The 287,620-nt window shown below is 37.7% G+C and overlaps 1 protein-coding gene across 1 annotated transcript; it reads left to right on the top strand.

Annotated features, from left to right (window-relative positions):
* Window positions 1–73,550: 73,550 nt before the first annotated feature.
* Window positions 73,551–219,360, top strand: SCML2 (Scm polycomb group protein like 2). Its single transcript, XM_036742641.1, has 15 exons — window positions 73,551–73,658; window positions 100,465–100,560; window positions 101,629–101,694; window positions 113,972–114,042; window positions 114,671–114,905; window positions 118,315–118,403; window positions 129,228–129,471; window positions 168,402–168,652; window positions 184,511–184,646; window positions 191,910–192,113; window positions 196,621–196,803; window positions 202,503–202,616; window positions 203,784–204,062; window positions 216,444–216,607; window positions 218,457–219,360. Exons 2-15 carry the CDS (start codon window positions 100,539–100,541, stop codon window positions 218,580–218,582), a joined length of 2,184 nt encoding a protein of 727 aa, XP_036598536.1. The 5' UTR covers window positions 73,551–73,658; window positions 100,465–100,538; the 3' UTR covers window positions 218,583–219,360.
* The last annotated feature ends 68,260 nt before the right edge of the window (window positions 219,361–287,620 follow it).

Here is a 287,620-nt window from a genome sequence, read left to right as displayed (position 1 = left end):
AGGCTCTTTATGGACAAAAGCCCACCAGAGTGACAGAAATAATTTTTTATATACTGAAATCTTATGAATTCCTCTTAGTCCATAAAAGTTAAAGAAAAGATTCATAATCCCATGCTTGCTTCAACATTAAGTTGAACAGACTTTAATATTCACAATCTCATACATAAACCTACTTAAACAAACTTTATAGGTAAACTAAGTCAGGTTACAGATTAAACTACATTTAAAGGGTTCACAAATAGGATTGAGATGAGAGAGTTACATTTCACCAAGATAACCATAAACACTAGTATCAGAGAAAACCTTCCTTACATAGCTAGCTAGAGGAGATAACAAATAATTAAATCACTTTGGGGAACTCAAACTCCCCTTTGGCTCTCATCAAAGGAATGTTAAATAGTTTTCCCTCAACATTATTATTCCAGGAGCCAGATTTTGGTCAGGCAACATCAATATTAACAGAAGACAGACTTTTAGTTAACTAAAACTTGCAGGAGGAATGGCCCTGGGACCTGAATAATAAAAATTAATGAAACAAAATTAAAAAACCAAAAATTTCCATCACAAAGACAAGAAGTAAAATCATTTTCATCTGCTTCATTAATGTTCATTTCTTTTCCACTTTTCTCCTTGTTCTCCCAAAATTTGTAATAACCTTCTTCAAATCTCAGCATTTTGTTTTGCAGTTTACTACTATGTTTATTATTAAATTATTTATGATATCCTTATCAGTGCCATTTTTTTTACTGTATCTATAATATTCTTAAATGGAGACACCACAGTAATTGCTTAATAAATGTTTGTTGTACTCTACCTTTTCCTTCCTTACCTCTTTGGTTTCTTACTAGAGGAATGACATTAAGAATATTTGTAGGTATGATGAAGGGAAGGGCTAGGGAATGTGCCAGGAAAATGAGAGAGGTGGTAAAGGTGTCAAAATGCTTTGAAAAAAAGTATGAAGTATTAGACATGTCTAAACTACATATGTTAAAGTTATTGATTCAAAATTTCCCCGTTTCCTCCAGACTCTTACTTCACCATGAAGTTCTATTCCTCCTTCTGTCAATTTTGTTTCCTTTACTTCCATCTCCAATAGGAAGAATAAACAATAACCAGTTTTCCAACCTAGGCAAGTGAGCTACTATTATTGCAAGTCAGAATAGAGTGTCAAAGCATCATATGAAATGGCAGGGAGGAGGACTCAAGTGAGAAGTACAAAGGAAGAAGCAGGACTGAAAAAGACTTGAGAAACTGTCTAATCAACTCTTCATTTTTTTTTACAGATGGAGAAAATGAAGCCCAGAGAAGTAACACAAGTAGCCTTGAGATTTGAACGTAGATTATCTGACTCAAAAGCCATGTTCCTTTTAGGATACCATTTTGCAGAGAGGACAGTGAGCATTAACCAACTAGCCAAGTGGGATCCAGGAAAAAATGGAAGATTCAGTGGGGCTGGGATATAGTCCATGAAGCATGCAAAGAGCAGAGTTATGCTCTGCTCTAGGATTACTAGGAGTTATTTTCCAAACTTACCTTGTCTAAGCAGTACTGAGGAACTTCAGCTGGAGCTAACGTCTAATTTCAGACTTCAGTAGTCCCCCATTACTCCAAGATAAAGTCTGGACTACTCAGAATGGCATTTAAGATTCACATTTATTTCACAATGTCTTCCCCTCTGTTTCCCCCACGTCATTACCTTAGTAAAAACTCTTTATTATCACTCATTTGGACTATTGCAATGGCTGTCTAATGGTTCTTCCCATTTTCACTATCTTTTCTCTTTGATCTAGATTTCCTACAACTGCCAGACTTATGCATAGACATGGTCTTCTCATTCCATTGCCAAGAAATATTCAAAGGCTTTCTATTTGGGGGATAATCAATCAATCAATCAATATTTACCACATGCCAGGCATTGGGCTAAGTGCTAGGGATGTAAAAAAGGGAGCAAAAGACAGTCTGCCTTCAAGAAGCTTACAGTCTAATGGGGGAGACAACATGCAAACAAATATATACAAAGTAAGCAGAATAAATAGGAAACAATTTGCAGAGGGAAGGCATTGGAATTAAGAGGGGCTGGAGAAGACTTCTAATAGAAGATGAGATTTTAGTTGGGACTTAAAGAACAAAGAAAGCAACTTCATCTATAATTTTATTGATATAGAGCAGGAGTCGCACAAACTATACCCTGGAGACCAAATCCCTTCAGTTTCCAAGATAAGAACGGCTTTTACATTTTAAAATACATAAGACTTTATGTTAAAAATAAAAAGTAAAACCATTCTTAACTCCCAGGTGTACAATAACAGATGAGTAGGCTAGATTTGGGCCAAGGAGGGGCTGTAGTTCACTAACTTCTGATATAGGGAGCTCTCTCCACCCTTGCAAGGTGGCTGATCACCATGAACAGAGGTGATAGTTCCAAATTCAAGTGTTATGTTTCCCTAACTCCTGCAGTCTTATGCAGATGAAAGACTGGGGGCAAAGGCTGTGCTCTGGAGACAAATTTGTTGTCTTCCCTAGTCTCTTTATGTGCTTCCTAAGGTGTGGAATACTTGTTCCAGACCTTCTTCTTTATATTTCAGTGTCTCTGTCTTTTCTCCCCTTCAAACCTGTCATCTTTCTTAAAGTCTCACAATGCTTCGTTATTACAGGTATATAGGACATTTGGTGTATTTGGACAGTGAAAGACTAAAGGGAAGTGTAAATGACCTAATAAGTAATATGAAAATTCCTTCACAGTTTTAAGCATCAACCACCCAGTGGGTTAGAACAGTAGTTAGCCACTCACCCTTGTTTCATTTAAGTCATACTATCTTATGAGAATCTTGAATTTCATTATTTTTTTGAGATACTTATGCTTTATGTTTTTCATTCAGGTAGGTGGCAGAGTGATTAGAGCACTCAGCCTGGAGTCAGGAAGACCTGAGTTGTGTGACCCTGGGCAAGTCACTTCCCTTCTGCCTGTCTCAATTTCTTCAACTGTAAAATGGGGTCATTGTGAGGATCACATGAGATAATATTTATAAAGCACTTATCACAGGGCCTGGTACCTAGTACGTACTTAATAAATGCTTACTTACTCCTGTCTCCTTTTGGGAGGCCTTAAGAAATTTTTCCCCGGGGCATTGGGATGAGGGACTTAAGGTGAAGAGGCTGAGAAAAGGAAGACTGACTTCTTTCATTAGAAGCCAGGCTTTCCTATAACTGAAAAAGATTGAATTCAGAAGGAACACGATGACAAGCAATCTGATATAGGTTATACATATGCAATCATGTTAAACATATTTCCACATTAGTTATGTTGTGAAAGAAGAAACAGAACAAAAGGAAAAAACCACAAGGAAAAAAAACACAAAAAATGGAAAATAGTACGCTTCAATGTGCATTCAGATTCCATAGTCTTTCTCTGGATGTGGATAGCTTTTCCATCATTGATCCTTTGGAATTGTCTTGGATCACTGCAGTTCTGAGAATAGCTAAGACATTCACAGCTGATTATTGTACAATGTTGCTCTTACTGTGTACATTGTTCTCTTGGTTCTGCTCACTTCACACAGCATCAGTTCATGTAAGTCTTTCCAAGTTTTTCTGAAATCCACCTGCTCATCATTTCTTGAAGCACAATAGTATTCCATTACATTCATATACCACGATTTCTTCAGCCATTCCCCAGTTGATAGGCATCCTCTCAATTTCCATTTCTTTGCCACTACAAAAAGAGCTGCCATAAATATTTTTGTACTATACATGTACATTTGTACATTTCTATGGAATACAGACCTAGTAATGGTATTGCTGGACCAAAGAGTTCCAAATTGCTCTCCAGAATTGTTGGATCACTTTACAACTCTATCAACAATGTATTAGTGTCCCAATTTTCCCACATCTTCTCCAACATTTATCATTTTTCTTTTCTGTAATATTAGCCAATCTGATAGATGTGATGTGGTAGTCCAGAGTTGTTTTGATTTGCATTTCTCTAATCAGTAGTGATTTCAAGCATTTTTTCATAAGACTAAAGAGCACTTTAATTTTTTCATTTGAAAACTGCCCGTTCAAATGCCATGACCACTTATCAATTGGGAAATGACTTGTATTCTTATAAATTTGATTCAATTCTCTATATATTTGAGAATTGAAGCCTTTATCAGAAACACTTGCTGTAAAAATTGTTCCCCAGCTTTCTACTTTCCTTCTGATCTTGGTTGTTTATATTATTTCTCAAATGTTTGTTTGCTTAGAGAAACCTCCAGCACAGGCATGTCAGGGATATGGTCCATGTCAGCATGGCCAAAGAATACAAGTGAGACAAACAATCTCTAGTCCTCAAGACTTTTAAAGGCTGTGCAAGGATCCTTTATGATCTCTCAGTTAATGAAAAGTAGTTTTCAAGTGCTTCTGGCTGCCATGGAAATAAGCTGGAAGTTAAAGACCCAGACTGAGTATTTGGGAAATTCAAGTACAGACTCAGTAATACATTTTCATCAAGAACAGGTCATGCCAGACTGACTTCATTTCTTTTTCAGACAGGGTTACTACACTGGTAGATCAGGAGAATATAGGCCTAGTATTCCTCAATTTCGGTGAGGTATTTGAATAAGGCTTTCAAGATGTTGCTGCCCTGAATACCATACCCTGGCCTGGAGCCTGATCTGGTGCCACTTATAAGTCCTTTCCCTGAGGATTCAATTACTTCATCTCTGGACTCCCTTCTTGCCTTTACCTCAGGATCCCTAGTGTTTTGAGAAAAAACACCCACACTGATGCTGCTTCACTCCACAGTTCCCTGGCAAGTGGGAGCCCAAATTAACTCGATCTATGCTAACAAATGTGTGCCTCTTACTGAGCCAGTCCCTATGATTCAGAGCCTATCTGTGCTTTTGTCCCCATTTAGTTAACCTTTACCCAGTCTTTATTCTTCTACACCCTCTTTTCCCACTGTGCCCTCTAAAATCACCATTCTATTGTTACCAATCTTGTCTTCATCCCAGATCTTTTTTCATCCCTTTTTCCATTTTCTTATGCTCACAGCAACCCAGACCTCTCTAGAAGACATTGTCTCCTCTCCTTTCCTGTTTTGTTGTTTCTTTCATGCCCTAACACAATAGACTGGAGCAGAATTTTGCATACTCATTGTTCACCACTGCCACCTCCAGCTTCTCCAAATCCTTCTAGGTCACTTTTCTTTCTTTCTTTTTTTTAAAACAATTTTATTTTTTTTAACATTTGTTTTTAGAACTTTGAGTTCCAAATTCTCTTCCTTCTTCCTTCCCCACCTACCCTCCTTGAGAAGGCAAGCAATTCAACATAGGCTATAAATGTATTGTCATGCAAAACACTTCCATAATAGTCATGTTATGAAAGACTAACTATTTTTCCCTCCATCCAATCCTGTCCTCTTTTATTCAGTTTTCCCCTTTGACCCTGTCCCTTTGCAAAAGTGTTTGCTTTTGACTACCTCCTCCCCCAATCTGCTCTCCCTTCTATCATCCCCCCTTTTATATCCCCTTCCTCCCTGCTTTCCTGTAGGGTAAGATACCCAACTGAGTGTGTACGTTATTCCCTCTTTAAGTCAAATCTGATGAAAGCAAGATTCACTCCTTCCCTTTCACCTACCCCCTCTTCCCTTCCATTACAACAGCTTTTTCTTGCCACTTTTATGTGAGATAATTTACCCCATTTCTATCTTTCCCTTTCTCTTTCTCCCGATATATTCCTCTCTAACCCCTTAACTTAATTTTTTTTAGATATCATTCCTTCATATTCAATTTACCCTGTGCCCTCTGTCAATATATATATGTATATATACGTATATACCCTTCAACTAGCCTAATACTGAGAAAGGTCTCATGAGTTACAAATATCATCTTTCCATGTAGGAATGTAAAAAACCAATTCAACTTTAGAAAGTCCCTTACGATTTCTCTTTTCTGTTTACCTTTTCATGTTTCTCCTGATTCTTGTGTTTGAAAGTCAAATTTTCTATTCAGCTCCAGTTTTTTCATCAGGAATGCTTGAAAGTTCTCTATTTCAATGAAAAGCCATATTTTGCCCTGAAGTATTATACTCAGTTTTGATGATTCTTGGTTTTAATCCTAGCTCATTTGACCTTCAGAATATCATATTCCAAGCCCTTTGATCCCTTAACGTAGAAGCTGCTAAATCTTGTGTCGTTTCCACAATACTCAAATTATTTCTTTCTGGCTGTTTGCAATATTTTCTCCTTGATCTGGGAGCTCTGGAATTTGGCGACAATATTCCTAGGAGTTTTCTTTTTGAGATCTTTTTCAGGAGGCGATGGGTGGATTCTTTCAATTTCTATTTTACCCTCTGCTTCTAGACTATCAAGGCAGTTTCCCTTGATAATTTCTTGAAAGATGATGTCTAGGCTCCTTTTTTGATCATGGCTTTCAGGTTGTCCAATAATTTTTAAATTATCTCTCCTGGATCTATTCTCCAGGTCAGTGGTTTTTCCAATGAGATATTTCACATTGTCTTCCATTTTTTCATTCCTTTGGCTCTGTTTTATAATATCTTGATTTCTGATAAAGTCACTAGCTTCCATTTGCTCCAATCTGATTTTTAAGGTGGTATTTTCTTCAGTGGTCTTTTGGACCTCCTTTTCCATTTGGTTAATTCTGCATTTTAAGGCATTCTTCTCCTTATTGGCTTTTTAGAGCTCTTTTGCCATTTGGGTTAGTCTATTTTTTAAGGTGTTATTTTCTTCAGTATTTTTTTGGATCTCCTTTAGCAAGTTGCTGACTCATTTTTCATGATTTTCTTGAGTCACTTTCATTTTTCTTCCCAATTTTTCCTCTACTTCCCTTACTTGATTTTCCAAATCCTTTTTGAGCTCTTCCATGGCCTGAGACCAGTTCATGTTTTTCTTGGAGGCTTTTGATGTAGGCTCTTTGACTTTGTTGACTTCTTCTGGCTGCATGTCTTTGTCACCAAAGAAAGATTCTATAGTCTGAGTCCTTTTATGCTGCCTGCTCATTTTCCCAGTCAATTACTTGACTTTTGAGCTCTTTGTCAGGGTATGACTGCTTTCAGAGTGGAGAATGCTCTGTCCCAAGCTTCAGGGCCTTGCACTGCTGTTTTCAGAGCTGCTTCTGTTTGGAGGTGGTATGATATTCCTCTCCTGGCCTATGCTCTGGTCTATGAGTGAAAGCACTCCTTTCTGCTGGTTAAGTACCAGGAGGACTCCCTCTCCACATCCCCCACAAGCTCTGCCACACTAGCACTCCTCCTCCCTCAAGGACTGCTAACCAGGACTCCTGACCCAGATCCAAGTAGGGCAAAGCAAGAGAACCCTGTCTCAGTGCCAGCAAAGAGATCTCTGTGCTCAGCTGCTTGATTCCCCCCACTATCTGTGGGCCTGAAGCTCAGGAAGCACCTGCTGCAGCTGCAGCCACTGCAGCTGCAGCCACCTCCACTGCCTCAGGGCTGGGGCCTGCACACTTCTCTCACCCAGGTCCAACAGTTTTCCCACTGACCTGCTAAGTTGTCTTTGGCATTTGTGGGTTGAGAAGTCTGGAAACTGCCACAACTGCCAGTGATTCTGTGCCCTGAGGCCTGCTCTGCATGGTCTACTCCAGCCTGTTCTCTTCCCAAACGGCCCATGTTGCACTGTGTTCCACTCCTAGCACAATGTGATAGCCCCTTCCCAGAGACTATCCAGGCTGTCTTGGGCTGGAGATTTGTTTCAGTCATTTTGTGGGTTCTGTGGCTCTAGAATTTGTTTAGAGTCATTTTTTACAGGTGTTTCGAGGGATTTGGGGGAGAGCTCAATCAAGTCCCTATTTTCATGCCACCATCTTAGCTCCACCCCAGGTCACTTTTCTTTCCCATCATTGAACAACATCTCCTTTGATGTTCACTTTACCTATCTATATCACCAAGTTTATAGTCCTGTTGATTATTACTTGTCCTGAGATCACTCTGCTTCCTTCCTCAAGTTTAGTAGCTTGTTCATAGTCTTCCTCTCCTCAATATCTATTCTCATACTCAGTGACTTCAATTTGTACAATGATGCCCTGTCCAACATAATGACTTCGAAGTTCCTCACCTTCCTCAGCTTCCATAACCTTCATCACCATAATTATGCCATCTCTATGATTTTGAACAGTGAAATTTCTTCCATGATAATAATCTCCTACATTTCTGTTTATCTCTCTGCCTGAAAATTACTGGGAAAATTAAAGCTATTTACTGGGAGGTCCTTCTAAATGAGGAAACATCTCTCTACCTCCACACATCCCCTTCTCTATTACACGAATCTAAGAGGAGATTCCCCTTTCCAAGTCTAACTCTCTGTTCTTATACCTGTAATTTCAGCCCCTCCCATCTTCTTTGAAAGATTGTCCCATGGGGCAGAGCCAAGATGGCAGCTGGAAAGCAGACACTTGCGTGAGCTCCCACCCAGATCCCTCCAAATACCATTAAAAATGGCTCTGAACAAATTCTAGAACTGCAGGACCCACGAAGTAGCAGAGGGAAGCAGGGCTCCAGCCCAGGACAGCCGGGATGGTCACTGGGTGAGGTCTATGGTGCATGGAGCTGGGAGCAGAGGGGAGCAGAGCCCAGCATGGGTGGTGGCATGACCAACCAGACCAGGAGCCAGACAGAACAGGACCTAGCACCTTGAATCAGTGAGCTGTGGCAGTTACCAGATCTCTCAACCCACAAACACCAAAGAAAACAGAGAAGGTTAGTGGGAAAAGCTGCTGGGACATGAGTGAAAGGAGTTCGCGGTTTAGCCACTGCTCCCAGGGGCAGTAGAGGAGGTGCAGCTACAGAACTACAGTTGCAGTTGCTTCCTGCCCCAGGCCCACCTGTGGGAGGAATTAAGTGGCGGATCTGAGCTGGAGTACAGAGCCAGCTTAGATCTGAGTCTGGTCCGGCTTGGCGGTTCTTGGGGGAGAAGTAGCGCTGGTGTGGCAGAGCTTACTGTGTAGAAAAAGCTCTGAAAAAAACAGCACATCACCTCAAGCTTGGGACAAAGTACTCTCTACTCTACAAGCAGTCATACCCTGATGAAAAACTCAAAGGTCAAATAAGTTGGCTGGGAACATGGCCAGGCAGCGAAAACAGACTCAGATTCAGACTTAGACTTTCGAATCTTTCTTTGGTGACAAAGAAGACCAAAACATACAGCCAGAAGAAGTCAACAAAGTCAAAGACCCTACATCAAAATCCTCCAAGAAAAACATGAACTGGTCTCAGGCCATGGAAGTGCTCAAAAAGGATTTGGAAAAGCAAGTTAGAGAAGTAGAGGAAAAATTGAGAAGAGAAATGAGAATGATGTGAGAAAACCATGAAAAACAGGTCAATGACTGGCTAAAGGAGACTCCAAAAATACTGAAGAAAATAACACCTTAAAAATAGACTAACTCAAATGGCAAAAGAGCTCCAAGAAGCTAATGAGGAGAAGAATGCCTTGAAAGGCAGAGTTAACCAAATGGAAAAGGAGGTCCAAAAGACCACTGAAGAAAATACTACCTTCAAAATTAGATTGGAGCAAGTGGAAGCTAGTGAGTTTATGAGAAATCAAGATATTATAAAACAGAACCAAAGGAATGAAAAATGGAAGACAATGTGAAATATCTCACTGGAAAAACCACTGACCTGGAAAATAGATCCAGGAGAGATAATTTAAAAATTATTGGACTACCTGAAAGCCATGATCAGGAGCCTAGATATCATTTTTCAAGAAATTATCAAGGAGAACTGCCCTGATATTCTAGAGCCACAGGGCAAAATAGAAATTGAAAGGATCCACCCATCGCCTCCTGAAAAAGATCCCAAAAAGAAAGAATTGTCACTAAATTCCAGAACTCCCAGATCAAGGAGAAAATATTGCAAGCAGCCAGAAAGAAACAATTTGAGTATTGTGGAAACACAATTAGGATAACACAAGATCTAGCAGCTTCTACATTAAGGGATCGAAGGGCTTGGAATATAATATTCCGAACCTCAATGGAGCTAAGATTAAAACCAAGAATCACCTAACCAGCAAAACTGAGTATCATGCTCCAAGGCAAAATATTGATTTTCAATAAAATAGAGGACTTTCAAGCTTTCTCGGTGAAAAGACCAGAGCTGAATAGAAAATTTGACTTTCAAACACAAGAATCAAGAGAAGCATGAAAAGGTAAACAAGAAGGAGAACTCAGAAGGGACCTACTAAAGTGTTTTGTTCACATTCCTACATGGAAAGATGATGTGTATGATTCATGAGACCTCAGTATTAGGGTAGCTGAAGGGAATACACATATATAGAGAGACAAAGGGCACAGGGTGAGTTGAATATGAAGGGATGATATCTAAAAAAAATCAAATTAAGGGATGAGAGAGGAATATATTGAGAGAAGGAGAAAGGGAGAGATAGAATGGGGTAAATTAACTTGCATAAAAGTGGCAAGAAAAAGCAGTTCTGTAGGAAGGGAAGAGGGGGCAGGTGAGGGGGAATGGGTGGATCTTGCTCTCATCGGATTTGACCTGAGGAGGCAATAACATACACACTCAATTGTGTATCTTACCCCACAGGAAGGAAGGAGGAAGGAGATAAAAAGGGGGGACAATAGAAGGGAGGGCAGATAGAGGGAGGAGGTAATCCAAAACAAACACTTTCCAAAAGGCACAGGGTCAAGGGAGAAAATTGAATAAAGGGGGCTAGGATAGGAGGGAGCAAAATATAGTTAGTCTTTCACAACATATTGTGGATATTGTGGAAGGGTTTTACATAATGATACACTTGTGGCCTATGTTGAATTGCTTGCCTTCTTAGGGAGTGTGGGTGGGGAGGGAAGAGGGGAGAGAATTTGGAACTCAAGGTTTTAAAAGCAGATGTTCAAAAAAAAGTTTTTGCATGCAACTAGGAAATAAGATATACAGGCAATGGGGCATAGAAATCTACCTTGCCCTACAAGAAAGTAAGGGAAAAGGGGATGGGGGGGAGTGGGGTGACAGAAGGGAGGGCTGACTGGGGAATGGAGCAACCAGTATATATGCCATCTTGGAGTGGGGGGGAGGGTAGAAATGGGGAGAAAATTTGTAATTCAAACTCTTGTGAAAATCAATGGTGAAAACTAAAAATACTAAATGAAGAAAAAAAAGTAAAAAAAAATAAAAAAGAAAGATTGTCCCATGAGTCATTACAATCATTCCCACCCCCACCCTTATCTTTAATTTTTCTCCATCTACTGGTTTCTACAAATTTAATCAGGTGTCCCTTATCTGTAAAAGGCCTCCCTTTGATGCTGCATCTCGAACTATCATGCCATATTTCAACTCTTTCACTCCTAAGCTCCTAAAAAAGAAGTCTACACCCCCTGCTTCTATCTCATGATCTCATGGTCTCATGATTCACTACTGAAATCCTTGAAATCTGGCTTCTGAGTAAAACTATCTATTAAACCTACTCTCCAGAATTACCAAGAATCTCCCAATTGTCTAATTTCTTGGCTATTTTTCAGTCCTCATCTTTGATCTCTTCATTTTTTTCATACTGTTGACTACTCCCCCTCTTCCTGTCTATTTTTCCTACCTTTTGCTTCCATAACAGTATTCTCTCTTGATTCTTTTCTCATTCAGCTGCTCTTCTGCAAGAAAGTCATCCATCTCCTGTTTCCTAGAGCTCTAAACTGAGCCCTCTTTTCTTCTCACTATTCACTTTCCCATGGTGATCTGCTTTGAATTCAATAACCATCTCTACCCAGATAATTTCCTAATCTCTACTTCCAACCCTCATCTCCCTTCTGAACACTGATGCTCAACCATTAACTGCCTCCTTGATGTCCTTTGGCATCTCAAATTCAATATGTCCAAAATAGATCTTATTCTCTTCCTTTAAAACCCATCCAACCTCCAAACTTTCCTATTGCTGTGGAGAACAGTCACATCCTCCCATATGGACATTTATGTTGTATGGATTAAAGCTCACCAGAAGGGTGATGACTGCTCAAAACATCTCCCTCTGACCAGTTGCTATTAGTGTTTGTACACTATTAGTGTTTGTCATTCAGGTAGAAGCTTTGGAGCTCCAGGAATCCTATGTAAAGATACAAATATCTCTCGGCTTGCAAGCTCGATGCTGTATGAGTGCCTTTTATCTCCCTCAACCCCCCACATCCAACCAGTAACCAATGTCTATAACATTGCTAAATGTTTCCTTTTTTCCTATCCATAAAGCCACCACCCTTTTTCAGATCCTCTTGGCTGTACTATTATAAGGATCTCACTGCTTCCATGCTTTCCCCTCAACAATCCACCCTTTACACAAAGTAATCTTCCAAAGGCACATGTCTGACCATGCCACTTTCCTATTCAATAACCTTCAATGGCTTCCTAATGCCTTCAGAATAAAAAACGAACACCTCCATAATCTGGCTTCTCCCTCCTTTTCCAGACTTATTCCAGATTATCCGTCTTTGATAGAGCCTGTTGTTTCTGAAGCAGGCTCACTCAGCACACCCCATCACTTTTGGGGTGGGGAGGGGAAAGGGGTTGCTCCTCAGCCTCATCTCACTATCATCTCCAACCATAACCTGCCAAGACTAGGGAGAAGAGGCCTGCTGAGCTGCTACCCAGGGGTCAGGGGCCCCTTGCTAATCCTGTCCGATGTCCTTCTTCCTGATGCCCTCATTTGCTAGCGTTTTCTCCCTCCTCAAACAAACAGTATTATATGTATCTGTGTACATTTTTTCTTCTCCTACTTACAGGCAGACAGTGTCTTATAACTTCGGCACCTAGCATAGTGACTTAAATATAGTAGAGACTTATCAGATGTCTTCAGTTAAGTAAATGATTAGCCCTTTCTGAAGAATACCCATGCTATTTCCTCCACCTTAGTGCCACTTCCTATGAGAATTTATCTTGACCTCATTAATAGTATCTATATAGTCTCTCATTCATTCAACAGTAATTTTTTAGTATTCCATTATGAGCAAAGCACTATATGAGGTAGGGAGAACTAGAAATAATTAAGATGTGGTCTGTGCCTTCTTGGAATTTATAGTCTAGCGCCAGAAATATGAAACAAAAACAGACATGCAAAATTATTTACTAGATATGTATTCATTATAGTGTAAAATAGAATGTAGCAACATTAGAGAAGTATAAATTACTGTATGAAGTTAAGGTAAGGGGAAAAAAAACCAAGTACTTGGCCTTTGAATTTTGAGGACTTTCACATTTAAGTAGGCCAAGGTAAAGAAAAAGGTGAAAAAAATTGCATGGCTCCTCGCATTAATGTCCCTGGAATGGGTGTTAATTCTTTCCTTCCTTCAGCCTAAAAATACAAGTAGATTTTATTATTGTGCCACAGTGACATCTACTGAAAGAAACTATCTGGTACAACTTCAACATATGTGTGATCTCTTCAAACTCCCAACAACTATACAGATTGCAACCTATTCAAATCTGCTCATTCGGTAAGAGCTCATTCTAGTCCATATGCTCCTTTGAGTTCTCTACATGGGGTACACGCAACACTCTAGGAGCCTTTCTCCTGGTCTGTTGATATTATATGAGTACCAGTGGAGCAGACGGACCCTCCATCTGTTATCCTTTCCTCTGACTATTCGTACCTCTTTTTCTTCTTTAACAATATCTTTTATTTCTATTATCATTTCATTATATATTTTAAAACTCTAGTGATTATCTGCCTTTACAAGGGTAAATATAGTATACTATAAAAACATATGCTCCTTTTTTGAGAAAAGATAACTTTTAAATACTGTACTTCATTATAATGAAGAACGAGTTCTTTAAGATAATTTAAAAACAAATGCTGAAATGTTTTATTTCTATCATGCTCTATTTTTTTTTACTGAAGCCTCTATTTGATGGAAGAAATTCAAATATGTACAAATATATGCTTTCAATGATATACTTAAAATAATTATCAAAAAACCAATTAATATTTTTCCTTCTATGAGAGTCAACATGGAATAGTGGTTATCAGATCAGTCTTTAAATCAGCAAAATATCGGGGCAGCTAGGTGGTGCAGTGAGTAGAGCACCAGCCCTGGAGTCAGGAGGAACTGAGTTCAAATCCGGTCTCAGACACTTGACACATGTACTAGCCTTGGGCAAGTCACTTAACCCCAATTGCCCTGCCAAAAAGCAAGAAAAAAAATCAGTAAAATATGGGTTCAGATCTTGCCTCGGACACATACTGTCTGTGGGATTGTGGGCAAATCATTTGTGCCCTCTCCTGTGGGCATGTAAATAACCTCTCATACCCCCCCCCACCCCCAAGGTAATTGTCTAAAATACTGAGAGAGAAGCTTCCAGACTTGCCATCTCCCTGACTGAGGGATCCAGAGCAAAAGACATTTTTTTCTATTAGACAATTAATACCATTTCATATGTGAAAAATCATCAGTAATTCGCCATTTCCACCAAAGAGAGAAAGGTAAGTGTGGAAAAGGAAGTAATAATACTGGTAATTCAGCTATGAGGAAGAACTGCCGCACTATCTGACATTCTTCCAAGAGTAAAGAAATATCCTAAATTATATAATATGGCTTAGACAATATGTTCTAACTAAAGATAGTAACATTTTGGCAGAAAAATCTAACTGAAAATTAAAAAAAATTTTTTGCAAGTATTGAACTAATTCAATTCAAATTAGTTTTTTAACATTAAGTTCAAGCTATTGTGCCAGGCCCTAAATATTCAAATATTTGAAAAAAGAAATTAGGGTAGAGTCCCTACCCTCAGGGAATCTGTATTTTAGTGATTGAAAGGTGGGGAGTGTGGGGGAGATTGTCTTGTTCACCTGAAATTCTTAGGAGGTGAAATAAAAACTATGTTTTATATACTTTCATAATTTTCAGTTTTACATACTCACCTTTTCAAAAAAATAAATTATAATATCACACTAGCTTTGGATCTACTGATAAATTTCTTGATGCAGCTTTATAAATTTTTTTATTACTTTCAATTTTCGCAGGCTAAGAAAATTACTCAGTGAAACTTGAAGACAAAACATAGATTCTTTCAGCTTTGTAATCAAGTATAGTATTTGATTTATATGTGTAATCTCTGTCCCAAAGCACTTTGGTATGGGACTCTCTCTTTATTGGTGGAGATAAATGCCCTGCCCTATGTGAGGGACAAAGTAGAGTTGGCAAGAGGCAGAAAGTGTCAGTTCTCAGCTGGTTTCCCACCAGGACTCTTCAAAGGCTGTCCCCTTTTTTGTACTCCAGGTTGCTGAAGGAAAAGACTAAGGAAGAAGTGGGAGTGGCAGGGAGTCTCCATCATGTCTTCTCAGAGTCTTTTTTTTTTTTAGCGACCTGAAGTGGGGTTGACTGCTTCCATTTTCTCTCTTGAAACTGAAGCCCAGAAGTGCTTGAAGTGAATCTTCAGGAAGACTCAGAGCTTGATGAGTCTCCAAAGGGGACTGGCCTTGGGAGACCCGAAGGGGTACTAGCTGAGAGCTGATGCTTTCTACCTTTTGCCAACTCCACCCTGTCCACAGGGCAAGGGCATTTATCTTCACCAATAAGGAGAAAGTCTCATGCCAAAGGGCTTTGGGAAAGGGGTTACAGATGCATGTCAGAATGTGCTATTTAAAGAATGTAATTAAGACAGACTAAAGCAGATTGAATTCTCACTGGATAGAATCTCAATAGGCATATAGTTCCTCAAGCTCTCTTTCATAGATACATTAAATTCCATATTAATTAAGAAACTATTCTAATTAAAACTCTAGGTATTGGGTATTCCTGCTATCCATTTATTAGTCCTAGTAATTTAAGTGAAGTTTGACTCCAGTACCTTATCATGATTTAGAAATGACCTGGGATTTTCAAAAAGTATGCCAGTGGAAGTCAACATCTGGCAAGTTCAGTCAAGCTGGAAGCCTTTGAGTATGGGTCCCATAATGACCTGAAGACCAGATGAAGACACTGCAACCTACAGAGGGATTGTGATTTGTATTAGTGGATAAAATGCTCATACCAATTGTAAGACAGGTAAACACACAGAGGGTTGCCATCAGGTGCTCTAGCATTAGTATGGGTTCACTCTTGATCCAGGCAGACAGGAAGACAGGAATGGAGTCAAACTAAGGGGTTAGATAAGCTAGCTTACTTTATTCCAGTCTAGTCTTCTCACAAAAGGTTGCTGCTAATGGGAGCACCAACTCCTACAGCATTCCTTAATCCCCCTTCTCCCGGGGGCCAGCAAGAAGCGGGGGGCAGCTACCAATATGTCTCAATGGGGTCAGTCAAGATAGGCACAGCATTTCAGCTTGTGCACTCCTCTTAGTCCCCTAAAGCCTCAATAGGAGCCATTTGAGGCAAACACACAAATTCTCCCCAACCCTTGATGAGAGCTGATCAAGGCATACATAGCATAACACTGTCATATTCCCCACTTACTGACCCGTGCCCACTCGATTTTATAGGGCAACAGACAAAGAAGGCATATTGCCAGCAATAGCTTCACAGGTTAACTTTAGCAATACCGTTATTCACAAGTACAGTAAAAATCACATTATATCACCCCTATATCTCACTGTGCAACCATGGTGGAGATGTTTATAAGTCATGGAAACTAGAGATTGTTATGGCCATGGAGCCTGGGAAACTAAACTCTAAGAAAGAATCACAAAAATCCATTACACTAAAATCTACCTTACATAAACCAATAGAATTACAGAATTTAAGGAATGGAATGACAGAAAAATAAACGTCAGAAGCAGCTAAGTGGAACCTGAGTTCAAATACAGCCTCAGACACTTATTGACTAAGACCCTAAGAAAGTCAGTCAGTTAATAAACATTTCTTAAGAGTCTACTATGTGTTGCACTCTGCTGGGGATAGAAATCAAGAAAAAGAAAAGCTAGTCTGTGCCTTCAAAGAGGTCACAATCTAAAAGGAAGACAAAACACAAAAGGAAGCTGGAAAGCCCCACATGAGGGCATGAGGGAGTCAAGTCCAAGGAGTGCAGCTGGGTAGGAAATGAAGCATTGGCTGATCTGGGAGCCCTCTTTAAATGCAGGCTTTAGGAGGAGTTCTTTGTACCTTATCCAGTCCTCCAATAAGAAGGGTAAAGGGTACTTACAAGGTACATGTATCAAAGCTAATGCAATCTTGTCACATAACCTCTGGCTGCCTCATGCTACTCAACTGTAAAATGGGGACACCTACCTTACAAGGTCGTTGTGAGTTTAAAATGAGATTTTATACACACACATACATATATATACACATATACATATATACACACATACATATGTACACACATACACCTATGTATGTATGTTAGGGGGGCTGGAAAAGCAGTCAGGGTTCAATGACTTGCCCAGGGTCTGTATCAGCAAGGCAATAATCACAATGTAGATGACAATTATCAAAATGCCTGTGTGGTTCTATATCACAAAATATACGAGACTCTCCATGTAGAAGGTAGAAGAAGCAAACATTTATTCAGACACCAAATAACCAGATACTGAAACCAGTTAGTCTACAGCATCACAGCAGAGAACCACTCCATCCCACAAGCATCCACTCCCCTACTGGAGCCTTCCCACAAATATACTCATGGCCATCACAGCACATCTGCTCTCACCCTCAGTTCTAACTGTAGTAATTGCTCTCTCAGAATTTCCTGTGACACAATTTCCTTTTTCTTTCAGCAAGCTCTTCCCACCACACATGACTTAAGCTTCCTGTGACATAAGCAGGTCACACGGCCTATTAATGGGTGGGAAAGATCTTCAAATCTAAATTGCTATTACAGGGTCACACAGCTAGTAAGTGTCTGAGGCCAGATTTTAACTCAGGTCCTTCCTAGTTGCCCCAAAATGAGACAATATTTGCAAAGCACTTAGTAGAACGCCTGGCAAAGAGTAAGTAGCCTGTTCTCCTGTTCCCTAAACTCGGAGCCAGTAAGACCTAGGCTTAATTCCAACCTCCGACACATTGGCACAAACTAGTCACATGACCATGGGCAATTCACTGGAATTCTCAGTGTCTCAGACAATTAAAATGATTATTTACACTGGTGAAAGGAGTTTCCCCATTGGGTGTATACAACACAGATGAAATCACAGGCTGGCGGATTTTAAAAAAGCACTGTAATAAGTGTTTCTAGGGGATACCAGAAATGATTTAGGAGGTTATAAGACACTAACCTTTTATGTGTATGTAGAGTTTTATGAGCCCTTTTAGGGTTTCAAACACAACCATTTTGAAATATGGGTAGGCAAAGTAGGCAGACATCAAGGATGCAACACCATACAGGTGAATGGGTACTTTAAAATTACTTTTAATAAATGTATATATTTTTAATGGCAGAAATTTCCACTCTCCACAGAACACAGATGCTTATGACAGCATCTTTAAGTCCAAGTGTATGTGTTTCAGGGAACAGTCAAAGCCTTGGGTGGAGAGTACCAATTTTTAAAAGCTGGGAGTAAAATATTCCAACTTTGCCTAGGGGCACACAAAAGTTTTCCTCGGTGCTGGAGCCAATACCAAAAACAGACATGGATTTAAGTTTTACCATTGTAATTGGGAAGTCATGACATAGTAGTGGGGCCAATATCAAAATGACCAAATCTTCACTGGGTCATAGATTTAGGTTGACTTCTTCACTTTATAGATGGGGAACTGAGGCCCTGAAACAGACGAATGATAAATGGCACCCTCAGGATTTTTGACTCCAGAAACAGCATCCTTTCCATTGTACTAGGCTATCTCTTTGAAAGACCTAAATTCACAGTGATTTCTTTAGACTTGAAAGAGGATAACAGAGAGACAGGCAGAATAGGTAATTGTATGAATGTTAAATATATATATATATGCATATATATATATAATAGTGATAATGACAGGCAGAGAATGGGGGTTTAACAGATCCTTAAGTAGTAGAGATGGGTGGAAACCGGGGTGGAAAGGGCACAGGTGTGTAGATGGGACCATTAGAATAATTGTTGAATCTAAAACATCCTACACACTTTAATATTTAGTATGTTAAAATTTCTAAGGTTATGTACTTACAGAATCACACAGGATCACGGAATCTGAGAGCTGGATGGGACCTCAGAAGCCATCTGGTCCAACTTATGTACAGAAGGAATCCCCCCTATGATATACCCCACAGATGGTCATCTGGCCTCTACTTGAAGACCTCCAAGGAGGGGGAACCCACTACCTTGCCTGGTAGCTGTACTCCTATTATAGAAATCTCCACTCTTGTTTCATTGTAGAAATTATGTTATTTTGAGCAAGATGGAAACATAAACTCCTTTCTATTTTTGAATAGCTCTAATTGTTAGGAAGTGTTCCCCCCTCTTATATCAAGTTGACGTTTTCCTCTTTACAATTTCTACCCACTCCTTCAAGTTCTGCTCTCTGAGGAAAAAGAAAAGATAGTTTAATCTCCAACATAAAGTAGAACTGGTTATCTACACTGTCAAGATTTCAAAGGATGGATTAGCAAAACAGGGAAAGATGAAGCGACGTGACTAGAGATCACAGTGAGAATGAGGAACAGGGTTGGAGGGTGGGAAGTGACTAATAATAACTAGCCTTTATATGATAATAGTATAGTGCTTTTTTAAGGTTTATAAAACACTTTAGAAATATTATCTCATTTTGTATCCACAGCAATCCTGGGAAGTAAGGGGTATTGTCATTATTCCCGCTTTACATATGGGGAAAACGAGGTAGGCAGTAGTTAAGTGACTTGTCCAAGATCATACAGGTAGAAAGTGTCAGAGGCTAGATTTGAACTCAGGTCTATCAAGTACAGTTTGCCATTTCCTTCTCCAGCTCATTTTTACAGATGAGGAAACTGAATTGTGACTTGCTCAGGGTCACACAGCTAGTAAGTGTCTGAGGACGGATTTGAACTCACGTCTTCTTGATTCCAGGTCCAGAGATGAATGTTTATTGGCTTTTGACTCATAGAGCTACCTCATGGCTTTGATGCCCTTAGAAGGAAAACAAATGAGTTTGCTAAACAGGTAACCCCCTGATATTCTGGCGAGCCCTTATTTATCCTAGGGACCCACATAGACATCTAGCCTTACGAAACTACCTTAAGGGCTTGGGTTTCAGGCAACCACTTTCCCCATCGGGCCTTCACCATCCAAACAATTCAAAGCAAAGGACAAAGTTCAGGTTTTTACTCGTCCATACCACGGTTTAGTTCCTTACTGCTCTAGTTCCAGAGACAGATATTTTTGAAACCTAGTCCAGGTACTCTGGACACTCCTCCAGAAGACTGGGATTTCAAGAACTCTCCCCACTTTGCCACTTGGTTTTCTTGGATGTGGCTGTTCTCTCTTAGGCTGTGAAGTTATTCCACTGCCACTCCATGGCTGAAGTCATGGATCCTAAGTCTAAGATCTCTCCAGGTATCATATCATTGTGATGCCCTGCCACTGCTTCTTGCCAACCCTGCTTTTTGGCCATTGATAGCATATGAAATTGTCCAGGGATGCTATTAGTGGTATCTCAGAAGATAGAGAAAGTTAAGTAGCTGGGCATCTTCCAGCATCTCTCTCTACTCTTACATCTCTGGTTTCCATCTATACCCAGTTATCTTTCTGGGGCTCTTGGGAAAGGAGGGTGACATGATGACTGACCCTTACTTTTAACAGATCCAGCATAAAGGCTGGCTTCCAACTAGAATAACCTAAGGTCCATCAATTCATTTTCAGCCACTGACACAGTCTTATCCACAATGAAATATAAATGGGTTGATAAGTATCCAAACCTTGGAAAAGAGATCCTTCACCTTCTCAACAAGACCCAGTAGGTAAGGGAACATACCCTCCACTGGAAGATACAATAAGAGTCCCAAACACAAGTTCCTGTCTCTAACCATATCAAGTTGATCTGGTTCTCCAGATCTTTAGTTCTTAGTTTTAAGTCTTTTTAGGCCTGGAAAAAAAAACATTTGCAAGCAGTTTTATTTACAATGCCAACATTCTTTAAAGGACAAGTCGGATAGCAAGAAAACTAAAGTTTGAAGAAGGACAAAAAAAAACTAGACAAACTGCTTTGCAAAATAAGAAAATAAAAATTAACTTTTCAACCTGCTTACCTTTCTTCCCCCATCTGCATGGGTGTATTTGTATTTTCTCTGTCCTGTTGGTTTTTCACATTTTCCTTCCCAGGGTGCCCTTGTGCAGAAGCAATTTAGATTTGAAGATCTTTCCCACCTATTAATAGGCCATGTGACCTGCTTACATCACAGGAAGCTGTAATATCAATTAAGTTGGGACTTTCTTACAGTTTTAAAATGTTAAAATTTTAACTGTCTTTGATTGAGCCTTACTAGGTGCAAAGCCCCAGGCCCAAACCCCTACCTAGTAGGTGCTAAACCTATATAGGTGTGAAGCCCTCAGGGTCCTAAGGAGAGTTGCTAAGACCAGAGCCAATAGTAGGAGCTTGAGCTATGGTCACTCAGATGACATTTGATAACGGCTAAAGAGTGTATAAAAAGAGACAACAGAGCTATTTGCTAAGGGCTCTCACTCTTGGTGGTGTACTGATGTGGAGACTCTGGGCAGCTGTAGTCAAGAGCCCTCCAGCTTGTAAACCTGGATGTTTGGACTTTGTCAAACCCTGGTAACTATGCATTGAGATTTGAATCAGACAAGGTCTGTCTGTTGATGTTTGTAATTTGTATTTGCTCTGAAGTTCAGGGTGCTGGCTTTTTCCCCTGAACTAAGTAAATGATATTTGTATGTTGGATTAAACTGAGACTGTTAACCCCTTAACATTGCTTTCCTTAGTAAAGCAGATCAAAAGAAGCTGTGTTGGCAGCTTTCTGTGTGCTGGTTGTTGGCGGGTCTTATACCCTTAGAGCAGCTGCTACCCGGATTGCTGCAACAGAAGCCTAAGTCACATGTGGTGGGAAGAGCTTCCTGCCAGGAAAAGGAAGCTATGTCACAGGAAATGCTGAGAGACAGAGAGAGAGAGAGAGAGAGAGAGAAAGAGAGAGAGAGAGGGAGAGAGAGAGAGCAGTTATGGTTGTTAATGGCCATCATGATAGTTAGAGCCAAACAGACTGACTTAGCTTTACTGTGAGTTTGTTTTTGGGAAGACCCCAGCAGGGGGTCAGAGAGGCTTTGGGATGGCGAGGCTCCATATTGTGATATTATGTACTGAATGCTTCACCGCTGTGATGGATCGGGTAGATGGCTTATGGGATATGGTCCTCTGGTGTCTGAATAGATGGTTTCCTTTCTCCACCTTCTACGTGGAGAGTCTCATATACTTTGTGATACAGAACCACGTTGGCATTTTGACGATTATCATCTACATTGTTATCACTGCCTTACTGATACACCCTGTATACAGGAACTTGGCATTAGCCAATAATACTCAGCATTTATATAGCCTCTTCTATGCGCTAGGTGCTATGCTAAGCTCCTTATAAATATTATCTCATCTGAACCTCACGACAACCCTGGGAGGCAGGTGCTATTATTACACCCACATTACAACTGAAGAAACTGAAGGTTAAGAGACTTGTCCCAGTTCACACAGCTAGTAAGCTTTGGATTTGAACTCAAGTCTTCTTGGCTCTAGACCCTGTGATCTACCACCAAACCACCTAGCTGTCAACAAATACACTCTCATTGTCACCAGGCCCAGGGAGGAGGGAGGAGTGCCAGCAACGTGTCATCGATAGCTGTCAATTATCTTGCACAGGTAAGAAGTGTTGAGCTTTCACAGCTGCGACGGGAGGATTTCTGTGTCTACCCATGAAACCCAAGTCTCCTCTACCTGTGAGAGCTATGGTAGCTGCTCAGATGGGTGGATATGGCTTACACTATCCGCACGTAACTAATTTCTGCTACTGCTTGAATACCACGCAGGATTGTCGTGAGAATCAAACAAGATAATATACGTAAAATACTTTGAAAACTTGACTGCTGTATTAATACTATGATTTGTAAATTTATATATTATTATTTCTTTGCCATTATTCCATTTTATTTTAGGGCAAGACCTAATGTAGTGGGGAAAATAATTATAAAACTTAATGATGAAATAAAATTAAGGGATGTTTTTGAAAGACTATGGAAAGATCTTACAAACTCAGTTCAAGGAGGAATAGTTTAATTTTAATTAACATGCTTGCCCATTAGTACATGATTGATTTAGTAACTTTTTATGATTTGATCATCCTGAATATCTATAATAGAAACCAAATTAAATAAAATGTTTTGGGGAGGCAATTGAAATCAAATGAAAGACATCTTAATTCCATTATTGAAGTTAGTAATGCAGTAATATTTCATTTACTACAGGCATTCATGCACAAACCCAACATTCATATTCTTATTAAAATGTCATAAATTATATTTTACAAATGACTACAAAGTGGGCTTTAGGAGAAAAGTATCAAGATTAGAATAAAATATTAAAATAATTAATTGTAGAGCCTATAAACATTGTAATAAATCAAGATTAGTGTCATGCAAAAAGATATTCAGGATAATGGAATATTCACATTTCCAGTTAAGTTAAGCGTATTATGTATTCTTCCTGGTGACACATTCACATACAGATTAAAAAGTTCACTCCAAAGTTCACATATTGACCTCAATTGTCTGATGGGCACGGCACTATAGTCTGATTGCTAAACATATGTTTACATAAAAGGCTATTTTATGGAGCACTCACACAAGACACTCTCAAGGTCTCTTTGAAGAACTTTAGTATTGGCTATGAGCCATGGGAGATGCAGGCAAAGGATCCCTCAGCATGACATGCCTGCATCAAAGAAGGCCCTGTGCTCTACGAACAAAGCCAAATCACAGTAGCACAAAAGAAATGTGAGATGCACAAATCTAGCGACATCTCCATCCCAAATGTTCCAACAGACTATTTGTACCCAACCTGTGGTAGAGCTTTCCAAGCTTGTATTGGATTGATCAGCCACAGTTAACCACACTGTACCTTGATAACAACATCCTTTTCTAGTTGATGGAGGAACAGCAACAAATACGTGCCTAGGGGGTCTCTAGGACCTAAGGGATCACAGCATAAGGAAAGTAAAGCAGTTATTTTGGGTCTTTTTCTTACCTAGAGATGTCCCCTTTTATGACCTAGAGCTGGGAAGCATGAGAAGCAGAGGGGCAGTTCCCTCTACACTCAGCCCTGAAACCCACTTATTATGAACACTGGGGAAGCAACAACAAACCAACCATAGGGCAGCATTAGGAGAGGAAAAAGAACTCAATGCTCAAAAAAGTAGGACCAGGAGAAAAATGGCAAGTTAGTACAGTCACAAATAGCCTATTTTCTTAACTTTCATAGCTATAGTAATGTAAGAACCTGGAAGGATATTTGATTTAGCTCTTTCTGCTGGCTAGTTCAATATTGGAGAGTAGGGGAGGGGGCTGAAGGGTCACTGGAGTCTTGGTTCTTAAGGCTGCCAGCAGATCTTATTCTGACCTTGACTAAAAGTGTGACCTGAGGATACTAAAGAGCTTGTCTAACCCTGGCTCTCTGCCAAAAAAACCACAATCCCTCTAGCATCAGTCCTTTTCTCATAACTGGCCTAATATTTCTATCCTTAAAGTCATTCATAGAACTGGCATCTAAGGGGACTTCAGAATCATCTAATCCAATCTATACCTCTTCAGGAATTTCTTCTATAAAATCCCTGACAAATTTTTCAAGTAATAAGGATTGAATGAACTACATCTTAGGATATCGAAAATAAAATGGCAGATGGAATTTCTGAGACAATGTGAGTGAAAGACTATAGAGAATGAGAGAGGAACAGCAGAATTGGGTTAGGACAAATGTTAGTCCTACTTTTCAAAAAGGGGAAGAGAATGGAAACAGGAAAACTACAGGCTAGTGAGCTTTACTGAAATTCCTGGCAAAATTCTAGGCTATATTATTTTTTTTAATAATAAATTCATTTATTTTTAGTTCTCAACATTCACTTCCATAAGATTATGAGTTTTGAATTTTCTCTCCTGCCTTCTTCTCTCCCCTCCCCAAGGCTCTACTTACACATTCATATTAAATATATTTTCAAATTAGTCATGATGTAAAGAAGAATTAGAACTAAAGGGAGGAACCATAAGAAAGAAGAAACAAAATAAAACAACAAAAGAAAAGGAGAGCAAATAGTAGGCTTCTATCTGCATTCAGACTCCAAAAGTTCTTTCTCTGGATGTGGATAGCATTTTCCATTGTGAGTCTTTTGGAGTTGTCTCAGATCCTTGGATAGCTGAGAAGAGGTAAGTATATTAAAGTCAATCATAGCAGTGTGGCTGTTACTGTATACAATGTTCTCCTGGTTCTGCTCATTTCACTCAGCATCAGTTCATATAAGTCTTTCCAGGCTTTTCTGAAGTCCACCTGCTCATCATTTCTCATAGCACAATAGTATTCCATAACATCCATATATCACAACTTGTTCAGCAATTCCCCAACTGAGGGACATCCTTTCAAATTCCACTTCTTGGCCGCCACAAAAGGAGCTGCTATAAATATTTTTGTATATTTTTGTATTTTTGTCTTTCTCCCTTTTTTATGATCTCTTTGGGATACAGACCTAGATAAAAGTGGTATTGCTGAGTCAAAGGGTATGCACAGTTTTATAGCCTTTTGGACATGATTCCAAATTGCTCTCCAGAATGGTTGGATCAGTTCACAACTCCACCAACAATGCATTAGTGTTCCAATTTTCTCACATCTTCTCCAACATTTATCATTTCCCTGTTTTGTCATGTTAGCCAATCTGAAGGTGTGATATGGTACCTCAGAGGTGTTTTCATTTGCATTTCTTTTTTTAAAGTTTATTTATAGTTTTTGACATTCACTTCCATAAGTTTTAAATTTTCTCCCTCTCTCTCCCCCTTGCAAGACGTCATGTAATCTGATATAGGCTCAACATATACATTCTTATTAAACATATTTTCACATTAGTCATGTTGTATAGAAGAATTAGACTGAATAGAAAGAACCATGAGAAAGAAAAAAACAAAACAAAACAAAATAGTCTGCTTCGCTCTGAATTCAGACTGCATAGCTCTTTCTCTGGATGTGGATGGCATTTTCCATCATGAGTCCTTTGGAATTGCTTTAGGACCTTGCATTGCCGAGAAGGGCTAAGTCTATCAAAGTCAGTCATCGCACACTGTGGCTGTTACTGTATACAGTGCTCTACTGGTTCTGCTCACTTCATTCAGCATCAGTTCATATAAGTCTTTCCAGGTTTTTCTGAAGTCCTTCTGCTCATCATTTCTTATAGCACAATAGTATTCCATTACATTCATATACCACAACTTGTTCAGCCATTCCTCAACTGATGGACATCCCCTCAATTTCCAGTTTTGGCCACCACAAAAAGAGCTGCTACAAAAATTTTTATACATGTGGGTCCTTTTCCAATTTTTATGATCTCTTTGGGATACAGCCCTAGAAATGGTATTGTTGGATCAAAAGGTACACACATTTTTATAGCCCTTTGAGCATAGTTCCAAATTGCTCTCCAGAATGGTTGGATTAGCTCACAACTACACCGACAATGCATTAGTGTTCCAATTTTCCCACATCTTCTCCAACATTTATCATTTTCCTGCTTTCTCATTTTAGCCAATCTGATAGGTGTGATGTGGTACCTCCAGAGTTGTTTTCATTTGCATCTCTCTAATCAGTAGTGATTTGGAGCATTTTTTTATATGACTATAGATAGCTTCAATTTCTTCCTCTGAAAACTGCCTGTTCATATCCTTTGGCCATTTATCAATTAGGGAATGACTTGTGTTGTGTAAATTTGACTCAGTTCTCTTTATATTTTAAAAATGAGGCCTTTACCTGAGATACTGGCTCTAAAAACTGTTTCCCAGCTTTCTACTTTCCTTTTAATCTTGGTTGCATTGGCTTTCCTTGTGCAAAAACTTTTCAACTTAATATAATCAAAATTATCTATTTTGCATTTCATAATGTTCTCTATCTCTTCTTTGGTCATAAATTCTTCCCTTCTCCATAGATCCAACTGGTAAACTATTCCTCGTTCTCCTAGTTTGCATATAGTATCAGCCTTTATATCTAAATCATGTACTCATTTTCACTTTATCTTGGTTTAAGGTGTGAGATGTTGGTCTATGCCTAGTTTCTGCCATACCATTTTCTAGTTTTCTCAGTAGTGTTTGTTAAATGGCGAGTTCTTATCCCAGAAGCTGGAGTCTTTGGATTTATCCAATAGTAGATTACTATAGTCATTGATTATTGTGTCTTCTATACCTAACTGTATTAGCAAGGCAATAATCACGATATAGATGATGATTGTCAATATGCTGTTGCAACAATCTGGTAGCAGCTGCTGTAAGGGTGTAAGACCCGCCAACAACCAGCACACAGAAAGCTGCCAGCACAGCTTCTTTTGGTCTGCTTTACTAAGGAAAGCAATGTTAAGGGGTTAACAATCTCAGTTTAATCCAACATACAAATACCATTCACTTAGTTCAGGTGAGAGAGCCAGCACCCTGAACTTCAGAGCAAATACAAACAAATTACAAGCATCAACAGACAGACCTTGTCTGATTCAAATCTCAGTGCATGGTTACCAGAGTTTAACAGAGTCTGAACATCTGGGTTTACAAGCTGGAGGGCTCTTAACTCCAGCTGCCCAGAGTCTCCACATCAGCACACCACCAAGAGTGAGAGCCCTTAGCAAATAGCTCTGTTGTCTCTTTTTATACACTCTTTAGCCATCATCAAAAGTCATCTGAGCGACCAGAACTCAGGCTCCTACTACTGGCTCTGGTCTTAGCAACTCCCCTTAGGATCCTGAGGGCTTCACGCCCACATAGGCTTAGCACCTAGTAGATAGGGGTTTGGGCCTGGGGTTTAGCACCTAGTAAGACTCAATCAAAGACACCCAACTTAGCTGATATTACATATGCCTATGCCATTCTGTATCACAAAAATATAAGAGACTCTCCATATAGAATGTAGAAGAAGTAAACCATTTATTCAAACACTAGAGAATCAAGTCCCAAAACCAATAAGCCTAATCCATCACAGCAGCAAAGAACTCAATACACAGTATCACAGCAGAGAACCACTCCATCACATAACCTTCCCTCCACCTGCTGGGGCCTTGCCACCGACAATCACACTCACAGCACAGCCACCATGTCTGCTCTCTCCCTCAGGAAGGTCTTCAATTCTAAATTGTTATTACACTAACCTATTCCACTGATCCACCACTCCATTTCTTAGACAGTACCAAGTCATTTTGATGATTGCTGCTTTCTAATACAGTTTAAGATCTGGTTCAGCTAGGCCACTTTCTCTTGCATTTCTTTTCATTAATTCCCTTGATATCCTGGACTTTTTGTTCTTCCAGATGAATTTTGTTATTGTTTTTTCTAGTCGTATAAAATAATGTTTTGGTAGTTTGCTTGGTGTGGCACTGAATAAGTAATTTAATTTAGGTAGAATTCTCATTTTTATTATATTAGCCCGGCCTACAAATGAGCCACAAAGTGAAAAGTGTTTTGTAATTGTGTTCATATAGTTCCTGGGTTTGTTGTGGCTGGTGGACTCCCAAATATTTTATATTGTCTACAGTAACTTTAAATGGAATTTCTCTATCTCTTGCTGTCAAGATTTGTTAGTAATATAGAGAAATGCCAATGATTTGTGTTAGTTTATTTTATATTCTGCAACTTTGCTAAAGTTTTTTCACATAATTTTTTAGCTGATTCTCTAAGTGTACCATCATATCATCTACAAAGAGTGACAGCTTTGTTTCTTCTTTGCCTATTCTAATTCCTTCATTTTTTTTCTTCTTATTGCTAAAGCTAACATTTCTAGTACCATATTCAATAAGAGCGGTGATAATGGACATCTTTGTTTCACCCCTGATCTTATTGGAAATGCTTCCAGCTTATCTCTATTACATATAATGCTTGCTGATGGTGATATATAGATGCTACTTATTATTTTAAGGAAGACTCCATTTTGGTTATTGTATTTTGTCAAAAGCTTTTTCTGTAACTATTGAGATCGTCATATGATTCCTATTAGTTTTGTAGTTGATATGGTCAATTATGCTCATAGTTTTCCTAATATTGAGTCAGCCCTGCATTTCTGGTATAAATCCTACCTGTCCATATTGTATTATCCTCAGGATAAGTTGCTATAATCTCTTTGCTAACATTTAATTTAAAATTTTTGCATCTATATTCATTAGGGAAATTGGTCTATAATTTTCTTTCTCTCTTTTGGCTCTTTTCAGTTTAGATATCAGGACCATATTTGTATCATAAAAAATTTGGTAGGACTCCTTCTCCTATTTTCCAAAATAGTCTATATAGTATTGGAATTAATTATTCTTTAAATGTTTGATAGAACTAACTTGTAAATCCATCTGGCCCTGGAGATTTCTTTTTCTTAGGGAGTTCATTGATGGCTTATTCAATTTCTTTATCTGAAGTGCAGTAATTTAAGCATTTTATTTCCTCTTCTGTTAATCTGGGCAATTTATATTTTTGTAAATATTCATCAATTTCACTAAGATTGTCAAACTTACTGGCATAGAGTTGGGCAAAATAGCTCCTAATTATTGTTTTGATTTCCTCTTTATTGGTGGTGAACTCACCCTTATAATTTTCAATGCTGATAATTTGGTTTTCTTCTTTCTTTTTTTTTTAAATCAGATTAAGCAAAGGTTTATCTATTTTGTTGGGTTTCTTTCATAAAACCAGCTCTTAGTTTCATTTATTAGTTCAATAGTTTTCTTAATTTCAATTTTATCAATCTCTCCTTTGCTTTTCAGAATTTCTAATTTGTATTTATTTGGGAATTTTTAATTTATTCTTTTTCTAGGTTTTTTGAGTTGCATGCCCAATTCATTGATCTCTTCTTTTTCTATTTTATTCATGTAAACATTTAGAGATATAAAACTTCCCCTAAGAACTGCTTTCGCTGCATCCCGTAAGTTTTGATATATTGTCTCATTATTGCCGATCTCTGAAGTTGTTGACTGTTTCTATGATTTGTTGTTTGACCCACTCACTCTTTAGGTTTAGATTATTTAGTTTCCAGTTAATTTTTAGTCTATCTTTCCATGGCCCTTTATTACATGTAATTTTTATTTCATTAGGCTATGTTATTAAAGGATGGCTAGTGAACTTCTTTGTTTGTTTGTTTGGTTTGGGTTTTTTTTTGGCAGGGCAATTGGGGTTAAGTGACTCGCCCAAGGTCACACAGCTAGTACATGTGTCAAGCGTCTGAGGCCGAATTTGAACTCAAGTCCTCCTGACTCCAGGACTGGTGCTCTACTCACTGTGCCACCTAGCTGCCCCAGCTAGTGAACTTCTAGAAATAAACAGTGATTACAAAGAGCTAGCAATACTTCATATAGAACATGTCATGAACTCATATCCTTTTTTGACAGGGTTGTTATATAGGTCTCTGGAATGCTATAGAGATAGTTTGCCTAGATATCAGTAAAGCATCTGACAAACTCTCACAAGCCATTCTTGTGGAAAAAATGGAGAGACATAAGTTGGATGACAATGTTATTAGTTACATTCAGAACCGGTTAGATAGCTGGCCCAGCCACTGTAATTGATGTCTGAATGAGTATAAATCTGTCCACTATATATAGCTGGCCCCAGATCCCAGATCCTGTTTCATCTTCATAGCCCATCCCAACCTTCCCCCCGGGCCATTCTGCCATCATCATGCACCACATAAGCATTGAGCTCGCCACCTCGCCCGATCCCTTCCCTCTATCTTTCCATCTTCTCGCTCTGCTCTGGGCACAGTAGCTGAGTCAATTGTAATATTGCTTCTGAAAAGGTCCTGTCGGTCAGGTGAAGTATAGACGAACTCAACATCCCTGTGAATCTCCCAGACCAGAACTCTTTTCCTCGGCCGCCATTTCCCCATATGTCTTGCCTCATTGGGTTAGAATGTGAGCTTGAGAGCAAAGATTCTCCCTCCTTTTGTATTCGTATAATACTCCAACATTTGGTGGTGACGGGCGCATAGTAGGTGATTAATAAATTCTATTCATTCATTCGATCAAAGGATATTCACTAAATGATTTTATGTCAAATTGAAAGGAGGCCCCTAGTAGAAAGCCCAAGGATTTGTCCTTGGCCTTGTGCTGTCCGATATTTTTGTCACTAATCTGGATAAAGGGATAGATGCAGGAGAGTGCTAGAGCCGGCTCAAACCGTTGGAGAAGCCAATTGTTAAAATGCCATTGTTTGCATTTTCCCTTGTCAATATTAAAGCAAAAGTGAAAATGGGCTTCCTCGGCAGGTAATGAGCTCCCTATCCTTGGAGGTCTTCGAACAAAGGTCGAATGACCCTTGGTTGGATATGCTGTTGAGCCTATTCTTCTCCACGTATATATTGGACTAAATAGACTCTGAGGTTACTTCTGATTGTGAGATTACATGGTTATCCAGCTGTTGCTTAGAGACCACCACAGAAGGGAAACTCATTACCTCGAAGGATGGCCTACTCCACTTTTGGACAGCTCTAATGGTTAGGTAGTTTTAACTTTACATGAGGTCAGTTTCCCTTTGCCCTATGAACCCATTGCTCCTACTTTTGCCTTCTGGGGTCAAACAAAACACATTTAATCCCTCTTCTAGTACTTTAATCCTTTCTAGTACTTTAAGACAACTATCAAGTCCCCTCCTCCACTTCTCTTTTCCTACCTCCAACCTATCATCATAGGATCTTGCCTCCCATGTTAAAGAGAAATTAAAGGGCATTGATCATGAGCTCTCCCTTTTCTCTGACAATACACCTCAAGACATTTTGTCCTTTGTCCTTTGTTCTGGTCTCTAATGGGGAAGCTGGACTTTTCCTTGTTATGAATTCCTCCTCTACCTGTGCTCTTCATCTTTTTCCCCCGCAGATGTCTTTTGGGAAGTTTGTGTGTTTCTTTTCTCTTATTTTATGCTATGTTATATCATTTTATGTTATATTATATTATGTCATGGCATATTTTATATACAAATATAAGTTTTTTTCAACCAGCAAAAATCTGCCTTCTTACCCTCCAACCCTAACTCCCCACCCCAACTTGAGAATTAAAGAAAAACAATTCATCCCCATTATAAACATATATAATCAACCAAAACAGATTTCTACATTGTCCTTGTCCAAAAATTTTTTGTCGCATTCTGAGTCCTTCATCTCTCTACTAGGAGGTAGGTAGCATGTTTCATCATTAGTCCTCTGGAAATATGGTCAATCATTATGCTGATAAGCGTTTCTAATTACTTCAAAGTTTTCTCATTGTTCTCCTGGTTCTGTTTACTTTATCCAGCATCAATCCATACAAATTTTCTCAGATTTCTCTGAAATCATTCCCTTTATCATTTCTTATAATACATAGAATTCAGTCACATTTATATACCATAACTTTTTCAACCATTCCTTAAATTATGGACACCCCCTCATATTCCCATTTCTTGCCAACTCTAAATAGCTATAAATATTTTTATATAGCCTTAAAGTTCCTTTTGCTTAGGACTAATCCCTCCCTTAAACTACCCTCCCTCTAGTTCCCCATCCCACCACTTCTCATGTTTTCCTTCTTTTTCCCTGTTTAATTGAAATTCATTGCTTTGCCCAACTCTGTTTGGGTGAATATGGTGTATCTATTTTTCCTTTCAGTTTCGATGAGGGCAAGGTTGAAGTGTCAGCTGCTCTGCCCAAACCCCTTTTCCTAGTTTGTATCAACATCTATTTGTGCACTGTAATTATGTGAGCTAATTTTCCTTGACTTTCTTTTCCCTGCCCCTCTAAGTGTATTTCTCTTCCTTCCCTATTTTTCCCTTAATATTATCAAGACATTACAGAACAACTCATGGACCTTGTCTAATTAGACGCCCTCTTACGATGATAGGGCTCAGAGGAGATACATGTATCATCTCCCTATAGTAGGATATAAGTAGTTTATCCTTGCTTTGTTGATTATCCTTGTTCTTTTATGGTTACCACTTTATGTTTCTCTTATCTCCTGTGTTTGACTTTCAAACTTTGCATGCACCTCTGCTCTTTTCATCAGCAACGCTTGGAAGTCCTCAATTTCATTAAAGATCCATTTTTTTCTCCTATAACATTATGCTCAGTTTTGCTGGGTAGGTTATTCCTGAATGTAAGTTCATATTCTTTGCCTTTTGGAATATCATATTACAAGTTATCCATTCCTTCATAATGGTAGCTGCTAAATCGTGTGTGATCCTGACTGTGGCTCCTTAGTACTTGAATTCTTTCTTTCTGGCTACTTGCAGTATTTTGTTTTTCTTTTACCTAGAAGCTCTGGATTTTGGCTATGTATGTCTGGAAGCTGTCTTTTTCAGGAAGTTACTGGTAGATTCTTTCTATTTGCACTTTGCCCTATGGTTTTAAGAGATCTGTTTCCTTTTACATTTCTTGAAATATGATATCTAAGCTCTTTTTTGGGTCATAGAGTTCAGATAGTTCAATGATTCCTATTTTTTTCCCCTTAGTCTGTTTTCCAGGCCAGTTAATTTTGATATGATACGCTTAACCTTTTCTTTTTTTTTCAATCTTTTGACTTTGTTTTAATATTTCTTGTTTTCTCATGAAATTATTGACATTTATTTGGTCCATTCTAATTCTTCAGAATTTGTTGCTTGGGCAAAGTTTTGTAACTCTATGCCAAATTGTTAATTCCCTTTCGAATTCATTCTTCCAAAATGTGCATCCTCCTGCCCCGATTTTTTCCTCAAATGCTCTCATTTCATTTATAAAAATATTTTTAACTCTTGCCTCATGTCTTCCTGGAATTCTAGTTGAGTTTTTTCCTAGCTACATTTTTTTACCCTGAGGTATTGATTATAGATTTTTAGAGTCATTCTCTCCTGGGTTTGTATCTTGAATGTCCCTGTCATCATAATAGCTCATTGTGGTAGGGTTCTTTTTTTTTGGCTTACCTTCCAGCCTACTTCCTGACTTTGAATTTGATATTAGGGGTTGGACCTTGCCCCACTTGTAGAGGGAAGGTTTAGGCTGGTCCTATTGCTGCTTTCTTGAGATACTGAGTGTTGTACCATTCCAGGATCTCAGGGACAGGCTGGGGACCTGCAAGCTTTCAGTGTTCCCAGACTGATCTGATTCAGGACAAGGTTTAATTACTGCCTCCCTGGTTTGAGCTCCGTAAGCTCTTGACCTGGGTTTGGGTTTGGGCCGGTCAGTACAAGAATAGTCTGCAGCTGGACTCCACCCCTATCAGCTACTATCACTGCTTGTTCAGTGACGGAATTGTAGATTCTCCTTTGGTCTGGGATTCTTGCCCTGGCTAGTCCTCTGCAGTCTGTGCTAGATCCTGGGACTGAGATCCTGCTCTGCAACTAGAGTCTGAGCCACACTGCTGCTGTTTGCTTCTGAACTCCCTCCTTTCTTAGTACACTGTCCAGGGCCTCCCTATCTGGAGGTACCCACCCAAAGTTCAAGTCCTCTTTCTCACTTTACCCTGGGTCTATGATCCAAAACTGGATAGTGGGTGACAAAGCTACCTTTTAGCACCTGTCCCCCTTGCAGTATCCTGGGATCGGTCTGAAACCTCTTCTTGTCCTGATGTATAAGTTTCTCCTTCAGTGCTGAAGAGCTCTGTACTCCTGCCCTGACCTAGGCCCTAGTGTCAGCAGACCTCTCTTTCTGTCTCGCTGTGCCAACCTGGACCAGACAAAAGATTCACTGTGACTTTTTCTGGATTTCCCTGTCAGATTCAGTCTGGTGCATTTTCTAGTTCTCTTTGGAGTTCTAGGAAGAAGGTCAGCTCCACCATCTTGGCTCTACCTCCCCTCCCCCTTTTATCCTATCTCTTATCTTCAGTTTTTCTATTGGTTCTTTACCCAACATCTACAAATATGCCCAAGTCTCTTCTCTTATAAAAAAAACAAAACAAAATAAAACCCCTTTACTTGACCCTTCTATTTCCTCAAGCTATTGTATAATATTTCATGGCAAAACTCCCAGTACTGGAAGGACCAGAATTTAAATATACCTTCAAGAACCAGGCTGCTTCAACTGATAGTAGGATGAAAATTTTTAATTCAAAGTAAACTGATAGCATCTACTTATATTTACTTGTATTAAAAGTACATTTGCATAGATAGAAGAAAGCAAATATTTATTATCAAAATATTTCCTTGACAATTGATGCTTGGTCCCTGTAGTGCTAAAAGGGTTGTTTGCACTCATTTACTGCATTTCCTTACTTCCTATTCACTCCTCAATATTCTATGATCAAGCTTCCTACTGTACCACTCAAATGAAATGACTTTCTCCAAAGTTACCAATGATAAGGAATCAGATAAATCCAATATCTTCAATCCTCATCTTTTTTGATTTCTATGTGGCCTCTGCCTGCAGAAGCAATTCCATTCCATCCTCTCTCCTCCAGCAGATTGCCCCCTCTATCATCCTCACTCATCTTCCCTCTCTCCCTGTATCCTGACTGCTTCTCTACTGCCTATAAACGTATTTGTTTTTTCCAACTCAAAAATCCTTCACTTGATCCTTCCACCCTTAGCAATTATGGTCCCATAGCTTTTCTGCCCTTTTTGGTTAAACTCCTTGAGAAAACTATCTACAACAGGTGCCTCCACTTCCTTTCCTCTCACTAGCTTCTTAATTCTCTACAATCCAACTTCCTTGAGGGTGTGGTTGTTCAGTCATTTTCCATGATGTCCAACTCTTCATGACCCCATTTAGGGTTTTCTTGGCAAAGATACTGGATTGGTTTGCCATTTCCTTCTCCATTTCATTTTACAGATGAGGAAACTAAGGCAAACAGGGTTGAGTGACTTGCCTAAGGTCACACAGCTAGTAAGCGTCTGAGGCCAGAAGTGAACAGAGGAAAATAAGTCTTGCTGACTCAAGGCCCAGCACTCCCTCCACTGCAACACCTAGCTGCTGCCCTCCTTGAGGGTGGGGACTGTCTAATGCATTTCTATGTATCTCCACAGTTTAGCACAGTGACTGGAACATAGTAGCGCTTAATACAAGTTTATTGACCGACTGACCACACTCGATTTAAACTTCTCCCAACAAAGTTATTAATGATCTCTTAATTGCTAAATCCATTGATCTTTCTCAGTCCTCATTTTTCATGACCTCTCTGCTGCCTTTGACACTGTCAATCACCTTCTCTATAGTTTGTTTCTACACAGTTGTTTCCATTAGACTGTGAGCTTCTTGAGAGCAAGGACGGCTTTTTCCTTGCTTTGTATCCCCAGGGCTTAGCATAGTTCCTGGCATATAATGAGCCATTAATAAATGTTTATTGACTGACTTGTGACTGTTGACAAAATTAACCACTCCTTCCTCCTGTTCTCTGACTCCTCTTTCTCTGTGTCCTAGGTTGGCTCACGGTTCATAGTCTTCTCACTAAGTGTGGGTGAGTACTCCCTAAAGTTCTATCCTGGAGCCCCTCTTTTCTTTACACTATTGTTATTGGTGATCTCAGCAATTCTCACACAGGTTCAATTATGTTTAGGCAGATGTATATATTCACTCCTAATCTCTGTCCTTAATTTCAGTTCCTTATAACCATCCCAGTGGACATCCCCACTGGTACCCTGTAGGCATCTCAAATTCAACATATCTAAAATAGACTGTCTTCTCAGTTGCATTTTTTTTTGGTAAAACAAGCAATAATCACCCCCCCCCACATCATATATAGTTTTTTCCATTTTTTTTTGGAATCTTCCCTTCTTTGAGCAATATTAATAGGATTCCTAGATGCCTTTAAAATTATGTCACTCTATAAATATATAACCTTTATCAAATTGTTTGCCTTCTCAATGAGGGGGAGGGAGGGAAGAAGGGAGAGAATTTGGAACTTGAAATTTAAAAAAAGAATGTTAAAATTGTTTTTACATGTAATTGGAGAAAAAAAGTAAAATATTAAATCTTGAAAAGAAAAAAAGCATCACCTCCAGAACTGATTTTTCAATATATATTTAGTCCTATGCAGTTGCTTTTTCTGACTTCATCTTAAGTGTCATTGCCATTTTCACAAACACCACATCAGGTATTCAGTGTCATCGATGATAAGAATAGATTAATATAAACGCAATGTCAAATCTGTTCCATTTAAGAGTTGCTTGTTATCCTTCTGGATTCACATGGAAATGCTCTTTGAGATAATCTAGCTTAGTTGGGTCACATGTCAAGTTTTCTGCAAGCTTGTTTTTATCTCTAATATCTTTTTTTGAGCCAGTATTGCTCATAATCTTCTACCATCCTCCAAAATGTGTAACTAGATGTCTCACTGCTTGGCAGAAAGGTTAATTGCTGCTAATGCAATTTCTAGGATCTTTTGGTCATATTAATATTAGCTAAACTTTCCCAGGAAATTTTGACAATCAGAGTCAATCTCTTCTTTGCTCATTTACAATTACAATCATTCCTTTGAATAGTCCATGTTGGAACTCTTGGAATTGCAGGCACAATCTTATTATCTGTATCTTTTCTTCTAATATGGTGCTGATTTTGTTGTTTGTTATTCAGTCGTTTCAGTCATGTCCAACTCTTCATGACCCCAATGGGGTTTTCTTGGCAAAGATATTGGAGTGGTTAGCCATATCCTTCTCTGGCTCATTTTACATATGTGGAAACTGTGGCAGAAAGGGTTAAGGGACTTGTCGAGGGTCACACAGCTAGTGTCTGAGGCCAGATTTTAAGAGAGGAAGATGAGTCTTCCTGACTCCAGGTCCAGCACTCTATCCACTGCACCACCTGCCGTGCCACCTCATTTTGACCATTTCCTTGATCAGCTGAATATCTGACTGCATATGGACAACTGATTCTTAGATAACTCCCATGTCAACAACCATTTTTTTCTTGTCTGCTTAGTATAGCACTTTAACAGGCTCTCAGGCTCGTTCTTTCAACACTGACCGCATTTGCATGGGCAAGTAGAATCCCCAGAGCTTGGCTACATCTCTCTCTTCTCTCTCTCAGAGTTCTAGGGGTAACCTTCAAGAGGTTGGGGATAATTCTTCTAATGTTACGGGGTGGAGCCTCAACTCCAATATGTTCCTCCCGAATATCAATCACCTAGTACCAGTTACTAACTCCTCAATACCACCAATATCAGGGATTAGCATCCCACTATCAATTTAACCATTTAATTTCTCCTCAATAGCAATTAACCAATTAACATCAATTAGGTTTTATAATTATTGAGTGAGATGAGAAGAGTAGTAGAAGAGACCAGAAACTAGAGAAAATGAGACATTCTAGCTTAATCCTCTGAGGAGGAACTACATCGGGTGGGAGGAAAAGGCTTCCCTTTGGTCTCCCCTATAGACTCTTCCTCCCATCTTTGAAGCTATGCCCATTGAAGTCCTAGCCACAGTGGGAGTCCATGACAGATGGATACAGATGATTCACCATACTTAATGGAAGACTTCTTGATCACTGCACAAATAAAAGAAAAAAAGAACTTCCAGCAAATAGGAATGGTGAGTTATCTTTTTACCACATGTGCTTAGTTTGTTCACTTTACTTTCTGTATGTACTTATAGGAAAGTGTGTCACAGACTTTTGGGGGAAGTGTTTTAAATCAATTCTTTTTATTCTACAATGGTAGTAAATATTCTTTTCTAAAAGCCACTTATGGCTGGTTCAATAAATGATTCTCAACTGATAAACTTGCGGGGAAAGCACACTGTTGGGTTTTGGGGTCAATGGAATTAGACAATCACCAACTGACTCTTTGTAGATATGCCCAGGACCCTAAGGAGATGTAGCCACCATGGCTCTTTGATTGATCTGTCAGAATGGGAGTTGGGATAAGAGTCCTCAGAGCTTGAATGGGCTACACCTTTATCAGTGAAATCACAAGTCCAGTCCTTATCCCTAGTTATCAGTACTCTAATGCTTGTTAGCCTCCCTTACCACAGGGATGGGGATTTTCTTTGTTCAGATACTCTTATTTTACAGAAGGGTGGCAATGTGCCATAAAGGAGAGAGCTGGATTTGGAATCTGAGAACCTGGGGGTCAAATCCTCCTTCCACCATTTACTAATTGAATAACCTTGGGCAAATAACTTTATGTCTCTGGGCCTGTTTCCTCCCTTTAAAATGAGAGGGTTTGAACTAGATAGATAGCCTTTAAAGCCCCTTCCTTTAAACAGATGATCCTGTGAATGATGGAAAAGTCATGTAATGATTAGTGGCTATCTATGTCTCGGGAACTGTACAAAAAACAAGTAGAACACAATGTACCAATAAATATTATTGATATATCTCATTTAAAGGCAAAACAGAAATAAGAGACCTAATACAACTTTGCACTGCTGACTGCAGGATTTGCCGAAGTTATAGTCTAGAAAGATGATTCAAACTGAGTTGAGTTTATAAATAAAACTCGAAACTGAGCATATCATTTACCCTATTAACATAAAAACTTCCCTGAGGTGTGTGTTGCAAGTCTAAAATGGCATGAGGAAAGAGGGATTTTTGCACCTGAAAAAAATATGTGTGTAGGATAGCAGCAGCAGCAGAACACCAGTGGTGCTAACCTTGTCTCATCATGTTCTCCTTCTTGCCATAGGATTTTAAAAACTGACAACAGTTGGAGAAAACAGTAGATTTTTTTAAAAAAATTAATTTAATTTATTTATTTTTTTACATTTCAAGTTCCAGACTGTCTCTCTTCCCCCTTCCCCACCTTGAACCAGAGAAGGCCGCCATTTAATGCAGATTTATAAATATATGTAGAATCATACTGTGTGCGCTTCTGTTTATCAGTTCTTTCTCTGGAGGAGGATGGCATCTTACTCCATAGGTCCTTTATAGTTTATTTGAGTATTTATAGTACTCAGAATAACTTGGTTGTTCACAATTATTCTTCAAACTATTACTTGATTCTGCTCATTGCACTTTTCGTTATTTCATACAAGTCTTACCATGTTTTTCTAAAATCGATCAGCTCATCATTTCTTACAGAACAGTAGTATTCCATCACAATCATATACTACAGCTTGTTTAGCAATTCCCCAATTGATGGGAATCTTCTCAATTTCCAGTTCTTTGCCACCACAAAAGAGATGCTATAAATATTTTAGAACATATGGGTTCTTTTCTTTTTAACCTCATTACCTTAGGAAACAGACCTAAAGGTACTACTGCTGAGTCGAAGGGTATATACAGTTTTATAACCCTTTGGGCATAATTCCAGATTGCTCTACAAAATGGTTAGACCAATTCACAGTTCCACTAATAGCGTATTAATGTCCCAATTTTTCCATATCCCCTCCGACATTTGTCATTTTCCCCTTCTATCATTTTAGCCAATCTGATAGGTTTGAGATGATGTCTCAACATTGTTTTAATTTGCATTTCTCTAATCAATAATGATTTAGAGCATATTTTCATGACTATATACAGTTTGAATTTCTTTATTGAAAAACTGTCTGTTCATATCCTTTGACCTTTATCAATTGGGGAATGACTCATATACTTATAAATTTGAGATATGAGACCTTTATCTGAGAAATTGCCTATAAAATCTCACTCTTCACCCCATTTTCTGCTTTCTGTCTAATCTTGGCTACATCGGTTTTATTTGTACACAGAAAACAGGAGATTGAAGAGGATGTTGAGAGTAGAACAAACAACTGATAGCAGAAGAGAAGGAAATAGGCATTTATATAGTACCCAATGTGACAGTCAAATTATCTCATTTAATCCTCACAACAACCCTTCAAAGTAGATGCTATCATTACCCCCATTTTACAGTTGAAGAAACAGAGGCAGAGGCTAAGTTATTTGCCCAGCATCAGACAGCTAGAAAGTGTCTGGGGATGATTTTGAATTCAGGACTTCCTGACTCCAGATACCACCCTCTACCCACTGAGTCACATAGCTTTCCAAGGGAGCAGAGGTTGAATTAATTATCCCAAACCTTTTTCTGTTATTTCCTCTTTTCCTGGCTCTACTTATTTCCATCAAATCTACTGTGGGAATGAAGAAGCCATATACACATAACTAAAATACTTAATTATTTATTGTTTATGATTAGATTTGGACTACATTCAACCAGTATTTAACACGGATCTCTCAGGTTTCATAAATTTATTTTCTGTTTATCTTCAGAAAGGTCTCTAAGTAAAGATGGGTAAAGCTAATTCAGTTTGAGACTCATACAGGGGGGACCACAGTCCAGGATCTGGTCACTAATTGTGAGTTCTGAAACAAAATTTTATTAGTTCACATAGGAGTGATCAGATCCTGGAGAATTTATTTACATGAACCACACCAACAAAAGGACTGATATAAAAACCACAATACTGATATATTATTTTACATAGTCTGACATGCCTGGGTTGTGTGTATTAGTCAAGAACCAGGGCCAGTCATCTGCAGAGGATACTCCCTTTCTGTTAGGTAGATCCTATTTAGAAACAAAATTAAAGTTCACAAAGCTAATTGTTGAATAAGGAATCAGAACAAAGAAAATTTGATGTTATTAAAGTAGGGGTTCTCAATCTTGTTCATGTCATGGATCCTGTTGGCAGTGTGATGAAGCCTATACAACCCATCTCTGAAAGTACTTTTTTTCATTTTTAAAAATTTATTTATTTATTTTAAGATTCTTTCTAAAAAAAAGTTTAAGTTCCAAATTCTCTTCTTCCCTTCCCCACCTTCCCCACCCATTGAGAAGACAAGTAATTTGATATCAATTATACATGTGAAATCATGCAAAATATATTTCTCCTGAAAGGATGCCTATCAGTTGGGGAATGGCTGAATAAATTGTGATATATGATTGTGATGGAATACAATTGTGCTATAACAAATGATGAGCAGGATGCTTTCAGAAAAACCTGGGAAAACTAATATGACTGATGCAAAGTGAAGTCAGCAGAACCAGGAGAACATTGTACAAAGTAATGGCAATATTGTTTGATGATCAACTGTAAATTGCTTAGCTCTTCTCTGCAATGTAATGATCCAAGACAAAGGACTTATGATGAAAAATGTTATCCACCTTCAGAGAAAGAACTGATAGAGTATGACTGCAGATTGAAGCATATTTTTAAAACTTTATTCTTCCTGTTTTTGTCCTGTTTTCTTTTGCAATGTGGCTAATATGGAAATATGTTTTGTATGACTATACATGTATAATCTCTATCAAATCACTTGTCTTCTCAAGGAAGAGGGAGAGGAGAGAGAGAATTTGGGACTCAAAATTAAAAATAATGTTAAAATTTGTTTTTACATGTAATTAGAAAAAATAAAATATAAAATTCACCCCCAAATATTTCCATATTAGTCATGTTGCAAAAAAACTTAAAAAGCAAGAAAAATAAAGTTTTAAAAAATTGTACTTTAATTTGCACTCAGAGTTCATCAGTTTGCTCCTTGGAGGTGGATAGCATTTTTCATCATAAGTCCTCTGGAACTGTCTTGGATCACTGCATTGATCAGAGAGCTAAGGCTTGCACAGTTGATCATCTTTACAATATTGCTATTACTGTGTACAGTGATATCCTGGTTCTGTCCACATCTCTCTGCATCAGTTCATTCACAGGTTTTCAAAACAGTATTTTTAAATGCATAAAATGATTACAAAGGAAACCAATTATATTGAAATATAGGTATCAACGTATTCTTTTTTAAGTTCATAAAACCCAGGTTAAGAACCCTTGAGGGTTCGTATTCCTCAGTGTATTAATCTGATGAATGCCCATTTCTAGAATTATTCTTTCCTCTGGACAGTGCTAGATGCATTGATTCTCCATCTCTTTTTTTAAGCATTGTGAATGGAGAGCAGTCACCTACCATTGGTATTTTTTTTATCACCCTCTTTGTTTTCAATTTCCAAATTCAGAGATTATTTTTACTGATTATGTTGTATATTGACTGATATCTGATGACATATAGGAAAACATCTCATCACCAAGTTTTCCAAATCATGAAAACTTCATAAAAACTTGGATTAGATCTGGGAGCTTTATTATGAACAGCTTATCCAGTTCATGGAATGTAGAATGTTGTTAGTCTCTATTATAGAAGAGGATAACATTTGATTACCTTGTCCCTCGATTTGGGGGTCCAGAATACTTTTGAGTCTTCTATCAATTAACTGTAGGAGTTCAATTACTAGAGGAAATTAAGAAATTTGGGGTCCTTTGGTTTACCACAGTGGGGCTATCAAATGCCCAATTTATTTGTTATTAGTTGTTATCTTTGTTTATATCAAGACAGCTTTCCCCTTACTGTTTGTATTTAAGTATCAAAAGAGCTCAGAGAAGAATGTGTGAGTAATAATGACTTTCAAACAAGCATGGAATGTTTAAAAAATGTACTTCAATTCCTCTGAGCTCCAGGAAAGCATCTGTACTGAACCAATTATTCATTTCAGTCATTGACATGCTGAACTCATTGTGTTTCTTGCTTCCTCTTTTTTTTTCTTTTCTGTTTCCGCTTTCTGTTCTTTCATGCTTCCGATGTAAGAATTATGATAAACAAAAGTCATCCGAAAAAAAAAAGCTGTTGAAACTAGCAAGTAGTTTTGAGAGAAGGAGTTTTTAATCTTACTTGTCCTGATGTGAGATTAACATGACCAGGATTAGCACAGAAATATTATCAAAATAAGAGGATTTTAAAAAATTAATGCATTTGTGTGTAATAAAATGAAGACAAAATAATTCATAAGATAGGTTTTGATACTTTTATTTACCAAATCATATAAACCTTATTCTTGTTCTTTGATCCTTAAATATATAAATCTGAAATGGAATAGATTTCTGTCTTATTACAAAATGAGCTCTTGATTAAAATCTAATAGATGTTGGTTTACATATTAGTGGTGCTAATTGTGCTTTATTCGTTCAAATTTAAAATCAAATTTTTCCTTCTCCAGATCTTAGTATACCAGTTCTTCTTTCCACAGTACTGCCCACCAGCCCTCTTTCTTTTCCTTATTAATACTAATATTATTATTATTATTCACGATAATACTAAATAGAATCTTGAATGTAAATGGTGCTTCTTAGAATCCTTAGCATCTTTCAAGACTCTGTTCTTGTGCTATCTCCAATGGGAAACCTTTCCTGATTCCTTCAGTTATTATCACTCTCTCTTCCTCAAATTATCCTGTCCCCAAAATCTTGGTGCCTTTTTAATAGCATAGAACTGCACCAAGACTTTTGGGACACATTGTACTTATGTGTTTATGATGCAACAAAACATAAGCTCCTTGAGGACAGGTGCTTTTTTTTCGTATTGTCTTTGTATCCCCAATATGCACATAGTAAATGCATAATAAATGTTTGTTAGATTTGATTTGTACTTTGAAAAAATTTAATTCATACAACTAATGGTGCAGTTCGAGCATTGTCCCTATTTTACAGGTAAAGAAACTGAGGGCAAAAGAGATGAATTAGTGAGAGTCAGATGTAGAACCTAAATCTTCCACTTCTTAGCTCAATGCTCATTCTACTTTATCTTACTGCCACCATAGTATCTTTCATCCTCTGATACATAGATATATGTACATATGTATATATACATACATATATATCTACAATACATATATGCATATATACATTTGAAAACAGAAATATAAATACACACACATATATAATGTCGCCAGCTGGGAAATATATAACTATACAAATACACATACATATACATACATTACCAGTTGGAAAAACATATACTCGCATAATACATATGCATACATATCACTAATTGAAAATATATAAATAGCTTCTTCCTCTTGCTTTGGATTCTTTGGGTCAGTGAAGTACATATTAGCACAGGCTGCAGTGTAATGATGGCTAAGTCTAAGAAAAATACCACCCACAACCAATCATGAAAATGGCACAGAAATGGCATCAAGAAACTTGGGTCACAGAGATATATGTCTCTGAAAGGGGTTGACCCCAAGATTCTGAGAAACATGTGCTTTGCCAAGAAACACAACAAGAAAGGGCTAAAGAAGATGCAGGCCACAATGCCAAAGCCATCAAGGCCTGAGAAAAAAGGCACCAAGGTCCTGAGCACCAAGGCCTCCAAGACCAAGCTCCTCAGGCTCAAGATCCTCTAAGGCCAGTACCCAGCATGCTGGCCACAAGATGGTCACTAAGCATCCAGGCCCTAGGGTTGGCACCTAATGTCCAGGCCCCAGGATCACGAAGCCTGACTCTAAGGTTGCCAGAACCACTGACCCCAAAGCTGCCAGGCCCACTGTCCTCAAGGCTACCAAGTCCACTGACCTCAAGGCTGCCAAGCCCACTGACCCCAAGGTCACCACGTCTGACACCAAGGTCACAAAGTCTGATTCCAAGACTGCCAAGTCTGATCCCAAGGAAGCCAAATCTGATTCTAAGGCTACAAAGCCCAGTGATTCCAAGGCTGCTAAGTCAACTGACCCCAAGCCTGCTGGGTCCAAACCCAAAGATGCTGGGGCTAAATCTGCTAGTCCCTGTAACCGGAATGGCCTTTGTTTTCTTTGAGTGACTCAATTTATCTCAGTGAGCTTTACTAGGCGCTAAGCCCCGGGCCCAAACCCCATTAAGTGTTAACGTAATCCATGTGGATGTGAACCTCCCAGGGTCCTAAGGGGAGGGGCCAACTCAAGAAACTATCACCAGAGCCTGAGCTCTGGTGATTCAGATGATGTTTGATGATGTCTGAAGCCCTATAAGAAGGGAGCACAGAGCCATTTGTGTGGGGCTCTGGAGATGGTGTTGATGAGGAGACTCTGGACAGCTGTAGCTAAGGAGCCCTCCAGCTTGTAAACCCAGATGCTGAAACTTTGTTGAACTCTGGTAACTATGTGTTGGGATGTGAATCAGACAAAGTCTGTTGATGTTTGAAATTTATTTACATTTTGTTTTGAAGTTCAGGGTGCTGGATTTTTCCCCTGAACTAACTGAATGATATTTGAATGCTGAATTAAAAGTAAGCTTGTCAACCCTTTCACCTTGCTTTCCTTAATTAAGCAGATCAGAAGAACCTGTGCTGTTGGCAGCTTTCTGGGTGCTGGCTGTGGGTGAATCTTATACCCCCACAGAAGCTGCTAGCCGGATTGTTCAAACAGTCCCAAGCCTTTAAAACAAATGCATCAGGACAGAAGGACTTGTTTAAACCCTAAACCACCATTTTTTCCCAGCCAGGATATGATTATTCACTATTTTGTACAAACAAAGGAAATGGTGAGTCAAAAGAAAAAAAAAGAAAATATATAAATATATACACATATATTACCAATTGGAAACCCATAAATATAATTATGCATATAGAGAGACATAGACATGTAGATATCCCAGTGGACCCTGCCTAGATGCACTCATTATAATTTTTCCTAAATCATATTTTGAAAGAGAGCTATTTCCTTCAGGCAGGTTTCTAACAGTCTTCTTTAGTTTCTCTGAGGTATTCCCACCTGACCGAATGGACCTTCACACAGAAAGTATAAATTGTCTTGGATTTTTCTCACTCAACTTAATTCTTTAGCACACAAATTATTTTCTATTTTAAGAATTCTAAGATCTATTATATTTTTAAAATATAACCGTCACTTTTGAATATTTTTAGAATGTTGCCACTCTTTCCTCTCAAGACAACTGTTGAGTTTTTTATTTACTCTAATTGGATTTGGGCTTTTGGTGGGGGTTCTTCATGAAAGATTAATTATATTTATATTAGCCACATGAGTCTAAAAGCTTTTCCTCTTGTTTATGTAGAATATATCTCTTTTGGATTTTTAGAATGATAAACTTGTAAAATGGATATCGAGGATTGATTAAAAAAACTTGACCTCCAGAAAGTGGAGTGAACCTACCACATTTCAAGTTGGTCCATTTCCTATTTGGATTGCTTTAGCTGTTGGAAAATTTTTAATGACAACAATCCCAAATTTCTAAAGGTCCACAGTGGCCAAAGTATATGAACAGGAAATTTTCTAATGAGAAGATACAAATTGTTAATAATCACGTAAAGTGCTCAAATTCAATAAAAATGAAAAGAGACTCAAAGTAAAATAATTTGGGTCATTTCCTCATAGTTCTCTAGTTGGTAGAAACAAAAACAATGAAAACCAATGCCATTGGGTTGTGGAAAAAACAAGTACATACAAAAACATAAACAAGAATCAAGGACAGATAGTTAAAACCCTAGATGACCTAGTCAGATTAAGGATGAAGATAAGGCCACAGGACTTGGTAATTAGTTAAAATCCAAAGATCTTAACATGTCACAGCTTCAGGAAGGTTAAATTCAATAGAAATAAGCATGGAGCCTTATATTTGGCTTTAAGATATCAGCTTCTCAAGTACTGATTTGGGGTAGAAGACATGGTTAGATAATAGACTGTCTAAAAAAGATTGAGGGGTTTCAGTGGACTGCAGACTTAATATGAATCAGCGGAATGATGTGGCATTTTAAAAAAAGGCAATGCAATCTCGGGTTGCATTGAGAGGCACATTTTCTGGGAATAAGGAGGTGATAATCCCTCTCTACTTCATCCTGGTCAGATCATCTCTGGAGTTCTATGATCAGTTTTTAGTGACACAATTTAAGAAAGACATTGATAAGCTGGAGAGGTATGACGGAGAAGTCCATTGGAGTGCAGCATTGTAGGAAATGAAGAGCTGGGCACTAGGCTGGGCACTCCCTAAATGAAGGTTTGGGGAGGAGCTCATCTCTCTGCCCTTCAGAGGGGCATAAGGTACTGATAAGGAATGAGTAGTAAAGCTGATTGGATCTTGCAGAATGATCAGGTTGTGATGATGACGTTTCTGGAAGCATGATGAAGAAGTCCAAAGGAGGGCAGTGAGATAGGGAAGGACATCATTCCTTAAAATTGCTCCCTCCAAAGTTGTCCTTGATCTTCTAATTGCCAAATCCTACGGCCTTGTCTCCCTCCTTATTCTCCCTGACACATCTAAAGCAGTTAACACTGTTGACCACCCTCTCCTGGATGTACCACTAAATAGTGAAACAACTCTCCTTTGGGTCTCCTACCCGTCTGACTGTTACTTCTCAGGTTCTTTTGCTGAATCATCATATAGTTCTCACCCCCTAACCATAAGGATATCCCAAGATTCTGTTGGGTGCTTTCCTCCTTTTCTCTCTATCTACTTTCTTGATGAACTTATCAGATTCTATGGGTTCAATTATCAGCTCTACCCAAATAACTGCCAGATCTATATGCCAGACACTCCTTGTCTCTTTCCTGAGTTCAAGAGCTGAATCACCAATTGTCACCATTGCCAACCGGATGTCCCCTTGGGTGTCTTAAGTTCAACACATCCAAAACAGAACTCATCTTTCTCTCTAAACTCACCATTCTTCCAACCCTTCCTATTTCCTATTCCTGTTGAGGGTTCCATCAGCCTTCCAATCAGACAGGTTCACACAATCTTGTCTTCCTTAACTACTCATTCTCCTTTACTCCACAATCCGATCAGTGACCAGGTCTTGTAGATTCTACTATCACACTATTATCGTCACTATCTCCTATCACAACATCTCTTATAGCTTTCTTTCACCTCCTGGCCACCACCCAAGTTCAGGTCCTCATCACCTCTCATTTGACAATAGATTCTTACGTCATCTCCCTACCTGAAATTTCTGCCCTCCACACAGCCACCAAAGTAATATTCCCTAATCAGACTTAATTTAATTGCTCAATAAACTCCAGTGGCTCTTTATTGCCTTAAGGATGAAATAAAACTCCTTTCTTTGGCATTTAGAGCCTTTCACAAACTATCTCCAAATTACTTTTCCAGGCTTTTTATACATTACTCCCTTCACACACTCTGTGGCCAACCCAAATGGGCTTTCTATTCCCCATAAATGATATTTTATTTATTTTTCCATTTCCATGCCTTCACACGGGTTAGTCACCCATGCCTGAAACACACTCCCTCTACACCTCCTCCTCTTAGAATCCCTGATTTCCTTTCCTTAAAGCTCAATTTGAAAGGAGTCTCCTACATGAAACCTTTCCTCTACTGCTAGTGTTACCTCCCCCGTTACCATACATGTATTCGGTACATATTTTACGTATAATTATATGTATATACACTGTCTCCTTGAGGGAAGAAGCTGCTTCATTTTCATCTCTATATCCCCAGCACCTACATGCTTGTGTTTGTGTCCAGAGTGCCTAGCACAGTGTCTGGCACATAGCAATAAATTGTAGTTGACTGATTAACCAGTTAATGGTGGACTCTCCTACATTGAAGGTCTTCAGGCAGAGCACTTGTTAGATGTGTTACAGTGGTAGCTATAAGTGGTTTCTGGTAAGAGTTAGACCACAGATGGCAATTGTGGTCCCTTCCAACTCTAAATTTCTGTGATTCACTTGTTGACAATAGTACTGGAAACTAGGAGAATCTTCTTGTAAAGCTGTATTGCAGTTAATAGTAAAAGTTGAAAAAATAGTCAGAACTGGACAACTGGAAGGGCTGTCAGTGGCCATTTAGTCCGACCAATACATGAAAGGAATCCTTGCTATGACAAACATAAGCGATTATCCAGTTTCTACTTAAAAATCCTAGGAAGGGGAATCCACCACTTCTCAGAGTAATCCACTTCATTTTTGGACACCTCTAATTGTTAGGAAGTTCTTATTTCTATCAAGCCTAAATTTACCCCATTCACAAGTTTTTCCCATTGTTCTTGACTCTGCCCTCTGAGGCAAAACAGAACAAGTCTCCCCTCTCCTCCTCTTGAATGCTTGAACAAAGCCATCATGTCTCCCTTTCCTCTAACCCCCAGTCTTCTCTTCTCTAGGCTAAACATTCCTTCAATTGATCCTCCATGCTAAGGTTCTTTACTAGCCTGATTGCCTTCCTCTAAACATTCTCCAAAGTATCAATGTCCTTACTAAATTGTGGTGCCTAGAACTAAACATGACATTCTAGATGAAGCCTGAGAGCTGAATATAGGGATCATTACCTATGTTTACCAATGTAGACTATGCCTCTCAGTGAAATCCCAGATTGCATTAGCTTTTTTGCCTGTCACACTACCATATTGCTAACTCATCTATGGTCCACTAAAATTCCAAGATCTTTTTTAGCACAATTTTTTAAAAATAAATTATTATTGATATCTTTTAGTTTTACATTGCCTAAATTTTCCTCTGTACCTTTCCTTCTACCTTCCAGAAAGCTGTCCTATAAATTAAAAAAGAAGAATTTTTAAAGGAAAAAAAAGAAAGAGAAAGAAGTTTTTTTTAAAAACTGAAACAAAGAAAAAAATTTAGATATAAAATTCAGCAAAATTGATCAATACATGGAAGAAATCTCACATTATATGTAATGTTACACAACTTTGGATGCCACCAAATCTACAAGTGATCAGGATGCAATGTCTTTGCATATTTCTTCTATGCGACCATGTTTGATCTCTGTAATTTTGCAGCATACATTTTCAATTACTTTGTAGTGGTTGTTCTGTCCATTTACACCACTGTAGTCATTTTGACTGAGTCCCAAGTTTTATGGAACAAATATTTTTATTAAGGAGATTTATTCTGTGAAGTTTGGATTCAATCAAAGGGCCACACTGGAGGACCTAGAGGGCCACATGTGGCTTAGCGGCCGCAGGATCCCCACCCCTGGTCAAGTCATTTAGCCTCTGACTCAGTTTCCTCCTCTGTAAAATGGAGATAATTATAGCACCTCCCTCACAGGGTTAGTATGAGTATCAAATGAGATAACATGTAAAGTATTATGGAAATGCTGACTATTTTATTATTATTATTATTAGTTATTACAAGGATGAAGTTGAGTATGGGTGATCTCAGTTGTGTATACACTAGCCACAGATGACTACTCTTCAGATTATAAAGGAGGATCAAACACAGAGGCAACTCTGAGTTAAAAGTATAGCTCAATTGTTAAGGCTTCTGGGGAACAGAGTATATCCCCAGGAGACTTGTGATAGCCCCTTCCCTCCCTAAGGTCCCTCCATCCACCCCCCAACCATCTATAAATTCAGGAATGAGAGTTATGAGACCACTAGTCAACCATGCACAAGTTTGGTGTTCTTGGTTAGGACCATGTGACCAGTATGCATCAGGGAAAGCAGAAGAAATAGTTACTTATAAAGTTAGACAAAACTCATTGATAAAGTAATACGGAAGCCACGGCAATTTATTTCATTTGTGCATTATTGTGGAACTATGTTTCTTTACTGTGAATGCAGTTGTGAAATGTATGCTGTGTACTTCCCTGACATATATTATTGTATGTACATGTGAACTGTGTACAATTTTGTTTTGAATATAATGATTATATATGGCAAAGGGCATGCTTAAGGTATACTACTGTGTAATGAATGTCTTTAACTATATCAAATGCTATGTCTGCCACACTTACGTTGTTCTGCTGTTGCTGTTTAGTCGTGTCAAACTTTGTGACCCTATTTGGGATTTTCTTGGCAAAGATATCGGAATGGTTTGCCATTTCCTTCTCCAGCTCATTTTACAGATGAAGAAACCGAGGCAAACAAGATTAAGTGACTTGCCCAGAGTCACACACCTGATAAGTATCTGAGGACAGATTTGAACTCAGGAAGATGAGTATTCCTGACTCTAGCACCTACACTCTACTACACTTTGCCACCTAGCTGCCTTATAGTCCTGCTATGCCTGAAGTCATTTTAGCAATATGAGGAGGATGTAAAGGGAGTGTCCCAGTGAGAAGTCAGCAAAAGCCAGTACCCTGAACTTCAGTGCAAATACAAACAGAAATTACAGAAATGATATAAACAGGTCAACATTTCTGTCTAACCAAATCACAATATACATAGTTACCAGAGAAGCCCTAACATCTGGGTTTTTCAAAGCCGGGGGGCTCCTTAATGGGCTACCCAGAGTCTCCACACTGACACTCTTCCAATGAGTGAGAGCCCCAAGCAAATAGCTATGTTCTCTCTTTTTATACATGCTTTAGCTGTCATCAAACGTCATCTGAGCGACCAGAACTCAGGCTCCTATTATTGGCTCTGATCTTAGCAACTCCCCTTAGGACCCTGAGGGCTTCATGCCCACATAGGCTTAGCACCTAGTAGGTAGGGGTTTGGGCCTGGGGTTTAGCACCTAGTAAGACTCAATCAAAGACACCCAACTTAATTGATATTACAAGAGCTCAACTTTAAAAGCCAGGAAATAGGCAAACAGCAGAAAGCAGAAAGAGACAGTGACCATAGATTCTGATTATGGGGACAGGGAGATCAAAACACAAATTCAGAAGAGGAAAACATTGTCAGTATACCCACATCTGAAACCTCAAAGAGGAATATGAACTGGTCTCAAGCCCAAAAAGCCTTCTTAGAAGAGCTCAAGAAGGATTTTAAAAGTCAAATAAGGGAGGAAGAAGAAAAATTGGGAAAAGAAATGAGAGGTATGTGTAGCAACAATTTGGCTAGCAGTAGCTGTTGTGGGGTGTAAGACCCAACAAGACCAGCAACAAAAGCTGCCAGCACAGGTTCTTTTGATCTGCTTTACTAAGGAAAGTAACATTAAGGGGTTAACAATCTTACTTTAATCCAACATACAAATATCATTCACTTAGTTCAGGAGGAAAAGCCAGCAACCTGAACTTCAGAGCAAATACAAACATATACAACATAAATAGACCAAATCACAATTTGTAGTTACCAAGAAAGCATCAACATCTGCGGTCACGAGCTGGGAGGCTCTTAGAGTGGCTGCCCAGAGTATCACTCCACTCTTCCAGTGCCTGAGAGCCCCAAGCAAACAACTCTGTTCTCTCTTTTTATCTGGTCCTTAGACATCATCTGACTGACTAGAATGTTATCTGATTGACCAGAACTTAGGTGTATAGTATTGGCTCTGGTCTTAGCAACTCCCCTTAGGGCCCTGGGGACTTCCTGCCTCTCTCAAACTAGAGAACTAGTTTGCTAACCAGCCTGGGGCTTTGCACCTAGTAAGACTCAATCAAAGACACTTAATTAATTTAGCATTCTCAAACAGTAAAAAAAGCCCCACCTTAATTACCAATACACTATGCAAGACGGAATCAATAGCTTGGAAAAGGAACGATCAAAATTCACTGTGGAAAACAAGCTTTTAAAAAATACAATTGGCCAAATGGAAAAAAAATACACTGAAAGAAAACAAGTCCTTAAAAAGTAGAATTGGCCAAATGGAAAAAAAAAAGTACAACTCCTTAAAGAGAAAACAACTCCTTAAAAAGTAGAATTGGCCAAATGGAAAAGGAGGAACAAAATCTAACAGAAGAAAACAATTTGTTAAAAATTAGAATTGGGCTATAGAGTCAGAATGCAGAGAAAAGCAGACTATTTTCTTTTTTATTTTCTTTTGTTTTTCTTTCTCATGGTTTCTCCCATTCATTATAATTCTTTTTATATAACATGACTAATGTGAAAATGTGTTTAATAGGAATGTATGTGTAGAGGCAATATCAGATTACATGCTGTCTTGGAGAGGGAAGGGACAGGGAAGGGGAGAAAATCTAAAACTTATGGAAGTGACTATTGAAAATAAAATATTTTATTTATTTATTTGTTCATTAAAAAATTAGAATTGGACAAGTGGAAGCTAATGACTCTATGAGATATCAAGAATCAGTCAAAAAGAAGCAAAATAATGAAAAAATAGAAGAAACTGTAAAATACCTCACTGGTAAAACAACTGACCTGGAAAATAGATCCAGGAGAGAGAATTTAAAAATTATTGGTCTACCTGAAAACCATGATGAAAAAAACAGCCTGGACAGCATCTTTCAGGAAATTATCAAGGAAAACTGCCCCAAGGTCCTAGAACCAGAAGGTAAAATAGTCATTGAAGGAATCCACCAATCACCTCCTGAAAGAGATCCCAAGTTGAAAACACCAAGGAATATTGTAGCCAAATTCCAAAATTACCAGGTCGAAGAGAAAATACTGCAAGGAGCCAGAAAGAAACAATTTAAATATCATGGAACCACAGCCAGGATTATGCAGGACCTTGCAGCTTCTACATTAAAAGATTGGGGGGCGAGGAATATGATATTCCATAAGGCAACGGAACTTGGATTACAAACAAGAATCAACTACCCAGTGAAATTGAGCATACTCTTTCAGGGGAGGAGATGGACCTTCAACAAAATAGGGGACTTCCAAACCTTCCCGATGAAAAGACTAAGGCTCAACAGAAAATTTGAACTTCAAACACAAGACTCAAGAGAGACATAAAAGGTAAACAGGAAAGAAAAAAAACATTATTAATAAGAGCAAACTATACATCCCTACAAGAGAAGATGACATTTGTAATTTTGAGAACTGTATCATTATTATGACATTTAAAAGGGGCATACATAGACAGAGGGCGTGGGTATAAGTTGACTTTGATGTGATGACAAAAAATCTAATTAAGAGGTGAAAAGGATTTGTACCGGGAGAAGAGGAAAGGAGGAGGTAGATAAGGGTAAATCACATCACATGAAGAGGCAAAAAGACCTATTACAGTACAGGGAAATAAGGTAGAGATATGAGCATTGTTTGAACCTTACTCTCATCAGATTTGGCTCAAAGATGGAATAACATACTTAAGTATAGAAATCTAACATAGGAAGTAGGAGGGGAAAAGGGAAAGAAAAGGGAAGAAGTAGTAGACGAAAAGGGAAAGATAAAGGAGGGGGCTGATAGAAGGGAGGACAGATTGAGGGAGCTGGTGGTCAGAAGCAAAACACTAGTGAGGAGGGAAAGGAAGAAAGGAGAGAGAAAAGCATAAATGGGGAAAAATAGGATCAAGAGGAAAAGGCAGTTAGTAATCATAATTGTGAATGTGAATAGGATGAACTCCCCCATAAAACGGAAGCAGATAGCAGAGTGGATTAAAAAAACATAATCCTGCAATATGTTGTTGTCAAGAAACACATGTGAAGCAGAGGGATACACCCAGAGTAAAAGTAAAAGGCTGGAGTAGAATATACTATCCTTCAGCTGAAGTAAAAAAATAGGGGTAGCAATTCTGATCTCAGACAAAGCAAAAGCAAAAGTAGATCTAATTAAAAGAGATAAGGATGGAAACACCGTCTGGCTAAAAGGAACCATAGACAATGAAGTAATATCATTACTAAACATGTATGCACCAAGTGGTACAGCATCCAAATTCTTAGCATCCTTTAATAACATACCCTAATGCAATAAAAATTACATGTAATAAAGGGCCATGGAAACATAGATTAAAAAATTAATTGAAAACTAAATAATCTAATTCTAAAGAATGAGTGGGTCAAAAAACAAATCATAGAAATAATCAATAAGTTCATCCAAGAGAATGACAATAATGAGACAACATATCAAAACTTAGGGGATGCAGTGAAAGCAGTTCTTAGAGGAAATTTAATAGCTCTGAATACTTACATGAATAAAATAGAGAAAAAAGAGATCAATGAATTGGGCATGCAACAAAAAAAAAAGATAGAAAAAGAACAAATTGAAAATCCCCAATTAAATGCAAATTAGAAATTCTGAAAACCAAAGGAGAAATTAATAAAACTGAAATTAAGAAAACTATAGAACTAATAAATAAAACTAAGAGTTGGTTTTATGAAAAAAAAACAATAAAATGGATAAAATTTTGGTTAATTTGGTTAAAAAAAGAAAGAAGAAAACAAATTACCAGCATCAAAAATAAAAAGGGTGAATTCACCACCAATGAAGAGGAAATCAAAACAATAATTAGGAATTATTTTCCCCTGCATGCCAATAAGTTCGACAATCTTAGTGAAAGGAATGAATATTTAAAAAATGTAAATTGCCCAGATTAATAGAAGAGGAAATAAAATGCTTAAATAACTCCATTTCAGGAAAAGAAATTGAACAAGCCATCAATGAACTCCCTAAGAAAAAAATCTCCAGGGCCAGATGGATTTACAAGTTAAGTCTATCAAACATTTAAAGAACAATTAATTCCAATGCTATATACACTATTTAGGAAAACAAGTGAAGAAGAAGTCCTACCAAATTCTTTTTATATGGTGCTGATACCTTAACCAGGAAGAACCAAAAAGAGAAAGAAAATTATAGACCAATTACCCTAATGAATACAGATGCAAAAATTTTAAATAAAATATTAGCAAAGAGATTACAGCAACTTATCTCAAGGATAATACACTCTGACCAGATAGGATTTATACCAGAAAGGCAGGGCTGATTCAACATTAGGAGAACTATCAGCATAATTGTCCACATCAACAACAAAACTAACAGAAATCATAAGATTATCTCAATAGATGCAGAAAAAGCTTTGGACAAAATACAATATCCGTTCCTATTTTAAAAACACTAGAGAGCATGGAGTCTTCCTTAAAATAATAGGTAATATCCATCTAAAACCATCAGCAAGCCTTATATGTAATGGAGATAAGCTAGAAGCATTTCCAATAAGATTGGGAGTGAAACAAGGATGTCCATCATCACCCCTGTTGTGCAATTTGGTACTAGAAATGTTAGCGTTAGCAATAAGAGAAGAAAAAGATATTGAAGGAATTAGAATAAGCAAAGAAGAAACAAAGTTATCACTCTTTGCAAGTGATATGATGCTATACTTAGAGAATCCTAGAGAATCAACTAAAAAAATTACATGAAAAAAATTAACAACTTTAGCAAAGTTTCAGGATATGAAATAAACCCACATAAATCACTGGCATTTATCTATATTACTAACAAATCCCAACAGCAAGCATTAGAAAGAGAAATTCCATTTAAAGTTACTGGAGACAATATGAAATATTTGGGAGTCTAACTGCCACAACAAACCCAGGAACTATACAAACACAATTATAAAACACTTTTCACACAAATAAAGTCAGATCTAAATAATTGGAAAAATAGCAGTTGCTTATGGGTAGGCCAAGCTAATATAATAAAAATGAGAATTCTACCTAAATTAAATTACTTATTCAGTGCCATACCAATCCAACTACTAAAAAAAATATTTTATGGAGCTAGAAAAAAACAATAACAAAACTCACCTGGAAAAACAAAAAGTCCAAAATATCATGGGAATTAATGAAAAGAAATGCAAAGGAAGGTGGCCTAGCTGTACTAACCATCGAAAAGACTTGGTACTGGCTAAGAAATAGTGGTGGATCAATGGAATAGGTTAGGTACATGAGACACAGTAGTCAATGACTATAATAATCTACTATTTGATAAATCCAAAGACATCAGCTTCTGGGATAAGAACTCACAATTTAACAAAAACTGCTGGGAAAACTGGAAAACAGTATGACAGAAGCTAGACATAGACCAACATCTTACACCCTATACCAAGATAAAGTCAAAATGGGTTTATGACTACCCTGAATCAGGCCTGGTCTACAACATATGGAAATAGATGATTTACCTTCTAACACACATTTTTATTCCTTCTAATTCTAAATTAGCCTACTGAAAACATATAGGCACCAACATCTTTATAAAAGAAAGTTGAAGTGAATGAAAACAGAAGCTAATTAAAGGGTTAAATTAGGAGATAATTACTCATTCTACAAAAGGATTATTTGCTTTACCAAAAAAAAAAAAAAAACAAAACAAGAAAAACAAACCAGGTTACTTTAAAAAGCAAACTACTCCTGACTTAAATACTGAGATGGCTCTGTGAGCTCTCTGATGTGGATACTCCCTCTAGCAATGGAAATCCCAGCCTATTGATGTTCTTCTCCAGTGAGAGGCTGGTCTATGGCCACCTCCAAATCTGCCACAGGAAGACAACACCCTAGTAATTTATGTGAAGTCTAATCTAATCCAACAAGCCTTTATTAAGTGCCTGCTCTATCCCAGGCACTGGGGATACAAAGACAAAATGAAAAATGTTCTTCATAGGATCATCAATCTACAACAAACAGGACAGGACCTCAGAGGCTCTTTAGACCACCCTCCCTTCCCCATTTGAGGAAACTAAAGCTCAGGGTGGTAATGTGACCTAAGAGTGTGCCCACAGATGCTTCCTTATATTGAATACTATGGGTTTTTTCCTTGAGCTTTTGGTTATTGATAGATCAAATATAATGACACCTCTTTTTTAGTTGTTTACTTTTTGTGATTCATTTAATTGTGATAGATATGGTTTTCTATAAGATGGTAACTTGTCAGTGTTTATTAGCTGAGGGAAAAACCTCAGGGACAATTCCTTTAACGTAAGTTTCCTTGGTCAAGATAAATCAAAGATGTTTACTAAAAATCTAGTCCATACCCAGCCACTGGACTAGATGCCGTGGTAAAGAAATAAAAAATGTGATTCCCTGCCTTCAGTTGTTACTGCTGTTGAGTCATTTTTCAGTTATGCCCAACTCTCTGCAGCCCCATTTGGGGTTTTCTTGGCAAAGATACCGGAGTGGTTTGCCATTTCGTTCTCCAGTTCATTTACAGATGAGGAAACTGAGGCACACAGGGTAAAGTAACTTGCCTGAACTACTAAAAAAATTATTACATTTGAACTCAGGAAGATGAGTAAGCGTCTAAGGTCAAATTTGAACTTCAGTCTTCCTGCTTCAGGGCTCTATCCATTGCACCACCTAGCTGCCCTCAAGGAGCTAACAATTTTCACGTAAAGACACAATTACATTGGCCTAAAGAGAGCACCCAGTCCTGCCATCTCTTCTTTTTTCACTGGCCTTCACTCCTTCAACTGGACTCCATTTTGCCCTTAGGAAGGAAACCTCTTCATTATGAAATTCATCATCCTGCCAGATTACATTAGCTTTAGTACGTAGCTCATCTGTACCCCATCTGTACTCCGCCTATCTGATTGGAGGGCAATGAACTTCTCCCAAAGCCTCCATTTAAAAAGGACTCCCAGACCAGTCATCTCTTCATCTCCCACCAGCTTGTAGTAGTTGGTCTGGACTCTATTATACCTCCAGTCTGGGTGCCTTCTCTTCCTCCTCTTTCAGTTTCCTTTTGTATGTTTTCTTTCCCCATCAGATTAGAAGCTCCTTGAAGGCCGAGACTTTCTTTTTCATATCCCCAGTGCTTAGCAAAGTGCCTGGCACCTAGTAGGCACTTAATAAATGTTTCTTGAGTATTAGCTATTATCTTATGAAGTAACTAGAGAATTAAGTACTAGGTTATCTGGAAACACACCGAATGAATATTTTACTTTGGTATTCTCAGATTCTATGCATAGAAGCACAGAGTTGGAAAAGCCCTCAGAATCCATTATAACCAATCTGTACCCAAACAGGAATCTGAACATCCCTAACAAGCCATCATCTAACCTTCGTCTGAAGATCCCCACTGCTGGGATATGCACTGCCTCTTGAGGCTACCTGTTCCACTTTTGTATGCCTCTAATTGTTAGAAAGTTTTTTCTTAAATTGGAGCCAAAATTCACCTTTCTGCAACTCTGCCCATTTGGCCCTAGTGATGATCAGCATTTCTCTGTAGCTTTCCTCTTTGGCTTTAGTGGGGATCAAGTTGTTTCTGGTTTTTCTATTCTATCAATGTAATGGTAATGTAAATTTGATGATCTTTCCCACCCATTAACAGGCCCATGTGACCTGCTTATGTCATAGGAAACTTAAGTCTCATGAGGTGGGAGGAACTTGCTGAACAAGTGGAACTGGAAGGGTAGATGCTCAGAGTGAGTTAAAACTGTGGGAGAAGGAGTGAGCTAGGATTTGTGAGTGTTTGTGATAAGACCTCAACAGGGCAGTGGATGGCTTTGGGATAGAGTCATTCTCTGCTATGATTTTGTGTACTAACTTCTTTGCTGCTATGATGGACTGGGCTCACTGGTTTTGGGATTTGGTTTTTTGGTGTCTGAATAAATGTTTTACTTCTACCTTCTATATGGAGAGTCTCTCATATTTTGCAATACAGAACTATACAGGCATATCCACAATTACTGTCAATGTTGTGATTTATTGCTTTGCTGATACAATCAATAAATCAGTTGTCAACCAGCAAGCATTTTAAAGCCCTATTATGCGTTAGATACTGTGTTAAGGGCAGGGTATACAAATACGAAATTGACACAGGACTTGCCCTTAAAGACCTGACATTGTACTTAATTACAATGAGGCAATTAGGTTGTGCAATGATAGAGTGCTAGACTCTGAATCTGGGAAACCCAAGTTCAAGTCCTGCCTCAGATACTTAGTTAACAGTGTAACCCAGGGCAAGTCACTTAACCTGTCAGCCTCAGTTTCCTAATTATAGCACTTACATCACAGAGTTGTTATGAAGACCCAATGAAATAACCTCTGTCAGGAATTTTGAAAACCTTAAGTTCATATGCTTTTATTTTTTATTAGCTATAGTTATTATTAGTCTTGTTATGGGGGTATAACACAAGTCAAGGGATGGTGATCATGGAAGGGCAGTCATAGAACTGTCAATAAAGCAGTAGATAAATGAACTGGCTAGGTTCTAGTTTACTAAAAGACTTCAGAAGAGAATGAAGCAGAGTCTGGGCTGGGCTGGATAGAGATGGATGAGGTAAAGTTGGATTCATTCACCCTCTAATATGTCCCCTACCCTAGCCCTAGGGGAAAGTCACAACACTGAGCTGGTTAACTCCCCTGAATTGGAGACAGAAGGTAGGTAGTCAGAGTTTCTGGAGGTGTGGGTCCAGAGGGGCTCTGTTCACATACTATAATCTATTCTGAATAACATTAATCTGCCTACTCTTTTAAAATATATCTAGTGCTGTATTTTGATACAGAAAGCAGCATCTCCTTCTATTCACTACTACAGCAAACAGATTAGAATTTTGGCCTCAGGGTTTATTACAAACACCAATAAAGACATATACACCCTAATTTAAAATCCCTTCAAAAAGATATATTTAAGAATATATAGAAAAATTCAAGCGACTATATGTCAATGTAGAAATCTCTTATGTTAAAATATGGCATTCTCCCATATTAAAAAAACAAACTATTATATCATGCCTCAGAAGCTTCTTCAGATTTATGCTCTTAGTTAATTGTTTTCTAAGGAATCTTTTCATCCATGGCAACTTAAGAAGATTGGCCATTGTTTTCTTCTCATTTATGTTTTCTTATGAAGCTGTCAACATTCAAAGAAGAGAAAAATAAAAGCATATGAACTATTGAAACATTCATTACAAAATAAACACTCTAGAAATCTCCAGTCCTACCAGTGGGAGACTGTTGGCAACTCTATTTGCACAAGTGGTACAACACATAAAAGTTGTTCACACCAGAAACATTTAAAGACATTTCCTCTGAGAGACCAGCAGAAGACTCTCCCCTCTAGCTTGGCCATACAGTTTAAAGAAAATCTTAGACCTCGTCTATGATTTAAAAAAAAATTTTTTTTTGGTGGAGATGGTCGTAGCCTAAAGGTAAGCTAGCTGGAACCTACTGGCCATGACTCGTAATTTTCAACATTCTAACTTCAAACTTTAGGTTTAAATTTGATAATTTTTTGTTTCTGTTCCCCGCCTCCCCAAACAAACAAATAAACAAACAGAAAAAGCACCTTATTATAGTGGAGTGCAGTGGAATAGTGGGCCGCTAGGTGGCACAGTGGATAAAGCACTGGGAATCAGGAAGACTCATCTTCCTGAGTTCAAATCTGGCCTCAGACACTTACTAGCTGTGTGACCCTGGGCAAGTCGCTTAACCTGTTTGTCTCAATTTCCTTATCTGTAAAATGAATTGGAGAAGGAATGGCAAACCACTCCATTGTCACTGAAAAGTCAGACATGACTGAACAAAAACAAAGCAGGGGGATGAATATTGGATTTGAAGCTAGGAGGCTGGGGTTCAAATCCCAGCTCTGCCATTTATTGTGTGATCTTGGCCAAATCACTTAACCTTTGTGGGCCTCAGCTTACTCATCTGTAAAATGAGGGTATTGAATGAAATATTCTCTATAGACCTTTACACTATAAATCTATGGTAAATTGCTTTTACACAAAAGAGCACTTAAGATAACTGTACCCTATTATTCTCTATGATTTGTCTCTAAATATCGTTGCTATTATTTTAGTTGTAGGTCTGCTAGCCCATAGTCCTGGCTTTTGATATAGTAAATGAAGCCAAGCAGGTTACAGTTAATGTTCTACTGCACACTTTTCCTCAGTTCCTAGGTGACTAGCTGATAAGTGACTTGCGCGGGGTCGCACAGCTAGTCTCTGAGGCTAGATTTGAACTCAGGTCTTCCTGACTCCAGGCCCTGTGCTCTATCCACTGCACCACTTGGCTGTCCTAAGGGGCCATCTCCAGTTGTTCTGATCTATATCTGGCCACTGGACTCAGATGTGTTCGGAGGAGAAAGTGAGGCTAGTGACTTTGCACAGCCCTTCCTTGCTTAAATCCAATTGACTTGCAAGTCATGGCATTATCTTCCTGATGTCATGGTCCTCTTCCAGAACGGAGGATAAACCACAAACCACACAGTTTCCACCTTAATCAGAGTTATGGAGAGCAGATAGCCATAAAGGGAACACATGAGAGAAAGTTTGTTGGCCATTGCCAGGACCCTAAAGGGGAACAATAAAAAAAGGTAGGAGGTAAAAAAAGAAAAGGTCATATAAACCTGTCTGATTGCACTAGTTAATACAGTAAAAGTTTATAGGACCTGGATTGAAGGACTAGTTTCCCCTAAATTTACATAAACAAACAGGAGGGGGGTTATTTTTCATTCACTTTGGTGGAGCCATTGCATTTATATTTCCAACATGTAGAAGCAGGAACACTTAAGTTCAGGAGGTAGATAAATGCAAAAGTTCCCTTAATCTGTATTATAAAATTGAAAGATTCTGTAAGACTTCGCTGGGTAGAGGTTGGGTCCATTTGGGTGAACTCTGTCTCAAGGGTTTTTCCTAATTTAGTGGCCTTCATACTTCATAGTTTCTACTAATCATGCTCTTGAATTATATTGAGTTTACATTCAAACTACTTAGGTCAGTCATATCTATATTACCCTCAGGCGTGGATTCAAATATGCATTAAGAAAATATTGGAACTGTGTACATTGGCAATGTATGCTGCTATTTAAAAAAATGTAGAGTTGTAAAAATATAACTTTGCCTTCCCTCAAGCCCTGGATTTATAAAGTAGAAGTACCCCCAAAATTGCCTTTTCCTGTTGTGGCAACTTCCCCTCTGATTTCACAAAGTCTGTCATTAGGAAAAATGCAGAATCCAAAACTTGCTTTCTTTATCACAGTCATTCTCATTAGGTAGAATGCTGCACATTTAGTCACTTTACCTTTGAGTTTTTATTCCTTTCTACCTTCTGCCTATTTTTATTGCTTGTTTTCCCTTTCTTGGCCTCTGATAAAATTTCTTTCTTCTTCTAATTCTTTTCTTTTTTTTGTTTTAGTAGATATGGTTTACTTGTCTCTATCTGGAGTTACGGCGTTTAGAGCCAAACAGATATGCTTAATTCTCCAGAGAATTCAGTGTCACTATTTATATTTTACAGATTATGTCTGATGAATAACTATGGAATTAAAAATCACTCCTTGCAATTTGAAGCAATTTAATTTTGGCACAGAATTATGTTAACTTTGTCATAATAGCATGGTATAGTATATTTGATACGTTAATTTTGTTTGTACCAGCATGACTCTGTTGCAACAACTCGGCTAGCAGCTGCTGTGGGGGTGAAAGACCAACACAAGCCCAACAATAAAGATGCTGCCAGCACAGGTTCTTTTGATCTGCTTTACTAAGGAAAGTAGCATTAAGGGATTAGCAATCTTATTTCAAACCAATATACAAATATCATTCACTTAGTTCAGGGGAAAAAAACAGCACCCTGAACTTCAGAGCAAATACAAACAAATTACAAACATACATTATAAACAGACCAAATGCAATTCATAGTTACCAAGAAACCATCAACATCTGAGTTCAGGAGCCAGGGAGCTCATAACAACAGCTGGCCCAGAGTCACGCACCACTCCTCCTGTGGCTCAGAGCCCCAAGGGAGAACACCAACCTCTGGGTTTATATATCTTGTTCAGATCAAAGGTGAGTCACACATGCAACTCACCCACGTGACCTAAAATTGTCACAAAAATGCAGCTTAAACTCACGTGGTCTAAAAGCCTCTGATGTCACAAATATGTCACTCAAACCCATGTAAATTAGACTTTCCCTTAAGGCAAGGAGGTCATCAAGAACTCTTAATTTAATCAAGGAAACAAAGGCCAAACTCTTCAGGGCACTTGATTGAATAAATGTTAAAAGCCTATCTTAATTACCAACACAGACTCCCAAACATTTCTTCTTCCCAATGAACATGTGTGTATTAGACTATTTTTAACTGGGGGAGAGGAGCAGGTCATAAGGCACAAATCTTTTCAGTTCTAATCAAGTGCTATTTTGTTTCTGACAACTGAATTTTTAAAAATTTTGTGAAATATGTTCTGAATTCTATTCTTAAGTTTATAACACCAGGCAGTTCACTGTCATCTGCAAAATTAATGAATCTGAACTTTAGAGTCTTGAAGGGACCTCCACAGTCACTTAGTCCTCTAATCCAAATGGAATTTCCACTGCAGCATATCTGACAAGTGCTTGAGTTATGATTATGTCCTTGATTCTATTACAGATTAGATGACCTCTAAGGACTCATCCAGGTATAAAATCTTGTGAATCCTAGGCTACAATAAAAATATTAGATAATATTGGTCCTTGGGCTGGTTTTTGTCATGATTTATATTTTTCATATATACTCTTTGTTCATTCCATTTATTCCATAATTACCATTTACCTCTCTTTCCTCCTTTCATCTGGTCACTGAAGAAGCATCCCTCCTTCTTACCAAGGCTAGCCTGGCTACTTTGAGGATTGTGGGTTTCCCTCCTATAAGACTGGGATTGGAGAATTAGCATCAACCAAGCAATTAATCAGCAAGTATTTATTAAGCAGCTGCTATATACCAGGTACTGTGTTAGGCAGTACAAAGTACAAGTACAAAGAATGAAACATTTCTACTCCCAATGAACTTATATTCTCATGGGAGAGACTATATATATATATACACACATATATATACATATATGCATATGTATATGTGTATACATATACATATATACAGCGTAAATATTAAGTTAACAAACACATATATAATACAAGCTTTTTTCATGGTAGTTGAAAACTGGAAACTAAGGGAACGTCCCCCTGTTTGTGAATAGCTAAAAGAGTTGTGGCAAATGAATGAAATAATATATTATTACGACATAAGAAATGATGAAATGGACAATTTTAGAGGAAACTGGGAGGGCCTATATGAACCTATACAATGAAAAGAACTAGGAGAACAATTTATAGAAGGACAACATTATAGAGAAAAACAATTTTGAAAGACTTCAGAACTCTGATAAATATAATGATACACCATGAATCCAGAGGACTTAATCATGGCACCTGCCTCTTGCCAGAGAAAGGATGGACTTGAAATTTGTAATGAGATATATATATTTGAATATGACCAATTTGGAAACTTGTTTTGTTGGAACTGTGCATATTTATTAGGAGAGTTTTAAAAAATGTTCCGGCGGGAGAGTGGGAAGGCATGATAAAAAAATAAATACAAAGTAATGAAATACAAGTTACAGCAAAAGAGAGGCACTAGCAGTTGGAGGAAAAGGTTTTGTGTTGAAGATGTTATCTGAGCTCCATCAAAGAAGAGATAGACTCTGTGAGAAAGGAGTGCATTACAGGGAATGGGTCAGTGCAGAGGCATAGTGATTGTTGTGAGTGTGGAACAGAAAGAAGGTCAGTTTGGCTGGATTGCAGAATGTGGGAGGAAGAGTAACGTCCAATAAGGTTGGAAAGAGAAATTGGTGCTAGGTTGCGTAAGGTTTCAAAAGCTAAAAAATAAAAAAAAAGCTAAAGAGTTTATATTTTATAATAAAGGCAAAAATAAGCCACTTGAATTGGCTGGGTATAGGTACTGATACGGTTAATTCTACACTTAGGGAAAATTACTTTGTCAGCAGCTGTGTAGGATGGACTGAAGTAGGGAGAGAACTGGTGTGGGGAGAAATTCGAAAGTTGTTGTAATAACATAGAGTCGATGGATCAGATGTGAGAGATGCTATGAATGTAGAAATGGCAAATTTTGGCAAAGAGGAAGGGAACGTTGGCAGGAAGGTTGGAAAAGGAGTGGAGGAAGAAGACAGGCTACTTTCACTGCCTGCTCCTGTTGAACCTTCACCATGAGACCTTGGTGGGCTGGGGACCACACCCTGATCAGATTTCATCTGCATGGCCCAGTAGGGTCAGGTCTTACGAGGTTCCCTCTCCCTCCCTCCCCTTGATCCTGAAGGACCCGGCAGGATAGTGAATACTCTTTTCTTCCCTTGGCTTTAGAGAGCCCCTTCTATTGATGCGTGTGTGTGTGTGTGTGTGTGTGTATCTATCTCTACACACACATATATATACATATATACACACACATAAAGTACTTTGCAAACCTTAAATCAATATAGATCTACAGTTCTGTGTCTACGCACATATATACATATATATGTTAGTTATTAAGTTAAATGTTCGTTAATATTATTACCACTCTCATTCTTTGCCCCCAGCTTCTTTGTCTTCTTATCCCCTTCCCTGCTGCTTAACATGGATATTTCCTAAAGATTTTATTCCCTAGGCTTTCTCTGTAGATTCTTTCTCCCTTGGCAATCTCATTCCCTCCCATGGTTTTAACTACCTACCACTCTCTAGACAGGGGCCTGTGGCTTAGGTCATTTCCCTGGAGGAAGTTCCTTATTGGCTCACACCCGCAGCCCAATGTTTGTTATCTAATAGTTCCACAGCCTGCCTCCACTCCCCCCTTATGCTTTAGACAGCCTCTTTCTGTGAGGTGTGGGAATGGTGTGATTACTTCTTTATGCCTTCTGAAGGGCTGTATCTTGCTGTTCTTTCCAAACCTCTTTTCCACCTCTCACTTCCCACTATTATATTACTGTTTTTCAGGTACCCTTAGCTCCTTATTCCCTTAACTAAAGAAACTTTTCTCTTATGTTCTAATTTGGCTCTTACTTTTCCAATTACAGATCATAGAACAAGCACATTTTGCCTGATGGCTGTTTTCTTAAAAAATGAAACAAAACAACACACACTTTTTTTATTGATACCTTTTGTTTCTACATCACCTACATTTTTGGTCATATCCTTCCCCCTCCTTAGCCAATGCATAACAAAAAGTTAAAAAATAATTTTAAAAAGTAGTTCAGCAAAAAATCAACACATTAGAAGAAAGTTTGACATGATATATTTTTCACACCCATAGTGCTCCACCTTTTCAAAGAAGAATTTTTGGGGGGGAATTATCTTTCCATATCAACTAATTAATACATCAATCAACATTTATTAAAGGCGTACTATGTGCCAGGCATGGTGCTAAGCTATCTTTTCTTTGGGGAAGAGGCTATTTTCTTTTTTTAAAGGCAAAGGTTAAAAGTGGGGAGAGAAGGTTATGGAATAAATGAAATGTAGAAGGCCTGAGAACCTGCAAAAACTTTAACCCACAACTTTAATTGGTTTACAAATTCTGTCTTTGGAGAGAAGAGAGTACGAAGGAGAAGATTCAGTACTGTGCCCCTACACAAATGTAAAGCAAATCCTGTTCCTGATTATGAGTATCATTAAAACAGAGTTTTCATTAGCAACATGATTAAGGTTTAATGTAATTGGAACCCAAATTACTGCCTTAATCAAAGGGAATGCATTGTAAGCAAGAGAAGGAGAAAGTAATTGGGAGGCAAATTATAGTAGCTTTAATCACAGAGAACAAATTGTAAAGAAAAGGTTAGTATAATGAAGTTGTCTGAAACACTTTTTTTAGGAATGGTGACGTTTTTTGAAGTGGCATTTTCAAAAGTAACTTATTCAGCCAATAATGGGTCATAAGTAGCACATGAGATTCACTGAGACTCTGCTAGTTTTAGTCTGATGTAAATGAGATACTAAGTGGTCTATTAACTTGGTCAAAGTCATACTGGATTAGATTTTATGCTTTTTCAATTGGTGAAATACTTATTTATGTCAAGGAGAGTGGGATTCAGCAGAAGGGGCACTTAAAGCTTCATTACTTATCCCATTTGCTAGTTTATTAGTGGGAATTACACTAGATTAGATTGAGAAAACCTCATTCCAGGTCTGCCTGTACCACTTATTGGTTGCTTGACCGTGAGTAAATCACTTAATCTCTCTAAGGTTCATTTTCCTCCTTTGTAAAAAAGGGATAAAAGTACTTGTCTTACTTGACTCTTCAGGTTGTTCTGGATAAAGTATACAAAGCACTTTATAAACCTTAAATCGTTATATCAGCTATTATTATTAAAATGGGAGTGAGCAAATGAAACTTTGTAAATAGTAAACCTCAGTATGAGACATTAATAGTAATAACGTTAATTTGTATGACACTGCCACATTTAATTAAATGATTTCCAAACTTTTTTGAGTGTGAAGGACTCTCCCTCCCTTCCTTCATAATAGCAATTGTATTATTGTGATTGTGGCTTCTCAGAAACCTTGCAATAACTCTATGGCCCAATCATCCTAAACCCTTGAAATAACTCTGTGACCTTGAGGGGCTCCTCTGGGAACACTGATGTAACAGAATAACCCCTGGAAATAGTTTAGGCTGATGTCACCAACTCCCTTTTAAGGACAGTGATAGAAATAATTCACATTTATATAGAGATTTGCAGTTTACAAGGTGTTTTCCTCAAAACTCTGTGTTATCTTGTTTTTAATAGATCTATATGGCACTTAAAAGATTTGCAAAGCACTTTCATTACAACTCTGTGAGATGGGTAGTATTTTTATCCTCATTTTATAAATGAGGGAACTGAGGCTCATGGTCACATAGCTAGTAAATGCAAGTACTCAAGCTTGAGTCTTGTCCTTCGGTCAGTTTTCAGTCTTTTCTTGGTAAAGATACTGCAGGGGTTCGCCATATCCTTCTCTAGCTCATTTTACAGATGAGGAAACTGAGGCTGAGTTAAGTAACTTGCCCAGGGTCACAAGGCCAGTCTCTGAGGCCGAATTTGAACTTTCTGCCTTCTTTACTCCAGGCCTGACGCTTTATTCACTTCACTACCTAGCTGCCGAAGTCTCCTAACTCCGAATCCAGTACTCTTTCTGCTATGCAACATGGCTATTTCTGTGAGATGAAGGAATAAAGGCACAAAGTGATTTGCAAGTGACTGGTGGCAAAGCCAGGATCCAAGACTAGAACCCAAATCTCCTGACTGCCAGCCTAATGTTTTTTTTTCTGGTATTCTATGGCATCTTTATATTAGATTTTTAGCTCTTTTTAGCTCTTTTAGCTCTAAAAGCGATTGATTTTCCTTATTTCTTGGTGTTTACATTGGGAAAATCATGATTCTGAAGTAGGGAAACTACTATTAGTACTGTTACTAATAATATTAAACACAGAAATAATAACAAAATGAATTGTCTGTTATGGTTTAATAAAAAAAAATAAGGATAAGTGGTAAGAAATGGTTTTGAATTTTTTGCAGAATCTAGTCTATTAGAACTGAAGCATTAGAGGATCATACATGGAGTCAGTAAGACCTGGATTTGAATCCTGCCTAAGACACTAGTTATGTGATCTTAGGCAAATTATTTCTCTGTGCTTCAGTTTCCTTACCTATAAAACATGGGGATTGTGTTCATTGCCTCTAGGGTCCCTTCTATCTCTGAGCCTATGTTAAGGGCAGGCAATTACAGCGGACTTGCAGTCATCAAAATTGTAATAGCTAGCTTTTTATATAGTGCTTCAAGGTTTGCAAAGCACTTTACGTATATCATTTGATCCTCACGACCCTGTGAGGCAGAGGCTATGATACTGATTCTATAGAGGAAGAAACTGAGGTTGAGAGGTTAAGTGACTTTCCCAGAGTCACATAACTAAGTCACCGTCTGATGGAACTCAGGTCTTCTAGATTCCAAATCCAGCACCTTATCTATTGTACTATCCTAGTGGCCAAAATTCTGGGTTCAGACCCTGTGTCTAACATTTACCAGACGTCTGAACAGAGACAAGTCATCTCACCTCTTAGAGATAATTTCTCATCTAAAATGTGGGGAGAACTCAGAGGGTTGTTCACAGGATCGAATAAATAAAATGTATATAAAGACCTTATATGTCGGCCATTATTTTAATTTGTTAAACGATTTGTAGAGCATTTACTAGGCAGAACATCACTGAGGTCCTTCAGTTATTTTTAGTCAATTTGAAGACCATCTGGAGTCTTCTTAGGTTAACTATTTTAATAAGTTGGAATTATTTTAATAAGTAGGAAGAAAACCCTTGGAATACTTGATTGTGAGAATGAAATGATACATATTTAATTTGCCAGAAATGGTCTTTATCTTTTCTCTCGTGAGGCTTTAGGCAATGGATACATAAATAGTAACTCAATTTCTTATGAAGCCAAGAGGTCGTTGGAATTGGGAAGGGTGAAATAGCTCATACCCATTTCCCTCCTGTGACAACAAAAAGGGCTTCTTTTCCAAGGATCATGATACTTAACTTTATAGTTGCAAATAACAGTTTTAGCATAAGAATGTAATGGTGATGAAAATCAATTTTCAATTAGGTTATCTAGAAGTAATGTTTTTATTTGTTGCAATGTGAAATTCTAAGAATAGGTATAAGAAAAATTACACAGAACTTACATTGGGAGGTCTTATACAACCCTTTTAAAGATCCAGTATTATTTTTAAAGGCTATAGGAGAAATGTGGTCTCTGTAGGACAGAGACTTGGGCATTATTTTTTTACGTAGAGAAATGCTGATTTTTAAAAATTGTTCTACCCAGATATAACCCATTGTTTTCACTTTGATTAACATGTCAAAATGACTGGATAGCACAATCCTAGGGATGATATAAAGGCAAAAACTGACATTTTGAGCTACTCAGAGATTAGAGGGTAATTATTATTAAATGATATTATTAGTACTTATGATCAATATTAATGACTACTTTCAAACATTCTGTCACAGGCCATAAATGATAAAGTATGTGTATTTAATTTTTAAGGCTCAAAAATGAAGAAAAAAATGTCAAGTGAATCATATAAGCCCTGAGCATAATCTAAATCTTTGAGCTTGTATTTCTTAGTGACCTCTGCAGATTGTGTAGGTTAAATTTCTGGAGTAAGATATCAGTATTTTCAAATGGAAAATGAAAAAAAATTGGAAATTAAAGAGGTATAATCATCTAGGCAGTAATCTGGATGTTACAATAAAAAGAGCACAAGTATGTAATGGAGGAGAAAAGCTGCTATTTCAAACTTTTCATATTTAGGTGGCAAAAATGGTTTTCAATAATAAGGAGGTTCACAACTGAGCCTCTGATTAAGTATATCCAATTTTCCGCTGCCTGTGGAGAATGGATTGGTAAGATTGAACCATTATTAATTTTAACTGATTTCTTTATACATATAATCTTGCTAGTTTTCTTTTTAAAATTTGATCATTTGGGGCATTTATTTCCTGCAGTATGCTCATTACTAAATATAACTGAAACGATCAAATAGTTTTCTCCAATACCCACACTCCATCAAAACAGAATGACTGACAACTAACACCTTGTGCATTGTTCTCTAAGTTGAAATCAGTGCTTGCCTTGAGTTTTCTTTTCCTCCGGGGCTTCTATACCTCTTTTCTTCCCTTCCTTTCCCTTAACCCCCTCCATCATGAAACACAAAAATAGCAATTTGCTTTTGTGGGCTCCTTACTGTTTAAATGGAAAGGAAAAAAAATACAATTTCATTTTTTCTAATGCTACAATGACGTACCTTGTATGAAAAATGTTAGCTAGTTGTAGGATATTTATATACTTTCTAGCATGTTTCATTATCTTAAGCTTTATTTCTGAATTGTGATTTTGAAAATTCTAAGTAGCGCCCAATATACTAAAGGGATGGGTCCAAAAGGTGCATAAGGTAAGTAGCAAGATGGAAAAGATTTAGCTTGCCAAGATCTCAAGATGGTAATAGTTATTAATTCAGAATATTTTTAATCCAAAAAAGGCTGGGTTTTCATGACTACACTTAGAATAAAAACACATACAATTTGCTTCTATTTGAACTCATGAATCAATGTAACATATACTAGAAAGCTCTTCATTTTAAAGAAATTATAATATAGATAGTCATTAACAGTAAATATTCAACTAAAAGGGACATATCACTTTTATGCATTAAAATGTGATTCATTTTGCAGACAGCAGTATGTTTATTTTAGGTGTTCTGCGGAAACATTTTCCATCTCCAGCAGTCTCCAGCCCTCTTAGCAGGTGTCAGAAATATCCTGAATTGAGTGTAACAGTTTGCATTGAGATTTCTGATTCTATTTCAAGTTATTTTGACGCGGTATGCAACTTCCTGCTGGTTCTATTTATAACAAAGCTCGGAGACAACCTGCAGAATAGACCAAAAAATTACTTCCAATTGAAAAAAATTACCAGAACTATGGTAATTTCTCAAAGCTAGCAAAGAGGGCAGGCTTGGCTTTGAAGCGACGAGAAGGGAACGCCTTCCATTTCGGAAGGGGATACCCGGAGAGGTGACTCAAAACTCTGCATTTCGAGGACGGATCAAAGGACCACAAAGTAAAGCTTGAAGGGGGAAAAAAAACAACTGCTTTCAGGCTTCTCAGTTGATTCGGCAGTTCCCCCGTCAGAGCCAATCTCGCGTCCAACACAGCAGTCTGGTGTGACTGGGGGGAGACCCTATTGCAGGACCGGAGACCAGGCAGGGTGGCGGGAAGCAGAACAGTAACTTAAAAATAAAAAAGTTTAAAGTTTTGTGGAAAATGTTGAAATGCACTCGCAAGAACAGCTCGGGGCTGGCGCGCTTCGGGACCTTGCGAGTAATATTTTCCTGGCACAGCCGTCAACCTGCCTGGGGTTGATCGGGCCAAGGCATCTATCGCCTGCTTCCTAAGCTCCTGGTCCTCCGGGGTCCTCTGGTTTAGGGAGCGACGCGGGGAGATGAAAGGGAACGTGGGCGGGGAGACCGCAGCCTGCGGGAGTGTTGCTATCGCATGGATGCCTAAGGTGACCCGCAGGTTGGGGGGAGGGGGGCGCGCGGTGCATCCCCACGGACAGCCAGCAGATGAGCCCTTGGGGCCGGGACGTACGCCGTGCCAGCACAATCATGCCCCGTCGGTGGACTTGAAGGACGTTTGCAGGCGCGTTTAACCCCTCGGCGGATCCCCTTCGGCACGCAGGCATAACGCACATGCACACATGTAGCCCAGCTAGAGCCGCCTTGGCACTTTAGAGGGGGTGGGGTGGGGTGGGGTGGCCGGGTGGAAGGCACGTGGCGCGTGGCGGGGTGGGCGGTGTCCCGGATAGGGACCCTCTGGCTCCGCTTCCCGTATGGCGAGGAGGAGATGGAGAGACGGGGGAGGGAGGGAGGAGTGAGGGGATAGAGGAGAGGAGGGTGGGGGGGTGGGCAGAGGAGTGTGTGGGGAGAAGAGCGCGCCAGCCTTCCTCCTTCCCGCCCCCCCCCAACCCCCGGGGCTGCGACTGCTGCGGGGCATGCGCGGCTCCGCGCGGCGGCTACACAAACATGGCGGCGGCGGCGGCGTGAATCCCGGCGCCGGACGGACCCAGATGACAGAGCCGCTCGACTTCCACCGCCTGCGTCCGGGACCTCCGGACAAGGTGAGTTGTGACCTTTTGCCTCAGCCCGCGGCTTATTTCTCGGAAATCTCCTCCGCCTGGCTCCCGCTGGCAAGGCGGGTCGGCTTCGGGTGTGTGTTTGTGCCTGTGAGTTGGGGGTGGGGTGGGTGACCCCCCTCTCGCCCGGGCTGTCTAGCGCGGGGAACGCCCCCTTCACAACCGCCGGGCGGCGCGCGCCCTGGGCCGGCCGGGGTGGGAGGGGGAGCTCGGCTCCGCCCCCTCCCTCCTCCCCTCTCCCGCGCTCGGAGGAGGCACCCCCGTCCCGGGAGGTGGGCGGGAGCGCAGGGTGGGCTCGAGGCGGCGGCAGCGTTGTTACCCCCTCCCCCAGCCTTCCCGGCTCGCGCCCGCTCTCCTCCGCTCGTGGCTGCCCGGGCAGTCTGCGTCTCCGGGGCTCTCAGCTCAGGCTTCCATCCCTCCCACCTCCCCAAAGTGTCGGCCTCGAGGAACCTAGAAGAACCCCACTCCAGGTGTCCTGGGCACGAAGAGGTGAATGATTCTTGTTCTTTTCTTACTTTCTTTCCGCGGCCTCGGAGGAGGGAGGGGTCTCCGTGGGTGCAGTCCTGTGCACCCTCCCGTGCAGGGCATCTACCGGGTGGGCATGTGGCATAAGCCTCCTTCGTTCTCGCCCTCCCCGCTCCTTAACGCATGCATTTCAATCCCAGGGACCTGACACCTTTCCCCCTCCCCTACCCCCCCCCCCAACTTTTTTCCTCCGACGGGACATCATCCCCTTTACCTTTTTTCCAGCCCTCGTTTTCCCCAGACGAGGGAGCAGGAAGGGGGATGGGGGTGGGGACCCCGCCCGCGAGGGGCAGAAGCTGGTGGTGCGCGCTGCGGGAAGCCCCGCACTTGCCTTTGGACCACTGGCGGGGGCGAGGGTTCGCGGGCGCTGGTGCCCAGGCTGGGAGCGAGGGGGGGCGGGAGGCACGCGCTGAGCGGATCCCTTGGGAGAGGAGACGTCCTGCGTGATGGTCTGTAATCGGGGTCCCGGAGCCCCGAGGACGTGTGTCTTTCGCGTCGGAACCTTTGCTTTGAGGGTCTTTGGTGGCGGGGGCACGGACGCGCTGTCTGGGTGTTGGGGAGCAGCGCTGGGGCTTGGGAGCGCCCCTCACACGAGTCTGTCGGCTCGGCCGCAGATTTACAGCATCCACCAGGCTCAGGCAGGAGTGTGCATTCGGGTCAGTGTTGGCATCGATTCTGGGGGGCTTCTCTCGGGAAATGTCTATTTCAGTCTCTCATTGGGGACTGTCTTTGGAAGGTAGGAAGGACGAGGGGCTGTGAATCTCTTGCATGCAGTACAGAAACAACTTCCAAATGGTTCCTCTCTTCTTATTTTGGAAAGGTTTTTTTTTGGGGGGGGGAGGTGTACCTTTTATTTGCAGGTGTACCTTTGTAGGTATGGCTGTTGTAAAGAAGAGGAGGTAGGTCTTATGACTTCCTATACAAGTCTGAATGTTTTATGGTGTTTTAATTTTAATTTTTCGGAAAGTACACGCATTTACAAGATTCCATCTTAATATTGGGTTTATGGAAGTAATTTAGATTGCCTTTTATTTTTAGTAACTAAACTACAGAGTATTATACAATTATCATTTTCACCATTAAAAAGACTTTATTAAATTTATCTTTGTACAAAATGTTATATTTTAAACTTCCAAGTATTGGTGGGTAGAGACAGGCATTTTCAATATAACAGAAGGGGAAAAATTGAGACAAAAAAAGAGTAATTTGACCAGCACCATGCCATCTGTAGGCTTACTAGGGATATTTTTCTTTTCAGAAACTTTATGATGTGCCATTTTAATGATTATAGAACGAGTCATTCCAGACTGGAGAGAACATCGCCTGTCTTAAACTGGAAATAACAAAAGTTTTATGGTTCAATCTAGTCAACATTTATTCAGCACCTGCTATGTGCTAAGCACTAGGGATCCAAAAAGAGGCAAAAGACAGTCCCTACCCTCACAGCCCTACAATCTCATGGGAGACAACATGCAAACAAACATGTACAAAACAAACTACATACAGGAGAACTAGGAAATAATTGACAGGGAGGGCACTAGAATTAAGAGGATTTAGGAGATGGGATTTTAGTTGGCACATTATAGGTTTGTTCTTTATATGAAACGTTGCTTTCGAAGAAATCACAGGGTTAAACTGCTTACTAGATGCAATAAGATGACTTCATTATGGTTATGTATCTGATGTATTCTGTATAAGTCAAAGATTATTAAAAGAGAAAGCTCTTTTCATATTTTTATGCTTATTAGTCCTTTTTTGCTGTTGGTATCTGTTTCCTCATCAATGAAATCTAAAGATGTGGGAAAAATGTTTTTAGAAATGTTACCAAAGATGAAATATTTGAGACCAAGCCTGTATATACATATCTACTTGGTGTCCTGTATTTGAATATATTGAACTCTTTATATTTTTCAAAATAGCCTGAGACTTAATACCTTTTGGGGGGCAGTGTGGGAGAAGTGAGCTCCTGAAACCATTTAGGAAGGTAATTGCCAAATATTTTGAAAGATCGACTGGATTTAAAAAAATGTTATTTTGGAAAAGAAAAGGGATAGAACCACAAAGTGAAAGAGCTATTTGTTTTTATACACATAGCACAAGGACATCTCATTCGGTATTAATAATTGATATTTTATGTAGTGATTTAAGGTTTGCAAAGTACTTTATATTGGAGCTTCACAACAGTAAGGCAGTTAATATAAGTAATATGCCATTTTACAGATGGGGAAACTGAGGCTGATCACACCCATGACCTTTCTGACTCCAAGTCCTTCACTTTCTCTACTATGCCATGTTGGGAGTATTGCGAATGCTTCTCCAGAGAGTATATAGGAGATTCTATTCCTACAGTTGTCAGACCTTTTTAGTACATATTTGTTGAGTACATACTAATGCAAGGCAATATGAATGAGGACACGTGTATAAAGAAGGTAATAAGTAGATGGTAGAATACCTAAGAAGTTTATTCATAAAAATTCCAAGGACGTTAATTGATTAACAGCTTACTGGAAAATTTTCACATATAAATCAATATAGATATTAAAGACCGATCTTAGGGCAAGTTAGGGGAACAGTTTAAAAAAATATCCTATGAAGAATATTCTTTCTACAAATCATCCTGACTTTTTACTTGCAAGGAGTATATCAATAATGATACTACAATTCAGTTTTATATTAAAATATAGTTGTATGAGAAACTATTTCATGCTCCAGTAATGAGTACGAAGCTCTAAACCAGTGAAGTAAGAGTTTTTCAAGTGGTTAAGGGTCACTGTAAAGTGAGACCTTGAGGCTTCCTTGATCTTTGGTTGAAGTGTTCTTCACTCCCCTTCCCCCCCAATTACTCACCTAAACAAGTACTTTTCTTAATGGTCAAGATTTTAAGGTTCTAATTTCCTTAGTTGAATTTTAACTAATTCTTGTTAGAATACCTCTTGTTTAGCTGTTTAAAAATCTAATAGCCTTAACAAACATGTGTTATGGTCTGTTGTAAAGAGACATGTCTTTCATTTTCTTTTTTTGGTTTGTTGAATTTTAACTGCTTGCCTCCTATTCCGAGAAAACTTTTCAGCCCCTCTTTGCTGTTGGTGTCTGTTACTTCATCAGTGAAATGATCCTTTGCAGCCTCCCTGAGAAATAATTCATGATAGTAAAGTGCCTTGAAAAGGCTGCACAAATATCAAGTCATTCTGTAGGACATCAGAGTGTCTCCTTTGGTTCATTTAAAGATGGTTGGAATTACATTCTTTATTTTCTTAGTTTGAATATTCTACAGTCGTTTGTTTTGTCTCTGTTCCACTGCATTTAGCACAGTGTTTTGCACTTAGTAATTAATAAATGTTTGTTGAGTTGGACTTGCAGTACCTTTACCGTTTCCAGCCTTAGGAACAGTGAAGTCAGAGATATGACTTCTCTGGAATAGGCATTTATTCCCAAGGATGCTAAAGAGAAATTCTTGAGGCTCTGGCTGCTGCTGTATGTATATCTCTAGTTCTGTTTTTCTAATGCTTACCTTGCCTTTACACCATCTTTGTTCTTGTTACAGTAGTTAATGGTAGTCTGAGGTAATTTCCTGTATTTCTTTCCTCTCTCTCCATATTCCTATTTCTGACTTTCATTTGGCCAACTTGGAAAGTCAGGTTCTAAAGAGCCAGCACTCTTGGCCCCTGACAGAGTTACGAAACTGTCATGAGTAAGTTGGTTACAGCTATATTATGGGTTGGGATTGGCAGTCAAATAAAAGAGGTAAATAGTATCTTTTTGGGTGAATGCATGTGTGTGTGTACTTGAGGTTTTTTTTTGTTTTTGTTTTTGTTTTTTTGCAATTGCCAATCTCTGAAAATTTTTCTTTGTCCAAGATGCCTTAGAAAAGAAGGTTGAGTGATGGTTTTATGAGCTCAGAATTTTGGTTTGGAAGTGAAATGTTGGGTCATTTTGAAAGAAAGGCTTCCAGGATTCCCTGGGCATGGATCTTAAAATTTATTATTCTTTTGTCTTTGGGAAACTGAAAAAAAATCTCTCCCATTTTATGTTAATGTAGCTTTAATGACATGAATATTTTGTTGTAAGAAAAATTTAATTAACTTAAACTTCTCAAAATTTAGAGTGTTTGGATGGAAAGATCTGTCAAAGGAATGTTCCAGGGATCATGTAATCCCATTTCTAATGTAAGTAGAAGTGGTGTGTTACTTAATTTTCAAAAAGCCAGAAATGAAAAATTTGACAATTAGTTACTATCTTTTAGATTGCTTGAGTAGAATTCTTGCCTCTCTTGATTTTTTTCCTTTAACTTGGTTTGTTTTAAAATTTTAGTCTTATAATACCAGATCTTAGAAATTATAAGAATGGTGGTTTGTATGCCCCACTAAACTCATAATTAATCCCATTTGAACTAACATTTGGCATGAAATTAAAATCTTTCAGTCAGTACAAACAAATATTAACTTCTAATTGAATTAATAAATGACACACTTTTTTTTTTGAATAAAGAAGAAAGTATTTTGTAACCTGAATGTAGTTAGACTCATAGTAGTTGATATGTTAATCTTACCAAACTTTATCTTTAGCTTATCTGGGTAAACGTCTTCATTAAACAGGATATAGCGGAAGAGAAAGATAATGAACTTGTTGAGACACTCAGTATTAATAAAATAATAGATTTGAAAGATAGTGCATAACTATCTCAGTAATATTCCATTTGAAAGATAATGCATAACTATTTCAGTAATATTCCAAAATATGATGCAGTATATTTCTCATCTAACTAAAAAAGTTTTTTTTTTCTTCTGTGATGGTAAAAGTAGTTAATTTCATCATCTCTTTTTAGGAGGAGATATGCTTAATACCTGTGTTTCTCTTCTTCAAATACTTGTTTTTAAAATCCTTTGAAATGTCTGTATTTAGCATTTCGGTGCTAACAAACGTATTTTGAATGATTGTAGAAATATTTTAGTTGAGTGATTAGCTGATATCTGTATTAAATGTTGAAGAACTTGACAGGGATCTTTAGTTTTTGAGGCATTACAGATTCAGGTTTATTGCATGCATTTTTATGTGTTGTCTTGTGTGGAGATTGCTATTGTCATTTCTATTATTTCTCCTAGATCTGGTGTTAGAAACCATAAATCTAGACCAATAATGGGGACAAGCTGTAACCTGACCATTTCCTTTGTCAAAATGTTACACAATGAGGTATCTGTAGTAAATTGACATTCCCACCATTCATTTTAGTACTATTTAAGTGTTTGCAGACTTTCTTTACTGAGCTCATGGCTGTATTTTAAAAGAATAGGAATTTACCATTATGAATTAGGATTTAGGTAATTTTTGACTTTCAGTTTTCTATCTTCTAAAATAATTAAGGTTCTTACAAAACATGTAAATTTCACACAAATTGTTTTTAAACTAGTGACAAGCAATTATAAAGAAACAATTTAAATTTGTGGATTTGAATTTTCCAGGTAATTAAATTATTCAAAATAGCTAATTTGTCTAGTGGAATTCACGTTTATTTTGACCTGGGAAAGGTTAAATTTCTTTAGGTTTTCAGAGTTGGCTTGATTTAAATAATATAGATCACTAATCTGAAGGAATTTAAATTCTTATTTAGGAAAACTCAGTGTTTTCTTTACCAATAAAGAATAGTCTTGTTTGTTAAGACCAACAAGTCATGTTTTTGTATATACATATATTTCATTTTTTAGAAGTTATCAAAACAATTATGATTTTTTTCCAATTAAGTTAAATCATTTACACAAGAATACCGAATGATAATTTGATGACGTTATTTATCAAAGCTGTTTTATGTAAATATTTATAAACTAAGTAATTTAGGCTGTAAATCACCTGAAATTCAGTAAGTTAGTGATAGGTTTTAGATAATATTTTCAGCACATTAGTATACCTACAAAAAGAAGGGAAATAGAAATTGTTTTATTTAAATATTATTCTATGGGAAAGGTAGCATGGTACAGTGGAGGGAGACTGCTATACTTGAAGTAGGGAAGACCTACATTCAAATTCTACCTTTGACATTTATTAGCTGTGTGATCATATTCAAGTCACTAAAACACTCTGAGCCCTTAAGCTCCCCAGTTCCCATGTTGTCAAAATTATATAATGCACATTTTCTTCAATAAATTCAATTATTTGAGCAAAACATATGTTATTTAAAATTTATTTATGAACTGCTTTTTGAAAGATGAATTAAAATTTCATTCAGGTCGGTACGTGAAATTCAGACTATTATTTATATAGTCTTTTCTTTGCTTCCAGTTGTTTATTTATTGATTAGAAAGAGGTATACATTTTCTTTGCAGTTCCCAGAAGCTTTTTGTTCAAAAACTGTTTGTTTCTTAATTTAGAATGAATTCAAAAGGAAAATTCTAAGGTACTGTTACTAATTTTTCATGAGTCAGGTGTGTGACTTACACAAGTGTGCTGTTGAGACTTTTAATTTTTTTTTTTTTGGAGCAGGGAGGCAGGGCAGTTGGGGTTAAGTGACTTGCCCAAGGTCACACAGCTAGTAAGTGTGTCAAGTGTCAGAGGCCAGATTTGAACTCAGGTCCTCCTGACTCTAGGGCCGGTGCTCTACTCACTGCGTCACCTAGCTGCCCCAAGACCTTTTAGAAAAGATAGCATCGGGCATATATATGGTGTAGTTGATTCCTAGGTTCTGACTTTTTTATGCGGTTTTATTTTCTTTGTTTTTGATACTGGATCTCCCTATCTTGCCTGTTCTGGGAGTGTAGAGGCCCCACTTCTGTTAGGCATTGAAGGTTTGACTTGTTCCATTTCCAACCTGGCCTGCTTTGCCCCTTTTTCAGGAACTTGGAAGTCCGTTTCTTGTGGGGACTCACCACTTTGTTGCCAGAGTTAGTGCAGACATCTGATGAGCTTTAGCCTTACTGTAGCTGAGAACCCCTCAGCCTCTGCTGGTAGCTGGTAATCCAGTAGCAGGCTAGGGAAGAGAAAGGAGGGGAATAAGCATTTATATAGCACTTACTATGTACCCAGGCATTGTACTAAGTGCTTTTTGCAAATATCTCATTTTATATTCAACAACAACCCTGGGAGGAAGAACTTATTAGTATTTCCATTTTATGATTGGGGAAAGAGGCAAGTGTAGGTTAAGTGACTTGGCCAGGGCCACACAGGTAGTAAGTATCTGAGGTTGGATTTGAACTTGGGTCTAATTGACTCCAGACCACTACTCTATCTTAAGCTACCTAGGGCTACTGCTACAGGCTTGCAACACTATATTAGGTTATACAGTTGATAGTATGGAAGGATGTTTTCTGAATAAACTGTACAGTTTAATATCTTCTGTTGTTTCCTTCACTTATTTTACATGTATGTATGTTTTATGTTCTGAACCAAGCAGTAACCATGTTGTCTTTTGTATGCCCGTTGTTCCTGTGGGGAGAGAGAACCTCAGGGCTGCTCATTTACCTTTGGTTGTCCACCTTAAACCCAACTCTCACCTGTGGCTCCAAGAAACTGTAGCATGTGCAGTGGCCACATTCTAGTGAACCATCTGTGTAGATGGGCTAAAAAACGTTGAGGGTAATTGGGCCATTGGTGAGTTAAAGGGATGTCTACCCCAAGCATGAGAAGACTTCTTCCAATGGCTGTGAAGGCAGCTGAAGCAGGTGCTGTGGAGTGCTTAGAACTTGGTCAGACATTGAAGACACCAGGGTCATCTACTGCACCCTGGGCCACAGCCAGTTGTCTCCAAATATGCAATGGACTTTAAGGACTCTGGAAAAGAATGAGACTGACAACTTTGTGAAACTCTGCCTCACTTAAATCCAATTAACTTGAAAATCAAGATATCACCCCATGACGTCACTGGTTCTCTTTGAAAGGATATATCATTCAAAGGCCAGTATTTCTTCAATTAAAACTATATAACATAACTCATCATTTTTTCAGAAGTTAGATTACTGGCAATGAGCTCAAAAATAAACAGACGGGTCTTCTTGAATATGGGTTGGACCACCCTCAGGCCAGTTGATGTTGAATTGTAGAATAAAGTAACAGTTCAGAAGTAACAGTATATTGAGTTGGAAGGAGTGGAAAACTATATACATACAGGAGTATTGGACCATTTATGGAAGACTAGTTTTGAGTAAGGGTATTACAAAGCATTATAATTAATGATTATGACTACATTTTCAGATAAAATGGTTAAAATAGGAACCAATTTGGGTAGTTAAAGGGATAATTTTTACCTGAAAAATTAATTTGTGTAAATCAGTGTATTCCTAGATGAAGAATAGCTGTGGTTTTAAAAAAATCTGTTTTCTTTTTAATAAAAACTGATTTTTTGGTAGCCTTGTGAGGGTTTATCCCCTCCCTCTTAACAAATTACAGGATAGGTACTAGGAACCAGTTTGCCCTTTCTTAACAGTTAACCCTTAAAAAGGTAGGAAATACTCTTTTCAAAACTTGTAATTCCAGAAACATTTGTGCCTTATGTTTCAATAGATCTTAGCTAAAAAATTGCTTTCATGACTTACAGTGTGATGAATCTATTGAGAATAGTGGAATTTGGATGTAACTTGGAAATTAAGGTGGAAGGAAGTTAGGAGGACATTAATACTTTGAATGAAGTAACTTATTGGAAAAAAAGTACAGTCCACATTATGGCTACATCATCTAATGTAACATAAAGATCATTGTTTAGAAATAAGAGTTAATAATTAGACACTGGTTGAACACATGTTGAAATAATCCTAATCCTTTAATTTTGGAGTCTTAGTCACTTATGAATTCGTCTAGATTGCATAGGCTTTTATTTAGTAATTCTTTGTGGTGATGCAGAGGGGGAATAATAGTTTTGCAGGCAGTAGTAGAAAGTTTCAGATAAATGAAACCAAGCATGAACTCTAGAGTTATGTGATGAAGTAAGTGAGCATTAGAGGAAGTTTCATTTAACTAGAGAAGGATGATGTATATGAGAGTAGATTGCCACTGAACATGATGCTGAACAGTAAATTCGGTAAGTAGTTGTATTCTAGAAGTAGTTTGAAAAAGTAGAAAATGACTGATTTGACCCTACTTTAAATTTAGTCTTAGTCTGTATGGCATCTTTATTGTAGATGATGTTTTTTGTGGGTAAATTTAGATGTAAAGTAATTTTTTTATACATTTATACAGGAAACTATTAGGGAAATAATTTGTGAATTCAAGCTTAATGGAAGGCTTAATTGAACTTGATGCAATTTACTACTGTTTCTCAAGTGCTATACATGTATAGCATTTGACAGATTTGATTTTTCTTGTTTCCTGAAAATGGATTATTTTCATTATATTGAAGAAATATTTTAATATTGCATCTAAGATTCTTCATTAGTTAGAATTTTCCACCTAGTTAAGAACCCTTAATATTGCAGTAAACTGCCATCATTTGACCTTTGAAATGTGCCTTTTCTCTTTGAGCACTAGATTATTTTACAGAAAAAAAATTTCATTTAATTTTGAAATTGGGCTCATTCAATGAAACATGGGAGCTACTAACCAGTATTTGTTATTGGTTCAGTAGATTAGAGGCCTAAAGGATGTGACTTTTTGAAAGTGGAAAAAAAAAATTATTGCCACAGGCAGACTTTTGAAATTTTTATCGAAACTTGCAAAGAATTCTTGATTAGCTCAGTAGACATAAGCTAAGTTTTTATGGTACCTTCAAACAGCTCACTCACTACATCTTAACACCATGCTGGCTGAAAGAGTAGGACTATTGAATCACCAGCTCATTTCCTGAAGCAGTTTGAGTTTTCCTTGACTATCTAACTACTGATCAGGCCTGTCTCTGTTAACTTATTAGTTCTGACAAAGTGACATGACTGCTTTTGTGCTTAAAAAAAAAAAGTGATGATATTGAGAGTGAAGAGCTACTAAACCCTCAGGAGTCTCTGTACCTCTTCCTAGCTCATCCCCATCCTTCCCCCTGTAATTTGGTCTGTGTTGCTATGTCTTAAATACATTTATTGAGATTCAGAATTTTAGGTTTTAAAGTTAAGGATTATGTGTTTTCTACTTAAGTCTAAGGAAGTTTTGTCCATCTGCTGTTTTTTATCCATAGATTGACAAAGCAAAACTGAATCTGACAGTAAATTGATTTCTTCTAGAAGAAGCTACATTAAAAAAAGATACAGATATTTTGACTTTGAAACACTATACTATATTAGTATAAAATGTTCTAGTTAATGTTCTAAATAATGCATGCTGTTTCACAAATATGTTTGGAAGTAATTTCAGCATTTAAATAATCCTTTTAAGTAATTTAAGTAATGCAGTTTCTGGGAAAAGAGGGATGATAATTTAAGCCAGCAAACATTTATTAAATACCTATAGGATACCATGCACTATTCTAGGTGTTGGGGACAAAAGTAAAAACGTCCCTCCTTCTTCAAAAGGACTTAGTTCTATTGGGGGGTTTTGTTGTTGAAAACATACATGCAGGTAAAGGTTATGCAAAGTAATTTGGAGAAGAAAAGAGCAGAGCAATTGTAGGAATCAAGGAAAGTTTCATTAGGAGGGGTCCCCTGAGCTAAAGCTGGAAGGAAGACTACATATTAAGTATGCATAGTTGTATCTGATAGAGGGCAAAAAGGTCTTCAGACAAAATGTTTGTGATGTTTGAGGTGAGAGAGATTACTATTAACTGGGGAAATTAGAGAAGGCTTTTGGAGGAGATGACACTTGTCTATGGAGGTGAATACCCAGAAATCTGACAGCAACTCAGAAGAATGAACCCAAATTATGTTTAAGAGGCTGGGTCCCTTGGGGAGGTAGCAGATTATTATGGAAATGTGGCTAGTAATTTAGAACAGCGTGGAGCAGGTGCTTTTGGTACATAGGCATGCCTGTATGCCATCTGAGTTAGAAGGATTCATAAGGTGCCCTGAAAAAAATATGGCCAGTGCAGCCAAAGTGTATTAAAATACACTAAATTCCCTAGCCTATCTAAGTTAGAAAAGGAAACTAATAAAGAAGACAATCCAGAAATGGATAACGCAGAAGGATCACATGGTTTGGCACTTGTTTCCAAAAGTGAATCATGATTGTTAAGTATTAAGAAATTCAATGTGTCTTGCTGGTTGTGAACTTTTTCCATCTTGATTCTGTCATCACTGGATTAGCTGCCTTTCCAACTTATATATCACTTGCAATTTTGATAAGCATCTCATCTATGCCTTTTTTGAAGTTATTGATAAAAGTGTTGAACCTGAGCATGGCTGAGGAAAGAAGCTTATGATATTCTTAACACATAGTAATTGTGTGTTAAATCATGATTGAGTCTTTGATTGTTCTAGGAGCAGTCGTTCAACCAAATCCAAATACTGTACGATTATTTTATCCTCAAGGATACCTTGACAACTTTGTTAGGTATCTGTCCGAAATCCAGGTATTTTACTAACTGTACAGTATTTGCCTGATCTACCAGTCTTTTTTAACACGGTCAAAAAAGGTAGTAAGATAGGCTCTTGTGATTTGTTCGCATAACTCATGCTTCTGAGTGGTCACGATCCATCCCTTTTTAATAATCAGGTTTAGTTAAGCTTATTGCCTGCCTTTTGAAGGATCCATCCTTTTTCTCTTTTTGAAAATTGGCTAGTGCCAGTCTTCAGTCATTTTCTATTTGATACATTCAAGATTGTGTAGACAGTGGTTGAACAATCACATTCACAGGTTCATTCAGTACCCTAAGATATAATTTATTAGAGGCAGGCAGCTAAATGTTCTGTTTTTATCTCTTTACTTATAACCCATCCCTGTCTCTCTCAGTGGATGACTTCCTGCTTTATTGAGAAAATGAGAACATCAAGGAAAGATAGGCAAGGTACCCTAGACTAAAATACTTCAGGGGAAGTCAGTCCAAATCTCAAGAATGATATTCTGAGACTCTAATGAAATAGTTCTGTTGAGGAAAAAAATTGGATTTATCTGAAAGGGACAAAGTTAATGCAACTCACTATTCAACTTGGATGAAAAAGATATACACAGAAGATAGAAGCCAGACTAGTCCAGCCACCCAACTAACTCCGAATATTCACAGCATTATCCTCATCTACTGTAGGCCAATGAGGTTGACTTGGATTACTGGGGATATTCTTGAAAGAATTATTAAAAAAGGCAGTTGGCAAGTACCTAGAAAGGAGGTAATGGTTACAGAGAATCAGCACAGCTTCATCAAACAAGTCAAAACAAACTAAAGCCCCTTTACTTTTTTGACAGGGTTACCAAATTAGTAAATATAGTTTGCCTAGACTTTAGCCAAGCTTTTGATAAAATATTGCATTCTTGTTGAGAAGATGGAGAAATAGGGATTAGATGGTAACATAGATGGATTCAGAGATAGTTGGGTGGCCAAACTCAGAGTTAATGTGGCTGGTCTCCACTGGTTGGCCCTATGCAATTTAAAATATTTATCAATGGCCTTGACAAAGGAATAAATGATATATTCATCAAATTTTTAGATGAAGTAGAATTGGGAAGAAAAGCCAACATGTAGGATGACAGAGTCAGTATTCCAAAAGGATATATCTAGGCTCTAGGTGAGCCTAGAACATTGAGTTGAGTCTAATAAGTTGAAATTCAATTAGGATGAATGACTTGCTCTTGGATACAAAAAATCAACTCCACAAAATTTGGAGAGATACGGATAGGTAACACTTGTTTTGAAGAGTATCCGGGGTTTTAGGGGAGTGCAAGCTCAATAAGAGTCTGCAGTTTGGCACAGCAGCCAAAAAAGTCAACATGCTCTATACTAGGAGGCACATAGCTTCTAGGAAGAGGCTGGTGATAATCTCACTGTGCTATGCCTCTGTTGGACTTCATTTGGAGTGTTGTTTTCGGTTCTGGGAGCCATGGTTTGAGGATGTTGACGAACTGGAGGGTGTCCAGAATGTGGCAGCCAGAATGGTGACAGACCTGGACTTCATGATATATGAAACTTGGTTGAAGGAACTGGGAGTGTTTAACCTGGAGAAAAGAAGATTCAGGGAGGACTTGGTAGTTTTACTCAGGTAGTTCAAGAGCTGTTTACATGGAGAAGGGATTAAATTTGACTTGACTTGAGAGGTGGTGGGTTCCCCTTTGGAGGTCTTGGGCACAGGCTGGATTGTCATGTGTGCTATTGTGGGGATTTCTTCAGGTATAGGTTGGCCAAGATTACTGCTAAGATCCCTATTAATTCTTAACTTGTGATTTTTGTGTTATTACTACATACCTTAAAACTAACCCATCTAAATCTCCACCCATTTTTTCTCTCCTGCCTTTGATGCATAGGTGGGGATCCTCTTCTAGACAGGGCTACCCCTCTATTTGTGCCTTCCATCCCTTAAAGGAAATTTGTCACATTGCCCCCCCCCCCTCCCCCCTCCCCAGACACAGATACCCTTCCCATATACACTTAATCTCAGTCTCAATTTCTCTCTCTCCCTTTCCCTCTTCCCTCCACCTCTTTCTTCCCCTCTCCCCCCCCCATTTTTCATTTCTCATCCTTTCTTATCTCTGCCTATTTACTGGCTTCCTCAGGGTTACCTACAGACATGGTCAGGGTTGCCTCACCTTTAAAAATCTCTATTTGGCTCTAGTATCTCAAGTTACCTTTCTCATTATTTCTGTTCACTGCCAAATTTCTAGAAAGAATTTGTGTCTATACTCATTGGTTCTGCTTCTTATCTCCCATTCATTTATGAAACCTTTGCAAACCTAGTTCCAGACTTCACCATTCTGTTGAAACTGCTTTTTCCAAGGTCACCAAGGCTCTCTTAACTGTTAAACCTTTTTTCTGTCTTCTTCTTCCTTGATTTCTTTGCAGTTTTACATTGTTGGCTACCTTCCCCCCCCCATACTTCTGTCGTCCCTTGGCTTCTTTTGACACTTTTGTCTCTTGATCCTCCTCCTAACTTTTTTTTAGTTGGTTTTGCTGGATTTATCCATCTCCTTCCCCTAAGCATGGTTCAAACCCGTTCCCTACCCCCCCAACTCCACTCCTGTGCTATCCTGTCTCCTTCTTTACACTCTCTCCCTTAGGTTCAATTGTCTCTATATACCTAACACTCTAAAATCTATATATCCACCCTGAATCTGTTTTATGAATTTCAGTTGCACATCAACAACTGCCTGGTGGATATTCTGTAGGCACCTTAAACTCGAATTGTACAAGCAGAACTGATTATCTTTACTTCTAAACCAGGGGTTCCTAGACTTTTTTTTTCTCATGGACTTCTTTGGAAGTCTGGTGAAGCCTCTAGACCTTTTCTCAGGCTAATGTTTTTAAATGCATTGAAATGTGTGTGTGTGTATCTCTTTCTCTCTCTCTGTCTCTTTTATCAATTCCATGTGTTTAGTTTTCTATACAGATGACTTTCAGATCTACTATACTATCATGTCCCCAACTCTTACTCTCTGTCTCTCTCTCTCTCTTTCTCTGTCTCTCTTTTTGTCTCTCTCTCTCTCTTTTGTGTGTGTGTGTGTGTGTATGACTACAAAGGAAACCAATTATGTTGAAATTATCAAAATATATTTCAAAAGTTCATGGACCAAGTTCCAGTTCCAAAACTACCCCTCTCAAGCTTACTTTTTTCTGTTTAGCATTGCACTACACTTTTAGTCAGTCAGATTCCTAACTTTGCAGACACCTTTGACTCTTCTCCCTTCCATACCCCTAGTTGTCAAGTTTTGTGGTCTATCTTTTTACCTATATGGCCACCGTTATATTTAGCGTAAGGTCTCACCAACTCTTGCCAAGAATATCATAATAGTATATAATAGTAGAATGAAAATGCCTTTTTTTGTTTGTTTTGTTTTTGTATCCCCATTGCTTAGCACCGTTCTTGGTACAGTTAATTGATTAAATAGGCTCCTAATTGATTTCTGTTAAAAGGATCACTTGTGCAGGTAGAGAGGTCTTGACAAGGAGAAAGGCCATCTCATGTGAGATGGTTGAAGAAGAGAGGGTCAGAAGGCATTTGGGTATTGTGAATTAAGGAGGAGGAGATAAGAGGGAGCTCTCTGTCAAGTTGCTTCCGATTTTTTCAGTAAAATATGAGGCGCGGTTTTAAGCTGAAAGGAGCCATGAGAGGTTTGAGGAGGGATAAAAAGATGTGGAAAAGCTGCTGTAAAAAGTGGGATATAGTGAATTGATATGGGAGGTGTAGAAAGGTTGCCTAGTGACAGAGAGGGCTCAGATGTGTTGTATAACAATTTTGTAGTTGACTCAGAAGTTCTGACATGGTAAATTTTCTCTACTTTTGATCATCACTGAGTGTATAGGAGCAAAGGTTGTTGTTAGTGGGAGTCATCTAAGGCTGAGGCTTGGCAGGTACAGTCAACAATATGATAAGGGGGCCAGGGACTTGAGAAGAGGATAAAGAGGTTAAACTAGATCAGCAAGGGGTTAAGATGGGAAAAAGAGGAGACAATGGCTAGTACAAAGGAGATGGCCTGGGAGAGAATTGAGGGGTCAAGAGACTGGAGGTCACAGTGTGGACTAAGATTAAGGTTTGGTAAGGGAAGACAGAGAGAAAGGTGAAAAGCCTATAAAGGGATTTTAGAATTTTTGAATATGGAAGTGTGGTGCATTTGTGGGTAATAGCAAGATCAAAAGCATGAACATCTTTGTGTTGTGGCTGAGATGAGGTGGATAAGTAGGTCTTGCAAAGTGAAGAGATTGAGGAACTGAGGGGTAAGAGTGAGAGCGCGTCAATACATATGTTCAGATTTCATATTATGAAGACTAGAGTTGGGGAGTAGAGAATTGTGAGCTTGGTACTGAACTCATTGAAGAAGAAAAGGGAATGACCTGGAGGTCTGTAGACAACAGTTACTAGGATTTTGATTCCGTGGTAGATTTAAATTTCATGAACTTCAAAGATGGAGAGGTCACTGAGTGATGAAGGTAGGGAGAGAACATAGAAGATGCAGGAGGGTGCAAGGATTATTCCAGTTACCCCTCCTAGACCAGTGAACTGAGGGGAGTACAACAAGTACTGGAAAGGGTGGCTGGAAAGGGTCTTGGGGAGTGGGAGGAGCCAGATTTCAGTGATTGCTAGAAGATGGAAGGAGTGGGAGAGGAAAAGATTTGGATGAGGGAAGTTTATTGCCTATGGAACAGGTATTCCAGAGGGCATAGTGGAAGGGGTAGGTGGTGTTTGATTGGGACTTTGGGATGGGAGGATTGAGGGGGAGAGAAATGGAGTATTGCGTGGGAATGGCATTTGGATAGTGACCTAGAGGGGTTCAGAATCGCTAGGATGCATAGGGTAAGACCAGGTGTGGGAATGTTCGCCATCAAGTTGAAGGTACTACTTTTACAAGAGGAGGCTGGAGATGAGTCGAAGGAGATGTATAGATGAGATGAAAGCGCGTTGTCCCAGTTGGTCAGATGAGAGGCTCATTTTACTATTCCTCTTTCCTGTAAAGGCTGAAGATGAGGCAGGAGGCAGCTTTGCAGGAGATGGAAGTTCCTCTCCTCACCAACTTAGCTCTTTTCTTTCCCCCTCAATGCACAGTCATAGCAGGAGATTGAAGGCTTGAGGTCCAAGAGAAGGTTGCTCCTTTTCATACCAGTCTCTCCCATGTTGCGTTATTCTTTATACCACACATTTTCTCATCACCACTGGGAGATCAGGCTGACACCAGGAACTGGGAGTTGTCTTGCATGCCTCTAGACCTTCAGTGACTTTTCCTCAGGGGACACGTGCAGCAGGAGAGGACACATTCAGATCACAGGAAATGTCTTGCTCCTCTTCTCACCTGAGGCTGTGTAGATCCAGCAGGTGCAGCAGGAGGTGAAAGTTGAGTTGACACAGATAGAAGTTCTGCCATTAGCAGCCTCCCATAGGGGACAGTTGAAGGCATTAGAGGAAGGTCTGTCACCTCTTCTCCTAGACCATCCCCTACATCATTGTTGCTAAGAGGATCCTAGATGATGATGTGGAGTTTTCCCAGAAACTCAGACTTCCTTAAATCTTGCTGTGTTCCAAGCAAGCTAACTAGCAGACTTGCCAGCTCCCACAAATGAAAGGGACTATATGATAGAGTGTGTTGGTTCCTTTTGGATCCTGAGTGAGAACCTGATATAGAACACTCATGCTGTGGTAAATCAGTTTTTGGAGGCTTGGCCACGTCTGTTTATGATAAAATAGGCCAGATGGAAAGGGCTACTGACCTGGGTGACCATCGCCGGCCTTGTGGAAGACTGGTTGCATGACAGTGGCTAGAGAGTATACCTTGTATTAACTGTGGCTGACTTGCACTCACCACCTAACCGTGAAATTCCGTATAGAGGGAGAATCACTCATGGACTGGCTAGTCAACCTCCACAGGTGAGTGGAGAATGTAGTAAGGCCATCCACTTTCTATCCTTGAAACAGTGGCCTCTCATCACCCATCTTGCAACCCATCTTTTATCTGAACCTTAAGGTTAAACTGCTGAGTTGTTGTAAGTCTTGGCAATGGTGGAGTCTGGAGGCTCTGCAAGCTCTGAGGGCTTCATTTCTAGAGACAGCAAGCACCATGCTCTTCCTGATCCCACACAACCTTTGTGGCAGTCAAAACAATTGATAGGTGTTCAGTAGAGTCTTGAGCAGATGCTGATCCAGAAAAACAAACCTTCCTGGGTTCAAGTGTATGAAAATTGCAAGGTTCTTAGTCCAAATATAAAACTCTTTCCTTTCTTCCCATATACAGGGAATTTGGTTGGCTGGTGTAGCACAATCTGTCCACCATCTGGGGGCTTGAGGAATGTTACCCTTCTCTGCTTCTGGTCCTGTCAGATGTGTTGCTTAGTCCCCTTGGCTGTATGTTAGCTGTATGTCCCCTTTTAGTCAAAGTCTTCAGCTGGATAATTCTTTGCATGTGATAGGTTTAAATTATTCTTGAATCACACACCAATGGAGGATAGTTCTGACATAGATTAAACTCTCTGGGTTGAGATCTTACTCCTGCCTTTGCTCTTGTTAGCTGCTATGAGGACTGGTATATTTATCCCTCTGAGCTTCACAGAGACTGATAGGAGAGGCAAAGCCTGAGTTAGTTGTGGCTAGGGAGAAAGCCTATTATTAAAAGGAGGAGAATTAACTGAACACATGGATAAAAAGTATAAACATGCTTGGTAGTTGAATATAGTCATCTGAAACAGGAACCAAAACGATTACAATTACAAGTCATTGCAACTTTAGGTAACTAATTCTTTTTAAAATTATAATAGGAATTAAATTATTTAGAAAGTTTAGTTATTTGAATAGTGTATGAACTTGTTCTGCCCATCCACTTAATTTCAGCCAAGTGAATCTTTTCAGTTCCTGTGTTTTATTGTGTTGTAGGAAGTTTCTTATTATTAACTGATAGATTTCATTTTATTTTATTTAGCATTTACATGTGTATTTTGGTGGGTACATTTTTTTCTTCTCTTATCTCCTTTACCTCTCTTTTATTATCTTCCTCTTTAGACATCTGGCCCATCATTTACTCCTCATTCACCTTTGGTTCCCTCTCTTAGTCCAGACATTACTCTTTTAAGTACTGGATCCTCCTCCTCTTCCTGCCCTGAATGACAACTGATTAAGCATTTCCCACGCTTATACACAAAAAAGTTACTAGATGTGAGATTTTATGAGTGCCTGTTGAGTTTAAACTCTAATTTTAATTTTATAGCTAATTTCTGGCCTAGTTTTTCTGTTTTTGCAAATTCATACTTATTTTTTCTGCATTTTGAAGAAGTTAAGAGTTGTCTTTTTAGGTCTTCTCTTTCTTGATTTTTTCAGTCTTTGCCTCTGACTGGAAAGAATTTTTTTACAAAAGTAAAAGCATAAGAGGTGGGATGAGAATTGTATAAGACATATACAAAATAAAAAATTGACTTGGTTACTGTCTTTACACATCCTTGTTAAGAGAATAAAAAGAAAATTAAAAAAAAAATTTAAACCCTAATTGTCCAGTGTATATCCTTGCTAACAAGAACTAACACTGGAGTAACTTTTAGTTAGTAACCGCAAGCAGTTGTTTCTGAAATATGAATACTTGATTACTTTAAAATGAAACTTTTAATAGCAAAAAATTTAGCATTTAGATCATCATCTAAGTATTCCAGATGAGTTAGACTAATGACTGTTATTGTTAGGTTGTAATATTTATTGCAGCATTAAGTATAATGTAAGAAAAATAAAAAAAATTGGTAAATAATGAATGCTCTATTGAAATTATATACTCAGGGGGCAGCTAGGTGGCCATTAGGTGGTAGAGTGGATAGAGCATTGGCCCTGAAGTCTGGAGGAACTGAGTTCAAATTTGGCCTTAGGTACTTACTAACTATGTGACCCTGGGCAAGGCACTTAACCCCTATTGCCCCTCCCTTCCCAATTATATACTCAGAAAGGCAACCCACTCTGAATTGTTCTTATTGCACAGCTTAAAAAAGAAAAGCTTTCAAGTGTTTTGTAATAAGTTAAAGAATTTGAATTTAAGGATCAAATTAGTTTTAGTATATTCTTTCCTTTCCTTTTCCTTGCTCTGTACTGATGGTTACTTTAACATTATTCATGTTATTTTTTCCCATTTTTATATAGTACTTGCACTTTTATTGAATTCATTCTCCCACTACCTTCGAAGAATAAAGTTGGAATATTTTTTGGTCTTATCTGTAGATGATTGGATTATCAGTCTTATCAATAATTTCCGTGACCTTAAAAATGTAGTGTTCTTCTGGTTCTGTTCATTTTACTTTGCATGAATTCACATAAGTCTTTCCAGGTTTTTCTGAAATTATCCTGTCATTTAAAATTTTTTTAAAAAATTTCTTTTATTCTGAACTTAAGAAATAAAGCAACCATTTCCATAACATAGTAGAATAGCAGGAAAGATGATTGTACATAAAATTGCAAATCTCTTACGTACAACTTGCTATTCCTTTTAAATACATAATAAAGTTATAAACTTGTTTTCTTCTTTTTTTCCTCCTCTCCACCTCTCTGCCCTAGAGATAGCTATCATTAGACACACATGTGTATATATGTAAAACCATTCTGTACATAATTACATTCTATTTATCTGTTCTTTTTCTGGATGTATACAGAGACTTCCTTCATATGTCCTTTGTAGTTAATTTGGGTATTTATAATAGTCAAGATGACCTAGTCACTCAAAGTTCTTAAAACAATATTGCTCTTACTGTATATAATATTCTTTTGGTTCTGTTCATTTTATTCTTTATGATTTCATGCAAGTTTTTAAGATCTTCGAGCTCATCATTTCTTATAACAGTAGTATTCCAACACAATCATATACTACAAGTTGTTCAGCTATCCCTAATTGACAGGTGACCCTGCCATTTCCAGTTCTTTGCTACCACAAAGAGGGCTGCTATAAATATTTTTGTACAAATAGGTCCTTTTCCTTTTTCTTTTCTCTCTTTGGGATAGAGACCTAGTAGTGATATTTCTGAGTCAAAGGATATGCATAGTTTTATAGCCCTTTTGATACAGTTCTAAGTTGTTCTTCAGAATGGTTGGACTAGTTCAGGGCTGTCCAACCTTAGGTTTTTATTGAAATAACAGACAGTATATTTTTATTTGCCATTTTAGTGAGAGCTCTGCAGTAGCTCAGCTTCGTTTACTGAAGCATTTATGTAAATTTCTATGCTCGTAGGCGGGCAGCATAAATTGCACTGTGGGCTGCTCACAGGGTGCATTTTGGACAGCCCTGCCTGGACTAGTTCACAACTCCACCAGCAGCAGTATATATACATACGTACATATCCAATTACATGTAAAAATAACTTTTAACATTGGTTTTTGAAAAAATTTTGAGTTCCAAATTATCTCTCTCCCTCCCATACCTACTCCCTCCTTGAGAAGACAAATTATTTGATACAGATTATACATATACAATAATGTAAAACATTTCCATAGTAACCATGTTACAAAGAAAAAACACACACACATACACACACACACACACACACACACACACACACACACACACAAAACCAAGAAAAATAAAGTGAGAAAGTATGCTTTGTTATGGATTCAGACTCCCTTCAGTTCTTTTTTTGGAGATGGATAGCATTTTTCATAGTAAGTCCTTCAGAATTATCTTGTAATATTATACTGTTAAGAATAGCTAAGTCATTCACATTGATCATTGTACAGTATTGCTGTTACTGTGTATAGTGTTCTGGTTCTGCTTACTTCACTTTGTATCAGGTCATAAAAGTCTTTCCAGGTTTTTTGAAACCCTCCTGTTTGTCATTTCTTTTTTTAAAATATTTTTTTCCAATTACATGCAAAGCATTTTTAATATTCATTTTTAAAAACTGAGTTCCAGATTTCCTCCCTCCTTCCTTGAGAATGCAAGCAATTTGACATAGATTATACATGTGTAGTACTGGAAAATATATCTCCATATCAGTCATGTTGTGAAAGAAAACACAGACCTCCCCCACACCTCAACAAACCCCAAGGAAAAAGTTTTTAAAAGTATGTTTTAATCTGTGTTCAGAATCCATCATTTCTTTCTCTGGAGGTGGATAGCATTTTTTCATCATTGGTCCTTTGGAATTGTCTTGGATCATTATAATGCTTAGAATAGCCAAATCATTCACAGTTGATCATTGTACAGTATTGCTGTTACTGTGTACAATGTTCTCCTGTTTCTGCTCACTACACTTTGCATCAGTTCATGTAAATCTTTACAGGTTTTTCTGAAACCATCTTGCTCACCATTTTTTATAGAACAATAGTATTCCATCACAATCATATGCCGCAGCTGGTTTAGTTATTCCCCATTTGATGGGCATCCGCTCAATTTCCAGTTCTTTGTCACCACTGAAAGGGCTATAAATAATTTTGTACATATAGGTCTTTTAGAAAAAATCTCTTTAGGATACAGATCTAGTTAGTGGTATTATTGCTAGGTCAATGCACAGTTTTATTGCCTTTCAGGCATAATTCCAGATTGCTCTCCAGAATGATTGGATCAGTTTTACAACTCCACAAACAATGTATTAGTGACCCTATTTTTCCATATCCCCTCTAAAATTTATCATTTCCCTTTTCTGTCATATTAGCCAGTCTGATAGGTGTGAGGTGTATCTCATAGTTGTTTTAATTTACATTTCTCTAATCAGTAGTGATTTAGAGCATTTTTCATGTGACTATAAATAACTTTGGTTTCTTCTTCTATAAACTGCCTGTACATATCCTTTGACCATTTATCAAACAGGGAATGCCTCATTTTCTTATAGATTTAACTCAGATTATAATTTGAGAAATGAGGTTTTTATCAAAGAAACTTGCCGTAGAATTTTTCCTCCGGTTTTCTGCTTTCCTTCTAATCTTGACTGCATTGAATATTTTTGTGCAAAACATTTTTAATTTAATGTAATCAAAATTATCCATTTTACTGCCTGTAATTCCCTCTATCTCTTGTTTGGACATAAACTCTTCTCTTATCAATACATCTGACAAGTACATTTTTCCATGCTCCCCTAATTTACTTATACCAATCATGTACCCATTTTGACCTTATCTCACTATACAGTGTGAGATTTTGGTATATACCTAGTTTCTGCCAAACTGCTTTCTAGTTTTCCCAGCAGTTTTTAGTCAGATAGTGATTTCTTGTTCCAAAAATCTTAGATCTTCGGCTTTTTCAAACACTAGATTACTGTGGTCATTTGCTACTGTGTATCGTGTGCCAAATATATTCCATTGATCTGCCACTGTATTTCCTAGCTAGTACCAGATTATTTTAATGTTTACCATTTTGTGATACAATTTGGGATCGGGTACTGCTAAGTTATCTTATTTCACTTTTTTTTCGCTGATTCCCTTAACATTCTTGATGTCTTGTTCCTATAGATTAGTTTTATTATTTTTTCTAACTCTGTAAAATAATTTTTTGAGTAATTTGGTGTGGCATTGAGTAACTAAATCAATTTAGATAGAATTGTTGTTTTTATTATATTGGTTCAGCCTACGCATGAGCAATGAACATTTCTCTGATTGTTTAGATTTGACTTTTATTTGTGTGAAAAATACTTGTCTAGGCAAGTAGACTCCCAAGTTTTTAATATTGTCTGCTGTTATTTTAAGTAGAATTTCTTTTTCTATCTCTTCCTGCTGGGTTTTCTTGGTAGTTTATAGAAATACTGATTTAATATCTTGCAGCTTCGTTGAAGTTGTTAATGATTTCAACTAGTTTTTTAGTTGATTCTCTAGGATTCTCTAAATATAACATCATATTGTCTGCAGTGATAGTTTTGTTTTCTCATTGTTTATTTTTATTCCTTCAGTTTCTTTTTCTTGTCTTATTGCTATAGCTAGCATTTCTAGTACAATATTGAATAATAGTGGTGATAATGGGCATCCCTGCTTCACCCCTGATCTTATTGGAAAGGTTTCTAGCATATCCCCATTACAGATAATGCTTGCTGATGGTTTTAGATAGATACTATTTATTTTAAGGAAAGCTCTGTTTATTATAATGCTCTCTAGTATTCTAGTAGGAATGGGCATTGTAGTTTGTCAAAAGACTTTTCTGCATCTGTTGAGATAATCATATGATTTTTGTTGTTTTTGTTATATTGTCAGTTATGCTGATAGTTTTCCTTATATTTAACCACTCTTATGTTCGTGGTATAAATCCCACCTGGTCTTGATCTTTGTTATATGTATTTGTGGTATATTGCTGTAGCGTCCTTACTAGTATTTTATTTAAAAATTTTACATTGTTATTCTTTGGGTAAATTGGTCTATAGTTTACTTTCTCCATGAAATCAACACTGTATTTGTCTCATAAATGAAATTGGTAGGACTTGTTCTTTGCCTGGTTTTCCAAGTAGTTTATACAGTATTGGAATTAATAGTTCTTTAAATGTTTGGTAGCACTCACTTGTGAATCCATCTGGTTGTGGGGCTTTTTTTCTTATGGATCTCATTTATGGCTTGTTGAATTTTTTCTAAGATAGGGTTATTTAAGTATTCTGTTTTCTGTTAATCTGGGTAATTTATGTTTTGTAGGTGGCACAATGTGGGGCTTAAAGTCAGGAAGACTTACCTTCTTGAGTTCAAATATGACTTTGGACACTTAGAAGCTATATGACCCTGGGCAAACAAGAGACCCTTTTTGCTTCTGTTTCCTCATTGTAAAATGAGTTAGAGAAGGAAATAGCAAACCACTCCATTATATTTGCAAAGAAAACCCAAATAAGGGTTGTGAAGAGTTGGACATGATGGAAAAATGACTGAACAACAACAAAAAAATTCATCCATTTCTCTTAGATTGTCAGATTTTTTTGGCATGTAATTGGGCAGATAACTTCTAATAATTATTTTAATTTCATCTTCATTAATGGTGAATTTACCCTTTCTATTTTTGATACTGGTAATTTGGTTTTCTTTTTTTTTTAAAGATTAAATTAACCAGTATGATTCATAAAACCACCTCCTAGCTTTATTAGTTCAGTGGTTTTCTTATTTTCAGTTTTATTAGTATTTTTATTTGGTGTTGAGGATTCCCATTTTTGTGTTTGTGGATTTTTAATTTGTTCTTTTTCTGGTTTTTTAATTTGTATGCCCAATTCATGGATTTGCTCTTTGTCACTTTTATTGATGTATGCATTTAGAGAAATACGTTTTCCCCTAAGCATTCCTTTGGCTTTATCCCACAAATTTGGGAATGTTGTTTCATTATCATCCTCTTCAATGAAATTATTGTTTTTATGATTTGTTCTTTGATCCACTTATTCTGTAGAATTACATTATTTAGTTTCCAGTAAGCTTTTTTTTTTTTTTTTTGGCAAAGCAGTCAGGGTTAAGTGACTTGCCCAGGGTCATGCATTTCAAATGTCTGAGGCTGGATTTGAACTCTGATCCTCCTGACTCCAGGGCTGGTTCTCTATTCACTGTGCCACCTGGCTCCCCCTCCCCTGCAATTAGCTTATAATCTGTGCTTCTACAACATTTCATTAAGTATAATTTTTATTGTATTATGATCTGAAAAGGGTATATTTAGTATTTTTGCTTTTCTGCATTTGATTGTGACTTTTATATGCCTCAGGCATAGTCATTTTTTATTACAGTGTCATGTATAGCTGAGAAAAAGGTATACTCCTTTCTATTCATATTCAGTTTTCTCCAGAGGTCTTTCATAGTTAGCTTTTCTAATATTTTATTAATTTTATTTACTCCTGTTAAAAATTTATTGTTAGGTTTATTTAGCTCTGAGAGGGAAAAGTCTAGTATTTACTATTTCCTCTTGTAATTAATTTAACTTTTCCTTTAGGAATTTGGATGCTATGCCATTTGGTGCATACATATTTAGTATTTATATTAATTGTAATTCATTGTCTGATTCATTTTTAACAAGATGTGGACATCTAAAAATTTAACAAATCTTGACTTTTTTTGACTCTTTACTACAATTTTTTTTATTACTCCTATTAATTTATTTTTAGTTTTCAACTTTCACTTCCACAAGATTTTGAGTTCCAAATTTTCTCCCCATCTCTACCCTCCCCCCACCCCAGTGTGCATTCTGATTACCCCTTCCCCCAGTCTGCCTTCCCTTCTATCAGTAACCCCTCCACCTTCCCTTATCCCCTTCCCTTCTGTTTTCCTGTAGGACAAGATAGATTTCTATACCCCATAGCCTGTGTATCTTATTTCCCAGTTGCGTGTAAAAACAGATTTTAACATTTGTTTTTAAAACTTTGAGTTTCACATTCTCTCCCCTCCTCCCTCCCCACCCACCTTCATTGAGAAGGCAAGCAATGTGGTCATGCAAAACACTTCCATAACAGTCATGTTGTGAATAGTTTTCAAGAAGTCAAGATTCAGATTTTGATCTTGGTTTTCATCAAAATTTTAAAGTAAAAACTTGTATCCCTTTTTTCCCCCTACCTTAAATTTCAGTTATGTTCAATAATGGATAGATATTCATAAGAAAATGAAAGTCCAGCTAAGACTATTATTTGATGGTCCTTTTTTATAATCGAATTTATGAGTGTATTATTTTCTCAGAATCTTTAAAATAGGAAATAAAATATATACAGTGAATGCACAAATTTCCATTAAGGACTACTTTTAGTAATGATTGCATAAAATCTTTATCTCCTAAGGAGATTTACTTTTCATAAAGAGAAAACGTGTTTCATTCTAATTTTTGTAGCCTTCTTTTTGATTTTTCAGTTTTAATTAGAAATCGGCAATACGTGTTGAATCTGCAACTGATTTATAGTAATACTGCCTTTCAGGAATCTTTTATGTGGTGAAGAGGCAATCCCTGGTCTTCCTGCCTCAAAGAAGAACACTGAAGAAGAGGACAACTATGGGGAAGACAGTAAATAAAGGTAAGGCGATTTACTTGTCAAAAGAAGATGGGAAGAAAATACTTCAGTTTCTTGTTTGTAGGATTAAAATGCATATGGATAGGTTATTTGATCTGTTGGTTTACTTCAATTATCAGATGAAGGAAGAAATTTTTAGATTTATTTAAACTTAAGTTGATGGTCTTAATTGACATTCCATGTAGTAGCTATTTAATAGCAATTAGTGAGCATCAATTAGGTTTGTCTTTTATAGTATTATAGAAAAGAAATTAAGTGGGTTAGATTTTTGGGAAGATACTCATCTTGAAATCAGAGGGGAAGACTATAAAGAGAGGTGAGTGGACCTGGGAAGTAAAAGAGGCCAACATTAACTTACTTCACAATTTAGTACTTCCTTGGGTCTCAGTTTCCTTTGGAGGTTGGCTTGGATGACTTCTGTGAGGTCCCTTCTAGCTCTAAATTATACATTTAATATTTTGTAGCTCTAGGCCCTGCGAGCTCTTAAAACTACTAGTTTACCAAAACACCAAATAAAATTAAAATTTGACTTTCTCTTTGGTTTTATTATCAGTAATATTTTTCTAGTATGTAATGTAATTTTGGTACTGCATTAATTTCTTTGCGTAACTAATAAACATTTAGTAATTTGTCATTCCATTTTGTTAAATGTTATCTTTATGTCTTGTTGAATGTGTTAATGTGTTAACAGTCTCTGATTTTTTTTGGTTTATATTCTTTCCACTGATGCAGATTGAAACTGAAGTTCCTTGAGGCTCAGATTAAAATCACTTACTCTGGTGGTCACAATGTTAGCAAATGTCAGAGGCAAGATTTGATCCTACGGTTTTTTAGATTCCTGATCCAATACTACACGATACCACACTGCCTCTTGCTGATTAATGAATTTCCTAAAATACCTAATTAATTTCCAAGTGATATTATCTTACGTATCAGTATATAATGGAAAAGTAAAAATAAATTTTCTGTTACAAAAATTGCAGTAAACAACTACAGAAACATTGAGTAATGTTTAATATATGATTGCTTCTAAATCTTAATAATCAGTTTGGTCATAATATTTCTTTTTAGATTCAAAGAATATTAAGAAGGAAAAGCAAGGAAAAAATCATTCAAACAATCTTCCTGCGCAGTATGGTATGTTTTAAAATAATTTGAAAATGCATTCGGTTGCCTTTCTTATTAACTTTTAGTTTTTTCTTATTACTTTTGGCATTTAAAAGAAACAGTATAATTTCAAGTCAAAACAAAGCATTTATTAAGTGCTTACTTTGTGCTAAGCACTGGGATTACAAAGGAAGGCAAAATATGGTCCTTGCCCTCAAGGAGCATACATTTGAATGGGGGTGACAACTGCTAACTAGGTTGGATTTAAGATATATACAGAACAGATGAGAGACACTTTAAGAAGGCATTTGCAGCTATTAGCCACCTGGAAAAAAACTTCCTGGAGTAAGTGGGATTGAAGTGAGACTTGAAGAAAATCAAAGAAACGTCAAAGTGAGGGGGTGGCATTTTAGGTATGGGAGACAGCTAGGGCAAAAACCCAGAAATGGGAGATGGAATATCATATTAGAGGAACTGCAAGTAGGCCAATATTGCCAGAATGAAGACTACTTGGAGGAGAATAAGGTATAAGAAGGCTTAGGGGCCAGAGAATAAAGAAACGTAAATATTTTAGCAATTTATGGTTGATTCAGGAAGTAATTGGGGGCCACTGGAACTCATTGAGCAGAAGAGTGACTAGGTCACATATGTGCTTTCGTAAAGTCATGTTAGTAGCTGATTGGAGGATGGATTGGAGTGGGCAGAGAACTGAGGCAGGAGATCAGTTAGAAGGCTATTACAACAGTCTGTGTGAAAGGTGATAAGGGCCTAAAGTAGGATTGTGGATGTGTAAAGGGAGAGAAGGAGACAAAGTGAGAGATATTGTGATAGAAGCTGTAATAGTTGGCAGCGTACTGGATCTGTCGGGTGAGTGAATGTGAGGAATAGAGGATGATACTATGGTCTTAGGCCTGAGTGAAATGGAGAATAGTGGGGTCTTTGCCAGTAATTGGCAAGTTGGGGAGAGGGGGAGGTTTGGGAAGGAAGATAATGAATTCTGTTTTGGACTGGTTATAGATGCCTACATCCAGTTAGAAATGTCCAAAAGGCATTTGGTGATTTTCAACTGGCACTTAGGAGAAGAGACTAGGGTTGGATATATAGATCTGTGTAGAGATAATATTAAGCCCATAGGAAATGAAGCTAGAGGGAGAAGATGAAAGAGCCCAGGACACTGCCTTGGGGGATACTATTCCATAGTAAAAGGGCATAACATGAATGAAGAAGCAGCAGAGGAGACACTTATATAGACTTGAGATCATTGAGAAGTTCAAATAATTGCTTTACAATAAATAGCACATTGAATATTACAAAGTTGGGAATATTTCTTATTCACATTTGGAGAAACGTATATGCTTGAGCTACATTTGGAGATTTTCATGGAGTAACTCCAAGTGTATGCAGTTAAATGAAGAGAGGTAATGATTTTCTTGGGTCAGTCCATCTGACTGTAGAGTCTTGAGTGATACTTTGCCTTGGGGTACAGATAACTTATTTGTTTATTCTATTACCTTCTCCGTGTTGGTTTTGGGATTTTTGTTTTCTCTTTGTATCAGGGCCAAGCATAATGCTTTTTGCACATGGTAGGAACTTCACAAATGCTTTCTGGAATGAATTGGACCAAAATATTATTGCATCTTGTAGATCATAAATACTCAAGGAGATAGGAAAAAAGCCATATAAACAAATACAAGGAATTTAAATTGGGCCTTAGTTAGGATTAAGATAAATAGAATTGAATTCACCAGTTGTTAATGCCTCCTTCTCTTGCCTCAAAAATTACATTATATTTACTTTTTATTTTATTTGTGTGTGTTTTCCTTTATAATCTTTCCTTGAAGACAGGGATTGTTTAGACATGGAATTGTTTCATTTTTGTCTTTGTATCTTCAGGGTGTAACATAGGTTAGGATCAATTTTGGGAAAGTTGGTCTGACAGTTATTGTGTATGATGGGTTGAAATGAAGAGAATTTTCAAGTCAAGGGAGACTTTTATAATCCAGGCTTAAGGCGAAATAGCTTTAGGTAGAAGAAAGAAAAGGATAATATTAAACCCATAGGAAATGAAGCTAGAGGGAAAAGTAAAAGAGCCCAGGACACTGCCTTGAGGGATACTATCCCACAGTAAAAGGGCATAACATGAATGAAGAAGCAGCAGAGGAGACTACTTATATAGACTTGAGATTATATTAAATTGCTATGATATTTACATTTCTTTATTCTCTGGCCCCAAGCCTTCTTATACCTTATTCTCCTCCAAGTATTCTCCATTCTGGCATTATTGGCCTACTTGCAGTTGGTAATGAAACCATTATAGAGAATGACTCAAGAATTTTGATCTTCTATGACGGTAGTGGGAGAATTTGGAGGTTAGACTGATTTGCAGGGAAGATGATGAGATTGCTTTTGGACATGTTGAGTTGATGGTGGGATGTTTAATAAGTTAATATATCCACCCCAAGGAGGTGGAAGGAGAAAAGGTCCTTTATGTATAAGAATATTCATAGCAGCTCCTTCTGTGGTGACATAGTAGAACTGGGACCAAAGGGATTCCCATCCAGTGGGAATAGATGAACAAATTATGGCATATGAATGTAGTAGAATATTGTTGTAAGAAACTTGTATAGACTGTATCAGAATAAAGGAAATAGAACCAGAAACACAATTTATCCTGTAATCAACATTGTAAAATCAAGTGGTTCTGAAAGACTTAATTCTGGTCAACTAAGATTCTAGGGGACCAGTGATAAAGAATCACTTTTTGATAGTGAGCTGATGCACTAATACGCAGAATGAGATATATTTTGGATGTGACCAATAAAGGGATTTGTTTTGCTTGGCTATGCTTATTATAAAGGGTTTTATTTTTCCTTTTTCTTTTTTTTCAGTGAAAGTAGGGTGGGAGGGAGAATGACTAAAAGCTTGAAAATTGAAAAAAATAAAAAATTACATATAAGTTGATATTACTTTGTATAGAATCACTGTTTGGCTTTTCAATATTTGTATAAGCTGTAGTTTTTATGAATTGCTTCCATGATTGGCAAAATTAATTTTTAAATTTAAAATTTTTTATGTATTTATAATTGTTGAGAGATCGTTCCAACTGATTTTGGCCACTAGGTGGGACAGGTTTAATGCGATTCTAATTCCATTATTAATGTGGAGAAAGGTATTTGTTATAATTTCTGTGCCTTTGGTTTATATTTTGTCGTTGTTTTTGTGTTTTTTAGGGCTTAACAACTTAAACAGCCACAAAAGCTTGCTAACATTGTTGCTAGTTGATTGGGAGAGGGGAGGGGTGGGAAGAGGAAGAAGAAGAATAGTATTTGGCAAATATAAGTATCTCTTGAAGATCAGTGGTAGAATTATCAGCTGTTTGAAATACTGTGATAACTGGTAAGCCCTTTCTAGATTGTCTTACGTCTCTCTCTAAATTAACTTTGTTTTGTAGGCTTCATACTACAGGTAAGTCATTTCACACTTTCATTTACACCTCTCCTACTCCTCCACAGGCCTGAAAAGAAAAAGTACTATGGCATGTTTAAGCAGGAAAAAATTCTGTAAGGATATAGGGAAGTTCAGCTACAAACATGAATCATAACTGGATTTTGACGAAATAAACTGCGTTCAGTCAGACTTATGAGTATCAACAATGCATCAGTTTATTCTTTTTTAAACAAAGGCTTCAGGCCAACTTTGAATCTGTGACCATCATTGCAAAAATAGACTGTGAACCTATCTGAAGGTTCAAAACAATTTAAATTTCTACAGTTTAGAAAAGGATGTTAATGAAAAGAATGCATGAAAAAGTATTTATTAAGCATTTATGTGTGTGTAAAGCACTGTGCTAAGCATCGGGAATGTAAGGAGAAAGCCAGGACAATCTACACACTCAGAGAATGCACATTGACATAAGTGGAGCTAGTGCACATTTCAGGTTTTAGTTTTAAGATGGAAGGACCCTATGGTTCTTAGGTTGAAGAAGGTAACACATCTTTTATTTTTTTATTTTATTTTATTAAACTTATTTATTTATTTTTACTTTACAACATTCAGTTCCTCCAGTTTTTTGAGTTTCAGATTTTCTCCCCTTCCCTGTCTTCTCTCTTCCCCACCCAAGTTAGCATGCAGTCCACTGTAGGTTCCACATATACCTTTACACTAAACATATTTTTACAGTAGTCAAGTGGTAAAGAAGAACTATGACCAATGGAATAAACCACAAGAAAGAAAAAACAAAACAGAAACAAAAACAAACAAAAAAAGAGAGCAAATAGTTTGCTTCGATCTTCCTTCGTACCTTGTAATTCTTTCTCTTGATGTGAATCGCTTTTTCCATCACGAGTCTTTTGGAGATGTCTTAGAACCTTATATTGCTGAGACGAGCCAAGTCTATCAAAGTTAGTCATCACAGATACAATATGTCTATAGTTGTGTATAATGTTTCCCTGGTTCTGCTCCCCTCAATCAGCATCAGTTCATATAAGTCTTTTCAGGTTATTATTAAGTCTGTCTGCTCCTCATTTCTTACAGCACAATAGTATTTCATTAAATTCATATACCACAACTTAGCCATTCCCCAATTGATGGGCATCTCCTCAATTTCCAATTCTTTGCCACCACCAAAAGAGCTGCTGTAAATATTTTTGAACATACAGGTCCTTCTCTCACTTGCATGATCGCTTTGGGTTACAGCCCTAGAAGCGGTATTGCTGGGTCAAAGGGTATGCACATTTTTATAGCCCTTTGGGCATAGTTTGAAATTGCTCTCCAGAATGGTTGGATGAGTTCACAACTCCACCAACAATGCATTAGTGTGGTAACATATCTTTTAAAATACCATTTCCATTGATAAAATTATATCTATTTCTGATGTTGGAATATCTGAAAGTCCCAAAGGCTTTAGTGGTGAGGGTTTTCTGAATCTTTAGTAGCTATGACTGCTGATGAGGCAGAGGCTCTAGCACCTGCAGAGGTAAATGACAGTGCTTATCTCCACAAGGGTTGCTTTCCTAGAAGATGGGTTTGCTAGCAGGGTTAGTGGTCTGGTAGAGGTGGGGGAGGGGGAGGGAACAGCGCTATTCCTCAGGTTCTTGGGCTTACATGCTTGTAGGTGGCGTTTGGTTGGTATGTCTTTCCCCATTAAGGTTGTTTCCCATAATGATGGATGTGGAGGCTGGACTAGAAGCAGGAAAAGTGGTCTGGGTGGCATTGCAATTCTCTAAGCTTTTGGATTATGGGTCCTGGGCTGTCTTTATCATCTTGTATACATTTTTTTGGGTCAGTTATACACACATACATAGTTAATAATTCACTGACAGGAAAACCTGGTCACTACGTATGAGCAGATGGGGCATGCTCAAGTAAAGCAAAACTCTTTTAAAAATGTAATCTTAATTGTTCAAAAACTATTTAGAACAAAGTTGATTTTTAAAAGTACCATCAAGGAATTAAATGAGTTTAAAACCTCTTCATGAAACTCTGTCTTCTCTCTGGGTTTTTGTGACAGTATGCTTTCTTGGTATGTCTGCCTGCTCCTTCTCCGTCTACTCATGTCCCCTAACTTGGGGCGTTACCATAGTTCTGTCATAGGAGCTCTGCCCTTTAAAAAATTGCCAGTGATGTCTTAATTGACAAAGCTAATGATTTTTTCCCAATCTTCTTCTTTCTTGACCCCTCTTCAGCTTGTAACACTATTGATCCACCTCTTTTCTTGGATTCTCCCTCTCTAGATTTTTATGACACTGTTTTCTACTGTTTGGCTGCTTCTTCTCAGTCTCTTTTACTAGAATTTCCCCCAGGTCATATCTGCTAATTCTATGTGTTTCTCAAGGCTCTGATCTTTGCCATCTTTTCTCTCTCTATTTTATATCATTTGGTGATCTCATTAGCTCTCATGGATTCAATTATCATCTCTCTGTAAATGGATTTCAGATCTGTATATCCAGCCCTAACTCCTTTCCTTACCTCTGTCTAAACCAACTGCCTTTTGGACATTTCAAACTGGATGTCCTGTAGACACCTCAAATTTGACATGTTCAAAACAGAGCTCATTATCTTTCCTGCCAAACTACGTACTCTTCCCAGATTCCCTATTACTCTGCGGGGAAGATACCTTTCAAGTCACCTAGTTTTACAACCTCAGTTTTCATCCTTGGCTCCTGACTCATAGTTAATTCATATATCTGATCTTTTGTCACACTTTGTTGTTCTAACTTCATAATGTCTCTTACAGATGTCCCCTTTTCTCAACTTATGTAACACAACCCTACGGCCTCATCGTCTCATAACTGGACCACTACAATAGACTTCTGGTTGGTCTCCCAGCCTCAAGATCTTCCCTAGTCCACTCCATCCTCTACTCAAGTGGCCATATGAGCTTCCTTAATATCAAATCTGAACACCAGTGGCTCCCTATTACCTGTAGGATCAAAAATAATATCTTTGGTTTGGCTTTTAAAGCCTTTACAACATGGCCACTTTTCAGAAATACATGGCATCCCCTCTCATCATTCCAGTGTTTTCACTGACTGCTCCCTATGCCTGAGAATGTTTTTGCTCCTCACCTTTGCTACTTAGCTTCCCTGGTTTCCTCAAGGCTAAGCTCAGATGTTTCCTTCTACAGACAACGTTTCCCTCTGATATTTTCTCTCATTTATATTGTTTATATCTTATATGTACACAGCTGTTTGCATATAGTTTTCCTCTTTAGAAGGTGAGCTCCTTAAGGGCAAGGACCATGATTTTGCCTTTCTACAGTAGGAGTCAGCATAGTACCAGGAACATTGTAAATACTTAATAAATGCTTGTTGACTGACTCTACACTCTCTTTGTAAAAAACTCGTGAGCTCAAAGGGTTTATCTCTCATCTCTACATAAATAACTCCTAGACCTATATCCATGCACAGTCTCTTCCATGAGTCTCAGTCCTATGTTACCAGTTTTCTTTTGGACATTTCAAACTAGTTATTCGAGAGAATCTAAAAGGCCCCAACCTGAACTGATTTTGTTTTCCCCCAAACTCTTCCCTTTTCCACCTTTCCCTATTTCTTTTTTTTAATTTATTTTTTCTTTCATTAAATATTTACTAATTGCATGTAAAAATTTTAAAAAAATAATGTTCTGTTTTCCCTCAATTACATGTAAAAACAATTATTAACATTTAAAAAAATTCAAGTTCTAAATTCTATTTCTCCCTCCCTCTCCTCCCCCCTTCTTGAGATGGTAATACAGGTTATACATATGCAATCATATAAAACATTTCAGTATTAGTTATTTTGTTCAACAAGACTTGAACAAAAGAAAAGAGAGAAAAATAGCATGCTTCAATCTGTGTGCAGACAACCTCAGTTCTTTCTGTAGAGGTGGATAGCATTTTTCATCATGAGTCATTTCTGATTGTCTTGGATCATTGTATTGCTGAGAATAGCTAAGTCATTCACAGTTCTTCACTGTACAGTATTGCTGTTACCGTACACAATGTTCTCCTGGTATTGCTGGATCAAAGTTTTATAGCCCTTTGGGCATAGTTCCAAATTGTTGTCTAGAATGGTTGAATCAGTTCAAAATGCCACCAACAGTGCATTTGTGTCCCAGTTTTCCCAAATCCACTCTAACATTTATCATTTTCTTTTTTTTTTTTTAGCCAATTTGATAGGTGTGATGTGGTACCTCAGAGTTGTTTTAATTTGCATTTCTCTAATCAATAATGATTTAGAGCATTTGTTCATATGAGTATAGATAGCTTTGATTTCTTTGAAAACTGCTCATATCCTTTGACCATTTATCAATTGGGGAATGACATGTAGTCTTATAAGTTTGACTCAGTTCTCTATACAGTTGAGAAATGGGGCCTTTATCAGACATACTTGTTGCAAAATTTTTTTAAGCAATAATTTAAAAAAAATTTGGGTGCCAAATTCTCTCCCTATTTCTGCTTTCCCCTTCCTGGAGAAGACGAGAAATTTGATTTTGATTATACACGTGAGATCAAGCAAAACACATCCATGTTGGCCATGTTGTAAAAGAAAACACAAACAAAATAAAACAGTAAAAACAAGTCTAAAAAAAGCATGCTTCAATCTGCATTCAGCGTTTATCAGTTCTCTGGAGGTGGATATTATTTTTGCCATGGGTCCTTTGGAATTATTTTGGATCAGTGGCTGATCAGAGTAGCTAAGTCTTTCACAGTTGACCATTCTTACAATATTGCTGTCACTGTATACAATGTTCTCCTGGTTCTGCTCATTTTACTTTGCATCAGTTCATATTAGTCTTCCCAGGTTTTTCTAAGAGCATTCTGCTAGTCATTTCTAATAGTATAATACTGTGCTATTGTAATAATATACCACAGCTTGTTCAGCCATTCCCCAATTGATGGGTATCCCTTTGATTTCTAGTTCTTTGCCACCACAGAAGAGCTGCTCTAAATATTTTTGTACAAATAGGTCTTTTTCCCTTTTCTTTGCTCTCTTTGGAATATAGATCTAGTAGTGGTAATGCTAGGTCAAAGGGTATGCACAGTTTTGCAAATTGTTTTCCAGAACGGTTGGACTAGTTCACAACTCCACAAACAGTGCATTAGTATCCCAATTTTTCCATATCCCCTCCAACATTTGCCATTTTCCTTTTCTGCCATGTTAATGTAACACTAATCTAATAGATATGAGGTGGTATCTCAGAGTTGTTTTAATTTGCATTTCTCTAATCAGTAGTGATTTAGAGCATTTATTAATATGTCTAAATATAACTTTGATTTCTTCTGAAAACTGCATGTTCGTTTCTTCTGACCATTTATTTACTGGGGAATGGCTCTTATTTTTATAAATTTGATTCAGTTTCCTATATATTTGAGAAATGAGGCCTTTATCAGAGGGACTTGCTATAAAAGTTTCCCTCCATTTCCTGTTTTCCTTCTAATTTTGGCTGCATTGGTTTTGCTTGTGCAAAAGCTTTTTAATTTCATGTAATCAAAATTACCTATTTTACTTTCCATAATCCCCTCTATCTCTTGTTTGAACATAAACTCTTCCCTTATCCATAAATTTGACAGGTACATTTTTCTGTGCCCCCCCCCCATTTACTTCTATCACCCTTTATGTCGAAATCATTAATCTGTTTTGACCTTATCTTGGTATACAGTGTGGCTGTTAGTCTATGCCTAGTTTCTTTCCAGTTTTCCCAGCAATTTTTTTTGAAATGTTGAGTTCTTACCCCAAAAGCTTGGATCTTTGTTTCCCTATTTATTTTGAAGAGACCACTATTCTTCTAGTCTCTCAGGTTCACAGTCTTGGCATTATTCTCTACTCCTTATTCTTTCTCACCCTACACATTCGGTAAGTTATCAAATCTTAGCATTTTTACATCCGTGGTATCTCTTGCACCCCAGAACTCCTTTCTACTCACACAGCTACCGCCTTAGTCCAGGCACTCCTCATAAGTTTTGCCTGGATTATTTTAACAGCCTTCTGATTCTTCTCCTCATCTGAAGTTCCTTGCCATTCTAGTCTGTCCTACACACTCCTGCCAAAGCAGATCAGACCATGTCATTCCTCTACTTAGTAAACTCCATTGACTACCTCTAGAATCAAATATATATTCTTCTGTTTAGATTTTAAAGCTTACACAACCTAGACCCAAAGCTTACACAACCTAGACCCAATCTTTCTTTCCAGCTTCAGTTATCATTAGTCTCCATCTGATATTCTGTAGTTGAGCTGAACTAGCCTTCTCCATTTTTTACACATGGCATTCTATCTGTCCAAATCTGTGCATTTGAACTAGCTGATCCTCATGAGTAGAATGCACTCCCCTCTTACCTCCATCTCATAAAATTCCTCTCTTCTTTCAAGATGTAACTCAAGCATCATTTTACACATGAAGCCTTTCCTCATCTCCCCGATTGCTAGTGTTTTTCCTACCTTCCAAATTACCTTTTATTGAACAGCTTTGTGTTTATTTGTATTTATTCTTTATTTTCTGCATATATATATATATATATGTATATATGTGGAGAGAGAGAGAGAGAGAGAGAGATGTATATTTCTTCAATAGCATTCTTGTTAGCAGGTATCTTTATCAGTTCATTGTATTTGTGTCCCCAGCACCTAAAACAGTGCTTGGTATATAGCAGGAACTTAATAAATGTTTGTTAATTGATTGGTATATGCCTTCATTCAAGTCATCAATAAAAATAGTGAATTAGCACAAATCCATAGGCCTGTGGCCCTCTACTAAAGAGCTCATTCAAAATTGACATTGACTCACTAAAGAGAATACTTTGTCTTTGGTCATTCAACCAGTTCTGAATCCACCTAACATATAATCCAGTCTATCTTTCTTCATCTTTTCTGTAAGAATACCATGAGAGGTTTTATCAAATGCCCTTCTGAAATCTAGTTATATCATGTATGACATTCCCCTGATGAGCCAACTTTGTAATCTTGTCAGAACGAAAATGAAGTTGGTCTGATCTGGCTTGTTCTTGATGATGTCTTGCTGATTATTAATGATAACTGCTTCTTTTTAAAATGTTCACAAATCATTCAAGTTTTTTGGTTTTGGGAGATATTTGGATAGGACCTGTGATTTCACTATTATAGTGAACTACCAATGAGGAAACTTCTCTCCAGTTTATAGCCTTAGAGAGTAACATGAGGCAGTCAGAAGATAAATGACTTGTTTAAGGCCATATCACGTGTCAGAGGCCTGATGGAACCCAAGACTTCCTAATTACAAGGCTGGGATTTTTTCCACTATGCTACTGTGTCTCTCTCCTCCAGTATGTTTCAGAAATACATTCTACAATTTGAACAGAAGCCACATTCACTGGCCCATAGTTTGAAGGATTTTTTTTTGTTTAATTATGACATTTAAGTGCCTTTAGAGTAAAAAGAAGACAGCAACTCTTCTAACAAATATGTGTAGTCAGGTAAAATTGGTTCCTACACTGGTCATGCCCTCAAATGTCTTATTCTTCATATCTAGTCCTTCACTTTTCTGTTAGGAGGTAGGTGGTGTTCATCATCTATAATCAAATCATAGTTGGCCATTGCATTGATCAGAAGTCTCAAGTCTTAAAATTGTTCATTTTTGTACAGTATTATTGTTATAATATAAATTGTTCTTCTGGTCCTGTCTGCTTCATCCAAGTCTCTCAGGTTTCTCTAAACCCATCCTTTTTATCATTTCTTCTAGCACAATCTTATTCCATTACATTTATACTTTTGTTCAGCTATTCCCCAATTAATAGGCACCCTCTTAGTTTACAATTCTTGGCGACTGGAAAAAAATGCTACTATATTTTTGTATTTGGTTCCTTTTCCTCTTTTTTTTTTTATTACTTTGGGGTATTGGCCTAGTAGAGGTTTCTGGGTCATACTGGGTCAGAGAATATGAATAAGTTTTAGGGCATATTTCCAAATTTCCAGAATGCCTATAGCAGTTTACAGCTCTAGAAACTGTGAATTAATTTATCTGTTTTCCTGCAGCCTGTCCAGCAGTGTCATGTTCCATTTTTGTCAACTTTGCCATTCTGGTAGGCATGAGGTAGAAACTCAGTGTTGCTTTTAATTTTCATATCTCTAATAGTGTTTTGAAGCGTTTTTTCATATGACTGTTGATAGCTTGGGTTTCTTCCCTTGAAAGCTACTTGTTCCTGTCAGTTGAACATTGGGGATATTCTTTTATTTACTTTATTTTTCATTTTAACTTTCAGTTCCAAACTGTCTCTATCCCTTCATTCCTCCCATATCCATTAAGAAGGTAATAAATTCAATACATGTGAAGTCATGCAAAACGTTTCCACAAAAAGTAAGAAAAATAAAGTGAGAAAAAAATAAGTTGCAGTCTTTACTCAGAGTTCATTAGTTCTCTGCAGATGGATAGCATTTTTCATCATGAGTCCTGTGGAATTGTCATGGATCATTACATTGATTGTATTAGCTAAGCCTTTCACAGATGATTATCATTACAATATTGCTGTTACTGTGTACAGTGTTCTGGTTCTGCTCAGTTTACTTTCCATCAATTCATATAAGTAAACAAGTTTTTTTTTTTTTTCTGAAACCAATATAGGGGATGTTCTAATTCTTCTCTTTGTAGAATCTGCTAGTGTTTTATGTTCTGCTGGCAAATTTTGAGCTCCTCAGTTAACCTCCATGCCACAATGAGGCATCGGAATAGTAGCTGAGACGACATTAAGGAAAAATATTTGTTACATATTTTAGTTAAACATTTTGTACGTGTTTTATTTCAGAAAGTTGTTCAAGTGTTACCTCTTGTAAAGAACTTTTCCTTTTTTTTCTAGAACATTTTAACTGGGACAGTTACTTGAGAGACACGGGATCTTTAGCTGCTCCATCACAGTGTTTCAGACAGGTAGTATACTGTCATAAAAATCTTTTATGTAATATATGCCTAAGAAATTTCATAGAGTTAGTATGTTATTAATCACTCTGAAAAGCTTTCTTTATTTTAGGAGAGGAACTACTGTTAGTAACAATTTCTGGTAATATGACTTTTCTTGGTGGCAGTAGGATCATGATAGACAAGTCATTCAATAAATGACAATGTTTTTGCTATTTACTAGCAATATTTTCAATACCAGAGGGCTTAGCTAAAGTATGTGCCATAGTTAGCATCACCAACTTGGCATTCGGAATGACTGGTCAGGACCATGTTGTTCATTCAGTTTAGGATGACTAAACTTAGAGGTTTCAGATGACAGATGACAACCAGTAGTGGGACAGTGTTCATGTCTTTAAGTGACCAGTGCATGGAAAAGCAGATTGTTGCATATCCAAATATTGGCATATTTGTTGAGGTGGCTTGGGACAACCTTCTCTTCTAGCACAACAACAGATTTCTGGTTTTGTCTAGTCTTATATGTAGAACATAGTTAAAGCTATGTTATTAAAAATATGCCTAAGTAATATGGTGGTAAATTATATTTTTCCCTGTCTAGTATGTATTTTTTAATAAACCTGTCTTTTTTTTAAAAATGTAGTCCAAGATTCCACCTACTAATGATTTCAAAGTTGGCATGAAATTGGAAGCACGTGATCCACGGAATGTCACTTCTGTCTGTATTGCCACGGTCATTGGAATTACTGGTGCCAGATTACGATTGCGTCTGGATGGCAGTGACAATAAAAATGACTTTTGGAGGCTTGTAGATTCTTCAGACATACAGCCTATTGGAACATGTGAAAAGAAAGGAGGCATGCTTCAACCTCCTCTAGGTAAGGAGAAAATGTTTCACTATGTTCCAATTAGTTTGATCCTCAGATTTAAAATAAGTCGGAAGTGATCTTCATTTTTCATCTCTACAGTATCCCTTGGAAGTTTTACAAATAAATATGCAGTTCGTATGAGGAAAAGATGAATGATGATAAGTAGCAAAGTACTGTATACTGTAGAGTTAAAATTAATATTGAAACTTTAAAATTTGATGTCTCTGTTTCCTGTTACTAAAGTAGTAAAATGCTTGCCTCCGGGGTGTTTTAGACAACTATTACTAATTTGAAAAAGTATGGTAGCAAACTTTTTCTGTCATCCAAAGAATAGCCTAACTCAGTTGAGAATGGCTCATCATCAAGTTGCCTAATTGTTTATGACTTTTCGGGGGACTAGAGTACAGCATCTCTGGGAAATGAACTCTTAAGGTGTAGAGGGGTTTAAGGCGTAGAAGGATTTACAATCTGTTAGAACACCCACACCAATGGAAATATTAATTCTTGAAGTATATGTGTATGTTCACCCCCTCAAGACAAAATTCATTTGACATTTTTGTACCCAAATTGCTGTAAGTGAATCTACAGGCATGTACCAGGATCAGATAGCTGCCTGGAGGAAAAGGGTGGACTCAGTTATTATTCCCTATTGTCCATTACAGTTTACTCCAAGTCAGAATCAGCTGGTATAGAGAGGTTGGATAGATCTGTGAGCATAGGAGAAAGGTGGTGACTGCTACCAACCTTCACTTTTACGCTCAAGAATGTAAGCACTTTAAGGAGCAATGTTACTGAGAGTTAGAAGGCCCAGTCTTACAGATTTAGAAGAAGCCATTGAGGGAGGAACAGATGTTGCATTAGCTTTCACCAAATCATTTTGAAATATGAAATGTGTCCTTAGTCTTATGAATCTACCCCAATTTGGGGTGGGGGGGAGTTCCTTTTTAAGTGTAGACAGTGTTGGTAATGGAAATAGCACTGGACTTGAATAACACCGGGTTTAGGTCTTCTCTCTAATGTGTACAAGCTGTATGACTCGGTTTTTTCTTATGAAATAGAGATGATACCGATTGCATTATCTACTTCATAAATTGTTGTGAGGAAAGTGCTTTGTAAACCATGAAGTAATACGTAATTGTGAACAGCCATTATTGTTAAAAGAAGTTTGAAAGGTCAACTATACACTAGAAAATATTGGTGAATTCTTTAAATAGCCTTGTGTAACCTGGGACAAATGAAATGCTCTTGCATTTTACTTGGTAGTTGTGTGCAAGTTTGGAAGTCAGATAAGAATTGGCAATTTAAATTTTTAAAATTTTAAGTTTTATATGGATAAATGTTTTTCACATAAAATCTTGTGTCTCCTCCTTCCATTACTCTTGCTACATTGTTAGCTTCACTTACTTTACTGTGGAATATATTTAGTGGTTAGTTTTAGTTTTGTTTCTGGTTAACTTAAGGATAGAGTTGAGTATACCTGTCTTTTTTGCTGCTTTCCTATACTGGGAGTTTTCGTACTCAGAAATAAATACTCATTTTTCTTACTGGAGTGGTTAATATACTACTAGATTTTATATTCTCATTCTTTTTTTAAAAAATTTATTCACATTTTGGGCTCTTTTCCTCATGTTTATAGTATATTTTCATAAAGTACCTTCAATTGTAAAAAGCTCTGTAAGAAATATAAATACAGAGTTTCAGCTGAAAGTGTTCTTTAATGCATTAAATTTCCCAGTTTAGGTTTTGAACCAGTCTATCAGCAAGTATTTATTGAGAATACAGCTATGTGCCAGGCACTTACTATAGCCTAATGTTTCTTGTAATCATCTAGATTTAAAATGTTGATTTTTAGAGTGACAATTCAATATTCCCACCACAGTTTTAGTGAATGTTTCTGTTACTTTTTAAAGTATGTAATCCCTGTGTGCATGTATCTGCCCTGAATTTCGAAGGATTATATTTACCAGAATACTTCACTGTTTTCCTATGTTTAATTTTTGTTCTTTCCATATTTAATTTTTATCACTTTGATTTCTCTACATAGTTAAATTTCATTTCCTCTGAAATCAGATAGTAAAGGACTACTTAATTTTTTCAAAGTTTATCAGAATAATAAAAGAAGGGGGAAAAGTGAGCAGAAGTCAGTAAATTAAAATTGTTGACTAAGTGAGAAATATGGGACATCATCAGAGCAAACTAGGGCGCGTGTGTGTACCCATTGTTTTTTCATGTCTGTGCTGTTATGCAGGTAAAAAGCTCTTGACTAGAAATCTGTGTGTTTAAATTACATGCTTCTTTCACATATTTTTCATGGATATATTCCCCCTGCCTTCCCAAACCAAATTTTGGTAAAACATTATTCCTTACATAGTTTTCTCTTTGTTAATTTTTTGAAATTTAGCCCTCCAGATTCCCTTATTTATTATAAGTGTTTCATCTGTCTGCCTTTCTTAGTGCAGACACTGAGCTGTTGTATATATACAAAACACTCCTCTATTTGGGGGTCAAGATAAGCAGCTGCCGAGGGGAAACTGATCATCTCTAAAAACAACAGAGCCTGTGCCAGGTTCTAAAGGTGCCATTAGTAGCTTCAGAGCCTGCTAAGAAAGAGGCCCTTAATTGAGCATGATGTTGCACACCTGTACTTCCAGCTACTAGGAGGCTAAGTCTTGTGTATCACTTGAACTTCAGGAGTTCTTAGCAGTAGGAGGCTATGCCCTTTGGGTAGATGTCTGCACTGGCCACTAGGTGGCCTAAGGTAGGGCAAACTGGAGTAAGTCAGAAATGGAGCTCCTCAATTAGTGAGATTAGTTCCATGAATAGCCCCTCCACTTCCATCCTGGATTACATAGGGAGTCCCAGTCTTTAAGAAAAAAGAAAAGGAGAAGCACCTAATAAATCTTTTATGGCTAGCATGTGGTATTGATTCTAACAGTAGCTGACCCAGCCTTCAGAAGCCACTGAAGAAGAGGTTGCAAAAATTGGAGTAGATTTTTCCTCAGAGTCTCAAAGAGAATGAAAGGGAGATTCTGATAGTGCAGAAAGTAATTTTAAAAAGTCTTCACACAGTGGTTACTTTTACTGTTACTCGCCTGTTGCAGCTGTTAAGAGGTTTGGGGGTAGAGGTTGTTCTTCAGGAGGAGTAGGACAAAGCCTGCATTCAGTATGTCATCAGCCTTGTGGTTCAACTTGACTCTAAAGAATGGCTTTTATTATTTGTTTTCACCATAGTCATAGATCATTGCACCAGTATAATAGAAGCATCAACATAATACTTTCATTCCCTGGGTAAGATATTTATATTTCCAAGAATGATGGTGAAGCATCTTTATTATTGACACTTTAGTTATTTTTCTAAACTTGCTGAAAAATCCTATACTGTAATTTTTATTAAAGCTTCATTTTTTAAATTAAATAGGATTTCAAATGAATGCATCATCTTGGCCAATGTTCCTCTTAAGAACATTAAATGGAGCTGAAATGGCACCTGCAACATTCTTCAAGAAGGTAAGAAGAAAGACTTACCACAAAACAAGCTTCCATTAGTTGGATCCTTATTTTATTATTTAATGAAAAATGAGTTGTTTTCTTTAGTATGAAAAGGTAAGAATATTATTTTAAATTGCTTTTAACTGGAATGGTAAGGTTATAAAACTAGCCAGAATATAATTGACAACACTTTACTGTCTTTGGATTTGAAAACTATACTGTAGATAAGAATAGACAGTTTATAAAGGAGAAATGCAGATTGTCATTAAGCACTGAAAAAATTGCTTAGCCTCAAGATATAGCCACCGAATTGACAGAAATAATTAAAAGTAATGAAACACATTGCTTGCAGAGTTGTGGGGAAATAGTCATCTTTTTCATTGCAAATTAATAGCATCTTTTTAGATAGCAGTGTGGAGCAATGCTTTCTCCAGATGTTGTTGGCCAGTGACATAGAGATTATCCTGTGAGAAGTCCAAACAGAAGAGGAATTCTCTGTAGATATCATCCTGCTGATTGCCTCAAGCCCTTGGGTATTAGGGGCCATGCAAAAGATGGCAGTCCACACATACATACACAACCCCACCCCTCCCCACACACAGTTAGATGAAGGTTCTCCTTATCTGTAGGGGGATGGGCAATCTCTTGAATTACTATACTGGCTTATGTATCTTGGACTGGTACTGCAGATGCACCATGAATTAGAGCAAGAATTGAATAGAAAGTAAAGTGGATTGATTGTTTAGGAAATGATGTTCTGTTTTTCAATGACCCTTACCACTGAAGCCTGTGTTTTTAGCTCCAGCATTCTCTAAACAATATTATGTTGATGGTATGTATTGAATGCCACTGTCATGAATCGCTAAGTTCTCAGAAGAATCAAAATTTCAGATTACTTTTAGAGGCAACAGAAAAATATATAGTTGGTGTTAATTGGCTTCAGCATGTTACCAAAAATAATTTATAGATGAGGTTGAATAAATGACTTTTACTTGGTCCCAGAGGGGTCACTTAGAAGTAGTGGATGGAATTTGTAGAGATGCCGATTTGGACATGAGGTGAGAAAAAAAAAAACCTTCACAACAGTTAATCACCCAAGAGTAAATTGAGCTTTCTTAGGAGGTAGTGGGATCTTCTCCCTGGAAGATTTCAAGTAAAGTTTGGATGATGACTTGCTAGGGATGCTATAGAGCAGATTTTTATTTAGGTACTGGTTATATATATTAGCTGGCCTCTCAGTTTCTTTTCAGCTCTGAGATTCTGAGACATCAGAATGGCATCATCACTGTCTGACTATTACTGGAAAAAGGAGTAGCCTGGTCGTTTAGTAAGAGTGAGGAATATTGGAAGAGGGGATGGTCCAAATGTTATGCTACAATGCTTATGAATTGAGGCTGATGAATTAGAACCACCCTGGGGGTTCAAGAGGAAAAGAAGGGCAAAGAGTCAAGAGACCACAGGGATAGAATAATTGTATGCATTTTTAGGTGTGGTCATTTTATTGGTGGTTTTTGTTTAATTTTCTTTTTTCATTGGGATCACTATGGAAGGGGAGAGGGTTTTTTTCTCTTTCAAAAATGATAGCTATAAAGACAAAGACATAAAACAAAATGCATTTTTAAAATCCCAGTTTTTTAAAAAAGTCATTGAAATGAATTTGGAAATACATTTTACAAGATTACGCATATATAATTTCTATCAGTGGGCTTGCCTTCTGGGGTTTAGCACTTCTGGTGAGAGGCTTCATTAAGCCCTCTTCAGGGCTGCTTATCCACTTTTGGTGTCAACCTGATTTACCCAACACTCATCTGTGGCTCTAAGAAGCTGTAACATGCTCAGTGGCCACACCTCAGTAAACTGTCTCAACTGACAGGCTAAAATTAGGATGAGAGTAACTGACAGGCCTCAAACCTCTTAGCGAGTTAGGAGGATGTCAGCGCTAAGCATGAAGACTTTCCCTGGTTTGCAGCTGAAGTAGCTGCTGTGCAGTGCTTAGATCTTGGTCAGGCATGGAAGATGCAGAGGTCATCCACTGTATCTTGGGCCATTCCAGTGGTCCTGCCTTTTGTCTTACCACTGGACTTTGTTGACTCAGGAAGAAAAAGTGAGGCGGACAACGTGGTGCCATTTTGCCTCACTTAAATCCAATTCATGCATACCTCGTCTGTGATGTCACTGATAATGTCATCCTCAGAAAACAAACGGACAGCTTGCTTTCTCGAGAAAGGAGGTAGGGGAAAGAGGGAAGGAGGGAATTTGGAACTCAAAAATTATAAAAAACAAATATCAAAAATTGTTTTTACATGTAATTGAGAAAGAAATAAAATAAAACATGCTTTTTTTTTAAAAAAAGGAAAAAAGTAATTGAAATATCCTTGCTGTATAGGGAAATGAAAATAGAATAAAAGGGTAAGCTGAAAACTTAACCAAAATTCCTTTCATAGATTATTGGTAGTGTTGTCTTTGTAATATAGTTTAATTATTTAGTAGGCTCTTCCTTCTAAGAATATTTTCCTGAAACTCAAAATATAAATACCTGTTTTACTTGGCGGTCTCTTTCTTTTATGTACTCATTACCATATTTGGGAAGTACTGTCCATTAGAGGATGAGTTTTCCTTAATAAATAATGATAAAGTGAATAAAGCCTTAAGGCTCTTCTGATTCATTAATGTTTTAGCTCAGCTTTATGTCTTTAATTTTGGAAGAATTGTTCTCTATTTTAAGCAGCAGAGGGAGACATTTCTCTAACAGTCTCCTAAGTTGTCCTTAGAGAAAACCTGAAAAAAGGCATTAATCTTTATAATCCAGTCCCCTTGCCTCCAGAGCCCCAAGCCCAGTAGGTTAACATTTTTTTAAATGAGATTTTTGTGTATTGTTTGTGACAGTAGACATCCCTTAACTCTATTAAATTATTTTTTAATGGAAACATCCCTGGTAGTTTGGATGAAAAATTCTGAACACTAAATGACTATAAACTCTGCATTATCAGTGCTTTTCTTTGTGCCAGCTTTTCCAAAAGTGTAGTGTTTTTTGAAAAACTGACTGCTTTCTTTACTTTACCATTCTTTGTAGCACTATACCTTTATTCAGTTAAAAATATTTATTGTGTGCCAATTATACAAGACATTATGGCAAAAAAAACCCCTTTAAAACAGAAAAGTTCTGTGGCTCATTTATGAAGGATAGGAACCAGTGATTATATTGACATAGAAACATCCAGATAAAGAAATATCATCTGCTTGTGGAGGTTGGTACCTTTTCTCCAATGTATAGTCTTAGTTTCCAGATACTGAGAGGTAATGTAACTTGTCAGTGGTTACATAAGCTATCATATGTTAGCAAGATCTTGAACTCAGGTCTTCCTGTTTCTTAGGTCATCTTGCTATTTGCAATGTTAGGCTGTTTCTTGTCATTAGGTGTGGAATTGTAAATAGATTCAGAAAAATACTTCCAAAATGCTTTTAACACTACTACTACTAAATCTCATAACCTTAGGAGTCCCAACAGCATTACTTTTGCTTTATATTTCATTTTTTTTTAAAAAAAAGATTCTTGTTTATAACAGCTATTGTAAGCTTACGGTAGTTTGTGTGACTGTGTTAAGACCAGCAAACGAAATATCATCTTAATGATCTCTTACTCAGAAATTATATTATTTCCTAAATGAGGCTTTTTCTAGTCCTGCACGCCACTTCCCTTCTTTCTCTCCTACCCCCAACCAGTTGCTAATATTTTCTCTATCAAATTACTTTATTTCTCTTTTGTACTGTCTATGTCCATGCTATTTTTCTAAGAGGATTAAGCAGATCGAGGAGAGGAACTGTTTTATTTTTGTCTTTGCACATTGCATGTTGGAAATGATACATAGTAAATGCTTATTGAATATGTGATGGTTGAATAGCAATATGTTCATTGTCTTGTACTTTTGCTAACAAATAGTGGTACTTGGTATTGGGACATCTTAGCGAGAATAAAATTTGAACCTTGACTTTGGTATTCTTTCCCTACCACTCTTGTGCCTGTGATACTGCTTAGTTGCAATCAAATGATCAATAAGTATTAAGTGCCTGTGAGGTACCAGGCATTATTGGTAGGTGCTGGGGAGACAACTACAAAAGAAAGAAAGAATCTGTACTTGCAATGAGCTTACATTGTAATGGGGCAGGGTTAGAGGGGAGAGGGAAATAACAAGTACATACAAAAATGTGGTATGAATATAAAATTAATACATATGCACACACAAAGTAATTAAATACAGTGTAGTCTGGGAGGAAGGTTGTTGACAGTAGAGGTAGATCAGGAAAGGGTTTGTACACAATATGGTGCCTTAGCTTCGTCTGAAAGGAAGAGAACGCTGTGAGGTATGCTAAAAAGGCAGTGTGTTCTTGATATGGGAGTTGGCCAGTGCAGTGTTTCTAGAGAAGAGAACAAGTGAGCAAGAGAGAAAAGGCCTTGTTCATTGGACTTCACCACGTGTGAGTAGGAGTAATGTCTAATAAGGCTGGAAAGGTAGGGTGTTGTCAGGTTGTATAGGGCTAATGAGAAGCATTTGTATTTTATTCTTTAGGCAATAGGAAGGCACAGAGAGAGAGAGAGAGAGAGAGAGAGACAGAGAGAGAGAGAGACATGTGAGATCTGTGTTTAAGAATCCTTACTTTGGAAGTAATGTGTACAGTGAATGGACTGGTGTGGTAAGAAACTTGAGGCAGGGAGGCAAGTGTTGGTAAAAGCTTGAACCAAGGGTGTAACTGATTAATGAGAAGGGATTGGACATGAGATATTTTGTGAAGGTAGAAACAGCAAGATTTGGCAAAAGATTGGATATGTAGGTTGCGGCACATTGAAGAGTTAAGGATAATGCTTAGGTTACAGATCTAATATATTGGATCAATGATAGTGCCTTCAACAGAAATAGGAAAGTTGCAAAGAGGGGAAGGTTTAGTGAAAAGATAATTCAGTCTTAAACATGTACATGTTGTGTTTGAGATGTATCTCAGATATCCAATTTGAAATGTCATGTAGGCAGTTGGTGATGTCATAGTAAAGTTCAGGCAAGAGATGGGCTGGGTATGTAGTTCTGAGTCTTCAGCATAGACTTTTTTAAAAAAAATATTTTTCCCCCCAATTACGTGTTAAAATTATTTTTAACATTAAAAAAAGTTTTGAGCTCCAAATTCTATCCCTCCTTCCCTCTCCCTGAGACAGTAAGCCATCTGATGCAGGTTATACATGTGAAGTCTTATATAATATTTCCATATTAGTCATTTGTACTAGAAGACTCAGATAAAAAAAAAAGAATGAAAGAGTGAAAAATAACATGTTTCAGTCTGTATTCAAACAATATCAGTTCTTTCTCTGGAGGCAGATAGCATGCTTCATCATGAGTCCTTTGGGATTGTCTTGGGTTATTGTATTGCCGAGAATAAGCAAGACATTCTCAGTTCTTCATCATACCATATTGCCGTTGGTATGTACAACATTCTCTTGGTTCTTCTCACTTCACTCTGTATCACTTCAACCCAGTCTTTTTTTTTTCAACCCAGGTTTTTCTGAAATGATCCTGCTCGTCATTTCTCATGGCACAATAAAATTCAGTCACATTCATTTACCACAGCTTGTTTAGGCATTCCCCAAATGATGGGCATCTCCTTGATTTCCAATTCTTAGCCACCACAGAAAGATCTTCTGTGAATATTTTTGTGCAAATAGCTCGTTTTCCCTTTTCTTTACTGTCTTTGGGATATAGACCTAGCAGTGGCATTGCTGGATCGAGCACGATGAGTTCACAACTTCAACTACAATACCAGCATAGACTTGAAAAAATTTCCTTTTGTTTTTAAAGACATTCTTAATTTGTCTTTTTTGTTTTTGTAAATGACCTTTTGTTATATCACTAAAATTTCTCTCAGTTTCCCTCCATTTCCCTCCAGAGGATGTTTTCCATATAGCAAATAATATTTCTAACTTTAATGATATTTTTTAAAGAAAAAAATCTGCAAAACCGATCAATACTTTTGAAAAGTCTGAAAATATATGCAGTATGCCATTCACACCCATAACCTTCCTGCCTCCACAAAGGAATGTTGTGAGGGTATCTTCTTATAGCTGTTGCTGGGGACTGCTTTTTCTTTGCAATTTTGCAGCATACACTCATGATTGTTTTGTGGTTCTGTTTACATTGTTATAATCATTTATGTTGTTTTCTTGGCTCTGCATACTTCACTCTGCATCGGATCATATAAATCTTTCCATCCTTCTTTGTATTTGGCATTTTCATTGTATCTTAGAGCAAAGTCAACTTATGCCAGGTTCTGTGCAAAGCATTAAGGATACAAAAAGAGGTAACAGACAATCCCTGTCCCCTCAGTCTGTGCAGTACAATTTATTTAGCCATTCCCCACCTAATGGGTATCTTTTGTTTCCTATTATTTGCTATCACAAAAAGTGCTGCTATAAACATTTTGGTGTATATGAGGATTTTCTTTTTAATTGACCTCCTAGGGAATTTTCATAATGATGTGCTTAATTCATTTGTCTTTAAAAAGATCTCTGTGTTAAAATGAAAGCTTTCTGGCTATTGGTTTTTCTTTAGGAGGCTCTCTTTTTTGGAGTAAATATAGTTAACTGAATATGAAACATCTCTTAACTTTGATCCTGTTTAAGCTAGATGTTTGAGATATAGAGTTCTGACAGACTACTTTGTGATTATATTTAGACATAATATACCCTGTTTTTTATGAAGGAGGAATAATTATATCAGGTTTTACCTACTTTGCTTTTTTCATCCTAAATGCTTTTGTTCTTTCCTAGAAGAAAAAATTAATGTGACAGGATAATTTTGTGTGTGTGTGTGTGTGTGTGTGTGTTGTCTGTATATAAAATTTAATATGACATAAGGCCCCTATCAAGAGATAAAGAGCTACCTTGCAATGCCTGAAAATCATGAAACCTTTGGAAGTATTAGAATCCTAGTTTATTCAGGAACTATTTAAGTGCTTTAATAGAGAGAGTACTATCCTAGTTTCTGGGAGAGATACAGATAAATAGGGCACAGCGTGTCTCTCTGCATGACCTCACAATAGTAATGTTATTACTATTATAACTGGACCTTTATCCAGTTCTTAAATATTTATAGTGAATGTTACATACATCATCTTGTTTGACCTTCACAACAATTCTAAGTTAGATTCTATAGGTATTGTTATCACATTTTACAATCCCAGTGGGGGCAAAATTATGCATAAAAATATATTTAGTACAAGTTAAAATATAAGTACATATGAGGAATTATATGAAATATTATGAGATTTCAAAGGTGGGATGTATTGCTTCTATCTAGGGCAGTGGTTCCCAATGTTTTTTGTTTTACAAATACCTTTCACCAAAAATACATTGTGTACCTCCATGTTAATCTCGTATAACTCATATGTAATCTTTTAGATTTATTCGTTAAGTGCTTACAATAAACACAGTGATGACTTTTGCCAAGAAAGGCTGCAAATGAAGATTTACATTATATGATTATAATTATAAGATATAAAATTTAATTCTATGATTCTAAGATAAAATATATTGATAAATAAATAAATAATGATCAAATATAATAAAATAAAAATATAAAACTCTTTTATAAAATAATTAACAATATTTTATGTGGGATATTATATAAAAATTTAAAGAAGCAGTCCAGGGAGATCACATAGGCTTACTGTAATTTTTGCACAAGTTTTGAAAGGAGAAAAATATAACATAGTTGGATAATGATTTACTACTACTTAAGGTAGAATTTTTAGAATGAACCCCTTGGATTATCAGGTTGAGGGATATTTTGATTCCAGAGGGGACATTTAAAATTGGCTTTGGAGGATGGATGGGTGTGCATCAGGTACAAATGATTTGGAATGAACTGGAGAAAAGGCATTCTAGGTACTGGGAAAGAACTTGAGAAAGGGTTCAAGGAAAGGGATAGGTATCACCCAATTTGGATGAAGTATAATACACATGTGGAGAGTACTTTGAGATAAGACTGGAAAGATTGGGATTTGGTAGTTGTAGGACTTGAATGCCGGCTTAATAAGTTTGAACTTAATTCACTTAGCAGGAGGAGGCCATTGAACATTTTTGAGCAGTGGAGTGGTGTAATTTGTATGTTAGGAAGAGTAATATGACAGTGGCATTGAAGGGAGGAGATTGGTTAGGAGGTTGTTGTAATAGTCCAGACAAAAGTAATAAGGACCTATCCTAGAGTGAATTAAGAAAAGGGATGCAATGAAGGAGATAGATTATCTAGTTGCATATGAATTTGGGAAGAGTGACAGGTAACTATTAATGTTTGAGTATCCATAACTGAATGATGAGAATACTGGAAAGGGAAAAATTGAGGTTGCAAAGGAGAGAAGGGATTAATACAGCTAGTTCCAAAGAAAGGGAGAGGATTGAGAGTGCAGCTGGCAGAGTTAGCTTTAGGGAGTAGGAGAGCCCACTTCTTCCATAGAATTGACAAAAAAAGAGGAAAGAATGGGTAAAAATACAAAGAACCTTTAGAAGTAAGGAGGAGAGGAGTTGAGGGATCCACCAGTGGATATCTTTGATCTCAGTGAAGTAGGTCATCTGCTAAAGATGAGAGAGTTTTGGGGAACTTAAGAAAGTTTTGAAATTGGTTTTGTAACTAAAGCTACTGATGAATGATGTATAAAATGATTACCAAGAGGTATAAGGGGGCCAGGTGAGTATATAGAACATAAATTTTAATGCATGAAATTCATTATGGTTTTGTGTTTGCTTCTAGCAGCATAAGCAGCCTGGGAATGGGAACAACAGAGAAAGGGGATAGTGGGAATAACCCATGGTTTCAATAAATGCCTCTTAATCATATACTCTATGTAGAATAATGTACTGGTCTCTGGGCAAGTTATAAATTTTAGATAACCAATAAACAACATATACACTGACATTTACGTAGCATTTTAAACATTGCAAAGTATTTTGGGAGGCTTAATTCATTGCAGAGCTAGTTTCATTGGTTTTGAAAATTTGCAATGAAGATGCTCCCTTTACTAATGTAGTTTGGTAACTGTTTTCAATTATAAGTACAAAGTACAGGATCCATTATCTCATTTGATACTTAAACCTATACAGAAGGTAGTTCAGATATTATCTTCATTTTATAGCTGAGTAATCTGGGGTGCATAGAAGAAAAATGACTTTCCCAAGGTCCTGTGATTGGTTAGTGGAAGGGTTGGGAGTCAGACTTAGGTCTTCAGACTCAAAGGCATTTTGCTGCTTGAATGATAAAATAGTCTCTGCCTTAGTAGAGCCTACTGTCTAATAGCGACCCGTATAAAATATTAATATATCCTAATCATCATTGTTAAAATTTGTGTAGTGTTTTAAGGTTTGCAAAGCACTTTACAGGTGCTTTTGATCCTCAAAAGAACTCTGTCAGGTAGGTGCTATTACAGTCCCTGATTACTTTGCCCAGGGGAACACAGCTACTCAGTATCTAAAGATAGTGGACCAGTGGAGAAATATAAACAGTCTCATGGTGGGTAGGGGTTGGAAGAGGGGGAGTCATTGATTCAAAAGATCGGAGAAGACTTCCTGCAGAAAGTAGCATTTGAATTGGGCTTGAGAAGATTGGTAGTAGCACAGTCTTGAAAGTGCTAAGGACCCGAGATTATTGAGCTAAACTTGTGCCTGAAACAGCGTTTACAGTCTCTTAACAAATGAACATCCAGCCTCTTTGAAGACCACTAGTTTTAGGGAACTCAGTACAAAGCAGAAAGCCACTCATTTTACTTTAGAATGACTCCCAATTTTTAGGAAGTTTTCGTATAAATCTGAAATCTACTTCTTTGTAACTTCTGTCCATTGTTTTAGTTCTGTCCTCTGAGGGCATAGCAGAATAAATACAGTCCTTCAGACATGTGGAAATAGCTATTATATTCTTCCCTCTCTCCTCCCCTTTTTATGTAAGCCAAGCAGCAAAGGCATGTACAGGAAATCTGGACTTAGGACTTGGGGTTCAGATCTCATCTCTAGTGATATGTTTGTGACCTAGGACAAATCATTTAACTTCCCTGGACCTCAGTTTCTTCATCTGTAAAATGAAGCGGTTACCCCTTTTGACATAGTCAAGCCTAGGGAATTGATTGAGGCCCATAAAAGCTACAGAGACTTTCCCAGGATCATACAGCTAGTAAGAGGAAATTTCAGCTGAGGTTTTCCTGACTCAAAGTCCAGCTCCACTTATTTAACTATTTTACAGAAACAATCCCAGTATATTCTTGATAACTCAGTATCATTTATGCAAAAGACAAATACAGTCAAGTCTGTAGGAGTTACTGAAACGTAGAGTTTTTATTCCTATGTTAAATGACTCTAGAATGTCATACTTTAAATTTTTTTTAAAAATCACATCTTTTGCTATTGACTGTTATGTCTCACTGTCATTAATGAACTCATATATATCTTTCTTCCCATTGCTAATTTGTGACTTTTAATCTGCTTTGGGTTTTCCTATATAAGCCTAGTAACAAAGTTTGTTAGACTTAAACTCCTATAAAGGAAGAATAAATAAACTCTGAATGAAGGACCAACGAGCTCCTGCTCAAGTCTCATGAACTTCAGCAGATAGCTTTTATGACATTTTTTTAGTTGCTGGGGGTTATCTTTTCCTCTTGTTGTTTGTTTTCAACTCAGTTCCAGGTAGCCAAAATGTTTGATTGTATTGCATGTAATTTAATGTGGATGTTACTTTTTCGTTGTCAAAGATTCAAAAATAAAACGATTGAAAAGTGTTCTCAGCAATTTAAATTTTATCTTTTTTTTTATTTTGATAGGAACCTCCAAAACCAGCCCCAAATCTTTTAAAAATTGGAATGAAACTTGAAGCAATAGACAAAAAGAATCCTTATTTGATCTGCCCAGCAACTGTTGGAGATGTTAAAGGAGATGAAGTTTTTATTACATTTGATGGCTGGAGAGGAGCATTTGATTATTGGTGCAAGTATGATTCTCGGGATATCTTCCCAGTTGGATGGTGTGGCTTAACAGGAGATGCATTGCAACCACCAGGAAATAATGGTAAGCCAATTAGTAATGGTATGAACTTCTCTTGTTTCAAAGTAGTGAGTTCGAGCCAGAATTAGGTTGGATGTAGCAACTAGATAAATGGCCAACCCAGGCATGTGCCTGGGAGCCAGTTGGGTTAGACCACAAGGGAGAATATCAGAGCAACACACACATCAGGGGCCTAATGGACAGTACAGGTTACTGAGAGACCTGAGGACAAATCTCAGGATAGAGTCTGAGGTATCAGGTCAAACTGAAGAATATTGGTGAGATTCATGGTTGGATGAGGCTGACAAGGGTAGCTTTCCATATATCCAAATAGACAAGGTGCAGAGGCAGTGATAGGATCAATATTTAAAAGCCAGAAGTTGGTATCAAAAAGTCTGAGCCAGGCAGGAGGTAGAAAGGAATAGGGTCCAAATGAGTAGTTATTTATTTGGTCAAGGAAGGAACACAGTTTGGACTGGGAGATGGCTAACAGCATCTCAGGATCTAGGCTAAGTAGGCAGGACCACACAAAATCAAAACTAGCTACTTGTATTACTTAAGGTGAACCTCTTCACCTTTCTTGGTCTCAGTTCCCTTGTCTATAAAGTGTGTGGTTTAGATGAGATGATCTCTTAATATTTTCATTTATTTTTCTTCCACAAAGCCTGGCGTGGTGCTCTCTCAATAAATATTGATTGAATTGATTCTTGGGACTGCATATGTATATTAAGGTTGTAAAATATTAAATTATTTGTATAAATATGTGCATACATGTATATCTACATAAAAATATAAATATACAATCATGCATACATCCACATATATTTTGTTTTGGTTGAGAGAGGTTCTACTATTATTCTGTTTATGTATAGCTGAAATGACTAATATATTCGATTCAACAAACATGCTTGTTATATGCAAGGCACTGTGAGAGGCACTGGGAATACATCAAAATGAAAATAATCCCTCCCCTAGAAGAGCTTATATTCTGCTGGGATGATATAACATAGATATAGATAAGTAAAATACAAGGTAATTTGAATTAGAAGAGAGCACTTAAAAACCAGGGGAATGTGTCTTCATGGAGGAGGCAGCAACAGAGGTGAGCCAGGAAGGAACCGTGGGATTCTGAGAGTCACATGTGATGGGGGAATGTGTTCCACATATGAGGAGGCACTGGGAAGTAATATGGAAAAGGAGGGGGAAAAGAGGGCAACAATTTGTGTAAAAGCATAGGAGACAAGAGATAGAATATAAACTCTTAAGGAATACCGAGTTGCCCAGATGGGAGCTACTTTGTGGTGAGCTTAAATGCCAGACTATGTAGTTTGTATTTTATTCTCTAAGCAGTTAGAGGCCACTGAAGATTTTTGAGCAGGGGAGTTACATGACTTTCGTTATAGAAGTATTAATTTGATGATTGTGTGGAGGATGGATTGGAGAGGAGAGACTGGAAGCAGAGAACCTAATTAGGATTAGTATTCATATAGTTCAAATGGGAGGTAATGTGAAAGCCTGAATTAGGATATGATTATGTGAATGGAGAGAAAGAGTAGAGAGATAAGAGAAAGATTACGGAGGTAGAATCAGCACATTTTGGTGGGAATCGAAAGGGAAGAGTCATGGATGACTCCAAGGTTGCAAACCTGATTGACAGTCTAAATATCCTGTTATTTCAGTCTGTCCTTTTAAGACAGAGCCCTTCACCATCATGACAGCTTTCCTCTGGTCAGCAGGTGTCAGGCATCCCACAAGCCTCATGTGACTCACAGTACTCTTAAGGACAACGTGACCTTCATTAAAATGTATTGGGAAATATTTAACAAAATAAGTAAAAATACAGTGAAGCATAAATGATATTAGTATGTGATTTTCTAAGCCAATGTAGCCTGCGGAGATCCTTATGTATAGTTTAGTGACCCCCATTTCCATTTAAATTTGATACCACTGCAGCTTTATCAGTGTACCTCTGAAATCGTGGCTCTCAGAACTGAGCACAGTATCCCACATGAGCTCTGATAAGGGTGCCGTACAGTTGGACTATTTCTTTCTTCTTGATGGTGATGCCCTCTTAGTGCAGCCCAAGGTTTGCATGAGGTTTTTTTGACTGCCATGTTACACCACTAACTCATATTGACTTTCCAGTCCACTAAACTCCCCAGGCCTTCATTCAGAACAACTGCTGTCTAACCATGCCTTCCCCATCTTATCTTTATGAAGCTGACTTTTCATACTCAAGTACAAGACCTTATGTCAATCCCTGTCAAGTTTTGTCGTATTATATTTACCCCAATGCTGAGTCCATTACGTTTTCTTCCAGCTTGGTGTTATCTTGATGAGCATCCCACCTATACTTTTATCAGAGTCATTGATAAAAATGTTAAACAGCACAGGGCCAACCATAGAGCCCTTAGGTCTCCAGTGGAGACCTCCCGTCACATGAATGTTAAAGAATTTAACTCATTGAATCTGGTTATCCAAAAAAAAAATTTTTATCCTATGTGTCCAGGGTGCATGAGAAAATGAGCACCTAGTGTTGGAGTGAGAAGAGTCGGAGATATAACGTCTCTTGGAGGGAGCCATGTTTATGTTAGGTGAAGATAGCTAGAACTAAGGAGAGCTTGTTTGTTTGTTTTAAATAATAGAGCAGGTATTCCAGAGAGTGTAATGGAAGGAAAAAAAGACATGGAATGTGCAGGGGCAGTGCTGAGGTGAATAATGAGACTATGGGAAGAAGTAGTCGGGAAAGGGATTTTTGCTTCAGCACATAGTAATTCTGAATCATAAGGAAAAAAGTCATGTCAGCTACGAGTTTGCCCCCATAGAACAGGGCCTCTGCCCTCTGGTGTCTTTAGATGAAGCTTGGCATATGTAAGGGGGAAGTGTGATGTCATTTTCAGGGTGTTGTCACTCCAGATGCAGGGGAGTTGGAGTTGCAAGGAAGTGTGTAGAGATGGTTAGGAGTTATGTCTAGCTGTCTACATCAGGAAATAACTGATGTCTGGGGCTCACAGGCTGTGCTGAACTGATGACACTTGGTGCCAGTGCTGAAGTCTTTGATCTAATCCAAGTAATCATGCATTCATTAAGAACCTGCTCTGTGCTGAGGGTAAAAAAAAAAGATAGTCCCTGTCCCTAAGGACTTAAAACCACAACATGTAAACAGATTCATGTATACGTGATTATTTTAATAGGGAGCAAACACTTAACTAGGAGGATCAGGAAAGACTCCACTTGAGAGGTGACATAAGCCAGGCGTTATTGGAAGTCAAGGAGTCTGAGAAGCAAAGATTAAAGAAAATTGAAAAGCTTTTTTTCCTTGAACAAAATATAGTTAGGATAAGAAGGGAAACTACGAATTGGGAGGGAAAAATCTTCCTGTCAAATATCTCTCACAAAAATTTAGCATCTGAGATAATGGAATTAAACATGTAATCAAGAACCAATAGATAAGTGGTCAGATAATATGAAAAAAGTATTCAGAAGAAAAATGGCAAACAGTCAACAGCCATGTACAAGATTAATAATGAGAATAATGTAAATTAAAATAACTGAGATTTAAAATCTTAACCCTAGTAAAACTGACAGATGAAGTCAGAAGCACTCAGTGTTGGAGGCACTATGGGAAAAAAAGCGTATTAAGATACAGTTAGAAATTTGAATTTTTCCACTTAATTTGGAAAAACAATTTAGAATTATGTGAGGAAAGTTGTGCGATGTTGTACCTTGTGACCTAGATGCCACATTTCTGGTCTTGTACCCTGAAGAGTTTCAGGATAGGTTTCCTTTGTTTGGCAGAGGTGAAATGAAGAGCTTGGTGAACTGGGAAGCCAGGGTACTTGTTTGTTGGGGTCATCAACAAGTGGATTTATATCCTCAGACATAAGGGCAAGGTGGAGAGAGGGAATGTGAGCCAGGTGCTATGGTGTGGGAAAACATTTCTTGTAACAAATCTACATAGTCAAGCATCACCGTGCTTCTGATCACTCAGATCCACAAACTTGATGTCACCCTTTACTTCTTACTCACACACATAACAGTCCATTGTCATGTTTGTTCCTTTCTCTACAATTGTGCAGTCATGGCCCAAGTTTAGTCCCTTATTCCCTCTTCCCTGGACTACTGTGTTAACAAGGCTTCTGGTTGGTCTCTGCCTGAAGTCTGCCCGCTCTAATGCTTCTCTTAGCTGCTGAGTGATTAAATTTTTTTCCCTTTTTTCTTTTTTTTTTCACTTTATAATATTTTATTTTTTTCTAATTACATGTAAAGATAGTTTTCAACAATCATTTTTAGATTTTGAGTTCCAAATTTTTCTTCTCTCCCTTCCCTTCCCCCTGCCCAAGACAACAAGCAATCTGATATAGGTTATACGTGTACAATCATGTTAAACATTTCCACATTAGTCATGTTGTGAAAGAAGAATCAGAACCAAAGGAAAAACTACGAGAAAGAAAAAAAGTGAAAGTAGTATGCTTTGATCTGCATTCAGATGCCGTAGCTCTTTCTCTGGATGTGGATAACGTTTTCCATTATGAGTCTTTTGGAATTGTCTAGTTGATCATCGTACAGTGTTGCTATTACTGTATACAATGTTTTACTGAATCTGCTCACTTTAAATCAATTCCTCTAAGTCTATCCAGGTTTCTCTGAATCCCTTCTGTCATTTCCTATAGCACAATGGCATTTCATTATCTCCATATGCCATAATTAAATCAACTGTTCCTTAGTTGATTAGTACCCTCTTAATTTCCTGTTGTCACCACAAAAAGAGCTACTTTATATATTCATGTAAATATGAGTCCTTTTTCCCTTTCTTTGGTTTCTCCCTGGAAAGTATTATTAGGTCAAAGGGTTTGCACAATTTAGGGACTTTAGGCATAGTGTCAAGGGTAAGTGTATGTTTGACCATGTTACTGTCCTGTTGGGTGAGCTCCTGTGGTTCTCTTTTACGAAAGACCTAGCATTTAAAGTCCTTCCCAACCTGGCCCCTTCTTACCTTTTTTGAGTCTGCGTATGTTTTATTCCTCTTAACCTATTCTATGATCTAGCTGCAGTGACTTACTTGCTGTTCCTTGAACCAGATACCCCATTTCCCATCTCGTTACATTTGCACTGACTTCCCCCCCCCCTCCTTAAATGGACTGCTCCTTTTCCCTTACCTCTCTTTCTTCTTGCTGTTCCTTGAACCAGATACCCCATTTCCCATCTCGGTACCTTTGCACTGACTGCACCCCCCCCCTTAAATGGACTGCTCCTTTTCCCTTACCTCTCTTTCTTATCTTCCCTTAATTCTTTCAAAAGACTAAAATTCTGCTGTTTGTGGTAAGACTTTTCTGGTCCTCCCAGTTGCTGGTGACTTTCCCTTAGAGATTACTTTCTTCTTTTAAACTATATTTACTTAATATTTTATTCCCCCCCACCAAATACATGTAAAAACAATTTTTAATATTCGTTTCTTTAAATTATGAGTTCCAAATTCTCTCCTGCCCTTCCTTCTCTGCCCCTTCCCTGAGATGGCAAGAAATCAAAACATTTCCATCTTCTACAAAAGAAAAGACAGACCCCCCCCCCCACCTCCCTCCCCAAAAAAGAAAGTTTAAAAAAAAGTACACTTTGAACTATATTCAGCCTCCATCACTTCTTTCTTTGGAGATGGATAGCATTTTTCATCCTAAGTCCTTCAGAATTGTTTTGGTTCTTCGTTGCTGAGAATAGCCAAGATATTCATGGTTGATCATTGTACAATATTACTCTTAACTATGTACCGTATATTCTCCTGGTTCTGTTCATTTCACTCTGCATCAAGTCATGTAAGTCTTTCTAAGTTCTTCTGAGAGCATCCTGCTCATCATTTCTTATAGTACAATGGTATTCCATTACAGTCATATACTGGTTTGTTCAGCCATTCCCCAATTTATGGGCATCACCTCAATTTCAAATTTTTTGCCACTACTAAAAGAGCTGCATATAGGAGCTATACATATAGGTCCTTTTCCTTTTTATTTTTGGTCTCATTGGGATACAGACCTAGTAGCAGTATTACTGGGTCAAAAGGTATGCATGGTTTTATAGTCCTTTGGGCATAGTTCCAAATTACTCTATAGAATGGTTGAATCAGTTCACAACTCCACTGACAGTGCATCAGGGTCTTAATTTTCCCAAATCCCTGCCTACAGCATTTGTCATTTTCCTTTCATTAGCCAATCTGATAGGTGTGGGGTGGTAGCTCAGAGTTTTAATTTCCATTTCTCTAATTGTTACTGATTTAGAGCATTTTTTCATATGATTATAAATAGCTTTAATGTTTCATCTGAAAATTGCCTGTTCATGTCCTGACATTTATCAATTGAGGAATGATTCTCATTTTTATAAATTTGACTTAGTTCTCTATATATTTGAGAAATGAGGCCTTTATCAGAGAAACATGCTATAAAAATTTTTTCACGGCTATGATTACGTTGTATTTCCCTCCATCCTATTCCCTCTCCCCCTTTTTCCTACTCTCTCTTTCCTTTCATCCTGTCCATCCTCAAAAGTGTTTTGCTTTTTTTTTTTTTTTAATTTGGTCACACAGCTAGTAAGTGTGTCAAGTATCTGAGGCCAAATTTGAACTCAGGTCCTCCTGACTCCAGGGTCAGTACTCTACTCACTGCACCACCTAGCTGCCCCGAAGTGTTTTGCTTTTGACTATTGTCTCCCCCCAGTCCACCTTTCTTTCTCTCAGCCCTGTACCCCCACTTCCCCTCTTACTTTCCTGTAGGGTAATATAGACTTCTATATCCAACTGAGTGTCTATATAATTTCCTCTTTGTGCCAATTCCCAATGAGTGTAAGGATCAAGTACTTCCTCCTCCATCTTCCCTTCTACTGTAAAAGCTCTTTCTTGCCTCTTTTATTTGAAATAATATATCACATTCTACTTTTCACTTTTTTCCCAGTGCATTTCCCTTTTCTCACTCCTTAATCTTATTTTTTTTAGATATCACCCCTTCGTAGTCGACTCATATCCATGTCCTATCTATGTATACTCCTTCTAACTGCCCTAATAATGAGAAAGTTCTTATGAGTTACAAGTATCATCTTCCCATGTAGAAATGTAAACAGTTTAATCTTACTCAATCCCTTATGATTTCTCTTCCCTGTTTACTTTTTTATACTTCTCTTGAGTCTTGTATTTGAAGGTCAGAGTTTCTTTTCAGCTCTGGTCTTTTCATCAGGAATTCTTGAAAGCCTTCTATTTCATTGAATATCTACTTTTTCTCTGAAGGATTATACTCGATTTTGCTGGGTACATGATTCTTGATTGTAATCCTAACTCCTTTGTCTTCTGGAATATCACCTTCTAAGCCTGCTGTTCCATTAATGTAGAAGTTGCTAAATCTTGTGTTATCCTGACTGTGCCTCCATGATATTTGAATTATTTTCTTTCTGGCTGCTTTGCAATATTTTCTCCTTGACCTGGAGGACTCTGGAATTTGGCTATAAGATTCCTGGGAGTTTTCATTTTGGGATCTCTTGTGATCGATGGAGTCTTTTGATTTTTATTTTCCCCTCTGGTTTTAGAATATCAGAGTATATGTCCTTGATTTCTTGAAAGATGAGGTCTAGGCTCTTTTTTTGTTCTTGGCTTTTTCAAGTAGCCCAATTATTCTTAAATTATCTCCCCCTTGATTTATTTTCCAGGTTAGTTGTTTTTCCAATGAGATAGTTGACATTTTCTTCCAATTTTTCAATCTTTTGACTTTTTTATTGTTTCTTAATGTTTCATGGAGTCATTAGCTTTCACTTGTCCAGTTCTAATTTTTAAGGAATTATTTTCTCCATTGAGCTTTTGTACCTCCTTTTCCATTTGGCCAATTCTAATTTTTAATGAGTTCTTTTTTTTCCAGTGAATTTTTGTGCATCTTTTCCCACTTGGCCAATCCTTCCTTTCTTCCTTCCTTCCTCCCTCCTCCCTTCCTTCCTTCCTAATATTTAATTTATTTTCAGTTTTCAACATTCATTTCCATAGGTTTTAAATTTTCTCCCACTCCCTTCCCCCCTCCCTCCCCAAGATGGCATGCAATCTGATATGTGCTCTATACATACATTCCTATTAAACACATTTTCACATTAGTCATGTTGCATAGAAGAATTATAACAAATGGGCGAAGCCACGAGAGAAAACAAAAGAGAAAAGAGTCTGCTTCACTTGGCATTCTGACTCCATAGTTCTTTCTTTGGATGTGGGTGGCATTTTCCATCATGAGTCCTTTGGAAAAGTTTTAGGTCCTTGAATTGCTGAGAAGTGCTAAGTCCATCAAAATCAGTCTCTGCACAGTGTGACTGTTACTGTGTACAGAGTTCTCCTGGTTCTGCTCACTTCACTCAGCATCAGTTCATATAAGTCTTTCCAGGTTTTCTTGAAGTCCGCCTGCTCATCATTTCTTCTAGCACAGTAGTATTCCATTACATTCATATACTACAACTTCTTCAGCCATTCCCCAATTGATGGGCATCCCCTCAATTTCCAGTTCTTGGCCACCAAAAAAAGAGCTGCTATAAATATTTTTGTACATGTGGGACCTTTTCCCATTTTTGTGATCTCTTTGGGATACAGCCCTAGAAGTGGTATTGCTGGGTCAAAGGTATGAATATTTTTATAGCTCTTTGGGCATAGTTCCAAATTGCTCTCCAGAGTGGTTGAATCAGTTCACAACTCCACCAATAATGAATTAGTATTCCAACTTCCCTATATCTTCTCCAGCATTTAACACTTTACTGTTTTGTCATGTTAGCCAATCTGGTAGGTGTGATATGGTACCTCAGAGTTGTTTTAATTTGCGTCTCTGTTAGATAATAAACAGGAGGCTCTGGAGGCTTCAGACTCCAGCCTCTAACAGGTTCACTCTCGATCTGGTCAGATAGGAAAGACAGCTTCAAAAGGGTTAATAATAAGCTTTGTTCTAGTTTAGTTTTCACTAACACAGTACTGCTGATAACGGAGGCACAACAAACTCCTACAGTATTCCCTAATCAGCCATCTCGAAGGGGCTAGTGAGAAGGGGGGGCAAGTACTCCTATGTCTCAGTGGAGCCAGTCAAGATGGGCACAACTTGTGCATCCCCTAAATATCCCCTCAAGCCTCAATGGGGTTGGTTGAGGCAAATGAAGATTCCCCCCTCCCAAGCCTTGATGGTGTCCAATCAAGGCACACAGCATTCCAGCTTGTGCATTCAACCATAAAGGTTCCCCAACTCACTGGCCAATGCCCACCTGTTTTTATAGGGCATCAGACAAAGAAGGCATATTACCAGCAATAGCCTCACAAGTTTACATCCCCTCATCCCTGTATCTCACTGTGCAGTCGCAGTGGATGTTTACAGTTTCAGCACACGTTTATATTACTTATCCTTATATAATGCTGTGCAAGCATGATGGAGATGTTTTGAACCATGAGCCTGGGAACTCATATCTAATACCTGGGAAACAGAGATTGTTATGGCCATGGATTCTGGGAAACTGTGGTTGTTATGGTTATAGATCCTGGGAAACTGAACTCTAAAAAATAATAACAAAAATCCACTTTACGTACTAAAATTCACCTTACTAACAATCTCTATAATCAATAGTGATTTAGAGCATTTTTTGTATGATTATAGATAGCTTTAATTTCTTCCTCTGAAAACTGCCTGTTCATATCCTTTTACCATTTATCATTTGAGGAATGACTTATATTATTGTAAATTTGACTTAGTTATAGATTTTAGAAATGAGACCTTTATCAGAGACACTAGATGTAAAAATTCTTTCCCAGTTTTCTGCTTCCCTCCTAACCTAGTTGCATTGGCTTTGTTTTTACAAAAACTTTTCAATTTGATGTAATCAAAATTATCCATTTTGCATTTCATAGTGTTCTCTGTCTCTTGTTTGATCATAAATTCCTCCATTCCCCATAAATCTGACAGATAAACTATTCCTTGCTCTCCTAATTTGTTTATAGTATCAGCCTCTATACCTAAATCATGTACCTCTTTGGACTTTATTCTGGTATCTGGTGTCAGTCATTGGTCTATGCCCAGTTTCTACCATACTGTTTTCCAGTTTTCCCAGTAGTTTTTGTCAAACAGTGAGTTCTTATCCCAGAAGCTGGGGTCTTTGATTTTATGTTTTATCAGCAGTTGATTGCTGTAACCATTGACTACTGTGTCTTATGTGCCTGACTTGCTCCACTGATCTACCACTCTATTTCTTAGCCAGTACCAAGTGGTTTTGATGATAGCTGCTTTAGAATACAATTTAAGATTTGGTATGGCTGGACCACCTTCCCTAGCATTTCTTTTCATTAATTCCCTTGATATTCTGGATCTTTGTTCTTCCAGATGAATTTTGATATTATTTTTCTAGCTCTGAAAAATAATTTTTTGGTAGTTTGGTGTGGCACTGAGTAAGTAAATTAATTTAGGTAGCATTATCATTTTTATTATATTAGCTTGGCCTACCCACGAGCAACTGATGTTTTTCCAATTACTTAGATACTTGTGTGAAAAATATTTTGTAATTGTGTTCGTATAGTCCTTGGGTTTGTTTTGGCAGGTAGACTCCTAAATATTTTATATTGTCTACAGTAATTTTAAATGGAATTTCTCTTTCTGTCTCTTGCTGTTGGGTTTTGTTAGTAATATATAGAAAGGCAGGTAATTTATGTGGATTTATTTTATATCCTGCAATTTTGCTAAAGTTGTTTATTATTTCAAGTAGTTTTTTTACTTGATTCTCTAAGTATATCATCATATCGTCTGCAAAGCCAATTCTGCTTTTTAAAGAGTTCTTTTCTTCGGTTGATTTTTGTGCACCTTTTACCATTTGGCCTATTCTGTTTTTTAAGATGTCATTTTCTTAAGTATTTTTTGTGCCTCCTTCCCTGTCAAGGATAGGAGGAGGGGAAATGAGGGCATCAGGTGCTCATTGCAGGAGATGCACTAACGTATCCCAGCATGACTGAGTGGCTTCATTCTTGTTTTTACCGTATCATTTCTTCCTATCAGCCCATGGCAGTCTGTGGCTCTCACTGTCTCTCAACAACCAGCTAGACTCTTGGAGGTCAGGGACACAATCCCTAAGGATGAGGCACGTCATTCAGACCTTACACCAATACTTGCACCTCTGTTTATACAATAAAGATTGTTCTCCTTGTTCTTGTCCCCCCACATCCTAAATAACTAGGTTAGCTACATGAGACTTCTGAACTTTAGGTTAAAAATCATTTGACTGGGGATTCCCACCTCAAAGGTCCAGCCGTGGCCGAAGTTTCTCTCAAAAATGTGGAAAAGAAGGGAGACTTAGTCAGGCATCTGAGTCTGAAATACCCCCTGATTAAATTCTCAGGGGCCTGACTTGAAACTCATATTCTGTGGCAGTTCCTTTGCCTCATGATGACAAGATTGTGGGCAATGATTTAGTCAGATTATTTGTAAGAATCAGTCATTGTGCCTGCAGAGGTATTGCATCAGAAAGTCTGTTGGTCTGAGGCAGTGATCTTGAGTGGGGTTTGGTCTAGCAGTGGCAGTTCTTCCCATTTCTGGCTTGGTAGTGATAGAGCTTACAGTGTTGCAGTGAGTCAGGGCACAGTAACTAGATTCCAGGGCAGTTAAGGGTAGGGAGTCTCCAAACCCAGACCATGAGTAGAGCCCAATTTAGGGCATCTGCTCCTGTAATCAATTGATTGACAGATTGGATCACATGCAGAGGAAATTAGAAAGGGGAGGAACTGAAGACAGGGATTAGTTGACAGAAATAAAGACGTAGAGAGTTTGAGTGGGGGAAGGTCATGAAATCTGTCTTCAGAATAAGTCTGTTTTCAGGTAAATTTGAAGTATTGTTATGCGGAAAAGTGACAAGATTTATTCTGTGTCACTCCAGAGCATAGAATTAGGAGAATTGGAAGAAGTTATAGAGAGACAAATTTCAGCCGCTTGTAATGAAAACCTTTGTAACAACTAAGAGCTCTCTCAAAGTGTTTTGGATTACTTTGGGGATGAGAGTCAGTTTCCCTTCTGTAGAGGTCGAAAATTAAATGGGCAGCCTTAGAGATGGAGGTCAGCTTTCCTTCATTGGAAGTCCACAAGGAGAATCCACTTGTTAGGGATCCTGTAAGGATTCCTGTTCACTTATAAGATGGACTAGGTGAATTTTGAGCTCTCTTTCTGCTCTGAAGTTCTGTGTTCTGTGGTTCTAGACATACGGATTGTGTTAACAGCTAACTGTCTTTTGCTTGGATTCTCTGAACTTTAAAAGTATATATTATTAACTTTATTTTAGTGTAATTGGATTCCTTTGTAAATCCTACGTATTTTAAGACATTATTTTAAGAAAGACTTCAGCAGCCTGACTGCCAAAGGGTTCCATGGCACAAAAAAGAGTGGACATTTTCATTTGAAGACTTTTCCAGTCCCTTTGCTGGAGAGATTGGGGTATATGGGGTAATGTCTCAGTTTATCAACCTGCTCTTTCTTTGACCTGTGGAGAGGGTATTGAAACACCAGGCTGTTTTGACTTGCAAAGTGCAGGCTCCCTGGTGTGTTAGATTGATGTCTTCAGATCTTTCCCCTTTTGGTGTGGCATTTTGTCAGCTTAGGCTGGTGGTTCTTTATCAAATTCTTAGCTTTCCATCAACCCTACTTCCACTTTAAAAATTTACCTTTCTTTTAAGGTAAAAGAATTTAAGGGTCCAACTTAGACTTACTTGTGAGATTCTGTTATAGATAGGGAAAATTTCAGATTAAATAGGTTTTTAATGTTAGTGTCCGTGAAATTTGTAGGTGATGGAGAGATAAAAGTAAACTCAAATTGCATTAAAGATTTTAAAATGTTAAATTTGCCTTTTCATGTTTTTAAGTTTCTTAAATATCATAGGGCTACATTAATATTTGCTTGTCAGGCTGTATGTAATTATTTTCATTCTAGATCCTTCTATTCAGAATAGCACTTTTAAATGTTTCCAGACAATTAATTAAGAGTGAATATTCAGCTGGATAATCCTTTTAAAAAGAAATGTGGTATTGCTCAAGTGACTTGTGCTCTTTTTAATGACTTAACATTAAACAAAACAATATTTTAATTCAGAAAAGCTTGAAAAATAAGTACAGTAACAAAAGCATATATAATTCATTTTAAAACTTTCTCCAACAGCTGTTTTTGATTATCAGTGGTCATATAATTTCAAAGGCACACAAGGGACAGAACTGTGTTATCTAGACCATTGGTAGAAAACTCCAGTAGGAAAAGAAATTTGAGTAGAAAATGTTAACAGGAAAAAAGTTAGAGTACATTTAGTTAGTTTTAGTCACTTTTAGTTATATCTCCTCAACTTTTTCAGGCCCTTTGCTTCTAGTTAGTTCTGTGACATCTCAGCAGATTTATTAATATTGTCCAAAACTGTGGCATCTGTTGGGGGAAAAGCAGTTCATTTTTCCATGCTCTAGGATGCTGTTATTTTCATGTTAAAATTTACTCTTTAAATACCAATGTTAATTCATAATTAAATGAAATTTATCATAGGTTTCGTTTGCAATTAAATATATTTTTCTTTGCCCTTGAATTGAAGATCCTGTTTCTAATTTTTTTCCTTTAATCTGTGTAGGATAAAAATCTGTGTAGGATAAAAAGGTAGAATTCTAAAATATGTCATGTATACTAGTAGTAAAATTCAGTAGTCTAATCCTAGAACAATTACTTCTTTTCTTAAGACTTAAAATTTATCAGATCCAATTCCTTCAGTTTCCTGACAAATCAGGAAATTTAGATCAATAGAAATTACATAATTTAAGAACAGAGATGAGATTAGAAATATTTTAAAATTCATTTGTGTTCTAAAAAGAAACACTTTGTCCTTTGTCCTTTTTGTATCTTTGGCGGGGGGCGGGGGGGTGGCGGAAACGTAGGTTTAACCTAGATTTTTTTTTTCCCTTTGGATTTTGTGTACAGGACAAGAAATTAAATTACTTTTAACTTCCTTAGCAGTTATATTTATGGGCAAGATGAAATACTTTTCTTGAATCATCTTGGGAAATCAGATAGGTCTGGAATAAATATTTTCAATATAACTTTTTCTCTATATTCTGAATACAGATTTTTCCCATATTTATGGCAAAATGTTCTTTCTCTAAACCAATTTATAAATATGTCCATTTTTTTCTACTTTTCCACCCTAATGCTTTATAGATAAACCTTGTCTTTTATGTAGTATGTTTTATATATTTGGACTGACAATTGATAAAGTGAAATGAAATTTGTTGTATGTTAACATAACAGTCCAAAATTAATTGATTTTCATGGTGGTATACATGGTAGAACATAATGACAAAGTGTGATTTTTGTAGCCTTTTTTTAGATACTCTAAATATACTTAAAGGTTTCAAGCAGGGGAGCAAAATTCCAGATGCTATGAGTGTGGAGTTGGAGAACCCCAAGGGCATATGATAAATTCCTCTGATCCAAAGGGATGTTGTTTGACTGGGAACAGTAGAGGAGGGAAAATCCTGAAGTCAGGAAAATGCAGTTACTATCCTGTCTTACTACTTGCCATTAAGCTTTCATTTTGGCCTTTTTATTTACAAAAGTTTATTGCAAAGTCAGTGAGGGAATTTTTTTATAGGAATATAACTTAAATTTTATAGAGGAAAAACAGATTTCCTCACGGTTTTGTAGAGAATGTTACAAGCAGTAATACCAAAAATAACATATAATGCTGTCAATTAACTCAATATTTATAAAACTAAGATTTTGTTTTTTGAGCCGGTTATAAATACCAGTTACATCTCTAATGATGAACTAGATGAATGATGCATGCACATTTGTTTTATTTGAAGAATTTAAATTTTTTATTCTCTTTAAATATTAATATTTTTATTATTTATGACCAAAATATATCCTTTTTAAAAAAAAAACCAATTACTGGCATGTTTTTTTTTTCCTAAGTTTAGGGGGAAAAATGATTCTTCAACCCATTTCAATTTATTTTGTATGTTTTAAATGGAAAACTTGTTTTAAAAAAAAGTTGAAATTCACTATTGTGTAACATTAGTTTTTAAATGAAGTATCCATTAATGTGCATACAGACATATATATGTATATCTCTAACGAAACACTTATGGAACATTTTCCTACTTAAAATAGAAAACTTTGTCTTTCCTTAAGTAAACATGGAAATATTTCATTTTTCTTCCACATATAATTTTCTTCTAAAAATAAAGCTAAATTATTATGACTAACATTGTTCTTTATTTAAAAATTAAGAGAAAATAAATAATCATTTTCATTTTACCTCATTTCAAAATTTTAACATTATGGATCTGGAGGGTTTGTTGTCATCATTTTTAAAGGTTAGACTCTCTTACTCCTTCCTCTTTCACCAATGTTTCTGATTTATAGCTGTGTTAGAAATGTGTATAAACCCAATTGGAATGGTATAATATAAAGCAATGTTTTTGCCTTCGGTATGGCATAAGAAATCAGGAGTAACAGATGCCACTCTAAAAGAAAACAATCTATTTGTTTAATTTTCTTAACTAACAGTTCAAGTTATGTTTGTAGCACATTTGAAAACATTTAGGGTTTTTGTATTTATTGACCTTAATAATCCTAGTGTGTATATTCAATAATATTGAAAATCATTGAAGGATTATTACTACTCATGTCAAGTATAAATAAGATGGATAGAAACACTTATTAAACTAAATGATTCTCCTAAAATCCTTGAAATTTAAAACAAGTTGATATTTTCTTTTTCATTAGAGAAGCTTGAAACAAATGGTTTGCTTGTGCAAATTAGAAGGCTATTGTGATGCAAAGAAGTATCTTGGAAAAACAAATGTCCTTTTTCTGTTTAAAATATTATAGCTAAATATTGCAGTAATTGTAAGCAGAGGCTGGAGTTTTTTCTTTTTTTCAATGATATAGTTTAACAAGTTCTCTTGAGACTATTAAAATGTCTTAGTTTTTGGAACATGTGGTCCAGCGGGGATAACTTTGTCTACAGATGCAGTGGGTTGGCAGTTAGATTTTGCATGTTTTCTCATTTCTTTCCAGATTCTTTGACCCAGTGTAACCTTTGGTCTCTCTCTGAAGGCAGGGGTGAAGGACGTATGAGCAGGTGACTGATGATCACTGTCAATACAGCCTGCAGACAATATGCGAATTACTTTTGCAGTCTCCTTCTTCCCTCCTCCCTTTCTCTCCCCCTCTTAAACCAACAAATGCAAATAGCTGCTTCCCCATTTGCTAGTGTTTCAGCTTGCATGGCAGCATGGGCTTTGTTGTAGATTCACTTTCTCAAAAAACGGCAGTTTCATTCCGAGTAAAAAGGAAAGCTATCAAGTGAAACAGTCCATGTTAATGGTAAATACAGCAACAATTTGTTTCTCTGGAATATATCTAAAGGTAGGCATTGTTCTAAAAGAATTATTAAATACGCTTTTCCATTGTGACAAATTAATGCTATTGTTTGCTATGCTAGCTTTTGGATATTAAATTAATAATTTCTATTAGCAGGGAAAAGAAAAAACTATCCTTAAAACTAGATTTTACTTTTGAAATTGTGGACATTCTACTTGAATTAGCATATTTGGGTTAGTTTCTGTTTCATACTTTTTAGATGAGTAGTAAATTTTATTGTATGATAACAAATGATTATTTAAAGACATAATTAGTCATTTTAATTAGCACATTAAATGTAAGAGTAGCTAAAAGAATTTTATGGTTTTTAGGAATGTGAAATTATATTTTTCTGCTATAGCAATAGAAAATTTTATTTTAAAAATTTGATTATATAAAATATAGAAATGTGATATATTTCTTATAACTCATTGAATTTTTCCTTCAACCACTTTGCTATGTAGAAACTGTAGCAATGACTAATCCTGACATATTTTCTTAAATGGTATCATGGGAATTGTTTTTGCACAGAAGAGAAATGGTAGCTTTAAAAATTTACTTGCACGACTTTATAAAATTTGTTACTTGAAACATGATAAAAATGAATTAACTAGTTTTCTTAGTTTTTAATGTGAACTTTTTTCATCAGTGTTAATGGTCAGAGTGACTTCTTTAATATTGTCATTGTGGTCACAATGTTCTGTTTCCTTTGAAGTGAGAAGATATGAGTAGCATTTCTGAAATATATTCCGTATAAAGAAGTACCATCCATGGGGCTAAATAGAAGAATTTATAAAGCAACATGTGGCTAGACAAGAAAAATGCAAAACTGATGCTTATTTAAGCCATTAAGATTTCATTGCAATTGTCCTTTCTTCTTTAATTCTTCTGTTTTGTGGCTCCCTTTCTATGTTTAAATCTTAAGACCTTATAGTTCCATAAGAGGAACACCAAAGCTAACTAAAATCCCGACAGACATATTAATTATTTTAGTTTGACATTCAACTCAGAAAAAAGACAGAGTTACTGAATTGATCCTGGCAAATTTAAACTCTGGATTTTTTTTTTGAAGTTTTGGCTTTTAAACCTATCTTTAAATACTTTATTTTGTGAGGTATTCTTAGTAAGTTTGTAATTTTCTATCTGACTGAAGACTTTTTGACTCCTATCTTCCTCCAGCCTCTCACTTCCTTTATCTTGGCTTCAAAGATTCTGTTGGGAGAAGGAATTTAGGAAGGGGGCAGCCTAGGAATCAGAGATGTTAGGATTTCATTTAAGTTGACTAGAAGTTGTTTTTATAGAAGACATTAGAAAAGACTTGTCACCCCTACTTTCATAGGAACACTGCTTCTGCCATACTTAAAGGAAGGGGTTATGAGTGTGATACCTACTTTTGTGAAATTCAGCTTTATTTTTGGCCATTTGCAGAACAATTTTCTAAGTTTTACATTTGCCAAGTCTCTTAAAATGGCATTCCTGGCCATAGTACAGATACCATAATGAAATTCTAGTTTGATAATTTCCTTACAGATGTTTTATTTCAGAGATTAATTAATAAGATTGATGTAATGCACACAGTGAGTCCACTTGCTAATTTAAGTGTATGCTTTGATATATATGGTGCTTGTCTTTCTAAAAATAATATGCACTGTTCTAAAAATACAGCATGTAATATTTTGTCTGTTAAATTACCCTTATGTTTTTAGAATGCTGTAAAAGTGGCCTTGGTTTTTTTAGGCATTTCTCCCCCCACCCAATTGCTTTACACAATTTTAAGTTAGAGATTCTGGAGTTTCAAAAAGCACAGTGAGGCCACATGATGATTTTGCAGTAATCATCAACATGTTAAATGTCTAGTTCTGCTTAATTCTGCTAACCTGTTGTTTTGGAAACAGCCTCAGATTTAAATCATAAGACCTGAGTTCAAGTTCTAGCTCTTGCCTTTTACTAGCTTTGTGATTTTACACTAAGCAAATTATTTAGCCTCTGTGAGCCTCAGGCCTATTGTTGGTGAAATGGAAATTATCTATGCACTATTCTGTATGCTCCTTTAGAGCAGGGATTGTCATTTTATCTTTCTTTGTATCCCTATTTTTTTTTTTTAGCACAATGCCTGGCACATATTAGATGCTTAATAAGTTCTTGTTAGATGACCACACTTAAAGTTGTAACAAGTAAGAATATACATAATATACTTTGCAACCTTCAAGCACTATGTGTATATAAATGCATTGTAGTACAAAGAGAATTTCAATGATTTTCCCCTTCCATGTAGATATAGTTGCTGTATAGTAGTTACTAATCTTTTTATGAAGTCTAACTTTAATATTTGAATTATAAGAAGTCCAGCAATTTTATAACACAAGCTCCCCTGAGACTCACAGGGGTTAAAGGAATTTTCTTAGTAAAATATGTTTTTGTGTATTTAAAAATTGAAGTATACACTTCTTCGTTAGATCTACAGGTATTTGGATGAGAGGTCACTCAAGTAAATGATAGTTATATTAAAATTTTATTTATGTTTACTTTCAAGAATGGAAAAGATCAAAAATACTTGAGTCTTTAAAAAGGTACCTAAGGTCACTTGTTGGCACATGAAACAAGTTTTTTTGTCTATTCCTATCAATCCATTCTATATCCCATTCTGTCCAATGTCGTAAGTCTTTCCTTCTGTAGTTCAGGATGGTGACTATTGAGCCCCTTCTCTCCCTGAAATTCTCTCACCTCTGTTTTCCCTCACATAATATAGTTACATATTTAGAGCTAGAAGGGATTTTAAAGGTAATCTAGTTTAACCTATTCATTGTACAAGTGCAGAAGCTGAGGCCAAGAGAAATAACAGGTAGTAAGTTGTCTGGTCTCCTGTCTTACTGTCTTGCTTTTGTCAGGCTAAAAATTCTTCCCCTCTCCTCCTTCCCCTCTAGTTTGTCATTACATTATGCTTGGCCATAGCTTAGAGTTCTTTCTTTTTCAGATCCATAACCAAGTTTTCTACTCCTGGATCTGGTTATCAGAAATCATTATCAAAGGCCCTAATTATGCAATATACCAGATAGCAGGCTCTGTAAAACCTGCTTCATGCTATCTAGTATCTTGCAATACAAGACAAGCATTGCAATGAAAATGTATTCACTTACATACATGTCGGGACAAGAACATTAATACTCAAATAAGCAGTCTTTTTGGTCAGTTAACTCTTCTGAATGCTCTAGATACCAAGACAATAATGTTAACCACCCTCAAGGAGTTTATATCTTGGAGAGTGGGAGTGGGAGAGGACGGGAGATGTACGCATAAAAGCTGGTAAAAAATATAAGTAAATGCAAGGTAGGGCAGCTCAGTGGTCCAGTGAACAGCATGCTGGGCCGTGAGTCAGAAAGACTCATCTTCTTCTGTTCAAATCTGGCCTCAGACATTAGCTGTGTGATCCCGGGCAAGTCGCTTAACCCTGTTTGCCTCAGTTTCCTCATTTGTAAAATGAGCTTGAGAAGGAAAAGGCAAACCACTCCAGTGTCTTTGCCAAGAAAAATCCAAATGGAATCATGAAGAGTTGGACATGACTGAAAACAGCTGAACAACAACAAAGTACAAGGTGATTTTGAGGCAGCAGGTGACACTGTCATCTGGGGAATCCAGAAAGAGCTAAAATGAGAGGCATGGCACACTTGAGCTGAATTTTGAAGGAGGCTAAGAGGAGAAGTGAGAAGTGACTGTATTCTAGGCATGGGGAGCATATCGGAAGGCCACAGAGACAAGAAATGGAAGGTTTGTGTTTTAAGAGAAAACTAGTATGCTGTTTTGACTGGACTGTAGATAGAGATAGGAATAATTTTGAAGTCTGGAAAGGTGTTCAGTGATGATTTCTAAAAACCAAAGTAGTTTGTTTTTTTATTCTAAAGGCACAGGGGAGCCACTGCAATTTGTTGAATAGGGGTGTGACATAGACTTGCACTATGTGAATACCATTTTGGCAACCATTAGGAGGATGGATTAGAGAGGGGAGAAGCTTGGGAAAGGGATACCTAATGAGAGTCTATGTAATAGTCTCAGTAAGACTCAATTGAGGGAGCAGAGCCAAGGTGGTGGCTGGAAAGCAGGGACTTGCTTAAGTTCTCCCCCAGGTCCCTCCAAACACCTGTAAAAAATGGCTCTGAACAAATTCTAGAGCTGCAGAACCCACAAAATAGCAGAGGGAAGCAGGGCTTCAACCCAGGAAAGCCTGGATGGTTGCTGGAAAGGGTCTATCGCACGGAGCTGGGAACGGAGCAGAGCACAGCCCAGCATGGGCTGCACCAGGACCAACCAGACCAGGAGCTGGGTAGAACAGGCCATAGGGCCCTGAAGCAGTGAGCTGTGGCAGTTACCAGACTTCTCAATCCACGGACGCCAAAGACAGCAGAGAAGGTTAGTGGAAAAACTGCTAGAGTTAAAGGAGTGCGCAGTTGGCCCTAGTCCTGGGAGCGTGGAAGTGGTGTACCTCAGGGGCTGCTTCCAGAGCTCTAGCTGCAGTTGCTTCCGGCCCCAGGCCCACCCTGTGGGAGGAATTAAGCAGCCCATCAGAGTGAGAGTGCAGAGCCTGCTTGGATCTGGGCGGGCGGTCTGGGTTGGCAGTTCTTGGGGGAGGAGGAGTGCTGGTGTGGCAGAGTTTGCTGTGTAGAAGTAGCTCTGAAAACAGCAGCACAGCCCCTTAAGCTTGGGACAAAGTACCCTCTACTCTACAAGCAGTCATACCCTGACGAAAAGCTCAGAGGTCAAGTAGTTGGCTGAGAACATGAACAGGAAGCAAAAATAGACTCAGACTTTAGAATCTTTCTTGGTGACAAAGAAGATCAAAACATACAGCCAGAAGAAGTCAACAAAGTCAAAGAGCCTACATGAAAAGCCTCCAAGAAAAAGTTGAATTGGTCTCAGGCCCTGGAAGAGCTCAAAAAGGATTTGGAAAAGCAAGTTAGAGAAGTAGAGGAACAATTGGGAAGAGAAATGAGAGTGAGGCAAGAAAATCATGAAAAAACAAATCAATGACTTGCTAAAGGAGACCCCCCCCCCAAAAAAAAAACCAAATACTGAAGAAAATAACACCTTAAAACATAGACTAACCCAAATGGCAAAAGAGCTCCAAAAAGCCAGTGAGGAGAAGAATGCCTTGAAAGGCAGAATTAGCCAAATGGAAAAGGAGGTCCAAAAGACCACTGAAGAAAATACTACCTTAAAAATGAGATTGGAGCAAGTGGAAGCTAGTGACTTTTTGAGAAATCAAGATATTATAAAACAGAACCAAAAGAATGAAAAAATGGAAGACAATGTGAACTGCCTCATTGGAAAACCCACCGACCTGGAAAATAGATCCAGGAGAGGTAATTTAAAAATTATTGGACTACCTGAAAGCCGTGATCAAAAAAAGAACCTAGATCTCATGTTTCAACAAATTATCAAGGAGAACTGCCCTGATATTCTAGAGCCACAGGGAAAAATAGAAATTGAAAGAATCCACAGATCGCCTCTTGAAAAAGATCCCCAAAAGAAAACTCCTAGGAATATTGTCGCCAAATTCCAGAGTTTCCAGGTCAAGGAGAAAATGCTGCAAGCAGCCAGAAAGAAACAATTTGAATATTGTGGAAACACAATCAGGATAATACAAGATGTAGTAGTTTCTACATTAAGGGACCGAAGGGCTTAGAATATGATATCCTGAAGGTCAATGGAGCTAGGATTAAAACCAAGAATCACCTATCCAGCAAAACTGAGTATCACGCTCTAAGGTAAAATATGGATTTTCAATAAAATAGAAGTCTTTCATGCTTTCTCAGTGAAAAGACCAGAGCTGAATAGAAAATTTGACTTTCAAACACAAGAATCAAGAGAAGCATGAAAAGGTAAACAAGAAAGAGAAATCAAAAGGGACTTACACTTTACCCTTTTGTTTACATTCCTACATGAAAAGATAATGTGTGTAATTCATAAGACCTTTCTCAGTTGAAGGGAATGCACATATATATGGAGGGAAATATAGTTAGTCTTTTACAACATGAGTATTTATGTGAGTGTTTTGCATAATGATACATGTGTGGCTTCTGTTGAATTGCTTGCCTTCTTAGGGAGGGTGAGTGGGGAGGGAAGAGGGGAGAGAATTTGGAACTCATAGTTTTAAAAGCAGATGCTCAAAAAAAAAAGTTGTTTTGCATGCAGCTGGGAAATAAGATATACAGGTAATGGGGCATAGAAATCTATCTTGTCCCATAAGAAAGTAAGGGGAAAAGGGATTGGGGGGGAGGGGGAGTGGAGTGACAGAAGGGAGGCCTGACTGGCAAACGGGGCAATCAGAATATATACCTTCTTGGAGTTGGGGGGAGGGTAGAAGTGGGGAGAAAATTTGTAACTCAAAATCTTGTGGAAATCAATGCTTAAAACTAAAAAATGTTAAATAATAAAGTATGGAATAAAAAAAAGACTCGATTGAAGGGAATCCTATGGAGAGAGTTTATTTAGATTTTGGCAAAACTTTTGTTAAAATATCTTTTACTATTCTTTTGGAAAAGATGGAGATACATGGATTAACTGATAATACAGATAGATGGATTCTGGAATGGTTTCATGGCCTGGTTTAAAGTGTAGTTGTTAATGTTTCAGTGGTTCAGTGATAATATGGTATAATGGTATAATGATAATATGCTTTTTGCTACTCCATGGGGTGTAATGCCCATGCATCTGTGCTTGACCCTATGCTAGTTAACATTTTTCATTAATGACTTAGATAAAGACATAAATGGCATGTTTGTTCATTATTATATTTACAGGTGATGCCAAGATAGAAAGGATATCTTTGCATATGGCTTCAAACTAGGAGGGATGACAGTTGGAATCCAAAAGGCTCTTCACAGTCCGAAGCATTGGGCTAAATCTAACACAAATTCAGTAGGAATGAGTATAAATTCTTGGACTTTGTTACAAGAAATCAACTGCACAAGTATAAGATGGGGAGGAATGGTTAGACAACAGTTTTTCTGAAAAAGATGAGAAGTTGGGGTTATTGTGAGCAGGGTGATGGGGCAGCCCAAAAAGCTAATGCAGTTTGGGCTGCATTAAAAGTGACATTACCACCTAGGAATAAGGATATGATAGTCCATTTGTGCTCTACCCTCCTCATCTCCTCACCCATTTCTGGATGAGGTAGTTCAATAAAGACATTTATAATCTGGATAGTAATGTCCATAGCAGGATGAAGAGCTTTGGCTTCATGGCATATGAGGACTGGTTAAAGAAACTGGAAATGTAAATTCTGGAGAAGACTTAAGGGGCACATGATAGCTGTGTTCAAGTGTTTTTTAGGGCTGTCATGTGGAGGAGAGATTGGTTAGGTCTATTCTCTTTGGCTTCAGAGGGTAGAACTAGGAGCAGTGGGTGGAAGTTGTTACCAGGAGACAAATTTAGGTTTGAATGTCAGTAAAAACTTCCTAAAAATTAGAACTTTGAAGAAGTGGGATGGGCTGTCTGAAGAATAGGGTGGTTTCCCTCACCATGAATTTCTTCAAGCAGAGGCTTGAAGGTTGGTCAAAGAGGGGCTCATTTTCATTTATAGGTTAGAGTAGATGTCTTCTTAAGTCCAAGTCCCTTCCAGTTGTCAAATTGTTGATTCTGTGATGAAGTCCTGAACTAAGGGGATGGAGTGGAGAGACAAGGGAATGGATTCGATAGAATCAACGTGATTTAACTTTTGCAACTGATTGAATATATTGGATAAAGGAAAATCCAGAAGGGCGAGACGAAGAAGTGAGTGGTTTCAAATCATGCTGATCCCTTAAGAAATAGGGATTTTAAAAAAGGCCATTAGATTTTGTAATTCAGAAGTCAGTGATTGCTTTGGGAGAGAGAAATTTTATTTAGGTTGTGAAATCAGAAGTCAGATTGTCAGAAGTGACCAAGGTGAGAGAAAGTAGAAGCATGTGTAGAAATCTGTTGACTGTGATAGGAAAGAGAAGAGATGGGAAGATAGTTTTAGGAAAAGTGAGGTCAAAAGTGTGTGTGTGTGTCTGTGTCTGTGTGTGTGTAGAGGTCCCCCTGTGGTGAGGCCTTTCCCCTACCTAAGGGGGGTTGTGGTGGTCTGTTGAGGAATGTTTTCTATTCTCTATATTAGCCTATTTATAATCCTTTAGATTTTTCCCTCCAGAGCTCTGATTTCAATTCTAATTTCATTTAAAAAAAAAAAACAATCCTCTTCCTTCATTTCTTTCAGATATTTTTACTGTGGTCATGCCATTCTTTTTTCTGAGTTTATTCTTATTCTTGTTACAGATTTACACCTTTTCTAGGTTTTATCTCTTGGGCTACTCTTAACCAATAATATTTCTATTTGTGGCAAGGATTGTACCCCATGCTGATAGCATGGGGATGTCATTGTGTAACTCAAAAGGAGGCAGATTAGACATATCCAGCCTCTTCTCCCTTGAAACTTCTCCAGAGGAAACTTGCATTCCTGATGGGAGAGGAAGCGGGAAGTTGGGGTCAGAGGCTGCTCGCTTCTCCTCAGAGAGAGGGGTTACCAGGCTAGGAGTATCTGTCTTCTCTCTTAAATGTTGTTTGGCTGCGGGATGTGATTAGGTTAAGTGTCATCATTATGGGAGGAAACAGGAGGACCCCAAGCTTTATATCCAAGACTTGACTCTTCTCACCAAATTCCAATTCCACAATGAATACACATAGCATTCATCAAAGGGAATCCCATTTAGCCAATTCTGTAGCAAAAAAAGGAAATCAGAGAAAGTATACATAGGAGAATATATACTAGACAATACAAAGTATGGGAGTGAGAGGTAGATGTGTGTTTAGGGGGAAAGATGGGTATAGATGTTGGTGGGAATAGTTAAATTTAATGATAGAGTAACCTTATCTGAAAGTGCTTCCAACATTTCACATTTGCAGCATCCCTCTCTTTTAAAAAATGAAAAGAAAATAACTTTTAGCCACTTTTCTGAAAAATAAGGAATGGTTGTACCAATTCATAGGCTGTCTCAACAAAGCAGTAGTGTGTCTGTCATTCCATATCCCCAACATTGACTATTCCCATATTTCATCACCTATGCCAGTCTTCTGATGTGTTTAAATTTGTATTTCTCTTATTATTTGTGATTTAGAGCATTTTATGTAGTTTTTAGTAGTATGCAGTTCTTTTGGGAACAATTTATTTGTATTTTTGGAGCACTTATCTATTGGAGAATGCCTTTGGGTCTTATATATTTTCTACGTATCTTTGAAATCAACCCTTATCAGAAGAATTTGATATAAATATTTTCCACTCTTCAATTGCTTCTCTTTTATTTGTATATTTTTATATTTTTGAAGGTAACCTATTTATTTTGTTTTAATTTTTGTTGGCATATAAGTGTGTATGATAAGTTCTGATAATTAGTTTTGTTTCTAATTTATTGTGATTTCACGTAGTACATTTAAAATTTTTGTTGACTAGATTTTATGTCCAAATAAAGAGATTTCAAGTATAGTTAGAGCCTATTGATTGGAAAACACTTCCCCAACATTCTCCCTTCCCCCTCCATCTTTCTCTGTCTGTCTTTACACACACATGCACACACACACTAATTTAAAATCTTTCCGAGCAGCACCTGTTTCTCTTAACTGATCTGTACATGGCTAAAACAATCATCAGTTTTTCTGTTTCTCATATAAATGAGCTGCTGATTTGGTAGTAAAAAATGAAAAATAATGCAGAAGGAAAAAATGTTTGAAAGAAAATTATAATTTTTTAAATGAACATGCATACGTTAACATGCATTAACATATGATTATATTTAATTCCTTTTCACTTTTGGCAAAAATCATGGATACCTATGTAGAAGAAAAGCAGAAAGATCTTTTTTTTTTCATTTTACCTTTTTAAAAATATTTTTTATAGAGGCTGAATTTTTAGTATTTTGTGTGATGGGAAAAGACGTCATGTTGCATTTAAACATCTTTCATCTCTCCTTAATTCCTCACACAAAACATTATCAGTTGTAGAGATTAAATAGGTTTAAAGAAAGAAAAACACCTAAATTTTTATAAGACTAGTTACTGAGAAAAAGAGATAGATTTGAGACACTTTAAATTAATCAACCCTGGCCACTCTACCACTTCTTAAGCTTTTTTCTCCTTCCAGATGTAGAAGTTCTTATCGATATATTTCAAGAATCTTTGATTTCACTGTTGATAGGTACTTTCTTCACTGATGATATTGAATGTGATAATAAGTACTCACGAGATATAGCACTTTAATGTTTGCAAAATAGTTTACATGTACTATCTTATTTTGGCACTTTTGCAAATTAGGCATCTAGTGGCTTAGTGGATAGAGCGCTGAGCCTAGAGTCAGGAAGACCTGAGTTCAAATACAACCTCAGACACTTCCTAGCTGTGTGAACCTGGGGAAGTCACTTAACCTCTGGTTGCTTGACAAAATGAATCCACTAGAGAAGGAAGTGGCAAACCATTCCAATATCTTTGCCATGAAAACTCCAAATGGAGTCACAAAGGGTCGGACATGACTGAAATGACTGAACAACAAAGCAGATTAAAACCCCCTCTGTACTTTAGTAGGTAGTGAGTGGAAATTTTTCATCATATGGGGACTAACCTTTTGCATTTAGTTAGGCAGATTCTTGGAAAACAGGCATTCAATTTTTGAGCCCACAATCAATTTGAATTACATCTCTGATACTTATTCTTTCTTCTTTTTAAAATTTATTTATTTTACCCCAGTTATGTGTAAAAATAATTTATAATAGTCATTTATAAAACTTTGGAGTTTCTCCCTTGCTCACTGCCCACCACACCTCATTGAGAGGGCAAGCAGTTAGTTCAATATAGGTTATATACTTGTAGTTATGTAAAACATCTGTAATAGTTATGTTGTGAAAGAAAGCAGACCAAAAAAAAAACCTCGAGAAAAATAAAGTAAAAAAAAAAGTCTGCTCCAATCTGTATTCAGACACCATCGGTTCTCTCTCAGGGGATGGATAGCATTTTTCATCATAAGTCCTTCAGAGTTCTCTTGGATCGTTGTATTGCTCAGAATAGGTAAGTCATTCACAATTGATCATCTTACAGTGTTGTTACTTTGTACATGATACATTTCACTTTGCATCTGATACCAATTTTTTAACACACTTAACATTATCTAAACTTTTTTGTTGACTCCAAGGCTTAGCTTTCTATAGTTGATAGATGAATCCTTAGAAGAACCTGTAGTATTGCCTTTGTGCTGTGATGAGACATCAGAAGACTTTATTAGAAGCCTGACAGTAGTGACTTGTTTAAATTAGATGAATAAATTAAGAAATTGCCATTCCAGTTATGCAGCATACTAGTGAAAGTTTTGGGTAGCTTTATGGACAAGATTCAAAAGTCAGTAACTTTTGACCTTCATAGTTGTAGTGACGTGTTGGCTGAATAAAGATGGCTGAAGTTATGTGTATGTGGTGTTCAGGGAGGACTAGTACTTTTGATGTGAGGGATTGCTGAGCCCTTTTCAGGGCTGTTTATCCACCTTTGATGTCTTATCTTCACCCAGCTCTCACCTGTGCCTCCAAGATATTGTAACAGGCACAGCAGCCACACTGTAGAGACTATTTTGGCAGAAGAACTGAACCAGATCAAGGGTAACCAACAGGCCTCAAACCCATTGGTGAAGTAGTGAAGAGGGTTGTAGGTATTTGGGAAGGAACCAATTGATGAAGATTTTTAAGATTAGAGAGTAAGGAATGATGGTCTGGGAAGTCAACTGGAAAAGATTGGAGCGAATTGGATCAAGGTTATTTGGAGAAGTATTGGCCCTGGCAAGCAGAAGGGCCATCTCATCTAGTGAGGGGGAGATCCTGGAGTATAATGAAAGAGGGATATGAGAAGAGGAAAGTAGTTCTTGGCAAGTGGCTTCAACATTTTTCAGAGAAGGGTGAATTGAGGTCCTTAGGGGAAGAGAACAAGCATTTATTAAATGCCTACTATGTGCTAGACACTGTGCTATGAGTTTTTACAAGTACTGTTGAGAAGGAGTAGAAGAATGGCAGTGCTTTCAACAGAAATAAGGATGTTTGGAAGAGGTATGAGTTTAGGGTAAAAGATAATGAAGCTCTTCTTTGACTGCAGAACTCTAGCCTTTGGGTTTAGAGTGTACCCTTAACTGATCTTTTCCCTGACCTTACGAAGAGAGGAAGGATTTTGAGATACGGCTTTACTCATATTTGTTACCTTTTTTCCTCTGACGGACTTGCAGAAAATGAAAGTATGTATTGCCTGATTATTTAGCTTCAATAACCTAGAAAACTTCCTAGAGACTTCCTTATACTTCTTCTGTGGAATTAAACTTCTATTTATTAAAATGGTTTAATCCTCAGCTCTTTTTTGCATGTTGTTTCATCATTAATCCTTGGAGTATTAAGTGCCTTACTAGAGGTATGAGAGATTGCATGTATAACCTTGGGCTGACAGATAGGTGTTTCAGTTCAGGACACTTTTCATTGGAGGATTTATTTGAAGGTGGTTTTGAGAATAAAGCAACTTAAAGACCATGAAGCCTTTGAGACCTTATCTTTCATTGGAAATAGTGCCAGTGTGTGTACTTTACTATAAAGATGGGCTTCTGCATAGAGTCAGATGACTAGTCTGAAAAACTGTGGGATGTGAGAACAATGTATATATGGCATCCAGATGTGCTGCTGTGAAGTTTGGCGATCAGAAACATGTAATGTGATCTTTTGATAAAAGCGGTCTGTTGGGAGTGAAATTCAGGATCCTGAAACCAGCCCTTTTTAGGACAGAATGATTCAGTGTTTAGCATGGACTAAAAGTTTGGTATTTTGATGAGTGCTTCTGAGGACTATGTTGCGAAAGTACGAGCCTTCTCAACTAGAATTTGGCTGAACACACTGGATATACTGAGTAGGAAATCACAATGCTTTTGTAGAAGTACAAGATCAAGTCTTTTTTTAATACAGGCCTAGAGATCATATTCTTCTAACTAGTAACAAGTATGAAATCAAGATTTAGCCAGTTGGAAGGGAAATCAACTACAATGTTTTAAAACTTTGTATTTGAGGATTGTAGTATCTGCTTTCAGCCAGTATTCAATTTAGATGGCAATATATGCAGTTATAGGATTGTATGAGGGATTTTTCCAGCTATGATATTCTCAGGATTATCAAGACTCTAGACTTTTAAAAAATGGATTTTGGAGACATCTTTGACTGTCACTTCATTGCTGATTCATATTCTCTCTCTCTCTCTCTCTCTCTCTCTCTCTCTCTCTCTCTCTCTCTCTCTTTCTCCCCCTCCCTCCCTCTCATATTTATCTCTCTCATCTATCTCAGACTTAAGAATAGAAAACCTAATCAGCCACTGGTGGCTGTGTAAGTACAGGAAGTTATAGAGCAGCCCAAGCTTCTTGGCAGATGAATTATCATGGCAGAATGGACTGCACTGATAAAAGGACACAGGCTTATTTTTTTGCCAGTAGTATTCCTGATCACATTTTTCATAGCATAGCTGAAGATACAGATAGCAGTCTTCTTCACTGTTCTTCCCCCACCAAACAAAACAAAAACCTTTTGGTCCTGGGGATCCTGGCACTAGTATAAGCTTCAGTGGCAGCTGACTTTCCATGATCCCAAGTTCCTACCTAATGATAGCATCATTCAGTTCCCAATTACTTATTTTCCCACGGTTGGGTGGGGGGGATTATTTTATTGATATCCAACACAGCATGCTGATAGACTCTACCCCCTTGAAACTTACTAGTACTTAGTTAAAGATAGTTAGGGGCAGCTAGGTGGCCCAGTGGATAGAGCACAAGCCCTGGAATCAGGAGGACCCAACGTCTCGAATACTTCCTTGTATCACTCTGGGCAAGTCACTTAACTCCAAGTGCCTCAAAAAAAAAAAAAACCCAACCTCAAAACTTAGTTATACTTGTCATTACTATAAGTAAATTTTGGATTTAAAAGAAAACTAGTTTTAGCTATGTTGAGTTTGAGATGTCTCCAAGATATCCCTTTTGAAATACTTGGTATGCAATTTTTGTAAGCTCAGGGGAGTTACTGAGGATACAGAATTACTGAATATAGAGGGTTTTTGAGTCATCTCTGTGGAAATGATAATTGAATCTAAGGCAGTTAATGAAGTCCCCCCAAAAGACAGTGTAGATAGAAAAGAAAAAAGGGCTCAGGACAGATTTTTGGGGAATATAAAAAATTAGATCTGATAAATATAAACCAGGAAGTGAGAAGGAACAGTTAGACACATAGGAGAACCAGAAGAGAATAGTATCGTGAAAACCTAGAGAGGAGAGAGTGTCTAGGAGGCGAGGGTGGTTAGCAGTGTTAAGTGCAGTTGCAAAATATTCATACTCCCTTTTAATTCTCATTTTGTAATCACCAGAAAAACATCATATCCAAGTTGTTTTTTTTAACAGTGAGGTTTAAAATTTTTTTGCTAGCTTCCTCTGATTCTGAAAAGGATATCTTGAGGTTCCCTATTTGTCTTTTTAATTCTCTTAGCTTTTCCTTTAAGACTAACTTGCCGTTCCAGTCTGCACTTCTATATTAAGTAATGAAAATATTATATATAGTACCTTTAAATTTAATGTAGTTTCCCTATTTAATTTAACAATGACTATTTTACTATTGCCTGCTACCACAGAATTTTGGAGTTTACCTCCAAATAAATTTCATAATAATTTTTTCCAGTCCATCATTCTTTCTTTATGTTGCAGTTGGTGTTTATTGTAAATAGCATATTGTTGGAGTCTCCTTTCTAATCTCTTTTGTTATCCTCTTCTCTTTTGTGAGTATATTCATCTGATGTTCACAGTTATGATGATTAAGTGGGTATTTCCCTCCATCCTATTAAACTTTTTCTTCTCCTCTCCATTTACAGGGAAGAATGTGGTAGAAGGCAAGGAATGTGAATAACACTAGTGAGTTGTAATGGAAGCAATCTTCATTTCTACTTTCTTTCCTCTTTTCCTTTGTTTAGATCATTATGGATCTCTCCCTGCCCCCCTTCCCTCCCACCTACATTCTTCTGTCTGCCTCTATTTACACTCTTTACAATCTGCCTCTGAGATTGAGGTGTATGTTGTCTATAGTTTGATTATCTCCTCTTAAACTCTCTCTCCCATCTCTGACTTCTTGTCCCTAAGGATGTTTTCCATGTTCAGTTTAATGTATATCTGTGCCAAACTGTGTTCAATACTTTGTCTAATTTATGATAAGAATGTGAAGTTCATGTGATGCCTGTTTTCTTCACTCCTTTCTCTGTGTTGTGTGCTCTTTGTCTCCCACACTCTCATTATGAGAAAGGATCTCCCTTCCTCTCCCTTTCTTGGAGGCAATTGGGGCTAAGTGACTTGCAGCTAGTAAGTGTCTGAGATTGGATTTGAACTCAGGTCCTCCTGACTCCAGGGCTGGTGCTCTGTCCACTGAGCCACCTAGCTGCCCTGACTCCCAGTCAGTCAGAAGACATTAAGCACTTACTAGGTGCTAAGCAAAGTGCTAAGTAAGTACAGGGAATACAAAGAAAGGGAGGAAAAATCCTTGCCTTTAAGGAGATGATACCAATATGTACCTACCAGATATATACAGGGTAAGTTGGAGGCATTGTCAATGAGTGGAACTGGAAAAGGCCTCTTGCAGAGGTGGGATTTGAGGTAATACTTGAACAAAGCCAGGGAAAGAGGGAAGAGATGAGGGAGGAGAACATTCTAGGCATAGTGGACAGCCAGTGAAAAGTTGTGAAGTTGGAATGTCAGTGTTGCTGAATCCTGGAGTGCCTCAAGGAGAATAAAGTGTGAGGAACCTGGAAAGGCGGGGAAGGGTTAGATTAGGAAGAGCTTTAAAAACCAGAGGATTTTATATTTGGTCTTGGAGGTAATAGGGAACCATTCTTTCCTTTCTATCAAAACAGAACAAAACTGCCCTGCGGACCGGACCCATTGTTATATTATTTAATTCCGTCTGTCCTCCTTGAAAGACATTGGGGTTCAGAATGTACCCTTGTTGCTTCTTCCCTTATTAGAATATAAGTACTTCATTATTGTTTGGCACCTCGCAATTGTTCATGTGTTATTTACCTTCCTAGGTTTCTGTTGGTGCCTGTGTTTACATTTCAAAATTTCTGCTAAGCTCTTGGGGAATACTGGAAAGCCCTTTGTTCAGTTAAAGATCATTTTTCTTTTTTTGACTTATCTTTTTTGACATGTATTCTAACATTTTCTTTCCCTTATTTCTAAGTTATTTCTAAGTCTTATGTGATTTTGACTGTGATTCCTTGTTTCTTGAACTCTTCTGGCTTCTTTTTATCTGAGCTTTGTGTATTTGATATGATATTCCCAGGAGTTATTTTTTTTCCTGAGGAAGAGACAATTGGAATATTTTCATTTTCACTTTCCCTCTGGTTCTAATAGAGCTGTGTGTAATTATCAGGGCTATTTTTTGGGGTGGGTATGATCATTTCCTCTGATAGAGTCTGGTGATTCTTATATTATTTCTCCTTGATCTTTTTTTCCAGCTCATTTAAAAAATAACAGCTACCTTGTCTTTTTTCAACATATTATTTTTGTTCTAACATTTCTTGTTGCCTCATTAAGTTCTGCATGCTCTATTCTCATTTTCCATAAATTGGGCAAGTTTTCCCCCCTTTTTTTTAAATTAAATTTACTTTTCAAATGAATCTCTACCTTTTCTCCTTCCATCCCCTACGAGAGAGCAAGAAAAGCAAAATCTCCTTTTGCGTAAATGTACAGTCAAGCAACACATTCCTGAATTAGGTTTTGAAAAAATATCTCAATCCGCATAATAAGTCCATCATTTCTCTCTCAGGAGATTAAAATGCTTCATCATTGGTTCTCTGGAATCATGATTGGTGATCACATTGACCAGATTTCTTAGGTTTTTTAATGTTATTTGTCTTTACAATGTTGTTATTGTCATGTAAAATATTTTCTTGGTTCTGCTCACTTCACTCCATCAGTTCATACAAGTCTTTCCATGTTTCTCTGAAACTTCCCCCTTCATAATTTATTAGAGTACAGTAGTATTCCATCACATTCATGTACTATAATTTGTTCAGCCAGACAGTGAACATCAGCTCAGTTTTCAGTTCTTTGTCACCACAAAAAGATCTGCTTTAAATATTTTTGTGTATAAGATCTTTTTCCTCTTTGATCTCATTTGGGGTATAGATCTAGTAGCAGTGTCAATAGGTCAAAAAGTATGTACAGTTTGTTTTTTGGTCATAGTTCCACATTGCTTCCCAAAATGACTGGACCACTAGTCCACCAGCAGTGTATGATGGTATTTTGTTTTCCCACAATCCCTACAGCATTTGTCATTTTCCCTTTTTTGTCAACTTAGCCAATTTGCTGGGTGTGAGGTAGAACCTTACAGTTAGAATTTGCATTTTTCTAATTATTAATGATTTAGAGCATGTTTTCATATAGCTATTGCTAGTTTGGATTTCTTTGAAAACTGCCTTTTCATACCTTTGACCATTTATCATTTGATAAATCTGATCATCTGATAAATGAGACCTTTTTCAGAATTCCTAGTTCTTCTTTGCCCTCCGGATCACCTCAGAGTACTTTGGATTCGACCACTCATCCTCTAGCCTCCATCTTGGTCTGATTGCGTCCAACTCTGGGCACAAGTGTGTTGTCACAAACCTGGGCATTTGTACCTCTCTCCCCTTCCCTCTACCCACCTAAGTCCTCTGAGTTTCCACACATCCCTTCTTCCTCTTTTTTACTTCCTCCCTGGATCCTCCTTCCAGCTTCGGGAATACTTGGACCATGTCTGATTAGAGTATTGTCAGGCTTCCAGCTTGTTGGTTGTGTGCTTGCATTGATTTCTCTGGTGAGATCCCTTTCTCAATGTCTCTAGGCTTCTGGTTTACTTTTTTCCTGCAGTCTAGGCTGGTTGAAAGTACATATTGTTATTTTTCTTTGGGGTTCTTGGTCATTATTCGATCTGGTGACATTTTTAGATCTTTGCTGGAGTGTATATGAGAAAACTAGACTCCTCTATAATCTATCATACTGTTATTTTAAACCTGAAAGAAATATTATGAGGAAAGAATGAACAACATAGTGAATATATGGAATAAGGATTAAGAATAATTATATTACATTTATTTTTTAAGGATATACAGAGCAGGGAACTATTTTGGGGAATAAAATGATTTGGGATTGTTTCCACAATCTGGCTAGCATAGCTTCTGTGGGGGTGTAAGATCCACCCACAGCCAGCACCCAGAAAGCTGCCGGCACGCTGGGACAACACAGGTTCTTTTGATCTGCTTTAATAAGGAAAGCAAGGTGAAGGGGTTGACAAGCTTACTTTAATCCAGCATACAGACAGCATTCAGTTAGTTCAGGGGGAAAAAGCCAGCACTCTGAACTTCAGAACAAATACAAACAAATTACAAGCATCAACAGACAGACCTAATACAATTCATAGTTACCAACATCTAGGTTCAGCCCGGGAGCTCGGAACAAGGGCTGGCCCAGAGTCACGCTTGCCACTGCTGCTGCTCCAACAGAAAAGGGATCTTCAAGCTGTCTTCTCTCCTCTTACAGAATTTTTGACATCATCAAGCATCGTCTGAATGGCTGGAGCCCAGGCTCTGGTGATTGGTTCTTGAGTTGGCCCCTCCCCTTAGGACCCTGGGAGGTTCACATCCACATAGATTAGGTTAACACCCAGTAGGGCATGGCTCTGGAGTTAACAGCTCCCCTTAGCCAGCCCCATGAATCATCATAAAGAGGCGGACTTAAACCCACGTGGTCTAAAAGCCTCTGCTGTCCCAGACCTGTAAACTAGGCCCTCTCTGGAGTTAGCCCTACCTTGGGCCCCACCCCAGTCACCAATCCGCACCCACATAGGTTCCACACCTAATAGGGCTCTGGGCCTGGGGCCCAGCACCCAGCAAGGCTCAATGAAATACACCGAGTCATTCAAAGAAAACAAAGGCCATTTTGCTTACCAACATAGGGATTTAGCTATTATGAATTAGAGGTGACAAGACATGTAGGGGAAAATAATCCAGCACATAGTTAGGGATTTGAGGCTGGAGCTCAGGACAATTTGAGGGATCATCTCTGTAGAGGTGATAATGGAGATTTTAATAGCTGAAGCCATAATAGTACATTATATTTCTCGGAGAGTTTATACACAACCTGCCCCCACCATAGAAATGGACAGCATCCAGTTCATCTGAGTAAATGTTTATTTTGCCCCTTATACTGCCTTTATATTGAATGCAGAAGATACAAAATCTGATTAAGACAGTTTTTGTTTTGAAGGTGCTTATGTTCTTCTCATAGGACTGAAGATTGAATGTTAAAGTTATTCCTTTATTTAAGGGTTGGAAAGTAAAGTTGGACTTTAGCAGAAGGAAGCTATAAGCATTGCCTAGAGAAGTAGGAAAAGAACCAGAATAGTAGATAGTTCAGAAAGAAGAGAGTTTTGAGATGTAAGAGAGTAGTTTATCAGTGGTGAGATAAAGCAGAGAGACCAAGGAGAATGAGATGTAAAAAGCTCTGTTTTGGTGCTTTCCCAGTCATGGATAATTGGTGATGTCAGAAAGAACAGTTCCAATGCAATGGTAGTGGTTGGGAAGTTAGATGTCAGGGGAAAGGAAGGGATGCTTGGTGAGGAAATGGTGGCAACAGAGTACATTACAGTCTTTACAAGAGTTTTTTAGTGTATGTAGAGAACTGGGAAAGTAGCAGGATGTAGGAAAAAAAATTTCAAGTTAAAGGCAGACTTGAACATGTTTCAGACAGAGAAAGAGGAGTCAGAATAGAGAGAGAAACAGACAATTCAAATGGAGGAGGTAATGTCCCAGAAAATATAGCTTGAGAGAAAAGTAAAATTGGAGAGGTTAGCTATTGAAAGGAGTATGAGCACCTTCCTTTGAAACCAGAAGGTTGGAAAAGATGATTGTTCAAGGTAGAACTTGGACTTTTTTGGAAGCCACTCCTGGTAAATGGCTTTGATTTCTCTAGTAAGTTAGAAAATTGGTTGTTTGTCAATACTGACAGAGGAAGGGGGATGTACAAAGCAGGGGGGCACTGTAAAGGGGAAAAAAAAGAATAGAATGATCTAGCAAAATAACTCTAGATGAATAAAAGGATTGTTAAGCTGCAGAGCTGAGATCTGTTCCAGGCCCTCCCTGCAGGAGAAACTTGTGATATAAGACAAAAATGAAACAGCCTTTATTCCTAAGAGGCTTGCATTTTCTTAGGAGAAATAACATAGAGAAATAGGATAGGGATAATATTTGTTAGAGATGGGACTTTAACCCCTAGGTCTTTGAACTTTGAGGTCAGAAAGTATACATAGATGTTGGTAGAAAATTTGTAAACAGAAGTAAATACAAGAAATGTGGGAGTGGGGGAGACTAGCTGTTGGGGAGATCACAAAAGGCTTCATTTGCCACTTTAGCTGTGCTTTAAAGGAATTTAGGGATTCTAGGACTTAGGTGAGGAAGGGGGAGTACATTCCAGGCATAGAGACAGCCCTGGAAAGGCACAGAAATAGGAGATAGAGTATTTTATATGAGAAAAAGCAAAATGGCTAATTTTGGTTGATTGTAGAGTATATGAAGGAGAGTTACTAAACCTGAAGAGAGAGGTTAGAGCTGTGTTCTGAAGGTCTTTAAAGATTAAACAAGTAGTTTTTGATCCTAAACACAATAGAAAACCACTTTATTGAGTTAGGATTGTGAGTTGGTCAAACCTACACTTTGGCAGCTATGGAGAAAATGATTTGGAGAAGGGAAAGCCCCAAAGCAGGGAAACTGCTTTTTGTCTCCAAGCGCCAGGTAGTCTGATCTAGAGAGGCAACCGTTTGAGTGCAGAGAATAGGACAGTGGTGAGAGATGTCATGGAGATGTCATTCAGCAACATTTGGCAACTAATAGAAAATGTGAAGTGAGGAAGAGGGAGAGGGAGGAGTTGAAGGTGTTGGAGCTTGTGAATATGGATGACTCTAAGGATCTTGGTGTCCTCAGCAAAAGAAGGAAAGTTCAGAAAAGAGTTAGGGATGGAGAGAGAAGGAAGATAATGAAGTCTGTTTTGGAAATATGGAGTTCGAGATATCTTCTGCAACACTTGGTTTGAAATGTCTCATAGGTAGTTAGTGTTGTAGAACTGGAGCTCAGGAGACAGATTAGAGCTGGGTATGTAGATCTGGGAGTTAGCTGCATACAGTCAATAATTGTCCCAGTGGAGCTTATTGAAATTATCAGGAAAGTGAGTGTAGAGAGGAAAGAGATGAGGGTGTAGGACGTAGTTTTGCATTCTACAGGTGTGATATGAATGTTGATCTAACAAAGGAAATTGAGGAGTAGCCATGCAAATTGGAAGAAAAGTAAGAGAGCAGTGTCTCAAAAATCCTGAGAGACATTTGTGTCCAAGAGAAGCAGCGTGATAGAAGAATTGGAAAAAAATTGATTGGTCAGTGAATGGCCTGAAAATGTTATTGGAATTAAAATGGAAAGGAAATCATCTGGTAAACAGTCAAATCCTAACCAAAAAATGTGTCTAAGGATTACTATAATCTCATTTATTCATGTAGTAGAATGAAGAGCTGGTATAAAGTGTTAAGTTGATAAATGTACACTCTTTAAAAATTAAATCGATTATATTTTGTATAGCCTTTATATGTGCATATGTAAAAAATGATACCTAACATTCTCATAACAATTTCTTGCTTGACATCATTTATTATGCTAGGTGATTTTTTTGTTTGTTTTAGAATGAAAAGTAGAGTAACTGAATCATGAATATTTAAATTTTTATAAATGACTTTGATTACATACCAATCTTATGAGATATTCAAGCCTAGCCAGGTTAGATGAATAATAAGTATCTGGTGAGAAATAAATGCTTCATAAAGAAATTATAATCATAATTCAAGGAACAACACTCTTATTCAACCTGAAATAATAAGCTTACATTTGTGATTAGACATAGATTTAAGGTCTTTCAGTATTTATGCTTTCAAAATCTTATGAAGCATTTCATTCAAGAATAGGACATTACTCTGGACCTTTTCCATGTGGTTTACTCTGTTTGATTCTAGTGATGCATTAAATAACATTTGTATGTATGTTACGTGAAGGAAAGATATTTTCCATCATTAGCAAGGGAGAGTATGGAAGGCATTCGAAAGGTGAGTTGATGAAAATTTTCACTATAGTTTGAAAGTTTCATTTTTTTTACCTTGTAAAATATTGTATTACCATATTATTGTGGAGAATTAGACTCTTGTGTTTTCTGGGTTTAATAGACTATAGTTTTGCAAATTGATTTTATTTTAAATGTTCTGCTTATTTAAAAATTTAAAATATAAGTGGCTCTGTAGCCAACAAACTTAAAATCTGTTTCAAAAGCAACTAAAGTCCATTTGCGCAAAACACTTATCTAGACAAAAATAGGTAAAATGCCTTAAAATTCTGGCATTCATATTGTTTTATTTTTGTTTGTATTTTTTTCTCAGTTTCCATTACAAAGAGTAGTGCAAAAACACAATCTTCCCCTTCCAAAGTGACCCGGCGTTCAATGCAGTCTCCACAGAAAACTGCTCCAATACCAGCACAGCGGGGCAAGAAACCAGGTCGGGCTAAACCACCTGGACAGACTTCAGTCCCCAAGAAGGGCAGGTCTCCTAAAAATGTTTCCCTGACAAAAAACATCTCTCACACTGAAAATCTCAAAACAAGAAAAAAAGGCCTAAAACCAGGAAGAAAGGTTAGTTATACCTACTGCTCTTTAATTTATATTGCAGTTTTTTATAGTGGCTTATTGTTTGTAACATGCCGTTTAGAAATTTATCTGCAGTATAAGTCTCTTTGAATAATTTAGATGATTTCCTATTTTCTTATATATGCCATCCATATTTGGTAGTCTTTTTTTTGCAGCAAAGTTAAGTAAGACTTTAAGCAGTGTTTATTTGACTTCTTAAAAACCACACTGAAATTTGTGTGTGGGTGTATTTTCTTTTAAAACCAGCACCTTTTAAAACTCAACTTCCTTTTAAAACTCAACTTTCTTTTAAAAAAATTTATGCTAGAAGTATAACATTTTTAAAAATGTAGAATTTATAAAATTTTAAATTTATATGGGAGCTTAATTTTGTTGTACATGAGTTTCTTATTTTATTGAGAAATATCCAAGAATATTTGCATCAGTCTAATGTTAACCCCCAAAAAGTGGCCTTTGTGGGGAATGTAATGTGGCACAGCAAGTTGAAGGAGAGAAATAATAAAAAATTACAATTCTAATTTTTTTGTGCCACATTTTTTTTTGAAAGGGGGAAGGCAGGGCAATTGGGGTTAAGTGACTTGCCCAAGGTCACACAGCTAGTAAGTGTGTCAAGTGTCTGAATCCGGATTTGAACTCAGGTCCTCCTGACTCCCACTGCGACACCTAGCCGCCCCCACATTTCTTAATAGATAAAAACATGTACAATAAGTATGCAAAGTTCTTTTGTTTTGTCAGCTATTGAAAGTCTTAATTTAGAAGCTAGGATGAAATCATCCAACTTTGTACTTGTGTCTCAGAGATTTGATGTAAGGTTTTTTAGTTTGTTTTTTTTTTTTTTTCATTAGAGAACTGACATAAACTGTAGTGATTCCCAGCTTTTTTCAAGTATGAGGATCCCTTCTTAAATCTTTTTGTTTTCAGAGTACCACTGATAATGACAATAGTTGTAGTATTAGAATTTTATTGAGAAAATTATACAAAGCTACTCTAAATTCAGTTATGCTCTTAAATGCTTTTATGTTTTTAAATCACAACAGTATCACTATACAGTAAAGATGGTAATACTTTCAAATATGAAACATGGTTTACAGTTTACTCAAGGTATACTTGGTTTTTTATTACACTGAATCATGGTACATATTTTGTTGGAGCTGAACAAAGATCAGTATGACAGTGAAGAAGAACCCTAGTTAGGAAACACTATCGGCAGCAGTTTTTGAGGATTTAGACATGATAAGGAACTTCTGTTTAGGTATATAGATACAAAGTAGTCTATTACTTCTTTTATTACAAGTTGAAGAATCAAAGGAAAATTATGTTTATCTAAAGCTTTTAATTGGGGAGGTAGAAATTATCTATATTTGTATTTGAAGATGATTATGATTTCATTCAATCTGATCCGTCTTACATTGCCATTTAAAAAATATTAATTTTGAATGTTTTCTTAAAATACACAGTTAGATAATACTATGTTATGCGATAATTACATTTGTTAAACTCCTCAAACCCATTATGCCCTGGTGAGGCATTACTTAGATAGATGGATGATTCTATCCATCTATCTATCTATCTGTGAGGGGGGAGTAAAGTTTTCTTTAAGAATTTGCATTTTAAAAGGTGAAAAATAATAGTCATGGAAACACAGAAGATAATGTCTTTAAAAAGCATGAGAAAACAAGCAAAGTTTCTAAAATAAATTTCAATGCAGAAATGCCCATTAGAATATTGTATATTGGCTGTATGCCATTAATCAGTCTGTTCTAATTTTCATTATACCCATTTTATCGAAAAGAACAATGTAAACTATGGGCTACTTTTTTTTTAGTCTTTGCTGGGTAGTAGAAGAGTCTGAAGGAAAAAATTAAAGAGGGAGGGAAACCATCTTGATAGATCCTGCACAAATAACGAAAAAAAAAAATCACCTCGAAACTTTTTTGGGGGAAGGAGGCAAAATAATCAGAATTGTAAAGTAACTTTTATTACAAATGCCTTGTGGTATTGATGTCAGAGAATAAACTTTATAATTTGACATTCTGGGAATTAGGAAAATGTTTTGGAAAGTGCAGTTGTCTTATTAATCACCTCATATTATTGTAAACTTATATATGTTAGTTTTTCCAGAGATGTTTAACTCTCACATGCCTTCCCTTAATTTCTGAATCTTAGTTCACATTTTTAGAATGATGTGTCATTCTAAAAGTAGATTAGATTTTTCACATAAAGGTTAGAATGGAGTTGTTATTTCTCTGTTCCACTTTGATTCCATTTAGTTAGTGCTTGGTAATCACTTACTTTCCTTCATCAGGAAGTAATTACTCATACTAAAAGAATTTCAAATGCCTTTACTTACACAGTCATTTTAATGAAAGAGTTTGGTTCACTTGCTGTGGCTTATCATGCCTGAACAGTGGACTAGCCCCAAATATCATATTTGAGCCTCTTCATAGAATCACAAGTTCCCTTGCACTACTATTCCAGTTCATCAATAACAACAACATTAATAAAGCACATTGAGGTTTGCAAAGTGCTTTACAAATACTTCATTTTAGTCTCACAACAACTCTGGGTGCTATTATCCCCAATTTACAGATGAGGAAATAGACAAAGGCAAAGTGACATGCCTCAGGGTTATAAAAGCTAGTTAGTGTCTGAAATCTTATTTGAACTCACACCTTCCTTACTCCAGGTCCAGTGCCATGTGCATCATCACACCATATGGTGCCTCTTAAAATAAGCACGTTTCTGTAGTGTTTGAATGTTTACAAAACACTTTCCTTACAAAAGCTCCTTGAGGTATACTATCCAAGTTGTGTTATCCATATTTTATAAATAACCTTTTAGGTTCAGTCTTGTAAAGGCACTCGCTTAGTCATAAAGCCAGTAAAATAATATAGGAGCCAGGAGTTGAAACTAGTTTGCTCCAGATCTGATACTTGTATACCACACAATGATTATGAGGCCATTTCTATATACTTTCCAATAAATGGGTTGCAGTATAACATGAATTCTTCAGACTAGGCATTTTCGATTCAGTTGAACAAAAGTGCATACTTGTGTGCAAGGGACTGTGCCAGGTGCTGGCAAGGAAATGGCAGAAAGGAAATAGGCCTTGCTTTTAAGGTGTTTGCATTCTATGATAGGGTTACAACATGTATATAAGTTAACTAAACACAACATATATCTACAAAGTAATTTCGAGAATGAAAGAATGCTAAGAAGCGAGGAGATCAGAAAAGGCCTCCTGGGGAGGTGCCATCTCAGTAGTTGCTTGGAGAAAGCCAGGGATTTTTCAGGAAGGAGGGGATGAGGAGTTTATTCCATACATGGAGAAGACCACATGTGCACCAGAAAGGTGGTGTATAACTCTTGTGTCTTGGGAATGCCTCTCAGGCCAGATTGACTGAAATAGAGACTGTGGAGAAAGAGAAATATGAGAAAAGACGGGGAAGATTAGGTGACAGAATGAAGGCTGACTTATGTCTGAGGTCTCTTCCAGCTCTTAAATATTGTGATGCTGTGCTTGACCTGTGACTTTTTTTCCTTCAAAGCTCATCTCAGACATTGCTTCCAACATGAGGTCTTTCATAAACCCTCCAGCTATTCATTCCTACCCCCCAAATTACCTTGTATTTGTTTTGTGTCTATAGGTACATTTCCCTCTATAGAATGCAAGCCCCTTGAGGGCAGGAACTTTCATTTTTGTTTTTTATCTTCAGTATTTAGCACAGTATAGGTACTTAATAAGTTACTTGTTGATTGATTGCTCTTAGACACATTCCTACCTTTCTCTGGGCCCTGATTTCCTCCTCTGTATGGGTGGCAACTTGGTATGGACTTAAAGGACAGCTGCCACTGTCCCTAGGTCTCCAGAAAATGCATATGCACATGTTGATCCAAATTGAGCCTTACAGTATAACGGACTACAAGGACATAGACTGTGTTGTCTTCCAACACTACGATGAAGTTATCCTGCTAAAGCAGTATCTCCAGGTCCCTGAAAACGTCCTATGCATTAACTAGGTATTGGAGGTTCATCAGAGATGGCTAGTTCAGAGTCTTATTTTGGAGGGAGGGGGGTTGTACAGTACCTACAGTTGGTATGTTATATTGGTGCAAAAATGCACAAGTCAAACAAATTGAAACACAAACTCGAGAATTGTAGCATCTGCTGAGGGGGAGGGCCTGGGGTGTGGCTTCTTCCAAGGGAACCTGGTCCTTTGAGAAAAGGATTAAGTGCTTGTTTGTTTTACTGCTGGGCCAGATCAGTTCTTCATCTTCTAGGTTTTCCCTTATCTGGTGTGGCCAGGGAGGAGAAGGGCCCAGGAGCAGCACTTGGGGGTAGGGACCTTAAATGGGGTTGGGGAAAAGCCCAACTCCCTGCCCCACAGACCTCGTTGGACACTAAGAGCTTCTGGAGCCTTAGAAGGACTTTGATTTTACTGAGCCTATCATGCATAGAAGGAGCACTGCAGCGAGTGCTCTGGTTCACGCTTTAGTGTCATGACATTTGTGGTGGAGCCCTGGACCTGGAATCAGGAAGGCCTAGGTTCAAATCTCTTTCCAAAACTAACTAGCCATGTGAGCCTGGGCACATCTATAAAATGACAGGGTTGGACGCATGTTCTTTAAGGGTTGATACGGCTCTTAAGACTATAAGCCTATGACAGTGGAATATATCTTGGGGTGTACAAACCATAGCCACATTTGTCAGAAGTGCACCATTCTTTTTGTTTTGAGAGGGAAGATTTCTAAAAGTTTGAGACATTTTGGGAATGGATGAAGGAATGAAAAAATTAAAAGACAAGCACTGTGCTCTGAGAAGTACTGATGAAATATTCCTCTCCTTAAATAGCCGTTTGGTCGTTTTCAGTCATATTCAGCTCTTCTTGACCCTATTTAGTTGTTTTTCTTTTTCTTTTGGCAAAGATGGAGTGGTTTGCCGTTTCCTTTAGCTCGTTTTACAGATAAGGAAATGGAGACAAATGTGGATCCCTTAGCTAGTAAGTGTCCTGGGCCAGATGTGAACTTAGGAAGGCGAGTCTTTGTGACTGCGGGCCTGGTGTCCTATCCGCTGAGCCGCCTCGCTTGGCCCCTCTGAGCCTCAGTCTCCTCAGCCATTTAAATACGGACGTTGGACCAGATGCTCTCAGTGGTTCCTTTGGCTCTCTGAAGAATTCACTGTGAGGCAGATCCTTACCTCATGTCTCATCCAAGAGTGCCATGGCATTAACACCAGAGAGCATCAAAGCAAATCTTGTGGAGGCTCAGAATTGAAAGAAGCTTAAGAGAAGGGGTGGAAATCAGTGACCAAGTGCTCAGTGCGTGCAAAGCTAGCTGCCTGCCTAGTTGGCTTTACTTTAATATTGTTCTTTGTTACAAAAGGAGGGTCCTACAAATGGTGGTGGTGGTGGTGGTGATGGTGTGATCATTAAGGGGAAATAACTAGTGTAAAAACCAAAAGGCAGCAATACGACTTTAAGATAAGAAATTAGTCCTGAAGGAAACCCCCCCCCCAATAATTTTGTGAATAAAACAAACTGCAAGTGTTCTATGCCACATTGCTTTCCAACAAAAATTTTGATTTGATGCCACTAGGTGGTACAGTAAGTCCACTGAACCTAGAGTCAAGTCTGTCCTCAGACACTTATTAACTGTGTGACTGTAGGCAAGTCACTTAACGTCTGCCTCAGTTTCCTCCTCTGTAAAATGGGGATGGTAATAATAATGATAATAACCTATCTCCTAGGTTTATTAGGGTAAAATGAGATATTCGTAAGATCCTTTGCCAACCTTGAAGCCTTATATACATGCCAGCTTTTAGTGGTGGTGGTGGTGTTAATACTATTTTATTTCCAGTTCATAGTCATTTCCTCTTTGTCACACCCTGTACAGTAAATCTTTTTGCATTTTCATATAAAATCTCGCTAAAAGTCAAGGGAAAGATAGCCAGTTCCTTAATTATGTCTCAAAGAAGACATGATGTCACTTCTGGTGGTCAGAAGAATTAATGTTATTAGATCAGCAAGATGACAGAGTAGGAGGAAGCAGTATAGTAGCCAAGCTTACACACACACACACACACACACACACACACACACACGCATATACACACGTGTGTGCGTACATATACTCCACAAAGATTTAGAAAACTCCCCAAATTCATCATGTTGATTGAGAAATCCAAGGAAAAATCATAAGGAGTTATTTTTCTAGCCCAAGTCAGCACAGGGAGACAGGTTTTCTGACCCTGAGAACGATGAGTAGCCAGGAGGGTGTCATGGGGAGTCTTCCTGCATGGGGACCAAGTGGGATCCTGAGAAGTGCAGTAGGACAAGAAAAGGTCCCATACCTAGCACAGAGAGGTCTGAGCCCTGTGAAAGGAGCAGAAGACAGGCCAGAGCTATTTTGCAGATTGATCATAGACTGTAGAACAGAACTCCACCTAGAAAAGGATTGTGACCTGTGGCTTGTTCCTGGGCAAGGAGCAGGAGCAAGGGAGTAGTAACTGTGTGGCTCTGACTTCTGAAAAGGAGCAGGGCCTCATGCCCCTCAGCCTTTTCTGGAGCCTGTAGTAGGATAACTAGAGTAAGAAGCCTGTAGTTCTGTTTGTCTGAGCTTGCAGATACACTAGGGTGTTCATGGCACAAACAGAAAAGAAGAGAATGACTCCAAAACAACTGTAATCAAAGCTTGAGAGAAAAATTCAGGTTAGACAAAAGTTCAGTTAGAATTCCTGGAAAAAGTAAAGCAAGAGTTTTAAAAAGTTAAAGAAAACCTATTTTTTAAATGAAATGAGAGTATCAGAGGAAAGGTTTGGAAAATGAATGAAAGCTGTGGAGGAAAAACAGGTTTTTATAGAAGAGGTCCAAAAACATTAACCAAGTGACACAGACTCTTTGAAAGCTAGGGTAGACCAAAGAGAAGTAAATGGCTCCATCGTGACACTAAGAAAAATTGAAACAAAACTCAAATGACCAAATACATAGAAGAAAATGTAAAGTATCTCATATCAAAAAGAGCTGGCACATCAAGGAGAGAGGATTTAAGAATGATTGGACTACTGGAAATTCATAACCGAACATTTTTCCAGGAATTAATGAAAGAAAACTGAAGCATCATTGTAGAAGTCACAGTGAAATTAGAACCCCCAAATACGAACTCCTAAGAACATTACAGCTTCAGGGTCAAAGAAAAAATATTGTAAACATCCAGAAAGACAGTTCAAATACCAAGAAGCCACAGTCAGAATTACACATAATTTAGCAGCTACCATATAAAACAGTGGAGAGTTTGTAGCATCATATTCCAGATGATACAGACTGACAGCCAGGAATAACACCCTGGAAAACTTATGGAGGAAAAATGGAATTTTAATGAAATAGAGGACTTACAATCATTTCTCATGAAAAGACTAGAGGTGAGTAGAAATTTTGAAATATAAACACAGAAGTCAAGAGAAAAATAAGAAAGTAAATATGAGTGAGCAATAATAAGGGATTAAAGAAGGATGAACTCTTTACATTCTAATATATCATGCTACTACTACTATTACTGCTGCTGCTACTACTGCTAGCACTCACAGTGCTTTAACATTTGCAAAGCACTTTACAAATATTTCATTTTATCCTCGCAACAACCATGGGAGGTAGGGGCTATGAGTATCTTCATCTTTATACTTGAGGGGACTGCCACGTGATCCCTTAGAACTGTAATATCAGGGGTGATACAGGGGGTCAAATAGGACAGGGCCTGGGAATGGTTTGTTATGTTTTGATGACTAGGGAAAATAAGAGAAGAGAGAAAGGCTGTGAGAACTTATCACACATTATTGAGGTATACTATACTAGCAAGGAGGAAGGGGTAGAAGGGGGAGTAGGTGATAACTGAACCTCACTTTGATCTGAACTAGTCAAAGGAGTATAGATTGGCAATAAGAGAGGGTTGATTAAGGTAACTATTAATCATAAACATGGATAAGCTCTGGAGAGTGGGTTGTAAAGAGGGAAGAAAAAAGGGTAAAAACTTGTTACTGGGATCTTGATGAGAGTAAAAGAGAAGAGGGGCAGGGAAGCAGAAGCATATTGCATCAAGCTTAGCTCACTATTGCTGGGAACACTTCTGTCATTAACCTTTTCTTGGGGAAAGCTACAATACAAAGGATGGAAAAGAAATATGTGTGAATGGATTGCAAGAAACACAGTGATTGTAAATGAGAATGGCGTGAGCTCATGTATAGAATGGAAGTAGATAGCAACATGGATTAGAAAGAACCTAACAGTATATTGTTTACTTGAAGCATAAAAATTCCCAGAGACTTAAAATAAGAGACTGGAGCAATAACTACTATGTTTCAGCTAAACTCAAAAACGCATGATGTCAGACAAAGCAGCCACAAAAATAGACTTGATCAAGCAAAAATACATTAAGCTGAAATGTTGTCAGATAATGAATGAATATAAATAATATACTTGTATCAAATGGCATGGCATCTGAATACAGAAAGTGTTGAGCTAATTTTTATTTTTTTCAATCTACAAAAATGCCTTCCTTGCCTAATTGAGAAAGAAAGAAAAACAAAAACCTTGTTATAAATATTATAGTCAAGCCAAACAAATTTTTGCATTGTTTATATCCAAAACACTTTTTAAGTCCTTCACCGATCAGGAGGTGGGTAGCGTTTTTATTGTTTTTGAAATAGTATGCTTCAATCTGCAGTCAGACTCCATTCTTTTCTCTGGATGTAGATAGCATTTTCCATCATGGGTCTTTTGGACTTGTCTTGGACTGTTGTTTTGCAAGAAGAACTAAGTCAGTCATAGATGATCATTGCGTAATGTTACTGTTACCCTATATAATGTTCTCCTGGTTTTGCTTACTTCACTCAGCCTCAGTTCATGTGAGTCTTTCCAGGTTTTTCTGAAACCATCCTGTTCATTATTTCTTAGCACAATAGTATTCCATTACATTCATATATCACAACTTGTTCAGCCATTCCCCAATTGATGAGCATCCCCTCGGTTTACAATTCTTTGTCAGTGGGTAGTGTGATTCATCATTGGTCCTCTGAAATCATGCTTGGTCGTTATGCTGATCAGAGTCCTTAACTCTTTCAGAGTTGTCTGTCTTTGTTATATTGTTGTCATTGTATAAATTGTTTTCCTGGTTCTGTTCACTTCACTCTGCATCAGTTCACATAAGCTAGCCGAGGTTTTTCTGAAACCATCCCTTGATCATTTTTTAAAGCACAGTAGTAGTCTACCACATTTACATACCGTATCTTGCTCAGTCATTCACCACCATCAGATTCCTGTTCTTTGCCCCCTAAAAAAATTTACCATTTTTGTACATCATTAGTTACTGTTTTGCTTAGTACTGATCCCTCCCTTAATCTACCCTTCCTCTTATTCCTCCCTTTCTCCTGTTGAGTGAACTGTATTTCTGTACTGAACTCTGCATATGTATGTATGTATATTCTTCCCTCCTTTGACAAGTTCAGATGAAGGTGAGATTCAAGGCTCAACCCTCCCCACAACTTTCTCTTCCTCTTTCTTTGTTTATATAGATGTCTACTTGCATAGTCTGATTATATGAGATAATTTCCCTAAAATTCCTTCAACCCTTCTCTCCACCCCTCCCATCCTTGCTGATGTATTCCTCTTCCCCTCCCTTTTTGTTCTCCTCTTATGATCATCAAGACAGAATGACTCCCAGGCCTTCTGTCTATTTAGATTCCCTCTAAGATCCTTGATGATGATAGGGTTCAGAAGGGACAAATGCATCTCTTCATATTAGAATGCTAATGGTTTATCCTTATTGAGTCCCTTTTGGTTTATTCATGTTTGCCTTTGTTAACCCTTGTGTTTTAACTTCAGAGGTTTTGCACAGCTTTGGTCTTTTTAGATGGAATGCTTGGAAATCCTCTGTTTCATTAAAATTTCATTTTTCTTCTGGTTTGATTATGCTTAGTTTTGCTGGATAAGTTATTCTTAGCTATAAACCTAGATCTTTTTGCCTTCTGGAATATCATATTCTGGCTTCATTATGGTGGTGGCTATTAAATTGTGTGTGACTTTTAACTGTAACTTCTCAGTGCTTGAGTTCTTTGTTTCTGGCTTCTTGCAGTATTTTTATTTGATGTAAAATCTTCAGATTTTAGCTGTAATATTCCTGGGAGTTTTCATTTGGGAGTTTCTTTCAGGAGATGACTAATACATTCTTTTTATTTCTTCTTCGTCCTCTGGTTCTAAGAAAGGGAGAAGGATGGTGTGGTTTGGACCTCTGATTTCTTTGGTGTAATCCTTTTGCCAATGCAGATGGACACTTGGTCTGCAACTTAAAGTTTGGGCACTTACTGTCTGGGAATCTGAGAGGTTCATTAACCCAAATCTTCCCGACTTGGAGGCCAGTTCTCCATGCACTTTGTTATACTGCCATGTAATATAGTAGGTTCTTAATAAATGTGTCTTGAATTTAATTAAGAGAACAGAGACTGGAGGCAGTGTGTGACTCAGATAAGATAGTATAGGTGAAAACACTGAGCATCTGAATTAAGATGTTGACAGTGTGAACAAAAGGCTGTATGTGTATGTGTGTGTGTGTGTGTGTGTGTGTGTGTGTGTGTGTGTGTGTGTGTGTGAGAGAGAGAGAGAGAGAGAGAGAGAGAGGGAGAGAGAGAGAGAGAATGGGGGATGTCTGAAGAGAGGGAGAGAGCTTGTGGAGGTGGAATCAGCCAGGCTTGTGAACTTTAAAATATAGGAGATGAGAGAAAAAACACATAATTAGAACATTTTTCAAGCACTTACTGTGTGCTAGGCATTGTGGTCAGCAGTGGGGGTACCGATGCAAGAAAGCCTCCAAAGAACTAATTGGAGGAAGACAAGGAAATTGAACCAAAACTACTAATTGCTCTTATGCACAACTTTTCCTTTTAAGTATTGAATAACTCTATCATGTCACTTTCAAATATGACCTTCTAGTCTGTATTTCTTTTGGTTTCTTTTCTGTGTCTATTTTTATTTTAAAAAATTTTTTAACAGAATTTATTTTCAGTCCTGAATTTTCTCCCTCCCTCCCCCACCCAATGAGAAGGCAAGAAATATGGCCATTTTACATGTGAAGTCATGTAAAAGCATATTTCTGTATTATTCATGTTGTGGGTGGAGAAAGCAAGAAAAATAAAGAGTGAAAGAAAATATGCTTCAGTCTGTACTCAGAGTTCATCATTTCTCTCTTTGGAGGTAGATAGTATTTTTCATCTTGAGTCCTTTGGAATTGTTACAGATATTGTATTGATTAGAGTGCTTAAGTCTTTCTCACTTGATTGTCATTACAATATCGCTCTTCCTGGGTACAGGGTTCTCCTATGTGTTGAAATTGTATTTTGTTCCTCCCATTTGCAATTAGTATAGTAAGTTTTAAAAGTAGCCAATATAAAAGGGCAATAAAATTGCAAAGGGGAAACCTGAAAGTCATGTACAAATTGTGCATAGAGTAAAGGAACATAATTTACAAATTATATTATCTAGTAACCAATATTCACATCCTGGTAATATGTGCTGAATCAGTAAAAGCCATCCAGGCACTGCTGTCAAGATTCTGGTCCTGTGATATAAAAATTCCAGACAAAATCCAGGGCTACATTTCCAGACCTTGCAGAACATCAGAAAGGTTCTGATAACTTTGAGGCGAAGACTTTAAAGTTTTAATGAAAACTTTGTCAATGTTATGATTTGGCTGTGTTAATAAACTAATCCCAAGATGGCACAGGTCTGTTCCCTCTAAAACCCTAAAAAAATAAGAGAGACCTCAAACTCTTGCCCTCTAGCACTCTTTCCACTCCATTGGGTCCATCCTGCTGAGTGCTCCCAACTCTGATAATCCGTGGGTACGTGAGTGATAACTTTATGCCTCTCCACATCCTCTTCTTCATGCTGCCTGCCTCCCTTCACCATCCTATTCCCTCTACCCCATGCCACCATTTCTCTCTATACCCCTCTTGCCATTTGTCTCTGTACCCTCTCTGGTTACCAAAATGTGATTGCTACTTTTTTCCTGCTGCCAATTGTGGTCTTTTCTCACTGAGTACCTAAAGAACTGGGAGTGCCTGCCACCGTTTCATAATTTCATAAATATCAATTCAGCCTACTTCTGCTCATTTCACTTTACATTAGCTCATATAAGTCTTCCCAGGTTTTTCTGAAACTATCTCCTTCATCATTTCTTACAGCACAATAATAACCTGTCACAATTCTATACCACAACTTATTTGGCCATTCCCCAATTGATGGGCATCCCCTCAGTTTCTAATTCTTTGCCACTACAAAAAGAACTGCTGTAAATATTCTTGTATACTGGGGCAGCTAGGTGGCGCAGTGAGTAGAGCACCAGCCCTGGAGTCAGGAGGACCTGAGTTCAAACCCAGCCTCAGACATTTGACACATGTACTAGCTGTGTGACCTTGGGCAAGTCACTTAACCCCAGTTGCACTGCCAAAAAAACAAAAACAAACCAAAAAATATCTTGCATATGTGGGTTCTTTTCTTTTTTCTTTGATCTCTTAGGGGTATGGTCCTAATGGTAGCATTGTTGGGCCAAATATGCAAAGTCTTGTAGCCCTTTGGGCATAGTTTCAAATTGTTCTCCAGAATGGTTAGACTTGTTCTTCTGTATATTTATAAAAATTCTTTATTAATTTTTTCTTCTCTTTTCATTTTTCTGGCAACCCATTTTTTGCTGTATTAGGAAAAGGTTTTTGTTCTAATTCTTATGGTTTTTGTTGCTTTTAACAAAAACATTGAATTTTGCCAAAAGCCTTTTGAACATCTTTAGAGATAATCCTATGGTAGTTTTTGTTTGTTTGTTTGTTTTGATTTTTTGGCAGGGCAGTTGGGGTTAAGTGACTTGCCCAAAGTCACACAGCTAGTACATGTGTCAAGTGTCTGAGGCCAGATTTGAACTCAGGTCCTCCTATCTCCAGGATTGGTGCTCTATTCACTGCACCACCTAGCTGCCCTCAATCCTATGGTTTTCAAATGTTCAAGTGGACTGTTTGTGCCCAACCTGTGGTAGAGTCTTCTGAGCTTGTATTGAGCTAATCAGAGACAGTTGGACACACTTTACCTTGGCTTCGATATGTCATTTGGTCCTCTTGGAGAACGGACAGCAACCAAGCAGCCACAGTTTTTGTTATTTTTGTTTTAAATATGTCCTATTATGCTTATGGGCAGGTAGGTGGCATAGTACCTAGAGCACTGGGCTTGGAATCAGGAAGCTTCATCTTTGAATTCAAATCTGGTCTCAGATACTTACTAACTATATGACCTTGGGCAAGTCACTTAACCCTGTTTGCTTCAGTTTCCTCATCTGTAAAATGAGCTAGAGAAGGAAATGGCAAACCATTGCAGTATATTTGCCAAGAAAATGCCAAATGGGATTGTGAAGTGTCAGACACAACTGAAAATGACTGAACAACAATTTATGTTTATCGTTTTCCTCATATTAACCAACCCTGTATTCCTGGTATAAATCCAACCTCATCGCAGTATATAATGTTTTAATGTTTATATTTCCTCATTGATATTTTCATGTCAATATATGTTAAAGGTATTGATTTATTGTTTTCTTTCTTGATTTGTCTTATAAAAGGAGTTTGGCAGGATTCCTTTTTTCATTTTTATGTAATGGAAACGATTCTTTTTTGAATATTTGGTGGAATTTACTTGTAAATCTGTCTGATCCTAGGGATTTTTTCTTTGAGAGTTCATTTATGGCTAGGTCAGTTTCTTTTTCTGATATTGGGTTTAAATTATTCTCTTAATCTGGACATTTTACATTTTTATTAATCTTCCATTTCATTTAAGTTATCAATTTTGTTAGGATAGAATTGTTAAGATTAGTTTCAGAGAATTTCTTTTGTTTCCTATTCAGTGGTTGTAAATTCTTTTTTTTTGATGCCAGTGGTTTAGCTTTACACTTTTTCTTTTAAAATTAGATGCTTTATCTTTTTTTTTAAGCTTAGTATTATTGTCAATTTACTATTTTAAATAAATTTTCATTTTTGTGAATTGTTTTGATTTTCAGAATTTCTCATTTGGTTGCAATTTTTTGTTACTTTAATTTTTTTTTTAATTTGTAAGGCCCATTTTCTGACCTTTCAATGATGAAAGTGTTGAAAGATATAAAATTTCCCCCAAGACTGTTGAAGTTACATCCCAGAAGTTTGGTTATATTGTCTACTTGCTTCTTTAATGAAGTTTTCTATTCTTTCTATGATTTGTTCTTTGACTCACCAATTCTTTAGTGTTAATTTGTATCCAGCAAATCCAGTTAATTTCCTTTGTTCAAACGTTGTTTATTTAACAAGATTTTTTATTTGAATAGTGATCAGTAAAACATATGCTTAATATTTGTTTTCTCTATTCGTAGGGTTTTTATGCCCTTGTACATGATAAACTTCTATAATGGTGCTTTGTGAAGCTTACAAATATGTATAATCTGTGTATGTCTTGTGTGTGTGTGTGTGTGTGTAAAACATGCGCATATTTCTGTTCACATTGAGTAATTATTAGAGATCTATCCTATCTAATTGTTTGAAAATTCTTTCATAAATAAGATACTAATAGGGAAGAAAAACTCAGTTGAAGATGGATTTACAATAAAATTTTATCAAATACTCAAAATAATTTAAGCTATACAGATTATTTATAAAAATAGAGAAAGAAGACATCTTATAACTACTCATTCTAATAGATAAGATCTTGATTCTTGATTAAATGAAAGGTAATACAGTGAAAGAAAACTATCGATCATTATCCCTAATAAATGTTAACACAATAATATTTAACAAAAATAATAACAGATTAAACAAATTTTTTAAAAATTCACCTTTGATCAGGCTGCGCTTTTGCTTGAGATTAAAGCCTCTTTCAACATTTGGAAAACATGCATGTTAATATTTTTAAAATATCATATGATTCTGCCACTACATGAAAAAAAAATCCCCTGACAAAATGTAGCACTTATTTCTTTTTTAAAAAGAGGGTAGAAATGGTGATCTGACTGATTCTGAGTGGTTCCATGGGATAGAACTAGTGGTAATAGGTGTAGAAAGCTAGATTTTGGTTCAATGTAAGGAAAAAGTCTTAGTAATTAGAGAGTTCCATAAGTAGAATGGATTCCCCCTCACTAGATGTCTTCAACCAAAGGCCTGAAACATTGGTGTATGTCACAGATTCCTGTCCTTGTACAGATTGGTCTAGATGTCCTGAGGTCCTTTTCAATGATGAGATACTGTGCTCCTTATTACTACCTATTAGCTTTTTTCTAAAACTTTTATTTGTGTGGTATATTATTATCAAAAGTCATACCTTGGAGCAAAAGGCTAATTTAATTTTAATTTCCAGTTCCTTACCCAGAATTAACTCCAGCCATAATTCAGGGTTCTAGAATTTAAGCTTTGCAACAAAAGATCAGAAAAGCAAGGCCTGATATCTTTTTTTGAATATCAGGATTTATTTCAAAACTCAAAAAGAAAACCAATAACAGAAATCTAAACTTCATGTAGAAACATTTGAATCTTTTATGCTTCCTATAACTGCCTGTAAAGGAGTCTTTCTGTGAAACATTTCAGAGTGCTCAAGGGGGAGCTTCCAAGTAGCTACCCTTCTCTTTCTGAACATTGAAAAGTTCTTGGAGAGGTGTAGAACATAGGGGATAATAAAGATAAAGAGAAATTAGAGTTTATATACTGAAGATGGAAAGGATTATTTTGGGTGTAAATTTTAGAGAAATTACTATTTTTTCCCAAAGCTTTGTGTTCATATGGTTTGCTTTTTCTTTTAACAGAAAAAAATTCATGCAGTGCCATGTTCTCCTGTATCCACAACTCATATCAATTTGCCCAACTTAAACAATAGCAATCCAGTTATTCTTAAAGATGGAATTGGTATTCCTGGGACAACTGCTGCAGTTATATCTACAGGTAAAAAAAAAAGTGTATAGAATTGCTTATCTTGTACCCTCTTTTATTTTAAATGTTAATTTTCTCTTAATGTCTCTAAAGTGATGGGAAATATGTAGTTTCAAAATAGATCCAAACTAATTTGTCTTAACATTTTTCATATTTTCTTAAAACCCTAATTGATAATATATTTTTCTAAGCATAAGAAAATTCTTGTTAATATTGAGGAATAAAATTGGGAGAGTATATTCCAATGTACCAGCAGTATGGGACTTGAAAGGAGGCTTCCCAGAAGAATCTTAGGATCATGGTATTAGCGATTTAGAGCCGGAAGGGTCCTTAGACACCATCTAGTATTCTACCTTCATTTTACAGATGAAGAAGCTAAGGCTCAGAGAGGTTTTTTAAATTTCCCAAACTAATGAACAGGACTAGCTAAAAGGGAGGAGAAAAAGTAGAAATCTACCTGAGAAGAAAAAAAAAGAGCTAGAAACATATAACCAGGTAAAAGCAGGAAAGAAGAGGGAAGCAGATGTGATGGGAAGAAAGCCAGTGTGAATAGGGTCACCTTAAAAAAAAAAAAAAGATTGAAGTACTTAAGGTAAAGTAACATAACACTCTTTTCATTATCCATCTTTTCTTTCCGTTTGCTCTAGACTCTTATTTTCTGGTTCATGACTGCTATAATCACCTGGTCTCTCACCTTTCTCTCTATTCTTCATATAGTCAGAGCTTTCTAAGGCATCCATTCCTGGTTCTGTCCTCTAGATGCTGTCTGCCATTACCTTGTAGAGCTCACCCCTTTTTTCCTCACTCTCGGAACAGTGCCAATTATTGCATGTGTTAGAGAGTTCACTGCCCTGGGCTTGGTAGACTTACTTCTCGCCGCATCCATATTGTTGACCTTTTTTTTTCTTGTATTTGCTGGGAAATTTCTTCCCTGGGTCCATGTCCTCCCACTCCTCTAGGTGCCGATCACCCAGGGGTTCCACCACCCTCTACTCCCCTCCTCCCACCCTAGTATACTTTTCAGGCCCAAACCCCAAGACTTTATACACAGTAAAGTCCTCATCTTCTTTCATCCATAGCCCCATTCCACCTCTTTCCTTTCCTCCCCTTTTCAATCTTTTGATCTTCTTTCTCACCCATTCTCCTGTAGGTTTTTCTCTACCACTGAGACCCGGACCCCTCATGGATAATCATGATTTGATCCCAGTGCATCACTCACTCCTCTGTAGTCCCCTGCTTCCCTTCCCTCTTTTCATGAACCCACCAATGTTGTAATATAGTCAGTCCCCACAAAAGGAGCATTCACCTGTAGTCTTGAGTATTGCCAGTTTCTATCTGTAATTTCTCCCCAACCCCCTTCACTATTACCTCTCCTAAATTTCCCTTTCTCCTTGTGTACTTCTAGAAAGAAGTCTTATACTGATCTTTCTATTGTTAACTGTTGCTGTCTGCATTTATTCATTCTTCCTATACATTTCTGTTCTTTGGGGTGTTCAGGATACAAACAAATTCTTAATTTCTAGCTTTTTTTCTAAAAATGTTTCAAACTCTTTTGTTATTGAATATCCATCTTTTGTCCCATTTAGTTTGAATTGCCAAATAGGTCACCTTGGGCTGCATCCTGAGCTCTGATGATCTTCAGAACACATTATTCCATTCCCTCTTCTTTTTTCTAGTTGATGTGGAATAGTCTTGCATCATTAGATTGTCCTTTCCTTTATGTGTGAAGGTCTTTCTCTTGGTGATTTGCAGAATCTATCATATCTGAATTGTAGTGTTAAATTTAGCCACTATGTGGCTTTGAGTTTGCAGAATTTTTCTGGAGGCAATCTGAGAGTTTTTCAATTGGAATTTCATTTTCTGTGTTCAGGAGATCTGAGCATTTCTCTTCTGTTATTTCCTTATTGTGCTAAGGTTTTTTTTTTCCCTGTCATGTTTTTCTGGGAGACCTATGATCCCCAGGTTGTTTCTCTACCTCCTGTCTTTGAGATCTGTATGTTTTGCTTGCATAGTGAGCATATTTTCTTTTAATATTATTGGATTTTGCTTCTCTTCTTCTAGATTGTATTCCTAATCTGTCATTCTCTTTTGATTTTGTTTGAATATTTCTCTCCAACTCTTGCAGTAATTTATTTCTAATCTATCCAGGTTTTTGAGGATTCCATTTGTTTGATAAAGTTTATTACTTGATCTTCTCAGTTACGTAGTCTCCTTCCAATTCTTTCCTCAAAAGCTTTCATTTTACTTTTTCATGTCTTATTTAATTTCTTGTTTGATGTTCATATAGTCCTTTTGAAATACCTGGATTTTTCCTGAGCCTTTATTTGTAGTTGCTATGGAGTTAGATTTGTGGTAACTTTTGATAATGGATAATGTTTCCTTTGATTTTATCATCTCTTTAGTTTTAGTTGTGAATTGTCTTTTTGTTCTAGGGCCAGGCTCCATCCCAGACTTCACTTTTGGGTGGAATAGTTGGCCTTGCTTGATTTTGCTAAGTTCTTAAGTTGATACCTTTGAAGCTCAAAGTGTTGGATATTTGGGGCCTTTTCTGGTATCTTTGGACAGAGTGTTAAGGACCTCTAAGGCCCTTATTCTGGGCTGGCTGGACTTGAACACTACCATGGTAGTTGGCATCATATTAGTCTCTTGGCACTCTTATTCCACAGATACTCCATATTCCCCAATATGAGGTTTTTCTCAAGGGAGCTCTCCACTCCTGCTTTTTTTTTCTGGACTCAGAGCATGGAAGACTATACATCCTTGGCCTTCTCTAAGTATGTAGGCATACATTTCACTTGAGGGACCCCCTCTCTATTGCCCTTTTCCTTCTGTCCAACTTCTTGTGCAGTTCTGGTATGGAAGAAATTATTGTATATTCTCTTTGTATTTTTCAGTCCTTTTTTGGTCTGGTTTGAACACTAAGGCTTTTGGGGAGTAGTTTTGTGAGGGCTAAGTAGCAAGAAAGTCCAAAACTAGGTAATATATTAAAGAAGAGCAATTTTAGGGCCTATGAGAAAAATTATTGCAGAGAATAAGACTCGGCCCTCTGATTTCCTATTTCTTTTAGATGCATATTGGAGCAGTGACTGGAATATTGGAAGTTTGAAGTTACAAAAGCCATGGTGCTAGAGGAGAGTCATGCCACAGATTTTTTTCGTTTCTCTTCTTCTTTTCTTCTAAACATCCGTATTTCTGTCAAAGGCCCTGCCACCCTTCTAGTCTGCTGGATTTACAATCTCAGAATTGGCCTTGTTTCCTTACTCCCTCTCACCCCACCTCTCCATTTGCGAAATCTAGCTCTATTTACCTTCACAATTTTCCTGTCTGACCTTTTTTCTCCACTCATGCAGCCACCCTTAGTTTAGGCCCTCATCCACTTTTGATTAGATTATTGCAACAGCTTCCTAATTGGTCTCCCTTCCTCAAGTCTCTGCACACTCCAGTCCATCCTACACGTTGTTCCCTAAGTAATTTTACTTAAGCAGAAATCTTGACTGTCACTTTTTTACTCAGTCAACTACTGTAGCCTCCTGTTGCCTTTCAAATGTAAACTCTTTTGTTTAGCTTTTAAAGCCCTACAGAATGTGCTACCATCTTTTCTTACCAGTCTTGGATATTACTCCTTCCTTCCCACACTCTTTGGTTCAGCCAGAATGAGCTTACTATCTTCTCGCTCTCTGCCTTTTCATTTGGTGATCTTGTTAGCTCCCATGGCTTCAACTATCATCTCTATACAGACATTTCCCAGATTTATTTGTCTAATCCTAACTTCTGTTCTGACTTTTAAGCCTATATCTCTGTCTATTGGTTATTGGTCAAACTGGATGTCTTCTAACATCTTAAAGTCAGCATGTCCACAACTAAATAATTTTCTCCCCCTTCTGACCTCCAGTCCTTTCCCCTCTCTAACTTCTCTGTTACTGTGTAAGATATCACCATCCTCATAACTGTCTAGACTTGCAACCTAGATGTCATCCTCAATACCTCACTCTTTCACCCTCCATATCCAGTATTCCCCTTTCTCTCTTATGACCTTACCAGTACCTTGATGTAGACTCTCATCACCTCATCACCTATTGCAGTAGCCTGCTAGTTTGTTGGCCTGCTTTAAGTCTCTCCTCATTCTAGTCCATCCTCCATTCAAATGTCAAAGTGATCTTCCCAAAGCACAAGTTTGCCAATGTCACCTACCTGTTGTCAACTCCAATGCTTCCCTATTGCTGCCAGGATCAAATATAAAATTCTCTTTGGTTTTTAAAGCTTGTCATAATCTGACCCCTTCCTGTCTTTCCATTTTTATTATTTCTAAATCCCATCCCTTCTTCCCATAGGCTGCTATCCAGTGACACTGGTATTCTTTCCATTTCTTGGACAAGACACACTTGAGCATTTTTGTTGGTTGTCACCCGTGCTGTCCTCCAACTCCAACTTTCTTTCAACTCTGCCTCTTGTCCTTCCTGGGTTCCTTTATGTCTCAGCTAAAAAGTCACCTTCAGCAAAAAGCCTTTCTACTCTGTTAAGCTATTGACTTCCTTCTGTTTATTATCCCTAATTTATCTTGTATATATCTTGTTTGTATATATGTGCTTGCATGTTGTCTCCTCCATTAGATTGTGAGTTCCTTAAAAGCAGGGTCTATCTTTTACCTTTCGTTGTATCCTTAATGCTTAGCACAGTGACTTGTACATATTAGACACTAAAATGTTTCTTCATGAAACATGACTGGCTGACCCACTTGAGAGACAGATTGATTTCTCCATATCAAAGCCAGATAGTACCAAGGAGTGAATTTCCCATGGAAATGTGCTGCCACCTTCCTCCTCTTTGCAGAAGTCTTTGATTTACTGTGTTCTTTTCTCCTGAATTCCTAGAAGATTTTAAAGCCTTGGCTGGTGCTGTGGGATGGCGAACTATGGTGACACCTTCTTTTTGGTTCTCTTTGTTATCCTGGTGTTGCTTTTCTGCTGGAGGACAGGAAGTATGATGATGTAGCAGAGAGGGTGAATTTGCAGAATAACCTTGGGGTGATAGAACATTTTTTGTGAAGCTTTCTCATGTAGTTTACCTGAGAAGGGGTGGCAGATATATGGGACAATAGCTAGAATAGATATTTGATAGGGATGTTTTTTGTTTGTTAGTTTTTTCTCAGGATAAGGGGAGGTACAGGTATGTTTATAGCCAACAGGAGGGAGAAAGAGATTGAAGAAAAGAGAAAGTGAGTATGGTAATGGGGGAAATCTGCTGGAGAAGGTGAGAGGGGATATGACCCATGATGCATATAGAGCGTTCGGCTTTGCAAGCTCAAGATCCACCTCATTAACTGAGACTGAAATTGGAGGAAATAGTATGGATTAATGTTTCATTGAATTGAGATGTGTAGAAGGAGAGACAAGGATGCTCTAGGCTAGTGGCCTCAATTTTTAAAGTGAAGAATGAGGCAAGGTTCTCAGCAGATAAGAGGAGAGGGGTATTGCAGCATAGGAGAGAAGAGAAGTTTTGGACCAGCCATAGTAGAAAGTGAGGTAGGGAGCTGATTAGGGAGGAATATAAAGATTGCCTTGATGCATTAAGGGCCAAGTGAGATCAGTTAACATACATTCATATTGAACCCGGTCAGCATGGTTTCATGATTTCTTCCACTGCAGTTCAGCGACATTTTAATAGGGGTAAAGGAAGCAAGTGGTAGAAGTAATCCAGAGTTAGAGTTTGGTAAGACATGATGGTTAAATGGACAGAAGTAGAGCAGAAGATGGTAGAGAGTTGAGTTTGTTCACCATGAGGTCAAGATAACGAAAAGAGAGACATGTGGCCAGTTCAGGTGTAAATAACCTGGTAAAGAAACAAGAGTTGGAATGAATATAGGCCAGAGTGAGGATAGAGAATGGGGTTAGAGCTACTAAGGTATAGGGAAAAGTGAAATGATGAAAGAGTATGATCAGGTAAAGGAATTTGAGAGTTCATGAATATTGAAGTGGAATACTTGTGGGTGATTATAAGATCAAGAATCTGTGACCATCCCTATGTGCAACTGCAATTTACTACTGGAATGAGTCATGTAAATTGAGTAGAATGAGGAATTGAGAAATTAGAATGTTTGAAGGAATAACACATACACAGAGTTCAGAATAACTGGGATAGAAAGAATAAGGAATGGGAATATCCTAATCATCTAGGAGTTAAACTCATAAAGTATCAATTTTTGGAGAAGTCTACTGAAAGAAAAGGTTCAGCTTTATGGCAAGTGGTTGTTGGTATGCCCTGAGAGGTCCCAGGAGTTCCTCTTTATAGTAGGCAGGAGTAGGAATAGAAATGTAAGACATAGGTTGAGAAGGATCAAAAGTTGGATGTAGAGCAGTGCAAGATGTTGGAAAAATTTTTTTCCTGGTGTGACTGAGTGTGTGTGTATGTGTGTGTGTGTGTGTATCTGTCTGTCTCTGTCTGTCTGTGTGTCTGTCTGTCTCCATCTGTGTGGGCAGTGGGTAAAGAGGTTAGGCCCTGGAACAGGGGGCATAATAGAAGTGGGGAGGCAAGGTCTTGTCCCAGGGAAGCAACCTGCTAACTTTCCATACAACATTTTCCCAATTTAATTAATTTTCTTGCAAAAATAAAATTAAGATTCTATATTGATACCTGCCTAAAATGCATAAATAAAATACAGGCATATTTCATCCAATATCACAAATTCATTCTGCACAAATGTGATGAATAAAAAAGGCCATTAGAAACAATGTTGGAAGAAGGAAGGAGACAAGAGATTCCCTTTTTTTTCCATTAGAACCAGCCAGCCTCCATCTTTATAGTAGCCTGTGCTTACAGCACTGTGAGCATCAGAACATAGAGAAAATCCTCATGAACAGGGAGAGGAAACAGTTGCTTCCAAATTGTTACTACAGATAAATTTTGTCATTATTTCAGAAGTGTATTAGTTAGATCACTGTTACATGAGTATGCCTATATGCCCATCCTTTTGGCAAAGATAAGAAAAAAAGTCTACAGAATGAATCCCCCCAATACTCTTTGTGAAATCACATTATTTCAGCAGAATTGTAATGACTCATTCTTATCTATGTGCATTAATAATTCTGTGATTATTCTTAGACTTGAATAGTATAATGAACATCATATGTATATACAAATATTTGTATGTATTTTAATAGCATCAAAGTGATGATTGGTATATTTGATATTTGATGAGTTGGCTCTAAAAATAAGAATAATTGCATTTATCTTATTAAAAATCATTATCAAGTATCTGTATATGTATATATTTTTCAGTTTGTGTCTATGTGAACAAACATGGAAACTCCGGACCTCACCTGGATAAGAAAAAAGTACAACTCCTTCCTGATCACTTTGGACCAGGGCCTGTTAATGTGGTGCTCCGTCAGGCTGTTCAGGCTTGTGTAGATTGTGCCCACCAAGTTAAAATGGTTTTTGGATTCCTTAAATCAGGACATCATGGAGGAGAAATGATAACTGGTAATGCCACGTCTTTATGCTGTTCAAGACATTTAGTTTTTACTAGGGAAGATGATAAGCTCGTATGGCATAGTCTTTTAACTAGTATTGACAAATACTGTCACTATCTGAATTATACTTTAAACAAGGAAATGGATATAAGCTTTTCCTTTTTAGTATTGGACCTCAGCGTAAACAAAATTTAGGGGACTGTAATACCCAGTCATTTTTATAGAAAATAGACTTACCAATGAGCCAAGTCATCCTCTTGGACTGTAAAATCTTATCAGTTTGTCTTTATGTGCAGAATGTTTTATATTAAGTAAAATACTTTTAACTTAGTCTATTTATAATCTAGGTAATTTACTTGGTTTCTTTATTAAAAACCTGACATTACTTTAACTTTGAGTTAAGCAACTTAGACTTTGCTATAAGATCTTAGATATCTTTGTCAGTGTCCTAGTGCTCAAAATAAACTTTTTTTTAAAAGATTTTACCCACAAAATAAAAATTACTTCATAAGTATGACAAGAATATACATACAAATATGCTCCCACCCCCCAATACCTGGATGCATAACCTCAACATTCTACCACCTTGTACTCAGGGAGATGAGGAGGGAATTAAATTCATATCTTAGCTTAGTTCCTTTATAGGACAGTTTCAAGGCCAAAGCCCACCTTGGAGTTGAGTCTCAGAGCTAGCTTCTCAGAGCTCCCTTGCAAGCAGTTAAAATAGTCACCCTGAGGTCACTATAGCATGACCCTTCCCTCTGCCATCTAGAACTGGAAAGGACAAATGAAACAGCCCAAGACAGACACCCCAAAATCTCTCTCAGGATGACTGTGCAAGAAAGATCAGGGGAAGGTAAGCCATTCCCTCCTCATTGGTTCAGTTCATGATGCCCATGCTGTCGGGGGACCTTAACCCTCTCTGGATGCAGAGCAGAAAAAGTGGACAGTAGAAAGAGAGTAAGCATCCTAGCCTGATGGCCATCTATTCCAACTGTACAGCCAATCAGGCTAACCCTGCCCATGTGGATGAGGAAATGGAGACTTATCTTCTTTTAGGAGCTAGGCTCTTGCTTTTAAGTGATCTAGGCATACTTTAGCATCCTGTTATACTTTTCCCACCTTTTGAAATATTTGCCATCCCTCCTAATGGCAAGGGACATGAAATAGGCAGGGGTATATCTTGAATATAGTCCTTGTCCCTAATTCAAATTAGTCTTCTGGTGAGGCATAAGCAGCATACTTTCACTTGGTTCCTTTGTGCTACCGAATAAATTCTCAAAATAGCCAGTGTTGCACACACTCATTTATGACAGTCATAGTTTATCCCCAAATAAAGTTTTGCGGATTCAACAAAACAGCACATTTTGCAAAGTTGACCAAATATCTATGTCTATTTAAGCCTTAGTCTTATAAGGCTTTTCTCAACCCAAAAGTTAAAGAGCAAAGACAAAGAAAATTGGCTCCCTGTTATGGAAGGAAACCTGATCCACACTGAGTTTTCCAAACTATATGAAACTCTCTCCACTGGCTTTTGGGACCTGGGATCAACTAGGCATCACCCCTCTCTCCAGTGAGAAAACTGTCCTGGGTGGAAATCCTTTCATGATTCCCTCAGTACATGAGGCTTTCCAGCCGGGGTCTAGACAAAATTGTCTCCTTCTACATAGGACACATCCATGTTCTCTTGGGGTCCCCCTCTATCATAGGAGATCTCCATTGAGACCTAGGTAAAGTTTTTCTGGGTCTTTATTCTAGAGAGCATCCAAACTTCCTCTGTGAATCTTTGTCAATCAAATGGAATTGAAAATGCACACAGCAAGACAGTAAGGCAAGTAGGCTCAGGTAGAGAAGGAGCAAATACTGTCAGCAACTTGTGGATTTTAAGTACAGGCATTCTAACCCTAAAAAGTTGTAGGGCATTTGGTATCACAAAAGACAAGCAGTCTAGGTCTGTTTAAATGCAAGTGTGTGTGTGTGTGTGTGTGTGTGTGTGTACATACACATACTTAGTAGGCTCTCATATATGTGTATATTTGTATATATACACATATGTACACGTTTATTTACTAGGCAGTAGCATTTTAGTTATATAAGCTCTAGATTTCTCCTGTTCAACTTAATATTTATAATATCTGTATTCAATAATACAAAAAATGTCAAGGTAGCACAGTGGATAGGACATTGGTCCTGGAATCTGGAAGACTTGATTTCAAATTGGGCCTCAGACATTTACTAGTTGTGACACCCCATGTAAGTCACTCAACTTTTATTTGCCTCAGTTTCTTCAAATGTAAAATGGAGATAATAAAAGCACTCTACCTCCTAGGGTTGTAGTAAAGATTAAATGAGGTAATACTTGTAAAGTGCTTAGCACATTGCCCTGCACATAGTAGGTGCTATAAAAATGCTTATTATTCCTTTCTCCTTACCACCTTTCCACCCCCCCCTTTTAGATAGCCAAGAATGAATAAATAAAAAGTTGGCAAAATTAGATGAATGGGACTGACATGTTAGAGAACAAACACTGGCAGGAAAATTAACTCTACATTTACAGCCTAAAATATATTTTTTCCCAGTTTCTCAAGGATTTCAAAGTCTAAGGTACCTAAAATTAAAAATCATAGGCAGGAAGGGAAGGGGCTAGAGCTTAGTTTAGTTTCTTTATAGAAGAATTATAGAAGTTCGAAGCCCAAAGCTAACTTTGGCTTTGAGTCCTAGGCACCTGGTTTTTTGCTCCCCTGCTGGGTTAACTGTGGCACCATTCAGTCTAGAATTGTGGCTCCAAGGTTGCAATAACTGAATTATTATTCAGTGGGAATGCCTCAATGCCACCCCCCCAAAAAAAAACCGAAAAGGACAACTAAAACAAATACCCCAGGCCTTTTCCTCAGGGCTACAGGCTATGAAAAAGGAGGAAAAGATAGCCCTTCCCCTCCAAGCCATTTCAGTTCACGGTGCCTCTTCTGTCTCTGGACAGAGTAAGAAAAGAGCTAAAATAGAATTTTTTGCTCCATCATTTCAAACATTTCTACTTTGGTTCAGCTTTTAAAAAATAAGTTTGCTGTGTCTTATATGGAAATTTCGATATCACTGTCATTATTTTTGCAATTTAAATTACATTCTTTGGTGTAATAATTAGGAAAACATTTAAGTTTTCTCATTAATATGAAAATTTGTCAAATGTTTTCTCCTTTTCTCTGTTCTCGCTTAACCTGAGATCTTACCTGGTAGTCAGAAGCTTAATGTAAATGAACATTATTTTTAAGGGACCCTAGAGTTAATTAAGAAAAGTATTAAGGGGGGGGGGGGGGCAGCTAGGTTGCTCAGTGGTTACAGCACCAGACCTGGAGTCAGAAAGACAGTTGAGTTCCATCTTCAGACACTTTCTAATTGTGTGACCCTGGGCAAGTCATCTAACCCTGTTTGCTTCAGTTTCCTTATCTGTTAAATGAGCTGAAGAAGAAAATCGCAAACCACTCCAGTGTCTTTTCCAAGAAAACCCCAAACGGGGTCATGAAGAGTTGGACATGACTCAAAATGACTAAACAAACAACACTGTAGTAAGACAGTGATATAAAACTTTACATCGATGTTATAAGTTTTCTCTCTTAGCCACTGTATTTTTCAAAGAGAACATAATGCTTGTTCCTTAACCTTATGTGACAAATGTGACTGTCTCTTTAGAGCAGTGTACTGAAAAGTAATATTCTAAAGCAGGCAGAAAAAGACACTTGAGATGTAAAAAAAAAAGTCATTTTAAAATTGTGTCATTATTTTTGAAAAAATTTATCTCTCTGTTAAATGGTTAAATTATAGCGAAAGTTAACTCTCATTTCGTAATCATGCTGAACTTTTCATTTTCACCTCTAATGAAGGGGGCTTTTTGGCACATACAATTGAAGTAATTTAATAGTCTGCCTAGCTGGATAAGGGCCTCATTCCCTAAGGTACCTAAACTTAACTCTAACAATGAAGATGAAGCCTCAGCCCAGCTGGAAAAATAGGAATCTGCTCTAACTAATGCTTACTTTTTTGCTTTCTTTACCAGCATTAGTAGTTGAAAGACAAGGAAGAAGAACCTTACCAGAGAGAAAAGATACTCATAACAGGGCCTCTACACAATCTTTCTGCTCGGCTAAATTAGACTGACAGCATAATCTTTATTCTCATAGAAATCTTATCTGTATGGTAGAAGAACACCAACCCATTTGGGTATAGGGGAGTAGCTGGTGGGGTGTATGGCTAATCTGCAATCTGGATAATCTGTTAATCAGAAATTTATGATGTGATTTCACATTTGGAAGGGATGTACTACGTTTGTAGACACATTATTCCTATCACTTTAAGATATTTGTAGGGCAAACAAAAATTAATATTTTTCTGAAGCCATGAAAGCAACATAATTAAAAAAAATAAGAGTAAGTCAAATTTTTATAGCCTTTTGGGAAGTGTTAAAGTTTATGTATTTGCATGGGGATTGTTTTGATTTTTGTTTTCCTCCCTTTTTCCTACAGCATCCTTTGATGGGGAAAAACATACCACCAACCTTCCTTCTGTGAACAGTGCATCATTTGTCCTTCGTTTTCTGGAGAAGCTTTGCCACAGTCTTCAGTGTGATAATCTTTTTAGTAGCCAGCCTTTCAGCCCTTATATGGGAACTGCTCATAGTCCTACAGAGTATGATAAGAATAAACCAGGTGACAGCAAATATATGCTGCATTTTTACAATGTTAACTTTTCTCACTGTGGATAAAATGCCTGTTCTCAGGAAGACTATCTTTTTCTAGAAACTTGAATTTATTCAGAATTTGAACTGTATGTTGAAATTATAAGTAGTTTACATTATGTTAGGTTTACAGACATAAAGGAAATTTCTTCTTTTATGGGCAGTGGAACTTAGAGTCAAGGCATGTGGGTTTTGTGGAAATTCTCTTTTACTTGATCATTAGCCTTTGTGTGTTGTTATCTGGTTACTTCTTAGAAGACTGATGGGCATTAGGGGTAATTTAAGAACACTTGACTAATTTTCTGTGGTAGCATAAAATAAATTAATTAACTTTGCTGATCACAACAGTAACAAACACTTAGCTCCAGATCCTTCAGACTTTGGGCTTCTACAGATCTGATTTACAATATCATTGTATCTCTTTTGTTCTCTGTATCTCCATTCATTGGACTGGAAAACCTCCACCTTCCATGTATGGGCTAAAGGTGACAAATTCATAGTAGATACAGTATTGCTTTTCTGCATAAAAGGCAGAGGACTCCTAGAAGCTCGTAAACAAATGTAGAAAACCCTAAAGTGATTCACTGTAGATAGCCTCTAAAAATCAGCAAAATTCTCTTCACTCTCAATTGGGTCTTACTTTTCTACTTTTCCTACTTCTTCCAAATTTAGCATCATTCTTGACTTAAACTCCCCCAGACGGGAAAAATATTTTGAGACTGGTAACACCCTTCCCAGTGGGCTTCTACTCATGGAAATTGTGCAAAAGCCCAAGCTTTTTACTCATCCATATTATGTCCTGTGTTTGCTGTAAGGGCTGTGTTGGAGTCACACTCCTTAGAGAATTTCTCTGATCTCTGAACTATCAAATACTCATCTCCTAAGACAGAAGCTGCCCCCCAATCTTCTGTTCTGGAGAGAAGGAAATTCACTTGGGCAGATTTTATTATTAAGCCATGTATGGAAATCCATGAACTCCCCTTTCTGGATAGGTGAATGAATACATGAAACTTTCATGTGCTCCAGGATTTTCTACCATTGCGCTAACTGCTATTATCTTTTGTGCTGAAAAAGTCTATTCTCAGGTCCCTAATGTACTTAAAAAGGGAAAAAAGCAGGAACTTTCCTGTCAAGTCTGCACTTGGCAAGTACAGTTAGCTCCCATGGTCATCATGATTCTCAGGGGACTTCCTCTCTCTCTCCCTCTCCCCCTCCCCCTCCCTTTCCTTCTCCCTCTTCGGGTAGACAAGTCATTGAAATCTGTTCTCTAGGAGGTGAGGTGCCAAGAGGTGGTTACGAATCAGTCTCTAGTCTGGATGACAGGTGAGACGCAGATACTTTATCAGAAGTTATTTGAAGTGCTCATGGTCACAACTTCCCAGAAGAGAGATGGCCATAGAAAGCTCAAACAAAAGTGCACCTCTAGATGAGCTCTTCAGAATGATCAGGGAACTCCCTTTATATAAGGAATTAACAAAACACTTCTTTATCTTATGGCAATAAATGTTAACATTGACCTACTTATAGTAGCATAAGAATGAATGCTGTGGGAGGATTCCTCAGGTATGGCACCATAGAATTTGATGTTCCCATTCTCCTATGAGAAGTTGACTATTCTATCCCTCAGGGAATGTAGGTAGCAATTAGGGATATGAAGGGAAATCAGATCAAGGCCAGAAAAAAAAGTGCAGTTTTATTTTTTTTAAAGATTGATTTAAAAAAAATTGATTTCAGAAATAGAGATTGAAATCTTTGATCACTTGTGAGATATTAAGATCTTCATATAACCACTTCATTCACAGGTTTAAAAGTACAGGGTGTTCCTAAAGTCTGGACACATAGGCAAAAATATGTATTTTGAAATATTTGTAATATTAACTGACCTTAGTCCCCTTGACTTCTTTTTCTGGGGTATGCTAAAGGAGAAGGTGTACTCAATGAAAATCACAGATGCAACATGCTTGATTGAGTGCATAAACGCATAAAGAATGAATGTGCTAAAATTGACAGCTATGTGGAGTTAATTGCATCGAGTTCACGTGAATCTTGCAAAGCTCATCAGCCTTTTCATCACAAGTGATGGAAAGCATATTGAAGATGTTATTTGTTAATATTCCAATTAAATAAAATGTTGTTGAATGTTGAAAATTTCATTCATTTCATTTCTTGAAAATATGCATTTTTTGCTTATGTGTCCAGATTTTAGGAACACCCTGTAGTTTGTGATTTTTCCATAAGCATAGCATATTTGAATTTTCAAACTAAGTAACTAGGATAGGTTCCTACTTAGAAAAAAAAAGAATATATACACATATGTGTATATTGTGTGTGTGTTTATTATGTGTGTACACACATGCATTCACACATATTTAAAAATAGAGACCTATCCTAGCAACTAATTGGCGTGTGTGTGTGTGTGTTTGTAGTACATGTATATCCATAAATTTTCTGATTTTTCCCCTCAGTTATTAAAACTTGAACTAAATAGTTTAAAGTTTATGAAAACTATAAGGTAAAATAGGATCTTTTGTATTTCAACTATACTTTGAAATAGAATTTGAAATTTACTTACAGTGAAAAGAATGGTTACTAATTACATTTAAATGTCAACATTTCAAAGTTGGTTTCTCTAAATTAAACTTTCTTATCCAACATTATGGTTTCTGCATTTTAACTTTTTGGGGGAAATTTATTCAAAGGAAAACCTGTGGTTAGATAAGAACTCTGTATCCAATCCACTGGTTGCATATTTCATCAAGAGTCATTTTTCATTTCTGGACTTTCGTTAAATTAATTTTGTTAAATTAACTAATTTCAGAAGCTGTAGATGAAAGCTTGTTTAAAGGATGATAATGTCTTTTTGTAATATCTTCCAAGATTCTAAAGTGACTAGTGTTTGTTGCTAAGATAGAGACATCATTAAGGATTTCTTTCTATAGTGTAGTATTTTCATTGCCAAAAGTATTTTTAACCTCATACCTTGAAATAAATCTTGCCCTTTGGTTAGAAAGATCTGTGGCCCTTAGAATGGAGACCAGCCTTCCCCCCCAGGAGGGGTATGGAATAACCTCAAGGGGCATGTGATTAATCAATTAGAGGAAGGGAAGATGGGTCCCTTCTACTTCCCTATAGTCAAACATGGGCTTATCGCTGATAAAACTGTCCCCACTCCTTTTAAAACTCCTCCCACAGCTGCCCTCTTCCATGACTGCCCTGGGATCTTCAGGAAGGTTATAACCTAAACCAAACTTAGGCACCTGCAGTAGCTGTGTAGGCAAAATCTCTTCCCTGTTCTCCACCCCCCCCCCCAACATTTCCATGCCCCTGTCACTCCCCACCATCATCATGGAATGGGGTTGGAGCTCTACCAATCCACCCACGCCTTCCACACACACACACTCACACCCACACACTCACACACTTACTTTACTTTTTTGGTAAGGAAGAATGAGTAGCCCAGATATAAATAGGTTATGATTACATTATTCTTTATAAATATGTCTCTTCTGAACTTTCTGATTTCCATTGAGGACACCACCATCATTCTAGTCTCCCATCTCATCCTGCACCTTACTCTCTATTCCTCATTCAACTGAAACTGTGTTCTTCAAAATTAGCAATGATTTCAATTGATACTTTTTCTTAAGCTTCATGTTTCTTAACTTCCTTGCAGCCTACGATTCTACTGACCGCTCTGGATTATCATTTGGTTCTTTGCCTACCTTTCTGACCTACTGAGTCTCTTTTGCTGGATAGTTATTCATCTTATCCCAGGGCTCTGTCCAGGGCCCTTTTTTCTTCTCTTTCTGTATATACTCTTATTTGATGACCATCAACTCCCATAGATTTGTTATCTTTATGCTGATAACGTCCACATCTATATATCTATCTCTAGTCTATCAATTGCACTCCAATTTTGTATCACCTAATGTGTACTGGATATTTTGAACTTTATGTTATTTTAGGCATCTCAAGCTCAATATGCACAAAACATAATTCACTAATTCCACTCAAACTCAACCTCTTTCTGAACTAATTTCTTTTGAGTGCATCACCATTTTTCCGGTTACTCAACTTTATAATATTCGTATTACCTCTTCCCTCTGTATTTTCCTTCAGCCCACATTGCTGAAGCTAGTTGTTTCTCTTACCATAAGAAAACTTTTTTTCGTTACTTCTCTTTTCTTTATTCATAGCCATTGAACCCTAGTTCATTTTGTCATTACTTCTCACCTAAACTGTTATAATAGCTTTCTAATTGACATTTCTGCCTCTAGTCTCCAACCTCTCCAATCTATCCACCATGCAACTACCAAGTTATTTTTTTAAAATTCAGGTCTGACTGTATCCCTGCTCTTAAACTGTAAACTCTACTGGCTCCCTCTTGACTCTCATATCAAACATTATTTCAGCTTTATCTCAACCTTTTAAAAATTTCTGTTTTCATATGAGTTTCAAAATTATTAGTGTGGCTTCAGTATATAACATATGAATGAACAAATATGCATATACATATATGTATGTATATACACATAGGTACATAAATACACTATATATGTGTGTGTGCGTGTGTGTGTATATATGCGTGTGTGTGTGCGTGTGTGTGTATACACACACACACGCACACACACTCAGATTTAAAAAAAATTGTTAGGGGTTTCTGATCAAAAAAAGTTCTAGACTGATGTAGATCAGGGATACAATAAAGTCCAAGTGGCAGCCACTGTTTGGTGGTGAATGCCTTCCTACATATTTGCTGAATGAATTTCCATTTCAAAAAATTAGGCATTTGATAGTGTATAGATGAGGAATTTCAAAGCTACTGTAAGGTGATGTTCAGCAGCATAGACAGAGATGGCCCCACCAGACAAAATTTTAAAATAGGTAATGTGTATTTGTGAACATTCTTGCTCGATTTGGATGTCAGTTAATCCCTGCCAAAAATCACAGAATTTAGAGCCAGCTTAGCCTCCAAAGGCCCTTCATTATATTTTTGAGGTCCTTAATAGGCTAGAGGAGATTAAGATCCTCACCTAAAGTCATCCAGATAGAAAAGTGACAGAGCCATGACTCTAACTCAGACTTTTAAATTTTAAGCCAGAATTCTTGGCTGATAAGCTTAAATGTAATTGTCAACTCTTAATTAAGGTGTTAGCTTCTAATTTAAAGTCTAACATAAAAGGTTTTCTTGGGGTATTTATATTTTAATGTCATATTATTGAAGAAAGCAGGGTAATGGTGCTTTGGCTAAAGGGCTGCTTGCTAACTTGTAAGGGTTTGTAGAGCAAACTTTTTAAATCATTGTAAGGCTGGGACTCAAGTGAAATTCCCATTCTGTCTTCACAGCTCCTCCCCACAAAAGACAAGTCTTTCGTAGTATTTGGCTGGAGCATAACCCTTTGAAGTAGCTTCTGAGACTCATAGTTGTAGACACATTTAGAGTGAGTAAATAACTTGGCCTGGCACCTCTGGATAACTAACCTCTGGAAAGTTTGATAGACTCTGGTGTTAGATGTTGACAGAATGTTCCATAGAAATAGTCTGAGTGAACAACCAAATATTTGACTTATTATGAATAAATCTTTAGCACTTATAGAAATATAAGCGAGTTTGATGATGATGTAAAAAATGCCTAGACTTACTGCTTATAACAAACTTTTTTTTAAACAGCAAAAGAAGAAATATCAGAAAATAGGAGTACTAAAAGATATTCTCAGGATTCTCCACCCTATGCTGCCCCTCTCTCCCCTAAGCTTCCTAGAATAGAAGTGCATGCATCTGAAGGTAACTACCATTTATGCATTCCAGAGGTTGCAAATCTTGTGAATACTAAAGTCTCAAAATTTGTGACTCTAGATTACTACCAAAGCTAGTTTGAAAATTAGAGTCTTCTTGGGGCAGCTAGGTGGCGCAGTGAGTAGAGCACCAGCCCTGGAGTCAGGAGGACCTGAGTTCAAGTGCAGCCTCAGACACTTGACATACTTACTAGCTCTGTGACCTTGGGCAAGTCACTTAAACCCAATTGCCCTGCCTTTTCCCCTCCAAAAAAAAGAAAATGAGAGTCTTCTCATAGGTGACTTTTGTCTTCATTGTCTCCTTTGCACAGCTATGCTAATGGGATATATGTGCAGAAGTATACTTTCTGGCCAGTGGGTCTATTAGCTTTTTCGTTGCTGAAAGACAAGTAGAGGAAAGAAGGAAAGCCTTCCCTTTCCAGTAACTCTAGGTTGTTGATTTTTCTTTTCTTTCTTTCTTTCTTTTTTTTTTTTTACCAAGTACACAGACTCTTATTTTGGTAAAAATGCACTATTTTGCAGTAATTAATATTTGCAAGCTATCCTATTGAGTAGGCAATATATTTTAGTTTTTTTAATTAAATATTGATGTAGTTATTTGTATTTTCTGTGACAAGAAATACAAATGGCTTTGTCTCTAAATGATGTAGGACATTATAAATTTGTGATGATAAAATTTGATGCTCGGCTACGTCTTGTTACACAAAACTCCAAAGGACAGTCCTCATTTGTTAAAATAGAGATTTGTTACATTCAATATTACTTAAATTTTGAGTGGGCTAGATCTAGATTTCATTGATACAGAGAACTCCCAGGGATGAAGCCCCCTTTACCAGTGCCAGTTGGCACTTGCTCTGCAATTTATAGTTTTAGATTGTTTGCCTAGAACACTAAGAGGTTGAGTGACTTGTGTAGGTCATGCTGTCAGTTATATCCCGGAGGTGAGACTTTGACCCGGTTCTTCCCAGTTTTAAGGCTGGGTCACCATCTACTTTACCACATAACCTCTTATTGCTTAAAATAAATAAGTTTATTGCTTGGGATTGGGAAATCTTTTTTGTAAAGAAATTACATTGTAATGGCTTTTGTTATAAAAGGATATGATATATAAGTCCATTGAGTAAATAACAACCTTTGTGTTTGTTCTTGACTGTAGCAGAAATATTGCCACCTGAAGAAAATGGCATGCCCAAAGAGCATAGATTTTCTGAACAATCCATGGATTCATCATTGAATTCAGGAAACCCTTCAAGCCCTGCCTGTAGAAATCCCACAAACTGTCGTACCTCAACAAGTACTGCATATTATAGAAATTCTCTTCAATCAGTAACTACTACCTCAAACTCAGTGCCAGTCCTGCACAAACTGTCATTGAACCCTGCTGGGAACAGTTATTATGAAGGCAACAGGAGCCGAATGCAAAGGAGAATTGAAGGTATACTTTGTGTTATTTATTTATTTTGAAATTCAGTTTTATTTCATTTTCAGTTTTTGATTCCCTCCTTATCTCCTTTGCCTTCCTTTACCCAGTGAGTAGGCAAGGAAACCAAAATCCACTACAAATATCTGTAGTCATGCAAAACAAATTTCTGTTAGCCAAGTCCAAAAAAATATATGCTGAAGGTGTAGTTTAGATGAATGATAATGCAAATATATTATCTTGTTCCTTTTGAAGACTTTTTCATGATCTCTCCCTCCATTGTTGACAAAAAGTTTCAAAATCATTAAACACTTACTATGTGGTAGATTCTGTGGATACAAATACAAAGAATACAATAGACCCTGCTCCCAAGGAGCTTACATTTTATTGGGGAGACCAATACTATAAGTAAGTATATACAAAACAAATATATAAAGAAAAATACAAGTAGGTGTAAGGTAATTAGCGGATCCCCAGCAGTTAGGGGATCAGGAAAGGTTTCATGTAAAAGATCATGCTTGAGCTACATCTCTGAAGGAAGAGACAGATCCTGTGAGGCAAGTGGAAGGAGGCAATCCAGGCATAGACAATATATGGGAGGGGTAGCTAGGTGGTGCAGAGAGTAGAGCACCGGCCCTGGAGTCAGGAGGACCTGAGTTGAAAAGTGGCCTCAGACACTTGATGCATGTACTAGCTGTGTGACCTTGGGCAAGTCACTTAACTCCAGTTGCCCTGCCAAAAAAACCCCAAACAGGCAGTATATGGGAGATAGTGTCATGGGGGAGGAAGAGCAAGAAAGCCAAGAATGGCCATCAACGAAGTGGGGGAACAAAGCTAGAAAGGTGCATTGAGACTAGGTTGCGAGGGGCTTTAAAAGCTAAATAGAGGCGTTTACATTTGATCGTAAGAGCAACTGGGAGGCACTGGACTTTGTTGAGTATGGGAGTTACATAGATTAGTCCTTAAAGAAAATTTCTTTGGCAGCTGTATGGAGGATAGACTGCAGACTAGGCAGGAAGACTAATTAGGAGACTGTTGAAATTAACTAAGTGAGAGGTTATGAGCACTAGGTGTATGAAAAGAAAAAAGGGGTCACATATGAGAAAGGTAATGATTTGACTAAAGAAGGATGACACTAATCCACCCACATCATATATCTCGTAGTTGGTCATTATCAATATCAAATAGCTTTTGGAGGTCAACAGTTTTCATCCTCACAATAACCTCCAAACTGTCCCATGCCAAATACTTCTTTGAAAAACACTTCTGTGGATAGTGGTACTTAATCTGTCTCATCTGTAGTCTCCCTAATTGTTGTTTATATTGCTGCATTATCACTTAAATGTACATACATATTATTACTTTGCTGCTTTATGTCTTTTCTCTTCCATCTTTCAGCTCTCTTGAACCCTAATCTTTACACAGCTGAAGGCAATGATATTACCATGGAGTAATGATGTTTGAAATTCTAGCTCTTTGTTATTGTACCTTTGTTGTCCAGAGCTGCTTTTAGTCTCTCTAAAAGCATGTATATAGTAAGGAGGTCATTAGGGAAACAATTTTAGTCTGGTGTTTCTCCAGATAATAGCTATGTATGCACAAGAATGTGAGAGGGGAGGAAGGGAAGAACCACCACTGAACATTGGGAACTAAGAAGAGATGTGAAGCTTTTCCTGTGAAAATAGGAAAATCATAGGAGGGAGTAGCTTATTTTGATCCAAAGAATGATAAAGTAGATCCACAGGTGCCTTTAGATGCTCTTGTTGTCCAGTTATCCAATAATAGAGAAACAAGGAAGAAGTGAGGATTAATTGTAGTTGGGGGATTCCTCCAAATGTGATTTTTACATTAGTGTTACAAATTTCTTGTCTGACAAAGACCATGTTAAAACTAGTTACACTTAATAGCCACACTCCCCCTTCCAGTGGTATCATTTGGGGATAAATGATGCTACCAGAAGGAACCTAGAAAAAATTGCCAAGGGTTTTGATATACTGACAGAAGTAAAACCCACACCTTTAAGATCCTGTTTTTTAAAAAAAAATTTTCAGTAACTACCTCTGATGGTAGGTAGGTGATTCAGAAAGGAAAGATGGATTTGGAAAGTGAACAGTTGGCTAAGATGATGGATTTTGAGAAGAGGATTTTTATTTCTTGATCATGGTTTAAAATCTCTTGGTCAGATATGGAGTATATATACTTAACTAAAAATGCTTTAATACTAAAACACATATTTGCCTAGAATCTTTTTTCAATTTAATTTCATTTTCAGTTCCAAATTCTTTCCCTCCCTTCACCCCATCTCCCACCCATTGAGAATGCTGGAAATATGATACCCATTATACTTATGAACTCATGCAAAACATATTTCCTAATTAGCCATGTTCCAGGAAAAAAAAAGTAAGAAAAAGAAAGGGAAAAAAGTATGCTTCAGTCTGCGCTTGTAGTTTATCACTTCTCTCTCTGGAGGTGGATAGCATTTTATATCATGAGTCCTTTGGAATTGTGGTGGATTATTGTATTGATCAGCGTTACTAAGTCTTTTCACGGTTGATTTTATTTACAGTATTGCTGTTACTATGTAATTGCTCTCCCAGTTCTTCTCACTTCACTTTTCATCAATTCATACAAATCTTCCTAGGTTTTTCTGAAACCAACATTTCTTAAAATACAGTAATATTCCATGACATTCATATACCCGAACTTGTTCAGCCATTCCCCAACTGATGGACATCCACTCAGGTTCCAGTTCTTTGCCAACACAAAAAGTGCTGCTTTAATTTTTATGCATGTAGGTCCCTTTTAAAAAAAATCTCCTTGAGGTATAGAAGTAGTAGTGATATTGTTGGGTCATAGGGTATGCAATTTTATATCTCTTTGAGCATAATTTCAAATTGTTCTCCCAAATGGATGGACTAGTTTACAGCTCCCCTAACAGTTTGCCCATTTTCTCATAGTCCCTCCAGCATTTGTTATTTCCCTTTTTCTGTCATCTTAGCCAATCTGATGGGTGGGAGGCAGTACCTCAGAGTTGTTTTAATTTGAATTTCTCCTAATTATTAGTGATTTAGAGCATTTTTTTTCTTATAGTTATTGATAGCTTTGGTTTCTTCTTCTGAAGTTCATTTGGTTTGACCATTTGTCAGTTGGAGAATGGCTCTTATTTTTATAAATGGGGCTGTTTCCTATATATTTGAGAAATGAGACCTTTGTTAGAGAAACTTTGCTCTAAGAATTTTTCCCCCAGTTTCCTACTTTCCTTCTAATTTTGGACTGCTGTGATTTATTTGTTTTGTGTAAAATCTTTTTAATTTTACGTAATCAAAATGATCCATTTTACCTCCTTTGATCATCTTCATTTCTTTGTTTAGTTATAAATTCTTCGCCCTATTCGCAGATCTGACAGGCAAAATTTTCATGCTCCCCTAATTGCTTATGATACTATCTTTTATGTTAACATTTTAAAATTTCTCTTGGTATATGGTCTGAGATGTTAGTCTGTGCCTAGTTTTTGCCAGACTACTTTCCAGTTTTCCTATCAGTTTTTGTTAAATAGTGAGTTTTTGCCTCAACAGCTGAGATCTCTATATATTTGTGAAATGAGACCTTTATCCGAGAGCCTATAAAATTTTCCCCCAGTTTTCTGCTTTCCTTCTAATCTTGGCTGCATTGGTTTTATTCATACAAAACCTTTTTAATTTAACATAATCAGAATTATCCATTTCACATCTCACAGTGCTGTTTCTTTTTATTCATAAATTCCTTTCCTGTCCATGTGACTTGTAGGTAATGTGCTCCATGTTCTTCTAGTTTTCTTATGATATCACCGTTTATATCTAGGTCATGTATCCATTTTGACCTGTCTTGGTAAATGGTGTAAGATATTGATCTATACTCAATTTTTGACCGACTGCTTTCCAGTTTTCTCAATAATTTTTACCAGATAATGTCTTCTTATCCAAGGGCTTAAATTTTTTATTTGTCAATCACAAGGGTGCTATAGTCCATTTACTATACTGTGTATTGGTGGGCTTTTTCAGTTGTTTGGGGGATTGTGTTGGGAGAGCTCAAGAAAAATGTTCTTACACTCCATTATCTTGGGTACATGAGATAGTAACGGAAATGATACTGTGGTGAAAGTACTATAGACCATATGGACAAAAGAAGGAAATAAATGAGAATCCGAGAGATTACAAATGTGCCATAGGAGCATATCATGGTGACAGAGGACTTGAATTATCTGAACATCTGCTGGAGTTCTACTAAAATCAGAGCAGCTGAGAAATTTGTCACTTGCCTTATGATCATTTCGTTAATGATGATGATAATCTCCCTCAAAACCCAAACTCTCATTCCTGCCAAGGAGGGCAAGGGGAAACAGCAGAGAAAGAGAATATTAGTTAGTGTGATAACTAATTGGGATTGTGTGTCCTGAGACCATTGTAATGACTGTGGGTTAGCACTGTAGCCATTGTGATGTAATCTCTGAATTTAAGCACAGAAATGCACTCATGATGATCAGTTTTACACAGAGCACTGTGGAACGTGTGACATTTCTTCATGTTCTGGTACTACAGGAATACAAGATACATAGTAACAAATCAGAAATACTGACGACTTTAGGCGTATGAGGAGTATGCATGAAATAGACTGAAGATAGGAATGTTTTTCTTATGTGACACTACTAGAGTATAACACATTTGAAAACAGAGCTTAACCAGTATAGGCAAGGTCTTAATACTGGTTTGTTTAGTTTTTTTTTAGGTCAGTAATATCCTTACCTCCAAGTTACACAACAATATATTGCAGGTTACTGTCAATCAAGCAGGTCAAGGCAATCTTAAGCAAGGCTTCATTCCTTAGCCAAAATTAGATGAAGATCAGAAATTGGAGTTTACTTGAATTGAGTCTCAGCTCAGCCTGGTCTCCCTTATTGCTAGTATCTTTCCTCTGAGATTACATTAATTTAACATGTGTATACACACACATGCATGTATACCATTATTTGAATGTTTCCTCCCTCATTAGAAATGGGAACTTCTCAAGGACAGGAACTGTTTGACTGTAGGCTTCTTGAGGGCAGGCATTGTTTTATTTTTCTTTGTATGCATAATGCTTAGCACAGTGCCTGATACATATTAAGTGTTTGGTAAATGCTTGTAGAATAGAGATGAATTGTACTGACATGAAGCTGAGAGGAGAAAGTAACTTAATTAAATGACATTAAAGATTTTAGTAGGCTAGATAGTCTTACCCTGTGGTCCATGAATTTGTTTTTTTAAAAGTATTTTGATAGCTATTGTTTTTAAATTAGTTTGCCTTGTAATCCTATTTATCTTATTTTATACATTTAAAAACTATATCTTTAGAAAGGCATATTTAAAAACTGCCACTGGAGGTTTTATAATAGGAAAAAAAGATCTAAATCAAATAGGATAAAATTTAGTGGGGATGAACATAAAGTTCTACATTTGGTCTACAAAAAAGTCATCTTTGGAAGTGCAAGATTGGGGAGAAATGGCCAAACTGCCAGTGCTATGGAGAACACTTTAGAGTGTTATTGTACTGTAAGCTCAATATCAGTGAGCAGAATCAGGTGACGGCCAAAACTTCTATCTAAGCCTCATTGTGAGACATAGGTGTCCACAATTTAGGAAGTGATAATCCCACTGTACTCTTCCTGAAGTGGTATTTAATTTTTGACACCACAATTTAGGAAAGATTAAGACAAGCTAGAACACACAGAAAAGGGTATTTAAGAAAGAAGGGGTTTGGAAGGGAATAAACATTTAAATAGCATCTGCTGTGCGCTAAGTACTGGGCCACATGCTAGAGACCATATAAGGATGATTAGAAGGACCTTAGGGAAGAAAATGCTTAGGGAAACAGAGTAGATTTCTTAAATTATTTGAAGGATTGTTATATGGAAGAATTAAATTTGTTCTGTTTGGACCAAAGCATTAAAGTTGGAGCTCTGAGTTAAAATCTACAGAGATAGATATATGCTTGATCCAAGGAAAAACTTAATGATTAGAAATATCCAAAAATAGAGTGGACTGCCCATGGGGGTAATGGTTTCCCTTTCACTGGAGGTCTTTTGCAAGTTTAGGTAACCAGGTATCTCAGTGATTGTTGCTGTGGAAGGAATTTTTGTTCACACATGTGTTAGATGGTCTCTGGCATCCTTTTCTTTTTCCACTTGATAGTATTTTATTTTTTCCAGTGTCATGTAAAAATAATTTTCAACATTCACTTTTATAAAATTTTGAGTTCCAAATTTTTTTCTTCCCTCCTTCTCCTCCTCCCTTCCCAAGGTGGCAAGCAATCTGATATAGGCTATACGTGTACAATTATATTAAACATATTTCCATATTAGTCATGTTGTGAAAGAAGAATCAGAACAAAAGAGAAAAACCACAGGGGGGAAAAAAGAGAAAAGTTCTTTCTCTGGATGTGGATAACATTTTTCATCATGAGACGTTTGGAATTGTCTTAGGTCATTGTATTGCTGAGAAGAGCTGTGGGTCCTTTCCCACTTTTTTATGATCTCTTTGGAATACAGTCCTAGGAGTGGTACTGCTGGATCAGAGGGTATACATTTTTATAGCCCTTTGGGCATAGTTCCAAATTGCTCTCCAGAATAGTTGGATCGGTTCACAACTCCATCAACAGTGCATTAGTGTTCCAATTTTCCCTTATCTTCTCCAGCTTTTATCATTTTTCTTTTTTGTCATATTAGCCAATCTGATAAGTGTGAGGTTGTTTTAATTTGCATTTCTCTAATCAATAATGATTTAGAGCATTTTTATATGACTATAGATTGCTTTAATTTCTTCCTCTGAAAACTGCCTGTTTATATCCTTTGACCATTTGTCAATTGGGGGGTGACATATATTCTTAAAATTTTATTCAGTTTTCTATGTATTTTAGAAATGAGGCCCTTATCAGAGACAGTGACTATAAAAATTGATTCCCAGCATTCTGCTTCCCTTCTAATCTTGGTTGTTTTGGCTTTGTACAAAACCTTTTTAATTTAATATAATCAAAATTATCCATTTTGCATTTCATAATGTTCTCTTATCTCTTTTTGGTCATAAATTCTTCCTTTCTCCATCGATCTGACAGTTAAACTGTTCCTTGCTCTCCTAATTTGCTTATGGTATCACCCTTTATATCTAAATTATGTATTCATTTTGACCTTGGCATACCTTATGTCTATCTAAATCATGTATTCATTTTGACCATATCTTGGCATATTTTGATGTAAGATGTTGTTCTGTGCCTAGTTTCTGCAATGCTATTTTCCAGTTTTCCCAGCAGTTTTTGTCAAGTAGTGAGTTCTTATCCCAGAAGCTGGAGTCTTTGGGTTTTTCAAACCATAGATTACTGTAGTCATTGACTACTGTGTATTGTGTATCTAACCTGTTCCACTGATCTGCCACTCTGTTTCTTAGCCAGTACCAAATAGTATTGATGATTGCTACCTTATAGTTTTAGATCTTCTACATCTAGTCTGGCATCCTTTTCTACTCTTCAGAACCGATTCTGATGTTGTGTTCAGAACCAGAATCAATTTCTGCTATTAGTGATGGTTATTGCAATCTTGGGGTTCCTTCTTTGTCACCAACAGAATTCAGGCAGGGAGACTGAAACTATTAAGAAAGCAGGAACCTTGAAACCCCTGCTTCACTCTTAGTCTAAAATCTCTCTGTTACAAAAACAAAATATGTTTACACTGTGGCCTTTGAAATCTTCCCATGTTCCACTGGAAAGTCAGTTTCCAAGTCTTGTATTTTTACTCTATAGGCTTATACAGGGTGTCCCTAAAGTCTCAATACATAGGCAAAAATGCATATTTTGAAATATTTGGAACATTAACAGACCTTAGCCCCCTTGACTTCTTTTTCTGGGGTATGCTAAAGGAGAAGGTGTACTCAATGAAAATCACAGATGCAACATACTTGATTGAATGCCTAAAGAGTGAATGTGCTGAAGTTGACGGCCATGTGGAGTTATTGCATCGAGTTCACGTGAATTGTGCAAAGTGCATCAACCTTTGCATCACAAATGATGGAAATCATATTGAAGGTGTTATTTGTTAATATTCCAATTAAATAAAATGTTGTTGAAAATTTCATTCATTTCATTTCTTGAAAATATGCGTTTTTGCCTATGTATCCAGACTTTAGGAACATCCTGTATTTTGAGTATTATAAAATATGCTTTTGGGGACAAACGTTTCTCAGCACAGAAATTATAAAAATTATAATGCTATAGGTGCTTCAGTTTCCTTATTTGTAAACTGATTTTGCCTAGAAGCTTCTCTGTGCTTGCATGTGCACATGCTCTCTGTTTCTCTCTCTCTCTCTCTCTCTGTCTCTCTTTCACACACACACACACACAAACGTACAGATAGACATCTTTATTTTCCTTTTATATTTATTATAAATCATATAACATATTCAGCATGTAATTTTCAAAACTGTCCTATTTATTATCTGTTTTTCCTTCCCTTCTGTGCATTTAAAAATGGCTTCAAAGATCCTCTTTCATTATTTTGGGGGGACAACCCTACAGGTAGCCCTATGATCGTTTCTGGAAGGAAAAAGAGGAAGAAAAAAAAAAGAAAGCACTAATAATAATAGCCAATATTTATATAATGCTTATTCTGTGCCAGATACTGTGCTAAGTACTTTACATATGTTATTTCATCTGATCTTCACCAACAACCCTGTTTTACAGATGAGGAAACTGCTGAAAACAAAGGTTAAGTCCTTGCCCAATGTCACACATGTAGTAAACGTCTGAGATCACATTTGAACTCAGATCCTCTTGACTCCATGTCTGGTACTCTATCCACTAATACTTCGAGTAAAATGAGACAAATTTCCATGTTTGTTTCAAAAAATGTGTCTCATGTTCCTTGAATCTACAACTATTGCAGGAGATAAATAGTGTGCATCTTTATCACTCCTCTGGAAATTATGGTTGGTCATTGTGTTGAACACAACTTTTAACACAGTTTTTCTTTAAAATGTTCTTGTTTCTATATGAATTGTTCTCTCAGTTCTATTTCACTCTGTGTTTCACTTAAGTCTCATATTTCTCTGAAATTACCCTTTTTATCATGTTTTTCACATAATAATATATCATCACATTCACATATCACAACTTTGTCAGCTATTCAGTTGATGGTCACCTCTTTAGTTTATTATTCCTTGTTATAACAAAAAGAATGGGTACATACGGGTCAAAGAGTATGTCTAGTTTGATGACTTTGGGGGCACAGTTATATCATCTGCTAGAATGATGGAGTAATTCATAGTTCAGCCCCCCAAGCAGTTGTCACTTTCCTCTTTTTTAACCTAATGGATCTGCCAGTCTGATAAGTATGAGGTGTAACCTCAAAGTTGTTTTAATTTGTATTTCACTAATAGGTGATTAGAAGCATTTTTTTCCATATGATTGTTGTAGCTTGGACTTCTTTCTTTGAAAATTCCCTATTCATACCCTTTTACCATTTAGTAGGAAATGGCTCTTATTCTTACATATTTGAATCAGTTCTTCATAGCTTTTGATTACGGGAACTTTATCAGAGACATATGCTGCAAAGATTGTTTTTTCCAAATTATCTATTCCTCTTCTAATTTGAATTGCATTGATTTTGTTTATGCAAAAAACTTTTTAAAGTAATGGAATCAAAATTGCCCATTTTATTTTCCTTGACACTTTTCTATTACTGTTTGGTCATGTATTCTTCCCCTTACCCATAGTTGGGCAAAGTATTTCCTACCTTGCTCCTCTCATTTGTTTGTGATATGAACTCTTACATCTAAGTCTTGTGTCCATTTGGGAGTTTACCCTGATGTATATGGGAGAAAACGTAAATCTTCCAGACGGATTTCTTCCAGACAGATTTCCAGGTCTCCCAACAATTTTTATTGAATAGTAAGGTCTTATCCAAGTAGTTGGGGATCTTTGGGCTTACCAAACACTATGCTTCTTTATATGATGTACCTAATCTATTCCACTGATGAACCTTTCTGTTTTTTAATTAATACCAAAAGGTTTTTGATGATTTTTTTCTTTTCAGTATATTCTGAAATCTGAGGCAACTAGGTCTTCTTATTTTCCATGTTTTCCATTATTTCTCTTGAGATTGTTGACCTTTTGTACTTCCAGGTGAATTTTGTTATTTTTTTCCTAGATCTTATTAAGTAATCTTTTGATAAATTTGATTGGCATGGTGCTGAATCTGTAAATTAATTTAGATAATACTGTCATCATTTTTATTATTACTATAGCCCAACAATGAGCAGTTAGTATTTCTTCATTTATTCACATCTGTCTTTATTTCTGTAAAAATATCACCTACATTCTGTCAGGGGAGACAGTGCAATAGGAAGGTAGCATTGTACACCGGAAAGAGCTCTGGTTTTGGAGACACAGGGGATCCAGATTCAAGTTTGGCTCTTTGCTTACTGTTTGCTGTGTGATCTTGGGGCAAGTTGCTTAACCTCCCTTGGTCTCAGCTACCTCCTCTCAAAGATGAGGGGCTTGAACTTAATGGTCCTATGTCTATGATCCTATGATTCTGTGTACAAATATAAATACGTATAAATGTAAAGTAATTTATAGGAGAATCACTATGCTGTTCAAGGTATTTGAGCCGAGCTTTGAAGGTAATTAGGGAATCTCAGAAGGAAAGGTAAGGAGAAAGGGGGCATTCCAAAAAGGATTATCATTTTGGCAGCTGGGTGCACTATGGATTGGAGAGGAGAGAGATTTGGGTCAGGGATATTAATTAGAAATCTGTTAAAACAGTTCAGGTGAAAGGTGATAAGGAGGTAAATTGGGATGATGATCTTGTGAACAGGGACGAGGAGATGGAACTGAAAGCTGTTGTGGAGGTAGAATTGACAAGACTTGGCAACTGATTGGATTCGGGGAAAAGAAAGAGTGAGAACTCAAGATTGACTCTAAGATTGCAAACTTGGTTGGGTAGGTTATAGGTTTTAGAGGAGGAAGGAATCTTAGAGATGTAGTCCAACCCCATCATTTTACAAGTGAGGAAACATAGGTCCAGAGAATTTGACGTATTAGTCCAAGTTTGAAACAGTAAGGGGCTGAGCCAAAATTTGAACAAAGTATACACTAATCAATGAATAACACACTATCTTAAAGCAGAAATTGACCTTAAGATTTGTCAAATAAACAGGTAAGCAGATCTTTTGCATTTTCTTTGTTTCTTTTGAAGTATGTTTTTTCCCACTTTATTAGCTATATTTGCAGTATAGCTAATATGGAAACATGTTTTACAAGATTTTATATGTATAATTTTTGAACTTAAATACAAAAACAAAACAAAAAAGAACATTTCTTTGTATGCAGTACAACACTAAAAGAAAATACAGTATAAAACTGGGAATTTCCCTTTTTACGCTGTTTACTTTTTTTGGGAAAACTATGTAATAAATACTATGCATAATTTTCAAAGCCACCCTGTTTTTCTGTACTTCCTGAGTTTTCTTTTGTTGTCATCATATGCATTTTCAACATACTTTGGAAGAGAAATCTTAAAAGACATAATTAAGGAGGCAGCTAGGTGGCGCAGTGAGTAGAACACTGGCCTTGGAGTCAGGAGGACCTGAGTTCAAATTCAGCCTCAGACATTTGACACACTTACTAGCTGTGTGACCTTGGGCAAGTCACTTAACCCCAATTGCCCTGCCTTCCCCCCTGCAAAAAAAAAAGGACAAAATTAAATTTGTCTCTGACAACTAGACGTAACAAGAATATCTTTTCCCCCAAAAATTCACACTTGTAGAAAGAAAGAAACTTTAGAAATCCACACTAAATGATTAGTACTTTAGAGAGGTTAAATCAGAATTAGACTGTTTTTCCTTAGACTTCAGCTGTACTTCTGTAGGCTACACAGGGAAATAGAGGTCCTCAGTTCATAAGAAATGATAGGTGAGTGAGTTATAAATTTTATCTAACCTAACCTGTGCCCTAAGATAAATATTTTACTGAATTTATTGTGGCTGAGACTAACCATAATCTCCTTAGTCTGCTTATTCTAAAGTGGAATAAAGCTTTTTTTCTTCTGAAGAGGTATCTTTTTTGAGTGCATATCTTTATATGTTCTTTGTTCAGCTGTTCCTTAGTTTCTTTCTGAAACTTTTTGGGTGATCCTGGTGCAGATTATTTGAGGGTTCCCAATGGCAAAAATATTACTCTGTTTTCCAGTATTAATTGGAATTACATATTTCAAGATGAATGCTAAAGCTAAAATATTTAATGAGTTTTAATTTGTCTTTCATCTAAATTAGAAACAAATGCATTACTAATAAGTACAAGTTCTGTGTTTTCCCTCTTCTTTTTTTTTCATTGAAGCTGCAAGTTCAACAACTGGCCCAGATCTCAGTGCACTAAAACGGGAATCTTCAAGAGGATCCAATAAAGATCCCTCAAGTTGGTCTATAGATGAAGTGATGCGATTTGTGAAAGAAGCTGATCCTCAGGCACTAGCACCACATGCAGAGCTCTTCAGGAGACATGTAGGGTACCTTTTTTTTTTTGGCGGGGGTGGGGGGGTGGGGGTGCTTTTTTCTGTTTAATAACCTTGTCAAACTACTTCAAATTAAGAGTCCACAGTTACTACGATTAAATGTTGCTTCACATTGATAGCACAGGACCCTTCAAATGACTGGATTTCTGTAAATACGTGTGCATTAAAAAAAATAAAGACTTGAAAATTATTTGAGAATGTCTTTTTGTCCCCTATACTTCATTAACAATAGGAAAGATATGCTACAAATAAACAAGTAATAATAGAGTATCTTTCTTTTCATGCTGCTTTATATACCAAGCAGTGGTTAGATGCCTGTTGACTCATCTGTTGAAGTACCTCATTACCGAAATTTTGGGGTGCAAATGCTGTCACTCTCTGACATTCCCTGGAAGTTGCTACACCAGAGTACAGCAGTTTGCAAAAATGAATTCTTTCATGAAGCCTTCCCAGAGCCACTGTTGGTTATCTCTTACCTCCTGAAATTACCTTATACTTACTTTTGTGTTCTTGCAGTAAAATGTATACTCCTCAAGGGTAAGGGTGTTTTGTTTTTGTTTTTATCTTTGTATCTCCATTGTGTAGCCTAAACAGTGCCTTGCTCTTGGTTTCTGTTTGTTTAACTTTGGAAAGAGAGAGAAAGGGGGAGGGAGGTAGGGGAGGGGGGAGGAGGGAGAGAGAGAGAGAGAGAGAGAGAGAGAGAGAGAGAGAGAGAGAGAGAGAGAGAGAGAGAGAGATTGAGAGAACAAACAAGGAACACTGTATAAAATACCTCCACTGACATCCATCAGTGGCTTCTCTGGAACTTAGTTAGAATAGGGCCAGGGAGATGCTCTGAGATGCAGAGAAGGCAGGGGGCTTAGCTAATAGTTTATTCTAAACCATTTAAAAGAGTGGTCTAATGTTTACTGAATTCTTTGCATTTTAACTAACAAAATTCAGGATTAGTTTTTAGCATTTATTCCTCTTCAGAGAATTCTGTAATTAATATTCACCTTAAAGAAATTAATTTCAGGGAGCTTTTATATTGATGGCATTAATATTGGGCTCTGCATCATATGAAGCTCCTTCATTTTCTGAGCAAGTGAATAAACATTTGAGATTGAGTTTATATATGCTGCTGTTTACCTATATATAATTGCTATATTGTGGATAATTCTAACATTTACAAACTGTACAAAGTCTTTCATATACATTAACTTCACTTAATCTTTACAGTAAGTTAAGTCATCTAAGTATTTTTACTCATTTTACAGGTTAGAAAATAAAAGCTTAGAATAGTTGTAAATTGCTCTGGGTCATACAGTTTATTAAGTGGTAGAAATAGGATTTGAACCTAGCTGTTCTCAATAGTACTCTAATGCCTTTTACCAGTGAAGTGGTACCTCATAGGTATCCAGATTTGCTTGGAATAAAAGAATGGAAAATTATGCTTTATTTCTGTTCTTTAATACTTGTTACTAGTAAATATCTACTATCAAATTTCCTTAATAAAACTTTTAAAAACTGGATTTACAGATTGTAGAGGCAATACTTAAGAGTCAGGAATATGGATTCAAATTTGTCATTTGACATTTATGTCAGGCTTAGTAAGTCATAGATTCTGATGAAATCCCACAACTTTTAGGTATTTAGATAATGCAGATAATGAAATACCTCTTATTACCATAACAGCCTTGACTTTTAATAATAATTCTTACTAAATAGATTCTTCTGAGAATATTTTTAGAAACAAAAATTTCTCTCATTTGTGTAACATTTTTGATGTAAATGAAGATACATTATTCATATTAACAGTAATGTTAAAATGTGTTTCTCTTTTTTCCTTTCTTCTGTAGGAAATTGATGGGAAAGCTCTTCTGTTATTGAGGAGTGATATGATAATGAGATACATGGGACTAAAGTTGGGACCAGCATTAAAACTCTGCTACCACATTGAAAGACTCAAACAAGGAAAGTATTAGCCAATGAGAGACACAAGAATTATTGTATTTTCTGTTTGGACTGATTTCTCAGGTTTACAGATACCATTTTTATTTAAAAATATTTTGCTATGGTATCTAGTTCTCAGTTTGCAGAAGATTTCTCTTAAAATGTGATATTTCTACTATTTTCAGGAAATGATGCTATTGTAGCATTTCAAAGTTCATTCAAGGGGTGAGCATTTAACTGACTCTTGCTAGCATTTATTTGGGATTTATTTTATAGAATACTTTGATAAATATAATAGTTGATATAGGAAATGTACAAGTGTGCATTAACTTTAACTCATCTTAACATTGAGAACCAAAATGGCTGAATCCCAAAGGATTTAAAACAAAACAAAATAAGATTGCAGGGGTTTTTCAACTTTTATAATTGTGGCTACAAAAATTTTACCATAGAATTTAAAGATTCAGATGTGAATTTCATCTCTTTCTTGATAATCATTTTCTAAAGCTCCAATGTTCAATTTAGTTATGTTTTTAATGATTTTTCAGAAAGGGGATAAACATGTGAATTGTGCTCTTTTTTTGTTTTTTAAACAGATATAAGCTTTTTTGAAATACAGTAATTCTGGAGAGAAATACAGTTGTCATTTTATTCAGACATTATTTATATTACTTGGAAAGGTTTTCTTTTACCACTTTAATAGTCAATTGTTCAGAAATGAAAAGTCCAAGATTCCTTTTAAATGATAGACTTTCTGTTTTAAAACATTCCATCTTTTTGCTAAGCTTGAGAATGGAAGTATCTATTCATCTCTTAGACCCATGTACATGGATATATGTGTGTCTTGTCTGATTTTAAATATATATATATACATATATATACACACACACACACACACACACACACACACACACACACACATACACACATACACGTATATATATTTTGCATATATTGTACCATATTTTAATTTTATCCATATATCTGTAGGTACATACAAGTAAATCATTTGTTTCTTATTGTTTAAAATGGCACTCTGTACTAACACAGTGGTAAGAATAAACTATGTAGTTTTATTTTTATTATTTTGAAAAAAAAATCTGCATCATTTGCTCTCATTAGCCACTCTCCACTTAGCTTCCAGGGCTATAAGAAACAATTAGATTAATTTTCATAAAAGGAAATTCTCTGGCCTACACAAAAGTCAATTCATGTAGCATCCAATTCCAAATCATTTTTTTTAAAGATGTTTTTCATAAAGAAGTGGTGCTATGTGTACACTCGTCTTTATTGCTTTACATAAAGTTTGGTGCTCTTTATATAAGCTATGATTTGTTTGCTGAATTGTATAAGCTGTTTGTTGCTGCCAATAACAGTTATGTCAGGGACAAGAAGGTACATTTTCTATGTAGAAAACCAAATGTGCTATGTACTAGGGCCTCTATTTTCTGGGCAAAATGTAATCTTAAAGGATAATTTTTATAATGTTTGTTACATTTTTTATAAAAGATTTCTTGTCAAAATTGGTATTTTTGCAAATTGTTTTTTTGAGAATGCTTTAGTTAAAAAATTTTCAGGTTATTGAATGAATATTGCAATATCATATAGTTAGCATTCACATTTTAAATGACTGCCATGTAATTTTAATTTAGCCAATAATTTTTGGAGAATTATTTTTTACTGTAAATTGTACAGTATATATTTGATCAGAGACATAAGGTATTTTTTAAAGTATAGTATATTTTTCTGATTAGAAAATTTGTCAATTTTGTTTTCAAAACTTCAGGCATTGTTGATTTGTGCCTATCACATTGCATTAGTGTATAAATTTATTTTAGAAATTAGTAAAATAAGTGCCCCCACTGAAAAAGTTATATCTCTGCATTTCCCATAGAATTGAGTTGTTTTTTTTAGATTAGGATGAACTCAGGCACAAGGGTACCATTTAGGAAATTACATGGATTGTCTTCAGTCTCAAAAATGGTACTATTGGCAGTGTTGCTATCCATCTCTGCAAGTGGAATTGAAAAGTCCACGATACCAACAATAATATTTCATTGAGTTGCACATAGGGACCTTTTCAGCTTTGCAACTGTAACTTCTTTTCCATTAGGGAATTGTTGAAGTTTCATCACCTGGAACAGTTGATAAACACTTACCCACCTGTTCACCTGTATGTAAGATATCCTAATGATAAACAGAGAGGATTATTGTTTTATATGTGACAAAACTCAATTTCCAGAGTAACTGCATCTTCTCCCTTATGGTTTTGTTAAGTAATTTTTTTCACCATCATTCACTGCTTTTATCAAGTTGCTGGAAATTTTACTTTATATTGTCCTCAAGCTGTGGCTTTGCCTGCCTTGCTTGTGATTGTCATATCTCAATCCACCACATCAGCTCAAATATTCCACTTTGAGGCACACCTCCTATTAGCTATCAGGTATTCATCCTTGATAGCTTTTTAGACCACTAGCTACATTTGCCAAATTTCTTGATTAAATTTATTTTATCATGTCTCTTTTCATTATGTTCTTTAGACTTATAAGAACTTGATAGCTTTTTGATCTTATCAAAGAAATTCTTTGGCCACATGTAAGATTTCTTTTTAGTAGGTGTCAGGTTGGTCAAAAGCTCTGACTCTGCATTGTGCATAATCTCATTTGGGTACTTAAGATACCAGGAGGGACAGAATATTTTTTTTTTAAAATTGCAAGTATATTACAAATTAGAAAATTTTCTAGGAAAATATAAGTTAACATTAACTTCCATATTTCTTGTTAAACCTCAACTGTACCTTTTTAAAGTGGGTTGAATAAAATTACCTGTACCGGGTGATTAGTGTTGGAGAATGGATCAGAAATCTACTGAATATGGTACCATAGGGATTAGAAAGAGTTAATTCACATCAACATAGTAAGTAGTTTACTTCTTCCAAGAAGGACCACGGTCATTTTGTTATTGTACAAATAAATACTACTTTGCTGGAAAATTTGCATTTATTTCCTTTTTTTCTTCAGACTGTGCAGAGTCTTTTGTTTATGAATGCAGGTATGAAATAAATCACTTTTGCTTATTCCATTACCATTATTTCACGCTGTATTATAGCATGACATCTAAGTATAAAAGAATATATTTTAAATGTATTTTCAACAGGGATGTTCTATAGAAAAATTAATAAAGTTTGTGTTTCATGTTTTAATGGTTTTGATATTTATTCATTCAGCTATTTAATTTTCGGGCAGAAATTGCTAAGTTTTTATTACAAGAACCTCTGATGTCATCTTCTATATTCTCAAGTGAAGAAAACTGAATCTAATTAGAAGCAGTGATTTCACTATAAATTACTTTTATGAAAGCGAAACACAGTTGATTTATAGAAATTTTGCAAGTTTCCAAACATTGGTTGTTTTTAGAATTAACAAATTAAAGATTTCTCCTCTATGAATTTTTTACTTGCCACAGTTGAATAAATAATGAATTAAAAACTACAGGTTTTACCAGGTTAACTCATCCATTTCAAAATAACGTGTCACACACCTGTAATTCTTCTGAAAGCACGTACTTGGTTGTGTAACTTTTTATATTTCCTACCTGTAAAGTAGGCCAGATTCAGAAATAAGGATTAAGATCATAAAAGCTCAAAAGATTCCAGCATTTGTACTAATTTAGCTGTTTCTTATTTCACCAGAGGGCAGTATTCACCATTGAATGGGCCCCAGCTGATTAAGAAAATAATTACTTGAACTAAATAATTGCAAATAATTTAATTCCTGTGACATTTTATATCTCATTCAGGGAACTGCACAAACTGTAAGACAGTTAGATCACAGCCAAGTTAACAAAAAGACCATGAAGAACTTGTGATGGTTCTTAAGCGGATAGAAGAGATATTACTTCTACTTCTTCATCCTTACTCTCAAAATGCTGTCTCCTCCTACCCTGTGTATCTGAGAACTTCTTGACCCATTTCTGCTTGTTGGCACTACTGTTTAAACATTACCAGTGATACCAGTAGGACAGCTAGGTGACATATTAGGTAGAGCACTAGGCCCAGAGTCAGGAAGACTCATCTTCCTGAGTTCAAATCCAGCCTCAGACATTCACCAGCTGTATGACTCTAGGCAAGTCACTTAATGCTATTTGCCTCAGTTCCCTCATCTGTAAAATGAGTTGGAGAAGAAAATGGCAACCCACTCCAGTATCCTTGTGAAGAAAACCCCAAATGGGGTTGTGAAGAGTTGGCCACAATGAAAACTGACTGAAAGAGCACAGTGATGTCAGTTAAAAGCATTTATCATGTGCTTTCAGTATGCAGAGAGTACTTCCAGCACTGTGCAGCAATTCCTGGGGGAAAAAAAGTTGGTGTAGTCTCTCCTCAAGATACTTAATTGGAGAAACCAAACATGCTATACATGAAACACCTTTACTCTTATAAGACAGATTATGATATAAGCAGGTATAAATAATACAGCACCATCAAGAAATATACTGTTCTTATATGGTAATTTTCCAGGAAACAGAAACATTCTTTTTAAGAACAATTTAAGCATTTTGGATTTTTTAAAAACATCTATATTACATAGTGCTTTGGAGTCAGAGAACCTGAATTCAAATTCCTGCCTCTAATGTTTATTACTTGTGTGACCACTTGTAAGTCACCCTCTCCGGGCTTTGGTTCTGCCATCTGTAAAATGAGATTGGATTGGATCACCAAACATTTACTAGCATCTTCTATGTATCCAGTACTAAGCATACAAAGACAAGTAAAAAAATACCCTATCCTCCTCTGTGTGTGTGTGTGTGTGTGTGTGTGTCTGTGTGTGTGTGTTTATAACAAATGAATACAAGGGAATTTTGGGAGGAACAGCACTAGCAGCTGGGGCAATCAGTAAAGGTTTTATGTAGAAGTTGGCACTTAAGCTAAGTTTTGAAGGAAACCAGGGATTCTAAGAGAAGGAAACAGGGAGAGAATACATTCCAGGAATGGAGGACAGCCAGTATAAAAGGTGCAGAGAGAGAACAGAGATGGAGTCTGAGTTCCTTTTGAGTTTTGGAACTACTTTTTGTCTTTTCCTTTTCTGTTGTTGCTTTTTCATGTGCCTGCCTTTAGTCCACCTTCAATTCCTAGTCCCTGCCCCCTTTTCTAATCTGCTATGGACTACCCCGAATTAGCTTTGGTACGTGGACTTTTAGAATCCCATTTTCACTTCTAGCAAATTACGGCTGCTACATAAGATGTCACCAGGTAACTGAAGAATTGAATTATTTTGGAATCTTGATTCTAAGCAAGCATTTAATGCACACTATGATACTTGATATCCAGGTCATCTAGTCAGAGCTGTAAGACCATCAAGATGGTTAGCTAATTTGTATGTGTGTTTTTGACTAAAAAAGATAAAACGAAAAATTTTGAATTTTAACATTTGAGACAGATAAGATTTTTAAAGGACTATGAATTTAATAGGGAAAGTTTGGGGAGTTGTAACTTTTAAAGTAACAGGGAATCATTGTGAATTGGCAGTTCTCATTTAAGCCATAGAATCTGGAAGAGGAGCCTGAGGGAATTGAAGACACAATAGGAGAGCAAAAAAGCTTTTTTAGAGCTGTGGCATTTAGAAGCAGGTATCTGACAGGCTTCATCTGGGTGATGCCTGAATGGCTGGACAGAATTGTCTGCATTGGCCAAGAGTTTTAATGCTAGCTATTGCTTTTCAGCACCAGATCAAAATTTACTTTTAAGGGCTTACTGCTCTCTGCTGCCACATCTGGCTTGAGAAAGAAAAGCATGGAGGATGGGGGGTGGGATGGAGATGGGGGGGCACAACTTGCTGCTCTGATGGCTTGAAAAGCCGGCTTAAAGAGTCACCTTGAACTGTGTTGCAATGAACCCTTTTTTTGATTGAACAATGAAGCATCCAGGTGAGTGAATAATTGGATTGATCCATAAAGACCAGAGATGGCTAGTTTGAGCTCTCCACCTTAAAGAGAACTGCTATTCACATTAACAGCGCACATTTTTAAATGTCCTGTTAAGACTTATGCTTAACTGAAAGAATTTGCTTAATTTACAAGGCAGATTTTTTTCACTTTTCACTACTAGCCTATCAGATATAAAATATTAAAAATTAATGACCGATTGTGAATCTTATCAGCAGACTCTGTGCTTGACATAAATATTATCAAGTGTTTGAATTGAAGAATGAACTGGTGGAAGAGGAATGGGACCTGTTGAGAAACTGTAGTCTCCACCTAAGTCAGCTTTTTTTGTTGCAGGATATGTATTGACCCAAGCGAGAGGTGAGGGCAAAAATAAAACTGGGTAAGGTTGGGAGATGGCAACACTTTGTGTGTTAAATGTTGCCAGTGCTCTATTGCTCAGAGTTGTTAGCACTGCCACTGAAGGCAGATCGTGGAGACTTGTGAGGAGTGCATCTGAAACCCTGTGTTGGACACAGAGTCCAAGGTATTAGAGTAGCAAAGAGACACCAACAACTTTAAGGCGCTGCTAGAGGAAGATGAGATCGATACATTCCATGATACCTCCACAAATAGTGCCATCAAGCAGAGTGGTGTCAATCCTTCCATATCAAACGCTTCTCCCTCTTTTTCTACATTTATTTATAGAGTTGAAACTGGTTCACAATACTGCAATCCCTACCCTTAATTCTTATAATCTACAGGGTGGGAGGAGGGTTTGGATAACCAGGTTTCACAGTTCCTTTACAGCTCTGTAGCTACTGCAGTTACCCGAGTCTTGTGAGTCCTTGGCCACCGAAAAGGCATTTAACTGAATCTTGTGAATGAGGATAGTCAATAGGAGCAATTTTCCAAACAAGCCAGGATGGGCATGGACCCACATGGCTATTTCCATAATTCACAGTAACACATTGTTACTGCTATAATTCACAGGAACGTTTCTTTTTCCTTGCAACAAGATCCATACCGCTCCATGAGCCATGAGTTCAAGAAGAGAGGAGAGGTAGTAGGCAAGTGCCCTCTGATGAAGCAACAGGGATACTGAATGAAACCTTTGGGAAAGCTAGTGTAGAAACTTGTGCAAATAGGACACCAATTCTGTTACACTCCTTAACACATGAAGAAGGTAACTGCCTGATTTCCTGTAGGGATACAGAAAATAGGACCCCAGTCCAGGGTGGGCTGCAAATGCTATTTCAGGTCCTCATGTTACGTGAGACACCCACCAACTATGCAGGCCGCTTGCACCAGTTACATTCTCTTAAAATAGGTTGACTTTACCATTTTTTTCTTACCCTAGTAAACCCTTCTCATATACAAACAGTACTTTAGCTCAAAGTCCAGATTCTAGCCAGAGTATATGTTTTTACTTCTGTAACTACCAACCACCAGAAAATTAAGTAGAGGAAGTTTTTCTATGTGTTCTGTTCCTTAAAATAACATGAATATGTTTCTCATTTCTACTAAAGCCAAAGATTTGTAACCAATAATGATTCAGTATCCTTATTTTTTTCCCTTCTACTAACTCTTCAACTTACTTCAGTACCACATAGTATCCTTTGGTCATGTAAACTATTTTGATAATATCTTAATAAAGATTATCGGGGGGCGGAGCCAAGATGGAGGCTGGAAAGCAGGGACTAGCGTGAGCTCCCCGCCGAGTCCCTCCAAAAACCTATAAAAAATGGCTCTGAACCAATTCTAGAATTGCAGAACCCACAAAACAGCAGAGGGAAGCAGGGCTCCAGCCCAGGACAGCCTGGATGGTCTCTGGGTGAGGTCTATCCCGCACGAAGCTGGGAGCAGAGCAGAGCAGGGCCCCGCGTGAGTGGCGCAGACCAACCAGACCAGGAGCCAGGCGGAGTGGGCCCTAGCTCCCTGAATCAGTGAGCTGCGGCAGTTACGAGACTTCTCAACCCACAAACATCAAAGACTGCGGAGAAGGTTAGTGGGAAAAGCTGTGGAAGTGGAAGGAGTTCGCAGTTGGGCCACCGCCCCCGGGGCAGCGGAGGTGGGGCAGCTACAGCTGCAGTTGCTTCTGGCCCCAGGCACAACTGGTGGGAGGAATTAAGTGGCGGATCAGAGCAGGAGTGCACGGCCTGCTGAAGATTTAAGCCCAGTCCGGGTTGGGGGTTCTTGGGGAAGGAGGAGTGCTGGTGTGACAGAGCTGGCGCATCCTCCCCAAATGTGGAACATAGAACTCTTTAGTCTACAAGCAGTCATACCCCTTGAAAAACTCAAGGGTCAAGTTAGTTGGTTGGGAATATGGCCAGGCAGCGAAAACACACCCAGATTCAGTCTCAGGCTTTGGATTCTTTCTTTGGTGACAAAGAAGACCAAAACATACAGCCAGAAGAAGTTAACAAAGTCAAAGAGCCTACAACAGAAGCCTCCAAGAAAAACATGAACTGGTCCCAGGCCATGGAAGAGCTCAAAAAGGATTTGGAAAAGCAAGTTAGAGAAGTAGAGGAAAAATTGGGAAGAGAAATGAGGATGTGAGAAAACCATGAAAAACAAGTCAATGACTTGCTAAAGGAGACCCCAAAAAAATACTGAAAAATACACTGAAGAAAACACCACCTGAAAAAATAGACTAACTCAAATGGCAAAAGAGCTCCAAAAAGCCAATGAGGAGAAGAATGCCTTGAAAGGCAAAATCAGCCAAATGGAAAAGGAGGTCCAGAAGACCACTGAAGAAAATACTACTTTAAAAATTAGATTGGAGCAAGTGGAAGTTAGTGACTTGATGATAAATCAAGATATTATAAAACAGAACCAAAGGAATGAAAAAATGGAAGACAATGTGAAATACCTCATTGGAAAAACCACTGACCTGGAAAATAGATCCAGGAGAGATAATTTAAAAATTATTGGACTACCTGAAAGCCATGATCACAAAAAGAGCATAGATATCATCTTTCGAGAAATTATCAAGGAGAACTGCCCTGATATTCTAGAGCCACAGGGCAAAATAGAAACTGAAAGAATCTATCAATCGCCTCCTCAAATAGATCCCAAAAAGAAATCTCCTAGGAATATTGTCGCCAAACTCCAGAGCTCCCAGAACAAGGAGAAAATACTGCAAGCAGCCAGAAAGAAACAATTTGAGTATTGTGGAAACCCAATCAGAATAACCCAAGATCTGGCAGCTTCTACATTAAGAGATCGAAGGGCTTGGAATGCGATATTCTGGAGGTCAATGGAGCTAGGATTAAAACCTAGAATCACCTACCCAGCAAAACTGAGTATCATGCTCCAAGGGAAAATATGGATTTTCAATAAAATAGGGGACTTTCAAGCTTTCTCAGTGAAAAGACCAGAGCTGAATAGAAAATTTGACTTTCAAACACAAGAATGAAGAGAAGCATGAAAAGGTAATTAAGAAACGGAAATTGCAAGGGACTTACTAAAGTTGAACTGTTTTGTTTACATTCCTACATGGAAAGATGATGTGTATGATTCATGAGACCTCAGTATTAGGGTAGCTGAAGGGAATATGCATATATACATATGTTTATGTGTATGTATATATATATATATACACATATATGTAAGTGAATGTGTATGTATGTATATATGTATGTGTGTGTATATATATATATAGAGAGAGAGAGAGAGCAGACACAGGGTGAGTTGAAGATGAAGGGAAGATATCTAAAAGAAAATCAAATTAAGGGATGAGAGAGGAATATATTGAGAGAGGGAGATAGGGAGAGGTAGAATGGGATGGATTATCTCGCATAAAGGTGGCAAGAGGAAGCAGTTCTGTGGGAGGAGGGGAGAGGGCAGGTGAGGGGGGAATGAGTGAATCTTGCTCTCATCAAATTTGGCCTGAGGAGGGAATACCATACATACTCAATTGGGTATCTTAACCCACAGGAAAGAAGAGGGAAGAAGATAAAAAAGGGGGGGGGGATGATGGAGGGGAGGGCAGATGGGGGTGGAGGTAATCAAAATCAAACACTTCTGAAAAGGGACAGGGTCAAGGGAGAAAATTCAATAAAGGGGGATGGGTTGGGAAGGAGCAAAATATAGTTAGTTTTTCACAACATGAGTATTGTGGAACGGTTATACATAATGATACGCATGTGGCCTATGTTGAATTGCTTGACTTCTTAGGGAGGGTGGGTGGGAAGGGAAGAGGGTAGAGAATTTGGAACTCAAAGTTTTAAAAACATGTTCAAAAACAAAAAAAGTTTTGCATGCAACTAGAAAATAAGATACACAGACAATGGGGCGTAGAAATTTATCTTGCCCTACAAGAAAGGAAGGGAAAAGGGGATGGGAGGGGAGTGGGGTGACAGAAGGGAGGGCTGACTGGGGAACAGGGCAACCAGAATATATGCCATCTTGGAGTGGGGGGGAGGGTAGAAATGGGGAGAAAATTTGTAATCCAAACTCTTGTGAAAATCAATGCTGAAAACTAAATATGTTAAATAAATTTGAAAAGATCTAAAAAAAATAAAGATTATCAGTGCTTAACTGTTCTTAGGAGAGCTTATGTGCTAATTTCACCAACTTTATCTCCTTAAATATGCTTTGCATTATGTACATACCTAAAAATTATTTTCCTGAAAACTTTTCAAATGTGACAATTTTCCCCATGTCTTTCAGTTTTAAGTGATACCATTTTAAGTCATATTCATATCTCATTTTCATCTTCCGTGGTTACTTTTTAAAAAAAAACTCAAATATTTAAATAATATATGAAGACTGGCAAACCAGATGGCCCTCATTCTGGAAAAGGTTATAGACAGTCCCGGAAATTTTAGTCCTGTCATGGAAGGATATAGTAAGCCTTTCATTGAAAAAAAAAATCCCTAATACATTATGTATATACAAAAATTGGCAAATGTACAAAATAAGTGCTTTGAGGAAGTGGGTCAAAATGTGGTTTTTGAATTCTGTGATTTCAACAAGAATTAATAATGGACTAGAAAAACTAAAAATATTTGTACCAACCTTTTCTTACTTCAAACAAATAACTTTGTATCCTAATTTCTCCCACTGCCAGTGTAGCCACTTCCCTTACCTGAAGATTATAATTCATAGAGTCAAATTGAATTTGGCTCCTTTCACATATAGGGATTGGAAATTGACTTGAAATTAGAAAGCAAATCATCTACTTAGATCTGGTTTTATTTGTAGGCATGCTTCATATGCGTCTTTTTTTGAATCTCCACTTCTTTTCTTTAATGATTAGGTTTAGAGTTGTAGAGTATATCACCTTCAGGTGCATCTTGAGCTCCTTTCCTCTTCAGAATACATTGTATTAACTCCAATGGGGTAGAATAGTCTTGATATAAAATTTCCTTAGCTTTATATTTGAATCTTTCTTCAGGATGTTTGCAGAATTTGTTGTTCATCTGTGAAATGGTTCAGTTCAAATTGTTAAGTCTTAAACATTGTAGCACAGATTTTGTTTTGTTTTGTTTTCCTGGAGGCAATTTGTGAATTTTTTCATTGGCCATTTTTTTCATTCAGTTCTTCCATTTCATTTGTTGTCTATGCCCAGAAGTTCTGGGCAATTTTCTTCTATTACTTATTGTATTATGGTGTTCAGGTCTTTTGCCTTGTCATATTTTTCTGGAAGACCTATAAATCTTTACATCTTCTCTATGCACTATCTTCAAGATCAATATATTTTATTTCTGTAGAGATTATGGTTTAACATTACTGCTTTTTGCTTCTTTTTCAGATTGTCCTTTACTTCTGTGTATTTGAGTTCCCAGTTGTTTTCTCTGTTGTCTCTTTGGTGAAGTTTACCACTATGAATTCAAGTTTTTCTCCTTTGCTGATCATTTCTTCTGTGCCAGGCATAAATTATGCATTTATAATTCTTATTTCTCTCCTAAACCATTTAGGTATATCCTTCTGTCATTCTTTGTTTTCTTAGGAATCCACAAGGTCCTCTGCCTTTCAAGTGTTGACTCATTTTCCTTTGTCTCGAAATATTTATTTATAGATATCTAGACTCATCTATATGATCTGGAGGCCATTATTAATGTCTTCCTTGATAGCTTATGTGCTTGTGCTTAGGATCTTTAACTTAGTTTTCTTCCTCCTAAAATCTTTGGTAATTTCATTCTTTTTTTCTTATGTTCCCCTATTGCTCACTTTCTGACTCCTCTTTATTGGTAGTTTCTGCGGCGGCTGGCCCTTAAAGCTGTCTCAGCCTCCACTTGTGCAAGACAATTCACATTCCACTGTCCTTGGTCTCTGGCCCTTGTGGCTTCAGGGGAGACAGAATTGCCCCTATCTTTCCTCTTTTTCTCAGGGCTGGCGCACGTGCGTGTACACACATGCTAGCATCCTGTCCTAGTTCCCTCTGTTTCTTGGTTGTTAGGTGGGGTGCTGTTGAAGCCATGTATGTTGCCACGCACAGCCATCTGAGAACAGGATTCTAGCTTTCCTTGGTTGCTATGGAAAGTGGGATAAGAGGGGCAGAGTTGAGTTCTGTTGTAAGCCTGCGGGTTGGCTTGTGCAGCTCTGTCAGACTGTGTTGGCTGGTAGAGAACAGGCTCTTGAGTGATCGTGTTAGGGATTAGCTTCTGCTGTTGGTTCATGGGGCTTTTGCCTTTTTAGAATTCTTGATGTCTTAGACTGTGTGGACAGCTAAAATGGCTTTGTGCATAATTCCTATTTTGGAGAAATTGGAAAGGTCCTGAAAGAACAGAGAAAATATTTACTTCTTGATCTTGTTGGCCTGTGATCTGTGACCTGTGATCCAAGACTAAGAATTAGAAGAGACAAGAGGCCTTAGAGGTCTAATTCATCTCCTCCTATGTTAGCCATGAATTTCTTCTGCAACATCCCCAGCAAATTATCCTCTAGAATCTTTTTTTATAAACCTTCATTAATGGAAAACTCACTGCTTCCCAGTGTAAACCATTCCATTTTCAGACAGATTAATTGTTAGGAAGTTTGGGGTTTTTTAAAAAAATGATATTAAGCTGAAATGTGCTTCCCATTGTTCCTAAATTCTGCTTTCTCGGGCCAAGCTGAATAAATTCAATCCCTCTATTTCAGTGAAAAGCCTTCAAGTATTAAAAATGTTTTCCTCTCTGAACCTTCTACTTCTGACTAATTATCCTCAGTTCTTTCAGCTGTAGTTTCAAAACCCCTTATTCTTGTGGTAACTGCCTGTGTTCTTTTTAGGTGTTTTATTTTCATTTCCATCAACAAGTACAGATCTTTGAATTCATAAATAAAAGCATAGGTTAGGGAGTAGACCTGTTATTTCACTGGTTCAGAGAAATTGCTTCTTAAAAAATTAATTTCTTATTTATTTTTAGCATTAATTTTTTGGGGAAATTTTGAGTTGTGAATTCTTTTCTTCCTACCTCTCCCTTCCTCATTGAGAAAGCAAGCAATATGATACCAATCATGCATGTGAATTCATGCAAAACATATTTCTATATTAGCCATGTTGCCAAAAAAAAGCAAGGAAAATAAAGTGAAAAAATGATACTTCAATCCGCACTCAGTTCATCAGTTCTCTCTTTGCAAATGGATAGCATTTTTCATCATGAATCCTTCAGAACTGTCTTGGATCATTATATTGATCAGAGGAAGTAAGTTTTTCATAGTTGTTAATTGTTACAATACTGTTGTTACTATGTACAATGTTCTGGTTTAGCTCACTTGGCATAAGTTACATAAGTCTGCAGATTTTTCTGAAACATTCCTCCTCATCATTTCTGATAGCACGATAGCATTCTGTTACAATCATATACCACAACTTTTTCAGCCATTTCCCAGTTGATGCACAACCTCTCAATTTCCAGTACTTTGCCAGCACCAAAAGAGCTGCTATAAATATTTTTGTACGTATAAGTCCTTTTCCTTTTTCTTTGATCTCTTTGGGATACAGACCTAGAAGTGGTGTTGCTGGGTCAAAGGGTATGCATAGTTTCATAGCACTTTAGCTGTAGTTCCAATTTTTCTACAGAATGGTTGGTCTAGTTCACAACTCCAGGAACAGTGCTTTAGTTTCTCTACTTTTCTAAATCTCCAGAATTTGTCATTTTTTTCCTATCATGTTAGTCAATTGGATATATGTGAGGTGGTACCTCAAAGTTGTTTTAATTTACATTTCTCTAATCAATAGTGATATAGAACATTTTCTCATGTGACTGTAGATAGCTTTGATTTTTTTCTTCTAAAAACTTCCTATTCATATCTTATGACGATTTGTCAATTAGGAAATGTTTTTTTTTTTAAATTTGACTCAGTTCTCTCCATTTGATAAATGAAGCCATTATTAGAGAAACTTGCTATAAAAAATCCTCACCCTCCTTCCCCATTTTCCTGTTTTCCTTTTAATCATAACTGCATTGTGCAGGGAAATTTCAGATAAGGAAATGCTACCAATACAGGTCAGTACTTTTTTTGCGACTTATAGAGGGAGAATTGTTTAGAACACTGTGATGATAGGCGGAACTTGAACCCAGATCCTTCAAGCTCTGAGGCCTGTTCTTTACCCACTCTACCATGCTATCTCTCAAACAAAAGCAAATAAAGTGAATAAACATAATGAAGCATTTGTAAATGACTGCCAGTGCCTGTAAACTTCCATGATTTACTAATTCTTAACCCTCACCCAAAAAAATGAGTATATTCCCTACATTGTCCTTGTTTTAATCATATTCAATGCTATTTTCTAACTACGTAATAATAGATTTGTTGTCTTTAAATACGCTACTCAGCGTATATATTCTGTTATGTTTTGTTTAATCTCTGGTACTTTCTAAGTTTTGCCACATTTCTTTGAATTACTCATTTTTGTCACTTCTTAATGTGTAACAGTATTCCATTACATTCATTTACTAAAAAAATGTTTGGCCATTCCCCAATCATTAGATGTCTAACTTGTTTCCATTTTATTATCACAAATAGTCCTATTAGAAATATTTTTGTACATAGAAGTCTGTTTCCTTGCAACAAACATCCTTTGGTTGTGGAACAATGAAGTCAAAAAGTTGTGGGCATTTTTGTAACATTGTATAATTCCATATTGCTTTCAACAAAAGAGTAATTCATAACAATACCAGCAGTATGATAGTGTTCTGTTTTTACCACAACTGAATCAACTTTAAATTGAATTGTCTTTTATTGCATTTGCCAATTTGATAGATATCTTTGCATTTCTCTGTTAGAGATTTTGAAATTTTTTTTGATGTGGTTGTTAATTTGTTTTGCTTTTAAGAACTGCTTATTTTTTTATCCTGTAATGGCTTATCTGTTGGAGAGTGATTGATTCATATATTTGCAATAGTTCCTTATTAATTTAAAATGCCAGATTTTTTAATCGTAAGTGTTTCATGCAACGATTTTTCCAAGTTTGTTTCCTTTTTTCCTTGAGGTTCTCTTATTACAAATTATGATGATTGTAAAAATAATAAAGGGAATGGCTTCAGAGAAGCATAGAAAGATTTCTATGAACTGATGTGGTGAGGTGAGGAAAACTAGGAAAACAGTTTATATGATAGCAGCAATAATGTAAAGACAAACAGCTTTTAAAGATTTAGAAACTCTGCCTAACTCGATGACCAACCACAATTCCTGAGGACTTGAGATGACAATGTGCTACCTACCTCCTGACAGAGAAGTAATTGATTCAGAGTACAGATTGAGACTTTTTTTTTAACATGGCAAATGTGGGAATTTGTTTTTCTTGACTATAATAGGTTTTGTTTTCCTTTTTCAGTTTGTGGAGGTGGAAAGGAAAGAGGATGTGGATGAAAATAAAATTTAATGTAAAAATGTAAAAAATTATATGATGAAGCAGAAATTATTATCAGATACTAGGTAAATAGCCAAATAGATTAATGGAATAGATTAATAATGAGATAAATTCAGAACCATCTAGTATTCCCATATAAATAAATCTATGATAACAAAACACTGTAAAAAGTATTATTCAGCAAAAAATGTTGTGGATATAGCTTACCATAAAATGGGGATGGACTAATATTTCATGCCATATACAAATGGTTCCACAACATGAATGTAGGAAAAAAGTGTAAAAAACAAGGACAAAGGATTGTCATAGCTACAAAAAGAGGACAGATGCTCAGCAAGTTGTAACTTAAAGGATACTGGGAATAAAATAGATTGACAAAAGCTTTTATACAGCAAAAAGCGACCCATCTTATTTTCTGGAAACATTAATATGGTCAAATTTTGGTTCTCTTGACTGTTAATTAAGAAATCAACAATTATTTTTTGCAATTGCACTGATTCTGGCATAGGAGTGGTAAAGTCAGGTCAGACTAGATGACCTCTGGGGTCTCTTTCACTTCTAAATCTGTAATTCCACGACTGGGCATGGCTACATGACACTAAGTGGCCTCCAACTAAAGACATCAATAGGATAACATCTACGATCTTTATGTTCTCCCTCTGTTAGGAAAAACTGCCTAGCAGACATAGTTGATAACAGAAAGCAGATCCAACAAGTTATAGCTAAAGACCAGTAGGTGGGAGCCAAGAGCAACTCAGCAGAGTTGTACAACAGCAGCCACATTGGCAGAGACTAGAGCAGCTCAGAATATCAGGATCACTGTTACGCTGGAAACTTGAGTTTCCCTGGCCACATGTATGCCCCACTCCACATGTTTCTCCAGCTCGTAGTAGTAATGTGATAATCTGAAGTGTATGGGTTGGATCATTCTTTGCTATATTATTTAATTAAATACTTTTTGCATTGAACTAATGTGTCATTTGGTTGGCTGGTAATAGGTTGGTAGTGGCTTTCAAACCATGGTTTTAAGTGGATATTGACCCATACCCCCAACATGCCTGGAGCCTAGGTTAGCATTGAGGTGATATCACATGGAAAGGGGTCTAACAGCGCTATCAGGAAAAGAAAAATAAAATCAATTTTCTGGTTTATTAGGTCAGGTGACTGGCCAAGTTGAATGAAGGAAAGACCTCAATCAAAGAAATCTCCCAGGTCACTGGGGCCATTTCTTCATCCCAACTTATTTTCATCCAAACTCTTGTAGCTGCTTCCAAATCATTCCAGAAGGTACTCAATTTTTAATTCCTTGAGGTTGTGCTTCATCCTAACCATCTTCCATCCTATCACTAATGTTTATTGCAGCTTTCTTTACATTTAAATATTATTTCTCTCCCCCAAATGAGATTTTCCCAAATAGAGGCATCTAGTAGGATAAAATTGTGATCTTTATGTTTCTTTTCTCAGTCACATTCCTAAAAATCTGTGAGTTAACCTCCATTTTTCAACTTGATCAATTTCATGATCAATATCTCTGTTTAATCAATACCAAATTATTTTTAATGATTACTCTTACTTTTTATCATTTCCCTTGATATTCTTTTACCTTTTGTTCTTCCATATAAATTTTATAATTTTTTCCTGGCTTTGTAAGACAATCATTTGGTGGTTTGATTGGATTAGTACTGAATAAGTCAATGTAGTTCTTTTTTGGGAGTATCGTATTTTTTTTTTATTGCATTGGCTCAGTCTACCCACAAGCAATTAATTTTTCTTTAGATCTGTCTTTATTTCTGCAAAGAATGTTTTGTAGTTGGATTTGCATAATTCCTAGGTTCTTGGTAGATACTCTCAAGCATTTCATGCATTTTGTAGTTATTTTGAACAGAATCTCTTTGATGAGGTTTCTTTTACATCATGCAACTTTGCTAAATTTATTGTTTTATTTAACTATTGTTTTTTAAGTAAATCATCTAAAAAAAGTGATTATTGTTTCCTTTTAGCCTATGTTTATTCCCTCATTTTTTTTCTCTTTCTTGTCTTATTGCTGTAACTAGCATTTCTAACATTATATTAAGTAGTAATGGTGACAGTGGATATTTTTGCCTTATCTCTAATTTTTTGGAACAGCCTTTTCTCTATTACATATAAAATGTTTGCCCTTAGTCTTAGATAGGTATTATATACTAAGTTAGAGCAAGTTTGATTTATTCTTATGTTTTCCAGTATTTTTAACAGAAACGGATGTTGTACTTTGTCAGACCCTTTTCAGTATCTATTGATATAATCATGATTTGTATTATTATTCTTATTAATATGGTTATGCTTAAAACCTTTCTAATATAGGACCAACCATGAATTACTAGTATAAATCCAATGTTATCATAGAGACTAATCTTTCTAGTGTGTTATGGCCTATTTGCTAACATTTTATTTAAAATTTTTCTGTTGGTGTTCATAAGAGATGTTGCTCTGTACTTTCCTTTCTCTGCTTTGTCTCTCCTTAGTTTAGGTATTGACCATATTTATATCATAGAGATTGGGAAGGTTCCTTCTTTTTCCATTTTTATAACATATAATATAATAATTAATTGTTTTGGAATGTTTTATAGAATTCTGCAGTGTTCCACTTTTTTTCTATTATGTTGTTGTTAAGTCATCTCAGTCATATCCAACTCTTCACCTCAAAGATAATGGAGTGGCTTGCCATTTCCTTCTCCAGCTCATTTTACAGATGAGGAAACTGAGACAAATGGGATTAAATGAGTTGCCCAGGGTCACACAGTTAGTGTCAGAGGCCAGATTTGAATCCAAGAAAATGTCTTCCTGACTCCATGCCTGGCATTCTATTCACCGTGCCACCTGGCTGCCCTTTTGTGCCAAAATTTTTCTATTATAACTAGTCAAATCACTGGGAAATGACAGAGCATAGAGTATCTTGAGATACTATAGAGAGTTATAAAGATCCAATACTCTGAAACTGAAATATCCAGGGAAGCCTAATTCTAGGAGTTGGAAGCCAGCAAAATAAGCCACGTGTCCAAAATCGAGGCCAAGCATGGCTGAGCATCCGGCCCTAACACAAAGCCTCAGTTCAAGAACTAAAGCTACGGTGATGAATAAAACAAAATACTGACTACCACAAAAAATAATTATAGATCCAGAGATGCCCCAAAACCCAACTTAGGAGAGTATAACTCCTTAATAGTTATAATATCAAGTACTCAAAAGAAAAATGGGACTTTCCATAATGACTACATTAATACTTAGAAGAAATAAAGCAAAAGATAAAGTATGAAATAAAACTTTGAAGAACAAAGTGGAAGGAGACTAAATAGTTTAGAAGGGAAAGTGGTAAACTTTATCCAAGTAGTGGAAATTAACAATAGATCAAATAAATAAAAATGACTTCGTGTGCGAGCAAGAAATATTAGAAGAATATTAAAAGATTGGGGGGGGGGTGGTGGGAGGTGCTAGATAACCGATATCAAAAACAACTAACCAAGCAGGCCAAGAAGAAAATTTTAGAATCATTGGACTTCCCTAAAACCATGATTTAAAGGAGAAAAAAAAAAAAGCCTGGACATGATAGTTCAAGAAATTATAAGTGAGAACTGCTTAGATCTATTAGAACCTGAAGGTAAATTGCCAATTGCAAGAAACCACCTATTACCTTTTGAAAGAAACCCCCAAAGAAAATGTCCTAAGAAAGTCATGGCCAAAACTCAGAGCTTCCCTAGCAAAGAAAAAGCACTGCAATCATCCAAAAAGGAGTGTAAGTAGCAAGGAACCAAGATCAGAATCCCACAAGACCTAGCAACTTCTGCTAAAATCAGAAGAGATGTTGGGATACAATATTCCAAAAGGCAAAAAATACAGGCTTAAATCCAAGAATAATTTACCCTTTAAAGTTGATTATAATCTTACAAGGGGAGGGGTTGGGAGGAAGAATGGGTTTTTAATGGACTAAAATAATTTCAAGAATGTTTGATGAAAAGACCAGAGCAGAGTAGGAACTTTGAAATGCAAACACAGACACGAGAAGCCTAAAGAGGTAAATGTATTTAAACAGTCTTTTGGAAGTGGCAATATGATGCAGTGCTAACATTCTTATAGAAGAACAAGAAACCGTGTCCCTTTAGAAGTTTAATGTCTTCAAAGTTTACTGAAAGAGTTAAATAGGAAAAAAATTGAAGACCTGGGGCAAATTGGTTCTAAGAATTTGCAGAGCAGAAAGAGAAGAGACCGTATCATAAGTTCCCAGAGTGGGCAATACCTGGGGGTATGCTGGAACAATCCAGGTGGGCAGTAGTAGTTTGAAATGATGCAATTAAAAAAAAAAGTCATTAAAGTGTTAAAGAAAGTAGGTTTCCAGGGTGGCGGCTGAGTAATTTTTTTTTAGAAAAGGGAGCAGTAGGCCAAATAAGTTTAAGGAACCTCTGCTTAAGTAAATAGATGAATGCACTAGTGTGGAAAGAAGGAAGGAGTAGTAGAACATAGCTTGCATAATTGGGGTACGTGAGAAGAAGAGGATGTAGGGTGGGAGGAGTGGACCTCAGACGAACTTTGCTCTTAGCTGAAACAGACAAAGGAGGGTTGAACACATGCACACCCACAAACATTTTGGTGATAGAAATACATAAATTTCAACAGGGAAACAAGTGGGATTGGGGAGAGAGGTTTGGATAAAGAGAAAAGTTAATATTGGAGAGGGAATAGTTGCAAGCAAAACAAACTTCCTGATCCTGAAGGGAGGGTTGAAATAAAAAAAAAAAAACATCCCAACACCTAGAGAATCAAAGGAGCTGTCCCTCAATTGAGAACAACTGAACAAATTGTGGTATATAAATGTATGAGTGAAAGGAGCAGAATCAGGAGATAATCTATATGAGAACAAGTGTCAAAAAAAAAAAAACCTTTGAAAGACGTTCGAATCAATGATCCACCAAATCTCCAAATGACCTATAATGAGGCATTTTAGCCATCTGCTGAAAGAATGGTGATGGACTCAATACCAAGAAAGAGACATAAATTTTTGGACTTGGCTACTGGGTGGATTATTTCTGTTTATGTTTATTTGTCACAAGTTTTTGGATTTGTTTTTTTGTTTTGTTTTTTAAATTAAGCATTTGCATACAGGGCTGCCCCTCGGATATCAGAGTGTTGTGCAAATGTCTTTCGCAGGGTCCTTGTTTATATAAACATTGTGACTGAATAATAGTAAGGATGATGACAGCTAACATTTATATATATATTTATATATATATATTTATATATCAGGCATTTTGCTAAATGCTTTACAATTATCATCTCATTTGATCCTCACAACCACCCTGTGAGGTACTATTTATTATTCCTGTTTTACAGATGAGGAAACTGAGGGAAACATAGGTTAAGTGGCATGCCCAGGGTCACATACCTTGTAAGCCTCTGAGGCCAGATTTGCACTTAGGTCTTCATGACTCCTGACCCAGCACTCTATCCACTGCACCACCTAGCTGCCCCATTGTATTAGTGTCCATGGGCCCATGTGACATATACTGATTTATTGATGAAGAATAATGGGTAGGGAAGAAGTACCTAAGTATTTATTATTGTCCAGTCCTTACAAGTGAAGATTCTTCATAGTTCCTAGGCAAGGTGCTTTGAAGGGGTGCTGGATATTCAAAGGAAAAATGAAAAACAGCCCTCAAAGGGCCTACATTTTTTTGGAGCAGTCAATAAAGAGATAAACAGGAGTAGATAGAGCCATATCAATATATCTAGGATACATATTGATATAGCTAAGATATATGAACATATCTATCTCTTTATGTACATATCAAACCCTTTGTAGGCTCTCAGCTCACTCTCCCCACTTGCCTTCAGACCAGTAGGTTGGTTCCCCGGAAGACAGCTGGCTACTGTTCCCTTCTGGGTTCTTGGGTTACCCTGAGGAGTTGAGTTTTTTCTGATACTCTTTCTTGGGTGTGTGCTCCCCCTATTGACTAGCAATTGGTATCAAGCTTTTAGAATAAGTTGTGTCTGTCCTTCGTTCTTGAAGAGGACCATGACATCAGGGAAATGATGACATGACTTGCAGTTGACTTTGATTTGAGTAAGGGAGGGCTGGGCAAGGTCACTTTCTCCTGCAGAGCCATCTGGGTGCAGTGGCCTGATATTCACCAGGAAGACTGGAGATGGCCCAGGAAGCATTAGGAGACCCTGGCCCTTTCGGGCTAAGGTCTTTTCAGGTTCTCACCTTAAGTGAGGTAATGCCCATTCAGTGAATAGACTTCTTTAAGAAGTTAATCAACAGATGACCCCTTTAATCAAAACTCAAAAAAAAAAAATCAAACTGGGAGGGGAAGACCCTCAGGGTTCTTGGCCAAAAGAGAAACAGTTACTATTTACCTTCACTCTGTGCTAGGAGAGCAGGGACCTATTGTCTAATCTCTGAGCTCCGGAGTGAGATGAGTTTAAGTTTAGATTTCTTTCTCAAAACCAAGCTTTAGAATAAGTATTTACTAAGGAAGTATAGTATAAACAGTTAGTATAAACATCCCTCCTACCCCCAACAAGTGGCACATTCTCTTACAAGTGCATAGTCCAGGGAAGGTGGACTTGGCTTAGAGAGCACATGACAAAGGGAAACACAAACAGCTGGAAATAATTTTTTCCCCTTTGTTGGTACATTAGGAAGTTTCCATTAGCCTTTTCTTTTTAGATTCCTGAGGCTGCCCTTCCTTAATGTGTCCTGTTTGTCTTCAGCTCCCAAATGTAGGTGCTGTTATCAGCTACTGCTGTCCAGCAAACACTCTAGGGTGCCCATGGGAAGTCCAGAATCTTGACCTTTTGAAGTTCACAGGGTCATCTGCTGGTCAAGGCATGGGGGAGGAGACAGAGGTTCTTCCTTTCCCTCACAAGTGATTCCTTGTCAGAGGCTTGTTTGGAGATACTTCTGACATGAGACTGGCCTGTCATTTGAATGTTCAGCTTCTAATCTGGACCCAGCCAATGATCCAGTGATCCAGTCAATCCCAATATACATCCTGGGTATTGATTCAGTGTGTTCCACACTTAATAAAATGTCTTTGACCAATTCAAGAGAGATATCACCTAATTATAAAGGTACCTAGACTATAGCATCTTGCTAGTTACTTTATGTGGGGGTCTGGTAATTCAATCAACCTCACTCTTACAAACTTGAGGTAATTTTCTGAGAAGGTACTGCCAGAAATGAGAAGAAACAATAAAAGTTTCACATTGAATGTGGCATTTGAGGAGGGTATTATAGGAAACAGGATTTTAAAAAGGAGGAGATAAAAAAGGGAATGAATTCTAGGCATCAGAGACTTCTAATGCAAAGACACAGAGATGGGAAAATGGAATGTTATATGTGAGGTACAACAGGAAAGGCAGTCTAGCTAAAATGTAGAGTGTGAAAGGAAAATAATGGAAGGAAAAGGCTGGAAAGGTAGGTTGGAAAGAGATTTAAAAGCCAAACAGAGAAATTTATATTTATCCTAAAAATGAAAATACATTGAATAGTTTATTGAGTGAGAGAAGTGACATGATCAGACATGTACCTGAGGAAAAATGACTTTGGCAGTTGTTTGGAAGATGATCTGGAGTAGGAAAGAGACTTGAGGCAGGGAAATTAATTAGGATATTATCGTAATAGTCTAGCCAACAGGTGACATGGGCCTAAACTAAGGTAGTGGCTGTGTGAGTAAGAGAGAAGGGGATGTAGGCAATGTGGGGATAAATATAGCCAGATTCGACAACTGGATAAATATATGGGGTGAGAAAAAAACAAGGAATGGAGAATAATGCTGAGATTATGAACTTGGCTGATTGGAAGGATAGTAATGACTTCAGCAAAAATGGGGAAGCTCAGAGGAGGGGTGGGTGTTGGAGGAAAGGTAAGCTCAAGTTTTGATATCTTGAGTTTGAAATGGCTAAAGGACATCCTTTATGAAATGTCCAGTAGGTAGTCAGAAATGGAGGAGTGAGGTTCAGGAGAGAGACTAAGAATGGATATATTAATTTAGGTGTCATTTGCATAAATATGATGAGTCTATGAGAGTCTATGAGTTCACTAAGTGAAAGAGTGTAGAAAGAGAAAAGGGCCCAGGACAGAGCTTTGGAGACCACCTGTAATGGTAATCAGGGCAGGATTTTTTGCTATCAGGTGTCTTTAATGAGTCTGGCCTTGGTTTGAATGAGGCAAATAAAGTGGGATCTTTTGTCTTGGAATGCTTCTTAACACTGGGGTTTACCACAGGAATGCTAGGTTGGCCCCAGCCCTCCCAGTCCTGAACAGGGTATATGTTTTGGAAGGTTAGCCTTTCACTTTTGGGGGTACACTCATTGAAAGGGTGACTTTGTAACCCAAATGTTCGTGCTTCTCTGGTAACTATGAATTGTGATTTGAATCAGCCAAGGTCTGTCTGTTGATGTTTGTAATTTCTGTTTGTATTTGCCTTGAAGTTCAGAGGGCTGATCTTTTTCCCTGAACTGAGTAAATAATATATGTATGTTTAATTAAACTGAGATTGTTAACCTCTTGAAGTTGCTTTCCTTAGAAAAGCAGATCAAAGAACCTGTGTTGGCAGCCCTTCTGTGTGCTGGTGCTATTGGTCTTACACAGCCACAGTAGCTGCTAGCAACATTGTTGTTATACCACCCACAGTTGGATTTACATGATGAATTAGCAAAGTAAATTGAGGAGTGGTCAAATAGGTAGGAGAAAAACAAAGAGTGAACAGTATCATGAAAACCCAGAGGGAAGAGAGTATCTAGGAGGGAGGAAGGATATTCAACAGTGTCAAATGCTGCAGAGAGATCAAGAAGGCAGAGGAGGAAGAAAAGGCCAGCAGATTGGTAACTTTGGATAGACCATGTTCAGTTGAGTGAAAAGGAGGAAACCAGACTACAAAGGGTTGGGAAATGAATGAGAAGTGAAGGTAATGTATAGTTGTTCTTTTTCCTAGTCATATCCTTGATCTTGTCATCATTCATGAGTGTTCCACTTTCATGGTCATAAACTCCAAAATTTCTTTAACAGATGATAACTTTTTGTCATTTCATCTTTCCCTTTGCTTTACAACCACTGACCCTCTTCTTTGTTCTTCCTGTAGATTCTAATGCCTTTACCTCTCAGTTCTTTCCCAGGCCATCACACCTGTACTAGCTACCCTCTTCTCTCTTCTCCATCTTGACCCCTTGATGAGCCAGCTCAACTCTACACTGTCCCCTTCTCCTAAGTTTCTTGCCCCCTTATTGTATCACCAGTCTTGCCCTGCCGAGCCTCAGCCTTGGATCACCTCCACTCTTTGCTGCCTTTACTCTTATACATGTGCTGCTGAACAAAGGATAAACAAAATTGTGAAACCACACTGCCTGGGTCCATCAAAATTTATGTTTGTCAACAGGGCCCTAACTTTTGTAAGGCAATTCTTTAATATCTCTCTAATAAATTGACTGTCCCTCTTGGCACAATGGTTCCTCCAAACCTTTTCATCCCTCCTCAGACCTCTCATTGCCCCACTCATCCCACCCTCTCAGCTAAGAATCTCTCCTTGTACTTCACTGAAAAAATTGAAGTCATTCACCAAGAGCTCCTTTGTCTCCCTTCTTCCTCATCTCACATCACTCAGAGGTCTCCCCACCCCTGCCTGTAATGGCAAGAAAAGGGGGACTTTTTGCTGGTTTTCTTTTGAAGTGTTTCTCAGCACTAAGGTAATCAAGTGCCTTTGATTGAGCCTTGCCTTTGTTTGAATCAAGAGTCTTTGATTGAATCAAGAGTCTTTGATGACCTGCTTAAGTCACAAGAAAACTTGTCATATGAGTTTGAGTCATATGGCTGTGATGCCCTTTGTGGGCTGACCCTGAAGAAGTATGTATATACTCTGAGGTTAGCATTTTGCTTTTGGGGCTCATTCATTGGAAGAGTGTTGCTATGATTTGGCCAGACAAGACTCTGGATAGTTGTTAAGGAACCCCACCAGCTTTGAAAACCCAGATGTTGGTGCTTCTCTCCCTCTGGTAACTATGTATATATTGCTATGGTCAGACAGAAGCGTGTCTGTTGATTTGTGTTATTTTCTCTGTTTGGAATTTCTGTTTGTATTTGCTCTGAAGTTCAGGGTGCTGACTTTTCCCCCTGAACTAAGTGAATGATATATGTTTGTTTAGTTAAAGTAAGATTGTTAACCCCTTAAAGTTGCTTTCTTTTAGAAAAGCAGATCAAAGAACCTATGCTAGCAGCCCTCCTGTGTGCTGGTGTTATTGGCATTAAACCTGCACAGCAGCTGCTAGCAGTATTGTTGTTACACTGTCTCATCCTTTACCCCTGTCTCATGTGAAGAAGTGACTCTTTCTTGCTAAGGCAAACACCCTCTCTTTTCCAGCAGATTATCTCTTCTATTATAGCAATGGAGAATTTTTTTCCAGTAAAGTATGAGGGAGGGACAAGGCAATGGAATGAGAGAAGGCCATGATTTGATAAGGGAATTTTGGAGTTTTTGATTATGGAAGTGGACCACTTGTTGGTGAGGTGTGATCTTTTTGGACCTGAAGTAGAGCAGAGGTCATTGGAGTTGAGGAAATTGAAGGATTGAGGAGTTAAGGTGTTTGAAAAAATATCAACATGTATGTATAAGGGCATGAGTTGGAGTAGAGAGGAAAACTAAGCTAGGTACTGAGTACCTTAAAAAAGGAATGAGAATTAACTAGGATACTATAGATAATTGCCACTAATATCTATATTGGGTGATATATTTAGAGTGAACCTCTAAGGTCAGAGATTGGGGGGAGATTACTGAGTAATGGAGGCAAATGGGAGAGTCTAGAAGTAGCAGTGGGAATCAAGAAGTATTCCCATGTTTCTCCCCCTCCCCACCCACCACCCTGCCAAAACCAATATGTTAGGGGTATAGGCCATAAAAGTCTAGCCAGTTCTAGAGATGCTGGCAAAGGATAAAGTGTCATCTAAAAGAAGCCAAGGTTCTCTGAGTTCCAGAAGAGAGAAGTAATATGAAAGGATGAGTTCTAAAATGCCAGAAAATTTGTTTATGGAACAGAAATTCTAAAGGACACAATGGAAAGGGGCAGGCAGAACTGGAGGGTTACATAGGAAGGGTAGAGTGGAGGTGGATGGGGATGAGGCATCAAGAAATTGGAGTTTGGGAAGGAGATTGAAGCTCTTACTCTTAGGAAGCTGGCAATTCAGTATCATAGGGATTGGAAGGGGAGGAGGTGATATGAGTTTGCTGGCCATAGATAAGACCATGCATGGAGCCTTTCTTAGTCTTGGTGGTCTTAATAGACTATCGGAACAGCTTCAGTGATGATGGCAAGTGAAGGTAAATTGAATACTAATTGTCTTGGCCCTGCCTATTAGTGTTTGGGCTTTGTCCTGAGGTGGTGGTCAAGTGGGGAGGCTTCGTGGTCCTCTTGGCAGGATTGGTTGTCACTGTATACCAGCTAACTCAAATTCCCTATAAGTGGGTATCTTCCAAATAGTTTTGTCTCTTCCCACCTATCTCCTGACCAGTCCTACTCCCCACTGTAGAGAGAATGTGCCAAATGAGATATTTTGGAACCAAGCACTGCATTTTCCACTGCAAAATATTAACATGGGAAGCACCAGCTTTGCTTATATATACATATCCGTGTTACATATTTTTCCACTCTCCACATCCAGTCAGTTGCCAGGACCACCTGCTTCCTTCTCTGAAATATAGTTTGATCTTCCTTCTGTTCTTCCTTTCTCCTTGCCAGTTCTCCTTTTCAGACATTAATTGTCCTATATCTGAACTTCTGTATCTAGCTGCTTTCTTCAAGGCCTATAGAATTTCTCCAAACTATTATGCACTAAGGTGTTAGACTAATTTATTTTTCAGACCCACTGCTTGGACTATATCACTGTATCCATTAGGTCAAATAAAAATTTATTAAAATGGCCTTCAATTTTATATACATATATATGTGTATATACCCCTGTCCTAAATTCTGCGCCTAATTGTTTTATCTTAAGCAAGTCACTTTGTTCAATAAACATTTATTAAGCATGTATTCTCCACCAGCATTGCACTAGGCAACTAGAGGAGATATAGATAGACAGACAGATAGATAAACAGACAGACAGACAGACAGATAGATATAGATATATACAAGGCTTATTTTGTAAAGATTTAGTCCATGACCTCATGGATATTAGTAGTTGGATAGAAAATACTTGCAACTGAAAAAGTTCATCCGGGGGCTTAGGTGTCATAATTCATCCTGGATGCATTCTCATTTGAAGAGTGCACTGTCAGTCTTACCAAGTCAAATCCATGTGACACAGATAAATTAGGTCTCAGGAAAGAGGCAGAGTAGCCTGGGAGTATAGAAAGGTGTGATGAAAGGAGTGCCATAGCGACAGAATCCTGGAGGAGGGGCAGCCTGGGTCAGGGTGAGGAAGTTGTACTGTGGAGTGAGAAGTAGGGTGGAGACTAAGACTAACAGATAACTAATAACAAATAATCTAAAAATAAGTGTGTAGCCTCGTACTGGGGACAGTCCCACTACAGATCCAGGAGAAGTTCCAGAATATAGCTCCATGCACTATATCTTGATATGAAGAGGTAGTATCTTCCTCATCTGGAGGAGAGTTCATGATACAGTGAGAACTGGAGATACTGAAGACAGAGTAGTTTATTTCCTGCTATGCACAGTGTGTCCCCTGAGAAAAGGTTACAAAGGACTATCCTGGGCCTCTTCCATCTGCCCCAAAGGAGATTCCCACTGTGCACAGTCTCCCACTTATCTGCTGCTTCCTTATTGCCAGCCATCTCAAGTGAGAAGTGAAGCCACAGCTCCTCAGACCTCGTGAGCACCTTGTGCCATCTCCCACTGGGCACAGCACCTCCCATAAGGAAAGGCTGTAAAGGACCCGGCCAGACTTTTTACATCTGTGCCAATACAAGGCAACTTCCTCCTCTTGTTGCCAGCCTAAGCTCCCAACTGGAAAAATCTAACTTGGACCCTCCAGTGCAAAAAAGAACAACCCTCCCTTTGACTTCAGACCTTCCATCTCTTGCTGTGCTGATCTTTTGAGGGTAGATGAGTGGTATCCTCCATTTAATGATGAACAAATAGCCTCACACCTACTCATACTCTTCACATCCCAGTGACTGAACTCCTGTAGATCATAGTCCAAACCCCATTCCCCACCCCTACTACCTGTTTCTTCATTCCCATCTTCCTCAACACTCCTACCCCAAGGTTTCAACCTTATTCCACCTAGCCCTTCCATTGTGCCCTCCGGCATGTCTGTTCTATAGGTAACAAACTTCTCTTCATCTTAAATCTTTTCTTTTCCCATATACTAGCTCTTACTGAAACCTGGCTCCTTCTGATGACACAGCCTCCCTGGTCCTCTTTTCTAGGATTGATTGCATCTTCACTCATTGATGATTTTCTCTTTCATTGGTCAAGGCAGTGGAATTGTAATACTCCTTGCTCCCCATTGCCATTTTCAGGTTCTCCCCTTTCCTTTATCACCCAGTATCTTCTCTTTATTTGAGGTTCGTGCTATTCATATCTACCACCCAACCAAAAATCCTAGAAATTTGTCTACAGATGTCCCAGGTCACTCCCTTCCTCTATGAGTTTGGTGCCCGGCTAACAATTTTTCTCTCCTCCGCAACTCTTGCCCTCATGCTAGAGGACTTCAACATACATATTGATTGTCTCTCAAATATCTAACTAGGTGTAACAACAATGTTATTTGCAGCTACTGTGGAGGTATAAGGCCAATAACACCAGCACACAGGAGGGCTGCTAGCATAGGTTCTTTGATCTGCTTTTCTAAAGGAAAGCAACTTTAAGGGGTTAACAATCTTACTTTAACTAAACAAACATATATCATTCACTTAGTTCAGGGGGAAAAGTCAGCACCCTGAACTTCAGAGCAAATACAAACAGAAATTCCAAACAGAAAATAACACAAATCAACAGACATGCTTCTAACTGTCTGACCATAGCAATACATACACAGTTACCAGAGAGAGAGAGAAGCACCAACATCTGGGTTTTCAAAGCTGGGGCGGGGGGCGCTCCTTAACAACTATCCAGAGTCTTATCTGGCCAAATCACAAGAACACTCTTCCAATGAGTGAGCCCCAAAGCAAAATGCTAACCTCAGAATATATATACTGTTTCCAATCAAGGCCTCTTGATTCAATCAAAGACTCTTGATTCAAATGATGGTAAGACTCAATCAAAGGCACTTGATTGCCTTAGAGAAGCACTCCAAAAGAAAAAAGAGTAACAAGTCCCACTTTGCTTCATTATACTACGTATGGTTGAAACTAGGTAGGTTTTTAATCTGCTCACTTCCCATGAGCTACTCCTCTACCCTAACTCAGCCACACATAAAAATGGTCATCACCCACAAGAATTCTGAAATCCCCTTTTCTGACCATAATCTTTTGACTTTTCACTTGTCTCTTTGTCTTTTCTTACAAAACCGTATTCTGTGTCCTTAATATGACCTTCTATCCTTTGATGCCTCAATTCTATACCAGGCTATCTTCCCTGTACTAGTCACTCTTTCCTATTCTCCCCATCTTGACTCCTTGACAAACCAATTCAACTCTAAACTGTCCTACTCTCTTAAATCCCTAGGCCCTTTATCATATCACTGATTATGTCCAGGCAAACCTCAGCGTTGGATCACTACCACCATTTGGTGCCTTCTTGACTACACATGTACTGCTGGATGAATCTGGGACAAATCATGCACCTGTTCTGGCTGGGTCCACTACAAATTTATGTTCCACAACCTTGCTGCTGCTAGGCAGTTCTACTATATCTGCCTTATCAACTCGCTCTCCTACTTTCCACAGTGACTCTTCCAGACTTTTTCATGCCTTCTCAAACTTCCCGTGTTTCCCCCTCCCCTCACTCTCTCAGCTGAGAACTTTTCCCAATATTGTACAGAAAAAGTTGAGGTCATTTGACATGAGTTCCCTCTTCTTCATCTTGTATTACTCAGATGCCTTCTGCTGCTTTCTCCACCTTCATCCCTGTTTCGTATGATAAAGGGGCCTCCTTCCTTACCAAGGCTAACCCCACTATTTGTTCAAGTGATCCCCTTCCGTCCTGTCTCCTCCAGCAAATTGACTCCTTTGTCATCCCCTCTCTTTCACCTACTTTCAATCTCTCTCTCTCTCAACTAATTTCCTACGGCCTATAAACATGTCCACTTGCTATCTTCCTCTCTCTCTCTCCTCTGCCCTTTGTAGCCAAACTCCTTGAAAAGGTCGTCTGCAATAGGTGCTTTCACTTTCTTTCCTCTCACTCTCTTCTTAACTCCTTACAGTTTGGTTTCTGGCCTTATCCTTCCACTGGAACTGCTCTCTCCAAAGTTACTAACAGTCTCTTAGTTGCCGAATCCAGTGGCCTTTTCTCAATTCTCATCCTCTTTGACCTCTCTGCAGCTGTTGATGCTGTTGATCACTCCTCCATGATATTCTCTTCTCTCTAGGTTTTCAGGACACTCCTCTCTTCTATCTGTCCTTTCTCTGTCTCCTTTGCTGGATCATGCCCTCTAATTGTAGCTATTCTTCAGGGTTCTTTGTTAGGTCCTCTACTACTTGTGATCTCATCAGCTGCCATGGATTTAATTACATATGTATGCTAATGATTCTCTAGTCCTGCCCCTATTCTTCCCCAAACTTCATTGACTCTGATCTCTCATTTCCAACTGCCCTTCAGACATCTTGAACTGGATATTGAGTGGGCATCTCAGTATGTCCAAAACAGAACTCAAGCCCTCTCTTCCTCCATCCTTCCCTATTACTATAAAGGGCAACACCATCTAGTCCCTCAGGCTCACAACCCAGGAGTTATCCTGGATTCCTTGCCCACTCTCTTCTTGCTGTATACACACGCAACTGCACTGTTCTCTTTCTCCTGTAGTTAACACTTTTCTGCTGACTAGTAACCCATCTCATCAGTTTCTTATTTAACAGTTCATTTGCCCTGATGAATACCAACCATTTTTCAATGTACAACCCATCTTCTACTTTTAAATACCTTCTGATTACAGTTAAACTTAATTTAAACTTTAACTGGAGCTTATTGATAATTTTCCACCTGCTTGGCTCATGTTTACCTGTCTTTGAACTCAAAGAGCTTACTAATCAAATTAATAGTATAAGCAGGATTGTAGGAAAAATTTTAATTTTTGGAAGAGAATAAACTTTTAAAGCAAATTAGCAGTAGTATTTGCATACAAATAATGTCCTAATTCCTAGTCTGTATTTTCCATTGAATAGTCATTTGAGTTACTATGTCCGTACCTGCTTCTGTTGATTTTGATTGCCTGACTTTTTCCCTCTAAGGTTGGGGATCCTCCATAGTCTTTGCCTTGTTTTAGGGAGAGGCAGTTGTGGTCCACTGGAGGATGCATTAAAATGGGGGAATAGAAGAGCTTTTGGTCCTTTATTCATCTGCTAAATAGCTGTGTAATAGCAATAATCTCAAGTCCCATTTCTTGCTTTAAGGTTTGCAAAATACTTTCCTCACAACAACCTGAGGGTATGGGGGGGGGGCACGGTAGGTAGTGTAAATCATTTCATCTGGTTAAAGTAAATAATAATAGCTCTTCCAAGCTATAACCACTATCCTGCCCCGGGGGGAAATTCCATCATGGGTCAAAGGCCTCCCGGCTCTCTCTGAGTTATGCCTACTCCCTATACACAAGCAGTCTGTGGATGGTCAGTAAGCGCTTACTGGTTAGTGGGCTGATTTTAATAGTTTCCTATCCCCTAATTTTAAACCGATGATGGATTGTGATATTATTCCTTGAAGCCCTGTGGAAGTTTTTGATGCTCCTTTCTTGAAAATGAAAATATGTGAAGTTTCTTTTATTGCATGAAAAGCTAGATTGTGTGACCTACTCTGGAAGTTATTTTTAAATCTGTCTTGTGATTGACTGCTTTTGGGCCTGTTTGCACTTGTCTTTCAATATTCAAGTATGACTGAATGAGGTCATTTCTAAAGATGACTAAAGAGAATTGCTGCATTTAATTTGGGGATGACTGGTTCTTCTTTTTAAGGGTTCTCTTTTTAAAAATAGTTTTGTACTGCCTTTTGTATTTCCCACCATAGTCATCTCTGTGTACATGCCCTGCCCCACCCCCAACCTCCTTGTCACCAAGAAAAACAGTCAAATGAAATCAACTGATCCAATGTAGGTTCTTTCTAAAAAAAAATTTGTCCATCGTGCCCCATAAGGGCACACAATCCTTCTGCCTGGTGGCAATCTATAGGGATGCTTGGGAGGCCTGCTTGTGGAAGAACAGAACAGAATATCTTGTTCTCTGGTTAGTCCTAGTTAATCCATAAGCATTTATTAAGCACCTGCTATGTGCCAGGCACTGTGCTAAGCACTGGGGATACAAAGAAAGGCAAAATATAGCCCTTGCCCTCAAGTTGCTCACAATCTAATGGGCGAGACAGCATGCAAACAAATATGTTCAAATAAGCTACGTACAGGATAAATAGGAAATAATCAACAGAGGGAAGGCCCTAGAATTAAGAAAGATTGGGAAAGGCTTCCTGTAAGAAGTGTGGTTTTAGCTGGGACTTGAAGTAAGCGTGGAGAAGGAGATGAGGAGGGGAGCCATTCCAGGCACTTCAGAGTGTGCACAGACATTCTGCAACTGTTTCTTATCATCTTACTATGTAATGACAGAAAGTCTTTTTCCTTGTCCAGGATGGAGTGTGCTTACTGAAGGTATCAATAGGCCAGATCTCTCTTATGCCTTTCTGCTGGTCATCAGGTATACTAGGCAGGTCCATCTGGGTCCAAGATGAGACTGCCTCCTGTTTTTTTCTTCTTTTCTTTGGTTCAGAGCCTTGTGAGGTGTCAAAAGGTCAGAAGACTGACCAGAAGTCTGACAGAGGAGTCTGGAAAGGAACCAGTCTTCGAGGGGCAACCTACTTGACCCAGTCCGCAGTGGATCAATCTAGTAGCTGAGATGCCATGCCTAAAAGCCGGGGAATGACTGATTCATAGACATGTCACCCCCAGAAGTAAACTCAGTGGTAGGAAGAATGTTTGGCCCAGTTTGAGTAGAAGGTTTTGTACTTTGGTTCTGTGTGTGTGTGTATACACACACACACACACACACACACACACACACACACACAGGCACATGCATATAGATACAGGTTTGCATATATGCATATATTTATATATATAATTTGTTGCAGTAAATATTCCTTGGTAAGAGCTAACTGATGTTAATTGGCTAATCAATATTGAGGAGAAATCAACTGGTTAGGTTGATAGTAGGGCACGAATCACTGGTATTGATGATATTGAGGAGGTATTGGAGCTGGGTGAAATGAGAAAACACCAGAATGACAATTCAGGGGACTGGCAATAGAAAGACTCCATAACCCCTCAGGGTTATCCCTAAGGGTGATGTAGCAAGGTCTGAGGATATGACCTGCACATGTGGGTTAGGAGAGGACATATAGCACCTCAATCCATATATATGCCAGGAACTGTGCTAAGTGTTGGGAATACAAAAAAGAGTCAAAAGACAGCTCTTGCTCTCAAAGAACTTACAATCTAATATGGGAGACAACATGCAAACATAATATATGTAATATATACATACATATACATACACACACACATATTTACAGGAGAAGTAGGAAATAATTAACAGAGAGAAGGCATTGGAATTAAGAGGGGTTAGAGAAGGCTTCCACTAGAAGGTGGGAGTTTAGTTGAGATGTAAAAGAAACAAGGAAGACTTAAAGGAAGCCAGCAGTTGGAATGGAGAAGGGAGAGTGTACCAGGCATGGGGGACAGTCAGAGAAAATGCTGAGAGCCAAGAAATGGAGTATTTTGTTTGTGGAACAGCCAAGATTGAAGAGTAGGTATTGCAGAATAAGGTGTGAGAAGACTGGAAAGGTAGACGGATGCTAGGTTATGTAGGACTTTGAATGCCAAACTGAGCATATTTTGTATTTGCTTTGGGAGGCAATAGGAAGCCACTAGAATTTATTGAGTCAGTGGGTGGGGGAGGGTGACATGATGGAGAATGGATTGGAGTGAGAGAGATATGAGGCCAGCAGACCCACCAGGGGACTATTGCAATAATCCAAGTGTGAGGTGATGAGGGCCTACACTAGAGGGATGTCAGTGTCAAAGGAGAGAAAGGGGCAAATTTAAGAGATGTTGCAAAGGTGAAGTCAACCAGGCTTTGGCAACAAATAGAATATGGAGAGTGAGAGAGGAATATTAAATGACTCCTCAGTTGAGAGGAGGATGATGTTGCCCTCTATGGAAATAGGGAAGGTAGGAGTGGGAGAGGTTTTAGGGGAAAATATAATGAGTTCTGTTTTGGACATACTGAATTTAAGATATCTACTGGACATGGAGATATCTGAAAGGCAGTTAGAGATGTGATTGGAGGTCAGCAGAGGGATTGGGGCTGAAAGGCAGATTTGATAATCTTCAACATAGAGATAGCAATTAAATCCATGGGAGCTGATTAGATAACCAAGGGAAGTAGTGTAGCCAAAGAAGAGCAGAAGGCCCAGGAAAGAGGGGCACCTACAATTGGAGGGTGTGATCTGGAGGAGGATCCAGCAAAAGGGACAGAGGAGTGGTCAAATGGGTAGTTGGAAAACTGGGAGAAGGTGGTGTTTGGAAAACCTAGAGAGAAGAGAGTATCCAGGAGAAGAGAATGATTAACAATGTCAAAGGCTGAAAAAAAGGTCAAAGAGAATGAGGATTGAGAAAAGGATCCTGGATTTGGCAAATATGAGATCATTAGTAAATTAGCAATTTCATTCAGTGGAATTGGAAGTCAGACTGTAAGGGGTTAAGAAAAGAATGAGAGGAGAGAAAGTGGAGGCACCTATTTTATATAGCCTTTTCAAGGAGTTTAGCTACAAAGTAAGTGGGAGATAATTCTTGTGAAGACTTCACAGAGAGAGAAAATATAAGAAGTATTTCTGGAATAAGCAGGGGCAGTGAGAGGATGGACTAGACCTTGGGATTTAACCTTGTAGGAATGTGATTACCTAACTCTCAGGAATTCAGGGCCTTGGGCAGTAAATGCCTGTCTCTCTCTCTCTCTCTCTCTCTCTCTCTGTCTCTCTCTCTCTCTCTCTCTCTCTCTCACACACACACACACACACACACACACACACACACACACACACACACACACACACACACACACACACGCTAGCACAGAGTTGTTACCAAATCCAGGAAGACTCCCCCTCCCCTCCCTCATTCCTCCTCTTTACCTTAGATTGGCTGTGCTTGATTTCCTGGTTCTTTGTCTAACTTTTCTCACCTAGATTGTAAGCCCACCCCCCAGCCAATGGAGAGGGGATAGTGGTGGGTGGGAGTTCTTTTGTGATCAGATGTATGTTAGTGCTTTGCCTTTGTGAGCCACCTCCTTCCACCAGTCCATCCCTAGTGGAGGTGATGCCCAAACCTCGAGAGATTTGTAAAATAAAATTAATTCCTTTTCTGTCCCTACCTGAGAAGCCTCTGTGAATTATTGTGGTACTTGGGTGGTCTCGCCACCCCACACAAAAGGACAGGAGAGATACAGGATGATAGAAGGGATGGAAGTATCATGTGAGGATTTTTTTCAAGATAGGGAAGACATGAACATGTTTGTAGGTAGGAGGAAATTAGCTAATAGATCGGGAGTGATTGAAAATATATGAAAGAGGAGGGATGACAGAGAAGGTAATCTCTTGGAGGAGATGGGTTGGAATAGGATCATAGATCCTTACTGCTTTGATCCGTAAGTGTAACTTAATCAGGTCATAAGAAACAATGTGCACCCAAGTGTCAGGACCTCAGTAATACTTGCTGAATGAATAAATAGTTATCTTTTTGAAAATTCCATATTGGTTTATTGATTTCAGTATAAAACTAATTTTAAAAGGTAGAGTGAGACCTTAACATAAATGATCAGTAATAGTCCTTCTCATTGTGTATAGGCTCTAGGAGCCCCCTTGAACTCTCCTGGAATCTTCCCACTTGATGAGGCATTTGCCTGAGGCCATAAGCCTTTCATTATCACTAGATCCAAATCTCTGTTACTCTTAACCTAGCCTAGCCTTCCATTGTTGTATCAGTAATTAAGGTGGGACTTTTTGCTGTTCTCTTAAGTGCCTTTAATGTTTGAATGGGGCAAGTAAAATGGGATCTTTTTGTCTTGGAATCCTTCTCAGCACTAAGACAATGTAATGGTAATCAGGGCAGGACCTTTGGTTGTCTTCTCCTTTGGAATGCTGAAGTAGTTAAGTAACTTTGATGAGTCTTGCCTTTCAAATGCAATGGCCAACAAAATGGAATTTTTCACTGTTCTTTGTTTGAGTGCTTCTCAGCACTGAGGTAATCAAGTGCAAAGATCCGAGGTTGGTGGTTGACTTTGGGGGCTCTCACTCACTGGAAGAGTGGTGTGGGACTCTGGCAAGCCATTGTAACTGCCCCCTGGCTTTGCTAACCCAGACCCATTGGTTCTTTGGTAACTATTAATTTTGATATGGTCTGTTAGTATTGTCTCTGTAATTTGTATTTGCTTTGAAGTTCAGGGTGCTGGCTTTTCCTCCTGAACTAAGTGAATGATATTTGTATGTTTAATTAAAGTGAGATTGTTAATCCCTTAAAGTTGCTTTCCTTAGTAAAGCAGATCAAAAGAACCTGTGCTGGCAGCTCTTGTTGCTGGTTTTGTTAGATCTTATACCCCACAGACAGCTGCTAGCCAAATTGTTGCTACAATTGTGCAGCTACTTCCCACCCTTGATCCTATCAGAATATCTATACTCAAATCTGTTACCCTAGCCCTCCATTGTCTGTCATCTCCAGGTAGCCTTCAGCTATTTCCCACCCTTGATCCCATTCCTGGAGTCTGACCTCACCCCAGTCCCCCAGCCACCCCAGTCCCATCAAGATCCTCCCTAAACCCCTCCTCCCATCACCCCAGACTACTTGGACAACCCTAGATCCCTCCCACAATCTTTCTGTATATAACTCTCATCTTGCCTCCATGAAGGTGCTCAGATTCAGTCTAGCTCAGCTCAGATTGTTCTGGTCTGCTTGTCAATACAAGTGGTACAAATGCTCAGATACCTTAAGAGTCTAGCCAATGGGAGTCTGGCCAATATAGCAGAGCTTTAATAAACTTTGTCTTTTTCTTCGGCTGTAAGAAGGCTTGGGTGGAATTCATTCGGCAGGATCCAGTGTGTTGGTTTTTTGGGGTCCTGAGCACCCTGAAACCCCTAAAACCTCAACACTTCCATTAAAAGCCTCAGACACTGTAGAAATGACATCCTGAGGTCAGAGAGGGCTACAGCAATACAATCAATTGCTGTGTAGTCAGTGAAACCAGAGTAGTTTCTAACACAAAAAGTTTCTCTGCCAAGAGGCAGTAATCTTTTTTTATTTGCGAAGGGTGTATAATTAACCCAGAGTTCCCATCCAACTCTCCATTGCTGAATTAGTCATTTTCCTTCTACATGAGAGGGGTAGAACTATTGTTTTGTGGTAAAGAATGTTGGAAGTTCTGAATGCTAAGAATTAGTGGTGGAGCCCTAAACTTCAAAAGAACTTTACGAAGTTCCATCCTTTACAATCCTAGGAAATAGAAATGTATCCCATAGCCCAAGCTCTGAACTTACCATACCGGGTCCAAACTTTACAATGGCCAAGATCACTCATTCTTTGGCTCATAATTAACTCCATCCTGAGTTTACTCTGGGAAATCTCTACAGTTCTTAACTCCACGAGATGTAGGCAAAAGAGGTCTCTCCAATTTCTATACAAGCATTTAAGACAACAAATGTGTGTTTGACACAGAACAGTCTTTATTTCATCCCAGAGTAAATGCATAAGATGAAAAGGTCTTATAGAATTCCATAAACAATGGAGAAAATGCATAAAAGATTTGCAATAGCTCACCAATGCAGAGGTCAACCCCTTTGTGATTTTGTAGACATCTTAGAGACCATTGCTGTGGCCAGAAAAAAAATCATCTGGGATCCAATTTGGTGATGAGTCTCTGAACTTGTGTTGTTCTTCAATAACTGGCATGACTGGTCTCTTTTCTGGTTTGGTAGCACCACAAGAAATTTTGATCACCAAGTGTTCTGAATGCCAGAGTGAAGGCAAATATAGGGAAATTAAGCTCCTGGGTTTCTTTCAGTTAAATCGAGAGTATTTTACCATGGTTAATAGGACTTCCACTCCTACTTTCTACTGAGAAATGTAGAATGCGCAAATAGTTTTTAACAAACATTTCTTCTTCTTCTCCTTCTTCTCCTTCTCCTTCTCCTTCTCCTCCTCCTTCTTCTTCTTCTTCTTCTTCACATTCCTTCTTCTTCTCTGATATCTTTTGCTTTCATATAGTTTTTACCAGTTCTATGTTCCCCCCCAATTTGATGTCATTACCCAATGGAAATATCTGAGTTGCAAATGATGAGGAAATAGTTTTCATTGAAAAGCTTTCTGTTAAGCTTGTCATCCAGATCATTTCCTTTGCATCCATTCTAAAGAACCTATCCTACCTTCTCCTTTATAGCTCTCCCTTAGCTTGGTAGATGGCACAGTAATAGCAACCTGAGTTACTGGGTTAATTACAGCAAGTAATCAGTCAAACACCACTTACTTTCTGTTGAAAAGGAAATGAAAAAAAAATCACTTTATAGCTTGCCTAAGGGTCTAGGACACTTAGCTTTGTGCAGTATTTCTAATTGAACTTTTAAGCCTCTTGATTTTAATGACTGCTTTCCCCCTAGCTTTCTCAGAATTAAAATGTCAAGTTAAAAAAAATAGGACAGTGCTTTTAGAACCAACCAGAAAAGCTGGAAGCTCAGCTCATATCCAGAAGCAAAAACAACTCTGAACTCCCTAGCGAGCTGGCCTTAGGACATGGAAGCTTTCAGGGTGGTCATGAATTGCAGATCTCCCAAGATAAAGGATGGTCTATATATCAATGGAAAGTGGGTGTCATGCTGGTTTCATAGAGAGTTGAAAGACTGATTGAATGCAAAAAGAAATGAAATTGTCTTTCTTCCACTAGAGCAATCACTGCAAAATGTCTCTGTGGAGAGTTGTCTGCTTTCCACTGCCTCCTTTTCTTTCCATTACCCTTTACATCAGCGCACCCAAATACCATATAGTTAAACCAGAGAGATATCAATAAAACTTTAATTCCCCCCAAAGTTGACATTTGTGTAGAAAGCTAGCTGATGTGGTAGACAGAATGCCAGGTCTGGAGTCAGGAAGGCCCAAGTTCAAACCTATTCTCAGACACTTACTAGCTATGTGTCCCTGGGCAAGTCATTTAACTTGTATTTTTGTCTCAATTTCCTTATCCCTAACATAGGAATAACAAAAGCACCTACCTCCAAAGGTTGTTATGAGGTTCAAATGAGATAATTGGGAAGTACTTATTAGCACAAGGCCTGGCAGATAGTAAGCACTATATAAGTGTTAGCTATTATTATTAGATGTAGCCAGTCATACTGTCTCTCCTGCCCTCCCCTCTTTCATTCTCTTTCCACATACTACTGTTTAGTTTAGTCCATCTTTAAAGATGAAGAATGCTGTGATGAAGGCTTTAATTCCAGAGCTCTCTTGGACTTTTCTACTCTTTCGGAGGGAAAAATCATTCTCATTTTTGAAAAAATGCTGTTTCTTCTCCCACCTTCCTACTGCACCTGTTTTCATTCTGTCATCCCTCTAGCACAATCCCTGAAATGTGTGAGTCCCTTACTGCCAAGAAATTTCTTTGCTCTAATTAGTAACACGACCAGCCTCCCCATGACTGGATATCATCTCTTCTTAATTCATCCAAGATGATAATAATTCAGGTCTCAAAATTGCAGCTGGCTTGGTGGTTAAGACTTGCTACTCCAAGTCTCTAACTCTGTTTTTCCTGTTAACCACTTCCATTTCTTAGGGAAAGGTGAGTTTTAATAAACAAAACGCCACCCCCCCCCCCAGGCTTGTTGTTAAACCTCTGGGGGGGGGGCACTTCTCTCTTTCTCTTTCCTTCCTTCCCTCCCCCCTCTCCCATCCCCTTCTATTCCTCCTTCCTGGAAGTGTTTACATTTCAGTTAGTAAAAAGTAAAGGAGCCTTTGATTTGAAAAGCCGACATAAGTTGTTGACAGAATCGTGTCTTTTCCACCACCATCCCTTACCCACTTTTTAACAGTGAGTGTCAGAGCACCTGGATTTGAATCTGTTGTTAAATGACTTGTTTAAGGTCACTTGTGTGACAAGTGATTTAATCTTTATGGGACTCAGTTTCCTTGCTGGTAAAAAAAAAGGGGGGGGGGATGAGGGAAATTGAATCATATAGATTCCAGCTATAAATGTTAGCAAAGTTAAATCTATCACAAGACAAATACGTCACGTTCCCCACAGTGATAGTTGGGATGGCGAATCAGCAGAGGGCGCTATTCCCACACCAGACAGGTAACTGCTTCTCTTTCACTTAAGACTCAAGCCTCTCACTTCATGATCCCTGGGCACCAGATTGCTGTTTCTTTCCAGAAGGTGAACCAAGAGAGGCATAGATCTTGTTTGTTGTAGACCCTACAGGACTTAACTCATTGCTCTTGTCGAGCTGTAATAAAGAAACTCCACGTGGTGAGAATACTTTAACAGTAAGCACTTTAGTTGCCAAAGCTAGAGGGGAAATCTGTCCTTGACCTCAGTTTTTTTGAGAAATAGCTTGAGTAGTTTATATAATAACGTAGCAAAAGAGAATATTCAACTACATTCTCTGCCCTTCCTTGCCTTCTCATATCTTGAGAGGCAGCAACGTGGACATGGTGCTAGACTGGAAGTCAACAGTCCAAATCAGTCCAAATGCCATCTTACATACCAGTTAGTCAGTTAGCAAACATTAAGCACCTATTACGTGTCAGGCACTGTGCTAACCACTAGGTGGGCGATGGCAGACAAATCACTTGAACCTCTGAGAGATGCCATAAGAAAAATGTTTTGTGAACTATATATAAGTGCCATGTAAATGTGAGTTATTGTTATGAATATTCGACTATAGATATGCCTTCCTTTATTTCCTGAAAAGTTGAGCCCTGAACCCACCAAAGCAAATACCCTATTAAAAAAAACCCTGTGATGAACTTCTTTGTAATGTAAAGAATCTTTTTATAATATAAATAATTATTCCCAAAATTCTTTGCTTCCCCTTTTTGCTGCCCAGTTTTGGGGGGGGGTGGGGCTAGTCTGAGTATTTTTTAGCCACTCCCATTGTGGGGAGGGAAAATAAAACAGTATTCAAGTCCAGTTTCAAGAGCACTGGTCTTAAAGGCCCTTGTTCCAATTCTTTATGTAAATCTTAAGCACCTGGGTAGAACAGGAGAAGTACCACAGAATTAGAGAATAGCAAATTTTGTCCTGATTTTCAAAAAAGGAAAAGAAGGAAACAAGCACTTATTAAATGCGTAGTATGTGCCAAGCACTAGACAAAGCCCTTGACAAATATTATGTCTCTTGATCCACACAACAGCCCTATGAAGTAGGTGTTATTAGCACTCCCATTTTACAGGTGAAAAAATAAAAGCAAACAGAAGTTAAGTGACTTGCCTAGGGATCTCAGACAGGATTAGAACTCAGATCTTGACTCTAGGACCTCTGTCAACTGTATCACTTAGATGCTCCTAAAAAGGCTCTGGAATTTGTAAACTATAGATTAGTGAACTTGGCTTAAGGTCTTTGCAAAAAAAATTGAAATAATGATGAAAGGAATGGTTGGTGAATATGAAAAAGGAAAGCAGTGACCACTAACAAGCCAAAATGGCTTCATCAAAAAGGAGTCATGCCAAACAAACTTTATTTTTCTTTTGTACAAGGTTATTAGAACTTGTTGATCAGAGAAATGTTTCAGTTTGCTTGGATTTTGTGAGAAATGCGATTTTGGGGATCCCTGGACTTCTCCAAATTGTGAGAAAACACAGCTTTGGGGATCACTGGACTTCCTAGGCAGGGCCAAAATCCTGAGGAAGAACCCTGTGATAATCCCTAGGGAAGGCTGTACAGACCACAGGTTTCCCAGAGGAAGACCAAGTGGTAGCCCCCCCCCCTTAATCTGTGGGGATCACAGGGCCTCCTAGGGGTCAGACCCTAAGGCAGACCCAACTGATGGCCCCTTAGGACAGCAGTAAGATCACAAGGCTCCCGAGACAGGGCCGGAAGTCCCAAGTGATGTCCCGTTAAGAAGGCTGCGCAGACCACAGGGTTCCCCAAGGGAATCCGGAGTGGTAGCCCTCTTAACACTGCAGTGGGGATCACAGGACACCCCAAGGCAAGATCCGGGAGTAAGCCTGAGACAAGCTTCTGCTGCTCATTGCTTCCCTTCACTTGACCTTAGGAAGATCCATGTGATTTGCCCATTCTTACCCAAAGAACTCAGCACCACAGTGGGCAGAGGAAGGCATTTTATTACACTCCTCTAGAGAGCGGGTGTAGTGCTCACTGGAACACTCACACTGATATAGCTGCAGGAGTAGGGGTAACCATTCCCTCCACTCCTGCTAGAGTTATGGTTAGTTTACAGTCTTTGTTTTTTACATAGTTTTCCTAGGTTATACAGTTTATATAGATAGGATAATAAGGACACAGAAGCAAAAGTGAAGTTAATTAGATTTTCCTTGTCTTAGTTTAGGATTAAACTATATTCTTTTACTTCCTCTACTTTCCCTCCTTAACATATGCAAATTATGCAAATTAGTAGGCCTGGATTCTTGACCAAGACCAGACCCTAGATAAGCTTGAACTGGTTCAAGTGGTTTGGCCTCTCTAATTCCCCTGACTGCCTTCTCAAAAAGTATGCACATGCGTACAAACCTCTGACCTCTTACCTGACCGACCTTAAGGCCTGATTTCTGCTAAAGATGGGGTGGGGGAGGGGAGGGAAGTACACCTTTAGTTCTGTGGAAATAAAACTCCTCCTCCCATTTCTTACAGATTTTATTTCATTTCAAGGAGGGGCTAATTTAGCGAGATTAAGTTTTAAATATTAATTTGTAGTTTTATTGGTAACTATGGTTTTTAGGCCACATTGTACCATTTCCTGATGTAATTTCCCACCCTTGCAAATTCCCTTGGGACAAAGAAAAACAGTTAAGCAAAACCAATTGCCACATTCTTTACCTGTAACCTTCATAGTCTTCTAATAAGAGAGGATAGTGTGTTTAATCATCTGTTTACCTAGATTTTAACAAGCATTTGACATAGTCTTTTATGTTATCCTTGTAGAAAAAAAAAGGAAAGAAAGGCTGGACAATGGTAAAATTGGATATGTTTGGAACTGGTTAAATGACCAAACCCAAATGAGCCTATGTCAATTTGGAAGTAGGTCTCTAGTGGAATGTGTGAAAGATCAATCCTTGTCTTGTTTAACATAAATGGCACATTTATCAGATTTGCAAATAATAGATAACTGGGAGAAATAACTAATGTTGAATGGCAGAGCTTAAATCCAAAAATGTCTCGATGAACTCAGAACAATTGACTGAATATAAAATAAAATTCAGTAGAGATCAATATAGAGTCCCACATTTGAGTTAAAAAAAAACCAAAACTTCCCAAGTACATGATGGGGAGGCATGGTTAGGCAAGTTCTTGTGAGAAAAAATGGAGAACTTTAGTGGATGGAAGTAATCATAATCGTAATCAAATTCATATTTATGTATCACCTTAAGGACCTTGACACCATTATTACATGCAAGGACCAATGGAGGAACTAGGGCTCTTTAGTGTAAAAAAGAAAGAATTTAAGGAGTACTGAATCACTGTCTTCAGGTATTTAGGTGCCATTTTGTGGAAGAGGAATTAATCTGTTGCACTTGGGCCCAGAAGGTAAAAGCAGATGTAACAGATGGAAGTTAAAGTGAGATAGGTTTCAAGTGAATGTAAGGAAAGTTTCCTAGCAATTTAGCACAATCTAAAAATGAAATAGATTGTCTCAGGACAAACTGAGTTATCCTTTCTCAAGTAAAAGCTGGATAAACATTTGTTGATTATGTTGTAAAAGAAATTTTTGATCAATGAGGTAATCTCTGAGCTTCCCTTGTACCTCAGAGTCTGAAGACAGTTAACAAATATTTGTTAAAGCACCTACTGTGTGCCAGGCCTGTGCTAAGTGCCGGTGACACAAAGGAAGACAGAGGACAGTCCCTGCCCTCAATGAGCTTATAATCGAATGGAGAGACAATATGCAAATGAATATATACAAAGAAAACTGTATAGAGGATAAGTAGGAAATATTAAAGGAGCAAGTTAGGGAAAATTTCGTACAGAAGATTTGATTTTGTTGTTGTCATTTGTCCTTTGTTCTCAAAGACAACCCATGATATCACATAGATGATGTCTTGACTTGTGAGTGAATTGGATTTAAGTGAGGCAGAACTGTGCAAAATCATCAACCTCAGTCTCTCCTTTCTAGCTGGGACTTTAAAGAAACCAGGAGGCAGCGATAAGGAGGGAAAGCAATCCAGGTATGTAGGACAGCCAGTTAAAATGCTTGGGAATTGGGATATGCAGTGCCTCATCGGAGGAATAGCAACATCATCTGTAAAATTAGAATTATATTTGCACTACCTATCTCAAAGGGTTGCTACAAGGTTTAAAGAGATAATATATGTGAAAGTATTTTGTTATTCCGGAACATGAAATAAATGTGAACTCGTATTGTTTTTATGGGTTAGCAACCCTAGGGAATGAAGTTGAATCAACTGGCTATAACTGAGCTTTCTGTTTCTAAGTGGATTTTTATTATCTTTGCTGTCCCTGTCCCATGTGACCACATAATCAGAGTTAGCTATACTCTAAACCCATAACCTTTTTTTAAAAAAATTTTTTTAAATTTATTTTTAGTTTTGAACATTCATTTCCACAAGATTTTGAGTTACAAATTTTCTCCCCATCTCTACCTTCCCCCCACCCCAAGGTGGCATGTATTCTGATTGCCCCTTTCCCCAGTCTGTCCTCTCTTCTATCACCACCCTCTCCCATCCCCTTTCTCCTTGCTTTCTTGTGGGACAAGATAGATTTTTATACCCCATTGGCTGTATATCTTATTTCCCAGTTGCATGTAAAAACAATTTTTTTAAATATTTGTTTTTAGAACTTTGAGTTCCAAATTCTATCCCTTCTTCCCTCCCCACCCACCCTCCTTGAGAAGGCAAGCAATTCTATATAGGTTTTATACATGTACCATTATGAAAAACACTTCCATAATAGTCATGTTGTGAAAGAAAGACTAACTATATTTCTCTCCATCCTATTCTGTCCCACTTTATTCAAGTTTCTCCTTTGACCCTCTCCCTTTTCAAAAGTGTTTGCTTTTGACTACCTCCTCCCCCAATCTGCCAACCCTTCTATCATCCTCTCTTTTTTACCCCCTTCCCCCCTACTTTCCCGTAGGGTAAGACACCCAATTGAGTGTGTATGTTATTCCCTCCTTAAGCCAAATCTGATGACAGGAAGATTCTCTTATTCCCTTTCACCTACCCCCTCTTCCCTTCCATTACAACAGCTTTTTCTTGCCACTTTTATGTGAGATAATTTACCCCATTCTATCTCCCACTTCCTCCTTCTCCCAATATATTCTTCTCTCACCCCTTAATTTAATTTAATTTTTTAGATATCATCCTTTCATATTCAACTTACCCTGTGCCCTCTGTCTATATATATGTATATTCCCTTCAACTACCCTAATACTGAGAAAGGTCTCATGAATTACACACATCATCTTTCCATGTAGGAATGTAAACAAAACAGTTCAGCTTTTCTAAGTCCCTTATGATTTCTCTTTCCTGTTTACCTTTTCATGCTTCTCTTGATTCTTGTATTTGAAAGTCAAATTTTCTATTCAGCTCTGATTTTTTCATCAAGAATGCTTGAAAGTCCTCTATTTCATTGAATGTCCATATTTTGCCCTGAAGTATTAGACTCAGTTTTGCTGGGTGGGTGATTCTTGGTTTTAATCCTAACTCCATTGACCACTGGAATATCATATTCCAAGCCCTTCAATCCCTTAAGGTAGAAGCTGCTAGGTATTTTGTTATCCTGATTGTGTTTCCACAATACTTGAATTGTTTCTTTCTCGCTGCTTGCAATAGTTTCTCCTTGACCTGGGAACTCTGGAATTTGGCGACAACATTCCTAGGAATTTTCTTTTTGGGATCTTTTTCAAGAGGCGATGGGTGGATTCTTTCAACTTTTATCTTGCCCTCTGGTTCTAAAATATCTGGACAGTTTTCCTTGATAATTTCTTGAAAGATGATGTCTAGGCTCTTTTTTGATCATGGCTTTCAGGTAGTCCAATAATTTTTAAATTATCTCTCCTGGAGTTATTCTCCAGGTCAGTGATTTTTCCAGTGAGATATTTCACATTGTCTTCCATTTTTTCATTCTTTCGGTTCTGTTTTATATTTTTTTGATTTCTCATAAAGTCACTAACTTACACTTGCTCCATTCTAATTTTCAAGGCGGTATTTTCTTCAGTGGTCTTTTGGACCTCCTTTTCCATTTGGCTAATTCTGCCCTTTAAGGCATTCTTCTCCTCATTGCCTTTTTGGAGCTCCTTTACCATTTGGGTTAGTCTATTTTTTAAGGTGTTATTTTCTTCAGTATTTTTCTGGGTCTCCTTTAGCAAGTCGTTGACTTGTTTTTCATGATTTTCTTGCATCACTCTCAGTTCTTATCCCAATTTTTCCTTTACTTCTCTAATTTGCTTTTCCAAATCCTTTTTGACCTCTTCCATGGCCTGAGACCAATTCATATTTTTCTTGGAGGCTTTTGATGAAGGATCTTTGACTTTGTGGACTTTTTCTGGCTGTATATTTTGATCTTCTTTGTCACCAAAGAAAGAGTCTATAGTCTGAGTCCTTTTACACTGCCTTCTCATTTTCCCAGCCAATTACTTGACTTTTGAGCTCTTGTCAGGATATGACTGCTTCCAGAGGGGAGAGTACTCTGTCTCAAGCTTCAGGGGTTTTGTGCTGCTGTTTTCAGAGTTACTTCTATTCTGAGGTGGTATGATACTCCTCTCCTGGCCTGTGCTCTGGTCTGTGAGTGCAAGCACCCCTTTTTGCCATGTAACTACCAGGAAGATGCCCTCTCCACAAGCCACCACAAGCTCTGTCACACCAACGCTCCTCCTCCCCCAAGGACCACCAACCAGTACTGTGACCCAGATCCAAGCAGGGCAAAGTGAGAGAACCCTGCCTCAGTGCCAGCAAAGGGATCCCTGCACTCCTGCTCTGATCAGCTGCTTGATTCCCCTGGAGCCCCAGAAGCAGCCACCGCTGCTGCTGCTGCTACCACCACTTCTGCAGCCACCTCCACCACCCTGGGGCTGCAGCCAGACCACAAACCTCCCTCACCCAGATCCAGCAGTTTTCCTACTGACCTGCTCCATTGTCTTTGGCATTTGTAGGTTGAGAAGTCTGGAAACTGCCACAGCTGCCAGTGATTCAGTGCTCTGAGGCCTGCTCCACCCAGTCTGCTCCAGTCTGATCTCTTCTGGTACAATCCATGCTGGGCTGTGCTCTGCTCCCAGAGCTGTGTGATAGACACTTCCCAGCAACCATCCAGGCTGTCTTGGGCTAGAGACTTATTTTACTCTGTCATGTTGTGCTTCTGTAGCTCTAGAATTTGTTTAGAGTCATTTTTTTACAGGTGTTTGGAGAGATTTGGGAGAGATCTCAAGTGAGTTCCTGTTGTCATGCTGCCATCTTGGCTCCACCTCCCTAAACCCATGATCTTGAAGGAAGTACCTGAGTGGATGATGCCATGAGCACAAATTGAGGGAACCGTGGTCAATTGCCTTATTGCAACTCTATAGTTTTGTTAAATGTCTATTATGTTCAAGACCCTGCGCTAAGAGTCAGATATAGAAATAGGTACAGTACACTTTAGAACATGATTTAGTTCACAGGAGAGTCAAACGGAGAGGCATGAGAAATCCAAGGAGGAAGAAATTATTTCTACATAAAAGAACCAGGAAATACTTTGTGTAGGAAGTAGATCTCAAGTTGGACTTGGAAAGAGGAGGAGGATTTTAGTAGGTGGAGGGGTGTGAAGGGGTGCTTACTTCAAGATGAGGGGACCTTTGTCTGCAAATTTCAAGGAGGAACAGAAAGAAAGCTGTGCTTGGGTGTTTTGTGACTGATGTTAAAGCAGGAGGAGTACCTACTTTCCCAAATGGACTTAAATGTACACTTCTGTGGTTGGCAGAATTTGAGAATTCTAGTCACATATAGACCACCTTGCTTTATGTGCTAAATCTGCATTTATACAATTTTAGTTTTTTGTTTATTAAGTTAAATTGCTTTATGCAATTCTGGAAAATTTATATGTCAGTTTTTTGAAAAATCAAATCATATTTAAAATAGAATTGGGGGCTTTCTATTGATTAGTGAATCTTTTTGCAATGAGATAGCTCTTTGACTTTTCTGCTTGCCAAATTTGGGTTTTTATAGTAACTTGTAGAACTTAGATACACATCAGTTGGCTAGTATGTCTACACTCTTACAGATTCATCTCTATCCTGGGCAGTTAACAATGAACAAAGAAATAATGTCTGTTTCTAAACCACAAGCTGTGTATTTGAGAGAAGGGGTTATCAAATCAACAAGCATTTATTAAGTGCCTACTATGTGCCAGTCACTGTGCAAATGAAGCAAAAAAAAGTCCATGCCCTAAATATGTGTTAATATTGTGTTGATATCTTGAGTTTTTATGCCACTTTTCTCAATAAGTGTCCCATTTTTCCCAGAATACCACCCTTTATAACAAAGCATAAAAAAAGAAAAGAGAAAAAAAGGCAATTCAACAAAACTAACCAACAAATCAACCAAGCTTGAGAGTAGGAAGAAAGGAAGGAAAAAACGGATTTCAGGTAGTACAATGATTCTGAAATATTTTTCCCTTGATCTATTTTCTTTTCTTCTTTTTTAAGCACAGAGACTTTTTTTGTTTTTTTCCAAATTCCTTACCCCTCTCCCATTCATTAAGAAAGCAAGAAAAACAAAACTTATAACAAATATGTCATGCAAAACAAATTTGTGCGTTAGCCATGTTTTTTTTTAAAAATATGCTTCAATCTACATTCAGAGACCATCAGTTCTCTATTAGAGATGCATAGCATGTTTCATTATGAATTCTTTGGAACTGTGGTGGGTCATTGAGTTGATCAGAATTACTAAGTCTTTCACAGTAGATTATCTTTACAATATTGGTGTTACTGCGTAGATTGTTCTCCTGGTTCTGTTCACTTCATTTTGTATTAGCTCAAACAAGTCTTAACAAGTTTTTCTGAAACCATTTCCTTCATCCCTTATAATACAATAGTATACCACCACCTTTGTATGCTATAACATGTTTATCTATTCTCCAACTGATGGTTATTCCCTCGGTTTCTTTGCTACCACAAAAAGAGCTACTAAAATATTTTTGTACATATTTGTGCCATTTCTTTCATCACTTTGGGAGTATACATCTAGTAGTAATATTCACTGGGTCAGAAAGTATGCACAGCTTAATAGTTTTTTTGGGCACAATTCCAAAATTGCTTTCCAGAATGGTTGTACTAGTTCACAATCCATGAATAGTGTACCTGTTTTTCCCTCATCCCTTATAGCATTTGTCATTTTGCTTTTTTTGTCAACTTAGATGATTTTATGGGTGTGAGGTGGTACCTCAGAGTTGTCTTAATGTGTATTTCTCTAATTATTAATGATTTAGAGCATTTTTTATGCTTCCTGATGGCTATGATTTCTTCCTTTGGAAACTGCTTATTTATATCCTTTGACCATTTATCAATTGGGGAATGGATATGGTATCTGTAAATTTGATTCAGTTTTATATATATTTTAGAAATCAGACTTTTATCAGAGAAACTTGCTGCAAGGATATTGTAGCACCAATGTGATATTCACAGTGCCTATGGAGGCTGTAAATATGCCAGCGTAGTTCTGAATTGCAAAATATGGTAGAGCCTCAGTTTACTAATTTAATTCGTTCTGAGATTCTGTTCTTCATGTGATTTGTTCATATTGCAAAGCAAATTTTCCCATAGAAAATAATGTAAAGTCAGATGATCAGTACCACATCCCCAAGAATATTCCTATAAAAATAATTATTTATAACTTTAAGTTTTTTGTCCCTAATACACCTAAAATACAATAGCAATGATTAGTACACAATATAAACTGAAAATAAAACAAGTTAACCTGCACTTTACCTTTGAGAAGAGTTGTGGCTGCGGTGAGGGAGACGAGAGGGAGGAGGAGGAGGAAGGGTTATTGCTTAGAAGGAGAATTTCCTTCCATGAGAACATCGGGTATTTCAAGGTCAGGAGTGTTCTCTCTTATGCTACTTTCACTAAAAGTAAGGCTAACAGTACTGCCTTCACTTATTTTTCATTTTTTAGAATCACTTTCACATTTTGACTCACTGATTTTTTTCTTTATGTTCACTTCTGACTAGGAATCTATCTAATGACACTTATTTTTGACATTTTTTCAGAATGTCACGAAAATGTGACATTGCATTATTGTTAAAAATATTCATGGCTGTCATTGCTATAGCCTTATTTGGGTGATGTTTTTCAACAAAAATTTTGTACTTTTCCCCCATAGGTTTATCATACCTGATCTCACTTGATGGGAGGGATTCCTCCAACCTCTCAACCCCCTCCTCAGATGAGACATCCTCCACAACCCCTTGCTGTTCCTCCTCCTGCAGATCCATTAGTTCGTCTGTGGTCGTCAGTTCCTGGCTATGTTCTTCCACTAGCTCTTGAATGTCTTCATTATCCATCTCCAGTCCCAATGTCTTGCCCGAAGACATGATTTCATCGATCACTGGTTCCTTTTTGGGAATGAACTCCTCAAAGGCAGGTTCGAGAACGCAGTTGGGCCACAGTTTTTGCCGAGCAGAATTGAGTGTTCTCTTGGTGACTCAATCCCAGGCTTTGTGGTTGATCTTGAGGCAGCCAATAATGTTGCAATGGTCCTTCCAAAACTCAGAGGGTAAGGTTAGTGCCTTTGGTCACCTTGAGGCATTGCTGAAATAAAGCTTTTGTATAAAGCTTCTTAAAGTTCGAGATGACTTGTTGGTCCATGGGTTGGAGTAGTAGAGTGGTGTTGGGAGGAAGGAACTTGATCTTAATGAGCTTGAATTCCTCCAATAGGTCATCTTTGAGGCCGGGAGGATGGACAGGAGCATTGTCCATAACCAGCAAGACTTTGAGTGGCAGACTATTTTTCCTGAAGATATTTCTTCATTGCAGGACTGAAGACTGTGTTGATCCATTCCACAAATAAGATCTGAGTGACCCATGCCTTGCTCTTGGACCTCCACGTAACATTTAACTGGCTCTTCTGCACCTTACTTTCAAGCTCAGGGATTCTTGGAATGATACACAAGAAGGGGCATGATTTTTAAATCCCTGCTTACATTAGCACAGAACAAGAGGGTTAGACGGTCTTTCATGGGCTCGTGCCCAGGCATTACAGTCTCTTCTGCTGTAATGTACATTCTCTTAGGCATCTTTTTCCAAAAAAGACCCATCTCATGGCAGTTAAAAACTTGCCGCGGCAGGTAATTCTCATAAATCACAAGCTTTTCACATTCACTCACGAGGGCCTCCACTGCCTTAGCATCTGAGCTTGCTGATTTGCTGTGCTGTGCAACACTATGGATGCCACTTCTCTTTTTGAAATTATCAAACCAGCCTTGGCTAGACTTGAAACGTTCTTCCTCTGATGACTTGTGCCTGGCATCTTTGAAACGAGACTGGCATGCAATGCCCTTGCCTTCTCACAGATTATGTTCTCTGTTATGGTATCACCTGCTAACTGCTTCTCATTGATCCACACGAGAAGCAGCTTTTCAACATCTTCTAGAACACATGGCTGCTGCTTTGATATTCTTATGATCCCTTTTGCTGCATCTACCACCTTTATTTCATCCTTTTTCTTCAAGAAAGGTGCAGATTGTAGATGCAGATCGGTTATAAAATTATAGAAGGTTGGTCACACACATACCATGTTCATGCTTCTCAATGATTTCTTTTTTCATTTTCATTGTAATGGTCTCCTTCTTCTTTGCACCTTCCTTTCCAATCTTCTTCTTCATTGGAGCCATTGTTACAAATATTGTTGCAGATCACTGTCACTACCATACACTTTTACATAAAGTACTACCATACATATGCAAACACACATGAACACACTTGTAATGGTACTGCTAAGAGTGAACCATGCTGCTTTCACGAAGGATCAACGCCAAATGACGCCAATTAGGTGGTTTTCTGACCTGAGGTTCCTTTGTTTGACATATGAAAGCAAAAAAACACCATCGCCCTAGTTGAGCATCATCCCTTTGCGAGCCTTTCAAGTCCAAACATGATGTTCGCACTGTGAATTTTTGTTCATACTGCAAGACAATTTTGTGAAAAATTTTTTCCTTGTCAGCAAAGCATATGTAAACCAGGTTACTTGTAAACTGAGGTTCTACTGTACAACAGACTCTCCACATGGAAAACAGAATGAAAACATTTATTCAAACACCAGAAAGCCGAATCCCAACACCAGAAAGCCAAATCCATTATAGCAACAAAGAACCCTGTCCCAGAGTACCATGTTAAGGCAATCAGACTTTTCCCTGTTCTTACCTTTTGGGATGCTAAGACTATCAAGTCTCCCCTTTGTTTGAATGGGGCTGGTACTATGGGATCTTTTGCCCTGGAGTATTTCTTAGCCCTAAGACAGTAGAAAGTCATTGAATTGTATATGATGTGGTGCTAGTGGTGGAAGCTTTCCCACACTGATTTCTCACACTCTAAAAGGTGAGCCTCAAGTGCCCCAGGGCCCTGAGACAGGTATATAAGATCTGAGGTTGGTGTTTGACTTTTGGGGGTACACTCATTGAAGGAATGTGGGTGACGAGACTCTGGGCAAGCTGTTGAACCCACAGCACCTTGTGCGCTCCACCCTGCCCCTCGCCACCCCATGCCACCCCCTCGCTTTGTAACCCAGACAGACAGATGTTGGTGCTTCTCTGGTAACTATGAATTGTGATTTGAATCAGACAAAGTCTGTCTGTTGATGTTTGTAATTTCTGTTTGTATTTGCCTTGTAGTTCAGGGGGCTGATCTTTTCCCCCTGAACTAAGTGAATGATACATGTATGTTTAATTAAACTGAGATTGTTAACCCCTTAAAGTTGCTTTCCTTAGAAAAGTGGATCAAAGAACCTGTGGTAGCAGCCTTCTTGTTGTTGGTCTTGTGGGTCTTCCAACCCCACAATAGCTGCTAGCCAGATTGTTGCTACACACTGCCACCTCCAAGCCTTCCCCCTGTTAGGGCCTTCCCACAAAGGAACACCCTCAAGCAAAACCACTCCCTCTCTCACGCCAGTTCCTCTGCCTGCTCTCTCCTTCCCAGCTCTGACTGCTCTGACCAACTTGCTCTCAGCGATGTTCCACCCCTTCCAGTTCAACCCATTCAGCAAGCTCCTCCCCCCACAGGCTTCATGGGACTCAAATTCATGTAAATTAGGCTTCCATGTGACTTAAGCAGGTCACATGGGCCTATTAATGGATGGGAAAGACCTTCCCATTTACATTACCATTACCCTGCAAAGATATTTACTCAGTTTCTTGCTTTTCTTCTAATTTTGGCTGTGTTGGTTTTGTTTGTGCAAAACCTTTTTAAATCTATATAATCAAAATTATCCATTTCACCTCCTGTGAACCTCTCTATCTCTTGTTTGGCTAAGAACTCTTTCCCTATTAGCCGAAGGTAATTGCTTCCCTACTCCACTAATTTGCTTATTTCTAAATCATAAACCCATTTCGAGTTTATCTGGGGACTGTATGGTGTGAGGTATTAGTCTATGCCTAGTTTCTACCACAGTGCTTCCTGGTTTTCTCAACAATTTTTGTCAAACAGTGAATTCTTGCCCCAAAGGCTGGAATCTTTAGGTTTATCACGTGCTAGGTTACTGTGCTCATGTGCTTCTGTATATTGTGTACCTAATCTGTTCTATTAATCAAATTCTTTATTTTTTTCTCCAATACCAAATTATTTTCATTATTATAGGAGATCTGGTACTGCTTAGGGCCCTTCTTTCCCATTTTTAAAAATTGATTCCCTTGGTGTTGTTGACCTTATGTTTCTCAGGATGAATGTTATCATTTTTTCCAGCCCTATAAAATAATTCTTTGGTAATTTCATTGGTATGGCATTGAATAAATTAATTGATTTAAATATTGTCATTTTTATTATAATGGTTTGTTCTACCCATGGGCAATTAATATTTCTCCAGTTATTTAGATTTGTCTTTAATTCTATGAAGAGTGTTTTATAGTTGTGTTAATAGAGTTCCTGTACGTGATGTGGCAAGTAGACTAACAAGTATTTCATACTGTCTGTAGTTATTTTAAATGGAATTTCTTTTACTATCTCTTCCTGTTGAATTCTGTTGGTAATATATTAAAATGCTGATTCGTGTGGGTGTATTTTATATCCTGCCATGTTGCTGGAGTTGTTAATTGGTGGCTCAGTGGATAGAGTACCTGGCCTGGAACCAGAAGACCTAAGTTCAAATGTGATCTCAGACATTTACTAACTGTGTGCCTCTGGGCACCCCATTTAACCTCTGTTTGCTTCCTTTTGTAAGATATAGATAATAATAGCATCTACTTCCCAGGGTTGTTGTGAGAATCAAACAACGTAGTGATTGTAAAGTGCCTGTCACATAGTATGTGGCTTATTATAATGAACTATAGAAATATTAGTTACTATTGCTGTTGTTGTTTTAACCAAAACAAAAAAATTTTTAAAAATGTTTTTAGTTGACTTTCTAGGATCGTCTAGGTAAACCATCATAACATCTGCAAAAAGTGATAGTTTTGTATCCTCAATGCCTGTGCTTACTCCTTCAATATCTTTTTCTTGTCCTATTGCTATCGCTAGCATTTCTACTACAATTTTGGATAGTAATGGTGATAATAGGATCTTATTGGAAGGACTCATAGCTTATCTCCATTACAGATAATGCTTGCTCTTGGTTATCATTTTTTTCTTGCTTTTGTAAAAATTTATTTTTTATCTTTAGTTTACAACACTCAGTTCCACAAGTTTTTGAGTTCCAAATTTTCTCCCCACCCTCTCCTCCCACCTCACCCCAAGACGGCATGTAGTCTGATATAGGTTCTACATATACCTTCATATTAAACTTATTTTCACAGTAGTCAAGTTGTAAAGAAGAATCATAATCAATGGAATGAACTATGAGAAAGAAGAAACAAAACCAGAAAAAAAGGAGAGAGCAAATAGTTTGCTTTAGTCTTCATTCAGACTCCATAATTCTTTCTCTGGACGTGGATAGCTTTTTCCATCATGAGTCTTTGGAGCTGAGAAGAGCTAAGTCTATCAAAATTAGTCATCACAGATACTGTGTGTCTGTAATTGTGTATAACATTCTCCTGGTTCTGCTCCCCTTACTCAAGCATCAGATCATACAAGATTTTTCTTGATTCAGATTATTACAAAGTCCATCTGCTCCTCATTTTTTATAGCACAATAGTATTCCATTACATTCATATACCACAATTGTTTAGCCATCCCCCAATTGATGGGCAACCCCTTGATTTCTAATTCTTTGCCACCACAAATAGAGCTGCTATAAATATTTTTGTACATGCAGGTCCTTTTCCCACTTGTATGATCTCTTTGGGATACGGCGCTAGAAGGGGTATTGCTGAGTTAATAGCCCTTTGGGTATAGTTCCAAATTGCTCTCCAGAATGCGTGGATCACTTCACAACTCCACCAACAATGTAATAGTGTTCCAATTTTCCCACATCTTCTCCAGCATTTATCATTTTCCTGTTTTGTCATGTTAGCCAATCTGACAGGAGAGATGTGGTACCTAAGAATTGTTTTGATTTTCTCTAATCAATAGTGATTTAGAGCATTTTTTCATATAACCATAGATATCTTTAATTTCTTCCTCTGAAAACTACCTGTTCATATCCTTTGACCATTTATCAGTTGGGGAATGACTTGTATTTTTATAAATTTGACTCAGTTCCCTGTATATTTTAGAAATGAGGCCTTTATCAGAGACATTGGTTGTAAAAATCCTTTCCCAATTTTCTGCTTCTCTCCTAATCTTGGTTGCATTGGCTTTGTTTATACAAAAACTTTTCAGTTTAATGTAATCAAAATTATCTATTTTGCATTTTGTAACACTCTCTATTTCTTGTTTGGTCATAAATTTCTTCCCTTCTCCATAAATCTGACACTCCATAAATCTGACACTCCATAAATCTAAACTATTCCTTGCTCTCCCAAATTGCTTATGGTATCAGCCTTTATATCTAAATTGTGAACCCATTTTGACCTTATTTTGGTATACAGTGTAAGATATTGGTCTGTGCCCAGTTTCTGCCATATTATTTTCCAGCTTCCACAGCAGTTTTTGTGAAATAGTGAGTTCTTATCTCAGAAGCTGGACTCCCTGTGTTTATCAAAGAGTAGATTACTATAGTCATTGACTACTGTGTCTTATGTACCTAACCTATTCCACTGATCCATCATTCTATTTCTTAGCCAGTACCGAGTAGTTTTGATGATTGCTGCTTTAGAATACAGTTTAATATCTGGTATGGCTAGACCACTTTCCCTAGCATTTCTTTCATTTATTCCCTTGTTATTCTGGACCTTTTGGTTTTTCTAGATGAATTTTGTTATTAGTTTATCTAGCTTTAAAAAATGATTTTTTGGTAGTTTGATTGATATGGCACTATATAAGTAAATTAACTTAGGTAAAATTGTCATTTTTATTATATTAGCTCGACCTAACCATGAGCAACTGATGTTTTCCCATTTATTTAGATCTGACTTTATTTGTGTGAATCTTAGTTATCATTTTAAGGAGAGCTCTATTTATTCCTATGTGTTCCTGTATTATTTTTTTTAAAACAGAGATAGGTTTTGTAGTTTATCAAAAGCTTTTAATGCATCTGTAGAAGTAATCGTATGATTTTTGTTGTTTTTGTTATTGATATGGTCAGTTATGCTTATTGTTTTCCTCATATTGAACCTGTTCCGCATTCCCGATAAAAATCCAACCTGGTAATAGGCTATGATCTTTGAGACATATTGATTTAATATCTTTGCTAATATTTTATTTAATTTTTTTGCATCAATATCCATTAGGGAAATTGGTCTATTGTCTTCTTTCTCTGTTTGACTCTCCCTGATTTAGGTATCAAGACCATATTTGTGCCTTAGAAGGAATTTGGTAGCACTCCTTGACATATTTTTTCAAACAGTTTTTGGTAGTATTGGAATTAGTTTTTTTCTTACTGTTTGGTAAATCCAACTGGTCCTGGGTTTTTTGCTTCTGTCTGTATCCCCAAAAGATCATTAAAGAAAGGAAAAGCACCCACATGTACAGGATATTTATAGCAGCTCTTTTTGTGGTGGCAAAGAATTGGAAATTGAGGGGATGCCCATCAATTGGGGAATGGCTGAACAAGTTGTGGTATATGAATGTAATAGAATATTATTGCTCCATAAGAAATGATAAGCAGGCAGATCTCAGAAAAACTTGGAAAGACATGAACTGATGCTGAGTAAAGTGAGCAGAACTAGGAGAATATTTTACACAGTATCAGCAACATTGTGTGATGACCAACTTTGATAGACTTAGCTCTTCTCAGCAATGCAATGATCTAAGATAATTCCAAAACACTCACGACGGAAAATGTTATCCACATTCAAAGATAGAACTATGGAGTCTGAATGCAGATTGAAGCATAGTATTTTCTTTATCTTTTTTTTTTCTTTCTCATGGTTTTTCTCTTTTGTTCTGATTCTTCTTTTACATTACAGCATGACTAATGTGGAAATATGTTTAATATGATTGTACATCTACAGCCTATCAGATTGCACGCCATCTTGGGGAAGGGGGAAGGGAGGAAGGGGAGAAAATTTAGAACTCAAAATCTTATAAAAGTGAATGTTGGAAACTAAAAATAAATGAAAAAAAAAAAGAATTTCAGTAGACTCATGCTAGACTCAGTTACTATTACCCTTCTGGGAAATTCTGCAGGTTCAGAGTGACTGAACTGCTTAACTGCCTTTTTGCCTCGGCATCTTGCCCTAGTTATTCCACTGTAGTTTCTGTGTAGTGTTAATGATTAAAACTGAGTCCTCTCTCTACTTGGGTTCATAGTCACACAGCTAAGTTTTTGGAATTTGTTCCTTCCTCTGCCCACAGCTAGGGCCTGTTTCGCTCATAACCATTCCTCTCTACTCTGATGCTGTGACCCAGAACTGGGTACTAGGTGACAGAGATGCCATCTGATACACATTCCTATTCCCCACACTGGTTCAGGGGTCCCCTGGCATCCCTTTCTGCCCCAATGATTCATGCCCTGGTGTTCAGTCTCAGCCTCCTTAGCATCGTTGGGTACTAGAATGTTCCTCACCGCTGTTCCCAATGCACTGCATTGTGCTTCTGACCAACTCCCACTATAGTGTTGGCAGACCTCTCTGTTTATCTTCCTAAGCTGATCTGGGCTGGAAAAAATGACTTTTTCTTGACTTTACTGATCAGAATTGGTATAGTGCACTTTCTAGGTTGTTATGGAGGAAGTGTGGGGGGCTTGCTGGGCACAAATGCTGACTTTCACTCCACCATCTTCTCCTTAATTTTCCAGGTCACTTGTTTTTACTATGATATATCTTACACTTTCTCCCATTTTTTCAGTCTTTTGGCCTTGTTTTAACATTTCTTGTCTCATTGGAGTCATTATCTTCTATTTGGTCCATTCTGATTTTCAGAGAGGCTGTTGCTTGGGCAAGGTTTTGTACTTCTTGTGCCAAGCTATCAATTCTTTTTCCAATTTTTTCTCCCATGGCTCTCATTTATTTTCTGATTTGTTTCCTCTAGAGTGCTTATTTAATTTATAAAACTTTTTTTAATCTTAAAAAAAAACCTCTTGCTTCATATCTTCTAAGAATTCTACTTTAATTTATGCCCACACTGGTATTCTTTGAGGGTTTGGTTATACATGTTGTGTTGGAATCATTCTCTTCTTTTTTTTTTTTTTGGATTCCAACAGTTTATTTTACCATGATTCAGGTCCCCCAGAGCAGGAGTAGTTTCTGCTCTGAAGGAAGAAGGGATCCAGCCCCAGGCATGGGGTAGGGATAAGGGAGGAAGAGGAAGCAGTTCAGATCTTCCCAGGGAAGTATCTTCTGCTCGGCGATCATCCCAAGTATTCACCCAGGACAGGGGACAGAGGGACTTATAGACACGTTTGTACCACTCACTGGCAGACAGATACATCACTGCCTCTCTCATTCATGGCCTTCTCACAACAGTGAAAATCCAGGTAGTTCTGCCAGCAGTTGTGGGTCTGGTTCTGGTTGGGAAAGCAGCTGTTGAAGGGCTCAGTGCGGTAGTTTTGGATCTCGATCTTGATGTCTTCAGACATGGTGGCTCCTGGACTGGGGTTGCTTCCGCCGCAGTGGTTCTCTGTGTCTCTGCTGCTCTATCCGTGGACGCTATGAGCTCAATGTGACCCTGGAATCATTCTCTTCTAGATTTGTGATTTGAACATCCCTGTCATCATAATAGCTTTTGTGGTGGGATTCTTTTTTATTCTTTCAGCTTATTTCTTGATTTTTGGACTTTGTAATTAGAACCAGGCTCTGTGCACTTCTGGAGAGGAGGGCTGGTCTGGTCTTACTGCTGCTTTTTGAATGTGTTGAGTCTTTGCATTATTTTAGGATCTTAGGGACAGCTGAAGGTGAGGAGCTGTAAGCTACTAGTGTTCTCAAAGTGGTCTTATCCTGAGCAAAGTCTGATCGTTTCCTCCCTCATCTGAGTTCTGCAAGTTCCAGATGTGGAATAGGGTTTGAGCAACAATGGACTTGTTTTTTGACTCAGCCACCTTCAGCCATCAGGAAAGGTCTGCCAGTTCAGAGTAACAGACCTGCAAGCTCTATTTGATGTGAGATTCCTGCCCTGGTTATTCCTCTGAGGGCTTCAGATAGGGCTGGAAATTAATACTGAAACCCTGCTTTGCTCCTGGAGTCCGAACCATACTGCTGCTATTTGTTTCTGAGCTAGGGCCTTGAGCTGCTCCTCATTCTTGGGCACGGGTCCTTTCCTCAGCCTGCCCCAGATCTGTGACTCAAAGCCAAGTAGTGGGTGAAAAAGCTGCCAGCTGGCACTAGTTCCTGTACCCTGCATGAGGTTGCACTTCAGGGCCTCTGGTCAGACCCCACCCCCAGTGTCCATAGACCTCTCTGTCTCCCTGTACTGACCTAGGCTGGACAAATGACTTATTGTGATTTTTTTTCTCATATTCCTTGATCAGGATTCAGTCTGGCGTATTTTCCAGATCTATTTGTTGGAGTGTTTGGTGGGGGTGGAGCTTGCTGTACTTCTTTTTTGCTTACTCACTGTCTTGGCTCTGCCCTTAGAATCTTCATCTTTTGTCAAACCCCAGCTCTTATAACACGTCCTCTGTGTAGCCCTCCTTCATCTTCCTCCCTCTCTGCCTGAGCTTGAAATACCTTCTCCTTTCTTTAACATGTATTGACTAATCTGTGCAATGTTGAATTTGCTCAGGAGAATATAAACCCTTTAAATACAGGGACTGTTTTTTTCTTGACTCTGTATGCCCAGCATCCTGCACAGAACCTTGTGCACTTAACAGATTTGTTGAATTCAATAGGATGGAATTAATAGATGGTTTTGACAGTTGCTATGACCAAACTGTCCAGTCTCCTATTGCTGATGAACCTTTCCAAATTTAACCTGGTTGGTCCTTAAACAGCAGCCTACTTCCAGGCCTATTCTAAATGAGTAGAGGATTCAACGGTTTGTGCTCCTCTTGAGAACTTAGGGTTACCTCCATGATAGGATGAAGCATCAGGATAGGACTTTAGTAGATGAGAACTTTTATACTTAGATCTCATTAAGACTGATTTTAATAGTTTTATTTGTTCTGGACTATTTTTGCCATTCAATATATTTGTTACATGTTCTGGACAAAGCATAACTTCTTGGTACCCCCAGGCAACTTTCTTAGAGTAAGTTGTAGAGAAGGTACCAGCCTGGTACATTTGTACCTTTTGTATACCTGAGGGAGTTCTCTCATCAGGGACTTCCTTATATTACTGAAATCATAGGTCTAGGAGCTATCTCCTATCTTCATCTTATCCAAATGTGATAAGCCTTCATACAAATTACTGATAAAAATATTGACTAGCATACCACATTTTCCAATGATACAAGAAAACATCTAGTTTTGAAACATGTTGGATTACCTTAGAATCCCCTGTTTATTTATAAAGGCTTGATATGATATTTATAAATAATCCAGTCCTATTCCAAAGTAATTCCCTTAAATACCACTACTAGGTAACAGATTGTTGGCCTGGTTCCAAGTATCGTAAGTATCCAAATGTTAATGAAAATTGTATTCCTTGAAAAATGTTCAGCAATTTAGACATCTTATTCTTTAGCCAACCCATCAGACTTCCCATTAGTCTGAAGTACTGATGGTGAGCTCTACTTCTCTAAGTTTATATTGTCTATTGCCAAGAGGGAAAGCTTTTCTTCACTCAGGCTCTCAGTAATGGCACACTGGTCCCTCTTTGTATATTTGAGGCACCCAGGTATAAGGGATAATTCATGTTTCAGTGACCGTGGTTGACTTGTAGAAATAATGTCTCTAATCCCCTTCACTCTTACTGTCATTATTCTCACTAATTCTAGAAGAGCAGTGGGTTGTTGTTGTTCAGTTGTGTCTGACTGACTCCTTATGACCATCTTCCTCCTTTTCAGACCAGGACTGGTGGTGAGAAAATAGGAGACTTGGGATAGAGGTTAGAGATCTGAATTATTAGATCCTGCTTCCTAGTTGAGGATGTTTCCCATTATTGTTTGACTCCTTCAGAATGGCAAAAAAAAAAATCCAAGATCTTGTCAGTCAGTCAGTCAACAAACATTTATTAAGCGCTTATGCTTTGCCAGACATTGTGCTAAGCACTGGGGATACAAAGAAAAGCAATAACATGGTCCCTGCCCTCAAGGAGCTCATATTCTAATAGGGGAGACAACATGCAAACACTATGTACATACAAGATATATACAGTATAAGTGGGAGGTAATCATGGAGGGAAGGCACTAGCAGTGGAGAGAACTGAGAAAGGCCTCTTGCAGAAAGCAGGTTTGAGCTAAGTCCTGAAGGAAGCAAGGAAAGCTAGGAGGCAAAGGTGAGAAGGGATAGTATCCCAGCCATAGGACAACCAGTGAAAAGGTGTGGTTTTAGTGATGGAGTAATGCACATCTGAGTGCATGTTTATCTATCTATCTATCTATCTATTCATTTACTCATTGATTATTCAGTTGTTCATTATTTTGTTTATTCATTTATCTAGATGTCTGTTTGTTTATTTACATTACTATAGTAGGAAAAAACCCCCATGACCAGGTAGCCAAACCTCTATTGATAAAACTTACCAGGTTTAGTTTGGCTGGTATAACCCATATGTAACATCTATCGAGGTCAGTGAGCCTACCAGGGCTTGTGTTCCACTGGAATAGCTTCAAGAACTCAGGTTCACCTTTCCCTAATGATGAAACATTGGAGTAGGACTTTCATCTTTCCATGAAACGAAAGAATCTGAGGTCTCAGCCCATGATATGCCTTCTGCCCTGTTTCAAGCCATTGTTGATATTTTCCATATTATAAAATGAACTGGTTACAGTGCCAGACACATAGTTGGTGCTCATCGTAACCTAGGTTTGTTGATAACTTCTTGGAGTTTCTGGAAGAAAATGGAGTTGTACTCGGCTCTCTACAGGTGTCCTTTCCTTCACAGATACCAAATTTCATTATAATTTAATCCTAAATCTTCAGAGAAATTGAGAAGAGTTAAATTGTTTTCTGTAGGGAAGGAAGGGGAGTTGCTCTCTTCTGAGACAACAGAGTGCCAATAGCAGTGCCTGAAAACTGGCATCATGCACAAGGCTTAAATTCTCTTGAGAAATTATAACAACGGCTGCTATTTTGTTTGGAGTCAAGCACAACCTCATTTCCCTAACAACATCACCAGCCTTTCTGCCTGAAGTGTAGTGCTTGGAATTGAGTTTGCCAATCTTACCCCTAATATCTTCAAAGACAAGAGAATTATTTAATATTCCCTGTTCCTTTGTCCCAAGCAGCTGTGAGCCCCTCCCCCTTTCTTTTGTTTTTATAAAAATTTCCATTTTAGATTTTCTTTCTGGTAAGAAAATAAATGCTTTTTGAGTGACCCAGACAGTCTGCCCCCCTGCCTCCTTTTTAAAAAGCCAAAGACAACACAAAAATATCTTTGCTATTGCTTTTCTTCATTTTTTAAAACTTTTTTTTTTGGAAGAAGGAAAGCAGCTATTTCTAAAGCAGATCTTCATCTGCTTTTGACAAAAGAGTGAGTCTGAGATCATATCTGGGTGTATTGTACATAGTTGTGTTGAAATAGCCTCGAGTTTTGGCTCAATAATTTGACTTCATTAATTTGTAATCGGGGACAATCTGAACAGGGACTTGGCACAAGACTCTTTTGCTGAGCAAACTGTTTCTTCACAGTGTAAACCAATTGAAAGGGAGAATGCTTAAAATGCTTAAGAACAAACTTTTAAGGGCTTTAAATAAATCACTTACATATAAACAATTGGCTTGCTAGCTTAAATAATTTTTTTATTTATTTGTAGATCTTTGAAGCTGAAAGAATTAAAAATGAGTTTCACCCCAGAGGGCAATGGAGAAAGAGGAACATGGTATGGATGAGTAGGCTGCAGACACGTTGCAAACAAAGAATTAGGATGGAGAAGTAGGATTGAGGAAGTTGTCTTAGAAATATTCTAGGGATAAGGACAGGCTGCCTGTATTCTCCATTGACATTTTCTTGATTTCAAGAGAAAGTGAAGAGCGTTCCTAGAATGATGAGGGGGCCCTGTGGCAAACTTTTGGTAGGACATAAACAAAAATTGTACATGGATAGATCATAATCTGTATCTCTGGAAGGCATATTCATGTCATTGAAATTAGAGAGCCCCTGGAGCATTGGAGACAGCCAGAAGGGACTTTAGAACTCACTTAGTCTAATCCCATTCATTTTACTGGTTAGGAAACTGAGGTCTAGAGACATAAAGGAAATTGTTCAACGTAAAATGGGTTGTAGGAGAAGTGTGATTCAAGCACTGAATACCATGTTGTCTCATGGCATATCATGCTGGCTTCTTACTAGTTAATACTTGGACAGTTTTGTTGAATGGTATCTCAGTTTTTCAGTGTGCTAGTGGAGGCAGCATGGTACTGTAGAAGGCTGGATTTAGATTTAGAAGACTTCAGTTTGAACTGTGGCTAAGCTACTTACTAGTCGCATGATGTTGGGGAGGTATTCACTTCTCTGACTCGGTTTCTTCATCTGTAATAAGAGAGTTGGTCTAGTTTAGGCATTCTTAACCTGGGTTCTACAGAAGTGATCTATGGATGGATTTCAGAGGGTCCAAGAACTTAGATGGGGGGAAATTACATCTTTATTTCAATATAATATCTTTCTTATGTAATCCTGTGTATTTTATTTTATGCATTTAAAAATATTACTCAAAGAAGGGGTCCATGGACTTCACTAGACTGCCCAAAATGTCCATGATATAAGAAAAAAGAGTGAGAGCTTCTGGTCAAAGTGATTTCTAAGGCCCTTTTCAGTGATAAAATCCTATTAAAGGTGATCCTGGTTAACTGAATTTTCCTAACTTAGTGAGGGCTAGACGTGGGTATTCCAGGGTTCCAGCTTTACTGGCCTCATTACAATTGAATCAGTTGCTTTAAGAGTAACATCTAGCTGAGATATACTGGTAAGTGATAAAAATTAATTTATTTACAATTATTCCACAATGTAGACTTTTCACTATTCAAACTGGCCTTTCACACCATGAGCTCCAATGAACAAGGCTTTACTGTAGTAACAACCATGGCCCCTTAGTTTTGAGGCAGCTAGGGTGGTGCAGGGGATAGAGCCCAATGGCCTGGAGTCAGGAAGACTTGAGTTCAAATTTAGCCTCAGACACCAGCTCTGTGACCCTGGGCAAGTCACTTAACCCTGTTTGTCTCAGTTTCCTCGTCTGTGAAATGAGCTGGAGAAGGAAATGGCAAGCCACTTCCAATATCTTAGCCAAGAAACCCTAACGACTGAACAAAAACCTCTTAGTTTGCAAACTTGGTTTTTAACAGTTGGACAAACATGTCACCATTCCGTAAAAAGCTCTAGGCCTCAGTTTTCTTCTTTGTAAAATGAGGGGTTTTGGACTAAGAACCCTTCCAGCATTAGAAGTCTATGATATCATGAGCTAGTCAGGGAGGAAATTGTCATCCCAGGATATAAAGACTCTCTTTTCCTTAACTATTTAGACTATTATTTTCTGTTATAGATTGCATATGACAAGGGAGTTTTTCCACTTTACATCTGCTAGAGTGCACCTTTTTAATTCTGTAAGTGATGGTAGTTTTGCCTTGAAGTGAAGGGGGAATAAAAAGGGAGGGGGCATCTTCAACTCTTTTCCTGATTTAATAACAAAAGCTAGCATTTATTATTTAAGGTTTACAAAGCATTTGATTTATTATTTCATGATCATAACAACCTTTGTTTAACATCTTTTTTCAATATAATAGGTTTCCTTTGTAATCCTGTGTATTTTATTTTATTCATTTAAAAATATTACTCAGAGAAAGCATTCATAGGCTTCACTGGATTGCAAAAAGATGATACAAAAAAAGATTAAGAGCCCCAGGTCAAAGTGATTTCTAAGGCCCCTTTCAATACTGAAATCCTACTAAAGATGATTCTAATTAATGGAATTTTCCCAACTTATTGAGGGTAGATTGAGGTAGGGGCCCCTATTATCCCAATTTTATATATGAGGAAATTGAGGCAAAGATTAAGTGATTTGTTCAGTGTCCCATAGCTGGTAAATATCTGAAACAATATTTGAATTTAGGTCTCTCTTGACTTTAGGTAGCTCTCTACCCATTATACCACCCAGATGTCTTTAGTATCATTATTAATGACTGCTCATCATTATTCAGTTGTCAGAATGTGATCAGGATCTCTCCAAAATTTTCTTTTTCTTTTTTTTCTATAGTCCAACTAGGTTTCATTACACACAGCAGAAATCCACTCTATCAAACACCATTTTGACAAAATGGGTGCTACCTTCTGTTAATTATTCCCTGTCATGATTTCAGAACAAAAATTAATATTCATTGTGCATTAATTTTTTTTGGAAGGGTGATGTTTGACTTTTCCAGAGACTAATTCCTTTTCTCAAAAGGCTGGTGAGGTGACTTGAAGGTCATGTCAGAGAAGGATGGGTAGAAGGTAACTGGAGATGGATAGTCTAAAGAAGAAAAGACTTGGGACTTGATTGGGACCTTCAAATATTAGAAAGGTTTTCATGCAGTAGAAATTATTAGATTGGCCCCAGTAGGTACAATTTGTTGCAATGAGTACAGGTCATTAGGAGGCAGGTTTTGTCTCAGAAGAAAAAAAAAACTTAAGTAGGTCTGTCCAAAACTGGAATGAGTTACCTCAAGAGGTATCGCTAGAGGTCTTCAAGAAGAACCACCCCTTCACAATTCATAAGAGAAATAATTTTTGCTTTATATATGGTTTGGCCCAACTGCATTTTGAATTCTCTTCTAAAGCTTAAAATTCCAAAGTCTTGAAATTCTGACTGTGCTGCAGGTCCATTTTTCCAAACTTTTTTTTGGAGAGGGGGTGTGGGTGGGAAAGAGGATAGAATACTAAAAACAGAAAGAAAAGCTACAAAAACAAACAAAATCCCCCAACTCCGCCAGGCCAAATTCTTCAGGTAGGTGGGCAGCTGAGGACTCGCTGAACTAGAGAGCCAAATGGAATTATTAAACTGAGACCCAGAGTTTGTGGGTTAGTCATCTACAAAGAACTTGAGATCCACAGCTCAGTAGTTTCTGATGAGTGAACCTGTCCAGAAGATGACACTTTCAAATTTCTATACACTTTGATAGTACCTTTACCCCCTCCCAAACTTCCTCAGTACTCTAATGAAAAAAAGAACAAAATTAAATAGTTAAAAATTTTGGAAATAATTTATTTTGAGTTACTTTTGTACTCAAGGGCTCATCATTGTCTATCTACTGGGTAAGGCTGGGCAAAATGCCAACGTGAACTACAATTAGCACATCAGGAAACTCAAAATGACCACTAGTCTGTGCCTTCTCTTTGCTGAAAGAAATTGGTAGAAGGGGAGGTACCTTTATATTTTAGAAGAATACTTATTATAATAAGATTAAGGGAAGGAAAATATTGGTTAAAACTTGCTGATACATGTATTCCTCCTCCCTTAATGTCTTCTTTTTTAGCTTCAATATTGAAACGTACAGATGACAGATTTATGACTTTTGACAAAGTTCCTGGGTGCATCAATTATTTGCAGGTATGAAATGCCTACCAGCTGGAAAAAAATTGTCACTTGTGAAATGACTGGGGGAGTGATGGAAGGAATAGAATGTTACAGGATCTCACTGTCACTTTATTGACAGCCCATCCCTTCTACAAAGAGTCCACTTTCCCAGGAGACTCTAGCCTTCCACTGGCTGCCATCAGCAGTGGCAACATCAACCACAAGCATTTATTAAGCACCTACTGTGTGTTGGGCACATTAATAACAAATCATAATCCCAGGGCAGTTAGATGGCCCAGAGTGCTGGGCCTGGAGTCAGGAAGAATCATCTCCCTGAGTTCAAATCTGGCCTCAGACACTTACTAGCTATGTGACCCTGGGCAAATCACTTAATCCTGTTTGCCTCAGTTTCCTCATCTGTAAAGTGAGCTGGAAAAGGAAATGGCAAACCAGTTCAGTATCTTTGCCAAGATACCCCAAAAGAGGTCATGAAGAGTTAGACACAACCGAAACAAATGAACAACAACAAAAATATGTCGGACAGTGTGTTAAGTGCTGGGATTATAAAGGAAGGCAAGAATATGGTCCCTGCCTTCAAGGAGCTGACTCAGAAGAAACCTGCAGATGGACTGGGTTAAGACAATCTGACAGCACAAGCACCTTACCTCCCGTGCACAGAGTATATGGCACTGAGCAGCACAGAGAGACAAAGGTGGGAAGGAGAGGGGAGATGGTAGCTATAGCAGGTGGTAG

Source organism: Trichosurus vulpecula, chromosome 2, assembly GCF_011100635.1.
Source record: "Trichosurus vulpecula isolate mTriVul1 chromosome 2, mTriVul1.pri, whole genome shotgun sequence".
NCBI lineage: Eukaryota > Metazoa > Chordata > Mammalia > Diprotodontia > Phalangeridae > Trichosurus > Trichosurus vulpecula.
This window is presented reverse-complemented; position numbering and strand designations above follow the sequence as displayed.

What these genes read in the sequence shown, in the direction of transcription:
- SCML2 (XM_036742641.1), top strand. Translation starts at nt 100,539, where the DNA reads ATGGGGAAGACAGTAAATAAAG. An exon ending in CATCACAGTGTTTCAGACAG is followed by an intron (nt 114,043 to 114,670) that starts GTAGTATACTGT and finishes TTAAAAATGTAG; the next exon opens with TCCAAGATTCCACCTACTAA. An exon ending in GTATGATAAGAATAAACCAG is followed by an intron (nt 196,804 to 202,502) that starts GTGACAGCAAAT and finishes TTTTTTAAACAG; the next exon opens with CAAAAGAAGAAATATCAGAA.